This window comes from Scyliorhinus torazame, chromosome 17 (genome assembly GCF_047496885.1).
Source record: "Scyliorhinus torazame isolate Kashiwa2021f chromosome 17, sScyTor2.1, whole genome shotgun sequence".
NCBI lineage: Eukaryota > Metazoa > Chordata > Chondrichthyes > Carcharhiniformes > Scyliorhinidae > Scyliorhinus > Scyliorhinus torazame.
Window position 1 is genome coordinate 16,431,055 of NC_092723.1, and position 274,651 is coordinate 16,705,705.

The 274,651-nt window shown below is 48.4% G+C and overlaps 4 protein-coding genes across 11 annotated transcripts in view; 1 reads left to right on the forward strand and 3 right to left on the reverse strand.

Annotated features, from left to right (window-relative positions):
• Positions 1-8,073: 8,073 nt before the first annotated feature.
• tmem81 (transmembrane protein 81) lies at positions 8,074-11,563 on the reverse strand. Its single transcript, XM_072481919.1, has 2 exons — positions 11,102-11,563; positions 8,074-8,412 (listed from the first exon to the last, which is right to left on the reverse strand). The coding sequence occupies exons 1-2, from the start codon at positions 11,561-11,563 to the stop codon at positions 8,074-8,076; spliced, it is 801 nt and encodes a 266-aa protein (XP_072338020.1).
• A 2,038-nt stretch (positions 11,564-13,601) lies between these two features.
• On the reverse strand, positions 13,602-63,821 carry rbbp5 (retinoblastoma binding protein 5). 5 transcript variants are annotated; one of them, XM_072480113.1, is made up of 15 exons: positions 63,676-63,821; positions 51,489-51,514; positions 48,838-49,010; positions 45,146-45,286; positions 43,749-43,911; positions 41,794-41,903; positions 41,052-41,171; positions 40,379-40,532; positions 38,525-38,596; positions 35,616-35,733; positions 33,617-33,686; positions 31,157-31,262; positions 24,079-24,202; positions 22,018-22,095; positions 13,602-16,638 (listed from the first exon to the last, which is right to left on the reverse strand). In XM_072480113.1, the coding sequence occupies exons 1-15, from the start codon at positions 63,692-63,694 to the stop codon at positions 16,625-16,627; spliced, it is 1,488 nt and encodes a 495-aa protein (XP_072336214.1). In that variant the 5' UTR covers positions 63,695-63,821; the 3' UTR covers positions 13,602-16,624. The 5 variants fall into 5 exon arrangements, with proteins under 5 accessions (XP_072336214.1, XP_072336213.1, XP_072336211.1 ...); XM_072480112.1 differs by having other exon boundaries at positions 13,602-16,934; XM_072480110.1 differs by having other exon boundaries at positions 21,907-22,095.
• Positions 63,822-119,251: 55,430 nt separating this feature from the next.
• Positions 119,252-227,641, reverse strand: dstyk (dual serine/threonine and tyrosine protein kinase). Of its 2 annotated transcripts, none has more exons than XM_072480116.1 (13): positions 227,377-227,641; positions 196,929-197,317; positions 158,251-158,941; positions 151,680-151,918; positions 150,206-150,289; positions 148,895-149,071; positions 146,753-146,882; positions 145,978-146,134; positions 143,011-143,143; positions 135,127-135,240; positions 130,277-130,391; positions 128,470-128,604; positions 119,252-126,150 (listed from the first exon to the last, which is right to left on the reverse strand). In XM_072480116.1, the coding sequence occupies exons 1-13, from the start codon at positions 227,552-227,554 to the stop codon at positions 125,969-125,971; spliced, it is 2,724 nt and encodes a 907-aa protein (XP_072336217.1). In that variant the 5' UTR covers positions 227,555-227,641; the 3' UTR covers positions 119,252-125,968. The 2 variants fall into 2 exon arrangements, with proteins under 2 accessions (XP_072336217.1, XP_072336215.1); XM_072480114.1 differs by having other exon boundaries at positions 227,305-227,641.
• Positions 227,642-260,817: 33,176 nt separating this feature from the next.
• The window catches only part of tmcc2 (transmembrane and coiled-coil domain family 2), a 204,999-nt gene continuing 191,165 nt past the window's right edge, over positions 260,818-274,651 (forward strand). Inside the window, exons 1-2 of one of the 3 annotated variants that reach the window (XM_072480118.1) lie at positions 260,818-260,925; positions 261,262-261,429. In XM_072480118.1, coding sequence (XP_072336219.1) covers positions 261,262-261,429 — 168 coding nt within the window. In that variant the 5' untranslated portion in view covers positions 260,818-260,925. Of the gene's footprint in view, positions 261,007-261,261; positions 261,430-274,651 lie in introns of those variants that run through there. The other 2 variants (XM_072480117.1, XM_072480119.1) reach the window with 2 other exon arrangements.

A 274,651-nucleotide genomic window follows, 5' to 3' on the forward strand; every position in this document is an offset into this window, starting at 1 on the left:
TGCCCCCTCACCAACTCTGTAACCTCCCCCCCCCCCTCCCCCCCATCCCTACAATCCTCCGAGCTCCCGCCTCTTGAGCGTGCTCATTTTCATTTGCCCACCACCAGTTGCCATGTCCTCAGCTGCCTAGGCCCTATACTCTGAAATGTCATTCTTAAACCTCTCTACCTCTCCTTTAAGATGCTCTCTAGCTCACTTCCTCTAAGAGAATTCTTAAAACCTATCGCAGGCTACCTGCCCTACCATCTCTTAATTGGCTTGACGTCAGATTTTATTCCATAATGCTCCTGTGGAGCACCTTGGGATGTTTTACCACATTGAAGGTACTATATAAACAACCAAGTTGTTGTTGTAGTTTCCACTATTCGGTCTGCCATTCATGTTGCGGTGCTGCTGGGTCAGATGTGTGCCTCTTTTAAGAAGTTTAGCTTTCTCATGACCCACAGGAGCTCATGAATGACAACTCATGGAACACTGTGTTCAGTTCTGGTCACCCTATTATAGGAAGGATATTGTTAACCCTAGAAAGAGTGCAGAAGAGATTTACGAGGATGCTACCAGGACTTGATGGTCTGGATTATAAGGAGAGGCTGGATCGGCTGGGACTTTTTTCCCTGGAGCGTAGGAGGCTTAGGGGTGATCTTAGAGGTCCATAAAATAATGAGGAGCATCGATAAGGTAGACAGTCAACATCTTTTCCCATAGGTAGAGGAGACTAGAACTAGAGGGCACAGGTTTAAGTTGAGAGGAGAGAGATACAAAAGAGACCAGAAGGGAAATTTCTTCACACTGAGGGTGGTGAGCATCTGGAACGAGCTGCCAGAGGCAGTGGTTAGAGGTGGGTACAATTCTGTCCTTTAAAAAGCAGTTAGACAGTTACATGGGCAGGGTGGGTATAGAGGGATATGGGCCAAATACAGGCAAGTGGGACTAGCTTAGTGATAGAAACTGGGCGGCATGGACCAGCTGGGCCGAAGGGCCTGTTTCCATGCGGTAAACCTCTATGACTATAATTCCCTGATGTAACGTCTATCCCGGGGCTTATGAAATGAAATGAAATGAAAATGAAATGAAAATCGCTTATTGTCACAAGTAGGCTTCAATAAGTTACTGTGAAAAGACGCTAGTCGCCACATTCCGGCGCCTGTTCGGGGAGGCTGTTACGGGAATTGAACCGTGCAGCTGGCCTGCCTTGGTCTGCTTTCAAAGCCAGCGATTTAGCCCCGTGCTAAACAGCCCCGTGCTAAACAGCCCCGTGCTAAACAGCCCCGTGCTAAACAGCCCCGTGCTAAACAGCCCCGTGCTAAACAGCCCCGTGCTAAACAGCCCCGTGCTAAACAGCCCCGTGCTAAACAGCCCCGTGCTAAACAGCCCCGTGCTAAACAGCCCCGTGCTAAACAGCCCCGTGCTAAACAGCCCCGTGCTAAACAGCCCCGTGCTAAACAGCCCCGTGCTAAACAGCCCCGTGCTAAACAGCCCCGTGCTAAACAGCCACTATATGTTAACTGGTTCAAAGATGTCATAAGTCTCAGGTTCTTTTCGCTTAATAAATGTTCCCACTAGAGGGGGTGGGGTGGGGGAGGAATCCTCCAGAGTATCAGGTGAAGTACAAAAAGTAGACAGCATTGGTATTTCCTCTTTGCCGCTGTACTTGCAAAATATAGTCACATAATTAACAAACGTTTGTATTCCCGTTACACACTAAAATTCCTTATCCTGTAAAATGTTTTATTTTTCCAACACTGTCCAAATTGGTAATTAGCCGTGGGTGCAATTTCTGTATGAAAAAAAGTTAACAAAATAAAGTGGAAATAACAACCTTTGCTGCTTTCTTAAAAAAAGTTAAAGCCCCATGAAAAAGACACTGGTGGTTCCAAAGTGGATTATAATCCTAGCCCCTTTTTAGGACTGTTCCAGATCAGGTGTATTCCTCGGATGATCACTCTCATTTAAGGTTGAAAAAGCAGGCCCCCCAGACACTTAAATGGGTTCGAGGAACTGGTCTAACTCTCCCCCAATGAAAAGGGACCACCAGGGACTATTGCTGTCCTCCAGATAGCCTTTTTACAAAGTTTTAGCCAGATTATTACAAACCGGATATTATAAAGGTTTGGCCACCTCGCCTCAACAATATACCCCTCCCCTCAAACAGGCATGGAGAATGGTTCTCAAGTTTGATACAGAAGGCTGTATGAGACAATACACTTTCTAAATGATATGAAAGTTTATTAAAGAACTGATCAACTTTGGATAATAATCGTAACATTGATAGTTCTAAGAAAATAACGTATACTTTTGTTTCTAATAGAGAGATATTTAAGATATCCATCAATATTTAAAGTATCATTGGCCTTAATCCATAAGACCATAAGACATAAGAGCAGAATTAGGCCACTTGGCCCATCGAGTCTGCTTCGCCATTCAATCATGGCTGATATTTTTCTCATCCCCATTTTCCTGCCTTCTCCCCATAACCCCTGGCCCCCTTATTAATCAAGAACCTATCTATCTCTGTTTTCAAGACACTCAGTGAATTGACCTCCACAGCCTTCTGCGGCAGAGTTCCACAGATTCACCACCCTCTGGCTGAAGGAATTACTCATCTCTGTTTTAAAGGATCGTCCCTTTAGTCTGAGATTGTGTCCTCTGCTTCTAGTTTTTCCCACAAGTGGAAACATCCTCCCCATGTCCACTCTATCCAGGCCTCACAGTATCCTGTAAGTTTCAATGAGATCCCCCCTCATCCTTCTAAACTCCGAGTGGAGACCCAGAGTCCTCAACCGTTCCTCATACCACAAGCTTTTCATTCCAGAAGGAATCCGAGTAGGAAGCTACAGAACCTATTCTTCCCAATTAAGGAAAGAACTATCATCACTATGCTACAGGAACTTTACCTTGAGAGACACTGGCATGAATACCACAAATCTAAAAATCCGACTGTTATGGCTCAATATTTATACCATAAAAGAAATGAACCAGCGCAAAGCATGTTGAGCACTCATGCTGCACAAAATCCTTTGTTTTCCTCAACATCCTTATTTTAGTCAATATCCTTCAATCAAAGAGGGTACAAAGAGGTGCAAATGGTGGTCACCACATTCAGTTTCCAGGATTCATTTGACAAGTTATTTAGGCTCATCTTTGAGATTGTCCATTGTTGGGATGGTATGTTGGCCCAGTGGTTAGCACTGCTGCCTCACGGCCGAAGACCAGGGTTCGATCCCAGCCCCGGGTCACTGTCTGTTGAAGTTTGCACATTCTACCCGTCTGCATGGCTCTCACCCCCACAACCCAAAGGCGTGCAGGGAGGTGGATTGGCCACACTAAATTGCCTCTTAATTGGAGGGGAAAAAAATTGGGTACAAATTTATTTAAAAAAAAGATTTTCCATTGTTTTATTGTATCATCTTGCTTGCTAAGGTGAGGTCGAGGCCAGTACCTGTTTTTCAGGAACGGTCTTGTGTTCCAAGATGTACCATATCCTATACCACAGGATGTTGGTGTCCTTGAGCATACAATTATGCCCAATCATATTTATAAACTTTTAAATCTTTGTTCAGCAGATGAATTCTTTCTTTAATTTTTAATCCCTACTTCACAGAAGAATCATTATTTTAAATCTTACAACTCCACTTTTATAGCTGTCTTCCTTCACAGTTCAACCTTTGTTCTTTCCAAGTTATTTAATATAGCGAATGGTGGTTCTTTCTAAGTGAGGGCCACAAGGTCTAGAATACACACTGTCCCATTATAAGCAGCCACAATTGGTTGCTGCCAATCCCAAGTTAGGAAGACCACAGGTGTTTATCAGACTCTGCACTTTACCCCAACCCCAAATTCTAACCCTCTTCTGTGCTTGGTGGAATGCATAGCTTAATTTTTTTTAAATTCATTTTATGCCCATCGCTGGCTAGACCAGCAGTTTTATTGCCCATCCAGAGTTGCCCTTGAGAAGGTGAGGGTGAGCTGCCTTCTTGAAATGCTGCAATCTCTTGAGGTGTAGGTACACCCATAGAGCTGCTGGGGAGGGAGTTCCAGGGTTTTGACCCAACGACAGTGAAGGAATGGCCGATATATTTCCAAGTCAGGATGTTGAGTGACTTGGAGGGGAACCTCCAGGTGTTGGGTTCCCAGGTATCTGCTGTTCTTGTCCTTCTCGGTGGTAGCGGTCGTGGGTTTGGGAGGTGCCGCCTAAGGAGCCTTGGTGAGTTCCTGTAGATGGTACACACAGCTGCCGCTGTTCAGTGGTGGTGGAGGGAGTGAATGTTTGTCGAAAGGGGGAGCAATCAAGTGGGCTGCTTTACAATGGCTGGTATCAAGCTTCTCGAGTGTTGTTGAGATGCACTCATCCAGGCAAGTGGAGAGTATGCCACCACATTTCTGGCTTGTGCCTTGTAGATGATGGACAGACTTTGGGGAGACAGGAGGTGAGTTACTTACCACAGGATTCCTAGCCTTTGACCTACTCTAGTAGCCGTAGTATTTATATGGCTAGTCCAGTTCAGTTTCTGGTCAATGGTAACCCCGGGATGCTGGTGGATTCCAGCTCAGTACCAAGGGAGTGCTGCACTGTCCGATATGCCAACATTTGCATTAGACTTTAAAATAAGACCCAATTTTCCCTCTCAAGGAGATGTAAGAGATCCCATGACACTATTTTGAAGAAGAAGAGAGTGGTGTCATTGTCAATTTATCCCACAACCAAAAACACAAACGGATGACTTGGTCTTTATTATATTGCTGTTTGTGGGAGCTCGCTGTACACAAATTGGTTGCTGCAATTCCTTACATTACAATAGTGACTACACTTCACAATGTATTTTATTGACTATTAATTGCTTTGAGGCATCCCAAAGCCAGGAAATGGCCGATATAAATGCAAGTTATTTTTTTAACTATAAAATCAGATTTCACAGCAGAGAAATATTCAGCCTTCTGGCCATGTTAGTCGTTGTGCTCCACTGGAGCCTTCTCTCACTCTTCCTCATCTCAACTATTTGCATATCCTTATATCTCTTTCTTCTTCGGGCATTTATCTAGTTTTCCCTTAAATGCAACGACCCTACCCAGTACTGGACAGGAGACTCCCAGGAGGAGAGCAGAAATGGTTTATGAATATCCTCAAAGCATCTGTGAAGACATCAAATATTTCCATCAATTCATGGGACCGACCAAAATGGAGAAGGCTAATTTGAGAAGACGTCGACCACCATAAAGAGTCATTAGTCAGGGACACGCAGAGGCAAAGTCGAGGCATCAGAGAGAGTGCATCAACCTCCAAACCATCCATCTACCCAACCTTTCGAGCACCACCTTTCGAGCAGGTCGGGTACCGGACTTAGCAGAACCCCCTGAATTAGAGTGGAAGCAAATCATCCTCGATCCCGAGGGAATGTCGAAGAGGAAATACATCTGAGGTATTCATCTCAACCACTCCTTGAGGTAGTGAGTTTCACACTCAAACCACTTTCTGGGAATACAGGATTCTCCTTCAATACAGATCAAACTTACTTGCGCTTATCTTATATTTAAAGCCTCTGGTTTTGCTTCTGCTTTTCTACATTTATTCTATTAAACTTTTTGTAATCTTAATGACTTCTATTAATTGATTCAACACTATTTTATGAACTCTTGCTGCCTTTCAACAGCAGTGAATGCACTTCATAAATTGCTCACTATTTGTGAAGTGTTTTGCGATGTCAAGACAAGGAAGGTAATTCAAGCCCCTCATCGGCACCTGCAGCAATGTCAATTTTCCTATTTTTCTCATTATGAGGTCCTTGTGAGGCGGTGGTGTAGTGGTATTGTTGCGGGACTGGAAATCCAGAGATCCAAGGTAATGACCTGGGACCCAAGTTCGAATCCCACCATGGCAGATGGTGAAATTGAGTTCAATAAAAATCTGGAATTAAAAATCTAATGATGACCATGTAAACATTGTTGATTATCATAAACACCCCATCTGGTTCGCTCATGTCCTGTAGCGAAGAAATCTGCTGTCCTTACCCGGTCTGGCCTACATGTGACTCCAGACCTATTGCAATTCGATTCCCGGCTTGGGTCACTGTCTGTGCGGAGTCTGCACATTCTCCCCGTGTCGGCGTGGGTTTCCTCCGGGTGCCTCCCACAAGTCCAGAAAGACGTGCTGTTAGGTAATTTGGACATTTTGAATTCTCCCTCCGTGTACCCGAACAGGCACCGGAATGTGGCGCCTAGGGGCTTTTCACAGTAACTTCATTGCAGTGTTAATGTAAGCCTACTTGTGACAGTAAAGAATAATTAATATGGTTGACTCTTAAATGCCCTTTGAAATGGCCGAGCAAACCGCTCAGTTGAAGGGCAATTCGGGATGGGCAACAAATGCTGGCCCAGCCTGGGATGCCAACATTCCCTGGACAAAATTTTAAAAATCAACTGCTAATTGGCTGCCAACTTTAAGGACAGTATAGTGCTTAGGGACATGCAGCCACTCAGAAGCGTCACAAAAGCATTTGATCCACATCTGAAGCAATAACCCATTGATTGCATCATTCTCCATGTCAAACATTTATGAAATAAAATGTCACTGTAGACAGAGGAAGCCGAGATGGTGCCTCTCGAGATGGACAAATAATCTGGTTTTTAAAAAGCTTGCACCTATACAGCATGTTAACACATGGTTGAACTGTTTTTAAGGTCCCTGTGCAGTAAACCATCTTTTGCAATGCACTGACCATTGTTGTCTGGATAAACACAGCAGTCATTGTTCACGCGCAATAACTTACAAACAGAATGAGATGACTAACTGGTTAAACTTTTCGGCTGGCTTTGCCAGAGGATGCAATATTGGGCAAGTGTCTGAAAGATACCCACCCCCATTTCCCACTGAATGCAGCTCATTGGGAAATCCGGCATGCAATGTTGAAACATGCGATACAGCAAGAAGTCTTACAACACCAGGTTAAAGTCCAACAGGTTTGTTTCTAATCACTAGCTTTCGGAGCGCAGCTCCTTCCTCAGGTGAATGAAGAGGTGGGTTCCACAAACACATATGGACAAATTCAATGATGCAAGATGGTACTTTGAATGCGAGTCTGTGCAGCTTAAGTCTTTACTGGTCCAGCGAAGCGACTGGAGAGAGGGATAATCACAGGTTGAAGAGGTGTGAATTGTCTCAAGCCAGGACAATTGGTAGGATTTTGAAAGCCCAGGCCAGATGGTTGGGGGGGGGGGGGGGGGGGTGAATGTAATGCAACATGAATCCAAGGTCCCGGCTGAGGCCGTACTCATGTGTGCGGAACTTGCCTATCAGTTTCTGCTCGCCGATTCCGCGTTGGCGCGCGTCCTGAAGGCCGCCTTGGAGAACGCTTACCCGGAGATCAGAGGCTGAATGCCCTGGACTGCTGAAGTGTTCCCCGACTGGAAGGGAACATTCCTGCCTGGTGATTGTTGCGCGATGTCCGTTCATCCATTGTCGCAGCGTTTGCATGATCTCGCCAATGTACCACGGTTTGAGACATCCTTTCCTGCAGCGTATGAGGTAGGCAACATCTTGCATCGTTGAATTTGTCTCTATATGTGTTTGTGGAACCCACCTTTTCGTTCACCTGAGGAAGCAGCAACGCTCCGAAAGCTAGTGATTTGAAACAAACCTGTTGGACTCTAACCTGGTGTTGTAAGACTTTTTACTGTGCTCACCCCAGTCCAACGCCGGCATCTCCACATCATTGATGCTTTACAACATGGCACTAAAACATCCTGTTTGGAATTTCCATGTCATTTGAGGCGAGACTCAAAAGGATACGGTTTTGTTTTTAAGTGTTTACAGACCATGAATATCATATTTTCCCAGCTATTTCCATTTCCGAGGCTCGACAAGGCTGCCAGAGGGAATGATCTGCGATTTGGCTGCTGATCTTCCCCACATTTTAAAGGATATGCCTCCCTCATCCTCACCAATATCTCCATGTCAGAACTTCAGGGAGGTGGGCCGAGGGCAAAGTTGTACCTCATCACTCCATAGTGCACCAATGCTCATCAGACAAAAGTTTGTCAAGCGAACGTCAATAAAAATCTAATTTATTTATAGAACATTCACTCATTTGACATACATAGAAATATGGCCCCAAAAACTAAAGCCAAACCTCCACCGATTGCCAAACCGCTGGCAATCACTTTAGTGGCCAAGTTTGCACTGCTAAATAGAGCCTTTACTTTTTCCCAGAATGATTCCCTCTTCTTCTTTGTCACTGGATTTCCTTGAAGAATTTGCATCTCCTCCTTTTGCTCAGGTGACAAGACTTCATAATAATTCAGTTGCACCAAGTTTTCAGGAATGACTCGAACACCAATGAGTACTCGCTTGACAACTTGCATCGTTTTTGTGTTCTGCACTTGGCACATGTATGTCCCAGCATGCTTCTCTTCGATGGCCTTTAATGGCAGAAGGTGAAAGAGATTGGGGGGAGGCGCACGTTGTCAATATTAGGCACAACAAAAAGTACTCCAAATACACAGACATTTAAAACATGACTGTTTAGTATCTAAGAAAAAAAAAAATTTTTTTTTTTTAAATTTAGAGTACCCAATTTTTTTTTCCAATTAAGGGGCAATTTAGCGTGGCCAATCCACCTAACCTGCACAACTTTGGATTGTGGGGGGGTGAAACACACGCAGACACGGGAAGAATGTGCAAACTCCACACGGACAGTGACCCAGGGCCGGGATTCGAACCCGGGTCCTCAGCGCCGCAGTCCCAGTGCTAACCACTGTGCTGCATGCCATGCCAAATAGAACGAAAATGAGGGTAATCTGCTGAATAAGACAAATCATGTGTACTGGCCACCTTGTACCAAATGGAAAAAAATATGGAAAGCAAGACTGGCTTTCGCTCCGAGGTTTGCTTTGTTGGTTATAAATACTTATCCCAAGGACACATCACATTAGTTGCTCCAGCGCACAGGTTCCTGACATTGTGGGGGTATAGGGAAGGGTAGGCTTCATTGGGGTGAATTAAAAGGATAAGATATTTGGTCTCTGGCTTAGATTTCAGGCAATTTCTATTTGCCACTCAGAATAACACTTTGCCCGGTTCAATTTATTTTACAGCATACCTTCACGCACACAGTTTTCCCTTATTATCCCTGATCATCAGCCCGATGAGCATCATGAATGCTCCTTCAAGTCCTGGAATTGGACTCAAACCTGGAGCTTCTGATCCAGAGGTAGGGTCACTACCACTTTGCCACAAGACCTCCCAATGCAAAATCAGACAGTTAAATCACATACTGGCTTTACATAGTAGTTAAGCATTGGTGACTTGAATCCCTCCACTGAGAGACGACCCCTACTCATTGTAAACTCACTTGGCCATAAAAGCATTTCAGCTTACCTGTGGGCTCATTTTATGGTGGTTCCTGTTTCTCCAACACAGGTTCCTGCCAGGAGCCGAAGTCTAGTATTATAAGTCCATGTAACTACGCCATCTCACGGTTCTCCCTTCATTAGGTTTCCTGCTCTTATTCGTCACTTTCATGCTTCCCCTCCCCTAATCTCCCCCGCCCCTCCACTGACGGTCAATTTTCCTTGAAGTCGTCGATGAACGGCTGCCACCTCAGAGCGAACCCCTATAGTGAACCCCTTAAGGCAAACTTAATTTTCCCCAACCTGAGAAACTCTGCCATGTCGCTGACCCAAACGCCCGACTTTGGAGGCTCCGAGTCCCTCCATCCCAACAGAATCCGTATCCAGGCCACCAGGGAGGCAAACGCCAAAACGTCGGCCTCTCTCCCCTCCCGGGCTTCCGGATCTTCCGACACTCCAAATATTACCACCTCTGGACTCACAGTCACCCTCCCTTCCAGGACCTCTGACATGACAGCGAAAATCCCTGCCAAAATCCCCACTAACCAAGAGTATTAATGGCTATGGAGCCACGGAGTTCAGATACAAATCTGGGTAGGATAACAAAAGGATTTAGGGATACAGGTGAACTGGGCTGCACAGTAGCACAGTGGTTAGCACTGTTGCTTCACAGCGCCAGGGTCCCGGGTTCGAATCCCGGCCTGGGTGACCGTGTGGAGTCTGCACGTTCTACATGTCTGCATGGGTTTCGTCCGGGTGCTCCGGTTTCCTCCTGCAAGTCCCGAAAGACGTGCTGTTAGGTAATTTGGACATTCTGAATTCTCGCTGTGTACCCAAACAGGCGCCGGAGTGTGGCAACTAGGGGCTTTTCACAGTCACTTCATTGCAGTGTTAATGTAAGCCTACTTGTGACAATAAAGATTACTATCCACTCACAACAGCTTCCTAAATTAGCAAACCTATTAAATATGCAACAAAGCTTTGGGATCATTTCCATGACTATAGAATTAAAAAGGAGCAGAGGTTACGTTAAAATTGGGGCAGGCATGGTCAGACCACAGTGCCGTGCAGGATCCATCTCTGAAAAGAAGTGAAAAGTGTGAAAAAGATTTACAAGGTTGGCACCAGAACTGAGGGATTACAGCTATTGGGAAAAATTGAGCAGTTTGGGTTTTTTTTCTTTACGAAAGGGAAGAGATGGGATGCATTTAGAATTATGCATGAGTTAGACAGAGTAGATGGGAAGGGAATGTTTTAGCTGGGGGCAGAATCCCAAAGGATTCAAAAAGGAATCAAAAAGGAAAGTGCCACAGTCCCCAGAGGCTGCTTTCCCCTTTGAGAGAGAACTGACCAGTGGCGATTTAACCTGAGGGTCATCACACCTCAGACCAGGGCCAAGGTTAAGAAGGTAACCTTCATGGTAACCTCAGCTGGAATTGAACACTGGTTGCTGGGGTCACTCTGCATCACTAACCAGCCATCTGAGCTAACCGACCTCTCAACTATAGGAGAGTTACCAATAAACCCAGTTGGGAAACGAGGAGAAATGTCTTCGCTCAGAGTGGTTAGAATGTGGAACAAGCGACCACAGGCGTGGGTGAGGCTTTTTATTGTATTTGGCTCATTGGACGTGGGGCTGACAAGGCCATCATTTATTGTCCCCCCTAATTTCCCTTGAGGTGGTGGTAGTGCAAGTGTAGAGTATCCCACCATACTCCTGATACAAGTGGACAGGAGTTTCAATAAAGCAAATCGATACCTTTATGATAATCATCCACGGTGTTTCTGTATCCTTCAAGAGGAAGATTTTGAAGAGATATTTATCCGTCGTCACGATGCCTCTCGCGATCTTCCACACAAAGATGAAGTCGGAAGCTCCTAAACTTTTGATGGTCGCGTCCAGGCAACTAATGCTGAGGGTGGCACCCACAGTGGTGGTTTTAGCGATCAGGCCACACTCTTGGTTGACCAGGCACAAGGTATTTGTCAACTTGCAGTCACTCACGCGCGCCTCTTTGTCAATCTTGCAATAAAACTCAGACCTCCAGCCCAGTCCACAGGATTTGCTGCAGGGGCTGGCACTTAACAACAAGAGCCCACTAAATGTGGCATTCTCCAGTTCCGGTGGCAAGGTGTTAACAACATCCTGGCAGCTGGCCGGATGAATCAGGAAATGAAAAGAGGCGAGGATCAGGTAGATACCAGCACAAGGGACCAGCATTTCTTCAGGAAGGGGGGAGGGGCAAGGGGAGAAGAGCTGTGGATAATCCAATTTTAATAAGTCTTTGTTACATCAACCATCAACACAATGGGAACAATGGAGCTGAGGTTGCACCGTGACAACGTTAGTAAGTCTGTAGATGCACAAAGCACTGGGTGAGAATTCGATAACTAAATGATGGTGGAGCGACTGGTGCTGGCTATCATTTATACACCAGTGGCACAGCAACTTCAAGCTGTGGGTAGATGTACGGTTAAGCATCGGTATCCAAACCCTTGGGTCACTCTGTGCGGAGTCTGCACGTTCTCCCTATGCCTGCGTGGGTTTCCTCCCGGTGCTCCAGTGTCCTCCCACAAATCCCAAAAGATGTGCCTTGAAAGCTCCCAAAATCTCCCCAACCAGGGGAATAAGTCTGGTGAAGCTTCATTGCCCTCCTTCTATGGGAATAATATCCTTCCTGTGGTAAGGAGACCAAAGGTGCAAACAGTACTCCAGGTGTGGTCTAACCAAACTTCTATACAATCGAAGCAAGACTTCACTACTCCTGTACGTAAATCCTCTTGCAACAAAAGCTAACATTCCTTTAGCCTTCCCAAAAGCTTGCTGCATCTGCACGTTAGCCTTCAGTGACTTATGGACAGACACACAGGTCCATTTGTACATCTATACGTTCTAATTTATCATTTAAGAAATATACTTCCGCCTGTTCCTTCTACCAAAATGGATTACCTCACATTTTTCCCACATTATATTCCATCTGCCATGTTCTTGCCCACTAAGTTTGTCCAAATCCTCCTGTGGCTGCTTTACATCTTCCTCAACATACATTGCCACCTAGCTTTGCTTCATTCGTAAAATTGGAAATATATTTAGTCCCCACATCCAAACCATTGATGTATATCGTGAACAGCTGGGGTCCAAGTACTGATCCTTGCAGTCCCCACTAGCCACAGCCTGCCAACGTGAGGATGACCCCTTTATTCCTACACTGCTTTCTGCCTGCGAGCCAATCCATGTCATATATTGCCTCCTATCCCATGCGCTTTTACTTTGCTAATCAACTTCCTGTGGGGGACTTTATCAAAAAGCCTTCTGAAAATCTAAATAGGTGACACCCATTGACTCCCCTTTATCAATTTTGTTAGCAAAGAACTCGTTATCAAACATTATTTTCCATTTGCACATCCACACTGACTATGCCCAATCAGTTCATGATTAACCAAGTGTCCATTTATCACATCCTTTATAACAGATTCTAGCATTCCGCCTACTACTGATGTAAGGGGCAGCACGGTAGCACAAGTGGATAGCACTGTGGCTTCACAGCACCAGGGTCCCAGGTTCGATTCCCCGCTGGGTCACTGTCTGTGCGGAGTCTGCACGTTCTCCCCGTGTCTGCGTGGGTTTCCTCTGGGTGCTCCCGTTTCCTCCCACAATCCAAAGAAGTGCAGGTTAGGTGGATTGGCTGATAAATTGCCCTTCGTGACCAAAAAAAAGGTTAGATGGGGTTATTGGGATAGGGTGGAAGTGAGGGCTTAAGTGGGTCGGTGCAGACTCGATGGGCCGACTGGCCTCCTTCTGCACTGTATAATCTATGTTCTAAAGCTAACAGTTCCTGGTTTCCCGTCTCCCTCCCTTGTTACGTAGTGGGGTGACATTTGCTACCTTCCAATCTTCAGGAAGCATTCCAGAATCTGTCGAACTTTGGAAGATGATCACCAATGCATCCACTATCTCTATAGCAAACTCTCTCAACACTCTGGGATCCAGAGACAGGTCCCAGAGACCTATCATATTTATTAATTCCTCCAATATCTTCTTACTTATAGTAATTTCATTTAATTCCTAATTGCTCTCGCCAGCCTCTTGGATTTCTATATCGGACAGTCAAAGCATGAAAACTCTTGTGCAAGAACAAATGACTTATCAAGTCCAGGCATGGGCTCACTAAGCATTTCTAGTCATGAATGTTGATAACACACTGGCACAATTTTCTGATGATAGAAACTATTATTTTTTTAAAAAGTGCCAAACACACTTAAAACCAGGTTAATGTTTATTATTTACAGGAATTTTAAAAAACTATACACAATTGCTCAAACCATCCTCGCATTTGTGTTCTGTACAACAATATTGGTTACCAAATATCAGGTCCCCTCAACCCACTCGAGTCAACGATACATTCCTTGAAAAGAAATGACCTGCATTGGTGACCCATCCAATTTGAATGCAGCAGAGGATAGAGCAGGCATGGTTCGATCGCCATTTAAAAAAAAATCTTTACAAAACAGTCCAACCCCAAATGGAAGAGGCGATTTAACAACAACAGCTGTTTACAAGGTCAGTGGCCGCTGGGTCTAACACAAGGCATTTCTTACCAGCCCAGGGGCCACACGCCGGGTGCATCACACTACAGTGTCCCAGGAGAAGAGGCAGAAACTGTCCAGCCTTGAAATGACAATGTCACGGGAGTCACCAAAACGTTCATAATCGAGCGCAACTCACATCTGAAAGTATCCATTGCCCAGATATTGGTACCATCAATTTTTTAAAAAAAGAAACAGCAGGAATACTTTATTTTCTCCCCACACCATTGACTAATTGTTTATCTTCCTCTTGAGTCAAACAGAAACACAGGTTCCTTCGGACAATTCAGAAGAGGAACCATTTTAAATAAAAGAAATAAAAACTGTAGTACAAGCGACTGATGTCACATTGCAAACAAGATACCTTTGAACATGCCTACTGCCATGTAGAAGGGACTAAATGGGTTGCATTATTCTTGTCCCTGTCTCGAAATCTTTCCCGTTAATGCAAGTTTACATAAACAGGTATAACTTTTAATAACAGAAGACAGAGAAACAGAATATGGAGCTCGCAACCACAAGTAGAAGTTAATAGATGCACCTATTGGGGGCTAGATAAACATGGGAGGGAGAAAGGATGAGGTTGACTGAAGAGAGGAGACCAGAGTCCTGTGCAGAACATGGACACTGGCAATGGACCAGTTGGGTCAAGTGGGCTTGTTTCTGTGCTGTAAATACCATGTTACTTGTTCTATTTAGAATTAAAGGGCACGTATTTAATTGTGGCTTTTTAACTATTTTTTTTTTTTTTAAATACAAAGTACATCAATGCCAAGTTGAATCTCATTTTCTCCCGAGCGATGGTATTCAGTGGAGTCTGAACAGAAATTAATTTTTCACCACCACAATATCCACTCGAAATGAGGACTGAATCTTTGCATCTGTGTCGCGAGGGTATTGCATTACAGAAGTGGAACCACAACTAATTTCTTGGGTATCTTGATGTGGATAAGAGAACCACGTAGCTTTTAGAATCATTCAGCATGCTACTGCGCAAGTCATATTCTTGTTCTGTCTCTGGGTTTGGGAACCGGTTTATGCCGCTGTACGCGGTCTGCAGCTGTGAATGCTGCTTTTTACAGTGGGCAGATACTCCAGGGCCAAGTTGCTTTGAACAACCATTGGTATTACTGAAAGGAAACGGGGAGCTATGGATTTTTGTACATGGGATTAGGCTTTGCTTGGTGATGCACAGTTCCACGAGTGTGGGGAGGCTGACATTTTAGAAAGCTCGGGGTTTGAATGTGCACGTAGGGGGGGGGGCAAGGTTAGGATACTGTGAGGATCTTTGGACTGTTTGTGCATTGGAACGAGGCAGAGGGAGAACATCACACCAGGTGTGTAAAACACACCAACTCACTCATTAGCTGTGACCTGTGGGTCTGGCCAAGCGATCAAGAGTTCTTGTAGAGAGTCGTGGAGCTTTAAAGCAGATCTTCATTCTTCAAATCGTGAGGGTCAACAAATGAGAATTAGTCAAAAGATTTAATCATTGGAGAATTTTAGAAAGATTTTTTTAGATATTATACAAAAGATTAAATTGCAGTTTGCCATCAGATTTTCTCCCTTTTGTCTTTAGATTTGGGGTGATTTTTCTTGTTCTCTACAAGCTGAACAATGGAAGGAGATGGGACATTCCCATTTGGAGACTTCGACCCCAAGGTTATTCAAGCCGTCCCTGACGGTGCTGTCCAGGACTTCCCAAGATCAATGGGAGGGTACATTTTGGGAACTTGCCTTCCCCATGCCTTCGTAATCTCTGACTCTATTCCTCCCATGCAGGAGAGGCAGAAGAAAGAGACAGAAAGGTCCACTGCAACCCAATGCAGTGATGGTCCAAATGACCTCTATTGTGTTAAGGAGCGGATTTACAGCTAGTCAGGCCTTGAGCCCACTGGCCTGTTGGATGCTGGTCCAGCTCGCTCGCCGCTGGGTGCACTGGCCGTCCACTCCCACATCAGGTCCCCACCTAGAACAAAGGTGCTGACAGATTGCTGTCACCTGCTGGTCTCCTACCAGAATTAGACCAGTGGAAACCCCGGGGAAATTTCAGGTCCTCAGGGTTCAACACTGTTAGGGGGTGCGGCGTTACGACAGTGCTCTGATTAGGTGCAGCCTGCCGGCGTTGGTACAGATTGGTAGGATTGGGACGGTGGCAGCTGGTTCTGCTGCGAGCGGCAGAGGGCACTGCAGAGCAAGACGTAGAAAGTCTAGGGGCAAGAGAAAGATATAAAAAAAGAACTAGCAACCTCCACTTCACTTCAATTACAGCCCAAAACAATGTTAACAGCCCAGCTCATGGATGAAGAAATAATAAAAGCAAAAGCTACAATATTTAGCCTTTCACTGTCGGCTTGTCATACAACAACCCAATACAAAAGATATTCATCCAAATAGAATACAAACACTCAGGCATCCAAGAATGACCAAAAATCGTTTGTTTAAAAAAAAAAAAATGCAAGTGGAGAAGCAGAGACGGTCAGCCTCAGGAACTGGTCAGCATGGATCTTTTCGATGAACCTGACCAATCAGTCTTGTGATCTTGCAGCATACGAAAGTAATGACCATCGATAATTACTTCAAATGTAAAACTGGTGGATGAATGAAACCAAAAACAGTTTTGTGCACTTTGCCGTATATGTTCACTCTTCAGCCAGGAATGCCTTTCTGCTACGGTTCCAAATGAAAAGTAACGTCACCATATGACATCTGAAGACAGAAATTACACATCAGTTTGGGGTTTCCTGGTGATCTGCCCAAGACCTTCAATTGGCTGACTTTCTTTTTTTTTTCCAATGCCCATAATTTGAGGAGGGATGAAGGGGCCACCCACTCCCGCGGTTCATGAAGGTTCTTTTATGCCTTTGCCGACAAACTGCCCAAGAGCCATACTCTTTCTAGCTGCTGCATCATACTACTAAAAAGTACAAAAGCAGCGTGACAATCTCAGGGATGAAGATTCACCATCGTCCACGTTCATAGCAGGTCTGAAATAACACCTCCTCCTGGAAACCCAGAAAAGGAGAGAGGAATTAAAACTCGAAAAATGGAAGCAGGCCGCAAAAATGAAACTAAGCTCTCAGAATTAGTGCACTTTCCTAATTCCGGCCACAAATGGGACCACACTAAAATAACTTGCTCATCTACTGGTATTAATATGACAGTGGTTTTCAAATATGGGTTCATAAATGAATGGTTAGCAAGCTGTTATGGAAGGAGATCCGTCAAGAGAAAGAGATGAGAGAGCAAACGGTTCAAACACACCTCTCTCTCTCAAGCCAAATTGTATCAAACAAGGGTGGGGGGGTGGGGGGGAATGTCTGGGAGAAATGCAACATAAAGCTGGCGATTGGTTCTGAATATTATTCGAAGGACTCTCAATGGCGTGTGCGGTTTTGACATCTTGATGCTCTCCCAGGACTCTTCAGCCACGCAACAAACTCTCCGTGAAGCACAATCCAGCTCTTTGAAATTTGGATATCCCAAATATAATTTGCTACATGTTTTCCCACTGCCCCATCACCAAAGCGTTGTGCTGGCCACACCTTCTTGTCGAGTCAGCACAATCTCTAATCACCGAAAGCAATGAGATGGACGGTGCAGTGATTGGAAAGCACCATCATTTTAACATTCTCGTAGATTAACACTAGAAATTAAATCTCTCTTCATAGGTGGGCATCAGCTTGCAAATCACATTACATGGTTAAATAATTACAGTTGAGGTCATTCATTACATCTTAATTTATGATAAAAAGTCAAAGTCCCTCTACTGTAACATGCATTATGTTGCCTTCAATATTCTATCTTCAAGTCGATACTACATGCTGATATTTGCAGTGTGAAGAATTTTGGGTCTTTAGTTGTACAAGTACCATTTATTATTTTGAACTCCCGTCCCTTTTTATAATAATAATCTTTATTATTGTCACAAGTAGGCTTACATTAACACTGCAATGATGTTACTGTGAAAATCCCCTAGTCACCCATATCCAGCGCCTGTTTGGGTGCAGAGAGGGAGAATTCAGAATGTCCAATTCACCTAACAAGCACGTCTTTCAGGACTTGTGGGAGGAAACCGGAGCACCCGGAGGTAACCCACGCAGACACGGGGAGAACGTAGACTCCGCACAGACAGCGGCCCAAGCCGGGAATCGAACCTGGGACCCTGGTGCTGTGAAGCAACAGTGCTAACCACTATTTGCAGCCCATTATTTACTCCCATCATTTAATCTGACGTAGTTTCCCACCCCTTAGTTCCCCCCCCCCCCCCCCCCCCCCCCCCCCCCAACCACAGACCCTTAATTCTGAATCTTAAATCAGGTTGCCCCTTGGCTGGATATTGTCAATGTCCCACATGGACATTGTTCACGGGATCAAAGGGAATGTGGCAAGTTAGCCAAATGGCAGGAAGCAAAAAGTTATGGTGACAAATGTTTTTGTTCCCAGTGGAGTTCCACAAGGTTCAGTGCTGGGTTGCTTGCTATCTTGGTATATATCAAAGATAGAAACTTAAATGCAGGTGACAAGTTTAAGGAGTCACAGTTGATGCAAAAGTTGGGTATGTGGTTGATAGTGAGGAGGATAGCTGCAGACCTCAGGAAGATACCAATGGGACTGGTTGATCAGTTGGGAGAAAAGTGACAAATGGAATTCAATCCTGAGAATTGCGAGGTAATGGACTTGGTGGTAGCAATAAATGATAGGATATTGAGAAGTGTAGAGGAACAGAGGGTCTTCGGAGTTCTTGTCCGCAGACCCTTGATGGTAGCAGGACAGGGTGATGACACGACCAAGAAGGCATACAAAATATTTCCTTTACTGGTCAAGGACCTAGAATATAAGAGCCAATTGGTTCTATGCTAGATTTGCATAAAACGCTAGTTAACCACAGTTAGGGTCTGGTCATAGAACATTACAGCGCAGTACAGGCCCTTCTGCCCTCGATGTTGCGCCGACCTGTGAAACCACTCTAAAGCCCATCTACACTATTCCCTTATCGTCCATATGTCTATCCAATGACCATTTGAATGCCCTTAGTGTTGGCGAGTCCACTACTGTTGCAGGCAGGGCATTCCACACCCTTACTACTCTCGGAGTAAAGAACCTATCTCTGACATCTATCCTATAACTATCTCCCCTCAATTTAAAGCTATGTCCCCTCGTGCTGACATCACCACCCGAGGAAAAAGGCTCTCACCGTCCACCCTATCTAATCCTCTGATCATCTTGTATGCCTCAATTAAGTCCCCTCTTAACCTTCTTCTGTCTCACGAAAACAGCCTCAAGTCCCTCAGCCTTCCCTCATAAGATCTTCCCTCCATACCAGGCAACATTCTGGTAAATCTCCTCTGCACCCTTTCCATTGCTTCCACATCCTTCCTATAATGTGGCGACCAGAATTGCACGCAATACTCCAAATGCGGCCGCACCAGAGTTTTGTACAGCTGCAACATGACCTCATGGCTCCGAAATTCAATCCCCCTACCAGTAAAAGCTAACACACTGTACGCCTGCTTAACAACCCTCTCAACCTGGGTGGCAACTTTCAGGGATCTATGTACATGGACACCGAGATCTCTCTGCTCATCCACACTACCAAGAATCTTACCATTAGCCCAGTGCTCTGTCTTTCTGTTATTCCTTCCAAAATGAATCATCTCACACTTTTCTGCATTAAACTCCATTTGCCACCTCTCAACCCAGCGCTGCAGCTTATCTATGTCTCTCTGTAACTTGTAACATCCTTCCGCACTGTCCACAACTCCACCGACTTTAGTGTCATCTGCAAATTTACTCACCCATCCTTCTACGCCCTCCTCCAGGTCATTTATAAAAATGACAAACAGCAGTGGCCCCAAAACAGATCCTTGTGGTACACCACTAGTAACTGGACTCCAGTCTGAACATTTCCCATCAACCACCACCCTTTGTCTTCTTCCAGCTAGCCAATTTCTGATCCAAACTGCTAAATCACCCTGAATCCCAAGTCTCTGTATTTTCTGCAGTAGCCTACCGTGGGAACCTTATCAAACGCTTTACTGAAATCCATATACACCACATCAACTGCTTTACCCTCATCCATCTGTTTGGTCACCTTCTCAAAGAACTCAATAAGGTTTGTAAGGCATGACCTACCCTTCACAAAACCGTGTTGACTATCTCTAATCAAATTATTCCTTTCCAGATGATTATACATCCTATCTCTTATAAACCTTTCCAAGACTTTGCCCACAACAGAAGTACGACTCACTGGTCTATAGTTACCGGGGTTGTCTCTCCTCCCCTTCTTGAACAAGGGGACAGCATTTGCTATCCTCCAGTCTTCTGGCATGGTCAGGGGTGTGTTCACACGAGAGGATGATTTACGAAGATGGTGTCAGGAATGGAGAATTTAGTTTTGAGGGAAGATTGGATAGGCTGGGGTTGTTTCCCTTGGAACAGAAAAAGCCGAGGAAGTAATTGAAGTGTATAAAATTATAAGGAGCGTGGGTACTCTTTTAGCAAAGAGTTAATAGATTTAACGTTAATTATTGGAAGGTTTAGAAGAGAGCTAATGAGTAATTTTTCACGCAGAGGATGGTAGAATCTGGAACTCAGTCTTAACGGGCGGAGGCAGAAACCCTCAGCGCAATCGGATATGCACTTGAGATGCCCTAACCTACAGAACCTTGCTTCACAGCTCCAGGGTCCCAGGTTTGATTCCCGGCTTGCTCTGAACTTCTGTTCAAAGTTTGCACTCTCACTCCGTGTCTGCGTGGGTTTCCTCCGGGTGCTCCGGTTTCCTCCCACAGTCCAAAGATGTGCAGGTTAGGTGGCTATGCTAAATGGCCCTGAGTGTCAAAAAATGGTGAGGTGTGGTTACGGGGATAGGGTGGAGGTATGGGCTTAGGAAGGGTGCTCTTTGCAAGGGCCATTGCAGACTCGATGGGCCGAATGGTCTCCTTCTGAACTGTAAATTGTATGATAAAAATTCTATGAGAACCAAGGACCAAGAGGTGGAAGGTGGGATTTGACTGTATCGCTCTCTCAGCCAGCACAGATATAATGGGCTGAAGCATAAATTTTCCTTTTTCTATACCTTCACTCCAAGGTAAAATACCCAAGTTTCTTCCATCTTCCATAATTCTGACCCCTACAAATCAGTCTTGCGGTTCGATTGCACTGTCTCCACCACTTGAGTGTCTTCATTGTTTATTGGGGGCCAGAACTGGACACAGTATTTAAGGCGTGCTCTGACCAAAACACTATCACTCCAGAGCCTTGTGTTCTATTGTTTGGGCTATATGGTTGAACAGTCTACAAGCTACATTAATTGTGGTTTTCATTGTTTGGACATGATCAATTTTGAGTCAACTTGGACTCCCGTTTAGTAACTTATAGGCAAGTGGTATGCCTATATGTAGAAAAATCCCCCATAAATGGTTTAAAACGACTACTATACGCAGATAAATAACAAAAAAGCTGATTATTTATAAATTATTTATAAATAGAGACATAAAGAATAAAAGCAAGCAAGTTATTCTCAATCTTTATAAAAGTTGAGTTTGATCCCAGCTGGAGTATTGTAATGATTTCTGAGCACCACACTTTAGGAAGGACACGAGGCAAAAATTACACACCTAAGGTGAAAGAGCATGGTAGCAGAACTATTTGGCTGGATCGTTCCAAGGGCCAGCCGATGGAATAATTGGCCTCCTCTGTTGCATCACAAAAACACTGGAAACAAATTGCGTGGATGCATTTGATGGGAAGCAAAACAAGCAAATGAGGGTGGCAGGATGTGCTGGTCGGGTGAGATGACGTCGGAGCACAAGCACCAGCAATGACCAGGTGGCCCGTTTCTCGGCCGCAAATACTTCTATGCGCTTCAAACATGCAAAAGCAGGACCAGAAACTAGAGGGAGTGGAAGGGTGAGGAGGCAGGGAGAAAAGCACAGGTGCCAGGCAAGCTGCGGGTGCTCCCACCGTGGTCCTTACCTGCGGGTGGCTCAGCCACTTCCGCCAGTTCCTTGCCCTTCACTGCTCCTTCCAAAGGCTGACCTCTGTCCCCTTTGAAGGCTTTCGACTTAATGAAATCTTTCTCTTTACCTTTCGTTCCTTTTGGCCGGCCCGCTTGCTTTTTCTTCGACTTGCCGTCGCCCTTCACACCCAGCAATGGGTGAACTTCTGCAGGAGAAAAGTAAACCCGTCAATTTCACCTGAAAATTAAATCTTGACCAACCCGTCTACATCTTCCTGCAATCCAAGGTCTTCCTCCTCCCTATTAACCACCCAGTCAATCGAAGTGTCATCCACAAACTTATCATTCCACCCTGCCACTCTCATCTATATAGTTTATCAACAATAAGGAACCCAGCACAGATCCTTGTGGTACGCCACACAAACACGGGGAGAATGTGCAAACTCCACACGGACAGTGACGCAGAGCCGGGATCGAACCTGGGACCTCGGCGGCGTGAGGCAGCAGTGCTAACCACTGCGCCACCGTGCTGCCCTCATTAACACATGATGTGGAGATGGCAGTATTGGACTGGGGTGGGCACAGTAAGAAGTCTTACAACATCAGGTTAAAGTCTAACAGATTTATTTGGAATCACTTAGCTTTCAGAGTACAGCTCTGTCTTCAGGTGAGTCACCTGTGAAGGAGCTACGTGATTCCAAATAAACCTGTTGGACTTTAACCTGGTGTTATAAGACTTCTCGTTTACACACCCAATCACCACCCCGAAAAATTCAATCAAATTTGTTAGGCATGACCTCTATCTGACAAAACCATGCTAATTGTCCTTAATCAAATCTTGCCTCTCTGAGTGGAGATTAATTCTCTCCTTCAGAATTTTCTCCAGTATTTTCTCTTCCATTGATGTGAGACTCTCTGCTCTGTAATTCCCCGCTCTATTTCTATCACCCATCTTGAAAAGTGGAACTACATTAGCTGCCTTGCAATCCTCTGACACCTCCCCTACGCCCAGAAAGGAATTAAAAATTTGTGTCCGCGGCACAGTGGTTAGCACTGCTGCCTCACGGCGCCAAGGATCCAGGTTCGATCCCGGCCCTGGGTCACTGTCCGTGTGGAGTTTGCACATTCTCCCCGTGTCTGCGTGGGTCTCGCCTCCACAACCCAAAGATGTGCAGGGTAGGTGGATTGGCCACGCTAAATTGCCCCTTAATTGAAAAAAAAAAGAATTGGGCACTTCAAATTAAAAACAAAATTGGGGTCAGAGCCCCTGTAATTTCCTCCCTTGCCTCCCACAGCAGCCTGGGATACAGCTGATCCGGACCTAGGGGTTTGTCCACTTTTAAGCCCGCCAAAACCTCCAGTACCTCCTCACTCCCTATGCCAAACTGTTCAAGAACCTCAATACCTCTCTCCGAATTCTGAATCTACAGCCTCCTTCTCCCAAGTGAAGTTAGATGTGAAGTACTCATTTAACACCCTTCCAATGTCCTCCGGCTCCAACTGCTGATTGCCCCCTTGGGACCCTACTCTTTCCCTGGTCATCTTCTTCACCTTAATATACTTACAGATTATCTTGGATTCTCCTTAATCTTACCTACCAGTGCTTTGTCATGCCCCCTCTTTGCTCTCCTAACTTAGAGTGACTTAGAACATTAGCAGTAGAGTTTTGGATGAGCAAGGGTAGGTTGCAGGAGGCCAGTCATCAGTGCATTGCAATAGTCTAGACTCTAGAAGTAATAATGAACAATGAGCATCAAAACCTGAGAACCCATGGGTGAGAGGGAAGCAGTGAAACTCGGCCAGCTTTCCATTCGTGATTACTAGCCAACAACTCCGGCAGGAATTGCGCTAAACTGAGAAGGAAAAGTAAGACTATCAGCTTCAGTTGTGATCCCTTCCATTTCCCAACCAGCTGCTGTCACACGCCCATTAGGAATAGCTACTTGGATGAGGTATTGGCGTATGACTGTTACTCCTGGAATCACTCCAGCAGGGGGGGGTCAGTGCCTTCAGAAAAGGAATCAAAACAAAACAATCTTGTACTTCCATAGCATCTTTTCACACCCATCAGACATCTCAATGAATTTCACGGCCAATGAATTACTTTTGAAGTGTTGACACCAATTGGGAGGAGGTTGAGAAATTTGGTGCAGTTAACAGGTCTAATGAGTAGCAGGTAAACCAGTTACCATCACAGGGCACTCCTTGTAGCTCAATATTGGTCATCTTGGGCTTCTTTTTTGGGGGTTGCGATCCATCAGTGGATGCCTGCCGCTTCTTCTCTGGGTTGCTCAGGTCGTCAGTTCCGGAATTCTGCCAAGACACAGATGTCATACAAAAGTACAATTTAACTCGCTCTCTTAAGAACCATCCTGCGTACATTTGGTTGACCAGTCTCGGTCATGAAGCTAGTGCAGTAGGACTTCCGGTTGCGGCTATGCCTAGGTAGGTCGCACGGTCGGCAGCTCCCGGCAAGAACGGACTTTTGGGCCGTTTTGAGGAGCCCCAGCGGCACTTGTACGACGGTTCCCAGTGTGGGACGGTGATAGTAAGGTTCCCCCAGCACTGTATGGAGTGGACCAGGAGTGGAGCGATCAAAAAAGTGGTTTTGGAGCAGCGAAGTGAGCGGGGGAGGAAAAGCAAGATGGCGGCGGGTGGAGATCAAGCAACGTGGGCGCAGTGGTCGCGGGAGTAGCAAGAGTTCCTTAAAAACTGCTTTGCGGAGCTGAGAGCAGAAATGCTGGCGCCAATGAAGGCGTCGATCGAAAGGCTGGTGGAGACCCAGAAGGCCCAAGGGGTGGCGATTCGAGAGGTGCGGCAGAAGGCCTCAGAGAACGAGGACGAGATTTTGGGCCTGGCGGTGAAGGTGGAGGCGCAACACAAGAAGTGGCAGAAGTTTGAGGACCTGGAGAACAGGTCGAGGAGGGAAAAATCTTCGAATTCGAGGTCTCCCTGAAGGAGTGGAGGGGTCTAACGCTGGGGCATATGTAGCTACAATGCTCAACACGCTGATGGGTGCGGGAGCTTTCCCGAGGCCCCTGGAGCTGGATGGGGCTCATCGAGTCCTGGCAAGGAGGCCTAAAGCCAACGAACTGCCAAGGGCTGTAGTGGTAGGTTCCACCGCTTTATGGACAGAGAGTGCGTCCTGAGATGGGCGAAGAAAGAACGGAGCAGCAGGTGGGAGAATACGAAGATCTGTGTCTACCAGGACTGGAGCGCGGAGGTGGCCAAGAAGAGGGCTGGTTTTAATCGGGCCAAGGCGGTTCTCCATCGGAAGGGGGTGAAGTTTGGAATGCTGCAGCCAGCGCCATTGTGGGTCATGTTTCAGGACCGTCACCACTACTTTGAGACGCCAGATGATGCGTGGACCTTTATTCAGACTGAAAAGCTGGACTCGAACTGAGGGTTTGTTGTGGGGGGGTTTTACTGTATTTTGGGGGTGTTCTCCTTCTGGTTTCAGGTTGGGAAGAGGGGAAAGGGGAAGGGGTGAGTGGATATGATGTGGGGGCTGTGAGAGAGTGTGGGCTCCGGTACTGTAGGGGCAGGTCCCCGCTGATGAAGGGGGGTGGAGGCCTGGGGATGGGGAGCTGGGGTGAGGTCGCAGAAAAAGGAGCTGCGCCAGAGGGGGCGGGGTCAGCTCGGATGGAAAGCGCTGGCTTTTTCCCGTGCTAAGGGCGGGCGGGGCAGGGCCTTGGCGGAAGGGTGGTGCTGGAGGAGAGCGCACGGGGGAGGGCGGGGGATTCCCACACTGGGGGATCGTTGGAATGGCGGGAGTGGCCAGGGTCAGCAGGAGTCAGCTGACTTACGGGAGTGTAATGGGGGGGCTGGGGGGGACTGGGTTGCTGCTGTATTGGCCAAAGGGGAGCTGGAGGTAGAAGAGGGAGTCGGGGCAGGGGTCCGCCACCTGGGAGACTGGAGGGTGGGGGAGGCACGGGCACGTGGCTGGCCTAAAAAAGGGGATGGCTAGTCGGCAAGGGAGGGGGGGATGGGGGGGCGAGTAGCCCCCTGATCCGGCTGATAACATGGAATGTGAGGGGCCTGAATGAGCCGGTCAAGAGGGCCCGGGTGTTCGCGAACTTAAAGGGACTGAAGGCAGGCGTGGTCATGCTCCAGGTGACACATTTGAAGGTGGCAGACCAGGTCAGGCTGAGAAAGGGATGGGTAGGGCAGCTCTTTCACTCGGGGCTGGATGCGAAGAACAGAGGGGTTGCGATACTGGTGGGGAAACGGGTGTCGTTTGAGGCGATGAATATTGTGGCTGATAATGGAGGTCGATACGTGATGGAGAGTGGTAGGTTGCAGGGGACGCGGGTGGTCCTGGTGAACGTATATGCCCCGAATTGGGATGATGCCGGATTTATGAAACATATGTTGGGTCGGATCCCGGATTGGAGGCAGGGAGCTTGATAATGGGGGGGGGGGGGGGGTGCGGGCGGATCCGGGGGTGTATTCAAAGATACATGGAGGCCAACGACAATGGGGAGGTGCAGGTGGGGGGAGTCTGGGAGGCTCTGAAGGCAGTGGTTAGGGGAGATCTCATTTCCATTAGGGCCCATAGGGAGGAGAGAGGAGGGAGAGGGAGAGATTGGTGGGGGAGATATAAAGGGTGGACAGGAGCTATGCAGAGGCCCCCGGGGAGGGGCTGCCTAGGGAGCGACGAAGCCTCCAAATGGAATTTGGTCTATTGACCACAGGGAAAGCAGAGGCGCAGTGGAGGAAAATGCAGGGGGTGGTATATGAGTATGGGGAGAAGGCGAGCCGGATGCTGGCGCATCAGCTTCGTAAGAGGGAGACAGCGAGGAAGATTGGTGGAATTAGAGATAGAGGGGGGAATACAGTGCGGAGAGAATAAACAAGGTATTTAGGGACTTCTTTGGGGATCTGCATAGGTCTGAGCCCCCGGAGTGAGGGGAGGGGATGCGGCGATTCTTGGATCAACTGAGGTTCCCGAGGGTGGAGGAGGAGCAGGTGGCTGGTTTGGGGGCGACGATTGGGCTGGAGGAGCTGGTTGAAGGATTGGGGAGCATGCAGGCGGGGAAGGCCCTGGGACCGGACGGGTTCCCGGTTGAATTATACAGAAAGCACCTGGGCCTGCTGGGCCCGTTGCTGGTGAGAACTTTCAATGAGGCGAGGGAGGAGGGGACCCTGCCCCCGACAATGTCCCGGGCGCTGATCTCGTTGATTTTGAAGCGGGATAAGGATCCATTGCAATGTGGATCGTATCGGCCGATTTCACTCCTCAACGTAGACGCTAAATTGTTGGCGAAGGTGCTGGCTACGAGGATTGAGGACTGTGTCCCGGGGGTGATCCATGAGGACCAGACTGGGCTTGTGAAGGGCAGGCAGTTAAACACGAATGTGCGGAGGCTCTTAAATGTGATCATGATGCCCTCGGTGGAGGGGGAAGTGGAGGTAGTGGCGGCTACGGACGCGGATAAGGCCTTTGATCGGGTGGAGTGGGAGAATCTCTGGGAAGTGCTTGGGAGGTTTGGGTTCGGGGAAGGGTTCATAAGATGGGTCAGGCTGTTATATAGGGCCCCAGTGGCGAGTGTGGCTGCGAACCGGCGGAGGTCGGAGTACTTTAGGTTGTACCACGGGACGAGGCAGAGGTGCCCCTTATCCCCCTCGTTGTTTGCACTGGCAATTGAGCTGCTGGCCATGGCACTGACACTGAGGGAGTCTAGGAACTGGAGGGGATTGGTCCGGGCGGTGGCGGGGGGGGGGGGGGCGGGGGGGGAGACGACGACACCGGGTGTCGTTATATGCTGATGACCTGTTGTTATATGTTGCAGACCCAGTGGAGGGGATGGCGGAGGTTATGCGGATCCTCAGGGAGCTTGGGGACTTCTCGGGCTATAAGCTCAACGTGGGGAAGAGTGAGCTCTTTGTGGTGCATGCGAGGGACCAGGGAAGGGGGATAGACGAGCTACCGCTGAAGAGGGCGGCGAGGAGCCTCCGATACCTGATGATCCAGGTAGCTATGAGCTGGGGGGCCCTGCACAAGCTCAATTTGACATGGTTGGTGGAGCAGATGGAGGAGGTCTTCAAGAGATGGAATATGCTGCCACTCTCCCTGGCAGGTAGGGTGCAGTTGGTCAAGATGACTGTCCTCCCGAGGTTCCTGTTTGTGTTCCAGTGCCTGCCCATACTAATCCCCAGGGCTTTTTTTAAAACGGGTAAGCAGGAGTATTATGGGATTCTTATGGCCGAATAAGACCCCGAGAGTGAAGAGGGTGTTTTTGGAGCCTTGCAGGAACAGGGGGGGGGTGGGGGGGCTGGCGCTGCCGAATCTGTGTGGCTATTATTGGGCAGCTAATGTGGCGATGATCCGTAAGTGGGTAATGGAGGGAGAGGGGGCAGCGTGGAAGAGGCTAGAGGTGGCGTCTTGTGTGGGTACAAGTCTGGGGGCACTGGTGACAGCACCGTTGCTGCTTCCGCCGACAAGGTACACCACGAGTCCGGTGGTGGCGGCGACTCTGAAGATCTGGGGGCAGTGGAGGCGACATAGGGGCAAGGTGGGGGCCTCGGTCTGGTCCCCGATACAAGAGAACCACAGGTTCGTTCCGGGTAGGATGGATGGGGGGTTTCTGAGCTGGCATCAGGCTGGGATTAAAAGAATGGGGGACCTATTCATCGATGGGACTTTTGCGAGCCTAGGGGCACTAGAGGAGAAATTTGGGTTACCTCCCAGGAATGCTTTTAGGTACATGCAAGTGAGGGCATTTGTGAGACGGCATGTGAGGGAATTTCCGCTGCTCCCAGCACAAAGGATTCAGGATAGGGTGATTTCGGGTGTATGGGTTGGAGAAGGCAAGGTCTTGCCGATCTATCAGGAGCTGCAGGAGGCGGAGGTGGCCTCAGTGGAGGAGTTAAAGGGTAAGTGGGAGGAGGAGCTGGAGGGTTAATCTTCCTCCTCCTGCGCCAGGCTCAGCCTAATACAGTTCAAAGTTGCCCATAGGGCGCAAATGACAGGGGCGAGGATGAGTAGGTTTTTTGGGGTGGAGGACAGGTGCGCGAGGTGCTCGGGGAGCCCAGCAAATCACGCCCGCATGTCCTGGGCATGCCCGTGCTGGGGGGGTGATGGAGGGGCTTTGCGAGGACTATGTCCAAAGTGGTGAACACCCAGGTCAAGCCGAGCTGGGGGATAGCATTATTTGGGGTATTGGACGAGCCGGGAGTGCAGGAGCCGAAAGAGGCCGGAGTTCTGGCCTTTGCATCCCTGGTAGCCCGGCGAAGGATCCTGCTATTGTTCTAGGACAAACTCGAGATTAGAATCAGCATCCACCACCAATATCCCCCGCCCCACCATCCCTCAAGAGATAAAAGTATTCCATTGTTTCACTTACTAATAAAATGTATGCTGCTTTTCTAATTATGCCACGATGAGCTGTCTCAAGGTACTCGACTGCATTAAGGACACTACACAAATCAAGATTCCACGAGAGACCAGCATTTATATAGCGCCTTTCAGAACCTCAAGATGTCCCTGAACCAATTGAGTGCACTTTTGCAGTCTTGTCACTGCTCTAATATAGGAAATGTATTATCATAGGATTTACAGTACAGAAGGAGGCCATTTGGCCCATCGAGTCTGCACCGGCTCTTGGAAAGAGCACCCTACCCAAGCCCACACCTCCACCTTATCCCCATAACCCAGTAACCCCACCCAACACGAAGGGCAATTTTGGACACTAAGGGGCAATTTAGCTTGGCCAATCCACCTAACCTGCACATCTTTGGACTGTGGGAGGAAACCGGAGCACCCGGAGGAAACCCACGCACACAGGGATAGGATGTGCAGACTCCCCACAGACAGTGACCCAAGCTGGAATCGAACCTGGGACCCTGGAGCTGTGAAGCAATTGTGCTAACCACTATCTTACTGTGCTGCAGTCAATCTGTGCACTGCAAAGTCTCAAAAGTAGCGTGGTAACAACCAGATCATCGGTTTTAGATGTTGACAGAGATAAATATTGACCAGGACGTCAGGGAGAAATGCCCCTGCTCTTGTTCAACCGGTGACATGTGTTCTTTTACTGCTGAGATTGTGCTGCTGGATGCAATGGGGTGGGGAGGGAATGGTGAGGGCAGAGGCCAGGAAGATTACGGAGCATTAATCTAAGACACGGAGCAGAAATTAGAGCAAGAAATATAAACAAGGGAAGAAATAAAATAGTAGGAAATGCACTCTGACCAAAAAAAAGTCATATCAATCGTATCTTCAGTGCTGTCCTGATGCACAAGCAGCAGTTTTCATTTTTGAATGTTGAATATCAGAATTGTGAGACAAAAAAGGACAAGATCTATCTAGTTCACCTTCTACCATGCTCAGCAGTCACATGTTGCAATGATAATAGAATGGTTGCTAAATGATAGCAATCAACCTCTATCAATGAGTCTACAACAGATGCCAAACAAGAGGTAAGGGAAATTCCAGTGGTGTCAAGGCTTGGGATCCACAGATCCAAACTCACCCACTCCTCCCAAGTTTACTACACTTTCATGCCTGAAATTACTCAGACATAGAATCATAAAATATTATTAACCCAGAACATTATTAAAAATATTTAACACTGCGTAAATATTGAAATGCCTACCCACCTGATACCCCCCTACAATGGAATGCTCATCTCAGGATAATAAACCTTCTCCCTACCATAAACATAGTTACATCATGACATCGAATCCAAATATTAAATAACCAAAGTATTTCTGAAAAAAGAGACATGCTGTCGAAGCTTTTCATCTTGCACTCACCAAGACAGACCCATGAATGCCAAATTTCATAGGGAGCAATCATTTATATCGCATGAGAAAAGACCATGGTAGCACAGTGGTTAGCACTGTTGCTTTACAGCGCATGGGATCTGGGTTCGATTCCCGGCTTGGGTCACTGTGTGCGTGGAGTCTGCACGTTCTCCCAGTGTCTGCGTGGGTTTCCTCCGGGTCCTCCGGTTTCCACCCACAGTCCAAAGATGTGCAGGTTAGGTGGATTGGCCACACTAAATTGCCCTTAGTGTCCAAAAAGGTTTGGTGGGATTACAGGGTTACAGGGATAGGGTGGAGTTGTGGGCTTAAGTAGGTGCTCTTTCCAAGGGCCGGTGCAAACTCGATGGACCGAATGGCCTCCTTCTGCACTGTAAATTCTATGATTCTATCCTGATGAGTGCAAGTCAAAAAGCTTTGACAGCGTGTCTTTTTTCCGGCAATATTAAATAACCATTCATGCAGCCTCTTCCCAGTTATGGTCTTTTTCTCAAATCGCACCTGTACTGCTTCAGGGGGAGGTCCATAAGGATTCTCTTCAGGATCCTCCACTTCTGGAGATATTGGGAGGTAGAGCAGGGCTTTGCAGTCTTCAAACTCTTCATCACTGAGGCAAAACAAAGAAAACAGCACATGAAACCACCAACATTACCCCAAGTTATTAACTGTTCTATTCACAAATAACAACAGGAAGTGGGGCAGCACGGCGGCACAGTGGTTAGCACTGAGACTACGGCGCTGAGGACCCGGGTTCGAATTCCGGCCCTGGGTCACTGTCCGTGTGGAGTTTGCACATTCCACCCGTGTCGGGAGTGCGTTTCACCCCCACAGCCCAAAGATGTGCTGGTTAGGTGGATTGGCCACACTAAATTGCCCTTTAATTGGGGAAAAAATAAATGGGTACTCTAAATTTAGAAAAAAAACAAATATGAAGTGACCAAGGCTGTGCAGTTAATCATTGATATAGTACATTCCAGTGAATTCACGATTGGGCAACTGCAGATTCCTTGTCCCCGGAAAGTTATATAGTTTTGTTTAAAACCTTCTTGAAGGCTCCAATTCTTGCCGAGGAAATATTCAATGAGCAACAGAAACCATCAAGTTCTAGGGGCAGCACGGTGGCGCAGTGGGTTAGCACTGCTGCCTCACGGCGCTGAGACCCGGGTTCGACTCCCGGCTCTGGGTCACTGTCCGTGTGAAGTTTGCACATTCTCCCCGTGTTTGTGTGGGTCTCACCCCCACAATCCAAAGATGTGCATGCTAGGTGGATTGGCCACGCTAAATTGCCCCTTAATTGGAAAAAATGAATTGGTTACTCTATTTAAAAAAAGAAACCATCAAGTTCTTCATCCACGTCCAGTAGACTATTAGACCATAGCACACATGACACCAATCCAGTACAAACACACTCCAGTAATGAACTGCACACTTCCCTGCAGATGTTGTGGAATAACAATCAAGAGTGAGAACTCGGACCATCTCCAACAAGAGAGGATCTAACCATCGCCCCCTCGACATTAGCTGACATTAGGGGGGTGGCATGACAGCGCCAGGGACCCGGGTTCGATTCTGACCTCAGGTGACTATCTGTGTGAGATTGCACGTTCTCCCCGTGTCTGCGTGGGTTTCCTCCGACAGCCCAAAGATGTGCAGGTTAGGTAGATTGGCCACTCAAAATTGCCCCTTAGTGTCCAACGGTTGGGTGGGGATACAGGGCTAGAGCTGGGATTGGGCGCTCTTTCGAAGGGTCGATGCAGACTCGATGGGCCGAATGGCCTCCTTCCGCACTGTAGTGGTTCTATTCTATTACCATCGCTGAATCCCCCACTGTCAACATCCCAACGGTTACTATTGATCAGAAACATAACTGGATCAATCATATAAATACTGTGGCTACAAGAGAGGCAGAGGCAGGAAATCATGCAGTGAGTAACTCACCTCCTGACTCTGCAAAGCCCAGCCACCATCTACAAAGCACAAGCTAGGAATGTGATGGAATACACGCCACTTCCCTGGATGAGTGCTGCTCCAGCAACACCCAAGAAGCTCAACCAGCTCGCTTGATTGACACGCCATCTGCTTAGATTCACTCCCTCCACCACTGACGCACAGCAGCGGTGTGTCCAATTTACCAAAATGCACTGCAGGAGCTCATCAAAGCTCCTTAGACAGTGCCTTCCAAACCCAGGACCACTAACATCTAGAAGGACAAGGGCAGCAGATACATGGGAACAACAGATCCTCTCCCAAGCAGCCCGTAACAGCCTCCCCGAACAGGCGCCGGAATGTGGCTTTTCACAGTAACTTCATTTGAAGCCTACTTGTGACAATAAGCGATTTTCATTTCATTTTTCATTTCAAGCGACACATCATTCTGACTAGGAAATAGTCACTGGGTCAACATCCTGGAACTCCCCCTCTAACACTGTGGGTGTACCTACACAACATGGAGTGCAGCAGTTCGAGAAGGCGGCTCACCACCACCTTCTCAAGGACAATTAGGGTTGGGCAAGAAATGCTGGTCTAGCCAGTGACGCCCTTAAATTAATCAAAAACCTCTTTTACAAAGTGATGCATCCACATTTTCTCGCTTGGTGCATAATCGCAACATGTATCCAAGGATACAAGCACGTAGCATTACATTAATGATGGAACAGTACTTCTATATTGGAGACTCACTTTCCCTGCATGATAAAAATGACTGCCCACTGTACATAGCCTGCAACTCTCAGACATATTGAAGTGCCAGCCTTGCCAGCGTCATTACATCCCAAGGAGGAGTAAAAAAAAAATTTAAATTCTACTAAAACGCCAGGAGGAAGAGGACAATTTGAAGTTGAAACAAGGTTTCTGAAGCACTCCTGACAATGTACTGAGACGGCGGAGAAGAATTCCGCAGTTTGGAATCTAAGTTGATGCACTTCCCCATTATACAGCGTAGATTCATTTGCAGTTATCTACCTGCTACAGAAAGCAGCAATAGGGTCTACGGACGTGACATCAACCTCTTCATCCTCTGCCGCATCACCACCTAAAATCATTTTACACAGAAAAAGGTGAAAGCGTAATAACAAAGTAGAGATCTGCACTTCAGCATACAAGTATACATGGGGTGCGGTCGTGCAGGGATGCACTTCATTGATTCGACAGCACAATCTGCTCATCAAAGATGCCGAACCCTTCATGGCCCAAAGCAGCACTAATATTAAGAACTTAAAATGGCCTACAGTGAAATTTATTATAACCAATATTTTGTGATGGAGATTATCTAGCCCACAGTTTTTCCTGGACATTTTCATAGATTTCATAGAATTTACAGTGCAGAAGGAGGCCATTCGGCCCATCGAGTCTGCACCGGCTCTTGGAAAGAGCACCCTACCCAAGGTCAACACCTCCACCCTATCCCCATAACCCAGTAATCCCACCCAACACTAAGGGCAATTTATCATGGCCAATCCACCTAACCTGCACATCTTTGGACTGTGGGAGGAAACTGGAGCACCCGGAGGAAACCCACGCACACACGGGGAGAACGTGCAGACTCCGCACAGGCAGTGACCCAAGCCAGGAATCTAACCTGGGACCCTGGAGCTGTGAAACAACAGTGCTAACCACTATGCTACCGTGCTGCCCCTTTTTTTTTTCCGGCTTGTAGGTGGCCAACAGCAGTGGGAGTTGCTGAACTCTTTACGGCCGGGGCATACACATTAATAAGTCTGAGAGGGGCGTTTTTGTATTTGACGTCTGCTACGAGGAGGTGTCCGCCCACCACCTCCTTAACCACCTCCACTTACATACATTGATAATGGCATCGGCAATTCCCTCAATCTTTTTTGAGAAGTTAATGCATGCAAGCCTGAAGATTCACATGACACTCTTCGAGAAACCAATTTGACAAAAACAACAAAGTTACTTGCTTGGGAATTGAGGCAACATATAAATCACTAGAACGGCGGGACCTGGACAGTGTCAGGGTCCCGGGTTAGATTCCTGCTTGCGTCACTGTCTGTGCGGAGTCTGTACGTTCTCGCTGTGTCTGCGCGAGTTTCCTCCAGACGCTCTGGTTTCATCCCACAAGTCCCGAAGGAAGCGCTTGTTAGGTGAATTGGACATTCTGAATTCTCCCTCAGTGTACCCGAACAGGTGACTAGGGGATTTTCACAGTAACTTCATTGCAGTGTTAATGTAAGCCCACTTGTGACACTAATAAAAGATTATTCTCCTAAAACCTTTCTCAAAAATCTCTCGCTGAATCTCTGAGCTCCACCCAGCAATGACATCATCTCCCCAAGCTGAAAATCAAATTAACTTTCCAGGGATTGAAAGCACATCAACTCCCCAGGGACTGTCCCATGTCAAACTACAGTGCATTAGCCCAGACTGAAAAACACATTCCTCTTGGTCAATTTCACCTTCAGGCTCCTAAAAGCACCCAGGCCCGGCAAAACGGAATTATTTTTTTAAAAAACATGACCAGTGCCGTCAAACACACTCTAATCCCAGGCGTTTAACCTTTCAATTGCCCAATAGTTAGAATCCAATATTCCTAAAAGCCTCCACTTGTCACACGAGGGACCTGAATCAACAGAACTCTCCAGCAAGGCCTTGATTATTTACTGTTAGGACAGGCATTGAGTCAGAGCACATGGACTGCAGCCTCCGGGGAGATGGGCAAAGATAGATAGTCTCTTGTTCGGAGGTGATAACGAACCTTTCTCTGGTGAAAAGTTTAATATAATCCTATATGTGGACAAGATTGGAATTTAAGCAATGTTCTATGTACACGACAAATAGTGTATAAATATAGTGGAAATCTGTGTTTTGGCAGAGTGCTATATTAGAGGAGAGTACTGTTTCCACAACACAGACAAAGCATTAACACCACCATTTCCCAGCTGGGCTTGCAGTGCAGACAGTAATACATACCCGCCAAAACTAAAACAGGACAAACATGTCTTACCAGTCTGTTCGGGCTCGCTCTTATCTTCATCTTCAATATCAAACTCAGATTCTCTCTCTTCATATTCAACATTTTCATCTAATTCTTTGAAGTCTGGAGCAAATGCACTCCAGTTTTCCTGAGAGAGAAGCAACCGCTTTAGTCAAACAGGCTCCACCAGGAGAACCAAACGTCAAAAATCCGAGACGGAATTAAAAGCTTACCTTCTTAGGAGCGAAAAGGAAGACTGGCATATCTATTCAGAAACATAGGTGGGTGATGGGAGGGAAGATAGGGAAAAAGGGGAGAAGGAAGCATCTGCTCCAGAGGTGGCCTTGCCAGTCATTCATTCTGGGATAGAGTCACCTCATTTTCTCCTCGGTCACTTCCAAAAGTCACTTCGCCTCGGTCACTTCCCAATCAAACCATTTTCACTGGTCAAAGCGCAAAACTGAGATTAGTCCTACAGACAGCTCCCAAACACCTCAACCTACCCAGAATTAATAAGAAGTCTTACAACACCAGGCTTCAGAACAGTGACCACGACATCGCACAACCCTGCCATGGCAATCTCTGCAAGACGTGCCAGATCATCGACATGGATACCACCATTACACGCGAGAACACCACCCACCAGGCACGCGGTACATACTCGTGCGACTCGGCCAACGTTGTCTACCTCATACGCTGCAGGAAAGGATGTCCCGAAGCGTGGTACATTGGCGAGACCATGCAGACGCTGCGACAACAAATGAACGGACATCGCGCGACAATCACCAGGCAGGAATGTTCCCTTCCAGTCGGGGAACACTTCAGCAGTCAAGGGCATTCAGCCTCTGATCTCCGGGTAAGCGTTCTCCAAGGTGGCCTTCAGGACGCGCAACAACGCAGAATCGCCGAGCAGAAACTTATAGCCAAGTTCCGCACACGAGTGCGGCCTCAACCGGGACCTGGGATTCACGTTGCATTACATTCATCCCCCACCATCTGGCCTGCGAAATCCTACCAACTGTCCTGGCTTGATACAATTCACACCTCTTTAACCTGGGGTTACCCCATCTCTTGATCTGTAAAGATTTAATCACCTGCTAATGCTCGCATTCCAAGCATTGTCTGGCATCTTTGAATCAGTCTATATACATGTTTCTGGAACAAACCTCTTCATTCACCTGAGGAAGGAGCAGCGCTCCGAAAGCTAGTGACATCGAAACAAACCTGTTGGACTCTAACCTGGTGTTGTAAGACTTCTTACTGTGCTCACCCCAGTCCAACGCCGGCATCCCCACATCATGCCCAGAATTAGGCAGCCAGCAGAAAAGTGCCTTCAGCTGGAAGGAAATAATCTCTCTCCTCCTCACCACCCATTCTGCCCCCGCCCGCCATTCAGCTGGGACTAATGAACACAGGGGTTCCCTACAAGGGGGCCCGATGCTCGGTTTATAGCTGCTGCATTACCCACTTCCTCTCTTCAGTTCTGGAGCCATCTGGGATGGCCACTTTCAGAATACAAAATGGACACTCAGAGAATATAGGGAAATGTGGACAATACTAAGCAACAAGCAGGCACAGAGCCTGAATGTATATTTGGGAAGCAGTCAGCAGACGGAATCGAAACTCTGGGTCGATTTACATATTGATGGCCCATCACCGAGGAACAAAGGACTAATACTCAGGTAGTCGATACTGTCGCAGACATCCCGGCGCCAGTACCCCAACCGAAAGATACAAACAAAACAAGGCCAACGGCCACTTAGGACACGCCCAGCCATCAGGGCACCCGCCCCTTTATTGGTCAAGATCGATGACAATGATCAAGAAGCTGCCCAATTAATTGGGACCAAGTTTAAGGCCCTCCTAAAAGCGCGCGAAACCCCCCCAAGTATACGAAGGAACCCCCGACAAACATTCAGCCTCTTGGATTCGGCTCTCAGGCGGAGAGACCCATCCACCAGCATCACCAGAAGCATCTAAGTTCAAGGTCAACGCTCGCTACCAGACGGCGACCTTAACTGTACTCCTGTTACCTCTTCGAACCCAACAGCCTCAGATCCGAACAACAGCCATTGTTCCTCTGACTAAGTGGGCACCCGAAGTTAAGTATAGGTATTAGCGTTAGAGATAGTTTAGTTTGTAGTATTAGTGTGCATGAATAAATCTTACGGTGTGTAAATAAATAGTATTGACTTTGAACTAACTAACTGGTGTATTGGCTCTTTGATCGGTATTCGGGTTGAACCTTGTGGCGGTATCGAGAGATACCTGCCGACTCTGAAAGTATACTCGTAATTAGGATTAAGAACGGCGACCTTATTAACCGCCATATTTATAACCAAATAAATATAGCAACAGTTCACAGCCTCAGTCCGGATTGACTAGGGAGACACAGTGAAGGCCGTTGAGTTATAAATTACTCAAACTGTAAAACTGGCCTTTGATGTTGAGGACTGGAAAAGAATAAAACAAGAAACAGAGGCTATATCATGTCCAGCAAATGCCGCCGTCAGCTTTCAGACACTCCGTACTGACTGGACCTGGCCGCCACATGGCATTTGATTATTTTCCAAACCAATCAGCCAAGAGGTCTGATGGGACAACACTTCCATTAAATATACTTTCATATATTAACATACAGATAAATAATTTGCACAACTGCTTTTTTCACTGCTCACCTGTCAAAAACCCTGTTTCATGCTGGGGTTCTGGAGCTGTGAGACATCCTCTCCACAATGACTATACCACACATGAGTCTAGACACTAATTGTGGCCTACACAGCTGGGTACGAGTCATCCTTCACCTCGTGCACACACTTTCCAGCAAGGGTCACTATTAGAAATGGGAATCCTGGTGTGGGTATCTATCATCTGACAAAAGTCACTCAGGCAGATCACTCTACAGATCCTAAAGAGATAAAATCACCCCCGGCACTTACCACTTGATTCTGAGCCCAAATGGACACGACCCCACTGGATATCGAGGCTATGATTGGTCGGACCGGGTGCCACTAAAGAAACAATTTACAGGGAAAGGAAAAGACGTTAACCTTCATCTTAATTACAAACATGTCTGAGCTTGAGTGAATAAGGATTATTTCAAAAATGAATTAAGTGTCAAACATTCAATGGGAAGCTATAGTTTTACATGTGCTTTCAGTACACACTGCCTACCACTGTTGAAACACATATTGGGAGTCTGACTGGAGTGGTTAGCAATACTGCCTCACAGCACCCGGGTTCAATTCTGGCCTTGGGTGACTATCTGTCAGGAGTTTGCATGTTCACTCAGTGTCTGCGTGGATTTCCTCCCATAGTCAAAGATGTGCAGGTTAGGTGGGGTTATGGGGATAGGGCGGGGGAGTGGCCCTAGGTGGGGTGTTCTTTCGGAAGGTCGGTGCAGACTCGATAGGCCGAATGGCCTCCTTCTGCACCAGAGCGATTCTATGCAAAAGCATAGAGGGCTTGAAATTATAGGGAGTTTCATTTGGCCCAGAAGCAACACATCCCTTATTCTACTTTCCACAACCGAAGTTAGCACCTCTAAATGGTCACGACAAGCAGTTAACTAATACAGAACCATTTTGCTTCCTTCCCACTAAGCCAAGAGGGTTAGAGGAGGTTGAATGGAAGGAAATTCGTCAGGACCAGTTGGGCTGAATGGCTGTTTCTTATATTGCAATTTCAAGACATTTCCAAATTCAAAATTGAGCACAGGCACCAGACCCCCTATCCGGCATCCCAAAATCCAAAAGAGCCCATAAACCGGCCACACTCTAAGCTGGAGCCCTGGGTAGCAATTTGAATAAAACCCTTATACTCTTTTTTTCAGATGTTATTTTAGGTATTCTAAGACACGTTGGGCAAAATGCATAAAATCCAGCACACATTCAGTCCCGATCTTCCTGGATACAGGGTCCAGTCCTGTGCTTGATTTTTGTCAAACCCGATAACATCACCCATGACACTACCTAACTTGCTGGGGACTGGAGGTGGCCGTGGACAAGAAGGCAAGTGTGGGCAAACAACCACGCTCACCACCAAGTTCAGAGACGCAGAGGCTCACTCTGAGGTTTAGCAGGGAATGGGAGACTAACAAGGACCAAGGTTCAGTGAGGTGCAGAAGTCTGGGAAGTAGGACTTGGTGGGAGAATGGCATGTAGCAGCCAAAAGGTGTAGCACGTGAGAGGACCTTTAGGTGCTGGGAGGATTAAGAAACAGGCGGAGGTGCTGCCGTGTCAGGAACGTGCTGGCAATTGTTAGTTAAGTTACACTTTACCTCTTTCGAGATTCACTGGCATGTGATTGTGATGAGCAAAAAGCTAAAATTCCCCGTCCCCCCCCATAGTCTGATTGCTTATATTGTGGAACAATCAAGAAGCAGGTGCACAAGGCTGCAGAAGTACACGACAGAAGGATCAGAGATGGCACAAGTGTTCTCAGTTTGAGTGTGGGCAATGCAGGGGCTGACGACAACCCAAATACTCCCACAAGGAATGGCCAGAATCCCCAGCCGAAAGTGTGTGGAGTATGTGAACAGATTTGAGACATAATTTCGGGACACTACATGAATTCAGGGATTTGGCTGGACAGCAGAGTTGATGTAGAAGATCAGAAGTGAATGGCGGAGCAGACTGGATGGGGCATATGGCCCAACCCTGCTCCTATTTTACTTGATCTTAAACGTGGGAGAACCCACAGGGTCACAACCCGAATCAGAAGAAGTCAGTAATTTTGAGTCTACCAGTGATCAAGGGCGTAACAAATGTAATTAGTCACAAATAGTCACTTACCGCTACATCCAACAGCAGCTCTCCCCGGGTGCCATGCAGAATCTTCACCAGGTTCCCTATGCTCTTCTCCCAGATGTAAAGTGCATGCTGGCGTGCCGAGCCAGCGCAGATATACTCTCCATCACCAGAGAAACAACATTTCTTCCAGGGTGTCCTGAGGTTGAGATAAACCACCAGGTCATATATGAAAAATAACCAACACAAAAATGGAAGGAATCTCTTTATATCTCATTCTGGTGTGAAAGGTAAATTATAGATTATACATCGACGCTCACCGTACTAATGCCTTGCGATTTCTATAAACAAAAAGATTCAACTTATTGAATAAAAACTGGAGATCTCCACATTTTGTTAAATAATTAAACATACGCAAAAAGAAGCTATTTTGAAAGGTGCCACATCTCACAATTATTCTTCAATGGAAAGCCATTACTGAGAAAAACAAGCATTCCTCCACTAATTTGATGTTCAATTAAATCAACTAAATTAAACAAATGAAGATCTGACAGAGTCGAATCACTCTTCAACACCAACACTTTTCATATGAAAACGGTCGAGGCCTATAACGACACACTGCTGATGATCCTGTTAACCTGTGTCTATACCACACATATAATTACGATATTGCTGACCAGTTGACTGCACATCTCCCGTAGTTTAGTTAAGTACCTACCTGTTCACCAGGTCCTGCAGCTTCTGCATTGGTTCAGGCTCCCCGTCGCGCCCACATGTTAAAATCTCCCGGCCATCGTACACTCGGATGATTCTGTCCGCTGTGTTTATGAGGAAACCGCTACCGAGGTGAAGACAATTGATTAGAGGCGGCGAATACACCGCTACGTTCAGGGAGAGAGAAATTGAATCAACGGCTCTCACAGCACGGAAATTAAAAGCAGTGAGATCTATCAAATGATTGTTGGTTAGTATGAAGCATAACAAAAAATCTAATTGAACCGTTCACAACAAATTGATTGAGGATGAAAGTCTCACTTGTTTAATGTGGCTTTAAGTCAGGAAAGAAAAGAGAAATTATTAAAGCAGCTAACTGAATATTTTGTGGACAGCGCGGGGATCAATATTAGATCAGTTTTACAGTATTCAACAGTCCGGATTGAAATGTTTTCCAAACTTCATCACAAAATAAACCTGCACTCAAACAAGGAATCAACTCACTTCAGGGGAATGAGGAAAGGCAGCAGGCACTAGGAGGAAGCAAAATCACAAATCTGAGGATTCTGCAAAGCAATCTGAGTGGAGTTTACATGGCACCTTGCTGGAGCTCCCATTCTAATCACTGGTCAATCATCCAATACACTGAGGCATTTGTACCAGGTCCACACAGACGCGCGCCATTGATTGAAAATCAAACCCATTCTAAACTTCCTGCGAAGTCTGGGGAGCAGTAAATGCCTCACCTTCCTTTCCTCGCAAATTCAATAGATTTAATAGCGGTGGTGTTACTGGTGCCTGTTGTGACTCGGAATGAAGCTACCAGCTCCTGTGAATCAGTCTTTAGAACCAAGATCTGAAAATGCAAGGCATGTTTTAGCATCACCAACGGATACAGGACAATTGAGTAATGATGCAGGAGCCAGCGTATGGACAAAGTGCCCGAGGTGGCTGTATCACAGCTCTCTCTGCCCATTTTACATGAATCATATCAGTTTAGTATGCAGGGACGACAAATGAGGAAAGCCAATGGAATGTAGGTATTTATTGCAAGAGGAATGAATTATAAAAGCAGGGAAGTTTTACTATAGCTGTACAAGGCATTGGTGAGACCAGTTGTAAAGTACTGGGTGCAATTTTGTTGTCCTTATTTAAAAGGAGGCTTCCTTTAGAACGAGTTCAGAGAAGGTCACTGAGCTCATTCCTCGGATGAAGGGGATGTTTAATGAAGAAAAGTAGAACAGGTTCAGCCTTTATCCATTAGAGTTTAGAAGAACGAGAGGTAATCTCATTGGAACATCCAAGGTCCTGAGGAGAATTGACAGGGTGGTTAGACGAAGGATGTTTCCTCTTGTGTGAAAGATAAAGCTAGGGGACATAGTTTAAAAATAAGATGTCTCCCTTTTAAGATGGAGGAGGAGGAGAAACGTATTCTCCCAAAGGGTCATTGGTGTATGGAATTCGCTTCCCCAGAAAGCAGTAGAAGCTGGGTCTCTGAATTTATTCAACAAAGAGTTAGACAGATTTCTGTTCGGCAAAGGAGCCAAGGATTATTAGGAGACAGGCAGGAAAGTGGAGTTGAGATCACAACCAGGTGAGCTGTGATCATATTGACTGGTGGATCAGGCTTGAAGGGCCAAATGGCCTACCCCTGCTCCTATGTTGCCGTGGTAGGCAATATCACCCGTGATCAATAGAAAAACTGCAACACAAGACGTGGCAGTCCACTGTAAAAGGCAAAAAGACGTGAAAACTCTGTTCTGACAAAAGGTCTAAACTCACAACGTCTGAGCTTTGCCGTCAATAATGCCATCAGAGTCTAAGGGGTAGGGAAATAAATTTGACAAAAACTATCCAGGGTTTCAAATCCTGACGATCTCTGATGCATTCTAAGAAGTGGCGAAGGACAAGTGTAGGGTGAAGCCTTTTGTGTGCTTGTCTCTCTCCTCCAGTATTGGTCAATAGGTAGTCATTGTTCACCCTTCAACATCACTGAAGAAGGATGCCGCGGGGCACGTTATTGGAGGATTTCTTTTTTTCTTTTTATTTAGAGTACACAATTCTTTTTTTTTCCAATTAAGGGGCAATTTAGCGCGGCCAATTCACCTACCCTGCACATCTTTGGGTTGTAGGGGTGAGACCCACGCAGACACGGGGAGAATGTGCAAACTCCGCACTGACAGTGACCCGGGGCCATGATCAAACCTGGGTCCTCGGCACCCTGAGGCAGCAGTGCTAACCACTGCGCCACCGTGCCGCCGCTATTGGAGGATTTCTGGTGCTTCTGGAACTATACCATAGCCACGAGGCAGAAGGAAGAGGGCCAACAATGGGGGGGCAAAAGACTTGGATCTGACGACCTCAAAATGTCGTTCCTTAAATGGCAGGAAGACCACCGTACACCAATAGACACAATTATAGAACATACAGTGGCCATTCAGCCATCGAGTCTGCACCGACTCACAATTGTGACAGAACATTGGATCTTTGTAACTTTAGTTCTCACATTTTTTACTTGGAGAGACTGAAGAAAGAGAAAAACAGACCTTTAAAAAAGTGTTTATTTAATTTTTTTAAATAATCCTGGGGAAAATTTACTTTTGCCTGTACAGGTACGCTATGAATCGACACATCTGATCTGCCACTGATAAAATTGGAAAATTGAAGCAAAAGAGAAAACAAGCTCTCCTGTGCTGCTCACCTTTCCCTTGGCATTCCCTGTGTAAATATACTCTCCTCGTCGGTCAAAAGCTGCCACGACGTTAAGATCTGAATCATCATCTACCGGTAGAACCACATGCTTCGAGTCAGAGAGAGTTAACAACACTGGAGCACATTTCATTGGGCAGACGAGGACCCTGTTCCTGTTGATACAGTGCAAATACAAATCAGAAACAAATACATCACCTCAGGGGCCAGCCCTTCATTATTAAACAGAGCTAACCCACGATTAGCCCTCAGAAGCCAAGTAGGAGATTCCACACACAAAGTTATTAAAGACAATGCCATGTGTGTTTATATCATTGGGGATGACTATAACCTACTTGCAGGCCAGAAGACCAGTTAACAACTGCACTCCCACTTTATTGGACAATAGGTGCTGGCAATAGTTCTCCTGTTATTTATACCTCCTCTGGACCCATTTTTTGTTTCTTTACTTGTCCCATTAAATTGCCCTTTTGCCTTGCACCATCGTCTCCTAACCTGCAGACAGTCACAGATGTTTCTAGCTTTTCTTTTCCCTGCCCCTCGAGACCCGTCTCTGGAATTGGAAATAAACGGTTAAATCTTTAACCTCTTCTCGTCCTGGAGACAGGTCATAGGAGCCGAGTTAAGGTTTCAGATCTTCCTCCACAGATTCGGCCTGCCCTGCTGAGTATTTCCAGCACCTTCTCGCTTCTATTTCAGGTGTGCGGCATTGGCAGGATTCTCCTTTCGACCTGCAGCGATTAGATTTGGTTTCTGTCGCTCCTGGCACATGGTTGCTGATAATGTCGAGACGGCTAGACAGAGACCAAGCAGGTTTCCCCCCTCTGGGTGGGGCCAAGCTCAGGACAGTAACGGTGGAGGTTCCCACCTACTGTCATTCAGGAAGGAATAACATGCAACAGAATCAGGAAGGATTGTGCGAGGGGGCGAGAAAAAGGAAGCCACTGCCCTAGAGTTCTCCGCATAATTTGTGTCACGCCTGGGGAATGGTAGACTGCCTGGTGCTCACTCAGAAGCTAAGGGATGTTATAACTGCCTTACCACCTACACCAATAACTCGGGATATCGCAGGAACCCAATTCTTTATAGAGACAAGGGACATTTCCCACAACTGCCACCTTGTACTTCAATTTTAAATGCAAATTAATGACAAACTGGTCCCATTCCCACCCGAAACTGGGGTCGATTGTCCAACCTCAGGTCATGTAGGAAAGGGCGCCTTGAAAATTCCAACGGTTTCTCATTTTGAAGAGTAACATAAATAGGAAATTTAGAAAGCCATTTCACCCCTCCCACTTTCATAGCCCCAAGGAAGCGGCCAAAGGTTTGAAATGTTCTACTTTGCATGCAATTTCATTGCAAATCCACCCAAACTGTTGGGCTACTTACTGATCCCTGGGGTGGAACTGCACTTTGAGAACTGGTGAGGGGAAGCGGAACCTCTGGTCACAGTCTCCGGATAGAACGTCCCACAGCGACACGATGTTATCAGTTGAAGCACTGACGAGTTTATGCCCATCTCGGCTCCAACTGGAAAGCATAAAAACAATAAGTGATAATATGTTTAATTTATTCTGTCACGGGATGTGGGCGTCGCTGGCTAAACCAGCATTTGCTGCCCATCCTTCACAGCCCTCGAGAATGTGGTGAGAAGCCGCCATCTTGAACCGCTGTAGCCCGTGTTGTAGGTACACCCACTGTGCTGTTAGGAGGGGATTTCCAGGATTTGACCCAGTAACAGTGGGGAAATGGCGATATAGTTCCAAGAGAGGATGGTGTGGGGCTTGGAGGGGGACTTTCAAAATTGTGTCATATTATCGAAGAGATAACGCATCAATATTTTGTAAGATGTATACTTTTTCCTTTATAACTTTAATGCCGTTGCATCCTCATGAGTTGAGTCACAACGAAGAATACTGAAACGCACGCACAAATCTATTAAAATCAATTGTCTATCACTAAAGGGGGAAGATCAAAATGAGGGCTTTTGGTTTAATGAACAGAGCCACATGCAACTCTGCCCATAACTAAAGAAATGGACCCAAACAGAAACAACATTAAGGGTGAATCAGCCAAAGAGACATGTGGATCAAATCTGCTGCGGTAACATATTTTCATTACACTTTTTCAACTTTAACAGTTGCAAAATATATAAATTGGGAGAAGAAGTGATTTTCCTTTTAACAGCTGCCGTGTTTCAATGTTGTCGAGAATTCCTGTTATAGGGAAGAGGAAGAGTGGATGATTCTGCAGTATTGCTGCACTAATGGGAGGCTCTGCCCTGTGGCAGAGTAAGATTGTGTACAGACCTGCTGAGTTCTGATATTCAACTTTATTCATCACCGAAGTGCTGAATTAAGAGCAAGGATTTGAGATGACGGGGAGAAGACGAAAGAGCCCATCAGATGAAAATCCATTGAAGGGCGGCACGGTGGGGCACTGGGTAGCACTGCTGCCTCATGGAGTCGAAGACCCGGATTTGATCCCGGCCCCGGGTCACTGTCCCTCAGGGGCTGTTTAGCACAGGGCTAAATTGCTGGCTTTGAAAGCAGACCAAGGCAGGCCAGCAGCACGGTTCAATTCCCGTAACAGCCTCCCCGAACAGGTGCCGGAATGTGGCGACTAGGGGCTTTTCACAGTAACTTCATTTGAAGACTACTTGTGACAATAAGCGATTTTCATTTTCATCCCCACAACCCAAAGATGTGCAGGGTAGGCGGATTGGCCATGCTAAATTGCCCCTTAATTGGAAAAATTGGGTACTCTAAATTTATTTTAAGAAAAGGTGATATTCCTTTGTAGATCAGAACTCTTGAAATACTTTACTGATCTATAGGATAAAACTGGCACTGACAACTGAAAGATTGGAACTCTGGTGTTGCACTTCCACCTGCTGGTTGGAGGAGAAAATGCAGATACTCTCAAACAAGTAATAATAATATTTATTATTGTCACACGTAGGCTTACATTAACACTGCAAGGAAGTTACTGTGAAAAGCCCCTAGGCGGCACACTGTTCGCCTGTTCGAGTACACTGAGGGAGAATTGAGTAGCAATGGGTGCGACATAATGCCCCAGAGGTAGCACTGCTGCCTCATGGTGCCGAGGACCCGGGTTTGATCCTGGCCCCAGGACATTGGCCAGACGGAGTCTGCACATTCTCCCCGTGTCTGCGTGGGTCTCACCCCCACAACCCAAAGATGTGTAGGGTTGGTGAATTGGCCCCTTAATTGGAAAGAAATACACTCAAAATGTATTTTTTTTTAAAACAAGTAGCAATGTGGGGGAGCAAATAACAGCTCTTCCAATGGTGGAGGCAGAGATGGAATCAGATGAGGGGGGAAAAGAATGGGGAGGGGGGTTCCTTTGAGCATGTAGCAAATAAGATACAAAGATTAAAGTCCTTAATATTTACCTTAATCAAGTCCAAATTTGCCACAGTTTTGTGTAAAATCTACACACTACACTAGTAAGAAACTGAGGGAAGAGTGTGCACTCGCAAGGGAAGGCAGGTGGCTGTAAACAAGACCCTCATGGGTCAGTATTTGGATCCTGGTTGTTGCTCATCAACATAAAGTGACCTTGATGCAAAAAGCAATTGTCGAATCCTGCTGTGGAGTACATCAATTTGGGACTGTAATCAAGCCAAAGAAAACAGCTCAAGTTTCACGGATAATTTAGATTAGTCGTTGAATTAGACATAGACACAGAGGATACAGTGCAGAAGGAGACCATTCAGCCCATCGAGTCTGCACCGACCCACTTAAGCCCTCACTTCCACCCTATCCCCCTAACCCAATAACCCCTCCTAATCTTTTTGGACACGAAGGGCAATTTAGCATGGCCAATCCACCTAACCTGCACGTCTTTAGACTGAGGGGGGAAACCGGAGCACCCGGAGGAAACCCACACAGACATGGGGAGAACGTGCACTCTGCATAGACAGTGACCCAGCGGGGAATCAAACCTGGGACCCTGGCGTTGTGAAGCCACAGTGCTAACCACTATGCCACCGAGCTGCCCTGTAAGGCAGACAAATTATAAATTAAATTTAAACACTGATAAACGCAGAGCATTGCATTTAATGAAGAATGAAGCAAGCGTTAAAGATGTATACTCGAGACAACAGAATTACCACAAAGAGGCTTTGAAAGGGTAAAAACCATTGCTGACGAGATCAAGACAATACAAAAAGTGATTTACAAAGTAAGATGTTGGGTGAGCTGGAATCGCACAGCACAAGTGTACAGCGATCATGATAACGCTTAGTAACGCATTGGGCAAGCCTTACTTGAAATAGCACGAGCAAATTTGGTCATTTCACAGCAAAGGGGGCCAAAGGTGATTAGAAAACATGCAGAAAGCAGTAACATTTCTCAAATGTAAATGGCAATGAGCTACAAAACAGGCTGGACAAGATTATGCTCCACTTAGATACAGAAAATATTTAGCAACATAGGGAGGTGATCACAGAATATCGGATTAAGCTCAATCTAAACCAGTTGATAGAGGGAAAACAAATTTAATCAAAAGTCAATTGAGAACCAATCTTGAAAAACACATTCGTCACTCACTGGGGGATAACTGGAATGATGTGCCTCGTAAGTTAGCTGAAAGATCAAGGAGCCACTGGATTCTAGATTGGTTTTTGTGTGTACACTTCAATAATTACTGATAGGTGACAGCAATGGGAACTTAATGTGACAGGCTGGGAAACATACACTATAAAAATTGGAGATTAGATGCAGCGCAGGGATTCTGAAACATTGCCATCTTTTCTCTTTCAGGTGTTAATCGGCCTGCTTTGAATTTCCGGAATTTTCTGTTTCTATTTCAGATTGCCAACATTCCAGGTTTTATCTTTACCCGAGAACACACGAGCAGCGATTCTTCCAGGGGCACACGGACTTCACCCAACCTCTGCAAAACACTAACCCATGCCGTGCGTGGCTAGTTACCAGCTTACAAATCAATATGTCCATTCTCCCCCGCCAATCGCTGGCAGCAGTAACCGAGACCATTCGCTGAGGAAGACCCAACGGCCAAACACCGCGCGCACCCAAACACAGCTGATCAATTACCATAGCGAGCAAACAGGATGGATGTGCGCGCTGATGATTTTGGCAATACCCCTCGTCAGGAAGTCCCAAATGACGATACGCCCATCGTTGCACCCCACGGCGAGCAGTGTACCCCACCTGTTAAATGTACAGGTGAGGGCCATGCTAATACAGTCCAGGGTTCCATCTGCTTCCTACACAAAATAAATTACACCCAGTCACATTCCAGAGAACAACAAGACTCGTACACAACTAGCATTTATATAGTGCCTCCGTGGTGGTAAACCCACCCTGGGTGCTTCGCAAGAGCATTGATATTAGGGCAGGTGAACAAAAGCTTGGTCAAAGGGGTAGGTTTTAAGCAGCATCTTAAAAAGGAAAAGTGAGAGGTAGGGAAGTATAGGGAGAGAATTCCAGAGTTTGGAAGGCCGACGCAACTAAAGGTACAGCTGTTAGTGGAGGTGCAGAGGAGCTGGGGATGAACAATGTCCAAATTGGAGTAATGCAGATTCCCAATGGGGTGTAGGGTTGGCAGAGATTTGTGAATTAGTGAGGGGCAAGAGAATGGAGGGATTTAAAAAACACGGATGAGAATTATAATATTGAGGTCTTGCCAAACCGTGAACTAATGCACGTCAGTGAGCACGGGATGACGTGTTGAAAAGGATTTTGTGCGAGTCAGGATAGGGACAGAGTTCAAGGTTGCAGCGAGTGCAAGATGGAAAGTCAGCCAGGAAAGTATCAGAATGGTCAAGTCCAGAGGTGGCAAATGCATTGATGCGAGTTTCAGCAGCAGATGAACTGAGGCAGGGACAGAGGTGGTCTTGGTGACGGACAGGATCAGGATGTCAGGTGGTCAGTTCAGAGTCAAGTAGGCCGCCAAGATTCAGACAGTGGCAAGGGACAAGGATGGAGCTGATGGCTAGCAAGCAGAGCTTGTGGCAGGGGTTGGTTGAAGTCCGTGATAGATTTGAGAGTGTGGTGCTTGGGAGAAACAGGTGACTTTGGACTGACGATTCCCGAACCTCTGCAGCACTGGAGGTTTCACATGCCTTGTGCCTGGGCCTGTTGTAAACTCAATCATATAGATTATTCCCCATGAACAGTCAACACATCCATTGCCGTTGTATGAAGTGGCCATCTGGATGTTGGAGGACAGAGTATATGGAGCATGGTCTGTCTTCACCCAGGGGGGAATATTAGTCAGAAACCAGAACCACTTTTCTTCAAACTTTCCTTTGGCATGTGGCACGGCCAGCCTTTGCTGCCCATCCCTAAATGCCCTTGAACTGAGTGGTTTGTTTGACCATCTGAGAGAGGCCGGTAACCACATTTCTGTGATATGGAAATGCCGGCGTTGGATCTGTAGACTTAATTACCTGCAAAGACTCGCATTCAAAGTATCGTCTTGCATCATTGACTTTGTCTGTATATATGCTTCTGGAACCCACCTCTTCATTCACCTGAGGAAGGAGCAGCGCTCCGAAAGCTCGTGATTCAAAACAAACCTGTCGGACTTTAACCTGGTGTCGTAAGACTTCTTACATTTCTGTGGGTCTGGAGTCTCAGGCCAGACCAGGCAAGGATAGCAGATTCCTTTCCCGAAAGGATATCGATGAACCCCAGGTGGGTTTTTAATGTAATCTGACGAGTTTCATGGTCACCATAATTTAGACTGGGTCTCAATTCCAGATTTTATTAATTGCATTTAAATTCCACCGGCTCCTGCGGTGGGATTTGAACCCTTATCCCCGGGACATGACTCTCGGCCTCTGGATTACGTGTCCAGTGACATGACCACTTGCCTCCACATGAACAGGGTGCGGAGTCTCAGGTTTTGATTTCATCTGAAGTACGATTCCTGGAAGTCCAGCTCTCCTGACACCAGAGTGTCAAGCTAGGTTATGGTATATATTCAGAGACCGAACTATAGCATCGAGGCCAATGTTTTGGACTGTGCTTCCTCTGAATCACAGCAAGAAGTCTTACAACACCAGCACGGTAGCATTGTGGATGGCACAACTGCTTCACAGCTCCAGGGTCCCAGGTTCGATTCCGGCTTGGGTCACTGTCTGTGCGGAGTCTGCACATCCTCCCCGTGTGTGCGTGGGTTTCCTCCGGGTGCTCCGGTTTCCTCCCACAGTCCAAAGATGTGCAGATTAGGTGGATTGGCCATGATAAATTGCCCTTAAGTGTCCAAAATTGTCCTTAGTGGGGTTACTGGGTTATGGGGATAGAGTGGAGGTGTTGACCTTGGGTAGGGTGCTCTTTCCAAGAGCCGATGCAGACTCGATGGGCCGAATGGCCTCCTTCTGCACTGTAAATTCTATGATAAGTCCAACAGGTTTGTTTCGAATCACGAGCTTTCGGAGCGCAGCTCCTTCCTCAGGTGAATCCTCTGAACCACATCTTACGCTTTTCGTTACCTAGAACCAAGTACAGACCTATGCAACCGCCAGCAGAAAGAAAGGATTTTCACTGCACGACTGGAGTCAAACTCATACCCCATAGCTCGAGCTTCTGCAACACGTTTATTACAATATTAACACTCATAACCGTTACACTGTTGAAAGCATGCATGTTGCCGAGATGGTTACTAACAGAAAAAATAAAAGAGCTCAAAGAGAACTTTCACAGCAATCGCTAAAAACATGAAAGTGTCTCAAACCTACCTCTGGGTAGTTCTGTCCAAAGGACTCTGTTTGAAAAAAAAAAGAAAATGAAAACAGACCAATTTAGATGTCAGGTCTTGAAAACAATTGAAGATTCTCTTCCCCTGCCGCCGTCCATGACTGATGCAAACTGTCACGTTTCATCTTTTGTAGGATATTCTTCTAACTGCCCGACATCAGCCTAACAGTATCCATGGATTCAGGGTGCAGAAGGCAGCCATTTGGCCCAGCATTGCTGTGCGTGTTCCACAAAAACGCTCCATGTTTCAGCTGCATTTTCCCTTTTCCAAGATTTTATCCAATTTCCTTTTTAAAGGTACCTATTGAATCTGCATCCATCGCACTATTGGATAGTGCAAGTCTCCTCAGTCAGTGCCCACTGGGCTGCCAGCAAGAAGGCCCTCTTTAAGGACATACACAGCCTTTCTAGGAGCCACCCTGTGGTAGGAAGGCCGATACTGTGACCATTGTTTTGGGAGGTTTAAGGACAGATCCTCACCTTCATTATCCAAGGCAAAATACTTCTTGTCTGGTGGAGGTTTGTGACATCACACATTTTTATTTAATGCACAGGGACCTGGGAGGAATTGGATAGCTTTCAGAGAGCTGGCCCAAGCAGGATGGGGTGAATGACCTTCTTCGGTGCTGTGGTGATTTCATGCAGCAAGTTTTGCAGTTCGTTATTAAAGCAAACATTTAAGAGCAAGCCAATCAGCAGCTGGAGGGCAACCCCACACCAACTGAAAACATTCTCAGACCCACAGCCAACCTACTCCCTTGCAACCTCCCACTCTCCTCCTGTCCCCCCTCCCTCCAGTCCCCCTCCATCCGCTCTCCTCCCGTCCCGCTCATTCCCTCCTGTTCTCCTCCCCTCCCTCGTTCCCCTCATTTCCCCCCATTTCTCCTCCCTCGGCCTTCTCGTTTCCCACATTCCCCCTCCCTTATTCCACGGTTGCATTTCTCTCGGCCCAATTTCCCCCCCTCCCAGACTCCCTCCCTCCTGCATAACCCAATCCCTCCCACACTCAGTCCGCTCTCTTCCGCCCTCATTCTACCCCGCTCTCCACTCTCATTCCATCGTTCTTTCCACCTTCATTCCCTCCCACTACCACCCATTCCCTCTCTCTTCACACTAATTCCATCTCTCCATCCTCATTCCCTCGCTCTCTCTCTCAACCCCCATTACCTCTCACCCGACCCTCACACGCTCCACCCGCGTTCCCCCTCTCGCTCCACCCGCGTTCCCCCTCTCGCTCCACCCGCGTTCCCCCTCTCGCTCCACCCGCGTTCCCCCTCTCGCTCCATCCGCGTTCCCCCTCTCGCTCCACCCGCGTTCCCCCTCTCGCTCCACCCGCGTTCCCCCTCTCGCTCCACCCGCGTTCCCCCTCTCGCTCCACCCGCGTTCCCCCTCTCGCTCCACCTGCGTTCCCCCTCTCGCTCCACCCGCGTTCCACCCTCCCGCTCCACCCGCGTTCCCCCTCTCGCTCCACCCGCGTTCCCCCTCTCGCTCCACCCGCGTTCCCCCTCTCGCTCCACCCGCGTTCCCCCTCTCGCTCCACCCGCGTTCCCCCTCTCGCTCCACCCGCGTTCCCCCTCTCGCTCCACCCGCGTTCCCCCTCTCGCTCCACCCGCGTTCCCCCTCTCGCTCCACCCGCGTTCCCCCTCTCGCTCCACCCGCGTTCCCCCTCTCGCTCCACCCGCGTTCCCCCTCTCGCTCCACCCGCGTTCCCCCTCTCGCTCCACCCGCGTTCCCCCTCTCGCTCCACCCGCGTTCCCCCTCTCGCTCCACCCGCGTTCCCCCTCTCGCTCCACCCGCGTTCCCCCTCTCGCTCCACCCGCGTTCCCCCTCTCGCTCCACCCGCGTTCCCCCTCTCGCTCCACCCGCGTTCCACCCTCCCGCTCCACCCGCGTTCCCCCTCTCGCTCCACCCGCGTTCCCCCTCTCGCTCCACCCGCGTTTCCCCTCTCGCTCCACCCGCGTTCCCCCTCTCGCTCCACCCGCGTTCCCCCTCTCGCTCCACCCGCGTACCCCCTCTCGCTCCACCCGCGTTCCCCCTCTCGCTCCACCCGCGTTCCCCCTCTCGCTCCACCCGCGTTCCCCCTCTCGCTCCACCCTCGTTCCCCCTCTCGCTCCACCCTCGTTCCCCCTCTCGCTCCACCCTCGTTCCCCCTCTCGCTCCACCCTCGTTCCCCCTCTCGCTCCACCCTCGTTCCCCCTCTCGCTCCACCCGCGTTCCCCCTCTCGCTCCACCCGCGTTCCCCCTCTCGCTCCACCCGCGTTCCCCCTCTCGCTCCACCCGCGTTCCCCCTCCCGCTCCACCCGCGTTCCACCCTCCCGCTCCACCCGCGTTCCCCCTCTCGCTCCACCCGCGTTCCCCCTCTCGCTCCACCCGCGTTTCCCCTCTCGCTCCACCCGCGTTCCCCCTCTCGCTCCACCCGCGTTCCCCCTCTCGCTCCACCCGCGTACCCCCTCTCGCTCCACCCGCGTTCCCCCTCTCGCTCCACCCGCGTTCCCCCTCTCGCTCCACCCGCGTTCCCCCTCTCGCTCCACCCTCGTTCCCCCTCTCGCTCCACCCTCGTTCCCCCTCTCGCTCCACCCTCGTTCCCCCTCTCGCTCCACCCTCGCTCCCCCGCTCTCCACCCTCGCTCCCCCGCTCTCCACCCTCGCTCCCCCGCTCTCCACCCTCGCTCCCCCGCTCTCCACCCTCGCTCCCCCGCTCTCCACCCTCGCTCCCCCGCTCTCCACCCTCGCTCCCCCGCTCTCCACCCTCGCTCCCCCGCTCTCCACCCTCGCTCCCCCGCTCTCCACCCTCGTTCCCCCGCTCTCCACCCTCGTTCCCCCGCTCTCCACCCTCGTTCCCCCGCTCTCCACCCTCGTTCCCCCGCTCTCCACCCTCGTTCCCCCGCTCTCCACCCTCGTTCCCCCGCTCTCCACCCTCGTTCCCCCGCTCTCCACCCTCGTTCCCCCGCTCTCCACCTTCGTTCCCCCGCTCTCCACCCTCGTTCCCCCTCTCTCCAACCTCGTTCCCCCTCTCCACCCTCATTCCCTCCCTCCAGCCTCATTCCCCCTCCCTCCACCCTCATTACCCCTCTCCCTCCACCCTCATTCCCCCTCTCTCTCTACCTTCACTTCCTCCCTCTCTCTACCTTCATTCCCTCTCCCCCTCCAACCTCATTCCCCCTCTCCCTCCACCCTCATTCCCCCTCTCTCTCTACCTTCACTTCCTCCCTCTCTCTACCTTCATTCCCTCTCCCCCTCCACCCTCATTCCCCCTCTCCCTCCACCCTCATTCCCCTCCTCCCTCCACCCTCATTCCCCCTCTCCCTCCACCCTCATTCCCCCTCTCTCTCTACCTTCACTTCCTCCCTCTCTCTACCTTCATTCCCTCTCCCCCTCCACCCTCATTCCCCCTCTCCCTCCACCCTCATTCCCCTCCTCCCTCCACCCTCATTTCCCCTCCCTATCTCCACCGTCATTCCTCCTTCTCCACCCTCATTCCCTCCGTCTCTCCACCCTCATTCCCCCTCTCCCTCATTCCCTCTCGCTCCCCACCCTCATTCCCTCTCGCTCTCCACCCTCATTCCCTCTCGCTCTCCACCCTCATTCCCTCTCGCTCTCCACCCTCATTCCCTCTCTCCACCCTCATTCCCTCTCTCCACCCTCATTCCCTCTCCCCACCCTCATTCCCTCTCCCCACCCTCATTCCCTCTCTCCACCCTCATTCCCTCTCTCCACCCTCATTCCCTCTCTCCACCCTCATTCCCTCTCTCCACCCTCATTCCCTCTCTCCACCCTCATTCCCTCTCTCCACCCTCATTCCCTCTCTCCACCCTCATTCCCTCTCTCCACCCTCATTCCCTCTCTCCACCCTCATTCCCTCTCTCCACCCTCATTCCCCTCTCCACCCTCATTCCTCTCTCCACCCTCATTCCTCCCTCCACCCTCATTCCTCCCTCCACCCTCATTCCTCCCTCCACCCTCATTCCTCCCTCCACCCTCATTCCTCACTCCACCCTCATTCCTCCCTCCACCCTCATACCACCTCTCTCTCTCCACCCTCATTCCCTCTCTCTTGCTCTCCACCCTCATTCCCTCTCTCCACCCTCATTCCGCTCTCCACCCTCATTCCGCTCTCCACCCTCATTCCGCTCTCCACCCTCATTCCGCTCTCCACCCTCATTCCGCTCTCCACCCTCATTCCGCTCTCCCCACCCTCATTCCCTCTCCCCACCCTCATTCCCTCTCCCCACCCTCATTCCCTCTCCCCACCCTCATTCCCTCTCCCCACCCTCATTCCCTCTCCCCACCCTCATTCCCTCTCCCCACCCTCATTCCCTCTCCCCACCCTCATTCCCTCTCCCCACCCTCATTCCCTCTCCCCACCCTCATTCCCTCTCCCCACCCTCATTCCCTCTCCCCACCCTCATTCCCTCTCCCCACCCTCATTCCCTCTCCCCACCCTCATTCCCTCTCCCCACCCTCATTCCTCTCCCCACCCTCATTCCCTCTCCCCACCCCCATTCCCTCTCCCCACCCCCATTCCCTCTCCCCACCCCCATTCCCTCTCCCCACCCCCATTCCCTCTCCCCACCCCCATTCCCTCTCCCCACCCCCATTCCCTCTCTCCCCACCCCCATTCCCTCTCCTCCACCCCCATTCCCTCTCCTCCACCCTCATTCCCTCTCCTCCACCCTCATTCCCTCTCCTCCACCCTCATTCCCTCTCCTCCACCCTCATTCCCTCTCCTCCACCCTCATTCCCTCTCCTCCACCCTCATTCCCTCTCCTCCACCCTCATTCCCTCTCCTCCACCCTCATTCCCTCTCCTCCACCCTCATTCCCTCTCCTCCACCCTCATTCCCTCTCCTCCACCCTCATTCCCTCTCCTCCACCCTCATTCCCTCTCCTCCACCCTCATTCCCTCTCTCTCCACCCTCATTCCCTCTCTCTCCACCCTCATTCCCTCTCTCTCCACCCTCATTCCCTCTCTCTCCACCCTCATTCCCTCTCTCTCCACCCTCATTCCCTCTCTCTCCACCCTCATTCCCTCTCTCCCCACCGTCATTCCCTCTCTCCCCACCGTCATTCCCTCTCTCCCCACCCTCATTCCCTCTCTCCCCACCCTCATTCCCTCTCTCCCCACCCTCATTCCCTCTCTCCCCACCCTCATTCCCTCTCTCCCAACCCTCATTCCCCCTTTCTCTCTCCACCCTCATTCCCCCTTTCTCTCTCCACCCTCATTCCCCCTTTCTCTCTCCACCCTCATTCCCCCTTTCTCTCTCCACCCTCATTCCCCCTTTCTCTCTCCACCCTCATTCCCCCTTTCTCTCTCCACCCTCATTCCCCCTTTCTCTCTCCACCCTCATTCCCCCTTTCTCTCTCCACCCTCATTCCCCCTTTCTCTCTCCACCCTCATTCCCCCTTTCTCTCTCCACCCTCATTCCCCCTTTCTCTCTCCACCCTCATTCCCCCTTTCTCTCTCCACCCTCATTCCCCCTTTCTCTCTCCACCCTCATTCCCCCTTTCTCTCTCCACCCTCATTCCCCCTTTCTCTCTCCACCCTCATTCCCCCTTTCTCTCTCCACCCTCATTCCCCCTTTCTCTCTCCACCCTCATTCCCCCTTTCTCTCTCCACCCTCATTCCCCCTTTCTCTCTCCACCCTCATTCCCCCTTTCTCTCTCCACCCTCATTCCCCCTTTCTCTCTCCACCCTCATTCCCCCTTTCTCTCTCCACCCTCATTCCCCCTTTCTCTCTCCACCCTCATTCCCCCTTTCTCTCTCCACCCTCATTCCCCCTTTCTCTCTCTCCACCCTCATTCCCCCTTTCTCTCTCCACCCTCATTCCCCCTTTCTCTCTCCACCCTCATTCCCCCTTTCTCTCTCCACCCTCATTCCCCCTTTCTCTCTCCACCCTCATTCCCCCTTTCTCTCTCCACCCTCATTCCCCCTTTCTCTCTCCACCCTCATTCCCCCTTTCTCTCTCCACCCTCATTCCCCCTTTCTCTCTCCACCCTCATTCCCCCTTTCTCTCACCACCCTCATTCCCCCTTTCTCTCTCCACCCTCATTCCCCCTTTCTCTCTCCACCCTCATTCCCCCTTTCTCTCTCCACCCTCATTCCCCCTTTCTCTCTCCACCCTCATTCCCTCTCTCTCCACCCTCATTCCCTCTCTCGCCACCCTCATTCCCTCTCTCGCCACCCTCATTCCCTCTCTCGCCACCCTCATTCCCTCTCTCGCCACCCTCATTCCCTCTCTCGCCACCCTCATTCCCTCTCTCGCCACCCTCATTCCCTCTCTCGCCACCCTCATTCCCTCTCTCACCACCCTCATTCCCTCTCTCGCCACCCTCATTCCCTCTCTCGCCACCCTCATTCCCTCTCTCGCCACCCTCATTCCCTCTCTCGCCACCCTCATTCCCTCTCTCGCCACCCTCATTCCCTCTCTCGCCACCCTCATTCCCTCTCTCGCCACCCTCATTCCCTCTCTCGCCACCCTCATTCCCTCTCTCGCCACCCTCATTCCCTCTCTCGCCACCCTCATTCCCTCTCTCGCCACCCTCATTCCCTCTCTCGCCACCCTCATTCCCTCTCTCGCCACCCTCATTCCCTCTCTCGCCACCCTCATTCCCTCTCTCGCCACCCTCATTCCCTCTCTCGCCACCCTCATTCCCTCTCTCGCCACCCTCATTCCCTCTCTCGCCACCCTCATTCCCTCTCTCTCCACCCTCATTCCCTCTCTCTCCACCCTCATTCCCTCTCTCTCCACCCTCATTCCCCCTTTCTCTCTCCACCCTCATTCCCCCTTTCTCTCTCCACCCTCATTCCCCCTTTCTCTCTCCACCCTCATTCCCCCTTTCTCTCTCCACCCTCATTCCCCCTTTCTCTCTCCACCCTCATTCCCCCTTTCTCTCTCCACCCTCATTCCCCCTTTCTCTCTCCACCCTCATTCCCCCTTTCTCTCACCACCCTCATTCCCCCTTTCTCTCTCCACCCTCATTCCCCCTTTCTCTCTCCACCCTCATTCCCCCTTTCTCTCTCCACCCTCATTCCCTCTCTCGCCACCCTCATTCCCTCTCTCGCCACCCTCATTCCCTCTCTCGCCACCCTCATTCCCTCTCTCGCCACCCTCATTCCCTCTCTCGCCACCCTCATTCCCTCTCTCGCCACCCTCATTCCCTCTCTCGCCACCCTCATTCCCTCTCTCGCCACCCTCATTCCCTCTCTCGCCACCCTCATTCCCTCTCTCGCCACCCTCATTCCCTCTCTCGCCACCCTCATTCCCTCTCTCGCCACCCTCATTCCCTCTCTCGCCACCCTCATTCCCTCTCTCGCCACCCTCATTCCCTCTCTCGCCACCCTCATTCCCTCTCTCGCCACCCTCATTCCCTCTCTCGCCACCCTCATTCCCTCTCTCGCCACCCTCATTCCCTCTCTCGCCACCCTCATTCCCTCTCTCGCCACCCTCATTCCCTCTCTCGCCACCCTCATTCCCTCTCTCGCCACCCTCATTCCCTCTCTCGCCACCCTCATTCCCTCTCTCGCCACCCTCATTCCCTCTCTCGCCACCCTCATTCCCTCTCTCGCCACCCTCATTCCCTCTCTCGCCACCCTCATTCCCTCTCTCGCCACCCTCATTCCCTCTCTCGCCACCCTCATTCCCTCTCTCGCCACCCTCATTCCCTCTCTCGCCACCCTCATTCCCTCTCTCGCCACCCTCATTCCCTCTCTCTCCACCCTCATTCCCTCTCTCTCCACCCTCATTCCCTCTCTCTCCACCCTCATTCCCTCTCTCTCCACCCTCATTCCCTCTCTCTCCACCCTCATTCCCTCTCTCTCCACCCTCATTCCCTCTCTCTCCACCCTCATTCCCTCTCTCTCCACCCTCATTCCCTCTCTCTCCACCCTCATTCCCTCTCTCTCCACCCTCATTCCCTCTCTCTCCACCCTCATTCCCTCTCTCTCCACCCTCATTCCCTCTCTCTCCACCCTCATTCCCTCTCTCTCCACCCTCATTCCCTCTCTCTCCACCCTCATTCCCTCTCTCTCCACCCTCATTCCCTCTCTCCACCCTCATTCCCTCTCTCCACCCTCATTCCCTCTCTCTCCACCCTCATTCCCTCTCTCTCCACCCTCATTCCCTCTCTCTCCACCCTCATTCCCTCTCTCTCCACCCTCATTCCCTCTCTCTCCACCCTCATTCCCTCTCTCTCCACCCTCATTCCCTCTCTCTCCACCCTCATTCCCTCTCTCTCCACCCTCATTCCCTCTCTCTCCACCCTCATTCCCTCTCTCTCCACCCTCATTCCCTCTCTCTCCACCCTCATTCCCTCTCTCTCCACCCTCATTCCCTCTCTCTCCACCCTCATTCCCTCTCTCTCCACCCTCATTCCCTCTCTCTCCACCCTCATTCCCTCTCTCTCCACCCTCATTCCCTCTCTCTCCACCCTCATTCCCCCTCTCTCTCCACCCTCATTCCCCCTTTCTCGCTCCACCCTTTTTCCCACTCTCTCTCTACCCTCATTCCCTCTCTCCACCCTCATTCCCTCTCTCTCCACCCTCATTCCCCCTCGCTCTCTTCACTCTCATTCTCCCTCTCACCACCCTCATTCCCTCTCTTTCACACAACCCTCATTCCCCCTCTCTCTCTCTCTCCACCCTCATTCCCTCTCTCTCTCCACCCTCATTCCCCCCCCCTCTCTCTCTCTCCACCCTCATTAGGGGCTGTTTAGCACAGGGCTAAATTGCTGGCTTTGAAAGCAGACCAAGGCAGGCCAGCAGCACGGTTCAATTCCCGTTCCAGCCTCTCCGAACAGGCACCGGAACGTGGCGACTAGGGACTTTTCACAGTAACTTCATGAAGCCTACTTGTGACAATAAGCAATTTTCATTTCATTTCATTTCATTCCCTCTCTCTCCACCCTCATTCCCTCTCTGCAACATCATTCCCTCTCTCTCTCCACCCTCATTCTCCATCTCTCTCTGCACCCTCATTCTCTCTCCACCCTCATTCCCTCTCTCCACCTTCAATCCCTCTCTCCCTCCACCTTCAACCCCTCTCTGCCCTCAATCCCCCTCTCCACTCATTACCCCTCTCTCCACTCTCATTCTCCCTCTCTCTCAACCCTCATTCTCCCTCTCTCTCCACCCTCATTCCCCCTCTCTCTGCACCCTCATTCCCCCTCTCTCGCTCCACCCTCATTCCCCCTCTCTCGCTCCACCCTCATTCCCCCTCTCTCGCTCCACCCTCATTCCCCCTCTCTCGCTCCACCCTCATTCCCCCTTTCTCGCTCCACCCTCATTCCCCCTTTCTCGCTCCACCCTCATTCTCCCTCTCTCGCTCCACCCTCATTCCCCCTTTCTCGCTCCACCCTCATTCCCCCTTTCTCGCTCCACCCTCATTCCCCCTTTCTCGCTCCACCCTCATTCCCCCTCTCTCGCTCCACCCTCATTCCCCCTCGCTCCACCCTCATTCCCCCTCTCTCCACCCTCATTCCCCCTCTCTCCACCCTCATTCCCCCTCTCTCCACCCTCATTCCCCCTCTCTCCACCCTCATTCCCCCTCTCTCCACCCTCATTCCCCCTCTCTCCACCCTCATTCCCCCTCTCTCCACCCTCATTCCCCCTCTCTCCACCCTCATTCCCCCTCTCTCCACCCTCATTCCCCCTCTCTCCACCCTCATTCCCCCTCTCTCCACCCTCATTCCCCCTCTCTCCACCCTCATTCCCCCTCTCTCCACCCTCATTCCCCCTCTCTCCACCCTCATTCCCCCTCTCTCCACCCTCATTCCCCCTCTCTCCACCCTCATTCCCCCTCTCTCCACCCTCATTCCCCCTCTCTCCACCCTCATTCCCCCTCTCTCCACCCTCATTCCCCCTCTCTCCACCCTCATTCCCCCTCTCTCCACCCTCATTCCCCCTCTCTCCACCCTCATTCCCCCTCTCTCCACCCTCATTCCCCCTCTCTCCACCCTCATTCCCCCTCTCTCCACCCTCATTCCCCCTCTCTCCACCCTCATTCCCCCTCTCTCCACCCTCATTCCCCCTCTCTCCACCCTCATTCCCCCTCTCTCCACCCTCATTCCCCCTCTCTCCACCCTCATTCCCCCTCTCTCCACCCTCATTCCTCCTCTCTCCACCCTCATTCCCCCTCTCTCCACCCTCATTCCCCCTCTCTCCACCCTCATTCCCCCTCTCTCCACCCTCATTCCCCCTCTCTCTCCACCCTCATTCCCCCTCTCTCTCCACCCTCATTCCCCCTCTCTCTCCACCCTCATTCCGCCTCTCTCTCCACCCTCATTCCGCCTCTCTCTCCACCCTCATTCCCTCTCTCCACCCTCATTCCCTCTCTCCACCCTCATTCCCTCTCTCCACCCTCATTCCCTCTCTCCACCCTCATTCCCTCTCTCCACCCTCATTCCCTCTCTCCACCCTCATTCCCTCTCTCCACCCTCATTCCCTCTCTCCACCCTCATTCCCTCTCTCCACCCTCATTCCCTCTCTCCACCCTCATTCCCTCTCTCCACCCTCATTCCCTCTCTCCACCCTCATTCCCTCTCTCCACCCTCATTCCCTCTCTCCACCCTCATTCCCTCTCTCCACCCTCATTCCCTCTCTCCACCCTCATTCCCTCTCTCCACCCTCATTCCCTCTCTCCACCCTCATTCCCTCTCTCCACCCTCATTCCCTCTCTCCACCCTCATTCCCTCTCTCCACCCTCATTCCCTCTCTCCACCCTCATTCCCTCTCTCCACCCTCATTCCCTCTCTCCACCCTCATTTCCTCTCTCCACCCTCATTCCCTCTCTCCACCCTCATTCCCTCTCTCCACCCTCATTCCCTCTCTCTCCAACCTCATTCCCCCTCTCTCTCTCAACCTTCATTCACCCTCTCTCCACCTCATTCACTCTCTCTCCCCCACCCTCATTCCCTCTCCCTACACCCTCATTCTGCTTTCTCCACCCTCATTCCCTCTCTCCCTCCACCCTCATACCCCCTCTCTCTCTAAGTCGCTGACTTTGAAAGCAGACCCAGGCAGGCCAGCAGCACGGTTCAAATCCCGTTCCAGCCTCCCCGAACAGGCACCGGAATGTGCCGACTAAGGGCTTTTCACAGTAACTTCATGAAGCCTACTTGTGACAATAAGCGATTTTCATTTCATTTCATTCCCTCTCTCTCCACCCTCATTCCCTCTCTCTCCACCCTCATTCCCTCTCTCTCCACCCTCATTCCCCCTTTCTCGCTCCACCCTCATTCCCACTCTCTCTCCACCCTCATTCCCACTCTCTCTCCACCCTCATTCCCACTCTCTCTCCACCCTCATTCCCACTCTCTCTCCACCCTCATTCCCACTCTCTCTCCACCCACATTCCCACTCTCCCCACCCTCATTCCCACTCTCTCTCCACCCTCATTCCCCCCTCTCTCGCTCTTTCCACGCTCATTCCCCCTCTCTCTCCACCCTCATTCCTTCTCTCCACCCTCATTCCCTTTCTCGCTCCACCCTCATTCCCACTCTCTCTACCCTCATTCCCTCTCTCCACCCTCATTCCCCCTCTCTCTCTCTTCACCCTCATTCTCCCTCTCACCACCCTCATTCCCCCTCTCTCCACCCTCATTCCCCCTCTCTCTCTCTCTCCACCCTCATTAGGGGCTGTTCAGCACAGGGCTAAATTGCTGGCTTTGAAAGCAGACCAAGGCAGGCCAGCAGCACGGTTCAATTCCCGTTCCAGCCTCCCCGAACAGGCGTCGGAATGTGGCCACTAGGGGCTTTTCACAGTAACTTCATGAAGCCTACTTGTGACAATAAGCAATTTTCTTTTCATTTCATTTCATTCCCTCTCTCTCTCCAGCCTCATTCCCTCTCTGCAACAGCATTCCTTTCTTTCCACCCTCATTCCCTCTCTCTCCACCCTCAACCCCTCTCCACCCTCAATCCCTCTCTGCACCCTCAATCCCTCTCTCCACTCATTACCCCTCTCTCCACCCTCAATCTCCCTCCACCCTCATTCCCTCTCTCTGTCTATCTCTCTCCACCCTCATTCCTCCCCCTCTCTCCACACATTCTCTCTCTCTCTCTCTCGCCAGCCTCATTCCCTCTCTCCACCCTCATTCCCTCTCTCCACCCTCATTCCCTCTCACCTCCCTCCCTCTCTCTCTCACACACACACTCTCTCTCTCTCTCTCGCTTACCCAGCAGCTCCAGGTTCATCCTCTTTCTCTTGCTGGGTTTATTCCGGCTGTGTTTTTCTCTCCTGGATTCGGGTCCCTCAAACCCGCCGCCGCTGCCGCCTCCTCCCGGTCCGACACACAAACCCGCCGCCCGGCGCGGCCGGACCGGTCCGTCCTCCGGAAGCGGCCCCCTGGCGGAGAGCAGCGAGCGGCGCCGAGGGTTCCGGCTCCCAGCCCACAGCCAAACCCAGCAGCTGCTGCAACCCCGCGATAAAACCCAGCAGCTGCTGCAACCTCGCGATAAAACCCAGCAGCTGCTGCAACCCCGTTATAAAACCCAGCAGCTGCTGCAACCTCGCGATAAAGCCTAGCAGCTGCTGCAATCCCACGATAATGCCCAGCAGCTGCTGCAACCCCGTGATAAAGCCTAGCAGCTGCTGCAACCCTGCGATAAAGCCCAGCAGCTGCTGCAACCTCGCGATAAAGCCCAGCAGCTGCTGCAACCTCGCGATAAAGCCCAGCAGCTGCTGCAACCTCGCGATAAAGCCCAGCAGCTGCTGCAACCCTGCGATAAAGCCCAGCAGCTGCTGCAACCCTGCGATAAAACCCAGCAGCTGCTGCAACCTCGCGATAAAGCCTAGCAGCTGCTGCAACCCCGCGATAAAGCCCCGCAGCTGCTCCAACCTCGCGATAAAACCCAGCAGCTGCTGCAACCTCGCGATAAACCCCAGCAGCTGCTGCAATCCCGCGATAAAGCCTAGCAGCTGCTGCAATCCCGCGATAAAACCCAGCAGCTGCTGCAATCCCGCGATAAAGCCCCGCAGCTGCTCCAACCTCGCGATAAAGCCCAGCAGCTGCTGCAATCCCACGATAAAGCCCCGCGGTTGCTCCAACCCCGCGATAAAGCCTAGCAGCTGCTGCAATCCCACGATAAAGCTCAGCAGCTGCTCCAAACTCGCGATAAAGCCCAGCAGCTGCTGCAACCCCGCGATAAAGCCCAGCAGCTGCTGCAATCCCACGATAAAGCCCAGCAGCTGCTGCAACCCCGTGATAAAGCCTAGCAGCTGCTGCAACCCTGCGATAAAGCCCAGCAGCTGCTGCAACCTCGCGATAAAGCCCAGCAGCTGCTGCAACCCTGCGATAAAGCCCAGCAGCTGCTGGAACCCTGCGATAAAACCCAGCAGCTGCTGCAACCTCGCGATAAAGCCTAGCAGCTGCTGCAATCCCGCGATAAAGCCCCGCAGCTGCTCCAACCTCGCGATAAAACCCAGCAGCTGCTGCAACCTCGCGATAAAACCCAGCAGCTGCTGCAACCTCGCGATAAAGCCCCGCAGCTGCTGCAACCTCGCGATAAAACCCAACAGCTGTTGCAACCCCGCGATAAAGCCCAGCAGCTGCTGCAACCCCGCGATAAAGCCCAGCAGCTGCTGCAACCTCGCGATAAAACCCAGCAGCTGCTGCAACCCCGTGATAAAACCCAGCAGCTACTGCAACCTCGCGATAAAACCCAGCAGCTGCTGCAACCCCGTGATAAAACCCAGCAGCTGCTGCAACCCCGTGATAAAACCCAGCAGCTGCTGCAATCCCACGATAAAGCCCAGCAGCTGCTGCAACCCCGTGATAAAGCCTAGCAGCTGCTGCAACCCCGCGAAAAAACCCAGCAGCTGCTGCAACCTCGCGATAAAACCCAGCAGCTGCTGCAACCCCACGATAAAGCCCAGCAGCTGCTGCAACCCCGCGATAAAGCCCAGCAGCTGCTGCAACCCCGCGAAAAAACCCAGCAGCTGCTGCAACCCCACGATAAAGCCCAGCAGTTGCTGCAATCCCACGATAAAGCCGAGCAGCTGCTGCAACCCCGCGATAAAACCCAGCAACTGCTGCAACCCCGCGATAAAGTCCCGCAGCTGCTGCAACCCCGCGATAAAGCCCCGCAGCTGCTGCAACCCCGCGATAAAGCCCAGCAGCTACTGCAACCTCGCGATAAAGCCCCGCAGCTGCTGCAACCCTGCGATAAAGCCCCCCCGCTGCTGCAACCTCACGATAAAGCCCAGCAGCCGCTGCAACCTCGCGATAAAGCCCCGCAGCTGCTGCAACCTCGCGATAAAGCCCCGCAGCTGCTGCAACCCAGCGATAAAGCCCCGCCGCTGCTGCAACCTCGCGATAAAGCCCAGCAGCCGCTGCAACCTCGCGATAAAGCCCAGCAGCTGCTGCAACCTCGCGATAAAGCCCAGCAGCTGCTGCAATCCCGTGATAAAGCCCAGCATCTGCTGCAACCCCGCGATAAAGCCCCGCAGCTGCTGCAACCCTGCGATAAAGCCCAGTAGCTGCTGCAGCCTCGCGATAAAACCCAGCAGCTGCTGCAATCCCGCGACAAAGCCCAGCAGCTGCTGCAACCCCGCGATAAAGCCCAGCAGCTGCTGCAACCTCGCGATAAAGCCCAGCAGCTGCTGCAACCCCGCGATAAAACCCAGCAGCTGTTGCAACCCCGCGATAAAGCCCAGCAGCTGCTGCAACCCCGCGATAAAGCCCAGCAGCTGCTGCAACCTCGCGATAAAACCCAGCAGCTGCTGCAACCCCGTTATAAAACCCAGCAGCTGCTGCAACCTCGCGATAAAGCCTAGCAGCTGCTGCAATCCCACGATAATGCCCAGCAGCTGCTGCAACCCCGTGATAAAGCCTAGCAGCTGCTGCAACCCTGCGATAAAGCCCAGCAGCTGCTGCAACCTCGCGGTAAAGCCCAGCAGCTGCTGCAACCTCGCGATAAAGCCCAGCAGCTGCTGCAACCTCGCGATAAAGACCAGCAGCTGCTGCAACCCTGCGATAAAGCCCAGCAGCTGCTGCAACCCTGCGATAAAACCCAGCAGCTGCTGCAACCTCGCGATAAAGCCTAGCAGCTGCTGCAACCCCGCGATAAAGCCCCGCAGCTGCTCCAACCTCGCGATAAAACCCAGCAGCTGCTGCAACCTCGCGATAAAACCCAGCAGCTGCTGCAATCCCGCGATAAAGCCTAGCAGCTGCTGCAATCCCGCGATAAAACCCAGCAGCTGCTGCAATCCCGCGATAAAGCCCCGCAGCTGCTCCAACCTCGCGATAAAGCCCAGCAGCTGCTGCAATCCCACGATAAAGCCCCGCAGTTGCTCCAACCCCGCGATAAAGCCTAGCAGCTGCTGCAATCCCACGATAAAGCTCAGCAACTGCTGCAACCCCGCGATAAATCCCAGCAGCTGCTGCAATCCCACGATAAAGCCCAGCAGCTGCTGTAACCCCGTGATAAAGCCTAGCAGCTGCTGCAACCCTGCGATAAAGCCCAGCAGCTGCTGCAACTTCGCGATAAAGCCCAGCAGCTGCTGCAACCTCGCGATAAAGCCCAGCAGCTGCTGCAAAATTTCAATAAAACCCAGCAGCTGCTCCAACCTCGCGATAAAGCCCAGCAGCTGCTGCAACCCTGCGATAAAGCCCAGCAGCTGCTGCAACCCTGCGATAAAACACAGCAGCTGCTGCAACCTCGCGATAAAGCCTAGCAGCTGCTGCAATCCCGCGATAAAGCCCCGCAGCTGCTCCAACCTCGCGATAAAACCCAGCAGCTGCTGCAACCTCGCGATAAAACCCAGCAGCTGCTGCAACCTCGCGATAAAGCCCCGCAGCTGCTGCAACCTCGCGATAAAACCCAGCAGCTGTTGCAACCCCGCTATAAAGCCCAGCAGCTGCTGCAACCCCGCGATAAAGCCCAGCAGCTGCTGCAACCCCGCGAAAAAAACCAGCAGCTGCTGCAACCCCACGATAAAGCCCAGCAGTTGCTGCAATCCCACGATAAAGCCGAGCAGCTGCTGCAACCCCGCGATAAAACCCAGCAACTGCTGCAACCCCGCGATAAAGCCCCGCAGCTGCTGCAACCCCGCGATAAAGCCCCGCAGCTGCTGCAACCCCGCGATAAAGCCCAGCAGCTACTGCAACCTCGCGATAAAGCCCCGCAGCTGCTGCAACCCTGCGATAAAGCCCCCCCGCTGCTGCAACCTCGCGATAAAGCCCAGCAGCCGCTGCAACCTCGCGATAAAGCCCCGCAGCTGCTGCAACCTCGCGATAAAGCCCCGCAGCTGCTGCAACCCAGCGATAAAGCCCCGCCGCTGCTGCAACCTCGCGATAAAGCCCAGCAGCCGCTGCAACCTCGCGATAAAGCCCAGCAGCTGCTGCAACCTCGCGATAAAGCCCAGCAGCTGCTGCAATCCCGTGATAAAGCCCAGCATCTGCTGCAACCCCGCGATAAAGCCCCGCAGCTGCTGCAACCCTGCGATAAAGCCCAGTAGCTGCTGCAGCCTCGCGATAAAACCCAGCAGCTGCTGCAATCCCGCGACAAAGCCCAGCAGCTGCTGCAACCCCGCGATAAAGCCCAGCAGCTGCTGCAACCTCGCGATAAAGCCCAGCAGCTGCTGCAACCCCGCGATAAAACCCAGCAGCTGTTGCAACCCCGCGATAAAGCCCAGCAGCTGCTGCAACCCCGCGATAAAGCCCAGCAGCTGCTGCAACCTCGCGATAAAACCCAGGAGCTGCTGCAACCCCGTTATAAAACCCAGCAGCTGCTGCAACCTCGCGATAAAGCCTAGCAGCTGCTGCAATCCCACGATAATGCCCAGCAGCTGCTGCAACCCCGTGATAAAGCCTAGCAGCTGCTGCAACCCTGCGATAAAGCCCAGCAGCTGCTGCAACCTCGCGATAAAGCCCAGCAGCTGCTGCAACCTCGCGATAAAGCCCAGCAGCTGCTGCAACCTCGCGATAAAGACCAGCAGCTGCTGCAACCCTGCGATAAAGCCCAGCAGCTGCTGCAACCCTGCGATAAAACCCAGCAGCTGCTGCAACCTCGCGATAAAGCCTAGCAGCTGCTGCAACCCCGCGATAAAGCCCCGCAGCTGCTCCAACCTCGCGATAAAACCCAGCAGCTGCTGCAACCTCGCGATAAAACCCAGCAGCTGCTGCAATCCCGCGATAAAGCCTAGCAGCTGCTGCAATCCCGCGATAAAACCCAGCAGCTGCTGCAATCCCGCGATAAAGCCCCGCAGCTGCTCCAACCTCGCGATAAAGCCCAGCAGCTGCTGCAATCCCACGATAAAGCCCCGCAGTTGCTCCAACCCCGCGATAAAGCCTAGCAGCTGCTGCAATCCCACGATAAAGCTCAGCAACTGCTGCAACCCCGCGATAAAGCCCAGCAGCTGCTGCAATCCCACGATAAAGCCCAGCAGCTGCTGTAACCCCGTGATAAAGCCTAGCAGCTGCTGCAACCCTGCGATAAAGCCCAGCAGCTGCTGCAACTTCGCGATAAAGCCCAGCAGCTGCTGCAACCTCGCGATAAAGCCCAGCAGCTGCTGCAAAATTTCAATAAAACCCAGCAGCTGCTCCAACCTCGCGATAAAGCCCAGCAGCTGCTGCAACCCTGCGATAAAGCCCAGCAGCTGCTGCAACCCTGCGATAAAACACAGCAGCTGCTGCAACCTCGCGATAAAGCCTAGCAGCTGCTGCAATCCCGTGATAAAGCCCCGCAGCTGCTCCAACCTCGCGATAAAACCCAGCAGCTGCTGCAACCTCGCGATAAAACCCAGCAGCTGCTGCAACCTCGCGATAAAGCCCCGCAGCTGCTGCAACCTCGCGATAAAGCCCCGCAGCTGCTGCAACCCAGCGATAAAGCCCCGCCGCTGCTGCAACCTCGCGATAAAGCCCAGCAGCCGCTGCAACCTCGCGATAAAGCCCAGCAGCTGCTGCAACCTCGCGATAAAGCCCAGCAGCTGCTGCAATCCCGTGATAAAGCCCAGCATCTGCTGCAACCCCGCGATAAAGCCCCGCAGCTGCTGCAACCCTGCGATAAAGCCCAGTAGCTGCTGCAGCCTCGCGATAAAACCCAGCAGCTGCTGCAATCCCGCGACAAAGCCCAGCAGCTGCTGCAACCCCGCGATAAAGCCCAGCAGCTGCTGCAACCTCGCGATAAAGCCCAGCAGCTGCTGCAACCCCGCGATAAAACCCAGCAGCTGTTGCAACCCCGCGATAAAGCCCAGCAGCTGCTGCAACCCCGCGATAAAGCCCAGCAGCTGCTGCAACCTCGCGATAAAACCCAGCAGCTGCTGCAACCCCGTTATAAAACCCAGCAGCTGCTGCAACCTCGCGATAAAGCCTAGCAGCTGCTGCAATCCCACGATAATGCCCAGCAGCTGCTGCAACCCCGTGATAAAGCCTAGCAGCTGCTGCAACCCTGCGATAAAGCCCAGCAGCTGCTGCAACCTCGCGGTAAAGCCCAGCAGCTGCTGCAACCTCGCGATAAAGCCCAGCAGCTGCTGCAACCTCGCGATAAAGACCAGCAGCTGCTGCAACCCTGCGATAAAGCCCAGCAGCTGCTGCAACCCTGCGATAAAACCCAGCAGCTGCTGCAACCTCGCGATAAAGCCTAGCAGCTGCTGCAACCCCGCGATAAAGCCCCGCAGCTGCTCCAACCTCGCGATAAAACCCAGCAGCTGCTGCAACCTCGCGATAAAACCCAGCAGCTGCTGCAATCCCGCGATAAAGCCTAGCAGCTGCTGCAATCCCGCGATAAAACCCAGCAGCTGCTGCAATCCCGCGATAAAGCCCCGCAGCTGCTCCAACCTCGCGATAAAGCCCAGCAGCTGCTGCAATCCCACGATAAAGCCCCGCAGTTGCTCCAACCCCGCGATAAAGCCTAGCAGCTGCTGCAATCCCACGATAAAGCTCAGCAACTGCTGCAACCCCGCGATAAAGCCCAGCAGCTGCTGCAATCCCACGATAAAGCCCAGCAGCTGCTGTAACCCCGTGATAAAGCCTAGCAGCTGCTGCAACCCTGCGATAAAGCCCAGCAGCTGCTGCAACTTCGCGATAAAGCCCAGCAGCTGCTGCAACCTCGCGATAAAGCCCAGCAGCTGCTGCAAAATTTCAATAAAACCCAGCAGCTGCTCCAACCTCGCGATAAAGCCCAGCAGCTGCTGCAACCCTGCGATAAAGCCCAGCAGCTGCTGCAACCCTGCGATAAAACACAGCAGCTGCTGCAACCTCGCGATAAAGCCTAGCAGCTGCTGCAATCCCGTGATAAAGCCCCGCAGCTGCTCCAACCTCGCGATAAAACCCAGCAGCTGCTGCAACCTCGCGATAAAACCCTGCAGCTGCTGCAACCTCGCGATAAAGCCCCGCAGCTGCTGCAACCTCGCGATAAAACCCAGCAGATGTTGCAACCCCGCTATAAAGCCCAGCAGCTGCTGCAACCCCGCGATAAAGCCCAGCAGCTGCTGCAACCTCGCGATAAAGCCCAGCAGCTGCTGCAACCCTGCGATAAAACCCAGCAGCTGCTGCAACCTCGCGATAAAGCCTAGCAGCTGCTGCAACCCCGCGATAAAGCCCCGCAGCTGCTCCAACCTCGCGATAAAACCCAGCAGCTGCTGCAACCTCGCGATAAAGCCCCGCAGCTGCTCCAACCTCGCGATAAAGCCCAGCAGCTGCTGCAATCCCACGATAAAGCCCCGCAGTTGCTCCAACCCCGCGATAAAGCCTAGCAGCTGCTGCAATCCCACGATAAAGCTCAGCAGCTGCTCCAAACTCGCGATAAAGCCCAGCAGCTGCTGCAACCCCGCGATAAAGCCCAGCAGCTGCTGCAATCCCACGATAAAGCCCAGCAGCTGCTGCAACCCCGTGATAAAGCCTAGCAGCTGCTGCAACCCTGCGATAAAGCCCAGCAGCTGCTGCAACCTCGCGATAAAGCCCAGCAGCTGCTGCAACCTCGCGATAAAGCCCAGCAGCTGCTGCAAAATTTCAATAAAACCCAGCAGCTGCTCCAACCTCGCGATAAAGCCCAGCAGCTGCTGCAACCCTGCGATAAAGCCCAGCAGCTGCTGCAACCCTGCGATAAAACACAGCAGCTGCTGCAACCTCGCGATAAAGCCTAGCAGCTGCTGCAATCCCGCGATAAAGCCCCGCAGCTGCTCCAACCTCGCGATAAAACCCAGCAGCTGCTGCAACCTCGCGATAAAACCCAGCAGCTGCTGCAACCTCGCGATAAAGCCCCGCAGCTTCTGCAACCTCGCGATAAAACCCAGCAGCTGTTGCAACCCCGCTATAAAGCCCAGCAGCTGCTGCAACCCCGCGATAAAGCCCAGCAGCTGCTGCAACCTCGCGATAAAGCCCAGCATCTGCTGCAACCCCGCGATAAAGCCCAGCAGCTGCTGCAACATCGCGATAAAGTCCCGCAGCTGCTGCAACCTCGCGATAAAGCCCCGCAGCTGCTGCAACCTCGCGATAAAGCCCAGCAGCTGCTGCAACCCTGCGATAAAACCCAGCAGCTGCTGCAACCTCGCGATAAAGCCTAGCAGCTGCTGCAACCCCGCGATAAAGCCCCGCAGCTGCTCCAACCTCGCGATAAAACCCAGCAGCTGCTGCAACCTCGCGATAAAACCCAGCAGCTACTGCAATCCCGCGATAAAGCCTAGCAGCTGCTGCAATCCCGCGATAAAACCCAGCAGCTGCTGCAATCCCGCGATAAAGCCCCGCAGCTGCTCCAACCTCGCGATAAAGCCCAGCAGCTGCTGCAATCCCACGATAAAGCCCCGCAGTTGCTCCAACCCCGCGATAAAGCCTAGCAGCTGCTGCAATCCCACGATAAAGCTCAGCAGCTGCTCCAAACTCGCGATAAAGCCCCGCCGCTGCTGCAACCCCGCGATAAAGCCCAGCAGCTGCTGCAATCCCACGATAAAGCCCAGCAGCTGCTGCAACCCCGTGATAAAGCCTAGCAGCTGCTTCAACCCTGCGATAAAGCCCAGCAGCTGCTGCAACCTCGCGATAAAGCCCAGCAGCTGCTGCAACCTCGCGATAAAGCCCAGCAGCTGCTGCAAAATCGCAATAAAACCCAGCAGCTGCTCCAACCTCGCGATAAAGCCCAGCAGCTGCTGCAACCCTGCGATAAAGCCCAGCAGCTGCTGCAACCCTGCAATAAAACCCAGCAGCTGCTGCAACCTCGCGATAAAGCCTAGCAGCTGCTGCAATCCCGCGATAAAGCCCCGCAGCTGCTCCAACCTCGCGATAAAACCCAGCAGCTGCTGCAACCTCGCGATAAACCCCAGCAGCTGCTGCAACCTCGCGATAAAGCCCCGCAGCTGCTGCAACCTCGCGATAAAACCCAGCAGCTGTTGCAACCCCGCGATAAAGCCCAGCAGCTGCTGCAACCCCGCGATAAAGCCCAGCAGCTGCTGCAACCTCGCGATAAAACCCAGCAGCTGCTGCAACCCCGTGATAAAACCCAGCAGCTACTGCAACCTCGCGATAAAACCCAGCAGCTGCTGCAACCCCGTGATAAAACCCAGCAGCTGCTGCAACCCCGTGATAAAACCCAGCAGCTGCTGCAATCCCACGATAAAGCCCAGCAGCTGCTGCAACCCCGTGATAAAGCCTAGCAGCTGCTGCAACCCCGCGAAAAAACCCAGCAGCTGCTGCAACACCGCGATAAAACCCAGCAGCTGCTGCAACCTCGCGATAAACCCCAGCAGCTGCTGCAACCCCCCGATAAAGCCCAGCAGCTGCTGCAACCCCGCGAAAAAACCCAGCAGCTGCTGCAACCCCACGATAAAGCCCAGCAGTTGCTGCAATCCCACGATAAAGCCGAGCAGCTGCTGCAACCCCGCGATAAAACCCAGCAACTGCTGCAACCCCGCGATAAAGCCCCGCAGCTGCTGCAACCCCGCGATAAAGCCCCGCAGCTGCTGCAACCCCGCGATGAAGCCCAGCAGCTACTGCAACCTCGCGATAAAGCCCCGCAGCTGCTGCAACCCTGCGATAAAGCCCCCCCACTGCTGCAACCTCGCGATAAAGCCCAGCAGCCGCTGCAACCTCGCGATAAAGCCTCGCAGCTGCTGCAACCTCGCGATAAAGCCCTGCAGCTGCTGCAACCCTGCGATAAAGCCCCGCCGCTGCTGCAACCTCGCGATAAAGCCCAGCAGCCGCTGCAACCTCGCGATAAAGCCCAGCAGCTGCTGCAACCTCGCGATAAAACCCAGCAGCTGCTGCAATCCCGCGACAAAGCCCAGCAGCTGCTGCAACCCCGCGATAAAGCCCAGCAGCTGCTGCAACCTCGCGATAAAGCCCAGCAGCTGCTGCAACCCCGCGATAAAGCCCAGCAGCTGCTGCAACCCTGCGATAAAGCCCAGCAGCTGCTGCAACCCTGCGAAAAAACCCAGCAGCTGCTGCAACCCCGCGATAAAACCCAGCAGCTGCTGCAACCTCGCGATAAAACCCAGCAGCTGCTGCAACCCCGCGATAAAGCCCAGCAGCTGCTGCAACCCCGCGATAAAGCCCAGCAGCTGCTGCAACCCCGCGATAAAGCCCAGCAGCTGCTGCAACCTCGCGATAAAGCCCCACAGCTGCTGCAACCTCGCGATAAAGCCCCGCAGCTGCTGCAACCTCGCGATAAAGCCCAGCAGCTGCTGCAACCTCGCGATAAAGCCCAGCAGCTGCTGCAACCTCGCGATAAAGCCCCGCAGCTGCTGCAACCTCGCGATAAAGCCCCGCAGCTGCTGCAACCCCGCGATAAAGCCCAGCAGCTGCTGCAACCTCGCGATAAAGCCCAGCAGCTGCTGCAATCCCATGATAAAGCCCAGCAGCTGCTGCAATCCCGCGATAAAGCCCAGCAGCTGCTGCAACCCCGTGATAAAGCCCAGCAGCTGCTGCAACCTCGCGATAGAGCCCAGCAGCTGCTGCAACCCCGTGATAAAGCCCCGCAGCTGCTGCAACCTCGCGATAAAGCCCAGCAGCTGCTGCAACCTCGCGATAAAGCCCAGCAGCTGCTGCAACCTCACAATAAAACCCAGCAGCTGCTGCAACCCCACGAAAAAGCCCAGCAGCTGCTGCAACCTCGCGATAAAGCACAGCAGCTGCTGCAACCTCGCGATAAAGCCCAGCAGCTGCTGCAATCCCGCGATAAAGCCCAGCAGCTGCTGCAACCTCGCGATAAAACCCAGCAGCTGCTGCAACCTCGCGATAAAGCCCCGCAGCTGCTGCAACCCTGCGATAAACCCCAGCAGCTACTGCAACCTCGCGATAAAGCCCAGCAGCTGCTGCAACCTCGCGATAAAGCCCCGCAGCTGCTGCAACCTCGCGATAAAGCCCCGCAGCTGCTGCAACCCCGCGATAAAGCCCAGCAGCTGCTGCAACCTCGCGATAAAGCCCAGCAGCTGCTGCAATCCCATGATAAAGCCCAGCAGCTGCTGCAACCTCGCGATAGAGCCCAGCAGCTGCTGCAACCCCGTGATAAAGCCCAGCAGCTGCTGCAACCCCGTGATAAAGCCCCGCAGCTGCTGCAATCCCGCGATAAAGCCCAGCAGCTGCTGCAACCCCGTGATAAAGCCCAGCAGCTGCTGCAACCTCGCGATAGAGCCCAGCAGCTGCTGCAACCCCGTGATAAAGCCCAGCAGCTGCTGCAACCCTGCGATAGAGCCCAGCAGCTGCTGCAACCCCGTGATAAAGCCCAGCAGCTGCTGCAACCCCGCGATAGAGCCCAGCAGCTGCTGCAACCCTGCGATAAAGCCCAGCAGCTGCTGCAACCCCGCGATAGAGCCCAGCAGGTGCTGGGAGAGCTCATTGTGTTTGGCATCAGGTTCACAGCAGTGAGTCACTGCTCTCCACTCTGTGTAAAAATTGCCACCAGCTGCAGTGCATCCTTAACCTGCAAGGTCGATATCAAGAACCCACCCACAACTGGAAACAAATATTAATTGGGTGAATAGGGGGCTGTTATCAATGTTAACGTTTTCAGGTCATATTCCCCTTTCCATCCTTTAAAAAAAGGTGTTAATTAGTGCAATAATAACACCTCCAGTGAAAATTACTGGCCTGAGAAAAGACATGTGAATGTACCGAGGATTCAACTCCTGATATCGGCACGGTGGCGCAGTGGTTAGCACTGCTGCCTAGTGAGATAATGTAGTTAATGGGAGGAGCCAATGGTTGAAGCAGTCAGGTGAGGTTCAGTTGCAGTTTCTGGCTGGAAAAGAAGCTGAGAAGGTTTTCAGAAAAAATACAACCAGAGATTCTGCGTTGTTCTGACAGGGCGTACTGTCTATTTCTTTAAATCAGTCTCAAAAGATCTCTCTTTCTCAAAGTGGAGTATTTAAAACACATCTCTATTCAACCAGTATTCCTGACTGCTAATTTAAAAGTGGATTGGGATGTAAGATGGTTTTGTTGTTTGAGTGGGAATGAAGATAGCAGTTAAGGGTAATTGTGTCACTGTATTGTTTAAGGGGTAATTGTAAGCTATTTTCTTGTGTGATGTTAATGATATTTTAATACTGTGTTGGTAATAAAGTTTGTTTTAATAAACCATATCCTTATTTTAGGACAGCACGGTGGCGCAGTGGTTAGCATTGCTGCCTCATGGTGCCGAGGTCCCAGGTTCGATCCCGGCTCTGGGTCACTGTCCGTGTGGAGTTTGCGCATTCTCCCCGTGTCTGCGTGGGTTTCGCCCCCACAACCCAAAGATGTGCAGGCTAGGTGGATTGGCCACGCTAAATTGCCCCTTAATTGGAAAAAATTAATTGGGTACTCTAAATTTTTTAAAAAATCATATCCTTATTTTGTGTGAACTCACTCCTGGAGCGAGTGAGGGCTTTATCGCGGGATTGCAGCAGCTGCTGGGCTTTATCGCGAGGTTGCAGCAGCTGCTGGGCTTTATCGCGGGATTGCAGCAGCTGCGGGGCTTTATCGCGAGGTTGCAGCAGCTGCTGGGCTTTATCACGGGGTTGCAGCAGCTGCTGGGCTCTATCGCGAGGTTGCAGCAGCTGCTGGGCTTTATCATGGGATTGCAGCAGCTGCTGGGCTCTATCGCGAGGTTGCAGCAGCTGCTGGGCTTTATCACGGGGTTGCAGCAGCTGCTGGGCTCTATCGCGAGGTTGCAGCAGCTGCTGGGCTTTATCACGGGGTTGCAGCAGCTGCTGGGCTCTATCGCGAGGTTGCAGCAGCTGCTGGGCTTTATCGCGGGGTTGCAGCAGCTGCGGGGCTTTATCGCGAGGTTGCAGCAGCTGCGGGGCTTTATCGCGAGGTTGCAGCAGCTGCTGGGTTTTATTGTGAGGTTGCAGCAGCTGCTGGGCTTTATCGCGGGATTGCAGCTTTATCGCGAGGTTGCAGCAGCGGCGGGGCTTTATCGCGAGGTTGCAGCAGCTGCTGGGCTTTATCGCGAGGTTGCAGCAGCTGCTGGGCTTTATCGCGAGGTTGCAGCAGCTGCTGGGCTTTATCGCGGGGTTGCAGCAGCTGCGGGGCTTTATTGCGGGATTGCAGCAGCTGCTGGGCTTTATCGCGAGGTTGCAGCAGCTGCTGGGCTTTATCGCGAGGTTGCAGCAGCTGCTGGGCTCTATCGCGAGGTTGCAGCAGCTGCTGGGCTTTATCGCGGGGTTGCAGCAGCTGCGGGGCTTTATCGCGAGGTTGCAGCAGCTGCGGGGCTTTATCGCGAGGTTGCAGCAGCTGCTGGGTTTTATTGTGAGGTTGCAGCAGCTGCTGGGCTTTATCGCGGGATTGCAGCAGCTGCTGGGCTTTATCGCGAGGTTGCAGCAGCGGCGGGGCTTTATCGCGAGGTTGCAGCAGCTGCTGGGCTTTATCGCGAGGTTGCAGCAGCTGCTGGGCTTTATCGCGAGGTTGCAGCAGCTGCTGGGCTTTATCGCGGGGTTGCAGCAGCTGCGGGGCTTTATTGCGGGATTGCAGCAGCTGCTGGGCTTTATCGCGAGGTTGCAGCAGCTGCTGGGCTTTATCGCGAGGTTGCAGCAGCTGCTGGGCTTTATCGCGGGGTTGCAGCAGCTGCGGGGCTTTATTGCGGGGTTGCAGCAGCTGCTGGGCTTTATCGCGGGGTTGCAGCAGCTGCTGGGCTTTATCGCGGGGTTGCAGCAGATGCTGGGTTTTATCGCGGGGTTGCACCAGTTGCTGGGTTTTATCGCGGGGTTGCAGCAGCTGCTGGGCTTTATCGCGGGGTTGCAGCAGCTGCTGGGCTTTATCGCGGGGTTGCAGCAGCTGCTGGGTTTTATCGCGAGGTTGCAGCAGCTGCTGGGTTTTATCGCGGGGTTGCAGCAGCTGCTGGGTTTTTTCGCAGGGTTGCAGCAGCTGCTGGGCTTTATCGCGGGATTGCAGCAACTGCTGGGCTTTATCGTGGGGTTGCAGCAGCTGCTGGGCTTTATCGCGGGGTTGCAGCAGCTGCTGGGCTTTATCGCGGGGTTGCAGCAGCTGCTGGGCTTTATCGCGGGGTTGCAGCAGCTGCTGGGCTTTGTCGCGGGATTGCAGCAGCTGCTGGGCTTTGTCGCGGGGTTGCAGCAGCTGCTGGGCTTTGTCGCGGGATTGCAGCAGCTGCTGGGCTTTATCGCGAGGTTGCGGCAGCTGCTGGGCTTTATCGCGGGGTTGCAGCAGCTGCTGGGCTTTGTCGCGGGATTGCAGCAGCTGCTGGGTTTTATCGCGAGGCTGCAGCAGCTGCTGGGCTTCATCGCAGGGTTGCAGCAGCTGCTGGGCTTTATCGCAGGGTTGCAGCAGCTGCTGGGCTTTATCGCGAGGTTGCAGCAGCTGCTGGGCTTTATCGCGAGGTTGCAGCAGCTGCTGGGCTTTATCGCGAGGTTGCAGCAGCTGCTGGGCTTTATCGCAGGGTTGCAGCAGCTGCTGGGCTTTATCGCGGGATTGCAGCAGCTGCTGGGCTTTATCGCGAGGTTGCAGCAGCTGCTGGGCTTTATCGCAGGGTTGCAGCAGCTGCAGGGGCTTTATCGCGGGATTGCAGCAGCTGCTGGGCTTTATCGCGGGATTGCAGCAGCTGCTGTGCTTTATCGCGAGGTTGCAGCAGCTGCTGGGCTTTATCGCGAGGTTGCAGCAGCTGCTGGGCTTTATCGCGGGATTGCAGCAGCTGCTGGGCTTTATCGCGAGGTTGCAGCAGCTGCTGGGCTTTATCGCGAGGTTGCAGCAGCTGCTGGGCTTTATCGCAGGGTTGCAGCAGCTGCTGGGCTTTATCGCGGGATTGCAGCAGCTGCTGGGCTTTATCGCGGGATTGCAGCAGCTGCTGGGCTTTATCGCAGGGTTGCAGCAGCTGCTGGGCTTTATCGCAGGGTTGCAGCAGCTGCTGGGCTTTATCGCGAGGTTGCAGCAGCTGCTTGGCTTTATCGCAGGGTTGCAGCAGCTGCTGGGCTTTATCGCAGGGTTGCAGCAGCTGCTGGGCTTTATCGCGAGGTTGCAGCAGCTGCTGGGGTTTATCGCAGGGTTGCAGCAGCTGCGGGGCTTTATCGCGAGGTTGCAGTAGCTGCTGGGCTCTATCGCGAGGTTGCAGCAGCTGCTGGGCTTTATCGCGGGATTGCAGCAGCTGCTGGGCTTTATCGCGGGATTGCAGCAGCTGCTGTGCTTTATCGCGGGATTGCAGCAGCTGCTGGGCTTTATCGCGGGATTGCAGCAGCTGCTGTGCTTTATCGCGGGATTGCAGCAGCTGCTGGGCTTTATCGCGGGATTGCAGCAGCTGCTGGGCTTTATCGCGGGATTGCAGCAGCTGCTGGGCTTTATCGCAGGGTTGCAGCAGCTGCTGGGCTTTATCGCAGGGTTTCAGCAGCTGCTGGGCTTTATCGCGAGGTTGCAGCAGCTGCTGGGCTTTATCGCAGGGTTGCAGCAGCTGCTGGGCTTTATATTAAGATCCTTTCCTCACAGTCGTACAAAATAAAAATAAAATATCGGGGTTTCTGTCCAGTATTGGGCCACTGTTGGGGATCTGGTCCTTGATCGTAATACGATCCTGGACTAACGAATGCTTCACACGTGAGGCTGCCTCATGCAGGCCCGTCTCACAATCGGATCAGAAAACTTAACACAGGTGCTTTGGCTAAAAATAACTTTATTTTATTCGTGAAACAGTTAAATACAATGATACAAAACCAATCAGTGCTGAGCGCTGATGCAGGATGTTGACAGAACTTTGCTTGTTCAACCACAGCACCAAACAATCAGAAATACCTTTCCTCTCTCACGCTAACCCGCCAAGGCAACAACCTGTATTGATGCAGCATCTTAATGCATTCTCTAGTTACCAAATGTGATGAACGGTTACTGCCTTATCATCATGTAAGGAGATGTCCCCTTTAAGACCGGGCTTGGAACCCTGGAGACTCCGCCTCTGGCTCCGCCCATCTGTGAGCCATATATAAAGGGCTACCTCATGGGCTGTGCAGCAGTCAGCACATGTCTCAGCTCTAGCATAGTTCTTAGTGTACTAAAGCCTTCTTTACCGTTTATACTCTAAGCGTCGTTATTGAGGATACCTCAATTTATTAGACTAATCTAGATTCAGGATGAACGCAGGCCTAAAACCAGAGAAGCTCAATCTGGAAGCACGGACACCGGAGGCGAAGGACATTTTTTAATACTGGCTGCAGTGCTTCGAGGCCTACCTGGACTCCGCAGAGACTCCCATCCTGGGGCCACGCAAGCTGCGTCTACTCCACGCCCGGGTGAGTCACAGAATCTCCGCCACGCTCGAAAAGGCGACGACTTATGAAGAGGCGGTCGAGTTACTCCGCAAGCGGTTTGTCAAACCCATCAATGAGGTACACACCAGGCATCTGCTCGCTACCTGCCGGCAGCGCTCTGGGCACTCGCTAGACGAATTTGTTGAGAAACTCACCGCGCTTGCCAGGGACTGTGACCATCAGGATGTGACAGGGGAAGTCCATATGAACCTGCACATCAGAGACGCTTTCGTGTCCGACATCCACTTGACCTACATCCGGCAGCGGCTGCTCAAAAACGGGGCAAAAGACCTCCAGGACACGCTAACGCTCGCCTCCTCGCTGGAGGTGGCCCGACATAACTTGGGTACATACCCTGCGGACTCTGCGAGCCCCCCCCCCCCCAGACTTCCTCAGACTCAGCCATATTACAGGCCTGCGCCACGCGGCGACCCGCTCACCATGGGGGCACACCGTGCTACTTCTGCGGGCAGGGTCAGCACCCACGCCCACGCTGCCCAGCCCGCTCCGCGATCTGCAGCGACTGCGGGAAGAAAGGGCATTTTGCGAGGGTCTGCCTGGCATGACCCAGGGGCCAGAAAAACAAAGAACAGCCGGCCTGAAAATCAGGCTCTCAGGCCCGCAGGCCTCGCAATGCTGCTGCGCACCGACCCGACACGCCCCCTTCTGACGCGTCATCAGCCTCGTGCGAATCATGGGAGTGGCCATCTTGTCGGTGGCCATCTTCTCGACCCGACACATGCAACCGAACGCGGCGGCCATTTTCCGAGTCCGACTCGGCTGAGGACTCCGACTACCCGCGAGTGGGTGCGATCACCCTTGACCAAACTCGGCCAAAACACCTGCAGAACTCTGTGATGCAGGTCCAGGTCAACGGGCACGACACTGCATGCCTCTTCGACTCCGGGAGCACGGAGAGCTTTATCCACCCTGAAACGGTAAGGCGCTGCTCCCTACGCACCCATCCCGCATCCCAAACCATAGCCCTCGCATCCGGGTCCCACTCGGTACAAATCAAGGGGTACTGTATTGCGGATCTCTCGATCCAGGGCGCCAACTACACCCGTTTCAAATTTTATATCATCCCTCACCTCTGTGCCCCCCTGCTGCTCGGACTGGATTTCCAGTGCAGCCACCGAAGCCTGACACTGAAGTTCGGCGGACCCTTGCCCCCCCCTCACGGTATGCTGCCTTGCGACACTGAAAGTCGCACCCCCCTCGCTATTCGCGAACCTCACTCCCGACTGTAAGCCCGTCGCCACCAGGAGCCGGCGCTACAGTGTCCAAGATATGGCTTTTATCAAGTCAGAGGTCCAGCGTTTACTGGGAGAGGGGGTCATCGAGGCTAGCAACAGCCCTTGGAGAGCGCAAGTGGTGGTAGTCCGGTCCGGGGAGAAGAACCGGATGGTCGTGGATTATAGCCAGACCATAAACCGATTCACGCAGCTTGATGCGTACCCCCTTCCTCGCATCGTGGAAATGGTAAATTGGATCGCCCAATGCCGGGTCTTTTCCACGGTCGACCTCAAATCCGCCTACCACCAGCTCCCCATCCGACCAAAAGATCGCCCCTATACTGCCTTTGAAGCAGCTGGCCGGCTCTTCCACTTCCTCAGGGTCCCCTTCGGTGTCACAAATGGGGTCTCCGTCTTTCAAAGGGCGATGGACCAAATGGTGGACCAGTACGGTTTGCGGGCTACATACCCGTACTTGGACAATGTCACCATCTGCGGCCAGGACCAGCAGGACCATGACGCTAACCTCAAAGTTCCTCCAGACCGCCCGAGCCCTTAACCTGACCTATAACGAGGACAAATGCGTTTTCCACACCACCCGGCTAGCCATCCTCGGCTATGTCATGGAAGACAGGGTCCTAGGTCCCGACCCCGACTGAGTTCTTAAGGAACTCCCTCTCCCCCGCAGCCTCAAGGCCCTCAAACGGTGCTTGGGGCTTTTCTCTTATTACGTCCAGTGGGTCCCCAAGTATGCGGACAAAGCCCGCCCACTCATAAAGACCACCATTTTTCCCATCTCGGCTGAGGATCAATTGGCCTTCAACCGCATCAAGGCCGACATCATCAAGGCCGCTATGCACGTGGTGGCTGAAACCATCCCTTTCCAGGTAGAGAGCGATGCATCAGACATCGCCCTGGCTGCTACCCTCAATCAGGAAGGCAGACCAGTAGCGTTCTTCTCCCGAACCCTCACCGCCTCCGAGGTTCGACACTCTGCAGTCGAAAAGGAGGCACAAGCCATTGTGGAGGCTGTGCGGCGCTGAAGACACTACCTCGCCAGTAGGAGGTTTACCCTCGTCACCGACCAACGGTCCGTCGCCTATATGTTCGATAACACGCAACGGGGCAAAATAAAAAACGATAAAATTTTGAGGTGGAGGATCGAACTCTCCACCTACACGTACGATATATGAAGTATCGTCCAGGGGAGCTCAACGAGCCCCCAGATGCCCTGTCCCGCGGCACATGCGCCAACGCGCAGGAGAACCGCCTGCAAGCCATCCACAATGGCCTCTGCCACCCGGGGGTTACCCGGCTCGTCCATTTTATCAAGTCCCGCAACCTACCTTACTCAACCAAGGAGGTCAAGGCCATGGTCAGGGCCTGCCAAGTCTGTGCGGAGTGCAAACCTCACTTCTACCGGCCAGACAAGGTTCGGCCTCTGGTCCCTCTGAGTGACTGAGCGTGGACTTCAAGGGGCCCCTCCCGTCCACCAATCGTTATGCCTATTTCCTCAGCGTGATCGATGAGTTCTCCCCTTTCCCATTCGCCAGTCCCTGCCCTGACATGACCTCAGCCACTGTGATTAAGGCACTGCACAGCATCTTCACCCTGCTCGGTTTCCCCGCTTATATCCACAGCGACCGGGGTACATCGCTCATGAGCGATGAACTGCGTCAGTATCTGCTCAGCAAAGGCATCGCCTCAAGCAGAACGACCAGTTATAACCCGCGGGGAAACAGGCAGGTGGAGAGGGAGAACACGACAGTGTGGAAGGCTGTCCTTCTGGCCCTGCGGTCGAGAAGTCTCCCAACCACCCGCTGGCAGGAGGTCCTACCCGATGCCCTACACTACATTAGGTCACTCCTCTGCACGGCCACGAATGAGACCCCTCACAACCAATTGTTTGTCTTCCCCAGGAAGTCTACCTCCGGGGTCTCGCTTCCACCTTGGCTGATGGCTCCGGGACCTGTTCTTCTCCGGAGGCACGTGAGGAGCCATAAAACGGACCCCCTGGTTGAAACGGTCCGACTGCTCCACGCCAACCCCAGTTACGCCTACGTCGAGTACCCCGACGGCAGGCAAGATACGGTTTCCCTCCGGGATCTGGCACCCGCTGGATCCCCCACCACAGACGCCCCTTCCCGCGCCGCTCCCCTGCAGGACCCGTGCCCCCTACAACACACCCCCTTCCGGCCCTACCCCCCGATGGTGAGCACCTACCATGCCCCCCCTTGCGCCCCCCCCCCCTTTACACACCCCGCCGGCACCGCTATCCCCGGCCCTGCCTAGTCCCCCTGCCCCGACCCGGACCGAAGCTCCGACCACTGTGCTCCCGGATGTGCCCTCAACCGGGACGTCCGTGCCCGCCGCACCACCGCCCGAATTGAGGAGGTCGATGAGGACGATCCTGCCACTGAGACGGATGGATCTATGATGGCACTTCACCCCCGCCGGACTCCTTTTTAAACAGGGGGTGAATGTGATGAACGGTTACTGCCTTATCATCATGTAAGGTGATGTCCCCTTTAAGACCGGGCTTGGAACCCTGGGGACTCCGCCTCTGGCTCCGCCCATCTGTGAGCCATATATAAAGGGCTGCCTCATGGGCTGTGCAGCAGTCAGCACATGTCTCAGCTCGAGCATAGTTCTTAGTCTAATAAAGCCTTCTTTACCGTTTATACTCTAAGCGTCGTTATTGAGGGTACCTCACCAAACCTCCAGGGTTAAACTGGAGCAACGAGGTATCAAAGGTTAATCTCAAGGTGACTATTGGAGTATAGCAGCAGCAAAAAATGTGATTCTTAAAATTATTATTTGAACACTTTCCTTTGCTCGTTTAAAAAATTTTGGATAAAGTCAGCCAAGAATCAAGAACTGAATTGAGTAAAAACGAATATTTTTCCACCCCTTGTTGGGCCGGGGAATGGAGTCACTCTGAGGGTGAATATGTTGAACATGGGGCTGGGGCAGTCGGAGGTGAAGATCATGTCATGAAGCCTCCGTATAAGCACTCAAACAGGGTGTGGTGAATGTATTATATCAATAATCCACCATTGTATCTGTGCTATGCTGTTGCCCTTGTATTTGTATCTGTGCTATACTGTTGCCCTTGTGGGCTCCACCTATGGGCCATTGTATGGCATTATCCATAAGGGAACATGTTGGGGCAGGTATGGGCTCCGCCCATGGCTCCTCCTCTTGAAGGGCGGTATAAAGAGCAGTCGACCTGTAGGCGGCTCATTGTTAGATCAGTCGCAGGCAGGCACTGTTCTAGTTGATTAAAGCCACAGTTTATTTCTACTCTTGTCTCGAGTGAATTGAAGGTCGCATCAATTTAATCAACTACAATGCAACTATGGAATTGGCCCTCAAACCTGACCGACTGGAACTCGATCCGCAGGCCGCGGAGGAGAAATACATTTTTGCATCTGGCTCCGCTGTTTCAAGGCCTATCTCGCCGCCTCCTCCACGCCTTCCGTCACCGACGAACAGAAGCTGAGCCTCCTCCACACACGGGTGAGCCATCGAATCTCTGGTCAACTCGAAGAGGCCTCCTCCTGCGCAGACGCCCTCGCGATGCTCGAACGCCTCTATGTAAGGCCCGTGAACGAGGTATACGCGCGACACATCCTCACCACTCGCCACCAGCATCCCGGGGAATCGCTAGAAGACTACCTACGCAACCTCAAAGTCCTCGCACGCAGCTGCAACTACCAGGCCGTTACGGCCACTCAACATATGGACCTCCCCGTCCGAGACGGGAGTCCGGTCCAACGACGTGAGACAGCACCTACTCGAAAAGGAAAACCTGGATCAGACGGTAAAATTAGCCTCCTCTCTGGAAGTAGTGTTCCAAAGCCTTAACGCGTTCCCGTTTGACCACGCGACCCCCTCGTGGACCCCCGACCAAAGACTACCCCAGGCCTGTACTGCGCGGCTGCCCGCCCACCATGGGGGGCTACCCTGCTATTTCTGCGGCCAGTCCCAACACCCCCGGCAGCGCTGCCCGGCCCGTATCGCGAACTGCAGCAGCTGCGGGAGAAAAGGACATTTCGCCAAAGTTTGCCTGGCCAGGTCCAAGAACTCTAAACCGCAGGCCCGACCCTCAGACTCACAGGCCCGCAGATCCCGCAGTATGGCAGCCTGTCTGCCGACTCCGCCCCTGTAGGTGCGTCATCAGCCTCATGCTATCTGTGGGGGCAGCCATCTTCCGGCTCACACAGCACGTGCGATCCATGGGGGCCACCATCTTGGACGCCATCTTCCTCACCGCCCGACACGCTCGACCAACAGGGGCCGCCATCTTAAGAATTTAAGAACACATAATGTAGGAGCAGGTGTATGGGGGACGGTAACATTCATATCATAGAATTTACAGTGCAGAAGGAGGCCATTCGGCCCATCAAGTCTGCACCGGCTCTTGGAAAGAGCACCCTACCCAAGGTCAACACCCCCACTTATCCCCATAACCCAGTAACCCCACCCAACACTAAGGGCAATTTATCATGGCCAATCCACCTAACCTGCACATCTTTGGACTGTGGGAGGAAACCGGAGCACCCGGAGGAAACCCACGCACACACAGGGAGGATGTGCAGACTCCGCACAGACAGTGACCCAAGCCGGAATCAAACCTGAGACCCTGGAGCTGTGAAGCAACTGTGCTAACCACTATGCTACCGTGCTGCCCCTAGGAGGCAGAGTATAAATGTGTGTGCTCTCCAAACAGCAGCCATTTCGTCAGCTGCTGTAGGAGGCCACACATCTCTGTGTAATAAAGCCTCGATAACATTCTACTCTCGTCTCGTCGTAATTGATAGTGCATCAATTTATTACACAGAGATTTTTCAGAGATGGACCTCCGCATCAAGCCGGATCGCCTGCAGCTGCATCCTCAAGCAGACAACACTCAAATGGACTTCGAACATTGGCTAGCTTGCTTTGAAGCCTACATCGGGTCTGCGCCAGACCCAATCTCAGAAGCACAGAAGCTCCAGATTCTGTACACGCGGCTGAGCTCCAACAATTTTCCCCTCGTCCAGGACGCGCCTACCTACGCGGAGGCCATGGCGCTACTGAAGGAGAATTGCGCTCAGCAGAGCAACAAGATCTACGCCAGGCACCTCCTATCCACGCGGCACCAACTTCCCGGAGAGTCTGTGGAAGATTTCTGGCGTGCCCTGCTCGCCCTGGTGAGAGACTGTGACTGCCAGGCCGTTTCGGCCACTGAACATTCGAACCTGCTAATGAGAGACGCGTTTGTTACGGACATAGGGTCCGACTACATCCGCCAGCGCCTCTTAGAAGGGGCCACACTTGACCTCGCGGCGACCAAGAAACTAGCACTCTCGCTCACGGTTGCCTCACGCAACATATAGGCTTATGCCCCCGACCGCACAGCCCCTGTGCATCGTGGACCCCGCCAGCAGCCACCCCATCATGGACCCCATCAGCGACCGCCCTCATCCAACCCCACGCCTGCGCCGCGCAGCAGCCAACCAACCCCGGGGGACCCAAGTGCTACTTCTGCGGACGGCCAACACACCCCCGGCAGTGCTGCCCGGCGCGGAGTGTGCTCTGCAAGGCCTGTGGCAAGAAGGGACATTTAGCTGCAGCGTGCCAGGCCCGCTCAATCGCCACTATTGTCCCGGCAACTCCCACGTGCAGCCAGTCTGCACCGCCATCTTCCTCTCCTCAGACCACGTGCGGCCCGTGAGCGCCGCCATCTTGCTTGCCTCAGAACCAATGGCACCACCATCTTGCCTGCCCCAGGACACGTGCGGCCCGAGGGCACCGCCATCTTACCCGCCTCAGGACCCCTGCCCGTCGGGCACCTCATCGGGCTGTTAGATGTTTTAGTTGCTGTGATATGAAGAGTCTAAAGTTCTGTTCCTTTTTCACCAACCACACATTTATTTCATTCCAACAGACTTTGCACAAAACTCTAACCATACATCACCTCACAGAGGCCACCTGAAGCCCCTTTACATATCAGTGTCAATTAATGGATACTTAACATCAATGAGACAACTAATTGCAATGCCTCTTAACCCATTACTTAACAGCCTCCCCTTCCTTGGAGAAAAAAAATAATTAGGTGAAAACAAAATTTCAAGAAACTCAAAAACACACACATGATTTCCCCCTACCTTTTTTTTCCAGTTTTTTTTTTTTTGTTTGGACGAGAAAGAAGAAAAAAAACAGTCACAGAAACAAGCGCCCTTCATTAACAATATCCAAAAGTTTCTGTGAACTCGTCCCTCTTTTCGTAAAACAGTCTGACAGTTGATAGCTACTGTTGACCCATTTAATTTTTGTTATTTCCCCACTGGCCAACATCTGCTTCAAACATGCGATGTCTATCCGTAACCTCTTTTCATTGACACTTTTTGTAGAGTGGACATTTTCCCACAGGGATTTATTGTCAATGTGACAGTCAATAGGTATATTACCCAAATCCCCTAATCCCAACATTTCTGTCAATATCTGACTTATATAAAAGGCCATATCCACCGCCTCTACAAGGCTTAATGTCTCAGCAGCCAAAGTGCTTTTTACCACTCTCCTTATTTGCTTTGTTTCCCACACAAGCGGGCAACATTTACCATTGTTCCCCAAAAGGAAAATTATAAAACCTCCTGCGCTTGAAACCCTATCACATAAATTTGAGTAGGACCCATCACTATAAACTATCAGTTTCAAGTGCCTAAGGTCACCTAAAACCGGGAACTTCAAAACACACTCCTGCATTTTTAGTTTGGCCAATGCTTTATTTGCTCTTATTGTGTCTTCCACTTTGGGATCATTCATTTTTGTACTCAACTCTAAAACATCAAAACTCACGTCTGCTCTAGTCTGTATACCTAACCAGTTCAGTTGCCCAATTAAACTTCGCAGTTGCTCTTTTTCTATCTTTGTAACCATTGCGTCTTTTTGTGAAACTCGGCCACGACTAATTTCTATTGGGCTGATGCTTTCCAAATAAGATTGCTGACGTAAAGTTGCTCCTAACTTAGTCTGTCCAATTTCCAGTCCAATATATTTAAATGCTTTGGAAGCCTGACTTCCAACCCTGAATTCTTTCCTCAAACCAGAGATTACAATAGCTTCAAAATCACTAGTCCCACCCCACAAAAAATCATCGACATGCATCATAAAGATGCCAGAAAGATTTCCTTTATAGTGCCAGTAAAACATTGCAGGATCTGCTTTCAACTGGCAACAGCCTAACTTTAACAAAACTGACCTTACCGAAAAATACCAGACTCTAGATGCACCATTTAATCCCATATACACATTTGTTCAACTTCCAGAGTACCCCTTCTGTGTTAGCTGCTTCTTTAGGAGGACGGAGAAAAATGTCTCTCTGAAGCTGATGCCCCTGCAAAAATGCAGCTTTTATATCTATAGATTTGCAAACCATGAGTTTGTGGCTAATAGAGCCAAGAAGATCTTTAAAATAATCTTTCCTGCTGTAGGTGAATCTACCCTTAAATCCTGACCTTCTAAGTTTTTTTCAAATCCCCTTGCACAAGCCTGGCCTTGGCCTTATAAGTTCCATCCGGAAGAACCTTTTCCGTGCAAATCCATCTGTGGGATAGAGCTCTTTGTCCCCTATCCGGTACTTCCGTGTATACCCCAAATTCACTCCAACTATGCAATTCTTGCTGTTAAGCATCTTTGATAACTTTTTCATTTAAATTTATTTGAAGCCACCAAAATCTCACGTGAATGTGGGTTTCTACTCCTATTAGTGTTCGTAGTCTTACTCATGTTCCGAAATCTTGATAAACTACGTCCCCTCTCCCGCCTGGTATCTCGTTCTGCACTGCTACTGCTTGATCTTTCCCTTCTGCTGTGGGATGTCCTTCCAATGGTTCTCGACCTTTTCCTGCGAACCTGTTCACTATCCGATGTACTATCTGAACTGGCACTGCGTTTCTGTGCCCTCCATTTTTGAACTTCGTTTTCCCAATCCATTGTCTTGACTCCTTCCCCTGAATGCTGTACATTCAACCAATGTTTATACTTTCCAGTGGCCTTCCCAGCTCTACTATTAACAGTTGCAACCTTTCATTGACTAGACCCTTCAGGCAAGTATGTCTGTTTTGTACCAACTTTGGGCAGTTGCCCTTTCGGAAAAATGGCCTGTTCTAATTCATCAGAAGTGTTGTGTTCCTCTACAGAAACCCTGTCTCTATCAGTTAATTGGTCCTCATAGTTCTGTAACACATGCATACCAGATGACTCTGGTTCCTCGTCATGTCTGACTGCTCTGTCTAAATTTGAAAATTTGTCATCTCCACCCATTATCCTTGATGAATGTACCCTAACAGTTGATTACCATGTTGCAAAATAATTGTTTTGCCATCTATGCCTATGATCTTCCCTGGGCCTTTCCATTCATTAGAATTGTCTCTCTTATAGTATACCATGCCTCCTTGCTGAAAAACGGCATCTGATGGTCCTACGTTATGTCTTAAAGCTCTGCGAATTCTTTCAGAGACTTCTGCTTCCAAAAAAGCTTTTCTACTGCTATGTAATGCATTTAAATGTTCAGCAAAACCAGAGCTAATTGTAGTCCCCCACCCAAGCTGGAGGCTGGTCATCCTAAATGGAAGGAATTTTAGGATTCCTACCAAACACTAATTGATAAGGACTATAGCCCCCAACCACCTGCAATGAATTCTTTGCATGTACCGCCCATGCTAAAGCTGAATTTAGCCTGCAATTTGGTTGATCTGCCAAAATTTTCCAAAGCATGTCATCGAAGACAGCATGGTTTCTTTCACAGACGCCATTACTAAATGGGCTTTCTACAGCCGTATTTATAACTCTGATATTCACGTTTTCACACATATCCCTAAACTCATCATTAGCAAATTCTCCCCCATTGTCCGTAAGGAATTTTGCCGGTGGACCCATTCCTGTCCCTATCCATTTTTCCACAATTTTATCCAGAATTACTCTCTTTTCTTTACTTCGTACAATCGTTGATTGACTAAATCTGGTTTCTAAATCTACAAAATGCAAAATAAATATATTATTTGCTTTATCCCAGATCTTAAGGTCCATGGCCACAATGTCGTTAAAATCCCTGGCCAAAGGTAGGGTTACTATCGGTTGTGCTGGTGTCCTTCTGTACTTCCTACAAACTTCACAGCGGTCACTAACCTGTTCTATCAGTTTAGTATAGTCGTCATCCCTTACACCAGCATCCTTTAATAAATTTTTCAGCCTCCGAGAAAACGGATGTGCAAATTGCCTATGCAGTTTTAATACCACAAGCTTTTTATCAGCGAAAGTTCAATTTTCAACTGCCATTAACACATCCTTAACCACTCTACTTGAAATATTATTTGTCAGTAATGGAATACAATAGTGTCCCGACTGTGTAAATTGTAAGTCCACCGTCTTTCCAAAAACTGTTGCCTTATCCTGTTCCATATCCAGTTTCATGTGTGCTTTCTTCATCGACGGTCTGCTCAGAAGCAAAGGTATCTCACTTGATACAACATCCGTGCTAATGAAATGATTCACTGCGGCAATATTGCAAGGGATCACCTCTCTTTTCAGCGACTTCAGAGTATTATCAACCCCAAACCTGAAACATGTGGAACTTTCAAATTCCTTAACCTTGTTACGATTTTCAGCATTCAAGGAGTCCAGATAACATTTTAACCAGTCAATTCTACACACAGTAGATGTGCAGCCACTGTCCAATACAGCACAGTTGAAGGATTCTGCAACCAACACCCTCATTACCGGCGTAAAACTACTTCTTTCTGGTCACTATCTTTTTCCTCTTCTGACTCTTCCGTGTCATCTGTTGCTTCAAACACTCTATCATAACGAGTTGGACAGTGAAAGCATAATGGTATTGAGAGTCACATCGAAAACATCGATTTATCATGCCCCGTAGATTTCTGGGGTACATCTTCCTATTGTAGGTTCTAACTGGGTTTCTGTCTTCATAATTTCCTTGTCTCGGTCTCCTTCTATAGTCTTGAGCCCTGTTCGTAGCCATACGAGTTCGTCATGCTGTCAGTAGTGTATCTTCCATATTCTGCCTTATTACAGGCTGACCTATTTGGGTCATCAGGGCCATCGGAATCGAATCTTTCCCCAGAAACTTTTGTAAAGCTTTAGTCATCTGTTCGAATAAGGTATCCTTATCAGTAAACTGAACTCCTGTCAAAACCAGGAGCCTATCCATGTTGCTCACTCTAGCACAGTCAAGTAATTTAAAGGCCAACACAGACTGTGGAAATGCCAGGTTGTGTTTCTGCAGCCTTTTATATAGTCTGCCAAATTCCATTATATAGTCTTCCATAGAGATATCCTCCATTTTCCGGAAATTATCAAAATCCAACCATGCTTCATACACACTTAACAATTCATCTTTCTTATAAATCTTATCCATATAATGTAATAAAGTCTCCAGACCTCCTTCTGAGTCTAACTCTTCCAATTTCAGCTCAGAAAGCACTTTGTTTCGGATTTTCCTGCCATATGGTAGAGAAAGAGCCAATGCCATACCTTGTTTTCTCTTTCCCAAAGCAGTTACCTTAGTCCACATAACTACTGCACTTCTCCATTGGTCGTACGATTCCCTTTCAGAAAATAAGGGAGGATAGTCATATCCAGCCATCTTTATCCTCGGTTCAGCCATATATCCCTTTTTTCTTTTCTCACTCACTCCTTGGTTTGATCTGGAAAAGTTGTATCTTTCAACCCTTCACATTTACACAGCAGCCATCCTCTGCTACCAATTATTAGATGTTTTAGTTGCTGTGATATGAAGAGTCTAAAGTTCTGTTCCTTTTTCACCAACAGACTTTGCACAAAACTCTCACTGTCCATCACCTGACAGAGGCCACCTGAAGCCCCTTTACAGATCAGTGTCAATTAATGGATACTTAACATAAATGAGGCAACTAATTGCAATGTCTCTTAACCCATTACTTAACACGGGCCGCTCATCGGCTGCATCCGCCGACGACCAGCCGCGTCTCGCCTCGCTCAATCGACCAGTCTCGACCGCACAACCTCGCGACCGCTTAACAAAGGTGAAGGTCGACGAGCATGAGATATCCTGCCGTCTGGACTCCGGGAGACTGAGAGCTTCCTCCACCCCGATACGGTAAGGCGCTGCTCCCTCGCAGTACACCCCGCTAACCAAAGAATCTCCTTGGCCTCCGGATCCCACTCTGTTGCGATCCAGGGGTACTGCATTGCCACCCTCACCGTCCAGGGCGCAGAGTTCAGCAGCTTCCGGCTCTACGTCCTCCCCAACCTCTGCGCTGCCTTGCTACTCGGCCTGGACTTCCAGTGCAGCCTCCAGAGCCTAACCCTGAAATTTGGCGGGCCCCTACCACCCCTTACTGTTTGCGGCCTCGCGACCCTTAAGGTTGACCCGCCTTCCCTGTTTGCAAACCTCACCCCGGATTGCAAACCCGTCGCCACCAGGAGCAGACGGTACAGTTCCCAGGACAGGACCTTCATCAGGTCTGAGGTCCAGCGGCTGCTGTGGGAAGGTATCATCGAGGCCAGCAACAGCCCCTGGAGAGCCCAAGTGATGGTGGTGAAACCGGGGAGAAAAACAGGATGGTCGTTGACTACAGTCAGACCATCAATCGGTACACGCAGCTCGACACGTACCCCCTCCCACGCATATCTGATATGATCAATCAGATTGCACAGTACCGAGTCTTCTCGACAGTGGACCTGAAATCTGCCTACCACCAGCTCCCCATCCGCAAGGCGGACCGCCCATACACTGCGTTTGAAGCAGACGGCCGCCTTTACCATTTCCTTAGGGTTCCCTTCGGCGTCACCAACGGGGTCTCGGTCTTCCAACAGAAGAGGGACCGAATGGTTGACCGGTACGGGCTGTGGGCCACTTTCCCGTACCTGGACAACGTCACCATCTGCGGCCACGACCAGCAGGACCACGACGCTAACCTTTCCAAACTTCTCCACACCACCACACTCCTCAACCTAACTTACAACAAGGAGAAGTGTGTGTTCAGCACGAACCGATTAGCCATCCTCGGCTATGTGGTTCAGAACAGAGTTCTAGGGCCCGACCCCGATCGCATGCGTCCCCTCATGGAACTCCCCCTCCTCCACTGCCCCAAGGCCCTCAACCGATGCCTGGGGTTCATTTCGTATTACGCCCAGTGGGTTCCAAGCTATGTGGACAAGGCCCGCCCACTCATTCACTCCACCGCTTTCCCACTGATGGCCGAGGCTCACCAGGTTTTCAACCGTATCAAGGCCGACATCGCCAAGGCCGCGATGCACGCGGTCGACGAGACGCTCCCCTTGCAAGTCGAGAGCGATGCATCAGACGTCGCTCTGGCCGCCACCCTCAACCAGGCAGGCAGGCCCGTGGCATTCTTTTCCCGCACCCTCCATGCCTCCAGAATTCGGCACTCGTCCGTCGAAAAGGAGGCCCAAGCGATCGTTGAAGCTGTGCGGCATTGGAGGCATTACCTGGCCGGCACGAGATTCACTCTCCTCACTGACCAACGGTCGGTTGCCTTCATGTTTAACAACACACAGCGGGGCAAGATCAAAAGTGATAAGATCTTGCGGTGGGGGATCGAGCTCTCCACCTACAATTACGAGATTTTGTATCGCCCCGGTAAGCTCAATGAGCCCCCTGATGCCCTGTCCCGAGGTACACCTGCCAGCGCACAAGTGGACCGACTCTGGACACTGCACGATGATCTCTGTCTCCCTGGACTCACCCGCTTTTACCACTTCATTAAGGCCCACAATCTGCCCTACTCCATCGAGGAAGTCAGGGCTATCACCAGAGACTGCCAGGTCTGCGCGGAGTGTAAACTGCACTTCTACCGGCCAGACCGTGCGCGCCTGGTGAAAGCCTCCCGCCCCTTTGAACGCCTCAGCGTGGACTTCAAAGGGCCCCTCCCCTCCACCGACCGCAACACATACTTTCTTAATGTGGTCGACGAGTATTTCCGATTCCCCTTCGCCATCCCATGCCCCGATATGACGTCTGTCACCGTCATCAAAGCCCTCAACACCATCTTCGCTCTGTTCGATTTCCCCGCTTACATCCACAGCGACCGGGGATCCTCATTTATGAGCGTGGAGCTGCGCCAGTACCTGCTCAACAGGGGCATTGCCTCGAGCAGTACGGCCAGCTACAACCTCAGGGAAAACGGGCAGGTGGAGCGGGAGAATGGGACGGTCTGGAGGGCCGTCCAGCTGGCCCAACGGTCCAGATATCTTCCGGCCTCCCGCTGGCAGGACGTCCTCCCCGACGCACTTCGCTCCATTCAGTCGCTCCTGTGCACCGTGACCAACGGAACCCCCCATGAACGTCGCTTCGCCTTCCCCAGGAAGTCCAACTCCGGGGTTTCGCTCCCAACATGGCTGGCAGCTCCAGGACCCGTTATCCTCCGCAAGCACGTGCGGCTGCACAAGACGGACCCGTTGGTTCAGTGGGTCCAGCTACTCCACGCAAACCCACAGTACACCTACGTAGTGTACCCCGACGGCCGCCAAGACACAGTCTTCCTCAGGGATCTGGCACCAGCTGGGTCCCCACACACCTCCTCCCCCCGCCCAGGCGCCTCCCTCCCCTCACCCAGCGCACCCCACCATAGCCCCTGCTCCAGGACAATCCGTCCACCCCTTGTTCCCATCCGGGGATGAAGAGGATTTCGACATGCTCCTGGAGTCACCGAAGACCAAGCCGACGCCTGAGTCGCCACCAGCACTGTGGCGCTCTCAACGACAGATCAAGGCGCCTGATCGTCTAAACTTGTAACCTTCTCTGTAATTTTAAAACCAATCTGTATGTATATAGTTTTCCACCCCCCCCCCCCCCCCCGCCCCCCCCCCCCCCCACGCTGGACTCATTTTTAACAGGGGGTGAATGTGGTAGTCACCACTGTTGTATTATATTGTATACATGGGTATTACGGTAAGGCCCCTGTACTACAGGTACGGGGGTAGATCCCTGCCTGCTGGCTCCGCCCAGTAAGCGGAGTATAAATGTGTGTGCTCTCCAAACAGCAGCCATTTCGTAAGCTACTGTAGGAGGCCACACATCTCTGTGTAATAAAGCCTCGATTACATTCTACTCTCGTCTCATCGTATTTGATAGAGCATCAGGGGGGGACATCCTCTCCCGGTGGCTGTCAAGATAACGGTCACCCTGAAACTATATGCTTCAGGATCCTTCCAGGCACCGAGTGGGGATCTGTCTGGGATAACCCAGGCCTCCATGCACAGGTGTATCCACGCCGTTACGGACGCCCTATATGCCCAGGCGCCACATACATCAACCTGAATATGGACATAATCCAGCAGGTTGCCCGGGCAGCGGGATTCGCTGCAATTGCTGGGATGCCCCAACCCCAGGGGGTGATGGGATGCATTTCCCCCTGTGAGCACCGCCATAGAGACGGTGCCCTTCACAAACCAGAAGGGATTCCACTCCCTCAACGTACAGTTGGAGTGTAACCACAGGTGGCACATCGTGCACGTCTGCGCCCGATACCCTGGCAGCGGCCACGACTCCGTCATCCTGGCGCACCTGACTGTTCCCAGCACCATGCGGCGCTCCCTCGGGTGAGGGGTTGGCTCCTGGGTGGACGGTTTACCCACTGCGGCTGTGGCTGATGGTGACTACCAGAGGCCTCAGACCGACGTGGAGAACCGCTAGAATGACGTCCATGCAGCGGTGCACCGGAACCCTGAAGATACGGTACAAATAGGACACCCGCAAGTCAGTCCCGGCATCGGCACTTTGTCTCTGAAACGGGGAATCCCGCCCTTTATCTTGAAAATGAGAAAGTGCCTTTGTTTCTAAAGACTGTGTGCTCGGTAATAGATTGCACAAGAGAAATCAACTTCTTAAACCATTTACTGACTAATTGGAGACAAGAGTCCCAGTGTTGTAGAGAGTGAACATTTGGGCAAGTACCTTAATTGGCATCTTGCTCTCAGTTGCATCGCTCCCTAACATGCTCACCCCACCCCTGTGTTTTCCACCTCCCCTCTCAAGACTACAGAACATTTTTAAGGCTGGTTAAAGAGGTGCAGATTAATTATTACTGGGCTTGTCCCAAGCTCCGGGCAGCACGGTAACACAGTGGGTCGCATTATTGCTTCACAGCGGCAGGGTCCCCGGGTTCGATTCCCGGCTTGGGTCACTGTCTGTGCGGAGTCTGCACGTTCTCCCCGTGTCTGTGTGGGTTTCCTCCGGGTGCCCCAGTTTCCTCCCACAAGTCCCGAAAGGGACTGTTAGGTGAACTGGACATTCCGAATTCTCCCTCCGTGTACCCGAACAGGCGCCGGAGTGTGGCGACTAAGGGCTTTTCACAGTAACTTCATTCCAGTGTTAATGTAAGCCTACTCGTGACAATAAAGATAATTATTATTATTATAAGATCTGAGATTTCAGCACTTTCACAGCAGAACAGATAAGTCATTTCAAAGCCAATGGTTACATTTTGTTTCGCGTCTCACTTTTAATTTTATAATTAATATTTTATTCCCATGCGAGTTGAGTGTTGGAATGTTTTTAATATTTCTTCAAGTACTCAATGGAGACTTCATCTCCAGGTCCTAATCAGTGCGGTTCTGCAAACACTGCTCACATTCGGATTCAAACACTTAAGCTGAGACCTCTTAACCACATTCAAGACCAATGCATGTCTTGAGGTGTTCGCATTATTGAGTCATAGAAAGTACAGCACAGGAGAAGGCCATTCGGCCCATTGTGAGTGTGCTAGCATTAGCCCTCCAAATGCAGTAATCTACTCTAATTGAGTTCCTTTCAGCAGCCACCAGGTCGCAAGAAGTAACTGTAAAGTTTTAAGCACGGGTCAGCGAGAGGGTGTAAGGTGTGGCAGATAAGCTGGTGCTTCTGTGGTTGTAACACTGATGTAACACCACACTGTGGGCTCAGTGCTATTTTTGTTGTTTGTTAAAGGGTTTGAGAATCACTGCCGAGGCCGACATCTATTGTATATCCTATTTATCTATCACATGTCCGATGTATCTATCGTATGTCCTATAAATCTATCACATGTCCTATGTGTTTATACGTATGTGTTTATATGTGTCCTACGTATCTATCACATGCCCTATATATCTATCGCATGTCCTATATATCTATCACATGCTCTATGTATCTATCGTATGTCCTTTGTATCTATCACATGCCCTACGTATCTATCACATGTCCTATGTATCTATCACATGTCCTATGTATCCAGCATATGTCCTATGTACCTATCATATGTCCTATGTATCTATCACATGTCCTATGTATCTATCATATGTCCTAATGTATCTATCGTATGTCCTTTGTATCTATCACATGTCCTATGTATCTATCACATGTCCTATGTATCTATCACATGCTCTATGTATCTATCGTATGTCCTTTGTATCTATCACATGTCCTATGTATCTATCGTATGTCCTTTGTATCTATCACATGTCCTATGTATCTATCATATGTCCTATGTATCTATCATATGTCCTATGTATCTATCATATGTCCTATGTATCCAGCATATGTCCTATGTATCTATCGTATGTCCTATGTATCTATCACATGCCCTATGTATCTATCATATGTCCTATGTATCCAGTATATGTCCTATGTATCTATCATATGTCCTATGTATCTATCATATGTCCTATGTATCCAGCATATGTCCTATGTATCTATCATATGTCCTATGTATCCAGCATATGTCCTATGTATCTATCGTATGTCCTATGTATCTATCATATGTCCTATGTATCTATCATATGTCCTATGTATCCAGCATATGTCCTATGTATCTATCATATGTCCTATGTATCTATCACATGCTCTATGTATCTATCGTATGTCCTTTGTATCTATCACATGCCCTATGTATCTATCACATAGCCTATATATCTATCACATGCCCTATGTATCTATCACATGCCCTATGTATCTATCACATGTCCTATGTATCTATCATATGTCCTATGTATCTATCATATGTCCTATGTATCTATCACATGCTCTATGTATCTATCGTATGTCCTTTGTATCTATCACATGCCCTATGTATCTATCACATGTCCTATGTATCTATCATATGTCCTAATGTATCTATCGTATGTCCTTTGTATCTATCACATGTCCTATGTATCGATCACATATCCTATGTATCTATCACATGTCCTATGTATCTATCACATGCTCTATGTATCTATCGTATGTCCTTTGTATCTATCACATGTCCTATGTATCTATCGTATGTCCTTTGTATCTATCACATGTCCTATGTATCTATCATATGTCCTATATATCTATCATATGTCCTATGTATCTATCATATGTCCTATGTATCCAGCATATGTCCTATGTATCTATCGTATGTCCTATGTATCTATCACATGCCCTATGTATCTATCATATGTCCTATGTATCCAGCATATGTCCTATGTATCTATCATATGTCCTATGTATCCAGCATATGTCCTATGTATCTATCGTATGTCCTATGTATCTATCATATGTCCTATGTATCTATCATATGTCCTATGTATCTATCACATGCTCTATGTATCTATCGTATGTCCTTTGTATCTATCACATGCCCTATGTATCTATCACATGTCCTATGTATCTATCATATGTCCTAATGTATCTATCGTATGTCCTTTGTATCTATCACATGTCCTATGTATCGATCACATATCCTATGTATCTATCACATGTCCTATGTATCTATCACATGCTCTATGTATCTATCGTATGTCCTTTGTATCTATCACATGTCCTATGTATCTATCACATGCTCTATGTATCTATCGTATGTCCTTTGTATCTATCACATGTCCTATGTATCTATCGTATGTCCTTTGTATCTATCACATGTCCTATGTATCTATCATATGTCCTATGTATCTATCATATGTCCTATGTATCTATCATATGTCCTATGTATCCAGCATATGTCCTATGTATCTATCGTATGTCCTATGTATCTATCACATGCCCTATGTATCTATCATATGTCCTATGTATCCAGTATATGTCCTATGTATCTATCATATGTCCTATGTATCTATCATATGTCCTATGTATCCAGCATATGTCCTATGTATCTATCATATGTCCTATGTATCCAGCATATGTCCTATGTATCTATCGTATGTCCTATGTATCTATCATATGTCCTATGTATCTATCATATGTCCTATGTATCCAGCATATGTCCTATGTATCTATCATATGTCCTATGTATCTATCACATGCTCTATGTATCTATCGTATGTCCTTTGTATCTATCACATGCCCTATGTATCTATCACATAGCCTATATATCTATCACATGCCCTATGTATCTATCACATGCCCTATGTATCTATCACATGTCCTATGTATCTATCATATGTCCTATGTATCTATCATATGTCCTATGTATCTATCACATGCTCTATGTATCTATCGTATGTCCTTTGTATCTATCACATGCCCTATGTATCTATCACATGTCCTATGTATCTATCATATGTCCTAATGTATCTATCGTATGTCCTTTGTATCTATCACATGTCCTATGTATCTATCGTATGTCCTTTGTATCTATCACATGTCCTATGTATCTATCATATGTCCTATATATCTATCATATGTCCTATGTATCTATCATATGTCCTATGTATCCAGCATATGTCCTATGTATCTATCGTATGTCCTATGTATCTATCACATGCCCTATGTATCTATCATATGTCCTATGTATCCAGCATATGTCCTATGTATCTATCATATGTCCTATGTATCCAGCATATGTCCTATGTATCTATCGTATGTCCTATGTATCTATCATATGTCCTATGTATCTATCATATGTCCTATGTATCCAGCATATGTCCTATGTATCTATCATATGTCCTATGTATCTATCACATGCTCTATGTATCTATTGTATGTCCTTTGTATTTATCACATGCCCTATGTATCTATCACATAGCCTATATATCTATCATATGTCCTATGTATCTATCATATGTCCTATGTATCTATTACATGCTCTATGTATTTATCGTATGTCCTTTGTATCTATCACATGCCCTATGTATCTATCACATGTCCTATGTATCTATCACATGTCCTATGTATCTATCCTATGTCCTATGTATCTATCATATGTCCTATGTATCTATCACATGCTCTATGTATCTATCGTATGTCCTTTGTATCTATCACATGCCCTATGTATCTATCATATGTCCTAATGTATCTATCGTATGTCCTTTGTATCTATCACATGCCCTATGTATCTATCACATGCCCTATGTATCTATCACATGTCCTATGTATCTATCATATGTCCTAATGTATCTATCGTATGTCCTTTGTATCTATCACATGTCCTATGTATCGATCACATATCCTATGTATCTATCACATGTCCTATGTATCTATCACATGATCTACGTATCTATCGTATGTCCTTTGTATCTATCACATGTCCTATGTATCTATCATATGTCCTATGTAGCTATCACATGTCCTATGTTTTTCATGTATAGTACCATCTGACTGGGCTGTACACAGAACAATACTTTCCACTGTACCTTGGTACACATGACAAGAAATCTAAATTTATCGCCTATCTTTAATTGCATTTGTGAAGGTAGTGACAAGTTGCCTTCTTGAGCCGTTGCAGTCCAGGTGGTGCAGATACATCCACAGTGCTCTTCAGGAGGGAGTTCTAAGATTTTGACCCCGTGACAGTGAAGGAACGGTGATATGGTTCCACCTGGGGGCGTAACACTGCAGGAGCATCTCTCGGGCACCTCCTATTAAAAGGCTTTCATATTCGCCGCTGGATGGCAAACTCTCCTTTGCCTGCACATCTTTGGGTTGTGGGGGGGCGAAACCCACGCAAACACGGGGAGAATGTGCAAACTCCACACAGACTGACCCAGAGCCGGGATCGAACCTGGGACCTCGGCGCCGTGAGGCCGCAGTGCTAACCCACTGTGCCACCGTGCTGCCCGTCCATCAGCTTTCATGATGGGATCTGAATCATGACTCATCTCCCCTCCCATCATATATTATCGCTGGTTGTGGGAGCATCCAGTGCACAAATTGGCTGCTATTTTTCTGACATTGCAACAGTGACTATATTTCAACCGTACTTCATTGGCCGTAAAGGTCTTTGAGGCACATGGTTGTCAAGAAAAGCGTTATACAAATGCGAATCCTTTAAAAAAAATTACTTAAACATAAACATTGAAGGGTAAATCTGCTTGACTGTAGTAAATTTGGAAAGTTCAATATTCAAATGTCCACTTGCTTTAGGTGATGATTTATACATATTACAAAATTAAACTTTCCGAATGATGTGCTTGTTACACTTTAACTCCTTGTATCCTTCAAATATCTTTAATTTGTCCTTGTGTGGATCGCACATAATTTAAAGCATGTGGGACAGTTTAGTTAAAAAACGCTAGATAAATTCAAGTTGCTGTTTCCGAACACTGTAAATGTTTCTGATCTGAGCCTGGATTATGCAGTGTTTTCAGTGAGCAATGGTAAGATCTTTGGCTTCAGCCAGGAAAGTGAGTAAGTGATTAAATTGTTACCATAATCTCACGCATGGTTTAGAACAGAGACTGATTGAATAAACACTTCATTTTAAGGATTAATGGACAAACAGGTTTCACTAATTTTGTACTTCGGCTCCCACCACTCACTCTATCTGCCTCTGAGTAAATATAATCAGAACAAATTTGGGGGACGGGATTCATCATTGGCCGACGAAGAAATCGCAAAACGCGATTGGGCGGAAAATCAGTTCCGATTCCCGCTGCCCACCTGATGCACCAGGGAGAAGAGGGGGGGGGGGTGGGGCAGTCCAAGGTGCTGCGGGTGTTCCAGCACCTCCGCTGCGGGAGTCACCGGCACGGCCCCCATCACCTCCTCCTCCAGCGGGGTGCCCAAAGGCTCCCGGGCCACTCCATAGGACAGGGGTGCGAGCGGAGGCATCCCCTGAGGCTCCCCCGCCACCTGGCGCTGCCAGTCCTGGAGACCCGCTCTGGTCTCGACCAGGGTCTGCACGCTCGCGGCCACGGAGCCATGGAATGGACCATTTCCGTCTGAGACTGGGCCACCTCCCTCTGTGTCTGCGCCATGGCGGCCAGTGCCTGGGCAATGCTGCCGCTGTTCTCAGCCATGGCCCGCTGTGACTGGGCCTCGCTCCGAAGCGCCGCTGCGATGTCTAGGTGGCTCTGCCACACGGTTGCCTGTCCTAGCCCTCGGTCAGCACCTGCACAGAATGTCCCAGGCCTTGCACATGCTTGGACCTGCTGGAGGGGGCAGTGACACAGAAAACGACAGTGTTGGACAGTCTGGTGCATGCAGCCCAGGAGGTGGGCTGCTGGGGGCCTCAGTGGCCAGGGCACCCGGCCAAGGCGGCCGGTATGGGTGCCGGTATGTGATGCAGGTTGTGCCGCCCTCCAGATGGTTGGGGGGGGGTTACAGGTGTGTGGGAGGGGTGTTGGTGCCAGGGGCACAGTGCTGCCTACTCACCTGGCCGCCCTGAGGAGGTCGTGTAGTTTTTGTCGACACTGCTGGCCGGTGCGGACGATGTTGCCCACAGCGCTGACCGCCTGCGCCCGGGCTCGGCAAATGGTGTGCGGCTGGCTGCCTCCTTCCCCGGCCAGGGTGCAGCATCATCCTCCTCTCCTCCACCGCGTCCAGGAGGGTCTCCAGCTCAGCGTCTGTGAATCTCGGGGCTGCTTTCCTCGCTGTTGGCTGGGATGGTGTGTGAGGGGGGGTGAAGTGTGTATATGGGGCTGCAGCTTGTCCGCCTCCTGAGTGTCAATCGCGAAACCGGCGCCTCCGGCACCTATTGGAATCGATTGTGTTCCACGTAGTGCCGGTGTTTGCCCCTTAACAGTAGCAGAATCGGTCCAGATGCGGCACCAGTTTTGCTGTCGTGGAACTCCACAAATTCTGCGTTTGCGTCAACACTCAGTCTCAGAAACGGAGAACCCCGCCCACGATCTTTCACTTGACCAACTCTACGCAGTGCAGCTTTTTTTAAAAATTAGTCTGCAGAACGTGGGTTTTGCTGGCTGTGCCATCATTTATTGTCCACCCCTAAATGCACCTTGAGAAGCTGGAAATGAGCTGCTTCCTTGAACTGCTGGAGTGCATGTGGCGCAGGTACATCCAAAGTGCCTGGGTCTTAAGCTCTGCAATTGTCTCACCTGCCTCTCGTTCCTCCTGTAAGACGCTCCTTAAAACCTCCTTCTTCTGACCAAGCTTTTGGTTGCCTTTCCTGATATCTCTTTCTTTGGCTCGGGATCAATTAATTATCTTTGACTTAATGACTGTGGTGATATGCATGACTGTAAATACACAAGGGGTTAATGTAGATATACTAGGACTGAGTAAACACTAGAGGGAGCACCAGAGACGTCATGACATGCAGACATACAGCTAGTGAACACATAGAATAGGACACGACCAATGGGCAGTCAAGACACCCAGAGGTGACACTACCACAATGGGGCAACCCATATAAAAGGACAGGGCACACATGCTCTGTCTCTTTTCCACAGGTGACACTCAGAGAGACAGGGGCAGATCGGAAGCATCACATCCACCGCATGGATTAGAGCAGGCTGGTTAGTTAGATTGAGTTACTATAGCAAGATTAGCAGGAGAGTCGAACTCAAGTAGGAGAATTGTTAACTGTTCAATAAATGTGTTAAACCTATCTCCAAGTCGGAACCTTCCTTTGTCAGAGTATACATCAAGGAAGCAGCTTATGCTACATGAAGAAGCATAACACAACAATGACTTTCCTGTGAAGCCCTCAGTTGGGGGTCCAAGCCAAGGCCGCCCTGTTTCCCCAGGAGTTACTAGCAGGATGGTGCAGGTGACAACAACTTGCATTTATACAGCGCTATTGAGCAGCAAAATGTCCCAAGGCACTTCACAGCTGCGTTAGGAAACACAATTTGACACCTCGCTGTGTGAGGAGATTTTGGAAAAGAGTATTAAACATTTGGTCCAAAGGGTGGGTTTTAATGAGTGCCTTAAGAAAGGAAGAGAGGGCGGCATGTGGCACAGTGGATAGCACTGGGACTGCGGCGCTGAGGACCCGGGTTCGAATCCCGGCTCTGGGTCACTGTCCGTGTGGAGTTTGCACATTCTCCCTGTGTCTGCGTGGGTTTCACCCCCACAACTCAAAGATGTGCAGGTAGGTGGATTGGTCACGCTAAATTGCCCTTTAATTGGAAAATAAAAAAAGAATAATTGGGTACTCAGAATTTATTAAATAAAACAAAGGAAGAGAGCTGAATGTTAAGTTCAACAATTTCTGATATATTGGCAATAGAGGTTCATGGAGGGAATTCCAGAACTAAGGGCCCCAGGCAGCGGAAAACAAAGCTACCAACCATGGAAATTGGCTAGAGGGATGTGGGGATAGGGCAGGGAAGCGGAGCTGAGATAGAAGACCATTCATCATCTTAAGGAATGGCACAGCAGGCTCGAGAGATTGTATTTTTCATTCACCCTTGGAAGGTGAAGGACGTGATTTAACAGCCTCGGTGGGCCCGCTTGGTGTCGGGACGGAGCCGTTGAATCTCGTGAAAGACCTCTCGCAGGATTTGCGACGCGTGAAATGCCTCTCGAGACTTAACGGAGTCTCGCGAGACGTCGCAATCTGGATCTCATCCTCACTGGGCGTGATCCAGATCAGTATGGGCCATTAGTCCATAAGTCAAATATGTGTTCACGGGACTCTCCCGGTGCCTGGGATGCAACGGCCGCGTGGGAGCCCTCGCCAGGGCACTGTTTGGTACTGGTTTCCACAAACATTGTCCAGTCGTAATGGAACCTGGGGTGTGATTTGTTATGCTCTAGGTGTAACATAAGCGGCTTCCTTGTGGTGCACTTGACAAAGGAAGGTTCAGACGTGGAGATAACTTCAACAGGTTTATTCAACTATTTACACTTCTATTACTCTGGTTCGACGCTACTGCTAATCCTACTATAGCTACCCAGACTGACTAACCAGTTGCTGCAATCCACGTGGTGGGTGTAATATTGAATCAACCTGTGTCAGTCCTCACTGACTGTCTCCACTGGAAAGAGGCAGATCATGTGTATGGTGCCCTTTATATATCGGTTGGTGTAATCCCCCCGTGGTCGTGTCACCTCTGTGTGTATCGTGAATGTCCATTGGTCGTGTCCTATCTAACTGATCTATTGGTTGAGTGTGTGTGTGTGTGATGTCTTTGGTGCTCCCTCTAGTGTCTAGCTAGCCTACATGCATTTACATTGATGCACATTACCACAGGGTGTGGGGGGGGGGGGGGGGGTCTCCAAGGCTTTTGGAGACTGTGGGTGGTTGGGGACATGGCAGGGTGGCACCCTGACACTCCTTCTGACACCCAGGCACCTTCCACTGCCATCCTGGCACCCTGGCCATGCCACACCCCAATCTGCGAGGTGCCTTTCCTGCTGGGCTAGCCAGAAGGTAATGACTCTAAGAGAGAAACATCCCGAGGCAAAAAAAAAAAACAGCATCCGGGAAATACCCCAGTAAACACACCCAAAACTGGGTATCGATTTTTTTCTGGTTGAATCGCGCCCTGGGTTTCAAGCAAGGCCAGCATTTATTAACAATCCCTATTTGCCCATTCTGTGTGGCTGGGAGTCGGAGTTGCCACACTGCTGTGTGTCTGGAATCACATTGAAGTCAGACTGGGTAAGAATGACAGATTTCCTTCCCTGAAGAGCATTAGTGAACCAGATGGATGATCAGAATTACCAAGACCAGCTTTTTAATTCCAAATGTATTAATGAAATGAATTTAAATTTCTCCAGCTGCTCCGTGGAATTTGAACTCAGAGCACGGTGGCACTGTGGTTAGTGTTGTGTTATGTAATTTGGAATAACACAAGCTGCCACTTGATGCAGTTTTGAATAAAAGATGCTCCAGATTTTGAAGTGAGGTCAGTGTGGTTTATTGAACTATCAGCACAGTTCTCAATGAGTTCGACCCTCTGCTAATCTAAATGTAGTAACTCAGTCTAACTGAACCAGCCTTGCTCTAAGCCACGTGTGATGCTGAGGATACACCCTGTAGATGTTGGTCTGTGAAAAGAGGCGGGGTGTGAGTGCCTCATCCCTTTTATAGTGAGATACCACCCCTGAGTGTCCTGACTGCTCATTGGTCATGTCCTATTCTATGTGTTCATTAGCTGCATGTTTGCATATCATGACAGTTAGCACTGTTGCGTCACAGCGCCAGGGAACCGGGTTCAATACCGGCCTTGGGTGACGATGTGGAGTTTGCATTTTCTCCCCATGTTTGTGTGGGTTTCCTCCGGGTGCTCCGGTTTCCTCCCACAGTCCAAAGATGTGCAGGTTAGGTGGATTGGCCATGATAAATTGCCCTTAGTGTCCAAAATTGCCCTTAGTGTTGGGTTGGGTTACTGGGTTATGGGGATAGGGTGGAGGTGTTGACCTTGGATAGGGTGCTCTTTCCAAGAGCCGGTGCAGACTTGATGGGCCGAATGGCCTCCTTCTGCACTGTAAATTCTATGATATGAATGTTACCGTCCCCCATACACCTGCTCCTACATTATGTGTTCTTAAATTCTTAGAATTGGAGCAGATCTCCGAGAACTGGAGCATTGTCTGCAGAGGGTCCCGACTCTTCCAGGCCTGGTGCGAGTGACCTGTCCTCGCAGCAACCCTTCTAACTTCGCAAAGGTTATCTCCAGAGACCGCCCAAAGGGCACAGGTCGCACAGTAACCCCTCGGGTGGCAAGCTGCACATACCTGGGGCCTGACTTGAGAATAACTAACTGGATAAGGTGCCAGAGGGCAGCCAATGGGACAACAGTCACCCTCCTCAGGGGAGGGCGGGAAGGTTGAGGGACGAGATAGAAATCCAAATTTTTCCTGTGCGTTTCATTGTTAAGAGGCCAGGCTCCTCCCTGAAATCAGTTAAGATTTATCTCGTCCTGAGCTCCCTCCCTTCTTGGAACCTTTTCAGTCTCTTTCACAAGTTGGTTAAACTGGTTTGACCTGCAGCAGAACTGAAACCAGTTTGACTGGTGGATTTTCCCACATCAGGTGAAGCAGAAACTAATATTTTCAACAAAGTAACCCATATTTATTTAGCGTCTTTTATGATTTCAGGACATTTCAAAGTGCTTTACAGCTAAAGAAATACTTCCGTCACAATTTGCACGCAACAATAATCTTTATTAGTGTCACAAGTAGGCTTACATTAACACTGCAATGAAGTTACTGTGAAAATCCCCTCGTCGCCACATTCCGGTGCCTGTTCGGGTACACGGAGGGAGAATTCAGAATGTCCAATTCACCGAACAAGCACGTCTTTTGGGACTTGTGGGAGGAAACCGGAGCGTCTGGAGGAAACCCACGCAGACCCGGGGAGAACGTGCAGACTCCGCACAGACAGTGACCCAAGCCGGGAATCGAACCTGGGACCCTGGCGCTGTGAAGCAACAGTGCTAACCACTGTGCTAGCATGCTGCCCTGAGTCAGTAATGTGATCCATGGTGTTTTAGTGAAGCTGGCGGAAGGATAAGTATTCGTCAGGATGTGGCGCTGTGTGCCTGCGCACTGAGGAGTCAGGCGGAGACCCAGCCCCACACTGCCTGATGGGATATGTAGTTCTGCCCCGTGCACTGGCAGTTGGTACCCAGCGTCCGGGAGTTTGAATTTGAGGAAGACGAGCTCCAACGACTCTCAGGTGGGTGGGCCTGGAATTGTAGGTGCGCACCTGTAAATCTCAACCCCCAGGCGGCGGGAATCACGATCGCAGCCTTGTAACTGCCTCTAACCACCCCCCCCCCCCTCACCTTCCTCATTCCCCAGCCCTCACCCCAATTCCCCCCTCCCATCCCTAACTCCCTGCCTCAACCTCCATCTCTCACTCCATCCCCCATCCAACAACCCTCAACCTCCACGGCCCTTTGGGGTAAAGAATTCCAAAGATTCACCACCCTCTTGAGTGAAGAGATTCCTCCTCATCCGAGTCTTAAATGACCTGCTCACTATTCTGAGACTGTATCCCTTGTTTCTACACCTCGCAGGCAGGGGAAACATCCTTCCTGCATCCACCTGGTCGAGTCTGTAGCATTTTGTAATTTCAATGAAATCACCTCTCATTCTTAGGAATTTAGAGAACGCACACCCTGTCTCCTTAATTCCTCCTCATTAGACAATCCCACCATACCAGGAATCAGTCTAACGAACCTTCATTGCGCTCCCTCAATGGCAAGTATATCTTCCTCAAGTAGAGACACCAAATCTGTTCACAATACTCTAGATTTGGTCTCATCAAGAATCTATACAACTGCAGCAAGACCTCCTTACGCCTGTTCTCAAATCCTCTTCCGATAAAGGCCCACATCCCCTTTGTCTTCCTTATTGCTTATTGTACCTGCATGTTAACGTGTAGTGTGTCATGAATAACAACACCCAGGTTCCTTTGGATGTCAACACATCCCAATACCTCCCTTTAAGAAATATTCTGCATTTCTGCTTTTCCTACTCGTGGATAGATATCCTCACAATTTTTCCACATTATATTCCGCCATGGACTTGACCACTCACTAAGCCCGACCAAATCCTTTGAAGACTCTTTGCATCCTCCTCACAACTCACATTCCCACCTAGTTTTGTATCATCAGCAAACTGGGAAATATTACATTCGGTCCCCACATCCAAATCATTGATGTAGATTGTGAATAGCTGGGGCCCCAAGCACTAATCTTTGTGATAAGCCCCCAGCCACAGCCTGCCAACCTGAGAATGGCCCCTTTATTCCTCCTCTGTGTTTTTGGCCATTGACCAATGTTCAATCCATGCCAGTACTTTACCCCCAATCCCATTCGCTCTAATTTAGTTTATTAGCCTCCTGTGCGGGCCTTATTGGGAAACGTCTGAAAATCCACGTACACTGCATTCACTGGTTCCTCCTGGTCTATTCTGCTAGCCACATTCTCAAAACACAAATTTGTCAAACATGATTTCCCTTTCACAACTCCACATTGACTCTGCCCAATCCTATCATTATTTTCGAAGTGTCCGGTACTTTCTCATCTCATCCTGGGAAACTCCATTTTTTGGCTGTGGTCAGAGTCTGGGATACAAGGGGAGGCTGCAGAAGAGGCGGAGTTTGACTGCAAAATTCCTGAGTTGAGGGAAGAAGGATTCCCCGTCAGGGTGGACGACACTTTTAAGGTAGAACTTGGCTTCAGTGGGATGTTTAAAGTCTCACTTTAAACTCTGAGGGGGGGGGTAAATGAATTTTCTGCTCATCCCTCCCTACTTCTGACGGGGCATTTCTAGGGCTCCTGAGTTACCTTGGAAATTAACTTGAGGGCTTGAGCACAAACAAAATCAAGGCCGACACACCGGTGCAGTACTGAGAAGGTGCCGCACTGGCAGAGGTGCGGTCTCAATAGATGAAGCATTAAAACCAAGGCCTTATATGCCTGCTCACCTGGATGTATGGGCAGGATTCTCCGCAATCGGCGCGATGTCCGCCGACCGGCGCCAAAAACGTCGCAAATCAGTCGGGCATCGTGCCGCCCCAAAGGTGCGGAATCCTCCGCATCTTGAGGGGCCAAGCCCTAACCTTGAGGGGCTAGGCCCGCGCCGGACTGATTTCCGCCCCGCCAGCTGGCGGGAAAGGCCTTTGGTGCCCGCACGGCAAAGTCAGTTTTGCGCCAGCTGGCGGGAAAGGCCTTTGGTGCCCGCCAGCTGGCGCAAAAATGACTTTGCCGTGCGGCGCATGCGCGGGAGCGTCGGCGGCCGCTCACGGCATCCCCGCGCATACGCAGTGGAGGAGGTCTCTTCCGCCTCCGCCATAGTGGAGACCATGGCGAAGGCGGAAGGAAAAGAGTACCCCACAGCACAGGCCCGCCCGCGGATCGGTGGGCCCCGATCGCAGGCCAGGCCACCGTGGGGGCACCCCCTGGGGGCAGATCGCCCCACGCCCCCCCCCCACCAGGACCCCGAGGCTGCCCGCGCCGCCTTGTCCCGCCAGTAAGGGAGGTGGTTTGATTCTCGCCGACAGGACAGGCATTCCAGCAGCGGGACTTCGGCCCATCGCGGGCCTGAGAATCGCCGGGGGGGGGGGGCACCAACCGGCACGGCACGATTCCCACCCCTGCCGAATATCCGGTGCCGGAGAATTTGGCAACCGGCGGGGGCGGGATTCACGCCAGCCCCCGCCGATTCTCCAACACGGCGGGGGGTCGGAGAATCCCACCCATGGTACTATTTAGAAGAGCAGGTGAGTTATCCCCAGTGTCCTGGCTAATATTTGTCCCTCAATCAAAGTCACAAAAAGCAGATCCAACATTATTAATTGGCTGTTTGTAGGATCTTGCTGTGTGCAAATTGGCTGCTGTATTTCCCACATTGCAACAGTGACCACACTTCAAAGGAAGTACTTTATTTGCTGTAAACTGCTTTGAGATGTCCAGTGGATTTGGAAAGTGCTATATAAAGGCTTTCTTTATAAGGCCTTCTTCACATGGGGCGGGTCTCTTCGAGCTCCCAGCTGCATATCTCTCGGAGACAGGAGGCAGTGTGCCGTTTGCTGGTATTTCCCACTGAAGCCACCCCATGCCGCAGGGAAACCCGCAGGTGGGGGTGCGTTGCAGGCAGAACCAGGGAATACTGCCGCTAGTGAACAGCTGGAGAATTCCGGCCCAATCCTCAAACCTCCGCCCCCGCTTCTTCTCTCACAATCCCACACCAGTTCACCTCGCAATCCCCTCACTTCCTCAATATATTGTCTCGCTCTCTCTGAGTCAATCATATTTCCCCACTCACATTTCCACAAATTCCTTCATACCCTAACCAGGTCTAATATTCTCTCCTATCCCAGCAGAGAGAGATTGTGAGGGAATGTGAGGGTCAGCGTGAGAAAGAGTGCAAGGGAGCACGAGAGTGTATGCGTGAGCATGAGAGTGAAGGACTCCGAGAGAGTGCACAAGTGTGCGAGAGTGTGAGACTGAAGGGGTACAATAGAGTGTAAAAAGACAATAACAGCACGAGAGAGCATACGAGAGAACGGACGAGAGAGTGAGGGTGTTTAAGTGTGAAGGTGTACGAGAGGGTGTTCTAGCACTAATAATTTCATACAGAAACAATCTGTGCGTAAATGTATCTCCAAACCTTAAATAACAGGAAATATTCCAGTGAGGCATTTCCCCTCTTTTTCAGATTGCAACAATCCAATGATGGAAAGATACGCTGAAGACTACTGTCCAGGTGGGAGTGAGTAGGCATGGGGTAGCTGACATGTTCGTTGTATAGAATGTACACGCCCTTCTCAATGAAGAACTTGCCCAGTTTCCAAAACTCCCAAGTCCTACTCCCTGCCGCTGCCAGGCTTAATGTGCACTCCCGGTCTCCAGATTATAAAAATTATATTCGGAGTACTGGGGAAGGTACAAAAAATTTCCTAGGCTTGTTCCCTAGGTGTGGTATTTCAATTATGGACATGTGGGTTTTTAAACACAAAACAGGGTTTATTTCATGAACTCAACTTAACATCTTAAATAAATATTGGATCTCTTAACACCCCCCACTTCAGAGATAACTTAGAAAATATTGCAACAGTAAAGAACTCCTTAAAATGTTCCTTCAAACTTCCAAGAGACTTAACACCTTTAAACAGTATCACATCAGGTTATAGGATATACATATTTTCTGTAGAATGGCAGAGATATATTAGCTTGGGTGACTTCAGCTCCAGCACCTTGCTTTTTTCCTACAGCTCTCTGGAAACCCACAGACACAACCACGCTGCTTTCTCAAACCTGGCTTTCTCCCTTCAAGTAGATCACAGCAAACCAGAACTTCTCAAGCTGCTGTCTCAAACTGGCTTTCTACTTTTAAACTGTTCTCAGCAAAACCAGCCAGGCACTTTTCAAACTGCCAAACCAAACTGAAACTTCAAAATGTCTTAACTGAGCTGAGCTTCCAAGATGGTGCCGGAGCGAGGCGACTCTCTGCGAGCTCTCCCAAACAGATCCACTTTGTACTTAACCTATACCCGTTCTAATCTTTTATTCCCTTTTCTTCTCATGTACTTATGATCTGTTGAGCTGCTTGCAGAAAAATACTTTTCACTGTCCCTCGGTACACAGGACAATAAACAAATCCAATCCAATCCACCCACTCTCTGACATCACTGTTTTCTTAAAGGTACATTGCTTACACAACCAAAGAACAAAGAACAAAGAAATGTACAGCACAGGAACAGGCCCTTCGGCCCTCCAAGCCCGTGCCGACCATGCTGCCCGACTAAACTACAATCTTCTACACTTCCTGGGTCCGTATCCCTCTATTCCCATCCTATTCATGTATTTGTCAAGATGCCCCTTAAATGTCACTATCGTCCCTGCTTCCACCACCTCCTCCGGTAGCGAGTTCCAGGCACCCACTACCCTCTGCGTAAAAAACTTGCCTCGTACATTTACTCTAAACCTTGCCCCTCTTACATCTACTCTAAACCTTGCCCCTCTCACCTTAAACCTATGCCCCCTAGTAATTGACCCCTCTACCCTGGGGAAAAGCCTCTGACTATCCACTCTGTCTATGCCCCTCATAATTTTGTATACCTCTATCAGGTCACCCCTCAACCTCCTTCGTTCCAGTGAGAACAAACCGAGTTTATTCAACCGCTCCTCATAGCTTATGCCCTCCATACCAGGCAACATTCTGGTAAATCTCTTCTGCACCCTCTCTAAAGCCTCCACATCCTTCTGGTAGTGTGGCGACCAGAATTGAACACTATACTCCAAGTGTGGCCTAACTAAGGTTCTATACAGCTGCAACAGGACTTGCCAATTCTTATACTCAATGCCCCGGCCAATGAAGGCAAGCATGCCGTATGCCTTCTTGACTACCTTCTCCACCTGTGTTGCCCCTTTCAATGACCTGTGGACCTGTACTCCTAGATCTCTTTGACTTTCAATACTCTTGAGGGTTCTACCATTCACTGTATATTCCCTACCTGCATTAGACCTTCCAAAATGCATTACCTCACATTTGTCCGGATTAAACTCCATCTGCCATCTCTCCGCCCAAGTCTCCAGACAATCTAAATCCTGCTGTATCCTCCAACAGTCCTCATCGCTATCCGCAATTCCACCAACCTTTGTGTCGTCTGCAAACTTACTAATCAGACCAGTTACATTTTCCTCCAAATCATTTATATATACTACAAAGAGCAAAGGTCCCAGCACTGATCCCTGTGGAACACCACTGGTCACAGCCCTCCAATTAGAAATGCATTCCCTCCATTGCTACCCTCTGCCTTCTATGGCCTAGCCAGTTCTGTATCCACCTTGCCAGTTCACCCCTGATCCCGTGTGACTTCACCTTTTATACTAGTCTACCATGAGGGACCTTGTCAAAGGCCTTACTGAAGTCCATATAGACAACATCTACTGCCCTACCTGCATCAATCATCTTAGTGACCTCCTCGAAAAACTCTATCAAGTTAGTGAGACACGACCTCCCCTTCACAAAACTGTGCTGCCTCTCACTAATACGTCCATTTGCTTCCAAATGGGAGTAGATCCTGTCTCGAAGAATTCTCTCCAGTAATTTCCCTACCACTGAAGTAAGGCTCACCGGCCTGTAGTTCCCGGGATTATCCTTGCTACCCTTCTTAAACAGAGGAACAACATTGGCTATTCTCCAGTCCTCCGGGACATCCCCTGAAGACAGCGAGGATCCAAAGATTTCTGTCAAGGCCTCAGCAATTTCCTCTCCAACCTCCTTCAGTATTCTGGGGTAGATCCCATCAGGACCTGGGGACTTATCTACCTTAATATTTTTTAAGACACCCAACACCTCGTCTTTTTGGATCACAATGTGACCCAGGCTATCTACACCCCCTTCTCCAGACTCAACATCTGCCAATTCCTTCTCTTTGGTGAATACTGATGCAAAGTATTCATTTAGTACCTCGCCCATTTCCTCTGGTTCCACACATAGATTCTCTTGCCTATCCTTCAGTGGGCCAACCCTTTCCCTGGCTACCCTCTTGCTTTTTATGTACGTGTAAAAAGCCTTGGGATTTTCCTGAACCCTATTTGCCAATGACTTTTCGTGACCCCTTCTAGCCCTCCTGACTCCTTGCTTAAGTTCCTTCCTACTTTCCTTATATTCCACGCAGGCTTCGTCTGTTCCCAGCCTTTTAGCCCTGACAAATGCCTCCTTTTTGACGAGGCCTACAATATCACTCGTCATCCAAGGTTCCCGAAAATTGCCGTATTTATCTTTCTTCCTCACAGGAACATGCCGGTCCTGTATTCCTTTCAACTGCCACTTGAAAGCCTCCCACATGTCAGATGTTGATTTGCCCTCAAACATCCGCCCCCAATCTATGTTCTTCAGTTCCCGCCTAATATTGTTATAATTAGCCTTCACCCCAATTTAGCACATTCATCCTCGGACCACTCTTATCCTTGTCCACCAGTACTTTAAAACGTACTGAATTGTGGTCACTGTTACCAAAATGCTCCCCTACTGAAACATCTACCACCTGGCCGGGCTCATTCCCCAATACCAGGTCCAGTACCGCCCCTTCCCTAGTTGGACTGTCTACATATTGTTTTAAGAAGCCCTCCTGGATGCTCCTTACAAACTCCGCCCTGTCTAAGCCCCTGGCACTAAGTGAGTCCCAGTCAATATTGGGGAAGTTGAAGTCTCCCATCACCACAACCCTGTTGTTTTTACTCTTTTCCAAAATCTGTCTACCTATCTGCTCCTCTATCTCCGGCTGGCTGTTGGGAGGCCTGTAGTATACCCCCAACATTGTGACTGCACCCTTCTTATTCCTGATCTCTACCCATATAGCCTCACTGCCCTCTGAGGTGTCCTCTCGCAGTATAGCTGTGATATTCTCCCGAACAAGTAGCGCAACTCCGCCTCCCCTTTTACATCCCCCTCTATCCCGCCTGAAACATCTAAATCCTGGAACGTTTAGCTGCCAATCCTGCCCTTCCCTCAACCAGGTCTCTGTAATGGCAACAACATCATAGTTCCAAGTAGTAATCCAAGCTCTAAGTTCATCTGCCTTACCCGTAATGCTCCTTGCATTAAAACATATGCACTTCAGGCCACCAGACCCGCTGTGTTCAGCAACTTCTCCCCGTCTGCTCTGCCTCAGAGCCACACTGTCCCTATTCCCTAGTTCTCCCTCAATGCTCTCACCTTCTGACCTATTGCTCCCGTGCCCACCCCCCTGCCATACTAGTTTAAACCCTCCCGTGTGACACTAGCAAACCTCGCGGCCAGGATATTTATGCCTCTCCGGTTTAGATGCAACCCGTCCTTCTTATACAGGTCACACCTGCCCCGGAAGAGCTCCCAGTGGTCCAGATAATGGAAACCCTCCCTCCTACACCATTTCATAAAGGTACCCTCACATGACACTTCCTATAGTAATCCTTTAACTGAATTCAAATTCTGATAATGCTTTGATCTTAAAATTTTCACCCATTCTTTCCAATACCTCCATGTATTTGCCACTCTCAATCTTTATACCTCCCCCAGCCCTACAACCCTCCATGATCTCTGCGTTGATCCATTTCTGGCCTCTTAAAAGTCCTCCGTTTTCTTTGCTCTATGAATGGACGCTATGCCGTCAGGTGCCTGGGCTCTAAGCTCTGGAATTCTCACCTCTCTCTTTCAAGGCACTCCCTAAAACGTACCTCGTTGATTAAGCTTGGCGATCAACCATCCTCATCTCTCCTTATTAGGGCTTGATATCAAAATCCGTTTCATAATAGCCCCCGTTAAGCACCTTGGGGTGCTTTGATACATTAAAGATGCTATACAAATTGTGTTTGAATCCACGTTATCTGAACCACAGATCAGTCATGATCTCTTTGAAGGGCGGGACTGGCTCGAGGGGCTGAATGGCCTACTCCTGTTCCTCTGACTGCAATGGTTCAAGAAGGTGGCTCACCTTATTTGAGGGCAATTAGGGATGGGTAATTAATGCTGGCCTTACTAATGTCACTCAGTCGCATGAACAAAATGATGGTTGTTACTGAACTTCTCTAGTTCCAAGTTTGGAGTTGAGCATTGGCGCATATCTGGATCAAGATGGGTGGAGTGAAACGCTCTGGCCCCTGTTTCACAGTTGCACTTCACCTTTAAAGATTTTTAGCATATTGGAATCCCATGACAGCTTGGGGAATAGTTACATCAAATCAAATTATTTTGAAGGTTATGAAATGAGAATAAAATGGAGTTAAATTTTCTGTAGTTGCGCATTCGGTTACTATTACAGAGACTTCAGCTTCAGATTTCTCTGAAAATGGGTGCTTAGCGGGTAATGTGGTTCTTTAATATGTTTTAATCTCAACAATCCTTGAACAAGGAACTCCTGCAGTGATGTCCTGGGACTGAAGATGATTAACCCACAACAACCTTTGTGCTAGGTGTGATTTCAACCAGTGAAATGTTTCCCTCAATTGCAACCCAATACAGTAAGCCATTGTCATTTCGAAACAATTTCCTTGCCTTTTAGAGTTTCAGAACTGATGTTGAGGTGGAAGCCAGCAACTAGGAAAGTTCAGTCAGGGATGAGAAAAGAGACACTTGATTGGCTTGTAAAACAGGTATTGGGTCTTCATCATCCCCCTCCTCTTTAACAACACCCAGGTTAGAGCAGAAATGTCACAGTTAAAGTGGCCGTTTTACTATTCAGGTCACATTACAGTAATTCCTTACCCCACTTGCCCAAAAACAAGTGACACCATTATATAATATATTCACCTGAGGAAGGAGCAGCGCTCCGAAAGCTAGTGATATCGAAACAAACCTGTTGGACTTTAACCTGGTGTTGTAAGACTTCTTACTGTGCTCACCCCAGTCCAACGCCGGCATCTCCACATCACCATTATATAAATCAGTGGATTTAACAAATGATTTGACTCCGAGAAAATCAGAAATGATTTTGAAATAACCTTTTTCCCTCATTAGCTTTGTTTTTCTTTCTGTTGTTAGCTTTTTCGAGCAGATCATAGGACTATAGAGAAGGTTGGGGATTGGAAGTGTCTGTTTCTGATGCTCCAGTGACCATGCGTGTGGGGTAGGCTTGATAAGTTTTTGTCTGCCCTTCAAGATTGAAGGATGATGGGAGTTAGTGGGGCATCATCTTCACTTGCTTCTAACCTTGTACGTATTTCAAGTCACAGGTCATGTCCTGTGCCATCAGGCCTTAGTCCCACACTAATAAATCCCAAAAATTAAGCTTACTGTATAATATTGGAAACCATTTCACTATCCTACACAAAACTATTTTAACTTTGTCAGAATTACGTTAAAAGGGGCAGCCTGTTGAAAACTCAAGTAGTTTAACCAGTGGATACAACAAACCCATTAGCTGATGTTTCTGGCAGCAACAAGAATCAGCCTCATTTACTGTTGATGCCATTATTGGAGCTCCAGTCAATTCAAGAGGTGTGGTTCTGAAGATCTAGGCAGGCAAAAAGCAAGTACACACAGTCGAACCAATCTCGAGAGGATCAGAGCTCTCCCATCAGCACAGTAAAGGATGACTGTGAATTCCTGAGCTAAACACAAGCAAAGTCTTTGCCATGCTTCCACTCCTCAATTTCAGTAGTGCTACCAGTAGCTGTAAAAGTCCCCTAAAAGGAACCAGTTGTGGCTCCCACTCTCATCCAGTAACTGCTGATTCAAACATGGAGGTGAATCTAATTGAGGAAACTTGGGAAAGTCCATAGGAGTTGCTGTCCAACAATGCCCATGTGACGAATGAACAGGAGATCAGGAAACAGGGGAGTGACAAGTACCTATGAAACTGCATCCAAGAAAGAATTGTCCAACGTTTGAGAACCTTCTATAACAGAACAGTGATTTCTGTTAGAGAGCTGCACAACAACAGCAAGGACTTGTTACAAGCCCCCGAGGCTAGTAGGCAGTCAATTTCAGCCCCACTTGACCCGGAGTCCCAACACAATTGAAATTAATTAATAATTCTTAGAAAAGCACCCAAAGTCTTTGACCCTTAACTGCCCAATAGCTAATCATCAGGTTTGTAAATTTAAACAGTTAAGTTGATTAATAACAACAATGAAAATGCAGAAAATGAAACAGGTTAACTATTCCTAACATTCCCCCTGCCCCCCCCCCCCCCCCAACCCCCAACTTTAACTCGCCCCACTCTCTGCATACACACACAAGACAAACACAGAAGGGAGAACAGGGATGTTAATAATGAAAGCTAAAAAGTCCAGGTTTTTGTCTCAGTTGGTGGTTTCTCACACACTTGGCAAAAAAAGAATGGACTTGAATTCTTGTTGATATCAGCCAGAAACTCCAGTGTGCTGTCACGATATTGTTTCTTTATAAAAATGCAGATGGACAAATCGTATGGCCAGTAACGAGAGGGGAACAGAATAGACAGTAATAGGCAAAAGAATAGGGTATAAATAAAAATGTATATATATGTGGAAAACCAACAAAATTAAGAATGCTGTCTGAAACTATGGTGGAAGCAGATTCAATAAGAATTTTCAAGAAATTGGATAAACACTTTAAAATGAGACATTTGCAAAGCTAAGAATAGGGGCATGAACCAGCAGAATGTGCCAAATCTGACAGCACACCAAGGCGAAGTGGGAATCGGATGGCTGCAAGACTTCTGCAGAATTCAGCCTTGCCTCCCAATCTCTTCAATGCAGAATGGCAAGAGTAACTAGTAAAGAAAAATAGTATAAGTGAGATATTAAAAATACAAAGAATAGGTTAATGTTCATCTTTATTATATAGCACCTTGTATTTTGTGCAGTTTTTCAGTTTTTATATAAAACAGGATTTGACAGCAGAGGCATTTTAACAATGGAGTGACATTTTGTTTTAAAACAAGTACTTCATCTTGAAACTTTACTCAATGGCTTAACTGGTGAAAGATTACAAGGAATACACAACAATAAAATATTAATAATGCATCCAACTAGTTGTTGTCCATTGCACTAGAGTCCAAGCATATTTAGTGTTTTAAAAATCTCCATTATGATGCCAAGTCTAGTCACCATTTACATTAAAAAACAGAACCACGTCAGAATGTACCAAAACAAAAAAAAAAAAAACACAATTGTTCTATAAAGGATTGTGCTAATGATTCTCACCGGAATCTCCCTCACAACTGGATATGCTGAGTTGTTGCTTAGACCCCTGGCCCCTTGCCAATTAGAGGTGATGGGGAGGGAAGTCGCATATGGGTACACATACACACACACACAAAATGCCCATCTTGGGAGTAAAATCCTTCTCTCTTTTCCCAGGGTTTAATCAAGGCAGGAAAATGCACCAAGTACTCTGGGAAAATTAGGGCGTAATGACAGATTTGGAGATGGGAAGGGGGGGGTGGGGGAAGAGAGAGACGAGGAGCATGTTTAAAACAGAAAAAAGGCTTACTCAAGATTGTGCAAGTCTTTCCCCTCCCAAGAACACCGATACAGATGTTAGCAGAAAGGTTTCATATTAACTCAATTCAACTCCCCGTGTAGGCCCATCTTGAGCCCTTCCGTGCTATCGATATCAAATCCTGTAGCACAGCAGAGTGGACAGACTAACAGCAATGGTTAGAGGGAGGTCCTTTATGGATTGCTTTGGTAACAATGACAATGAATACACTGGCCTTGCCTCATGATTCTGCGGTGGTCTGTGCTGTCCACAACTGAACTGAAGGAGAACATACGACACACAGACTAAAATTCCAGTTAAGCCCTCAACAGGATAATCCAAAAGGTGCTATTTCCCTCCCCCCAAATGAATACATAATTGGTCTAAAATATATTTTCAAAAATTTTCAGAGAAATGATTAGTTGCAAGGCATAAAATAGAATCTTGTGTGGGAACTTGTAGATCACTTATAATTTTGTAATGTCAATCAAAGTGCAGAATTTTTTTTTTTTTTTTTAAATTTAGTACCCAATTCATTTTTTCCAATTAAGGGGCAATTTAGCATGGCCAATCCACCTAGCCTGCACATCTTTGGGTTGCGGGGGTCAAACCCACGCAAACACGGGGAGAATGTGCAAACTCCACACGGACAGTGACCCAGAGCCAGGATCGAACCTGGGACCTTGGCGTCGTGAGGCAAAAGTGCAGAAATTTAGCCAATTGTACAACACGCTTTTGGTTCTGAAAGATACTGAAGCTTGATGGACATCGACTTACCACATTCACACACATTTCACAAGAATATAGTTCAGTATATTATACAAATATGGTTTAATATGTCAAAACATCCAAAATATCAATAAACCATATTTAATTTTTAGCTTGGGTCTAGTTGAGACACATGAATTGAGAGAGAATGCTTACAAGTGTACCCAGGCCATGGCACATGGGCAAGGGATGAAAGTGAGGATGGTTGGTTATATTTCTGCAGCATGCCCAGCATTTAGCTTCTGTAGCATATAGGACATCTTGGCACTTTGTTGGGTAGGGAAATGAGGAAGGATTCATACCAACCAACGGGGGCAGTGTGAAAAATGTACACTGTTGTGTAAACACGTCAAGTCATGAGTTAGCATCTCAGGAGTTTTTAAATACTGGATTTGTGTTTTTAATATGGAGTGAAAAGCAGTGCCTTAAAAGGAAATAAAAGTCAGAATGGTTCAGGTAGCAGTGCAAATAAGTGGAGCTAGCTCATAAAGAGGTTTACATGTAGGCAGAATTTTCCCCAATCCAGCCTGCAATTTGAGCACAATAACTCCTTTGGCCTGGTTGAAATTTACAAACTGCAAGGCGTAATGGGTTTGTGCTGTTGCAAAAAGGAGTCAGACTGGTGCCTTTCTTAAGGGTGTCCTTCTTGAAAACCGCAGCAGTCGAGGCTAGCTGGTTTTTCCTCAAAGAGCGTCCAATTTAAAAGTGCATGGAGCCGAGCTCGCCACCTCTTCAGTTCAGTACAACAGGCTTCAGCTCAACACAACAATCCAAGTACCCTCAGAGGCCTGCGTACACAAAGTGCAGCTGACGGTCCAAGTGCTTTCTTGAGAAAAAAAAGACAAGCGTCTTTCAAGGGTTGAAGTGCTAGAAGGGAGACCAGCTTGTCACTACATTCAATAATACAATTTACACAAAGTTTGCAGCTTTGCTCTCATTAAAAAATACTGACCTTTAGTTCTAATAGCCTTTAATAGCCTTTCGGAGATTGAAGTATAAAGCATCATGACATCGTACTACTTGATCTTGGCTCTAGATCCTTGTATATGCCATTGTATGAAAAAAAGAGCGAGAACAACCTCTACCTAATTTTTGATACAAAACCTCTTCAGTTTCTCCACTTTCTGTATGAGCTGGGCAGCTACTCCGAGTTTGGGTAATCAGATGGCCCCCTCCGAGATCTCACAATGCAGCCTGTACAACCATATTCATTGCAATAACTTGGCAAGCTATAATCATCCCTCTATTTTTTCCCCAACTCTCATACAGAATTCAATTGAGGAGTGTGGCAGAAAATAAAACACCAGGACCCTCTTGCTCTGCACTTCAATGCTCCAAGACTCTTGCGTTACTGCACATTCACTCAAAACTAAATTTTTGCAACGAGGCACCCTATTGAGCAATCCAACTTAAATCCAGCAATGTTTTATGGCCAGGAATTACTTTTTTTTTTTAAATAAAAAGGGACTGATGACACATACTTCACTGCAACTAAGTCTCTAATCTAGAACTTGGAAAAAAGTTGACAGTGAATGATTTCCCCCCCAAACGTTACATGCAATACCTAGGTTTCTTCACAGAAGGAGGATTTGAAAACAGGTTAAGAGTAATGTTCCTCTTTAAAATAATATGTACAAGCTATCTGGCTAAAGGTTCACTGCTTCCTGGCGGTAACTATTTAATGTCACTGGGCCTGTTAATCTAGTCCCCTTTGGAAATAAATCCTGAAGACAAGGGGTCTGGGCATTTAAACTCAAAAATGCTTCAATAGATTCAGATCTCCTACTTATTTCTTTGAACTCTGGCTCTTTCAGTGTTTCTCACATCCCCTCCCTCATCTTGATAATTGTGTGCTGCGAATCATGCCCAAATCAGTGGTGATTTTGCAAATTTCTTTAGCTTTTGTAAAAGGATTATTTTCTATGGCTTAACGGGACGATGAGTATTTTCCAAATACTATTGTTGCCCACCCAAATTTCCAATGTTGGCGAACATTTTTTCTGTGCTCACTGAGGAACAATGAGAGAAATGGGACAACGTTTTGGATCCCAAATGGCAGCAATACACAACTTCCAGGACAGGTGTAGCAGGAGCCAAATGGAAAAAAAACGTTCCTTCCTCTGCTGCAACAATGTTTAATCAACATACGTTTCTGCAGTTAACTACAGGAGGGGAAGATTGAAGGTTTGATCTTTGCATATGGGTCACCTGTACAGCTGCTATCTCCCTCTATTCTTCTCAATTAGTTTGAACTTTCCTATTTCCCCCAACTGAGCAAATCTGGGGGTAGCTTTGTGCTGTGGATTTGCACGAACGAGGAATGCGACGGAGCCTATTCTCATTTCAGTGTGGAGGATCTTTTAGTCAGGTTAAGAAAAGTGACTGCATTTCACTGGTCCAAAAGGCAAACCAATATTGCACTGACGTCACCCCTTGGTAATAAAGTGTCTCGATGCAAATTTTCAAAAGTTTCAGTACCTTCAACCAGTGGGATGTAGTTTTGAACTCGCTCCATTGGTTCACGCTCTACATATTCACTCATACACATACATGGAGAACAAACACTGGGGTTAAGAACCCATCTGTGCTCTGATCTCTCCTCCCCAATTTAATTATTTATTTTTCTATCACATAGTTTAGAAGACTTTTTGATCAATGGCAAAGTAATACTTCTGCTTCAAAAGCAATACTGGTCAAAACAAATTAAACAAAGTGCAAGAGGCACATTTGGTAACAGGAGACACTGTACACATGTAGCCACGGTGATGCAGTCCTTGCAAATGCTCAGGCTCTCAAACACATGCCCAGCCACTCAAACAGGACAGTCAAACGAGCAGCAGAATTAGTAATAGTATAGTTCATCCTATAATCACATGATGCTACAGGCTTGAAGAGTGCTCTCTCTCCATTACAGTCTCAAGAGTGCTTCTATATGAAAACATTTTGCCAAACTGATTCTGCATCTATCACCTGTCTAATTCATCGACCGCTCCTAATGCCCAAGAGCTGCATCCTTCTCAACAGCATTGAAATAACATCCCAGCTGCCATGAACTCAGTAGCAGATGTCACAACAGCTTAACCTTTTCATGTTACACCAAGTGATCAAACTGAACTGCTCAGATTACCGAATAAGCTGATAACAAAAGTCCATTCTGAAGCACCTAAACGTTTGCTTGTAATAAAGTTAGTGTTTACATCATCTTCAAGTGGATTGTAGAGGATGGAGTGTTAAATCTAAGTCCTCAGTTCAGAAACAAAACTAACCTGGCTAGTGCTGGTGTCAAGTGCTAAATTAAGGGGTTGTGTGTACCACTAATTAATTTGATCCCATTGACTACAATTTTCAGACACACTGATAAACCTTACTCATTGGCTCTTCGGGCTCCAGAAACACCGCCTTGAAAAAAAAAGTGATTACCAAAATAGGTATCCATATATCTTTCCTGTGTTATAATAACACTCACATCTTTGAAAAAAAGTGTTCCAATATCTTAGTTCAATATGGACAATAAAGAGTGAAGCACCAAATTTCAGAAAGACGATGGACCCCCATGGGACAAAATGCAACCATTTGAAAAAGCCTTTTAACCTTGGGAAAGGGTGGCTGAAAAGAAAATTAAACAATAAAGTAACACAGAACACTTTAAAAATAAGACATGTATAAAACTGTACATTAGAACACAAAATAATCTGGGTTTGGCTGGAAATGCAAGATGGAAGGTAGAGAACAGTCAGCCTGATTTGCACTTTAAAAAAACCCAAATAGGATGAAGTATAAAACAAGGCTGGTGATTCAATACCTCCTGTTCAAAAATGCTCACCAAGTTTTCAGCCACAATACATTTATCAAATAAAGAGTTGACCCGCAGTTTGCTTATAACTGATCGATGTATCCATATATTACGGCACAGTCTGCCATTCCTGAACGGCTGGATACTGACAAATGGGCAGGCATACCACCAAGTAAAGTGAAATTGTGAGATCTTCAACTTTAATGACTAAGACTGGAGCTAAGGGCAATGGAAGGAAATGTAGTGTTTAATGTTGGGTAGCTTCAAGTAGCCGCAATTCAAAGATATTCCGTTTAGTCTCTTGGCTAGAGGGGAAGGTCAGGACTTTAGCAGCCCTTCCACTCCTTCACCGTCAGGCATTTCAATTGCTTGAAAATCAGCAGAAGCTGAAGAATCCATTGGATGGCAAACATGTGACTAGTTGTTGAAAAAGGTCATTGGCATGTGACTAAAAGCATAACGGCTGAACGTAAAAATTGGGATTGCTTCCAAACTCATTTTAAAACCTTTCAAGCACCACACTTTCCTCGCAGCCTCTGTTCCCAGTTTTTATTCAACTGAACTATGATTATGTGCAATAGTGATATCGTTGTTCAATATTTTGAAGAGGATCTTGATGCGTCAAAAGACCCAAGTGAGCTGTTTTAGAGTAATGAACAAAAGCAGCAATTCTTGTGTAAAACACCAGCAGACACAAGCAAGGACCAGGAGCTATTGACTGGCAGCTTCAAAAGGAGAGACCGGAGCCTTGGCCGCCATTTTCCGTCTTCAATCAAGTACACAGCAGCACAGACAAGGCAAATAGTGAAACTCGACAATCTCCCAGATGGAAATTACAAACTAAAAATATCAAATGCAAAATTAGTGCAAAGTGACACTATTTGTGGAGGGAAAGAGCAAGACGAATGCCAGTGATGCAAAAATCAAACGCGACCGTGTTCGGTATTAGAGGCTATTGACAGAAAGCGAGTGAAGAACTTCAGCCAAAATATTATTTCCCTCCCCATCGTCTCCCCTCAGCACTCAGCGAAGAACACTTGCAACCCACGCCCATTGCAAAAGCTTACATGGGTCAGAATGGGTGTAGGGAGGTTGGAAAGTAAAAGGAAATTGATGGATGGGATGGAAGGGGCGAGAAACAAGCAGCTACATTCCTATCTATGTCTTTTTTTAAATGATATTCTGTGATAACTTGGAGAACTACAAGGAAGGTTTGCTCAAAAACAGTCCAGAAAAGACCAATAAGTTCCTTGCACCAGTCCCAACAAGCTGTCCTATTGCATCCCCCACAAGTGCAAGAAAATTGATAAAAAATATCAAATTTTGCTTTCTTGCTGCATAGAAGGTAAACAGTAATGCTGAACTAGTGTTAATACTTAAATTGAGTCAATGGAAACAACGCAGCCTCAACAAGCTGAGTTCCTCCTTTGCTTTTTGTGTTCCCCATTCTGTGGAGAGATCCTGCAAATCCACACGGTTTTCCGCTTGTTCATCACGTCGAGTTGTCTTTGCTCAGCGGCCCGGAGTTACTTTTGCAGAGTCTGTCCATGATGCTTTGCAGGATTGGCTGAACTATCCCAAGCAAGGGCCTCTGGGAAGGGTCGCCGTTCCAACATGCTTCCATCAGCTGCCAGCACTCCTCGTCAAAGGTAGGTAGCCGTTCCGGCCGTGCACCTAAAACCACAGAAATCACAATCACACTACATGAAGGAGGCCATGCAGCTCTTTAAAGTTGGCCAATTAGACCCACTGACCCATGACCTTTGGCCATAACCCCATACATGCCTCCATTAAGTATTTATCTAGTTCCATTTTGGAAGTTACTGAACCAGCTTTCATTATCACGAAAGGCAAGATGCGATCCGGATCACATCTTGCTCAGCCCAATTTTCTTTACGATTATCAGAAATCTATATCCTGTGTTCACTGACACTCATCTAAAAAAAGGAATACATTGGCAGGACTTGCACACAATCAAGTGAATAAAGGAGGCCATTTGGCCCCTTGAGTCTGCTCTGCCATTCAATATCGTGGCTGATCAAATTTAGACTTAAATGCATTTCTGCCTACCCCCGATAGCCTTTCAATCTCCCCTTCTTTGTCAAGAATCTATCTACTTCTAGTTTAAAAATATTCAATGATCCTGCCTTCACAGCTCTCAGGGGAAGAGAGTTCCAAAGACTCAACACGCAGAAAAATATTATTCTAATTTCCAGCTTTAAATGGAAGACCCATTATATTTAAACCATGTCCCCTAGTTGTCGTCCAAAAGAGGTGCAGATAGGTGGATTGGCCATGCTAAATTGCCCCTTAATTGGAAAAAATGAATTAGGTACTCGAAATGTTTTTTTAAAATGTAAATATCGCCACAGTCTCAGAGGACCAGAGACTGCTCTCCACTTTTGAGAGCAGACAGGTGGTGATTTAACCCAAGGGTCACCACACCTCAGGCGAGGGACAAGGCTGAGAAGGGGCATCCTACATGGATAACCTCAATTGGCATGGGAATTGGGCCTGCGTTTTTGGCATCGCTCTGTATCACAAACCAGCCGCCCAGCCAACTGATGTCTATGTGGTGATATAGAAATTAAAGAGATCAGAAAGTCATCCTAACAAAATGCTACATGGTGTTGCTTCACATCATGAGGGTAATTTGGGATCACTGTAGGAGAGACAGCCAGAAAACTTAGCGCAAGGCTTGCTAATGAGCACAAACAACAGGCCCAAAACTTTTTTATCTTATGATTAGAGACGGGGATACAGTTAAGTGACTCGTGTCAGTGACATCACTGCTATCAGCAAGTCGCAATTACTGGCAGAATGAGACAGATGATGTTTAGGAGTTTAGAAATATTGCACAAAATACAAACCAACACGCTCTTCAAACTCTGTGGGCGAAGTATAGATAAAATGCATTTTTAGGTTTTTAGAGGGTCACTCTAATCTAGACGCTACCATTGCAGGTTCATGGTGTACAATTATCAGAGGAAATGGGATTTTATGATATGGGACCTGGGAGGGTAGACCCATCTGGCTTTGTGGCAATTCTGACCCGCAATCTGGCTCGAGTACATCCTTAAAACCAGCAGCAAAATTTGCATCAAGCACTCAGGCCAGGCTGCAGGTCACAATTTCCAGAAAGTCAGGCTAGTCAACTGTCCCAGGGCCCGCAGGATAAATCTTATTCCTTCTAGCATTCTATAAGTGAACTCATCTACCAGGATAAAGATCGAGTAATCCACTTATGTACTGACTAATTTCCTTCACTCCACCATAACGTCAAAACTCTCCGTTCTGGAACTCGCTCCTAAACCGGTCTGTGTGTCGCTCCTCCCTCAAGAGGATTCTTCAAATCTACCTGCAACCAAGCTTTGGTTAAATGTAAAAATTTGGATTATTTTTTTCCAGATTTCACTTTAAACCCTTCAAGCATCAACACACTTGCCTTGCAGCTTCAGTTCCAAGTTTGTATTCAATTAAACTATGATGTGCAGTTGTAATATTCTTCTTCAATATTTTGAAGGGGATCTGAATGCACCAAAAGGCTCAAGCGAGTTGTTTTAGCAAAACAAAACTTAAAATTAAAAAAATTAAGTGGCAGCAATTCTAGTGTAAAACACCACCAGGCACAAGCAGCGACTGGGAACCATTGATTGACAACATCCAAAGGAAGGAGAGAGGGAGGCAAGCAGAGGAGTAATCATCTCCATTTCCTGTCTCAATGCAGTACCAGCACCATGGACAAGGCAAATAGCATTTCCCAACAGTTGTGAGCTCCAAGCTAAAGATGTCAAATATAAAATTAATGCAAAACTTTTGGTTACCTGTCCAAATGGCACCTTTTTGGTTGTCAACTTTGTTGGACAATGAAGCTGTGAAACGCATTAGGATGTTTAGCTTTATTAAAAGAGCGTTATTTGCACGCAGATACTTTTGAGAAAACTTCCAACTTATTTCACTTGAGACAGGCATAGAGGAGCAGTTACCAAGTACCTTTCTTCACACTGTTCCACAGCTGATCTTTGCTCGAACATTTTTCAAATGCCTCCGGGAGTTTAATTGTTCCTGTGCACAGATACCAGAAAAGGATTCCGAATGCATACACATCTACGGAATTATCATACTTTCCTAAAGGGTTTTTTTGGGGGGCGGGGAGGAAGAAGAGCATGAAAAGAAAACAAAGACAGAATTATAATCTTATGTTTGAGGATATGCTGCGGCCAGTTGACAAACGATCCTCTTCCTCATCCTCCCTCCTCAAAACCCAATCACAGTGAAGGTACTCAGACTTATTTGATGCACCACTGGAGACAAAACATCTGGTTTCTCCTGACAGCTTCCTAGTGAGTAGTATTTGTTGAGCGCTGACAAAGATCAGTCATGATCGATCTTGCACCTCTTATCACATCAAGAAATAGATAGTTTTGCAAGCTTTACAATGGCTAGGGGGAAAAAAGGCAAGTTATTGGAGTTGGGGCACAGAATAGATCTGAACGAAAGGTGGGACGGGCTGGACGCTGAATGGTCTACTACTGCTATTGCTTTGACAAGGCCAATTTCAACAAATGATGCCGGGTCTCTTGGTGCCAAATTCACTGCAGTTACATTGAAATGGCGCTGAGCAAGGCAACCCCTTGCTTTTGGGCAGATCCTCCCATGTGGGATTTTTGGGGGGGGGGGGGGGGGGGGGGGGGGGGAGAGAAGAAAGATAACTTCAACCCTGCACCGACCACCCCCCCCCCACCCGCCTAAACACACACCACACCCATCCCCGAGTTAGGTGCCACCATACATCTTTCCTGACCGATCGCCTTTAAGAGGATCTTAAGACTCCAATGTCTTTAAGTGCCAGATCCAAGAAGCAGCAAGAAAAAGCTAAAAACCAACAGGTTTAACATGAACATACAAAATTTCAGAAATACCCCGGGACATTTATGTTAAAGCACGTTATAATAAATGCAACTTCTTGCTGCTATCTATGCACATCTCAAATGATATGTACTGGCTGCTCTTTGGTGTCTCACCTAAGAGGAACGTTTCCATTTGCAGGGCAAGCTATTCAATCAAAAGGGCAATCAGAATTGTGCCGAACCCTCTTACACACCACTGGTACACCGGATAACTAAAGGGTGGAAACTCTGCTCAACTGCACCTTCATCAGGACGGCATGGTGGCGCAGTGGTTAGCACTGCTGCCTCACGGCATCGAGGGCCTGGGTTTGATCTCGGCCCCAGGTTACTGTCCGTGTGGAGTTTGCACATTCTCCCCATGTCTGCATGGGTCTCACCCCCACAACCCAATTTTGTGCAGGCTAGGTGGATTGGCCATTCTAAAGGCCCCTCAATTGGAAAAAAAATTGGGTACTTTAATTTTTATTATTTTTTATTTTTTTTTAAAAAGGAAAGGAAAAAAATAACTTTACCTTCATCAGCTGAAGGGCAGAGACCTTAAACAGCCATTTTTGTCAAGCTAACTCGACAGCATGGAAGCAAGGAGCTTCTCAGTTACTGGGTAGAGTTAGCACATCAGCCAACAGCCCTTTCTTAATGCAACATGAAAATGAAATGAATGAAATGAAATGAAATGAAAATCGCTTATTGTCACAAGTAGGCTTCAAATGAAGTTATTGTGAAAAGCCCCTAGTCGCTACATTCCGGTGCCTGTTCGGGGAGGCTGGTACGGGAATTGAACTGTGCTGCTGGCCTGCTTTAAAAGCCAGCTCTTTAGCCCTGTGCTAAACCAGCCCCTTTACATTAGTGTAGCAATAGTCAAACAATTTGACACTGAGAAAACAACATACCTGAAAACAGCTCAGGAGCCATATGGATAGGAGTCCCCACAATGCTCCCAGACATCATAGCTTCGGGTTTGCAGAACCCCAGGTCAGTGATTTTGGCTCGATTTTGTTTATCCAACTGTGGGGTCACAAAAAGAGACATCAAAAGTATTGAAACAAAACACCCTGCATTACTGGAGACAAAATGTGTATTTAATAAATTCTGCTCCTGACAATATTATGCTACCACTTTTCCCAACTGTATTCAAACGGCAGCAGGGAGCTCGCCAGATGTTCCCTCAATAACACTGCCAAAGACATGGCATTGGACTAAGACAACCCAGGGAAGTGCATTCGCTAACAGATCAAGCAGCTTTTGATTAATTTTATTTATGGTTGATTCCTATGCTCTAGCTATTCCACTCTCATTATTGGAGAGTTAATACTCGGTTTTGGTTACTAACTTGTCCCATATAACAGTAGCTGCGCTTCAAAGTAATTAATTGGTTGCAGAGTGTTTTTAAGTATCCAAATGACAACGACATAACTTCATAGAATAGAATCATAGAATTCTCAGTGCAGAAGGAGGCCATTCAGCCCATCGAGTTTGCACTGACACCACCTAGACCCACTCCCCCCACCTAGGCCCACTCCCATGTCCTGTCCCCATTACCCCACCTCACCTGCACATCTTTTGAGCACTAATGGCCAATTTAGCATGTCCAATCCACTTAACCTGCACATCTGTGGACTGTGAGAGGAAACCAGAGCAACCGGAGGAAACCCACGCAGACACAGGGAGAAAGTACAAAGTCCACAGAGTGTTACCCAAGACTGGAATTGAACCCGGGTCCCCTGGTGTTGTGAGGCAGCAGTGCTACCTACTGTGCCACCCAGGTCACTGATTTTGCAGTGATGTAGTGCCTTTCACAATCTTAGACCCGGCATTGTCAAACTCGGGGGCGCGACCCGCAGGTGGGTCACGGGCGGGTGTCCGGAGGGTCGCTGAGCCGTCCGTCACGGCGCTCCCGATCACGCAAATCTGCGCGCGACAGCCAGCTGTTAATAACGCTGCTGCAAGCAGCCTTCAAACTGGTCGCGAACATATAAAATAAAAAACGCGGCCTCGAACATGTAAAAAAAAAAACTGCGCATGAGTGCCGGATCATCGGCGTGATCGGGCACGCATGTGGAGTGCAGCCGTTTTTTTTTTAACGATCACAGTTTTTTGTTTTACAAGTTCGGGGGGTGGGTATGGGGGAGGGGGGGTTTATTCATTTAATTTTTATTTCTTCCTTTATTTTATTTTTATTTACAAATTCGGCGGGGTTTTATTTGATAAAATTTTACAGGAAAAAAAGTACAGAACTTTGGACAGATGGAGACTCCATACTTTCCGACACCGGAAGGCTTCACCTTCATCCAACAGGTTCCATTGGAGGAGCGTGTACGAGGGCCAAAGGGGCCCAAAACCATTTCCTCCATTTATGTCAGCAGCAAACAAGGTAAGAGAAAATGGTGGGTCGCGCAGGTCAGCCTCCGTGGGTCGTGAAGGTCGGCCGGCATGGGTCGGGTCCCGAAGGTTGGCCGGTTGGTAAAAATGAGTCCTCGGAAACAAAGTTTGAAGAACACCGCCTTAGACCATCCCAAAGTGCATTACAGCCAATTATGTACTGCTGAAACATTGGACTGCTTGGCCCATTGAGTCAGTGCCAGCTCTTTCCAAGAGAAAATCAGCTAGTCCCAACCCTCTTTCCCCATTTCCTTTCTGTCAAGTATCGGATTCTCTTTCAAAGGTTGTTATCGATAGGGTTTCTAACTCTCCAGAAATTAATGATCAATCATCAGCAAGCGGGCAGCGTAATCAAAGATCCCTCCCACCCGGTTTATTCAATCTTCCATCAGGCAGGAGATACAAAAGTCTGAGAACACGCAGGTTCAAAATCAACTTCTTCCCCACTGTTACCAGACTCCTAAATGAACATCTTATGGACGGAATTGATCTCTTTGCACATCTTTTCTACTGAGCAGTACTACACTCCTGTATACTTCACCTGATGCCTGTGACTTTTATTTACTTTGTGTATTTTATGTTTGCCCTATGTTTTTTTTATGTACGGAATGATCTGTGTATTTTTAAAAATGTATGTTTAATGATCTGTGTGAACTGTGTGAACAATACTTTTCACTGTACTTCGGTACACCTGACAATAAACAAATCTAATCTAAAACTCAAGCTGGAGCCAAACGACTATTACTATAGAATACATTTAGCAGAACTCAGTCTTTTGTACTCTATTGTTTATTTAATGAAGCCCAGGCCACGATATGTTAAAATCACTGACTGTAATTTTGTCATCATAAAGGTTACATCAATGTAGGATGACTCATTCTTACATTTCATTGTCTTTCTCCCAGAACTATTTCCGTGTGTGCATACTTCATTGTCTTTAATGAAAGAATATTTTAAGCGTTTGACACGTACAAAAAAAAGGAGTTAGAAATGAAGGGTTTCCATTGTGAACTAGATGGGCGTTATTTCTTCCAATCTTATTGTTTAAACATTGAAGGAACAAGGCTTACTTTATAATACAAAGCAAGAAAGGTTGAGAAAATTAATTTAACCTCAGAAATTAAATACAACAGAAAGACCTTATGATAATAAATGTCAAAAGTTACAATATCCAAAGATGTCAATTTCCTTCCTTCTACGTAATAGTTGAGAAAACCAGTTAACTTTCGTGTTCAATGGGGAAGATGCAGATAAGTCAAATTAATGCCCAGACCAAGTTATAACGAACGCAACTTGTGAACCCAGTGTCAGCATCAAGAAAGAATGTTGTAACTTCCCTGACCTTATCAGCCAGTACAGAGGCTGTGGTCAATTTTTCTAATTCCCATTGGCCACTCCTGCAGGAAGTGTGGGGATACCAAGTGCTATGTAGTTATATGAGCTAACACTCAAGATTAAATTACTGAAATCATTTCAAATTGGAGATGGCACAAAACCACCTAATTACACTGGGTTCCAAACTAAGCGGGGGGGGGGGGGGGGGGGCACAGGCCTATTTACAGCACAACACGGTTCCACAAATAATGTCTCGAGAGGGCGAGAAACTACACCCCTCGACTCAGCTGAAACATCAAAAGAATGAAGATAGGCAGAAGCCCGATTCACAAGTTTGTCTTGGTGTTACATAGAACATAACAGCGCAGTACAGGCCCTTCGGCCCTCGATGTTGCGCCGACCTGGGAAATAAAGAAAATTACAGAACAGGAACAGGCCCTTCGGCCCTCCAGGCCTGTACCGATCAGAATGTCATGACTACAGAAAAAATCCTTCTGCCCTCACTGTCCATATCCCTCTATTCGTGTACCCATCCAGATGCCTTTTAAATGTCGCTAATGTGCCTGCTTCCACCACATCCAGTGGCAGCGCATTCCAGGCACCCACCATTCTCTGCGTGAAAAACTTACCCCGCACATCTCCTTTAAACTTTTCCCCCTCTCACCTTGAATCTGTGCCCCTTGTAACTGACACTTCCACCTATGGAAAAAGCCTTTGACTATCCACCTGTCTATGCCTCTAATAATTTCATAGACCTCCATCGGGTCTCCTCTCAACCTCGTCTTTCCAGTGAAAACAACCCTAGTTTATTCAAACTCTCCTCATAACCAACACCCTCGAGACCAGGCAAGATCCTGGTGAGCCTTCTTTGCACTCGAGCTTCCATGCCCTTCTGATAATGTGGTAACCAGAACTGCACGCAATACTCCAAATGCTGCCTAACCAAGATTTTATATAGCTGCAACATGATTTCCCAACTGCTGTACTAAATGGAAGGAAGGCAAAATTGATACAAGTTGATCTACAAGTTTGGACAAATAACGTTTTGTTTCCACTTCTGTATCTTGCTATTCACAATAAAATGGAAAGTTGTTTTGTACCAATATTTCCTCACTTTCATTGCTAGATTACTGAACCAAATCTTACTTCGACCGTAATGGATCTGAGTATTTCACTACTGGAGCACAGATAGGAAAGCTATGAAATTCTCCCCATCGTCGCCAAAGGTGGAAAAATACTAAGCTGCAAACAAATTGAGTATACAGGGTAAACATACCTGGTCAGATATATGTTACAGAGGAAACAAAACAGCATTTCATATTCTTAAAAAGAACACAAGTGAAGATATTAAATAAATTGGGATTATTCTTCTTGGAGCAGAGAAAGTTTAAGGGGAGATTTGATCATGTTCAAAATTGAGGGAATGGAATCGGGTAAATAAGAACTGTTTCCACTGGCAGGAGTGTTGATGATCAAAGGATACAGATTTAAGACAAATGGTTATTTTTAAAATCCAGGGGTTCGGGAAGAATGAATTATTTTATGCAATACATGATGATCTAAAATGTACTGACTAAATGGGGAAAACTGATTGAATGCAATTTTCAATAGGGAATTGGATATTTACTTGAAAATGACATTTTCAGGGTTATGGGGAAAGTGGAGAGTGGGAATAATAGTCATCTCTTTCAAAGAGCCAATACAGACACTGTAGGGTGAAGGTCCTCCTTCTGTGTATTGTGATTCAATGGAAATTTGAACTTGATAAGAAGTGGAATCAATCCACAAGAGAGAAACAATTTTTCCAAAAAGCTGTCCTTAGTCCAGTGAGAAGCAAATGCATTGGCCCGTTAGGGCTGTTCTCTAACCCTGCTTCAGGTGAAGACTGAAAGAGATGAATGAATTTGAAGGAATACAGTGAGATAGTAAGACTCCAGTGAACTAAATAAGCGACCATTCAGTGTACAAAAGGTAAGTAAAAGACAACACAAACCTATTAGGTAAAGCCAGAACTTTTAAATCTTACCAAGACATTTTTCAATTTGATGTCTCGATGCACGAGTCCTTGGCGGTGGAGAAACCGGATACCTTCCACTACATCGAGAGCAATCAGCAAACGCACTTCAAGCTTCAGGCCAACCTAGAAAATAGAAACAATTTCTAAATTTAGAGTAAGACTTGTGTCTACAACAGCTTCAGGCAGTCAGTCAGAAGTCAGAAACAATTGCGATGGCGTCAAAGTGTACCACTGAACTTAACTACAGCAAAATGCACACCAAACCAAGACAGATGCAATTCTTCTATAAGGTTTCTAGCGTTTGAGGCGCTTTCGTTAGATGAATGAGTAAAACAAAAAGCAACATTCAAATCTATGCTCCGGCGTCTACTCAAACAATGGCTGAAAGCTTGGACATCCGAAGTGTTGGACAACTGGAATACTACCTAGGTGCCCGTGCGCAACTCCATTTAAAAATAATGGGAAAAGGGCACTGGGTGAGTTTTCCAATGATGACTGTCCCTCAACATGCTGACTGCATTCGAGAGATAGGAAACTAGCTGACTGATTAGAGTTAATTGTAACAACCAAAAACCTACCGGAGAGCAAACAACTTGCATCGATTGTGCACCTCAAGTCTCAATATGCTTCATATATAATGAATCACTTATTGACTTGAGTCAACAAAGTAACTATTGTGCCAACATAATGGCCGGTTAAATTAGTTTTAAAAACAGGAGGAATGCTGACCAAGTTACCCAAAGCACCTCTGCTATTTACAGAGACTCCTGTGTAGGTCTTACAACAATTGCATTACAATGGTGCCAATGCCCTGGCAATTCCACAGGGAGGAGTTTGATCTGGATGAAAACAATAGCTCCATCCCTTTCCTACAGCATACCATGATGGAACTCCTTAAAATCACGAGACATACAAACAGAAATCTTTAAAATAATCCTCTGTATGGATTTGTTGTCATTGCTTTATGCATCCCCATATCATTAAATTATTCCCCCTCTATTCACCCACTTAACTAAATCAGGCTAAAAAAAGGCAACAGGCTTACTCACTATTTTATTTTGAATTACACTAAATTTATATAATTTCCTGAAGTTATATTAAACTTGCATAAAATTTTACTTGGAGTGCTGTGAGTAGTTTTTTTTTTTTTTTTTTTTTTTTATAAATGTTTTATTGAAAATTTTTTCCCAAACAACAATTTTTCCCCTCTTACAAAGCAAACGCAACAATAACAATACAGAAATTTTAAACAATACACAAGTAACAAAACCCCTTTATCTTTGACCTAAACTAAACCCCCCCTCCCCCCCCCCCCCCCCCCCCTCCCCCTGGGTTGCTGCTGCTGGTCATCTGTCTTCCCTCTAACGTTCCCCTAGGTAGTCGAGAAATGGCTGCCACCGCCTGGTGAACCCTTGAGCCGATCCTCTCAGGGCAAACTTTATCTGCTCCAGTTTAATGAACCCCGCCATATCATTTACCCAGGCCTCCAGTCCGGGGGGTTTCGCCTCCTTCCACATGAGTAGGATCCTGCGCCGGGCTACTAGGGACGCAAAGGCCACAACGTCGGCCTCTTTCGCCTCCTGCACTCCCGACTCTTCCGCAACTCCAAATAGAGCTAACCCCCAGCCTGGTTTGACCCGGGCCTTCACCACCCGCGAAATCACTCCCGTCACTCCCTTCCAATACCCTTCCAGTGCCGGGCATGCCCAAAACATATGTGCGTGGTTTGCCGGGCTCCCGCCACACCTCCCACATTTGTCCTCCACTCCAAAGAACCTGCTCAATCTTGCTCCCGTTATGTGTGCTCTATGTAGCACCTTAAATTGAATCAGGCTAAGCCTGGCGCATGAGGAAGAGGAATTTACCCTGCTTAGGGCATCAGCCCACATACCCTCCTCTATCTCCTCCCCTAGTTCTTCTTCCCACTTTCCTTTTAGTTCGCCCACCGACTCCTCCCCCTCTTCCCTCATCTCTCGGTAAATCTCTGACACCTTGCCCTCTCCGACCCACACCCCTGAAAGCACCCTGTCCTGTATCCCCTGTGTCGGGAGCAATGGAAATTCCCTCACCTGTTGTCTAGTAAATGCCCTCACCTGCATATATCTCAAGAAATTTCCCCGGGGCAACTTATACTTTTCCTCCAATGCTCCCAAGCTCGCAAAAGTCCCATCTATAAATAAATCTCCCACCCTCCTAATTCCCAACTGGAACCAGCTCTGAAATCCTCCATCCATTCTTCCTGGGGCGAACCTATGGTTGTTCCTGATTGGGGACCCCACCAGGGCTCCCCGCACCCCTCTCTGTCGCCTCCACTGTCCCCAGATATTCAATGTTGCCGCCACCACCGGGTTCGTGGTAAACTTTTTAGGTGAGATCGGTAGCGGCGCCGTCACCAGCGCCTCTAAACTCGTCCCTTTACAGGACTTTCTCTCCAGTCTTTCCCACGCCGCTCCCTCACCCTCCATCATCCATTTACGTATCATTGCCACATTGGCAGCCCAATAGTAATCGCCCAAGTTCGGTAGTGCCAATCCTCCTCTGTCCCTACTACGCTGAAGGAACCCCCTCCTTACTCTCGGAACTTTCCCTGCCCACACGAAGCTCGTGATGCTCCTGTCTATTTTATTAAAAAAGGTCTTAGTGATTAGTATAGGGAGACATTGAAATACAAATAAGAACCTCGGGAGGACCATCATCTTAATTGCTTGCACCCTGCCCGCCAGCGATAGAGGCTGCATGTCCCACCTCTTGAAGTCCTCCTCCATTTGTTCTACCAACCGTGTCAGATTAAGTCTGTGCAAGGTTCCCCAGCTCCTAGCGATCTGAATCCCCAGGTATCGGAAGTTTCTTTCCACTTTCCTTAGAGGCAAGCCTTCTATCTCTCTACTCTGGTCCCCTGGATGTATCACAAATAATTCACTCTTCCCCATGTTTAGCCTATACCCCGAGAAATCCCCGAACCCCCTCAAAATTCGCATAACCTCTATCATTCCCCCCGCTGGGTCCGACACGTATAACAATAGGTCATCCGCATATAACGAGACTCGGTGTTCTTCTCCCCCTCTAATCACCCCTCTCCATTTCCTGGAGTCTCTCAACGCCATGGCCAGAGGTTCAATTGCCAACGCGAACAACAATGGAGACAGCGGGCATCCCTGTCTTGTTCCCCTATATAGTCGGAAATACTCCGATCTATGTCGACCTGTAACTACGCTTGCCGTTGGAGCCCCATAAAGAAGTCTAACCCAGCTAATAAACCCGTTCCCAAACCCAAACCTCCTTAACACTTCCCATAAATACTCCCACTCCACCCTATCAAATGCCTTCTCTGCGTCCATTGCCGCCACTATCTCTGCCTCCCCCTCCACTGGGGGCATCATTATCACCCCTAATAGTCGTCGCACGTTAACATTCAGTTGTCTCCCTTTTACGAACCCTGTCTGGTCTTCGTGCACCACCCCCGGGACACAGTCCTCTATCCTCGATGCCAGTACCTTTGCCAACAATTTGGCGTCCACGTTCAACAATGAAATGGGTCTATAGGACCCGCACTGCAACGGATCTTTATCCCTCTTCAAAATTAACGATATCGTCGCCTCCGACATCGTCGGGGGTAGAGTCCCCCCTTTCCTGGCCTCATTGAACGTCCTCACCATCAACGGGGCCAACAAGTCCACATATTTTCTGTAATACTCCACCGGGAACCCGTCTGGTCCTGGGGCCTTCCCTGCTTGCATGCTTCCCAGTCCCTTAATAACCTCGTCCACCCCAATCGGTGCCCCCAGGCCTACCACCCCCCGCTCCTCCACTTTCGGGAACCTCAATTGGTCCAGGAACTGCCGCATCCCCTCCTCTCCCTCTGGGGGTTGAGACCTATACAGTTCCTCATAGAAGGTCTTGAACACCTCATTTATCTTTCCTGCCCTTCGCACCGTGTCTCCCCTTTCGTCTCTAATTCCTCCTATTTCCCTCGCTGCTGCCCTCTTTCGCAATTGATGAGCCAACAGGCGACTCGCCTTTTCCCCATATTCATACCTCCTCCCCTGTGCCTTCCTCCACAGTACCTCCGCCTTTCTGGTGGTCAGAAGGTCAAATTCCGTCTGGAGTCGTCTCCTCTCCCTGTACAATTCCTCCTCCGGGGTCTCTGCAAATTCCCTATCCACCCTTAAAATCTCCCCCAGTAATCTTTCCCTTTCCTTGGCCTCTGTTTTCCTTTTGTGGGCCCCAATGGAGATCAGCTCTCCTCTGACCACCGCTTTTAGTGCTTCCCATACCACTCCCACAGGGACCTCGCCGTCGTCATTGACCTCCAGGTATCTCTCAATACACCCCCGCACTCTTGCACACACTCCCTCATCCGCCATCAGTCCCACATCTAATCGCCAGAGTGTTCTCTGCTCCCTTTCCTCTCCTAATTCCAGGTCCACCCAATGTGGGGCATGATCCGAAACCGCTATGGCTGAGTACTCAGCTTCTTCCACCCTAGAGATCAACGACCTTCCCAAAACAAAAAAATCTATCCGGGAGTACACTTTATGGACATGGGAGAAGAAGGAATACTCCCTAGCCCTAGGTCTAAGAAATCGCCATGGATCCACTCCCCCCATTTGGTCCATAAACCCCTTAAGTACCTTGGCCGCTGCCGGCCTTCTTCCGGTCCTTGAGCTGGATCTATCTAGCCCCGGGTCCAGCACCGTATTAAAGTCCCCTCCTAAAATCAAGTTTCCTACCTCCAGGTCCGGTATACGCCCCAGCATCCGTCTCATAAATCCCGCATCGTCCCAGTTTGGGGCATACACGTTAACCAACACGACCTCCATTCCCTCCAGCCTGCCACTCACCATTACATATCTACCTCCGCTATCTGCTACGATGTTCTTTGCTTCAAATGCGACCTGTTTCCCCACCAAAATGGCCACCCCTCTATTCTTTGCGTCCAGTCCTGAGTGGAACACCTGTCCCACCCATCCTTTCCTTAGCCTAACTTGGTCCGCCACCTTTAGGTGCGTCTCTTGGAGCATAACCACGTCTGCCCTTAGTCCTTTCAAATGCGCGAGCACTCGGGCCCTTTTTATCGGTCCGTTCAGGCCTCTCACGTTCCACGTGATCAGCCTCACTAGGGGGCTACCTGCCCCCCTCCCGTGTCGACTAGCCATTACCTTCTCTAGGCCAGTCCCATATCCCGCCTCCGCGCTCCCGCTCGCTCCCCCAGCGTCGCACACCATCCCCGCCCACCCACTCTTTAGCCATTTCCTTTTGGATTTCCGCAGCAGCAACCCAGTTGTCCCCCCCCCCCTTCTCCCTCCCTCCTCCCCTCCCCGCTAGATCTCTTTCTAGCTTGATTGCTCCCCCCATATTACTTCCGTAAGTCAGCTGACTTCAACTGACCCCGGCTACTCCTGCTCACTCCTCGACCCCCCCCATGTGGGGAACTCCCATCCGCCTTGCGCCTGTCTTCCCGCCTTATTCTTTCTGGTGCGGGAACATCCCTTTACCTGACCCGCCTCTTATGGCGCAGCTCCCTTTCCCCTCCCCCTCCCCTTCCCCTCCCCTTCCCCATTCTCCAACTATGTCCCGTCTTTCCCCCCTCACCGGCGCCCACATTTCCCCAATGTCTCCCCCCTTCCCTGTTTACTTCTCAATTAACTTCCACCGTAACATTAACAATAACATTTCCTGCAGCATCAGTCCCTCAGTTCCGATCCAATTTCTCTTCTTTGATGAAGGTCCATGCTTCCTCCGCCGTCTCGAAATAATGGTGTCTCTCCTGATACGTGACCCATAGTCTTGCCGGCTGCAGCATCCCGAACTTCACCTTCCTTTTATGCAACACCTCTTTGGCTCGGTTGAAGCTCGCCCTCCTTCTCGCCACCTCCGCACTCCAATCCTGGTATACCCGTACCACTGCATTCTCCCATCTGCTACTCCGCACCTTTTTAGCCCATCTCAGGACCTCTTCTCTATCCTTAAGGCAGTAAAATCGCACGATTATCGCCCTGGGTGGTTCTCCCGCTTTTGGTCTTCTCGCCGGAATCCGATTTGCCCACTCCACCTCCAAGGGGCCCGTAGGGGCCTCAGCACCCATCAGTGAGCTCAGCATCGTACTTGCGTACGCTCCACAGTCCACTCCTTCCACACCCTCAGGGAGACCCAGTATCCGAAGGTTCTTCCTTCGCGCTCCATTTTCTAGGGCTTCGATCCTTTCAGTACACTTTTTATTAAGTGCCTCGTGCGTCTGTGTCTTAACCGCCAGGCCCAGGATCTCGTCCTCAATATCTGTCACCTTCTGCTCCACCACACGGAGCTCTGTCTCCTGGGTCTTTAATGTCTCCTTGAGCCCCTCAATTGCCTGTAGCAACGGGGTCAGCACCTCCCTCTTCAGCAGCTCCACGCACCGTCTCACAATTTCATGCTCAGGCCCCCATGTCGCCTGCGCTTTCTCCGCCGCCATCTTGTACTTCTCTCTTTCTGACCCTTTGGTCGACGATTCCTCGCGCTGCAGCCGCCGCCGCCGGTTTTTTCCTCCTTCGTTTGGGGGGGACTCCCTTCTCACACGCCCCACACCGGGTTGCGTCGTCGAAAAATTCCCCGTTGAGGCTCTTAAAAGAGCCCGAAGGTCCGTCGGAGCTGGAGCCGCCGAAGCGTGCGGCTAGCTAGGCATCACCGCAACCGGAAGTCCCTTCAGTGGCCTTGATGAGGTCTTTTCACAGTTGTTCCCTCTGCTGCTAGAATTCACCTTTGATACAGGCCCTCAGGTCAGCTTGCAGCTTTAAGCTTGCCCTTCCCCCGCCTGCATGCTGGAAGAGGCCCTGTTTATCCTGTAGTTGCAGCCAAATCTTTCACTGTTTCTGCGTGTGTCTGGCAACCAAGAGACATACCCTTCCTGGGGGACACTGTCGGGGGAATATTGCCGCCTTCTTCCCACACCGGGAAATGTCAAACAAATGCCGTGGGGGCCCTGTAAAAGAGCCCAAAAGTCCGTTCCAAGCAGGAGCTGCCGAATATGCGACCTAGCTCTGCATAGCCGCACCCGGAAGCCTCTGCTGTGAGTAGTTTTGATCACCAGACCATAAGAAGCACGAAAAATGATTTACAGGGATAATACCAAAAGTGGAAAGATTGAACAGACTGAAGCTCTTTTCTCTACAAGAGACACTCTGGGGTGAACTGATAAGAGGCCTTTGTTATGAGGCGTTTAATGCAGGAAGGTTCTATTTGGATAGTAAATATCACAGTCACTTTAAAGACTCAATTTAGGAGAAACCTTTTTACCCAGAGTGTAACTGGAATGGTGACCTCACAACCACATGAGCTAGTTATGGAGAACAGTAGAATGTATTTAAGGGGAAGATGGATAAATGAGGCGCAGAGTCAGAGCATCTGCATTAGGTGGTGCAGATAATTTACAAATTACACCTCCATATCATCCAAAGCAAGGAGGGTTTCCTCATCTGCCAGACCGGAGAATAACAAAATCTTGGTATAGGGTGGTAGATCTGATCGAGGCATTTAAAAAAAATTAAAAATGATTTGATAGTGCAGACACTGAGAAATTATTTCCCTTGGTGGTGAAATCAAAACCAAACGCCACAATCTTAAAATTAAACCCAAGGTCCTTCAGGATTGCTATCAGGAAGCTCTCTATACACCGCACAGCAGACACTCGAGACTCATTCCCCAAAAGGTTGTGAATGCAGGGGTCAACTGGACAGGATCACTAGATTTTCATGGGCAAGGTTACGAATGGAAATGGAGCAAAATCTGATACATGAAGTTTAGGTGCAGATCAGTCACTGCTTAATTGACTGGAGGAGGCTGGAGGAGCTGAATAACTCACTCCTAGACCGAGCCAGAGTCTAGTGTAGAAGAGCAGTCAGCTTCCTTTGTGTTTACCTTCAGTCCAGCATAGAGATCTCGGTGTAGTCTCTCCATGATCAACAGGACAGCAATGCTGGATCCACCTCCATAACTGTAGTCTATTACTGATCCATGAAGGTCAACCAGTCGTTCATGTCTGGGTAAAGATCTATTGGAGGAAGAAATAAAACACTGGTTTTCAATTTTAGAAACACAGTTAAAACTTAGTTGAATATTCTGAATTGCAAGGTTAAACAATGACAACCAATATAGATTTCTTCATTTCCATCCCTCTGGACTTGAATTTGGAAACAGTAACATATATACCTCTTATTTTAATTTCACAAATTAGCGGTGTTTCTAATTTTAAACTTGAGGACGCGGGTTCGATTCCAGCCCCAGATCACTGTCCGTGGGGAGTTTGCACATTCTCTCTCAATGTCTGTGTGGGTCTCACCCCCACAACCCAAATATGTGCAGTGTAGGTAGATTGGTCACGCTAAATTGCCCCTTAATTGGAAAACAATAATTGGGTATTCAAAATTTATAACTTGCCTGTTCAGAGCAGATTATTCTGTCAGATTTTTTAAATGTTTGTTGCAAAATGTCATGTCAGGGAATTTCTTACCACCATTGACCATGTGCCCTCCACACCATCCAAATACCAACTCTACGCCTTGAATGTCCCTCGCCTCTCTATTATTTAATCTTACTAGAAAAACTGACATGCAACATCCAGGCTTCAATCTCACCCAAGAGCATGTGAATAATCCTCAATAAAATAAGGAATGGACATGTTGGATGTGACCATTTATGCACAAGTGGCATCTCAAAAGCTCATCTAGCTGCAACTGCAGTAACCCTGATCAAACCAATCAGCACTCAACTTTTGGGGTGACATCTTGGGAGTTAACATTTGCTCCCCTGCAGGGTATTGGACTGGTTAGGGAATTTGACATGAAAACTGTGGCAAAAGATCATAATAATTTGTCACAAGTAGGCTTCAATGAAGTTACGCTCACATTCCGACACCTGTTCAGGGAGGCCAATATGGGAATTGAACCCACGCTGCTGCCTTGTTCTGCAGTACAAGCCAGCTATTTAGCCCACTGTGCTCAATCAGCCCCAAGCTGGGGTTTAGCTTGGGAGCTAAATCTGCACCACCAAGCTCTCCGAAATCAAGTAAAAACCAGATGTAGCTCCAATGAAAGCAAAATATGGTGGATGCTGGAGATCTGAATTAAAAACACAAAAGTGCAGGAAATACTCAGCAGGTCTGGCTGCATCTGTGGAGGGGAGACAGGGTTAATGTTGAGTCCAATATGACTCTTCTTTGGAACAGGCGCCAGTAATATATTGCCAAGTTGCAATATTAGAAGCCTCCTGTGAATTCTTCCCAATTTTACAAAGTGGCTGTCCAGTGGGAATTTGTGCAAGACCAGTCCTCACAGGACTAGGTAGAAGGTAGAAATAGAACAAACTCATTTCAAGCAATACCAATGAGACGCTACCTAGTTTGTGCTAGTCAAGATTGTATGTTTTATTAGTATTTTAAGGGCAGGAGGGTAACCAGAGAATAAGTACAGCCCATTAGGGACCAAGTGGTAATCTAAGTGTGGAGCTGCAAGACGTAGGTGAGATTTTATTAAATGAGTACTTTGCATCTGTGTTCACTATGGAGAAGGACAATGTAGGTATAGAAAGCAGAGAGGGGGAGGACTGTGATATAATTCAACAGATCAGCATTGAGAGGGAGGAGGTGTCAGCGGTTTTAGTGGGTTTAAACGTGGATAACCCTCCCAGGACCAGATGAGATGTATCCTGGGCTGCTTGGTGAGGCAAGAGGGGGGATTGCAGAGGTCTGACCTTAATTTTCATGTCTAACAATTACATTTTTCAAGGTGACTCGGGGCATAGATGAGGGCAGTGCAGTTGATGTAGTCCACATGGACTTCAGAAAGGCTTCTGACAAAGTGCCCCACTGGAGATTGATCAAGAAATAAGAGTCCATGAGATCCAGAGCAATTTGGCAAATTGGATCCAAAATTGGTTTAGTGGCAGGAGGGTGTTGGCCAAGGGTTGTTTTTGTGATTGAGGTGTATAAAATTATGAGACATAGAATCATAGAATTTAGAATCATAGAATTTACAGTGCAGGAGGCGGCCATTCGGCCCATCGAGTCTGCACCAGCTCTTGGAAAGAGCACCCTACCCAAGCCCACACCCCATCCCCATAACCCAGTAACCCCACCCAACACGAAGGGCAATTTTGGACACAATGGGCAATTTAGCATGGCCAATTCACCTAACCTGCACATCTTTGGACTGTGGGAGGAAACCGGAGCACCCGGAGGAAACCCACGCACACACAGGGAGAACGTGCAGACTCCGCACAGACAGTGACCCAAGCCGGGAATCGAACCTGGGACCCTGGAGCTGTGAAGCAATTGTGCTAACCACTATGCTACCGTGCTGCCCAATGGATATGGGATATGGATAGGAAGAAACTTTTCCCCTTAGTAGTGGGGTCGATAACCAGGGGCATTGATTTACAGTAATGGGCAGGAGATTTAGATGGGTTCGGGAGGGGGGTGGGGGGGGGGAAAAGAGATCTGGAACTCACTGCCTGAAAGGGTGGTAGATGCACGAATTCTCCTCACATCATTGAAGCAGCATTTAGATGAGCACCTGAAATGCCATAACATACAAGGCTACGCACCAAATGCTGGCAAATGGCCTTAGAATAGATCGGTGCTTCATGGCCTTTCTGTGCTGTAAAACTCTGACTTTATGAAAACTAGAGTTCAGCGGTAAAATTCTGATAAGACCAACTGTAGCAGAACCAGTGCACCCTATGAAAGCAGTTTACACCAGTCACTGAACCCTTCTGGTTGCGATTATCATGCTGAATACAAATGTACGTACGATTAGACAAGGTCCGCCAAGAAAGACTGAAGATTCTTTGTGAAACAACACTAGATATCAAGCTCGGCACAGATCCTACCTGGTGTAGTGGAATTCTAGTGCAAGGTCATTCCAATGTTTGTCATCTGGAGGCACGACAGACTTCAGTGCACAGGGTGAGTGGCCAGCCCAACTATCGCACAGGTACACAACTCCATACTGGCCACGGCCCAACTCACGCCCTAATTTAGGTTTACCTGTGTTAGAGAGTCGAACACAATTAGAGTACTGTGTTTAGTTGTGGGCACTGCACCCGGGGAAGAATACATTGGCCCTCCAGTACAGGCTCCCTTGGAAGGTTAAAAGGCTTAAATGATGACTGGCTGCATAGGTTTTAATCCCTCGCGTATAGATGATCACAGGTGATCTAATTAAGGTGCTTACGAGCTTTCAATCACCCTATTTCCTCTAGTGGGGAAGTCCAGAGCAAGAGGGTCTAACCACACAGATTTGGCATAGGCCATTTAGGAGTAAAGTTAGGAAATATGTTTTCACACAATGGGGGACTGGACATTTTGAAATCCCTCATTAAAAAAACCTGTTGAAGCTGGGGTCAATTTAAATTTTATAATCGGAGATAGACAAGATAGGGTTAAAAACCAAAGCAGGTAGATGGAATGAAGATAACGGTGAGCCCTGATTTAATTGAATCAGCTCAAGAAGCTGAATCGCCCATTTCTGTTCCCAATACAGGGAGACATATTTAATATGACATAGTAGGAATGTTATGCCACGCACATGTTACCGAGCCATTAGAGCTTTAAAGGCCCCCAAACGCCAAGCAACAAAAAGACCCTCAAAAAAAGCAACCTTACCATGCAGCAGCAAATCCCGGAGAGAACGGCTTTCCAGTGAAAGGCGAGCTAGGCGTGGGGCGTGATCTTTCCTTACTTTCAACCACATATCTTCAGTTTTTTCTAGCCTTCCCGAAAGCCCTGTTTCAAGCTGTGGAGGAACAGCAGAGAAATCGAACCCTCTGAAGAATTTAAGGGGGGAGTCAATGCGTTGAAAGTGAAGTTAGATAAACGTGTGGGAAAATGGATAGGATATGTTGGAGTTCTAATGAAAAGATAGTGGGGGAGGGGTGAACAGGGAGGTTTATCTGGAGCATAAACACTGGCAACAAAAAAAAAACTGGGCAGAATTGCCAGCTGCAATTAATTCTATGCATCACACTTTGGTGATACCCTTCATTTGTCCACTTTAATTTTTTTTATCACGGGATAAGTGGTGCAGTCTTGATTTTACGTTTTAACCAAATAGGAGAGCCAATTTGTGCATCATTTCTCAGAAAAATGTCTCAGAAAAGGCCCAAAGTGTTTCACACAGTTAATTACTTTGCAGCACAATGACATAAAATAGCCATTTTATACACAGCAAGATTCTACAAGCAGCAATGAGATGAAATATCAATTAATCTGGGGATGCTTTGAAAGAACGCTGACCGGTGTATTCGCTGGGCGAGAAGAAATTTCCCCTAATTAATTGTTTGCAGTCGTCTCTTCAAACTTCATTTTCTAAATACCAACTTCTTCGCTCTCCCAAGTCCAGCCCTTAAGACTGCCTATTACCAGCCCCATAGCCTGACTCAGTCTTCCCCTTCTCAGCTCATCTGCACCTTTGCCTGCTCTAGACTCGACTAATCCAATCTCATCCCGCTGGCCTCCCACAATGTACCCTCTGTAAACTGGAGGTCATCCAAAACTTGGATGACCATGTGTTAACTTGCGTCATCTAGTGTTTGGTGACTTATATTGGCTCCTGGTTCAGAAACATCTTGATTTTTTTTTTTTTTTTTTTTAAACTCATCCTTGCTTTCAAATCCCTTCATGGCGCTGTCCTTCCATCTCTGGAACCTCCTCCAGCCCCACAATCCTCAAAATATTTGCACTCCGCTAACTCTGGGCCCTTAAGCATTACTGATTTCAAATTGCTCCACCATTGACAGCCACGCACGCCTTCAATTGCTTGGCCCCAAACTCAAAGAATTTCTTCCCTACACAAATTGGCCTCATGACACTTTTTCCCTTTAAGACATTCCTCTAAATCTAACAGAGCAAATTTGCAGTCATTTAATGCAATATCTCAAAGAACAAAGAACAAAGAAATGTACAGCACAGGAACAGGCCCTTCGGCCCTCCAAGCCCGTGCCGACCATACTGCCCGACTAAACTACAATCTTCTACACTTCCTGGGTCCGTATCCTTCTATTCCCATCCTATTCATATATTTGTCAAGATGCCCCTTAAATGTCCCTATCGTCCCTGCTTCCACTACCTCCTCCGGTAGCGAGTTCCAGGCACCCACTACCCTCTCCTCACATAGCTGTCATGTTTTGCTTTGAGATACTCCAGTAAAGCACTCTGGGATGTTTTCTGTTAAAAGCACGGTACAAATATTAGCAGCTGCTGTCAAGAAAGGCAGCTTTGCATTTCTAAAGCACTTTTATAACCACTGGACATCACCATGTGCTTTACAGCCAAATTAAGTACTTTAAATGTAATCAATTGTACCAAAGGAATATGCAGTGTGGGAAACACAGCAGCCAATTCACACACCGCAAGATCCCACAAATAGCAATGTAATCATGACCAAATATGCTGTTCTTTTTAAATAAATTATGTTGGCAGAGGTATAAATATTGACCAGGACACCATGAGAACTTCCAATTCTTATTTGAAGTCATACTTCAGGATCTTTTATATCTAGCGAAGGCACGTTTCAGCGTTTCATCCACAACTGAATGAGTGTCAGTGAGATTTTGTGGTAAAGTCTCTAGATGGAACTAAAACCCACAATTTTCTGACTCAGGCCAGATTCAGACACGGCTGACAAGAAGCTACAGAAGACACGCCTTTCAACCGCAGAGACTGGTTAAGGAAGTGAACAGGATCTATAATCATGCTTGAAGTACAAGTGAGCACGTGCTTTAATATATTTGGTCAACATGAACAAACCTGTCGTAGAGAGGCAGCAAATGCTTCATGAGAACTGTTGAGCCGAGTGCGGAACTGACTACATATACTCTTGGCAAGTTTTGATGCACAGAGGCTCTCTATGGCATCTTGAGCAATTTTCCTTTTCCACTCAATTGTCACAGAAGGGGGATGTACCCAAGGCATCCTATGAACAATCTACAGGAAAGAGAGAGACAAAAACACTAAACTTGCAAGATTTTCTAACAAGGAACGTCACCAATCTCTGGATAACCATTTAAAAAGAAATTATATAGCTTCAGTTTCTTCAATTGTTTTTGCAAGGTGCGGATTCTTGCAGAGATGCGGTTCCATGGGTTCCAGCAGCTCTCCGGTGCATCATCCAAGTGGTCAGTCTTCATGAATATCTTTACAAAGAATAAACTAGCAGACTACTTGATTATAGAAGACACATCTGGTCATTCACAGGCACACTTTCCAGCAGGGAACACTGGACTGCATTCAGGAATGCAGGCCCTGGTTGCACTTTCGTCCAGTTCCCTATTATTAAAATAGAAAAAGTGAGGGCAAGTACATTGGCTCAACTTGTAAATCCCCTGCTTACATCCAGCAACTCAATATACATCAGCAAGGGATGGAATTCTTCTGTTCTACCTGAGTGAGAATATACAAGTTAGTTATTAAGGCAAGCCATTGCTGATCCACCCCAATGTAACTGAAATTGCACTGATGCAATAAGTATTCACCAATCATGAGAAAACTAACCATTCATTGACAATCGTACTCCTGACATTTATTTTACCATAGCCAAAATATATTTCATTACCGTTCGCTTGTGAGATCAATTACCTGCAATTAAGCCCAGTGCTTTCCAATCAAAATGTTCAGCACAACAGCACATTTAGCAATTGATGGGCAATTTTCAACATTAGGGGGCATTAAAAAAAGGATAGGCCTTTCAACACGAATGACAAGGAGAGATGTCCAATCATTTGGAGATACTGCACTGGAATGAGGAAACATGGAACACCTTTAAACGGTAGTTTTGGGGGACAGTTAGCTCAGTTGGCTGGACGGCTGGTTTGTGATGCGGAGCGACGCCAACAGCGTGGATTCAATTCCTGTACTAGTAGAGGTTATGCATGAAGGCCCACCTTCTCAACCTTGCCCCTCGCCTGAGGTGTAGTGACCATCAAGTAAAATTATCACCAGTCAGCTCCCTCTCTTTAAAAGGGGAGAGCAGCCTATGGTTCTCTGGGACTGTGGTGACTTTCATCCAGTGAGACTTTGATCCAGTGGTGTAATCAAATTAACAGAAGCAAGCAACTTTACCTGTTTAATCTGCTCCCAAAGCAGCCGGGACACAGTTGATCCTGAATGGAATGTCACCTCAACGTGATAAGCAGCATTTAAAATCTAGAAAAAGACAACAATATTTTGCAAAAAACTGAAAAGATACAATTCACAGCACAAGTAGCATATTGAGACATGGCTTGTGGTAAAGGATGCTGACTGGGGACGAAGATGGTGGCTTTGGATGTCTGGCTCTCAAAGCTGTCTGGGGTTTTATTAATTTGTTTGTTTGGGTCTGTTCTAAACTCATCGATAGAGATTGATTAACAGCAAAACTAAAGAGCTGGTCATTGACTTCAGGAAGCGAAGCATCGTACACACCCCTGTCTGCATCAATGGGCAGAGGTGGAGATGGTTGACAGCTTCAAATTCCGAGGTGTGCACATCAACAACCTGTCCAGGTCCACCCCCATCGACGCTACAACCAAGAAAGCACAACAGTGCCTATACTTTCTCAGGAAACTATGGAAATTCGGCATGCCCACATTGGCTCTTACCGACTTTTACAGGTGCACCAGGGAAAGCATCCTATCTGTCTGCATCACAGCCTGGTATGGCAGCAGTTCGGCTGAAGACCGTAAGAAACTACAGAGAGTTGTGAACACAGCCCAGTCCAGTCCATCACACAAACCGGACTCGTATCCATTCACTCGGTCTACACCACCCACTGCCTTGGGAAAGCAGGCAGCATAATCAAAGACCCTACCACCCGACTTATTCTCTCTTCTAAACTCTTCAATCGGGCAGAAGATACAAAAGTCTAAGAACACGCACTAACAGATTCAAAAACAGTTTCTTCCCCACTATTATCAGACTCCTGAATGACCCTCTTATGGGCTGAACTGATCTCTTCACACATCTTCTCTACTGAGTAGTACTACACTCCTGCATGCTTCACCCGATGTTGGTGTCTATGTATTTACATTGTGTATTTATGTTTGCCGTATGTATCTTTTTCATGTGTAGAATGATCTGACTGTACTGTACGCAGAACAATACTTTTCACTGTACCTTGGTACATGTGACACTGAACAAATCTAATCCAATGATTAGTCCATTCTATTATGGCATAGCATCTGACTAACCAAGGTGGGAGAAGGCAAACTTGATGGGACTGGGTCTATTTTTGCCGATCAAAACCTACAATTCCAGAGGTTGCTCTCTATTCCAAGATTCATACACTCTTGAGCCCAAGCTCAATCTGCCAATGGGGTTTCCCAACCACTGAGGCTCTCAACTCCCACTTGCTGGAAATAAGGTTAAAATAAACTCTCATCACCCTTCGAGTTACCATTCACCACAATTCTGGCAAAAGAACGAGACGCTATTTGAAAAACTTTAGAGCTTTAGGGCAGAGTTTTCATGGCGTGCAACCATAAACCAACCAAGATTGTGCAGCTCTGAGAATTCTCTTTGCATTCAGCTTGTGATGGTGAACCCACTGTCGACACACCTGTTTCAGGTGATTGCTGGTGGCATTGTTCATGGCCGAATCTTGATTGGATTTCTCCAGGCTCTTGAGGCAGCGTTCGAGGGTCCCGACAAAACTCTCTCGAAGGTAGTCTACGGAGCTGATGAGCTTATTGGCGACCGCTTGATTTAACCGAGAAATAATCAACTCTTGAATCTGTTTGATGCAGCACTTAATGTCCTTATTGCCAACAGTCTCACCATTCTCCGAGATGATTATGTCTGGGGAGGGGTGGAGAGGATACAAAATGTAAGAAGTACAAATTATCGGACTGATATCAGACTAGTACTGGAAAAAACATATAATTTTGTTTTAATGATGCAATGGCGCGACTTCCTCTAAAATATAGCGATGATGGAATTAAAGGTACAAAAGTCTCATTTAACCAATGCACGCTCGCCACATCATACATTTCATTTCAGAAAAATTTGGAGACGGTGAAAGCATCCAGTAAATGGTCCATGGCTGAATACCAATTCATTAGTAGATCATTTTATATAGAGATGGTGACGGCATAGTGGTAATGTCACTGGACTGGCAATCCAGAGGCCCAGGAGAGTGGTCTGGGGACACCATCTCACAATAATGAGTTGGCCATTTCAGACCAAAATGGAAGGAAAAAAAAAAAAAAAAAAGAGGGTTGTGAATTCTCTACCCCCGAGGATTTTGGATGCTCAGTTGCTGAGTATATTCAAGGCAGAGATTGATTTCTGGACACACTGCACGAAGCGTGGTTGCTAACATTTGGACAGACTCATCTTCTCAAATCTGTTGAGGAACAATTACAACTGCTCACACTCCTGGGTGAAGGTAGAACTCTGATGGCAAGTGTTGGACAACCAGGGGCTGGTTTAGCACACTGGGCTAAATCGCTGGCTTTTAAAGCAGACCAAGGCAGGCCAGCAGCACGGTTAAATTCCCGTACCAGCCACCCCGAACAGGTGCCGGAATGTGGCGACTAGGGGCTTTTCACAGTAACTTAATTTGAAGCCTACTTGTGACAATAAGCGATTTTCATTTTCATTCATTTCAACTCTCACGCTGCTATTGCCACGTGAGCCTTGCAAGCAGATTCACCAGATAGCAGTTTATGATCTTAATATTCATATACCAAGCTAAAATTTATCTTAAAATTCTTCTATGTTATTGCAATGCAATTCGTTTAGATGTTTGGTTATGAAGCAGGGCAGTGTCTTCTGCAGTGATCTCAACAACCCCTGACTTTGTAATAAAGGTCACGCTGGATCTCCAATTATCTTTTTTTAGAACTCTCATTTATATGTACAATATGCAAGATGATCACACAAAGCATTAAATACATCAAGCACAATTTTGTGTATGCCATGGCCACCTTCATCCGAACCCTTGCAATAAGTCGTACCTTGTGAAAAATCAAAGATCTGTAATTTTAAATGATGAAAGATTATTTTTTATACCAATACCATTTGAGTGACAGGCTTGATTATCACTCACTAGACTCAGCCCGTCTGTATCATTCTTGTGCTGGAACTATTATTTTTTTTGATAAATTTTTCCAATTATGAGTCAATTTAGCGTGGCCAATCCACCTCCCCTGCACATCTTTGGGTTGTGGGGGTGAGACCCACGCAGACACTGGAGAGCGTGCAAACTCCACATGGACAGTGACCCGGGGCCGGGATCGAACCCGGGTCCTCGGTGCCGCATGGCAGCAGGGCTAACCAATGTGCCACCGTGCTGCCCCTTTGTGCTGGAACTATATCAGAGATCGCAGAGTCACCTCTGGGTGGATTTCTCAAAAGCTCATCAGAAGAAACAGTTATACTGCAGAACAGGCAAAGTGGACATAACTGCCTCTTACTCAGAATCTACATATTCTGTTTTGCTGAACTGCTTTAACATAGGGGTTGAATAAGGGTTGGCGGATTTGGAAAACTTTGCACTACTTTTGGGCTCCAATGTAACTCTTGAGTTGATGGCCAGAGTTCCGAGTCTGATGTTGTTGAATCCAATGTTAAGTCCAGTAGGCGGTAACGTGTCTAATTGGAAGATGAGGTGCTGTTCCTGCAGTTTGCACTGGACTTCATTGGAGCATTGCAGCAGGCCAAGGACAGACATGTGGACAGGAGGGCAGAATCGTAGTTGAAATGGCAGCAACAGGACGGTCTGGGTTCTGCTTGCAGAAGGACCGAATGTGTTCTGCAAAGTGGTCACCTAGTCTGTACTTTGTCTGTCCAATGTAGAGTAGACTGCATTGGAAGCAGCAAATGCAACAGACCAGATTGATAGTGATATTGATATCACGTGATATTGAGAGCTATTTCATTCAATTGTCATAACTTGCGGATTGGGGTACCCGACAACAAGGGTAAAGATAAAAAGCAGAAAATGCTGGATAAACTCAGGAGGTCTAGCAGTATCCGTGGAGAGAAACAGAGTTGCGGTTTCGAGTCCATACGACCCTTCTATATTGCTGTAGAAAAGTAATATGGACTCAAAACGTTAACTCTATTTCTCTCTCCATACATGTTGCCAAACCTGCTGAGTTTATCCAGCATTTTGTCTTTTTATTTCAGATTTGCAGAACCCGCAATATTTTGCTTTTCATTAGCACGATAACGATCTTGTGTTCTTTGCCTGCTTAAGGAGAGAAAGTATGGCCAAAGTCATGGACTTGCTCAGCTCTCATCGGGCCAACTGTTAAGTAGGGACAATGAAAGAATTTGCATTTCATTAGCACCCTTCACAACCCAAAGGAATGAAGCACTTGTGAAATGCAGTCACTGTTGTAATGCACTAATAATCCTTATTAGAGTCACATGTACGCTTACATTAATACCACAATGAAGTTACTGCGAAAATCCCGTGAAAATGTCAGCCCCGACTTTGTGCGCAGAAAGCTCCCACAAACTTGAGAACATGACGAGATAAGTTTCCTACATTACAACAGTGAAGAAATTCCGAAGTATTACTTATGAAGTGCTTTGGGGATGTCCTGAGATTTTGAAATGTATTTTTGAAATGCAATGCTCTTTTGCTAATGTCCCTTTTGGAAAGAAAAATTGAAATACAAATTGGTCAGCAGAGAGAACGCCCCTGTTAGCAGATAAAACCAGGTGTAGATAGCCTGGCCAGCGTCCGCGCCCGATACTCTCATCATCAGTGATGAAAGCGGCCAGTGCAAGGCCAAGGCCACTTAAAATAGAGAGAACTTCAAACAATGCAAGAGTGGTCGAGATGCATGTGGCCAGCCTGGTAATGCCTATGGCCCTTGCTGCATAATACACACATGTGGTAAACACAAAGTTCAATGCTGACATCCCCGAGATGCTGGAACAAGGCAACTTTGCAAGCCACTTGCCCAAGCAACACAGTTTACAGTTGCTGATTCAAGGAATGCAGGTGAAATTTATCCGGGGAGTAAAGGGAAGAATCTTAATTACTCTCCAAATAAAAGCAAATTACTGCGGATGCTGGAATCTGAAACAAAAACAGAAAATACTGGACAACCTCAGCAGATCTGACAGCATCGGTGGAGAGAAAAGGGAGCTAACCGTCTGAGTCTGGATGATTCTTTTGACAAAGACTCCAGACTCGAAACTTCAGCATCCTTTTCTCTCCATAGATGCTGTCAGACCTGTTGAGATTTTCCATCATTTTTTGTTAATTACTCTCCACATCGTTGGGCATCATTCTTGCGCCCTGTATTTCACCAAATGAAGTATGTTGCATTTGCAAACATAGTGACCACATTCTTAACGCTGTCAATTGCAACCCGGCAACATCTACCACCTCAAAAAGGACAAAGGAAGCAGGTAGTTGGGAATATGACCTGCAAGTCCCCCTCCAAGCCACACACCATCCGGACGTAGAACTATAATTAATAATAATCTTTATTGTCACAAATAGGCTTACATTAACACTGCAATGAAGTGACTGTGAAAAGCCCCTAGTCGCCACATTCCAACGCCTGTTCGGGTACACAGAAGGAGAATTCAGAATGTCCAATTCACCTAACAGCACGTCTTTCAGGACTTGCGGGAAGAAACCAGAGCACCCACAGGAAACTCACGCAGACACGGGGAGAACGTACTGACTCCGCACAGACAGTGACCCAAGCCGGGAAACAAACCTGGGACCCTGGAGCTGTGAAGCAGCAGTGCTACCCATTGTTCCTTCACTGTCACTGGGTCAAAATCCTGGTACTCCCTCCCCAACAGCACTGCGGGTGTACCTACACAACATGGAATCCAGCAGTTCAGCATGATGGCTCACCACCACCTCTGCAAGGGCAATTCGGGATGGACAATAAATGCTGGCCTAGCCAGCGAAGCCGACACCACATACAAGAGTGAAAATAACTGTGAAGCCCTTATAAATGCTGACAATTTAATGAGCTACTGTCCAAATGCAGAGTCAGCACGCTGTGGAGCAAACACTACAATGTAGGAAATGCTAACCTTCAACATGTTAAACCATCTGTCTATTCTAGTGCTTCGGCAGGGCATTAACGATCCGAACAGCATTATTTGCCGAGCAGACATCCACTCGGCCAATGTTGCTTCTCACCAAAAGGATCAGTTGGCCGCGTTTCATCGTCTGGCACAGACAGGCTGTCTGCTGCTTTTCTCTCTGCAATAAACATTCGCTGCATTTCAGAATGATTCAGCGAATGGAATCTTGTCAAATATTTCAACAACACTTTGTATGAAGCATTATACTCCCGTAGTCTATTACTTTATCCTTTACGACCCATCTTTAAACCAAACTCTGATTAAGCTTGGGATAAGCTTTTCACTTTAACTTCATTGCAGTGTTCATCTAAGCCTTCTTGTGGCACTAATAAAGATTATGATCATTATATCATCTTGTGTGGTTTGGTGTCAAATTGAAGTGTCTGGGTATGTTTTATGACATTTAAGATACTACATAAATACAAGTTGCTGTTGTTAATGTTTGTGTTGAGGTTAATTTTAGAGCTCCTGCAGGGAAATGTCTAACCACAAGGTGTCACTCTCACCATATACCAGTCAGTAAAAGCTCCAGACAAAAGCATAAGATTTGCACTTCCAACCTCATAGCAAACAACAAAGGAGCACAAAATAGCACAAGTCTGGTGCGAGGTCTTCAGCATCCTTTTGCCTACCAATAAATCAATCCTAATTAATTTGGAAGCCTTGGCACTGCCATATTGGGAAAAGTGACAGCAAGGAGATGAAATGGCCAGTTAATCCATTCTAATGATGTGATGTTCAAGAGAAGTTTGCTAGGACATCTGATTCAAAATCTCCCGAGCCTCCTCTGTTCTTTTTTAAAATAAATTTAGAGTGCCCAATTAATTTTCTCTCCAATTAAGGGGCAATTTAGCGTGGCCAATCCACCTAACCTGCACATTTCTTTGGGTTGTGGGGGTGAAACCCACGCAGACACGGGGAGAATGTGCCAACTCCACACTGACAGTGACCCAGGGCCGGGATTCGAACCCGGGTCGGGTCCTCAGTGCTGCAGTCCCAGTGCTAACCACTGTGCCACCGTGCTGCCCAGACTCCTCTGTTCTAATAGAAACAGCCACAGACTCTTCTTATAACTACACATTCTTCAAAGCTATGTGGATTCACCTACACATTCTTCAGAGCTATGTGGATTCACTAACGTCACGATAACTATGCAACCTTCAGTTTCATAAGCAGCGGCGTCATTACCATTTCCTATATCTGGCACTTTCATCAGTCGGTCAATATAAACCGATTCCGTAACACACTGCAGCTCCACTGACTTTAAAGGTAGAGCTGCAGAACGAAAGAACGTGTGGAAAAATCGGTGCTAGATTGGCAAACCTTTGAGCACAAGTGGTGCACGTTCCAGAATTGCAAATGAAGTCTGGTACCTTGTGCAGAATGCAGTAGTCTGAAGATTCAGATCCACTCCAGAAGCCAGAACCGGAGTTTGGTACTGAGGGAGTTCTGCACTGTCAAGGAGGTGCCGTCTTTCAGAAGAGACATGAAACGGAGGGCCCCCATGCCCCCTCGGAAATTGTAAAAGGTTAACGAACAACTATTCTCTTCCTTCTCAAAGCACAGTTTCATGGAAGTTCATATCGAGGAAAAACAAACTATGGATTTTAAAAATGGATAATGTTTGTGAAAAAATAGAATGCAAGATAATTAGCCCCCATCTTACATATGGGAAATAACACTGGAAAATTGTTTCCGTTACTTGAAAAAAATTAACCATTGTGTTGGCTTCTACAAATATGGGACAGGCAAAGTCTTAAGACAACAGTGCTCTTTTAGCTCATTTTCTTCATCATCACCACAGTGTTTGCTTTTGCCTCAGAGCATCACAGGCTCTCATGTCATTCCTCCCAGTCCCCATTGAAATCCATTCCCAGCTCCTTCACCTACCCCTGGAATAATCGATAGCAGCAGGAACAGAATTTCAAAATTAGAACGCTTGACATATCATCAATTGAATCGGACCTTAAAGCAGAATCGCTTGAAGTGCAATGATCAATATGAACAGTTAACTGCCAGCTGCCGTAAAGTTGCAAAACTTTTTGTCACTTGAATCTCACCTTTGAACTGCAAGTTTGCCGCCTCTTCCAAGAGCTCCTCCTTCATGCCGCTGAGTGTGTCGATGATCATGTCTCTCATCTCCTCCTGCTTCCTGTTGGCTATGTGCATCAGTGACTGGAACAGCTCATTCTCCTTGTCCCTGGTATACTCCAGCCTCTTGGGAGTGATCTGCAAGTCTCTCTGCATGTCGAAGGCCTGGTTGATGAAGATATCCAAACAGCGGCAGTGGACACCATTCAGCACAGTCGCTGCATCCACAAGGTGCATCTGCACCACTTGCTTTGCAAATGCGCCAAGCTGCCGGAACTTCTCAAAGTGTTCTACCAACATGCTTTGGGCTTTGCTAGTGTTGGACAGCCCACCTACAGTGGGGTTCAAGTAGTCCAACTTTGCAAGCTGACGGTAGAGGCAACTCTTTTCCTTTTCAGACTTGGAATTTTTCACCGAGAGCTCCTTGTCCGCTCCGGAGTGAGAGTCTGCGTGGAGACTGCTCAAGTGTTTCGGTACCTTGATGAAGAAAACAGGCAGGGCATGTTCTTTCATTTCCTGCAGCTCACTTTCCTCAGAGTCTGTCAAACGTTCCTCGCTGATGGCATAGACAATAATTGGCAGGGAATGTCTCCAACAGTCATCAAGCTTGCCTGCTTCTGCCCCAGTTTCATGGCATGGAAGAACTAGAATATCCATTTCCTGAAAAAAAGAGACAAATGGTTAGAAATGGGATAAATGCCCATGCTGTTGACTGTGACTCAATCAGTGGCAGTCTCACTTCACAGTCAGAGGTCATGGTCTTAAGCCCCACTCCAGTGACTGGAGCACATCAATCAAACCAGATTGCATTGAGAGAATCAACGTTAGAGATTCTGACTTCTGGATGTTAAATACAGTCACCCATCGCTCAAATGAACATAAAATACCCCCGGCACTGTTCAAAGACAACCTGGGCTGCACTCCACGTGTCCTGGCCAAAATTAACCCCACACTAAAACAAATGATCTGGGTTATTTTCAGATCGTTAGTGGTAGCTGCTGTTGGAATGCAGTTGCTACATTTGTACACTACCTACATTTCAGAACAACTTCACTGCCCCGTAAGTCACAAACAGCTTGGTCATGGAAAATGCTGTATAAAATGACAGTTTGTTCTTCCCTTTCAGTCAGTTTTAGCATTCTTCACCTACAAGAACATAGGTATGCGTCAAAACAGACTCAAAACGCCAACGGTTTCTCTCTCCACAGATGCTGCCAGGACCTGCTGAGTTTTCCCAGCGTTTTCTGTTTTTATTTCAGATTTCCAGCATCAGCAGCATTTGGCTTTTATTCACTCATGTGCATGGATGGTTGGATTCAGGGACCAGCAGTGGTCAGGAAAGTGCCAGGTGCCAGCACGATATTGTTGTGCCAGCTTTGGACTTGAGGCACTGAAGGTACGCTCCAGGGATTCTTTGTAATTTGTCTTGGGGCGTGGGCACTGTGTGAGCCAGCATTTGTTGCCCATCCCAAATTGCTCTTTAACCAAGTGGTTTGCTAGACCATTTCAGTGGGGGACAGTTTTGAGTCAACCACATCTCTGTGGATCTGGAGTCACATGTAGGCCAGACCGGGTAAGGATGACAGATTTCCTTCCCTGAAGGCCATTAGGGAACCAGATGGGTTTTTACAACAACCAGCAATGGTTACATGGTCACAGTTAGGTTTTTTTAATTCCAGATGTTTATTGAATTCAAATTTTGCATCTGTCGAGGTGGGATTCGAACCTGTGACCCCACAGCATTACCCTGGGTGTCTGGATTATTAGTCCAACCATAATACCACTAATAATAATATTTATTGTCACAAGTAAGCCTGCATTAACACTGCAATGAGTTATTGTGAAAAGCCGCTAGTCGCCACATTCCGCGTCCTGTTCGGGTACAGAGGGAGAATTCAGAATGTCCAGTTCACCGAACGGCACACCTTTCAGGACTTGTGGGAGGAAATCGGAGCACCCGGAGGAAAACCGCGCAGACACAGGGAGAACGTGCAGACTCCGCACTGACAGTGACTCAAGCCGGGAATCGAACCTGGGACCCTGGAGCTGTGAAGCAACAGTGCTAACCACTCTGCTATTGTGCTGCCCACTATGTCACCGCCTCCCCAACAGCGTTACAAGGAGAGAGATTAGGACTGAGGTAGGCACAACTGAGGATATGGAAGGAAGTGCTTACAGTAACACAGCAGATAATGGAGACAGAAGCAGGGTAACAAGGTTCTGCACCTCCTGAGAGCCTGAAATGATACCTGGAGGGAGATGGAATGAAGGTCAGAGGTAAAGAACGACAGCTATGAAGGCTGGCAGCTTCAGTTTTGTCAACATGCAGCTGGCAGAGTTATATAGCACCTCCAACATACCAAAATCTCCAAACACATTTTACAGGAATAAAGCTACAGCTGAAATAATCTAACAAAAGAGCTCTCGTTATCCTGAACAGAGCTTGATATTCTACCTCGTACTGAAAAACATTCATGAAACCACAGGAAGCAAACTCAACAAGAATGTAGGACTAACTTGTAGGCCTCCCATTCATCCTGCTATTCCACTGATTCTGGACAAAACTTGTATTCTTAGAACGGTTCATCAACCTCATTTGAAAAAAACCCTCCTTTTTTTGCTAAGTCAATCCTGTAGCTGGGGCTTGGTCTCCAGCCCGTCCAAGATCCATATTGCACCTCCTCCCACCGCACACCCAATTGTGCCTCCACCCATTCCTTATAACAAAGGCCTGAACCAAAGAGATGGGCAAAAAATGAGTGGGAAGGAATATGGGCGAAGGAACCTGCATTCTTGGCAGGGTAGGGCACAGTCTTTCAATGTAAGTGCAAATATTTAATTTTGTGTGCATGGTGAAATGAGGAAATAACTTCTCCACATTAGTTATTTTGAGCATTGTGTTTGCAATCCACTGCCACATCGAAAGGGAAAAACCCACAAAGAGGAACACGGATCACAGAGGCTCACTAGTTTCTAGGTGTTGCTTTGTAAATTATACTTGCCACTGGCCCAACTTTCTCCTCCCCTCACGCGAGCTTTGATTCTTGCTGAGCACGGGACTGGAGCTGGAAGGCATTCCAAGTGGTTATTCTTCACAAGAATGGACAGTGTACTCACTTCCCAACCCATGGTGACTGTTACTTGCTAACTGAAAAGGATGGAAAGTTATTCATTCACTGAGGCTGGCAAGACCAGCATTTGTTGCCCATCCCCAGTTGCCAACAAAGCAGTGGCAAGCCACCTTCTTGAATCACTTCAGTCCATGTGGTGAAGATACTCCCCGCATTGCTCTTAGGTAAGCGACTCGTGGATTTTGGCCTAGCGACAATGAAGGAATTGCAATATGTCCAAGTCAGGACAGTGAGGGTCTTGGAAAGGAACTAGCAGGAGGTGGCGTTCCCATGCGCCAGCAGCTCCCGTCTCTCTAGGTGGTAGAGGTTACAGGTTTGGGATGCTTTGGCAAGTTACTGCACTGCATTTTGTAGGCTGAACAAATTACAGCCACTGTGCATCAAGGGTGAAGGAAATGAATATTTAAGCTGGTGGTGAGCATGCCAAACAGGCAGGCTGCTTCTTCAGCACAGCTGGCTGAATGCAGCTTCAGCTCAGCAGACAACATCCCATTATGATCCTGACATGTGCTTTGTGGACAGTCAGGAAGGGAACGCCACTTCAGCAGGGGGGGGGGAAAGAGAGAGAAAGAGAGAGCGAGAGAAGCAAGAAGGGGTGGAAAAATCACGAAGCAGCAAACGTGAAGATCAAGCATGGTCATGGACAAAGAGGGAGTCCATCCTTGATGGGCCCGATATAGGGCGCTATCAGGAGAAGCTGAGCCGAATGAGGACGATGGTGGATGATGGAGAAGAATGGAGGCGTAGACCCCCAATCCGATGTTTGTGGAATGTTCGGGAGGCTAAATGAGTCGATTAAGAGATCCCGGGCCTTTGCACACCCAAAGAGATTGAAGGCGGAGGTGATCTTCCAACAGGAGATGCACCTCAGAGTCAAAGGTCAGATTGAGCAGAGGAAGGGGCAGGTGGGACGAGTATGCCATAATGCGGTTTGACTCAAAGGCACGGGGGGGGGGGGCGGGTTTTGGAAAGAAAGAGAGACAGAGTGAGAGGGCGAGAGAGACAGAGTGAGAGGGCGAGAGAGACAGAGTGAGAGGGCGAGAGAGACAGAGTGAGAGGGCGAGAGAGACAGAGTGAGAGGGCGAGAGAGACAGAGTGAGAGGGCGAGAGAGACAGAGTGAGAGGGCGAGAGAGACAGAGTGAGAGGGCGAGAGAGACAGAGTGAGAGGGCGAGAGAGACAGAGTGAGAGGGCGAGAGAGACAGAGTGAGAGGGCGAGAGAGACAGAGTGAGAGGGCGAGAGAGACAGAGTGAGAGGGCGAGAGAGACAGAGTGAGAGGGCGAGAGAGACAGAGTGAGAGGGCGAGAGAGACAGAGTGAAGGAAGAGGGCGAGAGAGACAGAGTGAGAGGGCGAGAGAGACAGAGTGAGATGGGCGAGAGAGACAGAGTGAGAGGGGCGAGAAGAGACAGAGTGAGAGGGCGAGAGAGACAGAGGGAGGGGCGAGAGAGACAGAGAGGGCGAGAGACAGAGAGGGCGAGAGAGACAGAGAGGGCGAGAGAGACAGAGAGGGCGAGAGAGACAGAGAGGGCGAGAGAGACAGAGAGGGCGAGAGAGACAGAGAGGGGCGAGAGAGACAGAGAGGGCGCGAGAGACAGAGAGGGCGCGAGAGACAGAGAGGGGCGCGAGAGACAGAGAGCGCGGAGAGACCGAGAGACAGAGCGAGCGAGCGCCGGAGAGAGCGAGCGAGCGAGCGACGGAGAGCGAGCGAGCGAGAGACGGAGAGCGAGCGAGCGAGAGGCGGAGAGCGAGCGAGCGAGAGGCGGAGAGCGAGCGAGCGAGAGGCGGAGAGCGAGCGAGCGAGAGGCGGAGAGCGAGCGAGCGAGAGGCGGAGAGCGAGCGAGCGAGAGGCGGAGAGCGAGCGAGCGAGAGGCGGAGAGCGAGCGAGCGAGAGGCGGAGAGCGGAGCGAGCGAGAGGCGGAGAGCGAGCGAGCGAGAGGCGGAGAGCGAGCGAGCGAGAGGCGGAGAGCGAGCGAGCGAGAGGCGGAGAGCGAGCGAGCGAGAGGCGAGAGAGCGAGCGAGCGAGAGGCGGAGAGCGAGCGAGCGAGAGGCGGAGAGCGAGCGAGCGAGAGGCGGAGAGCGAGCGAGCGAGAGGCGGAGAGCGAGCGAGCGAGAGGCGGGAGAGCGAGCGAGCGAGAGGCGGAGAGGCGAGGCGAGCGAGAGGCGGCGAGCGAGCGAGAGGCGGAGTGCGAGCGAGCGAGAGGCGGACAGAGAGCGAGCGAGAGGCGGACAGAGAGCGAGCGAGCGGCGGACAGAGAGCGAGCGGAGCGGCGGACAGAGAGCGAGCGAGCGGCGGACAGAGAGCGAGCGAGCGGCGGACAGAGAGCGAGCGAGCGAGCGGCGGACAGAGAGCGAGCGAGCGAGCGGCGGACAGAGAGCGAGCGAGCGAGCGGCGGACAGAGAGCGAGCGAGCGAGAGGCGGACAGAGAGCGAGCGAGCGAGAGCGGACAGAGAGCGAGCGAGCGAGAGGCGGACAGAGAGCGAGCGAGCGAGAGGCGGACAGAGAGCGAGCGAGCGAGAGGCGGACAGAGAGCGAGCGAGCGAGAGGCGGACAGAGAGCGAGCGAGCGAGAGGCGGACAGAGAGCGAGCGAGCGAGAGGCGGACAGAGAGCGAGCGAGCGAGAGGCGGACAGAGAGCGAGCGAGCGAGAGGCGGACAGAGATGCGAGCGAGCGAGAGGCGGACAGAGAGCGAGCGAGCGAGAGGCGGACAGAGAGCGAGCGAGCGAGAGGCGGACAGAGAGCGAGCGAGCGAGAGGCGGACAGAGAGCGAGCGAGCGAGAGGCGGACAGAGAGCGAGCGAGCGAGAGGCGGACAGAGAGCGAGCGAGCGAGAGGCGGACAGAGAGCGAGCGAGCGAGAGGCGGACAGAGAGCGAGCGAGCGAGAGGCGGACAGAGAGCGAGCGAGCGAGAGGCGGACAGAGAGCGAGCGAGCGAGAGGCGGACAGAGAGCGAGCGAGCGAGAGGCGGACAGAGAGCGAGCGAGCGAGAGGCGGACAGAGAGCGAGCGAGCGAGAGGCGGACAGAGAGCGAGCGAGCGAGAGGCGGACAGAGAGAGAGCGAGAGTGTGGTGTGGAGAGAGAGAGAGAGAGAGAGAGAGCGAGTGGCGGACAGAGAGCGAGTGGCGGACAGAGAGCGAGTGGCGGACAGAGAGCGAGTGGCGGACAGAGAGCGAGTGGCGGACAGAGAGCGAGTGGCGGACAGAGAGCGAGTGGCGGACAGAGAGCGAGTGGCGGACAGAGAGAGAGAGAGAGAGAGAGAGATGGACAGAGAGAGAGAGAGAGAGAGAGAGAGACGGACAGAGAGAGAGAGAGAGAGAGAGAGAGAGATGGACAGAGAGAGAGTGAGAGAGAGAGAGAGAGAGAGAGTGTGGCGGACAGAGAGAGAGAGAGAGATGGACAGAGAGAGAGAGAGAGAGAGTGGCTGACAGAGAGAGAGAGAGAGAGAGAGAGAGAGAGTGGCAGAGAGAGAGAGAGAGAGACAGAGCGAGAGAGAGACAGAGCGAGGAGAGAGAGAGAGAGTATGTGGCGGACAGCGAGAGAGAGAGAGAGTATGTGGCGGGACAGCGAGAGGAGAGAGAGAGAGAGAGGGACAGAGAGAGAGAGAGAGAGAGAGAGAGAGAGTGGGACAGAGAGAGAGAGAGAGAGAGAGAGAGAGAGAGAGAGAGAGAGTGTGGCGGACAGAGAGAGAGAGAGAGAGAGAGAGAGTGGGCTGACAGAGAGAGAGTGGCTGACAGAGAGAGAGAGAGAGAGAGAGAGAGAGAAAGAGAGAGAGAGAGAGAGAAAGAGAGAGAGAGAGAGAGGGGGACAGAGAGAGAGAGGGAGAGAGAGAGAGAGACAGAGACACAGAGAGACAGAGAGAGAGACACAGAGAGACAGAGCGAGAGAGGGAGAGAGAGAGTGGCGGGACAGAGAGAGAGAGAGAGAGAGAGAGAGAGAGAGAGAGAGTGTGGCGGACAGAGAGAGAGAGAGAGAGAGAGAGAGAGAGTGGCTGACAGAGAGAGAGAGAGAGAGAGAGAGAGAGAGAGACAGAGACAGAGACGGACAGAGAGAGAGAGAGAGACGGACAGAGAGAGAGACGGACAGAGAGAGAGAGACGGACAGAGAGAGAGACGGACAGAGAGAGAGAGAGAGAGGCGGACAGAGAGAGAGAGAGAGAGAGAGAGAGAGAGAGAGTGGCGGACAGAGAGAGAGAGAGAGTATGTGGTGGACAGAGAGAGAGAGAGAGAGAGAGAGAGAGAGAGAGAGAGAGAGAGAGAGAGAGAGAGAGAGAGAGAGAGAGAGTGGCGGACAGAGAGAGAGAGAGAGAGAGAGTATGTGGTGGACAGAGAGAGTGGGACAGAGAGAGAGAGAGAGAGAGAGAGTGTGGCGGGACAGAGAGAGAGAGAGAGTACGTGGCGGACAGAGAGAGAGAGATGCGGGACAGAGAGAGAGAGAGAGAGAGAGAGAGAGTGGCGGACACAGAGAGAGAGAGAGTGGCGGACACAGAGAGAGAGAGAGTGGCGGAGAGAGAGAGAGAGAGAGTGGCGGAGAGAGAGAGAGTGGCGGAGAGAGCGAGAGAGAGAGAGAGAGAGTGGCGGAGAGAGAGAGAGAGAGAGAGAGAGAGAGAGAGAGACACGCGCACACGCACAGAGCCACAGGCACAGAGCACCGCGCACACAGGCACAGAGCCACCGCGTACACAGGCACAGAGCCACCGCGCACACAGGCACAGAGCCACCGCGCACACAGGCACAGAGCCAACCGCGCACACAGGCACAGAGCCACCGCGCACACAGGCACAGAGCCACCGCGCACACAGGCACAGAGCCACCGCGCACACAGAGACAGAGCCACACAGACACCGAGCCACACACCCACAGACACCGAGCCACCACACACACACAGAGACACAAGAGCCACCACACACACACACACACAGACACAGAGCCACCACACACACACACAGACACACAGCCACCCCACACACACACAGACACAGAGCCACACACACGGAATATTTGAAACACAGGTAGCTAGACCTGATCGAAACCCCCACTCATTTGCATTCTAATGGGCCATTTCCCCACAACAATAGGACTGCACTCAAGAAACCGATATAGCCACAGACTGGTCGGCACCATTCCCTTTACTCAGAGCCCAACTGCCAAGGTCAATGACCGCTAAGGACCTGCCCAGCCACCAAGGCACCTGCCCCTTTATTGGCCGAAATCAAAGGCAGTGATCAAAGCCCAATCGAACTATTGGGTCCAAGATTAAGGACCGCCCCAAATAGCGCGAAATCCCAGAGGGATAAAAGGGGACACAGCCATGTGTTCTATCTCGTTTGGACCCGGCCTGTGCCAGCCTCCTTGGAATCCGGCCTGTGCCATCCCAACTGCAGCATAACGACCAGACAGCCAAGTTCAAGACCAACGATCGCTACCTGACAGATGAGCCCAGCAGAGACAGAGCCACTTCTTCAAACCAGCCACCTGATATCAAGATAAAGGCCCTTATCCACTTGCACAGTGCCGGTCGCCTGAAGTTAAGTATAGGGTTATTGTAGCTGATAGGTGTAGTGTAACTTGTAGTATATTGTGCTTGCATGTCGAAGTAACCCTCGTGTGTAAATAAACCATCTTTGAACTTGAACTGACTGGTTGTGTAGTCATTTGAACTGATATACGGGAAAGCCTTGTGGTTCAGTAAGAGAAATAGAAACACCCACATTATTGGTGACACTGGTGGGATAGTATTCCATTCCGCTTGACAACACTATGGAGAGGCTGTTACAAAGAGTCCCCAAAGTGACGGCATATTTGGACAATGTCTTAGTAACAAGTGCATCTCCCAAAGAGCAAGGGGCAAACCTGGAGGGAGATCCTCGGGAGGTTTAAAGGGATTGGCACATGTTTAAAACTCGAGAAATGTATATTTCAAGCTGATGAGGTTACATCCCTCTAGTTCAAAGTGGATGCAAAGGGATTATATCCCCCCAAAGACCATGCAAAAGCAGTTAAGGGAGTGCCTGCACCCAAGAATGTGACAGAACTAAAGTCCTTCCCAGGAATGGGCAATTACTACGGAAGATTCCTGCCAAATGTATCAACAATTCTGGCCCCTTACTACCAGCTTTTTTTTTTTTTTTAAAAAGCATCAGCGATGAAAGTGGGGAGCATTGCTGAAAGGAGTGTTTTCCCAAGTCAAACAGACTTTTAGTCTTCAACAGTGCTCACGAATTTTGATCTGTGCAAGTCATGAGTAGTCACTTGTGATGCCTCGCCCTCTGGAGTTGGAACAGTTCTATCCCATAGAATGACAGATGGGGTGGAGGGGCTGATTGAGTTCGCTTCAAGGGCCTTGTCAGACACCGAGAAAACGTGTTCTCCAATCGACAAAAAAAACCTAGCAGTCATTTATGTGGTGAAGAAATTTCACCAGTATATCTACGGACAGCACTTTACCATTGTGTCTGACCACAATCCATTGTTGGGCTTTTCCAGAATAAGCCAGTGCTGCCTATTGCCTCAGTGTTCAGAGATGGGCCTTGCTGTTGGCAGCATAAAGTTGGACTTCCCAGCATTGGCCAATCTCAATCTCACTTGCAGATGCAGAGAGCCGCCTCCAACGGGCAGAGACCATACCGTCACCAGCTTTTCTGCAGGAGATAGTATTAGCTTTGCATTTTTTGGACGTCCTGTCCCTCACAACAGCCTACATTAAGCCATGCACAGGTAGGGACCCATTGTTCTCTGAAATCAAGATGATGATGCTCACAGGATGGTACTTCAATAAGGCCAAGCAAATGATGCTGCATTTGCAATGCAGGGACAAAATAACCTGGCAGGAGGAAGGGGCGGAGGTGTGTTGTGGCAGGACCATTTGATGGGCGACACTTCGCAGGCCAGAGCCATTTGGAACGCAAGCTCACAAACCTGGGGCTGGAGGGTGGAAGTTGAAACCCGGTCAAAGCCATTGGGAGCACGCCTTTAAAGGGCAGCAGTTGGGAGCCAAGATGTTGTTAGGATTGGACCTATATAGTTGCGCAGTTGAAACTCTTAATGCAAATACTTCTTCTTAATCAATAAATTTGTTCGTTCATTACTTGCCACATCAAGTCATCTCGGAATTATTACACACTTCATTGAAGTCCTTGCGACAGTAACGTAGTCTCATTCGAGGAAATGAAAACACTGTGGTACTTGAGGCCATAATAACGACTAAAGGATTCAGCTCATAAAATCCTGGAACTGTACGCATTTATTCTGAGCAATCCAAGAAAAAACACCTCCCAGTTATAACATTCCCCACATGCAAGTACATCTTTTCATGAAAGTAAATGTTCCGAAACTTAAATCACCTGATGGAAATACAGATTTGATAACCAAAACAAACCCTGAATATTGCTTAAGAAGGGGGTCAAGCGAGCAGAAACCCGAAAAATTAGCATTTCAAACTGAGTCACGGAATCATTTTATTTAGAGTACTGTCATTAATATTTGGACTACACTGGCAAGCAACACCAGGTTAAAGTCCAACAGGATTGTTTTGAATAACTAGCTTTTGGAGGAAGGAGCAGTGCTCCGAAAGCTAGTGATTCAAAACAAACCTGTTGGACTTTAACCTGGTGTTGTAAGACTTATTACTGTGCTCACCCCAGTCCAACGCCGGCATCTCCACATCTGGCAAGCAAGATAGGTATAAATAAAATGCAGTCAAATTCTAGACAGGGTGGGGCTTGCATTCTGGAGGAACTATTGTCAATGGGCAGAATGGCCTTTTGCCTTGAACTGCTCCCAAAAAAGTGCTAATTTAATTTCTGCCATCTGGATTTCAGGATAGTCTGAATAGATAAAACTGGCAAAGACCTTGAAAAAATATTACTGAGTCAGCTCTCAGAAGTATCAAGCCTTATGACACGGGCTGCTTGAGTGTCTGGTGCTTGAACTCTCTGAACGGATTAGTAGAAAGAAAGAAAATCGCTTATTGTCACAAGTATGCTTCAAATGAAGTTACTGTGAAAAGCCCCTAGTCGCCACATTCCGGCGCCTGTTCGGGAAGGCTGGTACGGGAATTGAACCGTGCTGCTGGCCTGCCTTGGTCTGCTTTCAAAGCCAGTGATTTAGCCCAGTGTGCTAAACCATCCCCATCATTAGCCTTGCTAGTCTATTAATGAAATTCTAAGAAGCTCAAATGGTCAGAACCGAAATATACAGAGCCACTCCACTTGGTTACTATTTGAATTGAAGTGTCGCTCTGCAAGTTAACTCTTCTGAGAAATTATTCAGGCTGACCCCAAACTGAATACCTGCCCCTGTCAGCAATTTCTGTCTTCCTAGATTTTAGAGGAGACATTAATGCAAGCCATTGTCTGCTTTCTCAGGTGGACATAAAAGCACTGCTTTGAAGAACAGCTGACTTGTTATCCCCACTGCACTGGCCAATATTTATCCAGCAAGTCAACGGCAATGAAACAGATTACCTGGTCATTACCACCCTGATATCACTGGGAGCTCGCCATGAGAAAACTGGCTTCCTGCAATAGTGACTACAATGCATGTTGCTGTCTGGTCAATGTTTAGGGCCTCCTGATGTTGTGAAAGGTTCGATATAAACACAAGTCTCCAAGGGAAGCCACCAGGATGGGGCAGCAATGTGCACGTGCGCAGGATTTTCAAGGCCTCAGTTAGCCCACTGGAAAATTTACTTGATCCACATAACGGTCGTTCAGCCCAGATCGAAAACCTTCCAAAACTACAGAATGTCTCAATGTTTGTTACAATTAAATATTTTTGAAGCAGTCACAGTAAAAGGAAATGCAGCAGCCAAATTGCACACAGCAAGTACTTCAACTGAATCACACCACCCCCCCTCCCACCCCCAGAGTTACAGCTGACATCAGATTCACTTCATACACTACTGCAGAGTGCGCCCTAGTGCAAGCAAAATTGGTTCAGATAATCTTTACCAGTGTCACAAGTAGGCTTACATTGACACTGCAATGAAGTTACTGTGAAAATCCACTTTTATATAGGATTCATTTCCCAAACACCACAACTAATTAGAAACATAATTTTTGACCAAAACATGCATCTCGACTGTCAGCTGAGATGATAGTCCCAGTCTGAAAAATCGAGCCTACGATTTTTCAGACTGGGACTTTGTAGCACACACCTGCAAGAATGCTAATGCCAATACAGGCCAGTTATGAAACCAAAGACTTTATTGGTTTGTAAACCTCAAGTGCCACAGCACGTGCAAGATTTATATTTTGAGTTATGGTCTTCTCCGCCCCAACAGTGTGCATTGTAGCCAACATAAGGAGCACATCTTCACTGCAACACTGATCACCCTTTCTCCTAAAACAATTTAAAAATGAACAAATAGTATGCATCTGGCAGATCACATGAACTTGACCTCCGACGTACATGGCTCAACAACCTAAAGGCCTCATTTGCAATCCCTCTCCCATAAATTTTCAGGGTTATGAAAGTGAATGCTGGGTGGCTTAGTGGCACAATGGTCAGTACTGGGACTGCAGCGCTGAGGACCCGGGTTTGAATCCCGGCCCAGAGTCACTGTCCATGTGGAGTTTGCACATTCACCCCATGTCTGCGTGGGTTTCACCCCCACAACCCAAAGATGTGCAGGTTAGGTGGATTGGCCACACTAAATTGCCCCTTAATTGGCAAAAAAAATAATAATAATTGAGTCCTCTAAATTTTTTTTTTTTTTAAAAAAGGAAGTGAATGATTTGGGAATCTTCAGGTGATCATTTAGTAAGTAATTTTCAGGTCGAATTCCAGACACACTCATTGTTCAATATAGTTCAGAATTCCCAAGTTGAATATTCATGAAGCCATAACAGCCAGAGTAGAGACACACTGCCAGTTCATATTGGATTGAAATGCAGATGCCAGGAATGAAAGGATAATGTGCAACTTTTTACAAGAAACAATCTCAAGTGACAGCACAGACTTGAATTTTTCAAAATTCAGACCTGCAGATTATACAAGATTAGTGAGGGCAGCATGGTGGAGCAGGGGTTAGCACTGCTGCCTTACGGCACCAAGGTCCCAGGTTCGATCCCAGCTCTGGGTTACTGTCCGTGTGGAGTTTGCACATTCTCCCCGTGTTTGCGTGGGTATCGCCCCCCACAACCCAAAAGATGTGCAGGGTAGGTGGATTTGCCACACTAAATTGCCCCTTAATTGGAAAAAATTAATTGGGTGCTCTAAATTTCAAAAACAATCCAAGATTAGTGAAGAATTTCATAATTGATAAGGTAAAACATCTTGCATGAAAAGGGGCAAAAGTTTTTTTTAAAAGACCACTTTTAAGCATCTTGAGGCCTCACCAGCATTCATCACAAATTACAATCCAAGTCTTACAGAAAATGTACAATGACATATTTTAGTGTTCAGCACTTGATGAAAAAATATTTGAAATATTTAAAATCGCTTGGACCTTATCTCTATTCGAATGTTCAAAGTGCTTGTTACTCATTCAATAATTGCTTTGTAAATTGAAATCATGCTGCAAAAAGGATGCAGATAAAACAAGCTTTAATCAAATAGAAATTCTTTTCAAATAAATTATTAAAAGCCTGGCTAAATTAAACATGGCTCTGGCTGCTCGAGAGGAATGAATGACTCCAGTCTAAGCTGCTCCCACAAAGGAGGCAGTCACTGGTTATCTCCAAGTTACTACGTAGCAAGCCTGCTGGAACTCAAACTGCCACAAATAAATAAATGTAATTCTTCAAAGCTGAAGGAGTAGCCCATGCAGATGATGAACTGGATCACGGTACTTGGTTTAGTCCCTAAAGTTACTTGCATTACTTGTGGTGGGGAAATTGCTGGCATCTATAATCAGGGATGGGGTAATTGAACAATTTGAAACTGTTGGTCAGTCTGGGAGAGCCAGCATGGATTCACGAAAGGAATCCTGACAAATCTCATTGAATTTTTTGAAGAGCGTAGCCATCTAAGATGGCCACCTGCAAAGGAGCATGGGAATTATGGCCAACCCAGGACTCAGACAGATACAGAGATTGTGGGTATCTAAAACACAAGATAATCAGACCTGATCGAAACACCCGCTCGTTTGCATTTTAATGGCCCATTTTCCCAGGACAATAGAACTCCAATCAAACAACCAGGACAGCCACAGACTGATCGGAACCACTCCCCTTACTCAGAAATTTGATAAAGTCCCTATAATGGGGGAGGGTGGGTAAAGAAATGGCTGAGCAACTAAATACATACTTTGGTTCTGACTTAGGCAATAAGGGCAGGAAATAATCCAGAAATGTTGGGGAAGACCGGTTTAGAGAGAGGGAGGAACTGAAGTTGATCCATATTAGAAGATAAATGATTTTCGGGAAATTGATGGGATTGAAGGCTGATAAATCCCCAGGGCCTGATAATCTACATCCCAGAGTACATAAACTGTTTAGTCTACTGGGCTAAATCAGCCCCTAAAAGCCCCTAGTCGCCACATTCCGGCACCTGTTCGGGTAAGCCGGTACGGGAATTGAACCCGCGCTGCTGGCCTTGTTCTGCATTACAAACTAGCTGTCTAGCCCACTGAGCTAAACCGGCGAAACAAATGCTCTTTAGGGAAGGAAATCTGTCATCCTTTAACATGCGACTTCAGATCCAATGAACTACTCAGTTCAAGGGCAATTAGGGGTGGGCAATAAAGGTTGGCCCAGCCAGCAATGCCCACAGCCCATGAATAGAAAGACAAATCAGAACCTGACACCAAGCTAAAGAAATTCAATTTCAGACACATGACCAGAGGCCCTTCTTTAAAATAGGTCAAGTTTAATAAGGGAATTACAGAGCTTATGGGCTAGACAACTAGCAGCTGAACAGGACTTGGTGCTAACTCCCTGTATCCTGGCTTTCAATGAACTCAAATTTATGTGAAAGAGGGAGGCTGATCAGAGCACTGGAATAGTTGAATGTTGAGAAAAAAACGTGAGATGAGAGTTTTGGCAGCAGATGGGTGATATTTGAGAAGTGGAAGGAGGTAGTGTTTGTGATGATAAGAAAATGTGTTCAGAAGCCCAGCGAGTATCCAACAGGATCCGAGGTTATGAATGCCTCATTTATCCTGAGGCAGTGGCCAAGAATCAACAATGGAATGTGGAAATCAAAAGGAGTTTAAAGGTCTGAATAAAACACCATCAGTCTTTGCTACATTTAACTGGGAGAAAATTTCAACTTATCAAAGGCTGGAAATTGAACCAGCAGCTGAAACTTGAGGCAGTGAAGAGGTTGTGAGGTAGCCATGAGATAAAAGGGATCTAACTATGTTTATTAGCTTGGAGAGGCAAGGAGAAAAAGCAAGTTGAAGACATTTGATCCATAGAGATTTCAGTAACCAATTTGACGGATTTGTTGGTAATTTCTACTGCTGCTCATTGGATGAACTAGCCCAGAGACAACTCGACTTCAGAATTCTCCAGATCATCTGGTACAAAATCCAAATCATGCATTTCCTGAAAAAAAAACTTGTTCCCAGCTGCTGCCAATATTTATCCTTCAACTAACACGCCAAACAGATGATGTGATCATCTAACTCAATGCAGCTGCTAGGATCAACCAGTGTACAGATTGGCTGCCACATTTGCAACATTACAAGTATATTTCAGAAATATTAAATTCAGTGTAAAATGCTTAGGAATTATCTAAGGAGATATGGGCGCCACTCTCTTTCTTGAAGAAACTTGCATCGGTCTTCCATAGACAGTGAAATCTTGGCAAATGGAAAATTGCAAGCAGAATCCAACGATGAAATAACTCACCTCAGCATCACCCAAACACGTCAGATTTATGGTACCTCAAGACCGATAAGGGATGAAAAAGTAGAGGCTTTAAAACAACTGGAGTTGACAGTGAACCAGAAGTGACATCAAACGACAAAACTGAACTGCACACCTCCCAGTGGAATGCTCAAACTAGGGAGAAGCGAGTGGAGGAATTTTACAGGTTTCCAAAATAGCTGCTGTTCAATCCAAGGTCTTTCATCATAGGGGTGACAACTGGCAGCTCACTGTTAATACACCATTTGGAGCAAGGCTTTTAGTAAACACCTTTCGTGGACATGGTATAACACACAAGTACATGCAGTATTAAAACAAAGGAAGAATCCTGTCTCAGTTACATACAAAAACTTCAACAGAAAATAGCTCAATTTCAGAATCCAAGCACCCATTTTCAGGGAAAATGCAGAACTCAACTCATGTTGGGCTGTCTAAACAGCAAATCTCATCTGTATACAGCTGAAAAACTGATCCAAAAACCACAAGACCGAGAAGCAGAATTAGGCCACTCAGCCCAGAGTCTGCTCTGCCATTCAATCATAGCTGACGTTTTGTCATCCCCATTCTCCTGCCTTCTCCCCATAACCCCTGATCCCCTCATTAATCAAAAACCTATCTATCTCGGTCTTAAAGACACTCAGTGAATTGGCCTCCACAGCTTTCTGCGGCAAAGAGATCCACAGATTCACCACTCTCTGGCTGAAGAAATTCCTCCTCATCTCTGTTTTAAAGGATTGTCTCTTCAGTCTGAGATGGTGTCCTCTGGTTCTAGTTTTTCCGACAAGTGAAAACATCCTCTCCATGGCCACTCCAGGCCTCGCAGTATCCTGTAAGTTTCAATAAGATCCCCCCCTCATCCTTCTAAACTCCAACGAGTACAGACCCAGAGTCCTCAACCGTTCCTCATATGACAGGCTGTTCTTTCCAGGGATCATTCTGGTGAACCTCCTCTGGACCCTTTCCAGGGCCAGAACATCCTTCCTTAGATACAGGGCCCAAAACTGCTCACTGTCCTCCAAATGAGGTCTGACCAGAGCCTTATACAAAGATAAAGGTTCTTTGCTGGGGCGGGGATGAAGTTCTTTCCGAAGTTATCCAATTCCCTTCCAAAGTAGTCACATTGTACTCAATGTTAATTATTTTTCCCTCTCCACAGAAGAGGTAAGATCTGCTGAGTTTGAGCACATTCTCTTTTTATTTCAGACCTCCAACATCTGCCATACTTGGCTTCCCCAGTTTACTATCCTCCTTCTCCTGAAGATGGGGTGCCGTCCAACAGGCAGTCTTGGGGACTTTTAAAAAAAAAAAAGAATGACATACCTGTTCCCACACTTAACCAAAATGGGGATTGTCACATTCACAGTGGCACATGTGCACCAAGCAGCAGGAGGCATCGAACTACGGGAGACAGAAACTCTCGATACCTCTCTCAACATCCGAACACTTATCCCTCCAATGCTGCAGAAAAGCACCACAAGCGCCAAATAATCTATTGCTGACTTTGATGGACTTGACACTCGGGATGGCCAAAAACCATCTCCCTGCCAAATCTTTTCCCCAACTCTCAAACGGCCAATATTCCAGGGGAGAGAAAGAAAACACTTCAAAGACACTGAAAGGCAGCTCGAAAGACAAGGGCATTGACTTTCATGACTGGTGGAGCTTGCTACCAAACCGTTTAAGATGGCGACAACTTGGCCATCGAGCTGCATCAGTCACAAGGTCTTCGATGAGTTAGAGCAGGGAAAGAAAGGAACCAAAACTTGCAATCCGGATTCCACTATCTCATGGGACATCATGCCCCAAGTGCCCAAAGATATGCGGGTTTAGCACACAAGGACCCATGGCAGTAGCTCATGACCTCAAGTAGACATCAATCCCAAACACAGAACAGCTAATGACGATGATGACTGCTTCCATTCATTCAATTGTGTCTTCATACTCAACATAATGGTCCGTTTTAGCTCACTTGGCTAGCTGGACAGCTGGTTTGTGATGCAGAGCAAGGCCAGCAACGCGGGTTCAATCCCTATACCGGCTGAGATATTCATGAATACCCTGCCTTCTCAACTTTGCCCCTTGCCTGAGGTGTGGTGATCCTCAGGTTAAATCACCACCAGTCAGCTCGAAAGCAGTCGATGGTCATCTGGGACTATGGCGATTTTCCTTGTTTAAATGAAAGAAACTTTGCAAGGAGGCAGAAGCATTTCATTAATTTATCTACGTAAAAGAATGCAGTTCCTAGAACATTAAAGGCATTATACAAATAGCTTCTGCAATCATGGAATGGCTACAACATGTGGTGGTCATTCGCCCTTCTCGGTCTGCTCTCCAGCTCACCTCATTCCCTGCACTTCTCCTACAATCCTGCAAAGTTTGACTTTTCAGGGGCTAATCCAATTCCTTTATGAAAGCCAAGACTGCATCTGTTTCCACCACACTTGCAACAATGCATTCCAGGTCCGAACTACCCATTGTGTAAAAGTTTCTCATGTCAGCATTGGTTCCTTCAGCATCTACCTGAAATCTCTGTCCCTCAGTTCGCAACCCGTCCACCAATGGGAACAACTTCACCCTATCCACATGGGATAAACACCTCATGACTTTGAACACTTAGCAAATCTCCATCAACTTTCTCTTTAAGGACAACAAGCTTCTCTTTTACTCAAATCTCATTTCCTTTTGCACTTCCCTTCGCAACCTTTTACATTCAGCTTGGATCTCACTTGCATTGCCAATCTGACATCAGTCATATACACATTGTGTTTCTATTGAAGTTAGAGTACACATCCAAATTCAGCCTATTAATACAGTATTCGTTCCCGAGTCAGTATTCTCTCTTATAAACTGAACAAAAGTTTAGCCATTCTTAACCCAGTTTCTGCACATTCACAATGGAAGACCAGCCAAAGGCACAAGGGCATTTGGCCTGGAAAAAGGCACATCTCGCCTGAAGAAATTCAAATAGCTAAAAGTTTTTTATATAACACATCACAATGCTACTGCAGATGTAGAGGTGCTGAGTGTTTCAATGGGTGCCAAAACTAGAAACAAAATGTTCCAGCCTTTATTGCAAAAAGGCCAGAAGTAAAATTTTAAAATCTGATGCTAAAGTCAGCAACTACACCACTGAACTCAACATATTGATGAGCAAACAGATCTCTCATCCAGCAAAAAGGCCGTGAATTGGAGCTGCAGGTGTATTAAGTTCAATAAAGGGTGGGGTGGTGCAGTCACTATGTAGAATAGTCAATATGCACATCACTTACAGGTATAAAGTCTTTGGTCAGTTATTTCACTCAGACAATGGTTACCGTTTTTTTTTTAATGGGGGCGGGGGGGGGGGGGGGGGGGAAAGAGTGTCAGATAGCAGATATCTGTATGGCTCGTTTGTGATGCGCAGCTATGCCAACAGTGCAGATTCAATCCCCGTACCGGCCGACGTTATTCATGAACCTTCTCAACCTTGCCCCTTGCCTCAGATGTGGTGACCCTCAGGTTAAATCACCACCAGTCAGTTCTCGTTCAAAAGGGGAGAGCAGACCTTGGTCCCTCTGGGGCAGTGGTGACATTTACATTTTTTAAGCAAGCAAATATATGCCAACTCTAAATATACCGGTTTGGCTTTTCTTTAACAGATATTTGGGCAGCACGGTGGCTAGCACTGCTGTCTCACAGCGGCAAGGACCCCCGTTCAAATTACAGTTTTGAGTGACTGTGTGCAGTTTGGCACGTTCTCCCAGTATCTGCGTGGGTTTCTGCCCATAGTGCAATGTGGATTGGCCATGCTAAATTATTCCTTAATATCCAAGGATGTGCAGTTTAGGTAGATTAACCATGATCAATGTGCAGGGTTACAGGTATAGGGTGCACGAGTGGGCATAGGTAGGGTGCTGTTTCAGTGTTTGTGTAGACTGAATGGGCTGAATAACCTTTTTCTGCACTGTATTCTATGATTCATATTTGAAGTTTTCAACAGAACTACTTCAATATTATTAAATTTGAGTAGCCCATTGGTAAAATGGCCAATGACCTGAGTCTTGCGCCAGATTTACAATTGGATACTTTAAGTTAAGAACTGGACACTTAATTAAAACCAGAGTCAGACAGGACTGATGGGAATTCAAACAGCCAACTTTGAATATACTGTGATGTGGAGATGCCGGCGTTGGACTGGGGTGAGCACAGTACGAAGTCTTACAACACCAGGTTAAAGTCCAACAGGTTTGTTTCAATGTCACTAGCTTTCGGAGCGCTGCTCCTTCCTCAGGTGAATGAAGAGGTTTGTTCCAGAAACATATATATAGACAAATTCAAAGATGCCAAACAATGCTTGGAATGCGAGCATTAGCAGGTGATTAAATCTTTACAGATTCAGAGATGGGGTAACCCCAGGTTAAAGAGGTGTGAATTGTACCAAGCCAGGACAGTTGGTAGGATTTCGCAGGCCAGATGGTGGGGGATGAATGTAATGCGACACGAATCCCAGGTCCCGCTTGAGGCCGCACTCATGTGTGCGGAACTTGGCTATAAGTTTCTGCTCGGCGATTCTGCGTTGTCGCGGGTCCTGAAGGCCGCCTTGGAGAACGCTTACCCGGAGATCAGAGGCTGAATGCCCTTGACTGCTGAAGTGTTCCCCGACTGGAAGGGAACATTCCTGCCTGGTGATTGTTGCGCGACGTCCGTTCATTCGTTGTCGCAGCGTCTGCATGGTCTCGCCAATGTACCACGCTTCAGGACATCCTTTCCTGCAGCGTATGAGTTAGACAACGTTGGCCGAGTCGCTCGAGTATGTACCGCGTACCTGGTGGGTGGTGTTCTCACGTGTAATAGTGGTATCCATGTCGATGATCTGGCATGTCTTGCAGAGATTGCCATGACAGGGTTGTGTGGTGTCGTGGTCACTGTTCTGAAGACCGGGTAGTTTGCTGCAAACAATGGTTCGTTTGAGATTGCGCGGTTGTTTGAAGGCAACTAGTGGGGGTGTGGGGATGACCTTGGCAAGATGTTCATCGTCATCAATGACATATTGAAGGCTGTGAAGTAGATGACGTAGTTTCTCCGCTCCGGGGAAGTACTGGACGACGAAGGGTATTCTGTCGGTTGTGTCCCATGTTTGTCTTCTGAGGAGGTCGGTCCGGTTTTTCGCTGTGGCGCGTTGGAACTGTCGATCGATGAGTCGAGTGCCATATCCCGTTCGTACGAGGGCATCTTTCAACGTCTGTAGATGTCTGTTACGCTCCTCCTCGTCTGAGCAGATGCTGTGCATACGGAGCGCTTGTCCATAGGGGATGGCTTCTTTAATGTGTTTAGGGTGGAAGCTGGAGAAGTGGAGCATCATGAGGTTATCCGTAGGTTTGCGGTAAAGCGAAGTGCTGAGGTGACCGTCCTTGATGGAGACGAGTGTGTCCAAGGATGCAACTGATTTTGGAGAGTAGTCCATGGTGAGTCTGATGGTTGGATGGAACTTATTAATGTCATCGTGTAGTCGTTTCAGTGATTCTTCGCCGTGGGTCCAAAGGAAAAAAATGTCATCGATGTATCTGGTGTATAACATCGGTTGAAGGTCCTGTGCGGTGAGTAGGTCCTGTTCAAACTTGTGCATGAAGATGTTGGCGTATTGGGGTGCGAATTTGGTCCCCATGGCTGTTCCGTGCGTCTGGATGAAGAACTTGTTGTCGAAGGTGAAGACGTTGTGATCCAGAATGAAGCGGATGAGTTGCAGAATTGCGTCTGGAGATTGGCAGTTGTCGGTGTTGAGTACTGAGCCTGTTGCAGCAATGCCGTCGTCATGGGGGATGCTGGTGTAGAGTGCCGAGACGTCCATTGTGACGAGGAATGTTCCTGGTTCAACTGGTCCATGGGTGCTGAGTTTCTGTAGGACTTCCGACAGAAGTCGTGTCGTCCAGTACTTCCCCGGAGCGGAGAAACTACGTCATCTTCTTCACAGCCTTCAACACGTCATTGATGACGATGAACACCTTGCCAAGGTCATCCCCACACCCCCACTACTTGCCTTCAAACAACCGCGCAACCTCAAACGAACCATTGTTTGCAGCAAACCACCCAGTCTTCAGAACAGTGACCACGACACCACACAACCCTGTCATGGCAATCTCTGCAAGACGTGCCAGATCATCGACATGGATACCACTATTACACGTGAGAACATCACCCACCAGGTACACGGTACATACTCGTGCGACTCGGCCAACGTTGTCTACCTCATACGCTGCAGGAAAGGATGTCCCGAAGCGTGGTACATTGGCGAGACCATGCAGACGCTGCGACAACGAATGAACGGACGTCGCGCAACAATCACCAGGCAGGAATGTTCCCTTCCAGTCGGGGAACACTTCAGCAGTCAAGGGCATTCAGCCTCTGATCTCCGGGTAAGCGTTCTCCAAGGCGGCCTTCAGGACCCGCGACAACGCAGAATCGCCGAGCAGAAACCTATAGCCAAGTTCCGCACACATGAGTGCGGCCTCAAGCGGGACCTGGGATTCGTGTCGCATTACATTCATCCCCCACCACCTGGCCTGCGAAATCCTACCAACTGTCCTGGCTTGGTACAATTCACACCTCTTTAACCTGGGGTTACCCCATCTCTGAATCTGTAAAGATTTAATCACCTGCTAATGCTCGCATTCCAAGCATTGTTTGGCATCTTTGAATTTGTCTATATATATGTTTCTGGAACAAACCTCTTCATTCACCTGAGGAAGGAGCAGCGCTCCGAAAGCTAGTGACATCGAAACAAACCTGTTGGACTTTAACCTGGTGTTGTAAGACTTCGTACTTGAATATACTGGACAAAGACAAACAACCGGGACAAGTCTGGGCCTATCCTGCATTCAGGAGATCGGATGATAATTGGCCCTTTTCAAATGGTTCCATTGTTGTGTATTGCCTAGATGAAACCAGACTTTCTGGCACCTAGATTTCCAGTTATTACCTTATATGGGATAAGGTTCCGTGCAGACAATGCACCCGGTAATGGATTCTTTTGGTGTGTGGGGGGGGGGGGCAACTTTCGCATTGGCTTAGGGCCAGAGAAACTTCTGGAAGGGCACGAAGAGAGGGATAGGAACACAGATCCAGGGACCTCCCCAGTGAAGACTCGATGCAGAGGCAACAGAGAAGATTCAATGGTAGACCAGAGAACGGATGGAAGAGGCGTGCGAGCCCCACCATCGTACACGAGAGCCTGAGCCTGATATTACTGAGGTTCAGAGGATTGGACCCGCAGCTCGCTCCAGATCGGCACAGGTAGTATTAGAATCTTGGGCATGTTATAGTTGGGATAATTTTGGACAATAACTGTTGTGCATGAAAATAAATTTGGGTTGAATTGTGAACTTGTGTCGTCCTTCATTGACCTTGCAAATAAGGGGATCTGGGCAAAATATTTTACAAATAAACTAGTCAAAGTGCCTGATAATTTACAGACAACACACCAGAAGTGTTGCAATGCATCCAAACGTCAGGAACGGAAACAGCTGGGGCAAACAACACAATTTTCAAGTGACTTAGCCTTTTTTCAGGAAATTTCACACGAGGACATCAGCACCACCACATGTACAATTAAGGACGACAAACATTCAGCTGGTTCTGCAATTGTCAGAAGCCTCTCGTGTAGTGCACGGCCACACTCTTCCTCCTTCAGTACGTGCACACAAGAAGGTATGCAAGGCTAGTCATTATCACAACTACAGTTCCTTTCAAGTATTCAGGATGCGAAAAGTTTCACTAGTTCCTCCCACCACCAGATTTGTACAGATCATGAATTTCAGATCACAATACAACTGGCAAGTTTTATTTTGTAAACATGGATTTAAACACAATATTCTGAACATCTTTAAGAGATAATTTCTGTGAACTTCCAGTGGCTATGTGGTGAGCAGATGCGCACACGGTGGCTCCCGCCAGGGTACTTTCCTTTTGGCCCTCTCGCCCAGTTTATGGGTGATTTTTTGGGTGGAATTGGAGTAGTTCGGTGGGACATGGTCCCCACGTAAAAGTAATGGCCAACAAGTATAATATAAGGCAGCAGACGGGTAAAGAATCGTCATCAGACTTGGAAGCCCCTCAAGCCTTGTTGGTGGAGGAAATGGCAGAGGCTCCTGCTGCAACTTTGGCCACTCTGTGGACAGCCCACTCCGTGGATAACCAAGTTGCTGGCAAGTTTCTGGATGGATCAATTCAAAAAGCAGCGGCGGGCGGTCTCAGGGGAACTTGATAATGTGATAAAAGACTGCCCTCATCAGTGCAGCCTTGGAGAAGACGAATCAGAAGATCAAGGAGCAAGGCGTAGTGATACAAGGGGTGGAGACAGCTGTGACCAGAGTGACTGGATTGTTTCCCTGGAGGCGAACTGTTGCTGGCTGAAGACCATAAAGCGTTGAAGGCCAAGGTGGACGAGCTGGAGAACAAGTCCAGACGGAAAAATGGGAGGGGCGGGATTGCCATTCCCTCCCAAATTGGATCAGGTCCATCAATCGCTAAGGCAGAAGCCTCGATCTGGGGAACCACCACAGGCGATCATTGTCAGGTTACAGGAAATGGGTCCCAAGATGGGCAAAGAATCATCGAGATGGGAGGGCCAAGCCATCAAGAAATATCAGGACATAGAAGCACTACTGGCAAGAAGGTGTGTGGTGTCCAACAAGGACAAGGCTGCATTGTACAAAAGTAATGTGCGATTCGGTGTGGTGCACCCGGCTCATCTTAGTGACTTTTAAAAGGGAGAGACTATTACTTCAATGCACGGAGGATGCAGATGAGTTTGCAAAGAAGCATGGAGTGGGAGCAAAATATTTGCTAATTGCTAGATGCATTTATATTGGTATTTCTTGTGGGATTTATGTATTGCGGGTGAAGGCATTGTTGTTGTGGGGGGGTTTTCTGGGCAAGTTTGGAGTTTGTATTTTTGGGGTAGTTTGTGGGACATGTGTTGCTTTTTTGTTTCCCCCCCTCTATTTTTTTGTATTAAACTTGGATGCGGGCGGAGGGGGCTGGCAGTCAGTATGATTATTTTTCTGGTTTTACTCTGTACGGGCGTCACCCTGCTAGCTGCAAAGTTAGTTAGCGGGAGAGGAGGAATGGGGTATCTGCAGCTCATTACTTTAGGGTTTTTCTATCAGGTAATGAATGAGCTTCAGATTCTTTTTTTGTTTGGGGTTGGGGGGAGGATAGGGATGTTTGCTCTCCTTTTGGCTATTTGTTTGTTTATTGGGGTATGGTATGGCTGAGAGGGAGGCTTAGACTGCTGATGGTGACAAATTCTGTGTCTGTGTCTTTGTTCTGGTTTTATGAGGGATTTGGCCGTCATCTTGCGCGGGCCTGGTACTGGCTCTCGTTGTGGTGCTGGTGGGGTACCCAACATGGTGAGAATGGCTGACTCTGGGTTGCGGTGGGGACAGGAGAGGGGGGGGGGGGGTAGAATGCCAGCTGTCTGGTTGATAACTTGCAATTTAAGGGGGTTAAACAGCTCAGTAAAAAGGTCATGGGTATTTGTGTACCTGAGAAGTTTGAAGGTTAATATGGTGTTTTAACAGGTTACCCACTTGCAGATCAAGGACCAAACAAGGTTATGGAAGGGCTGGGTGGTGCAGGTGTAACATTCAGTTTTCGATGGTAGAGTCGGGGGGCAGGGGCTGCACTGCTCATCAACAAGAGGATGCTCTTTTCAGCTGCTAAAATATTGGTAGACCCAGGCACGAGGCATGAAATAGTCAGTGGGTTGTTGGCAGGCACATAGGTGGCCCTGTTTAACGTGTATGCACCGAATTGGGATGATATGACATTTATACAAGGTGCTGGCTTCTGTCCCATGTCTGGATTCACATCTGGGAGGGACACTCCAATTGCGTTTTGGATCCTAGGTTACATGGATCAAGTCCTAACTCTGACTATCAGGTGTAGTGAGTTGCAGCATGGTGGTGTGCACTGCTGCATCATAGCGCTGAGGACCCGTGTTTGATCCCGGCTGTGGGTCACTGTCCGTATGGAGTTTGCACATTCTCTCCAGTGTGCGCACGTAGGTCTCACCCCAACAACCCAAAGATGTGCAGGGTGGGTGGATTGGCCACGCTAAATTGCCCCTTAATTTGCAAAGAATTGGGTACTCTAAATTTATTAAAAAGAAACAAAATAGCGAGGCGACATTGGTCTTGATGGAGCAAATGCAAGGGGGGAGGGGGGAAAGAGAGAGAGAGAGCGAGCCTGTGGAGATTTTCCAAGGGGTAAGCAGCAGCACCCCCCCACCCCACGCCCAGGTCCATTGGGTCTACTCCCGGACTGACTTCTTTATGGTCGTTAGGTCTCTTCTTCCTGGGGTGAAGGAGGCAGGGTACTCTGCGAATGTTACCTCTGATCACATTCCACATTTTGTGATCTGATGTCAGAGCCGGGTCCCTCACAACGACCCCCATGGAGATTGGACACGGCGTTGCTGGCAGACAAGGGATTCTGTGAGCGTATATCGTCCACCATTGGAGAGTACATGTAGTTCAATAGGAGTGAGACAGCCAATACTGGATTATCTCGTGTTATTGGTGAGTTAAAAGAAACTGCAGACAGATTTTAAGCTGCTCTCAACAAGGAATGCTGTGAACCAGTTGCAGCATTCAAGGGGGACCTTCACCGAATATGGGGAGAAGGCCAGTCATCTTTTGGCACACCAGCTGGTGCAGCAGGCTGCCTCACGGGAAATAGTGCAGGTAAACGATTCGGGTGACGGGTTGGTTTCCAACACCAGAGAAGGTTGATGCTTTTTCTGGAGAACAATACAAATCAGAGTTTCCAGAGGAGAGAGCATCAACGATGCAGTTTTTGTGCAGGTTGGCCTTCCCAGTGGTGGAGCAGAGAAGGCAGGAGGATCGGAGGCGATGATGAGGCCAGAGGAGGCCATTAAACGCATCAGATTAATGCAGTCGGGTAAAGCTCCCAGTCCAGATGGATTCCCCATCGAATTTTATAAAATGTTTGCAGGTGAGTTGATCCCAGTGTTGCTGGATATGTTCAATGATTCCTTGTCCAAGGGGGTGAAGTAATTGGCCTGCCTTCCAGGGGTGATTTCCAAGGAGCGGACTGGTTTTCTTAAGGGCCGGCAGTCATCGGCCAACATGCAGAGATTGTTAAAAGTCATTCTGTCCAGACCAGAGGTGATTAGTTCAATGGAGGCTGTAAAAGCATTTGATAGGGTTGAGCATGGGTGCCTATTTGAAATTCTTGGACGGTTTGGCTTTGGGTCAACATTTAGATCATCGATTCGGCTTTTGTACAGGATACCATCGCTAGTGTGCGTACCAATGCCACGTTTGGGTTACTTCCAATTGAACAGGAGTATGAGTTGTCCATTGTCTCCACATTTGTTTGCCTTGGCAAACGAGCTTCTGGTCATGGCGTTGAGGTCATCCACTAGGTGGAGGGGGAGGGGGGGAAATGCATAGGTGAGTGGGTCCAAGATATACAGAAGCAATTTATTTGCATATTGAGATGATAACAAAACTACCAGCAGTTTTTGCTCCTTCTCGGGATACAAGTGGAATCTGGGCAAGGGCAAAAACTTTCCGATGAATCCCACAGAGAGGGGAGCTGATCTGGGGAAGTTGCCGTTTCACCTGGCCAGGACTAGCTTTCGTTATCTGGGAATCCAGATGGCCCATTGTTGGGCCTTGCTCCACAAACTTACCTTGGCTGGTCTGGTGACTGGGGTTACGGCCAACTTAAAAAGCTGGGATGCGCTCCCTCCGTCCTTAGCGGGCAGGGTGCAGAATGTGAAACTGAATGTCCTCCCAAGGTTTATGTTTTTGTTTCAGTATCAGTGAACAAAGAAAAGTACAGCACAGGAACAGGCCCTTCGGCCCTCCAAGCCTGCGCCGACCATGCTGCCCGTCTAAACTAAAATCTTGAACACTTCCGGTGTTCGTATCCCTCAATTATGCCCCTTAAACGTCACTATCATCCCTGCTTCCACCACCTCCTCCGACAGCGAGTTCCAGGCACCACTACCCTCAGTGTAAAAAAACTTGCCTCGTACATCGCCTCTAAACCTTGCCCCTCGCACCTTAAACCTATTCCCCCTAGTAATTGACCCCTCTATCCTGGGGAAAAGTCTCTTCCACTCTGTCTGTGGCCCTCATATTTTGTAGACCTAGTCTCCCAGTCTTTCTCCCCAAATCTTTCTTTTGTAGGACCAAAAAAGTGGCATCCTCCTTTATTTGGGCGGACAAGATCCTCTGGATTTGTAGGACATTTCTGCAGAGAGATGCAGCTGGGGGACTTGGCATTACCTAATTTGTTATTTTATTATTGAGCTGCAAATATTGAAATAGTGCAGGGTGGCTTACAGATGCAGATTCTATATGGGGGGCAGGCTAGTATAACGTTTCCGAGTCAGAGTGCCTTGTTTCCGTTTTCCACCACAAAATTCACCTCTTGTCCGGTAGTTGTAACCACTGAGGATTTGGAGGCTGTTTAGGTAGCATTTTAAGCTGGGCTCCATGTCAATGTTGGCCATTATTTGCAGAAACCATGTGTTTGTGCCTTCTAGCTTGGACTCATTATTCAAAGCACGAGGGAGAGAGGGGTTGGGAGGTTTGGCGACATCTTTATTGACAGGAGGTTCACCAGTATGGAGGAGTTGAACATAGTGCAGAAAGAGGCCATTTGGCCCATAGAGTCTGCACCGACCCACTTAAGCCCTCACTTCCACCCTATCCCTGCAATCAAGTAACCCCTCCTAACCTTTTTGGACACCAAGGGCAATTTATGATTGCCAATCCATCTAACTTGCACATCTTTGGACTGTGGGAGGAAACCGGAGGAAACCCACGCAGACACAGCCAGAACGTGCAGACTCCGCACAGACAGTGACCCAGCAGGGAATCGATCTTGGGACCCTGGCGCTGTGAAGCCATGGTGCTAACCACTGTGCTACCCTATTGGAGTTATTGGAGAACCTGCAGCTCCCGCAAACTATTAGGTACTTGCAGGTTTGTGACTTTTGCGCAAGTGATTTCTTCATTTCCCCTGGCACCGTCACCCTAACTCTTGGATAGGGTCCTTTTTCTGGCCAAGTTGGACAATGGAAGGATTTCAGATATATTTGGCCGGGTCATGTCGGAGTAAGTAAAGAGAAAGTGGGAGGGCGAACTGGGTCAACTCCCCTCCTCTTGTGCTCGGCTCAGCTTGATCCAGTTCAAGGCAGGACACAGGGCATACTTGACCAGGGTGTGGATGAGTGCTTTTTTTCCCTCGGGGGTGGAGGATAGGTTTTTTGGGGGGGCTGTCCCTGTAATACATCGAGGGATGACAAGCTCTCCAATAACTTGGGTACATGATCCAGGAAGGTCCAGGTAACATTTCTGTGCCAAGTTAGCTGACATCAACTAGGGAGACAATAATAAGCAGCAACTCTTCCATTTCTGTTCACTGTACAGTAAACCTGCAGGGAAGTATGCACGTGCTCATGGGCACAGAGGACAGGACTGCATGTGTCTCCCATAAAATAAACAGTATGTTAACACTGAGCGTCCATGCCGAGTGGTATGCGGAGTTACCATAGGCTTGCAAATACCCATCAGCTGTACTCCAGCCAGACAGCCTGCATACAGTTAAAAGGGAGAAAGAACTGTGTGGTGAGAGTTGGGGGTGGCTGAAAGAATTTGAAGAACCTGGCCCACATACAAAAATGTTATTTTGCGCTCTAGTTTTAAAAGTACAGCACTTGTGTTGAAGACGTGAGCAAAATACACAAAAAAACTGACACAACTGTGTCAAGAATGCCATATGGCCGTTCATAGGTACCAAATGCAGCTTTAATGGAAGGACAAAAGGCAAGAACAAGCAGGGAGGCTGGAGGTGGCAGGGAAGAAACTAAAAGCTTCAATGTTAATAGTTATTTGCAAGAATACCAATCCAAAGGAAACAAGTTTATGGCTCAGTGTGAGTGCGCTGATCGGTTGGCAAATATGCTTTGATTGGTAGATGCATTGCCATGGAGAATGCGCTAGTTAATGGTGAACTGACAGCTGCCAAGCATAGTTTGAAATTTAAACCAGGCACCTTGACTGCGATTAGCCATGACATTGCCCTGGATAATGAGCCAACAAATGGCCATCACTTATTTTGTTTAGCTGAAACAGTTGCAATGTGTGTACATGTTCTTTCTGCAAAGAACCTGTGCATTAATGCATGTTGCTGCCAGTACATACTGTGAGCTTGACTGAGTCGTAAATTGATTATCAGATTAATTGCAAGTACAGTAAGGATTATTTAGCAAATATTGTCCAATCGTGGAGGTTGGACAACCATGACTAAATAATTCCCAGTGTGCCAAGAATAACCCTGACAACCAATTTAAGATCGTCAGTCAGGTTTGCAGTGTGACACGCGAGTACTGGAAGCTACATATATTAATACACAAGGGCCTGTTCTTCACAACCTTCATGTACACACATTGCACCTGTTTCAGCTTCAATGGTGCATTTACCATGTCAATGTCTCGACAAGAGCTCGCTTGCCAACCAATCAGCAGTCTCCTCAGTATAAATTTGCTGTCTCCCTTGGATTTGAATTTTTACGAAATGTCTCTACTCACACACTGGCACAGAGTAAAACCTGTCATTTATGGCTTTTAAAACAGATGCTGTCCTTTGTATATACTGGTCATTTTTGGCATTTTCTTCCAGAACAGGCCAGTTTGGCTGATTCCCCCCTCTCCTCAAATGCATTTATGCAACTCTGTGGGGAAACTCTCCTGCAGTTGCATGGTCACATGATGCAGTCTCTCCCACCAACTTCACATTATGAAGACCAAAACACTAAGTGATCAAACCATCCTGTTCTGGCCTAGAATCATCATCACGAGAGCTACCTTTTGTTCCCACTTTATGCACTAGTACAATTCGGCACCTTATTTTTAATAATTGGGCTTGAACTGGGATTTTCTTTATGCTGGCGCTCTACCCACATATTAAGTAACTCCTCCAGTTCTTCCAAGGGTTTATCGCTCCCATTTACAATTGTTAACTTACCAATAGGACTACAATGAATACTAACACAATCCATTAGTTTACCTTCAGACTGCCTCATGGACCTAATTGTAGATTAATTTGCCCTGTATTCCTTGGCCAACATAATAGCACTAGCACTATTTATCAGCTGGTCTAATATTGGCAAGTGTCTTCTTTCCCAGACGTTTACTGTTTGGTTCAGCTTCACTATATTTTTTAAACTATGGTGACTTATAAACTACGCAAATACTGTACTGTCGGCGCAAATGAAATCCTAACAACAACAGACATTAGAGTGCAAACACTCCAGTAAGCAACATTGCAGATAGTATTCACTTTCTCGTCTTGGATACTTTCCATATCTGTTTTTGATAAATTTATTTAGGGTTTTACCTATTATATTACATTTTTCTGGAACTTCTCTTCTAGTTTTTTTCTCAAAGCACAGATAAGTGAACATCTGACCTACAATTGGCAAAATGCTATATGTACTGTTTTGCATGGGTGAGTACATTAATGGTGGGATTTTACTGTAGATTAGCCACCGTCATATTCTGGAACTTGCCCTCATCCCCATTTGCTGAAAATCTTAACTTTATTCACACACTGTCGCATGGTGATTAATTGCTAGAATTTAAAAGAGGACAGGTGTGGAAGCAAAAGAAACAGAGAAAATTAGGAGATGCTTTTTCTTTTTACTGAATTTGGCAAGCTGTGATGATCTGAAATGCGCAGCTGTAATGGTTGTGGAAGCAGATTCACCACTTTAGAATGAGGAATTGGTTAAATTCTTGAAGAGTAAAATGCAGAGTCAGGTCTACAGGGAGATTATAAAAATGAAATTGCAAACTTGCATTTCATGCCAGTTGACTTCAAGGTTATATAGCAACGATCTGATTAATGCTGCAAAATCCTCACGCCAATGCCAAAGTGATGTACGATCGATTGACCATCTTTTTAATAAGCAATGGAAGTCAGCTTAGATGCAGAGATAAAATAAAAGCTTTCCTTCATTATTTTGAAAAGAATCCCTAAAACATGAAATTACTGCATGAGGATAATTGAGCACAAAGCAGAAAGAACGGAATAAAGTCAAATTGCATGACCTCAAAACGGCACCCGAAACAACTAATGTAGTTGCTCCATTTAATGCGAATGCAGGTCATCTATATTTTGGATTAAACTGAAAAACAAGGACACATCACAAATATACACATGATGTAATCATGCACAATAACAGACTTTTTGTAGCTAGTTTTATGAAAGGATTTCCCAACACTGGATCCCCAGCATGCGTGTGTTTGCTCAGGTCAAACTTGCAATGCAGATAAATAGTACTATGGAGAGGCAGTACTAGAGATATGAGCAGCATATTGCCTCAGACCTGCAAATCTGGTCTCTTGTAGAACCAGTCGTAACTCGGTCGCTAACACGCACCCATCACAAGGTTGTGGGTTCAAGTCCCACTCCAAAGACCTGAGCAAATAAATCTAGCTTGATACTCCAATGCAGTAGTGAGAAGTGTGTTATATTATTGGAGATACCGTCTTTTGGATAAGTCAAACTGTCTGCCTTCTCAGCTGACAGTAAAAGACCACATAACAATATTCCCCATAACAATAACAAGGTGAGCTCCCCCAAGCACCCTGGCCAATACTTATCCCTCCATTGGTATTGCAATACCCAGGTGACCTGTGTTTTTATCTTTTGCGTCATTTACTATGCCGAAAACCCTACAAGAAACACAGGTTGTTGAATTGCTCTGGCCATGCGGCACCTTGTCACAGAATGAAGTGAAGGTTGAAGCCAAAATGTGGTGTTGGTTCAGAAAGGAGCTAGGAAATCACTAGCATCAGACAATTATCATGACATCTTGGCATCCTGCAGTGTTAACTGGTTTGTTTTCTCTACATGAGCGGTTGGTTAGCACTGGTGCTTCACAGCACCGGGGACCCAGGTTCGATTCCCGGCCTGGGTGGAGTCTGAACGTTCTCCCTGTGTCTGTGTGGGTTTCCTCTGGTGCTCTGGTTTCCTCCACAAGTCCCGAAAGACGTGCTTGGTAGGTGAATTGGACATTCTGAATTCCCCCCGTGTATCCGAACAGGCGCCGGAATGTGGCAACTAGAGGATTTTCACAGTAACTTCATTGCAGTGTTAATGTAAGCCTACTTCTGACACGAATAAAGATTATTAGACATGTGTTGCACGGCCTGCATTTTCTGCTTTTGTTTAATACAGTACTTATTGCTCCATGTTGCATAGCGCAAACTAATCAAAACGAGATGCTGCAACAAACTGCAGCCAAACTGCATCAACAAAGGGTACAATTAAAGCAGGTTCATCTCAAAGGATAATAACTACAAAAAGTAATAAACAGAAATTAAGAAGGGATTAAAGTCACTGCACCACTCCCAGTATTCAATCAACATAGCAACTGTCATCCCCACCCACATTCTTCAGTGTTCGAAAAATAAAAGGTCAAATATTAAACTATTTCCTGAACTTACACCAGAGTTCACATCGGGACATATTTTTTGGAAAGTTCTGTATTTAACACCACTTATTGCTTAGCACAGAGGAGATTGAACATTTGGTATTGTGCGTTTGAATCCAAAGATTTGACAGGATCAGTTTCTGACCTTGGGCTCCAGTAAAATAAGGACTAAACAACACTACCCAAGGGTACCCACCAATTAGCTTCTCATCATGCCAATCCCTTGCGAAATTTCTCAAATATTCAGTCGTATTTTCAAATAGCAAAATACCCCCAAGGTCATTCAGCATAACATTGACACCTCAAAAAAGGTAAGATTAAAAACTAGGAGGCCATTTGGCCCATCGAGCCTGTTCCATCATTCCCCCAAATCATGGCCCATCGGATTGTGGCCTTGAATCCACTTTCCAGCCTACCCGTCCTGCACACCCTCAACTCAGTGTGCAAAAACCCATCAAACGCAGCCTTGAATATAGTCAATGACGCAGCCTCGACTGCTCCGTGAACACAATTCCAAAGACGAATGACTTTCTTAACAAATACATTTCTCCTCATCTCGGTCTTAAAAGGGAGACTCCTTATTTTGAAACTGTGCCCCCAATTCTAGCTGAGAGAATTGCTGCAGGCAAGAAGAACTTCAGTTATGCAGAAGAATTGGAGAAGTTGTGGGTTGCTCTCCAGAGAGAAGGTTGAGAAATTTGACAAGAGGTACGTAAAATCACAAGGGGTCTGGGCAGAGCAGATAGGGAGAAACTCCAATGGTAGCAGGATCAAGAACACAGATTTAACACAATTGCCAAAAGAAGCAACAGCAAGAAAATCTTCTGAGTGGTTTGGATCTGGAATGCACTGCCCGAGGGTGTGGAGGAGTCACCGTCAATTGAAGCGTTCAAAAGGGAATCAGATCATCATCATCTGAAAGGGGAGATTTGCAGGCCTACAGGAAAAAGATATAGGAATGCCACCTGCCAAAAAGCTCCTTCAGAGAACCAGAACAGACATGACAGGCCGAATGGCCTTCTTTCTTCTGTAACCATTCTATGATTCTAGCTTTAAGAACTCGGTGTAGATACAAAATGAATTAAAAGCTGCAGCCTGCTCGTGATTCAGTCACCCAAGTCCCTTCATTACCGTAGACTTTTTACGCAACCAGCCTGAATGAGTACACCACTACAGTAACTGACTTCATTAGTAAGTGTGTAGAAGACTTTGTGCCAGAGAAACAAATCTGAGTGTTTTCCAACCGGAAACCCTGGATGAACAGGGATATCCACTGCTTGCTGAGGTCTACGTCTGAGATGTTCAAGTCAGGCGACCGTGACCTATACAAGAAAGTCAGATATGATCCAAGGAGATCCATCAAAGATGCCAAAAGACAGTACCGGACCAAGCTAGAGTTCCAGGCTAGCCACACGGACCCCCGCCGTCTATGGCAAGGTCTGCGAGACTACAAGATGAAGGCATGTAAGATCACCGGCTCCAACGCACCCCTCCCTTATGAGCTCAACGCATTCTATGCCCGCTTTGAGCAAGAGGTCAGCAAGAACACACCCTCCACCCCAGAAGCCTCGGATGAACTTGTATCTGAGGTCACCATTGCAGATGTCAGCGCAGCCTTCTCGAAGGTCAACCCATAGAAGGCCACTGGCCTGGATGGGGTACGCGGACGAGAACTCGTGTCTTATGCGGATCAGCTGGCGGGGGTATCCGCAGACATCTTCGACCTCTCTTTACAACAATCTGAGGTCCCTCGCTGCTTCAAGAAGATGACCATCATCCCTGTACCAAAGAAAAGCCAAGCAGCGTGCCTGAATGACTATCATCCAGTGGCTCTGACATCCGTCATTATGGAGTGCTTCAGGGCAGCACGGTGGCGCAGTGGTTAGCGCTGCTGCCTCACGGCACCAAGGTCCCAGGTTCAATCCCGGCTCTGGGTCACTGTCTGTGTGGAGTTTCTCCTCGTGTTTGCGTGGGTTTTGCTCCCACAACCCAAAGATGTGCAGGGTAGGTGGATTGGCCACACTAAATTGCCCCTCAATTGGAAAAAACTAATTGGACACTCTAAATTTAAAAAAAAAAAGGAGAGAAAAATGATGGAGTGCTTCGAAAGATTAGTCATGGCATGAATCAACTCCAGCCTCCTGGATTGCCTTGATCCACTACTGTTCGCCTACCGCTGCAACAGGTCCACAGCAGACATCTTCCTGGCCTTACACTCAACCCTGGAACACCTGGATAACAACGACACCTATGTCAGACTCCTATTTATTCACTAGAGCTCAGTCTTCAACACCATGATTCCAACAAAACTCGTATCCAAACTCCATGGCCTGGGCCTCGGCTCCTCCCTCTGCGACTGGATCCTGAACTTTCTAACCCACAGGCCACAATCAGTAAGGATAGGCAACAACACCTCCTCCAAAATGGTCCTCAACACTGGTGCCCCACAAGGCTGTGTCCTCAGCCCTCTACTATACTCCTTGTACACCTATGACTGTGTGGCCAAATTTCCCTCCAACTCCATTTTCAAATTTGCTGATGACACCACCGTAGTGGGTCGGATCTCAAACAATGACGAGACAGAGTACAGGAATGAGATATGGTGAACTGTTGCGAAGACAATAATCTCTCCCTCAATGTCAATAAAACGAAGGAGATCGTCATTGACTTCAGGAAGCGTAGAGGAGAACATGCCCCTGTCTAATCAATGGGAGCGAAGTAGAAAGGGTCGATAGCTTCAAGTTTTTAGGTGTCCAGATTACCAACGACCTGTCCTGGTCCTCCCCATGCCGACACGATAGTTAAGAGAGCCTACCAACGACTCTACTTTCTCAGAAGACTAAAGAAATTTGGCATGTCAGCTACGACTCTCACCAACCTTTACAGATGCACCACAGAAAGCATTCTTTCTGGTTGTATTACAGCTTGGTATGGATCGTTCTCTGCCCAAGACCGCAAGAAACTACAAAAGGTCGTGAATGTAGCCCAATCCATCACGCAAACCAGTCTACCATCCATTGACTGTCGACAATTCCCGCTGCCTCGGAATGGCAGCCAGCATAATTAAGGACTCCATGCACCCCATACATACTCTCTTCCACCTTCTTCCGTCAGGAAAAAAGATACAAAAGTTTGAGGTCACGTACCAACCGACTCAAGACAGCTTCTTCCTTACTGCCATCAGACTTTTGAATGGACCTACCTCGTATTAAGTTGATCTTTTCTCTACACCCTAGCTATGAATGTAACATTACATTCTGCAGTCTCTCCTTCCTTCCGTATGTCCAGTATGCGTTGTCTGTATAGCATGCAAGAAACAATACTTTTCACTGTATACTAATACATGTGATAATAATAAATTCAATCAAATCAACTCAAACCACTCACTACAGTTCGGCTGAGTAAGCCAACTATTTCAAAGTCACAACAAAAATGATTCTCCAAACAGACTGCAGCAGTTCAAGGCAGCAGCCCACTATTAACTTCTTACAGTCAATTAGGAATGAGAAATAAATGGTAACCTTGCCAGCAACACGTATATTATAAGGTCGGGAAAGGAGTCCACAATGAGGCGAACAGGTTGAGTCAAGGGAAAACGGTTTAATGCAAGAGTACAGAGCAGTTACTGTCCTACAAGGAGATGGTGCACAGTTCGTGGCCCTCCAGTTTTATACAGGATGTAGAAGGGGGCACCGCACCCCTCAGTGGAGGAGTGTATTTCCAGGGGCAGCATGGTGGCACAGTGGTTAGCACTGCTGCCTCATGGCACCAATGCCCCAGGTTCGATCACAGCCCCGGGTCAATGTCCGCATTGAGTTTGCACATTCTCATGTCTGCGTGGGTGCCACGCCAACAACCTAAAAAGATGTGCAGGGTAGATGAATTGGCCACATTAAACTGTCCCTTAATTGGAAAAAAAAATTTTTTTACTCTAAATTTCTTTTCTTTTTTTAAATTAAAAAATAAACATTGTAAAACATTTTAAAAGGTGTGTAATCCCTATAGCTTTGGGAATATCAATCCTCCAGTCTCATAAGTGTCCCATGACCTGCTTAACCACAGGTTATGACAATCGACATCCAATGTACGAGATATATATTACAGTACGGATTTGAGACCATCTCAGAATAAAACCAAAAGCAGTTGGAGTAAAGGGCACTGGCAAAGAATAATCTTTCATTTGATTAGAGATACGAAGAAACAGGTTGGCAGAACCATCTGCTGCTAATTCCAACATGCATTTTGCAAAGAAACTGGAAACACTCTCACCATTTCAATTCAGAGCAACATAAATAAGTGGAAATACATTGAATGTGCAATAATTCAATTCTAGAACAAATTTAGTATTACATCATTTGAAATAGGTTGATTGCCCTTTTCGTAGCCTATTGTTTTTCCATTTCAGAAGTGAACAGGACTGTGGAATTTTTGGCTACCTTGAAACCTCATTTCTCATTCTGACAAAGAGTCACTAACCTTGGGGTGTACAAAAGTGAATGTTGGAGCTGCACTCATCCAGGCAAGTGTTCTGTCACACTCCTGCTTTATGCTTTGTAGATGGTGGGCAGGCTTTGGGAAGTCAGATGAAGAGTTATTCGACACAGGATTTCCAGTCTCTGACCTGTTCTTACATAGAACATACAGTGCAGAAGGAGGCCATTCGGCCCATCGAGTCTGCACCGACCCACACAAGCCCTCACTTCCACCCCATCCCCGTATAACCCAATAACCCCTCCTAACCTTTTTTGGTCACTAAGGGCAATTTATCATGGCCAATCCACCTTACCTGCACGTCTTTGGACTGTGGGAGGAAACCGGAGCACCCGGAGGAAACCCACGCAGACACGGGGAGAACATGCAGACTCCTCACAGACAGTGACCCAAGCCGGGAATCGAACCTGGGACCCTGGCGCTGTGAAGCCACAGTGCTTATCACTTGTGCTACCGTGCCGCCCTTGTAGCCACAGTGTTTATATGGCAAGTCCAGTTCAGTTTCTGGTCAATGGTAACTGCACCCCACCCCAAGGATATTAACAAGGGATGGGTAATAAATACTGGCACAGCCAGTGACACCCACATTCCATAAAAGATTATATCTTCAAGACTGTACGTTGGTGACCTTCCAGCAGAACTGGAGGCAAAAGTAAAAGACAAACAAAACTCCCACTGCCAGATTAACAGCAATCCCATTACCTGCAACAGTGGATGATGTAGCGTTACTTCCAGATGCGCTGCACAATGTGCAGGATCTTGACTGCTATCTTGGATTTCCAGGTCCTCCTCAGGAATGGTGTCCCATTTGCCCTGATGTGCTGCAAGGTGGTGAACTAACACATATTGTCCAGGCAAGGCCAAGCTAATACTGGTCCTCTTTCCATGGGTAAACTTCAGCCGTCTCCTTTTACACTTCTTCTCGTTGCCACTCTTGATTACCGGCAAGAGCTTTTCACCCAACAGACTGTTCAGTACATGACATTTGGCCCCGCAGTTCTGACCCAGGATCATAACACATGGAAAGCAGCCCACCGTTGCCTGCAGGTACTCCTCTTCGTGTTGTGGGAACGATATACAGCTCAAGGCACCTGGAAGAGCAATGAGAGATGTTACTGTCAAAATTCCCAGAGTAAAGTTTTTAAAAATGTTTCAACGTGAATGTTGATGAGAAGACTGGTATTTAAGGTGGCTGTGAATGTACTCCAAGACAACTGAGCAACTTGTTGGACTACGTCAGAGGGCAGGTAAGAGTCAAACACAGAGCTCTGGGCCTGGAGTCACACAGACCCAGTGAGCAGAAATGACATTACAGTGCTGGCAGGAGTGCTAGTGGGTTGTTAATGACGTCAGACAATGTGCTCTTCTGACGACACAGCTATTGTACCAAACAAAATACAAATAATTGATTTGTCCCTTTAAACCTCATTTAGATCAATTTTTTTTAACAAGAGTAAATGTATCAAATAAGATAGTGATTTTTCTGTTACGTTGCCGGTGAGTTGGTATGTTGCAAGGATCATCTCTGTCCTTGAAACTTCCAAGGGACTCCCTTCCAGTGATTCAAGCACCTTAGAGGGCAATTTGGGATTGGAAACAAATGCTGCTTACCCAGGAATGCCCACATCCTTTGAGAAAAAGTGACAATTTTCCCCCCAAAGCATGATACAGAAGTTTATATCAGATAACAAGAGTGTAGTCTCTGCAATCGAATGACTGGAAACAGGAATGTGAATTTTTATAATATGGGTATTTGTGGGTTCATAGCAAGCAGACTGGACAAGAGACCTCCTCATCAGAAGATGAGTTAGTAAAAGGTTAGTACTTGGTCCACTTAATACCTGAACCCTAATTTACAATCTCAGAAAAATAGGATTAATCATAAACTGGCTCTCAACAATATGAAATTAACGCAGACTATCATGAAGACGCTGCCCTGGAGAAACGGTTTCAGGAACCTGCAGGCTCGGGATTTTGCAAAAAGAGGGGTGTCGTTTCCTGGGTTACCGCCTTGGGGTTGCAAGACAAGGTGCTGTCGAAGGAGAAGATAGGATAGGGAAAGGTGTCAGTGGTCGAAAAGGAGCTGATGGATTGGGAGGGGGTCCCAGTGGGAGGAGGAGCTTGGAGGGGAGGTTGAGGCCAGGGTGTGGGCTGAGGCCCTGCGGAGGGTGAACGCATTCTCGTTGTGTGCAAGGCTGAGCCTCATTCAGTTTAAAGTAATTCATAGGGCGCATATGATGGTAGTGTGGATGAGTGGGTATTTTGAAGAGGTAGAGGATCCGTGTGGACGGTGTGCAGGGAGGCCCGCGATTCACATCCACATGTTCTGGACATATCCAAAGCTAAGGGGGCTCTGCGGACGCAAGTTCAAGGTGCTGGGGTGAAGGTGGCCCCGAGTCCAGAGGCAGCGATATTCGGGGTGTCGGAAGACCCAAGAGTCAAGGGGGTGAAAGAGGGCTGATGTCTTGATCTTTGCCTCCCTGATAGTCCGGAGATAAATCTTACTTGGATGGAGGGACTCGGAACCACCGAAAGCAGGGATGTGGGTGAGCAACCTGGCAGAATTCCAGAGGCTGGAGAAGGTCCAGTTCGTCCTGAGGGGGTCGGTTGACGGGTTCGCTCGGAGGTGAAAGCCATTCATCGACTTCTTTAAGGAGGATTGAGGAGTCAGCAAAGGGAGGGGGGGAACTGGGTGTTGGGTATTTATAATGTTGTGTAATTCTCCTTCAGTTTGTGTTTATAAAAATGCCTGAACAAAATATTTGTTTGAAACAACGAAGAGTGAGCAAAGGCCCAAAGCATAATAACACATATAATCCAGCAGAAAATTTGAAATTTAATTTTGTGACAATCAGAACAATTGCATCTCAGCACAGAAGGAGCCCCAGTCACTTAATGGTTTTCCCGCCAGCTCTTTCAAAGAGCAATTCAGTTCGCATCATAGCCCAGCTCTTTCCTCATGTCAATGCAATTTTTTTTCATCTATTTATCCACATGCCTCTTGAATGATCCAATTGACTATGTAGCCATCACCCTATCAGGCAGTGCAATGATAAATATAAAAATAATCACTTGTACAGCAAGTGTTTATCATTTTAGTGAGGCACAGCAATGGGAGATTGACATGCACCAGGGCCCATTAGTTTTACACGGTCTCCTGCCAATGCAAGATGGCTACCCAAACCCACCTTAATGCTCACTTATCTGCACATGCACTGAACATGATGGACTGAATCCTGTCATGTTAGGAAAATAAAGGTAGTTTTAAGGCATTTATATTTGTATTGGTAGACAGTAGAAATAAGGTATATGTTCAAATGGGTTTAATTTAATGTTTCTGCATCTGGAAGGGTAACATGTATAGTTAGATTCATGCTGGACAAAGATGTTTGTATATGTGGGTTAGATAAGTTCCAATTGTGTTTCTGTTGTGCTTAGAGGGCTATGGCATGAAGAATAAACAAAAAGCATAGAATTGTGACTGTTGCTTAGCAATTGGGACCCTGTGTGGCAGAGGAGCTTTTTAAGTTTTAGTTCAATTTGTGGGGAGTTGGAGAAAGGACACGGAGTAATGAACATCTCAACTCTGCCAGGAGAAGTTGGACAAGATAAGGGAGTTGCAAAATTGCAAGCTTCCATGGGAACAAGATACAACCAGGGAATTACGACAGGAATTTCAGACCCCTGAATGTCAAGAAGAGAGACCAAGGTACAATCAGAAAAATTGAAGAAAAAATAAAAGTGTTCTGAGTTATAGACAATTGAAGTAACCAGATTTAAAGTGGGATAACAGCAGTCAAAGGCAAAACAAACATCTAATACCATTTTAATACAATCTGGGAATTGATAATTAAAGCAATTGCGAACCATTTGCACAGCAGTCAAGACAAATGAACCCGAATGAGGTGGGTGTAAAATACTGGACTGGATTTGTTGTTAAAAAAAGTAGTCGGGCAGCACGGTGGCGCAAGTGATTAGCACGGTTGCCTCACGGCGCCGAGGTCCCAGGTTCGATCTCAGCTCTGGGTCACTGTCCGTGTAGAGTTTGCACATTCTCCCCATGTTTGCGTGAGTTTCGCCCCCACAACCCAAAATATGTGCAGGATAGGTGGATTGGCCATGTTAAATTGCCCCTTAATTGGAAAGGAATTGGATACTCTAAATTTTTTTAAAAAGTGGGAGTGGAAGCTTTGTTTAAAAATGTGATTTGGAAAACCTGATCTGGATTTCAGGATGCAAACTACAAAGGGAAAGCATATTTATGAGATGGACTGCAAGCTGCAGTGAGTGAGACTCTGGTGTTGTTTTAAGTGTGGGAGTTAAGGGATGTGGGGGAGGGAGGTATTCCTGTGTCTTGTTTCCCTTACAATATCCTGAGGTCAGTGACGACAAGAGCAGACCAAGGCCAGAGCGCTGGGGAAGAGGTTGCAGGAGGCCTACAACAGGCCTACAACATCGAATCACTGGGGACTGGAGGAAGAGCAGACCGTGAGGGTCGGAGCTGCGAGGATAAATAACTTAAACCTCAGGGATTTCGCTGAAGCAAAAAACATCTGAATAAAGTGATGACAGTGATTGGCTGGGAGGGAATCTGTACCAAAGTTGTAAAACGAATTAACTTCGTAAAGTAGCGATGGTTGGGCAGGTGATGTGCCATAGCTGCATGATATGGGAGCTGGGAGATCCCATTGCAAGCTGCCGTGACCAAATCTACAACAAGTATTTACAGCACAAGGAATTTCAGCTCAGAGTTGATGAGCTGCTGTCTGTTTCAGGAGGTAGTCATACCCCGCATATTAAGTATCTCAAATTCAGCCAGTGGTCAATGACAGCAAGGTATGACTGCAAGTGAAGCAGGTAGAGGGATCCTGAATTCAGAAATGGAGGAGCCTCAGCCCTTGACCTTGTCCAACAGGTACGAAGTACTTGCACCTGGGTTAATGAGGAAAAGGACTGCAGGAAGAATGAACAAACTGACCACTGCAACATGCTACAGAGGGCCATTCAGCAGGGGAGAGCAAAAGGAAAAGTGGAAGGGGATTCCATAATTAGGAGGTACTGCTTGCATCCTTTTTAAGTAGGACAGAGTCACACATGGTATGTTGCCTACCCAATGCCAGGGTGAGACACATGATTATATTATCATCATCTCTAACCAGCACAAAACAATAATGAAGAGGGAGGGGCACGATCCACTTGTTGCGGTCCATGTTGGGACAAACAACCGAGGCAAGAGGACCTGTTTGTGAAATATCAGGAACTAGGAACAAAATTAAAGAACGGGTTCTCAAGGGTTATAATCTCCGGATTACACCCCCCCCCCCCCCCCCCCCCCCCCGAGCCATGTGCAAATTGCCATAGGGATGAGAGAATTAGGGAAGTAAAAATATGGTTGAAGGAGTGGAGTGGCAAAGAGGGGTGCCATTGTAGGGGACACTGGCATCAGTCTAAGGACAGGAGGGAACTGTACCGTTCACCGGTCTGGCTGCAGGATGGTTGGGATTGGAAACTAAATAGGCCGGATTACAAACTTCACCGGAGGGACAGGGAAGACGGCCGAGGGGATGAAGTAGCCCTACTGATAAGAAATACCAACATCTCAATGGAGAGGGAAGATAGAAATGAGGGGAAGGCATACGGGTGGAACTGAGGACCAAAAAAGGATCCAAAACTGTAATGGGTGTTGTCTTTGGACCCGCGGTAGCAGTTCAGAGGTGTTAAGATTGTATAAATGCAGAAATTAGGCAAGGATGTAACCAAGGCATTAATGGGGATTTTAATTTACACAGATTGGGAGATGCAGACAAGCACCCGTCAGAAAGGTAGTGAATTTCTGGATTGTGCCCATGATAAAGTTTCCTACAGCAATACGTTCTAGATGTAACATGGGGGCAGGCAATATTAGATTTAATTATGAGTAATGAGCCAAATTTAATTAGTAGCCCAACTGTGCACGAACATTTTTGTGATCACAATATGATCAAATTCAATGTAACATTTGAAAGTGGAAAGCACAAATCAGTTACGAGAATATTAGACTTGGTTACGGCTGACTTTAACAGGATGAAACGGAGACTGTCCGTAGTAAACTTGGAAGATCTGTTAATGGATCCAACAATTGAAGAACAGTGGAGAATATTTAAATAAACATTTAATGAAATACAGAGTGAGTATAGACCAGATGAAAAAGCTCTACTTCACATTAAAAAAAGCCATGAACAACTCAAGAGATGAGGGACAGCATAAAACTAAAAGAAAGAGCTTACAAAAAAGCAAAATAAAACACAGATCTAGACGAATGGGAACACGGAATTAGGAGAAGTAGGCAATTCAGCCCTTCTTGTCAATCAGATCATGACTGATCTCTTCCTGGGCTCAAATCCACCTCTCTGCCTGTTCCTCATACCTCTTTAACCAGTTTTCTTTTCAAACAGAATTTTTTTTCCCCCCAATCTTGAAACCATTTAATGACTCAGATTCCATCGCACGATGGGGCAGCGAGTTCCACAAACTCACCAACCTCTGCGAGAAGTAGTTCCTCCTTATCCCTGTTCTAAATCTACCCTCTCTCAATCATATCAGTGATCTCTCATTCTAGATTACCCCACAAGGGGGAACATTTTGCTACATTTACTTCATCAATCTTTGTTAGTATTTTATATACCTCAAATCAGATCTCCTCGGATCCTAAACTCCAGTGAGTACAAGCCCAAACTGTTTAACCTCTCCTCAGACATTAACCCTTCATCCCTGGAATCAATCTGGTGAACCTTCTCTCAACTGGCTCCAATGCCACCACATCCTTCCTCAAATAAGGAGGATAAAACTGGATATAATACTCCAGATGTGGTATCACCAACATCCTACACAATTGCAACAACACTTCACTACTTTTATACTCCAATCTTTTTGCAATGAACACCAACATTCCATTTGCCTTTTTAATTACATGCTGTGCCTGCACACTGACTTTCTGCGATTCACAAACAAAAGATACCCAGGTCCCTCTGCCCAGATATCTTGAATCTGCTTCCCATTTAGATAATAATTTCCCTTATATTTTTCTGGCCAAAATGGATAACCTTACACTTGTCTACATTGAACTCCATCTGCCAAATTGTAGCACAATCTCCAGCCTATCTATATCCACCTGTAAAAACTTTATCTCCACTTCACTGCCTGCTTTCCCACCTATTTTAGTATCGCCTGCAAATTTTGCGATGTTTTGTCCCTGCTTGCAGATTATTTTTCTACACATTGTAAACAGTTGAGGTCAGAGAACAGCACCCCACTAGTTACAGTTTGCCAGCCAGAGAAGGACCCATTTAGCCCAACTGTTTGCTTTCTGTCAGTCAGCCATTCCTCAATCCAGTCCAGCACTGTACCCCCAAACCCCTGCGATCTCATCTTCTGGATCAGTCTTTTATGCTGCACCTTGTCAAAAGCCTTCTGGAAGCCTGGCTATGCCACGTCCACAGGTTCCCCATCATTCACCTTGCTGGGATAGATCCAAAGACCAGCAACGGATCACAAAACAGCTTACAAGAGTTACTGAAAACGATTATTAAAGGGAACTTGCAAGGGATATCAAAATCTATAAGAAATGTTACCGTAATATAAAGGAAAAGTGGGTGGTCAAGAGGCCCATTAAAAGGTGAAAATTTAGATATTGTGATAGATAATGGGGAAGTGGCTGACATGTTGAACAATTACTTTGCCTCCGTATTCACTGCTGAAAAGGAGGATAACTTGCCGCAAGTTAAGAGTCGATAGAGGACAAGGACTTAATTTAAGTACAGCATCTGTAACGAGGAAATTAATGGAAAAGAGTGACAATCCCCAGGTCCAGAGATTTCCATCCAAGTGTGTTAAAGCAAGTGGGGGTGCACATTGTAGATGCCCCAACTATAATCTTTCAAAATTCCCTAGATTCAGGAGTAGACCCTCTGGATTAGAAAATTGCACATGTCACTCCACTTTTTAACAAGGGTGAAATTGGTTAGTCCAACGTCAGCCATGGGAAAATTGCTGGCGTCTATAAATCAGAGATAGGGTAACTGAACACTGAAGTTTTGGTAATTAAGGGAGAGCCAGCATGGATTCCTGAAGGGAAGGTCATGCCTGACAAATCTCATTGAATTTTTTGAAGAGGTGACTCAGGTAGTAGGCAGGGGAATGTTCATGGATGTTATTTATTTGGACTTCCAGAAGGCATCAAGTCCCACATAAGAGACGGTTAACTAAGGTGGAAGCTCACGGAGTTGAGGGCAAATTATTTACTGGTTGAGAGTGGGGATAATGGGTTAGTACTCCAATTGACAGGGTGTGACTAGTGGTGAAGTACAGGTTTGTGTTGGGTCCTCAATTATTCATACAATGAATTGATAACTTGGATGATGGCATTGAAAATCATATATCCAAATTTGCTGATGATACAAACTTAGGTAGCATTGTAGACAGTCTGGATGATAGCTTAAATTGCAAGGTTTTGATAGATTAGGTGAATGGGCAAAATTGTGACAGATGGAATTCAACGCAAGCAAGTGGAGGTTCTCAATTTTGGACCGAAAAAGGATAGAGCAGAGTACTAAGTTCAAAGAGGTATGGAGACAGGAAGAAACTTTTCCCCTTGTTAGAGAGATGAATGACAAGGGGGCACAGAATTAAGGTAGTTTAGAGGGGATGAGGAGGAACTTTCCCGAGGTAGTTGAGAGCCTGAAACTCACGGCCTGAAAAAGTGGTGGAGGTAGAGGCGTTCATAAAATTTAACGAGTATTTGGTCGTGCACTTGCAATGCCAAGGGATACAAGGCTATGGGTCATGTGCTGGATGATGGGATTAGAATCATTAGGTGGTTGTTTTTGACCAGCGCAGATGTGATACACCAGACAGCCTTTTCTGTGCTGTCGACCAGGCAGTGTCAAACGCGGGGGCGCGAACCGCAGGTGGGTGTCGGGAAGGTCACGGAGCCATCCGTCGCGGTGCTCCAGATTGCAACCCGCGGGTGGGTGTCAGGAGGGTCGCGGAGCCGTCCGTCGCGGCGCTCCCGATCTCGCAAATCTGTGCACAACAGCGGCAGCAGCCGGCTGTTCATAACGCCGGCTGCAAACGGCCTTCAAAATGGCCACAAACATGGAAAAAATAATGCGGCCACACTGCACATGCATGTCAGATCATCGGCCCGCATGCGCAAAACTATGCGCATGTGCCCCGATGATCGGGCACGCATGCGCAGTGCGGCCGCTTTTTAAAAAATATATAAACAGTCGCAGCTTTTTGTTTTGCAAGTTCGGCGGGGTTTTATTTATTTCATTCATTTAATTTTTATTTTTTTCATTTATTTTCTTTTTTTTTTAAACCAGTTCGGGGGCGGGGGGGGGGGGGGTGTTTATTTGATAAAGTTTTACAGGAAAAAAAATGCAGAACTTTGGACAGATGGAGACTCCATACTTTCCGACACTGGAAGGCTTCACCTTCATCCAACAGATTCCATTGGAGGAGCGTGTACGAGGGCCCAAAACCATTTCTTCCATTTTTGTCAGCAGCAAACCAGGTAAACGAAAATGGTGGGTCGCGAAGGTCAGCCGGCGTGGGTCGCGAAGGTCAGCCGGCGTGGGTCGCGAAGGTCGGCAAAAATGGGTCCCCGGAAAAAAAGTTTGAAGAACACTGCTGTAGACCTTTATCATTAGAGGGAAGATAAAATTCGATCTATGTAGCATTCTAACTGAAGTTCAAAAATTGGTGAAAATTTCTTGTGTACAGAGCATCCATCGGGTGAGGAGAATCACATACCCATAGGGAGCCAGCCAATTTCCCAACCCATTTTAATCTGTGCGGCTAGTGCATGTGTTTCAGTAGCTTTAGAAGCATAAAATCTGCTCTGCTCTACTGCATTTTAGAGGGAGTTTGAAATCTCAAGCCTTTGTACGCACATGCTCGCTTGTTTGAAATGGGTACATGCAATAGAAAAAGCGAAAGCTGAAGGAAATTATCTCTTGAAAATGGGTGTTGCATTTTGTTCAGAATCAAATAGCCCTTTCTGCTTCCAAAATCTTGAAACTAAACTAAGAGGATAAGTGAATGAAATGAAAATCGCTCGTCACAAGTAGGCTTAAATGAAGTTACTGTGAAAAGTCCCTGGTCGCCACATTCCGGTGCCTGTTCGGGAAGGCTGGTATGGGATTTGAACCGTGTTGCTGGCCTGTCTTGGTCATCTTTAAAAGCCAGCGATTTAGCCCAGTGTGCTAAACCAGCCCCAGATCACAGAATATCACAGAGACTTGGAGAATGGGTCGAGTTCTGAACTCAGGTCACTCACAATGACAACACAGAATAAAATGGTGCAAATGTGCATGCACCACGTCAGCAACAAACACGGCATTAGTTTTAACCCCAGGATGTTCAATGCTATATGGAGTTTACACACTCAGCAACATAAAATGCCCCAGCATGGAGTTAGATGATTTAAGAAAATAAAGTCGGGTTGGCTCTTGCTGCACAACACATTGCTCTTGAACCAATGCTTAGCCTAACTGACATTAAAAGTCACGAGGTTAGCATCTCGCAGCAGGACAGCCCATCTCAACAGGCCTCATTTACTTTTGTCTTCACTTGGTATCAGTTTGTTTCAATTGGTAGCATTCTCACTGGTCTCAAGATTGTGGCCTCAAGCCCCACTTGTTGACTTGCCATTAGTATAATATGATGGGACTGCTGCATTGCTGGAGGTGCCATCCTCAAAGATTAAACATTAGGGACAACGTGATGTGAATGTGACAGAGGCTGCATTTTCGCAGCTCCAGCTTGGCCCATCTTTTAATTATCTTTGTGCATGCCTCGTGTCTTGTATTGGTTTACATGGCTTTTGCTGTGTGCCAAGATCTGTTGATCAATGTTCCAGCACTTTTGGGTCGACACAAGTAGCTTTAAATGTCATTGATTCATGGCGGCTGCAGAGAGTTGGGATGGGGTGTTGTCTATGGTGACGCAGCTGCTTTTGAGGTTTCCCACCCTGATGATACGGTATGCACCAACGGATGATGGCAACTCGCAAAGAAGATAATTCGTCCAATAGCCTTGGCTCTGCGGTGCAGGACATTAAAGCCCAATTTCAATAGCTGCAAGGCGTCTTTATGGAGGTGGGGGCGATGCACAAGGTTCTTATAGCAGAGAGAGCGCCGTCTCTGGTGGAAGCCAGCCTTTGCATGGTAGTTCCTGTTGCAGGACCTGGCGCCCTTGATGGGGAATTCGGGTGAGGATGAAGGGGACCCAGTGAGGAACCCGGTGACATCACCTGGTGTCTTCAGTGATGTGGTGAGAAATTCCCAACTGAGTTTGAGAATTGGCTGCATGTTTCTACCATCTCTATATGGAGGCCGGCAGCTCAGATTCGGTGGAGCACATTTAGTCCCATCTCAGAGGCTTGGGATTGGGTTGGCCTTTCAATCTTTGAGTTGTGTGTGGTCCTGTTTCTGATGCCGGAGCCTACTGGACAGTCCCCCGTGCTAGAGCCTTGGTAGTTGACCACCTGTTCTTGGCCGAATCGGCATGTTGGATCTAATGAGGCTCAAGATCCTCGTGCTCTTCGTTTCAGCGACTACTTTATTCAAGATGTCTACTTGCTCCATTCGCCAGTGGAGTGGTCTTTATCCTGATGACTGCATTGTTGCTTAGTTGTTATCCTGGACTTTTACTCCCTGATAATCATCATGTTGTTGTCTGTTAATATTGTTAATGCATCTGTTTGTTATTCTGATTTAATAAGGTTTCATCATGTTAAGCTGAATGTAGATTCCAGAATTTGCGCAGTTTCTTTGTCCCCCATAGTCAGACCTTTTGTTTTTACTTAGTCTGCGCCTTTTTCTTCAGGCTCAAGCGGACTGCGTATTATCCCATTGAGGACTTGGTTTGCTGGTCTCCCGTTTGGAAGGGGGGGGGTCTATTTTAATTTGTCTCCTTTTTCACATTTTCATGATATTTATAACAGATAATTAACAACAAATACAATGGCAATCCCCTAGCCAACAAACCCCTCATCACACCCATCCTCAAACAGCTCGCAAAATTTTGAATACAAAACATGAACAATAATCATCATTAATTTATACATTCCAACCCCCCTCCCCCCGAATGTTCAATGTCATCCAATTTGTGAAAATGCATGATGAACAAGGCCTACGAGTTGTATAACTCTTCCATCCTCCCCCTCAACTCAAACTTTACTTTCTGGAGTGTCAGAAACTCCAGCCGATCTCTTCGCCACACTGAGGCACAGGGCTGACCTCCACCCCAACAGAATCAGCCTTCGGCCAATCAGCGAGGCAAAGGCCAAGACATCTGCCTTCGCACCCGCTTCCAACCCCGGCCGATCGGACACCCCGAATGTGGCTTCTGGGGGACCTGATTAGAGTCTCACACGCACCACTCATGACATTACCCGAAAGACCTCCCTCCAATACCCCTCCAGTTTTCGGCAGAACCAAAACATATAAACGTGATTTGGTCGTGCCCGGTCCTCAGTCTTCGTTCTCGTCATTTTGTCATCTCGAATGTATAGGATCGCTACCTGGATCTGGAGAAGAGAGTTTAAGTTGCACTGTTCGAACACTGGGATTCTCAGGGCATTGTTGTCTTCTTCTGTCATGTTTTGTAACCATGGATCTATTATGTTGCCTGTATCTTGATTGGGTGCAGAAAGGTCATTTATCCATGGGAGGAACAAGTTGGGGATTTTGTCCCTGATTCATCTAATCTTATTTGTTCGCAATTATGTAATGATGATTGCTTTGTGCTTTATCTGCCAAACACTGATACTTGTAACTATCTTTCTGCTTTTGTTTGTTTGATGTAAATATGTGAACAATTGAAAATCCCAATGAATAGCCATGTAATACAAATGATGAAATATTCAACTAAAGCCATCCACCTGCCCAGTGGTGGCCAAAAGATCCTGAAATCGAAATGTAAACTTGTTCCAGTATCCTGACCAACTTTGATCCCCAAAACCCACTAGCAAAAAAAAAATCAACTAGTTTTTCAAATGACCATGTGGTGAGCAAACTGGTTGCTGTAGGCCTCTGGTAATAATAAACATCCGTTGGTGATTAATTGCATGTGACACACCATGGGATGTTCAAGAGATGCGATGTGTTAAATAGATGCAGATTTTTCCTGAATTACCATTCTGATCAGAATTACGAGCTTTGCTGAAAAACAAACATCGAATTCTTGCCATGCGTGCTATTCTGCGTGAAAAGGAAATTTAATCTTTACTAAATGCAGAAGTGACTTCAAAACATGCCAACTAAGCAAGAACTGCAAACCTCAAAAATATTATGCCCAGTTTGCATCAACTTCAGAAATGATCGAGCGACATGCTAACACAGTGGTTAACACTGGGACTACAGCGCTGAGAACCCGGGTTCGATCCCGCCCCCGGGTCACTGTCTGTGTGGAGCTTGCACATTCTCCCCATGTCTGCGTGGGTTTCATCCCCACAACCCAACGATGTGCAGGGTAGGTGGATTGGCCACGCCAAATGGCCCCTTAATTGGGAAAAAAATCAATTGGGTACTCTAAATTTATTTTAAAACACTTCAGAAATGATCAGCTGAAGAATCTGATAAGATCTAAAAAACAGTTTTGCAGCACACATTGGGACTGTAACCAAGCTGCCTTGCACAACTCCATGGTCCAGTTTTGGCTGTTGAACAGTTAGTTGACTGTCCAAAAGGATGGCAAGATGGCTTCAGCTGAGTCACATACGAAAACATGGATACGACACTACTTGACATACAACACTACTGCACACACCACACAAAAGTACAATCGCCACCTAGACTGGGCGTTGGGGATGTGAGGTGGGGAAAACAGTCAAGGGAATTTCCCAGAGAACTGAAAAATCTCCACACAGGTTGTTTCCACAGCCACCACCATGCACTCCCATTCTATCGATGAGAAGAAAGTAAGCACCCAGTTACTTGTGACATGTCTAGCACACTTTTGAACATCTGTCCAGAAACAAGCATTGCTTTCATCATCTACGAAACCAATCTTAGTTGTTTTCATTGAACTACAGTTTTGGGTGTTACATGAAGTACATAAATAGTGACAAATTAAGAGACTGAATGAATTCCAACATTGCAGCAAGACCATCTTCATATGCTTCCATGGATCTTAATTCAGATGCATGCAAGAGTTTTTTTTTTTTTAATTTCATATTCTGCTTTCCAAAGTATCAGAATTAAACTATCCACTATTTCATTTAACAGATACATAGCGTTGAGTGAAAGTAATTGCAAAATCTCAATCAACGCAAATCGTTGAAATCTTAGGTGCAACTGATTTTCTCCCTGTTCTTAAAACAGGATGCCAAAAAACAAAAGAGACCTTCCATAATCCAAAGGACTACAATATTCCAAACAAATCTGATCCCACAAATCCCTGCATTTTTCAAGTAACTCTCTCTCGTGGCCATTTTCTTCCTCTACAGCAGTTCAAATGGAGCCAAACCAAGTAATGTCCTTTTCCAGAAAGAGTCAAAGCCAACCATGGCTAATTTGCTTTGTCATGATCAAGGGATTGCACAACTCAATATATTCACGAATAAATAAATAACAAGACTGGTGATTACAAAAGAAGCATGATTTTTGTAATGTTCTTGCAAGAATAGCAAGTGCCAACAGGTTCACAAAGGTGGTGTTGGAAAAGGTACACAAATGCACCACAATGCGAGTGAGTTAAATTTGCATAATTGTGCAGACAGCTGGAACAATATCATTTAACGCCTCAAGTCAAGGACCGTCACACTCCCCATATCCACTTCAATGAACACAGACTAGACAGAACCATCAGTCTCATTATACTTGTATTCAGTTTACTGCATATCCACATGACTTTTAACCTCATTTCATCAAGATCCTTCCCTCCCATACACTGAAGGCTTAGGTTTTGGTTAGTGAACTCTTCCGACATCAGACACCTCCCAGTATCCGGTTCAAGCACTATTTTTCATGTTCGCAGACATCATCTTGGCTTGTACAATTGACTATGGAATGGATATAAATACTATCCTCACCTCTCCAATGGTTACACACATGTACTTACTTACAAGGCAGCAATCAGGAACAAGAACCCTGGCCAGATAGTCCCTTCCGAATCCGGAAGCACGGAGAGCAATTTTAAACCTTTCCAACTACTGAAGATCGGCTAATAACCAAAGGGGCCAAGGATTCAAACTGGGATATGTTCATAGTTTGGGGCTTAGTGACTCCCTATCTGCCATCTTTCAAATGAGGCATTTAAGTGATGCCCCATGTGTCAGCTCAGGTGGATGCAAAACATTACATGGCACTATTTCAAAGACATGGGGAACGATTCCTAATGCCCTGGCCAATCGTTACCCCTCAATTAATAGAACAAAATAGATTATTGGTCATTTATCAGAGCGCCTATTGGAGTTCATGGTGTACAAATTGGCTATCGCATTTCCTACACTATAACAGCAGCCGCATTTCAAAAGTGCTTCATTGTCAGCAAAGTGTTTTGGGATCTCTGGTGGTCATGAAACGCAGGGTGTAAAGACAAGTCTTTTTTCACAGAAATCACAAAATGGTCACATCTCATTACGCTCAGCTCAACTAAAGGATAGAAACAAAGGCGCTGTTAGATTGGTTCTTTACACAAGCTTTTAATTCAGTTGGAACAAAGAACATGGAACCAGGTACTGTGAGATCATAAGAGATATAAAAATCAACTCTGAACTCTCCAAAATAAGCAACATCCATCATGAAGTATATTCTCAAGTCCAAAACTATAGTTTAATTACAATTCAGTTGCTGTAAAATTAATGTTATGACTGGAGACTCATGATGGTCATATGACTATGAACTGGAACTTGGGCACAGATTTAAAAATGTAATGAAGACCCTCACTCCGAAATGTCTCAATGGCATCAATTGTGACTAATGAGGATAAAGATAATTACAGGATCAAAGATTCACACCACCCCATTATAACTTGAGTATCTTCAGAGATTAGTTCTTGTATCCAATGGAGAAAGAAAACTGCTTCCTATGAAACAAAACTTTGCAAGCAAAATAATGGAGGGCCAAGCATGCTCTGATCAAACAATAAATCCATTTATTAAGCTTCTGGATTACGCATAGGATTCCTACAACATGCCCAGGGCACTTCAGCAGACAGTCGGTCAACAAAAACCTTTACAACAGACTAAACAAGCAAATATTTACTAATTTAAAGAAGCAAATAGTCCCGAGTTGCAAGCCGATGAAATAATACCAATTTGTAACGAGATGGTAATGCTTCAGTACAAACAATTGAAATATGGTGAAACACCTTGAAACCTTCATCTCTTTGAGGCTGTATTGATAGCTCGAAACTTGGAAATCCAAAAATAAAAATGTGGAATCAAGGGGGCAGGGGGATGAAGGAAAGGGGACTGATGAGTCAAGAAGGTGGTGCGGTCGCAGTTTTATTTTTCTTGGGACCTTGTTGTTCAGGCAAACAATTTCACTTGACGTGTTCATTCACAGACTGATTTCTCTTTAGTTTAACTGGAACAAAGCAAGCAATATTCATTCAACATTATCAGGGACGGGCAACAAATGATTACCTAACACATCTCAAGAACAAATAAAAGCTATTTATAATCACTTATGCTGCAAACTCAACTCTACTTTTTACTCCCCCACCCCCTCCCCACAACCAAGAATTGCCTTATACGTTACAACAATCTTGAAGGCACTTATTTGAGGACCAACCCAAAGTGTGCCACAGCCCTCCAGAAGTCACTTCAATTATCCTCGCTTTCCAGCTGTTCGACAAGGTAATATTTTGTTTGTGCCACAAGGTTCTGAGGACCACTGTAGCTTTCTACTTCTAGCTGCAAACTAAACAAATATTCCAGCTGTTTTCTTCTCTCAAAATCCAAGCTCAAAGTACACCCACATTCTGCAATGAATGGTAAAGTTATTATTTTCTCTGTCCAAACTGCAGGCCTAACTAACAATCATCTCCTGTTGGCTCCCTCAATCCAGTGAGATGTGGTTTATATCAAAGCAAAGCAACAACTGCCTGCTTTCAGAGCAAACACCCAGATAATTTGAACAAAAGGAGCTTCCAACTGCACAGCCCATTTCCATGACAACATGGTATGTTTTGATTTAGTCTCAAACAGAAATGCATTTAAACTAGTTTACCTTCAGCACAATTGAACAGCACATATGAAATAAATATATGGTTCTATTAAATATAATTGCCCTTTCTCCAGACTCAATTGTCCCACTTGGAAGTCTCGGAGATGGATTACCCATTGTTTAAATTTACTCACACCAACTGTGAATTTGCAAGATAAACATAGGTCAGTTTTCCCCCATTTAACCTGCAAATTCCTAAAAATTACATTCGAAAACATATGAATCATCAAGATATTCACAGCATAAAGGACCCACAGCACTATTCACAGATTAAGCACTTGACTTGCCCGAGGCTCCTGACCAATATGTCGTCTGCAGTCGACATGAACAATACATAAACTGATCTTTTATGGTCTCTGGGATCTTATTGCCACATATTGGCTGCTACCTTGGGTTCCATATCAGTAATAATAATATTAATAATATAATAATCACTTAATTGTCACAAGTATGCTTCAATTAAGTTACTGTGAAAAGCTCCTAGTCACCACATTCCGGCGCCCGTTTGGGGAGGCCGGTACGGGAATTGAACCCGCGCTGCTGGCATTGTTCTGCATTACAAGCCAGCTGTTTTAGCCCACAGTCGTGACTGTACTTGAAGTTATGGATTGCAAAGTGTTTTGGGACTTTGGTGAAATAAAAGACAGTATATAAAATGCATATCCATTCTTTCATAGCAGTGTAACTGTATTCTAAAGCAAAAACTAAAATTCCTTATTTCAACTAAACCGTCTCCAGACAAAGCTCAGGATAGAAGTGACTTTTTGGGAGAGTCATTTCTCAAAGACACTGATTATTCGTCCATACCCTTTTGATGATGTTGAAATTGCTGAACCAATTCTCAGCTGGTATTCAAAGCCCAGCTTGTGTCTCAAAGTTCCTCAAGACTCCGAGAAATGAAACAAGGCCATTTTGAAACACAGCTCTGAAAAGATTCAAGTGAATAAAACTACAAAGCTCCTCTCTCCCCCCAAATTAAAATATAAGTGCAAGAGCCAAGCCAGAATTAGGGCAACGCCCTTTCAACAATTGCCATCTGCCTTGGTCACAAACTTTAGGTTCTTGCACCAATTCCTAGGCTGAACCAGCCCATTCACTATTCTCTTCAATCCTTAACCTCATACTTCAATCAACAGAGTACTTGCATCTCCTCCCCCTCAAGCATCTCCTCCCCCTCAAGCCCATCATCCCACCCCAGCGAAGCTTTTCTTGAATTTTTATTGCTTCTCTCCTGAGCACTGATCCCTTGCTTGAAAACATTAGCTGAAGTGCTGTTCTGTGTATGTTATTTCACCCAAGTGACCACTCAATACTCAAGGCCAAACAATAAGGCAACAGTAGTTTACAATATTCATGGAAACCATAGAAGGACACAAAAGGAAGCCATTCAGCCCATCTTGTCTTCATCGACTCTCTGAAAGAGCACCCTACCTAGGCCCACTCCTGAACTATGGGAGGAAACGGGAGCACCCGGAGGAAACCCATGCAGACACAGCAAGAACATGTAAACTCCACACAGTCACCCAGGGCCGGAACTGAAGCCAGGTCCATGGCGTTCAGGCCGCAGGGCTAACCACTGTGCCACCATGCCATAGAGGGTACCATAGCAGAGCTCAGTCGTGTCCTTATCCACACCAGTGAATGAGCAGCAGTGGGCACGGCTGTTTTCTCACTTTCCCCAGAGGGAGACTGATGCAAAATGTGTATTCCTCAAATCGACACCATGGCCGAGACCCACGCTGGCCGACCTGCACGATCCACCATTTTCCCTTACCTTGTTTGCTGCTGACAAAATTGGAGGAAATGGTTTTGGGTCCCTTTGGCCCTCGTACATGCTCCTCCAATGAAACCTGTTGGATGAAGGTGAAGCCCTCTGGTGTTGTAAAGTATGGAGTCTCCACCTGTCCAAAGTTCTGCATTTTGTTCCTGTAAAATTGTATCAAGTAAAAAAAAACCCGAACTTGTAAAAAAAAAAAGGAATAAAATAAGTGAAAAAAATTAAAATTAAATGAATAAAACTCCCCCGAACTTGTAAAACAAAAAGCTGCGACCGTTTTTTAAAAAGCGGCCGCACTGCGCATGCATGCCCGGTCATCGGTGTGCAAGCGCAGAGTTTTGTGCACGCGTGCCGATGATCTGGCCCGCATGCGCAGTGCGGTCGCATTTCTTTTTACATGTTCACGTACATTTTGAAGGCCGCTTGCAGCCGGCGGTATTAACAGCCGGCTACTGCGGCTGTTGCACGCAGATTTGTGCAATCGGGAGTGCCGCGACGGGCGGCTCCGCGACCCACCCGAAACCCGCCTGCGACCCACCCGCAGGTCGCGACCCAGAGTTTGATAAAGCCTGCACTACACCATGCAAACACAAACTGAAAAACCAATGACCTGCAATTTCCAATATTTTGTACAGTTCCTTAAATACATAGTTAACAAATGCTGATTTACAGATCAACTCCTGGATAGGAGCACAACTCTGATATGTAAAGCAATTTTTTCCTACATGAAAATGTAGACTCCATTTATTTCGGCACAATGATTCAGATCACTAATATTTTCCATTTACCCCAGGAAAACATTAAACCAACATCGTCAAGTGGAAAAATGCACATCTAGACTGGAATTCCCCAGACTGGGCCCCAAAGTCAGCCAGATGACAGATAGGAGTGCAGTAAAGAGAGAAAAGATCAGTGCAGGCGTTCAACTCGATAATTCTGGGCTGTACTGACGGAGTGCTGCACTGTCGAAAGGTGCTGTCTTTTGGTAGAGATGACGGAGGTCCTGTTAATTAGGCATAACAAATGTCCTGACACATTCTACAACTCAACACCCTGATCTGGTCAACATTTATCCCAGAATCAGTGACAGGACAGAAAATCCATCTTTTGATTTTTGTCTATTCTGAATTATGGAGAGTCAAAAAGCAGGCTGCTCTTCAAAAGTGGAACAAACAAGACAGTGCAGGACACGAGTAAATTCTAGCCAACTTGTCAGACAAATTAAATTTAATCTGGTGTCAAAGCATCGACTTATTGATCCAAAGTTCATTACTATGTTGCATCTGGGCTATAACTAACACAAATTAACAAAAATAAGACATGTTTCTCAGCTTGAGAGGAGATTTGGTCTTCTCATGTCCACAGGGATTCAACAGTTTACTCAAGTGATGGCATTGGGACAAAGTTGACATCTTAACACCTCACTGATTGAAAATGCTACAGGTCAGAGTGTTTATAAAGCAATCTCCGGTGTCACTAATTAGGCCATAAAAACTATGTAATAAAATATACAACTGGGATTAATGGCTTATACCAAAATAACCACTTGCATCATTGCCATCAAAACACATCCATGCTAAAACACTTGGCTGAGACTGTAACCAGACAGATGTGTGGGGAGTTGCGATGCTAAACAAGGCTCCATTTGCAAGGATTTCCTTTTGCTGAAACAAACAAACGAGTACAAAATACTTTGTTTTAAATACTCCACAATCTCTTTTACAGAAATCACAAATGGGGATAAGAACAAATCCCCAAAGGGCTCACTTAAGGAACCAGTGGGAGACCATTCAATACAAAAGATACTGAAGCACCAGTAATTCAGTTTTCGACAAAATTGGAAGTTGTGCAGTCACCATCTCTTTAACTGTAGGTTCCACTGACTGGAGAAAACTAACCATGATGGAGTTTGTACAATTACCCAGTGTATGACACCATTGGTTAGCTAGAATGTAATAATAGACAACAGCAACACTGTTCCCTTACTACAGCGTAACAACTTACATTTATTTGTACATTTAACAGACACAAGATGCGTCATAAGGGTATTGCTAAACAAAATTCGACACCAGGCCTAACAAAGTGATAACAAGGAAAATCTAAGTTGTTTTACAAGTACATTAAAGGTAAAAGGATAACTAGGGAAAGTGGTGTAATTTGTATGTGCAGCCAGAAGATGTAGATAAGGTTCTAAATGAATACGGTGTGTCAGAGTTCACTCGGGAGAGGGACAGTGTGAGTGTAGACATCAGGGAGAAGGACTGTAATAAAATTAGAGAGATTAACACAGGCAGACAGGAGGTTCTGAGAGGTGTGGCAGGCTTAAAGGCAGATAAATTTCCAGGGCCAGATGAAATGTATCCCAGGCTGATCAGTCAGGCCAGGGAGGAAATAACAGGGACGCTGGCAATAATTTTGTCAGAGGACTGGAAGATAGCCAATGTGGTATCTTTATTCAAGAAGGGAGGAAGGGATGTGAGAAACACCGCTCACTTGATAATAATTTACACTTAGCCAAATTCTGAAGAAGTATTTTATTCAGTCGATCTTGCAAGAACGGGTGCCGCCGGTCAACATTAGCAGACACACCGAAAAAAACACAGCATTATTTCTTATATTCAATCTCTGAGAAACACACCCCGCCCTCTGCCTTGCTGGCAGTTTCCTTATCAGTTATTCCTTATTTGGACTTGTGTTCATTTTGGCTTCCGCCTTGCTTTGCCTTGCAGTGGTTTCTGTTAGCTCCTGTTACATCCTTGAACCATCAGCTAAAATGATTTAGAATGAGGCCCCCATCTCCACCTGCATCTTGTTATTGCAAGTTCTGTTCATTCCCGAAGGTCAGTCACGTACACAGTTACAAATACTTTGGCACTGCAGCTTACACAAAACTCCACTTGACATCTTATTTTCCCATCAAGCACTATTGTTGACATCTTATCTGTGAGCCAGAGGTATTCATGTAAAAACAACATAAAATGCTCATTTTTCATAGGGATGAACCAGGAAACTACAGCGCAGCCTAACCTCAGTGGTGGGGAAACTATTGGAAGCAATTCCGAGAGTCAGAATTAATCTGCATTTGGAGAGGCAGGGCGGCACAGTGGTTAGCACTGCTGCCTTAGCGCCAGGGACCTGGGTTCTATTCAGGCCTCAGGTGACGGTCTGTGTGGAGTTTGCACTCTCTCCCTATGTCTGCGTGGATTTCCTCCGGGTGCTCCGGTTTCCTCCCACAGTCCAAAGACGTGCAGGTTAGGTGAATTGGCCATGCTAAATTGCCCCTTCGTGTCCAAAGTGTTGGGTGGGGTTATGGGAATGGGGTCAGGGCGTGGGCCCAGGTAGTGGACTCTTTCCAGGGGTCGATGCAGACTCGATAGGCCAAATGGCCTCCTTCTGCACTGTAACGATTCTCAGATTCTAATCAAAACAGTGCAGGGAGGAACTGTATAAAACATTGGTTCGTCCACAGCTAGAGTATTATGTGCATTTCTGGAATCCACATTACAGGAAGAATGTGATAGCACTGGAAAATGTGCTGAGGAGATTTACCAGTTGCCTGGGCTGGAGAGCGTTAGTTATGAAGAGAAATTGGATAGACTGGGGTTGTTTTCCTTGGAGCAGAGGAGATTGAGGGGGGACATGATTGAAATATATAAAATTATGAGGGGCATAGAAAGAGTCGACAGGAGCAGACCTTTCCCCTTGGTGGAGGTGTCAATGACCAGCGGCAGAGATTTAAGGTAAGGGGCAGGAGGTTTAGTGGGGATGTGAGGAAAAATCTGTTCACCCAGAGGGTGGTGGGAATTTGGAATTCGCTGCCTGAAAGGGTGATTCAGGCAGAGACCCTCATAACATTTCACTTGCGATCCCAGGGCATACCAGGCTATGGACCATTTGCTGGAAAATGGGATTAGAATGGTTAGGTGGTTGTTTTTGACCGACGCAGCCGTGATGGGCCAGAGGGCCTTTTCTGTGCTGTATGATTCTATGACCCTATAATCCAACAGGAAGAATTTCGGTCAGAGATCGGTGCAGTTTACAAGGACAGAGACAGGCAGCAAGAATTCCAGAGATTTGGCTGTAAACATGTCAAAAATGGAGAAGTGATGACGATGCCCAAGAAGCCAGAAATGGAGAAGCACAAAAGATCTTGGAGGGCTGTAGCGCTGGAAGTTAAAGATAGAGAGGGGCAAGGCAATGCAGTAAGTTAAGCAATAATGAAATGTAAAAATTGAAGTGGTGCCAGACTTTAGAATCAATGTAGGTCAGAAAACCTAGGGTGATGGGTAAACAGGACTAATTCCAAGTCACGATCCCGGCAGTGTTTTGGGTGGGTTTAGGTTCATGCACTGTAGAAAATCGGAGGCCAGCCAGCATGGCATTGTTGCAAAGTTTGATTAACCAAAAAGGCATGGATGGGGGTTGCAGACGCAGATGAACTGAGGCAGACACAAAATCTGGCGATCTTACGGAGCTGTAAATAGGCAGTCTTGGAATAGTGTGCAATTGCAAGCTCATCTTGGGATTAAATAACAACACCAAGACTGAAAACTGGCAAAGATAGATGGGGGATGGAGTCAGTGGTTAGGGAACAGAGTTTGCTGCAGGGACCAAAGACAATAGTTTCAGTCTCACTGAACTCAATCTGCTGGGAGAATATTCCATGTGGTGCTGGATGTCAGACAAAAAACAGTGTGATAGATCAGTGTCTATAGGGAAGTTGCGGGGGGGGGCGGGGAAATCTGAGAAGTGGCAGTGAGGCAGAACTGACAGTCATCAGTGTGCACATACCACCTGGCATGATTTTTTCTGATGTCCAAAGAGCTGTTATTAAGCCAGTAAACTCATTCACAATAATGAAGGGATGGACCATCAATACTCCTTTGAGCCACATGCATCTCTCGTCATGTGCCTCTTCAGATGGTTCATTTAGCTACACTTGACAGTAAACTCATTCACAATAATGAAGGGTTGGGCCATCAACATTCCTTGGAGCCATGTGCATCTCCCGTCATGTGCCTCTTCAGATGCTTCATTTAGCTACTCTGATGCATTAGGATCTGTGCAAAATAAAGCATGCCAGCAACCACAATAAATTCAGAACCTCATTTTCTTCTCTGATCCAGCCAGCAAATTGAAATAATTTCAATATGGATCTGTAGCAAGACCGAACTCTATTCTTGTGCACGTTTCTCACCTGCTTCTCACATCTTACTGATGAAGGCAAACAGTTCAATTGCAAAATAATTCTGCTTTCGACCTTTAGCTCCTTCGGGTCCCTCTTTCATCTCTTCAGTTGTTCCATGACCACCCCTCCTTTGCCCTGCACTATCACCCCTTTGCCATTTAATCACTTGTCTTCCAACCTAGCACAGACTTGGTCTTCATTTTCTTTCCCCTGTCCTTGCTTAAAACCTATCACATCTCTAACCTTTGCCAATTCTAATCCAGTCACTGACCTGAACCGTTTACTGTTGCTCACTCCATGGATTCGGCTTGCCCTGCTGACTATTTCCACCATTTTCAGTTTTATATTTAAGATTTCCAGCATCGATACTATTATGCTCACATTTTTTTAAAATCAGTGTGCAAGGTCTTCCAAACAGGGCGCTGTGATAAAGCTTTCAAAAACCACTTGAAATAAATTATCTTCTACGAAGTAGGAAATTAATTCATCGTTAATTATTAAACCTAACTGTTATCTTCTGCCACGAGTTTGGCATCATGATCCACTTACAAGGTTATGATCCAACAATAAGGATTGTTCACAGGGCAGCATGGTGGCACAGTGGGTTAGCCCTGCTGCCTCACGGCGCTGAGGTCCCAGGTTCGGTCCCGGCTCTGGGTCACTGTCCGTGTGGAGTTTGCGCATTCGCCCCATGTTTGCGTGGGTTTCACCCCCACGGCCCAGAGATGTGCAGTCTGGGTGGATTGGCCACTCTAAACTGCCCCTTAATTGGAAAAAATGAATTGGGTACTCTAAATTTATATTTAAAACATTTTTTAAAGAATTGTTCACTCTTGTTGACACAAAAATCAGCAGATGTGCATTTCTTCCAAATTGCATTTCCACAGCATTTGCTCCTCTCCCAAAATAGCCTAAAAGTCTAACTGTGCGTGACATGGCGGCGGCAATTTATATTAACCTGAAAATCAAAACCAACGTGGAGCAAGGCTGGAGACCAATGCGCTCATATCAGAATGAATGGTGAAGAGAATTGTAGGTAATGGGGGTGGGAGGAAAGCACGATCAAAGGAAAGTGGTAAAGGACTCAGAAGGGAGAATGAAAGCACAAGTGAACAACAAAATGAAAAAGCACATCATGGGGATACTCCGTTACAGTGAACATTACATTTCATTGAATCCATATTACAGGAAGCGTGAGATTGCATTTGACAGGGTGCCAGAGAGGAGATTTAAGAGGATGCTGCCAGGAATGTGGAATTTTAGCTAACAGAAAAGATTGGAGAGACTGGAGTTGGTTTCTTTGAAGCAGAGGATGTTTAACTGAAGTAGATTAAGTGTCTGCACGTTCTCCCATGACTGCGTGGGTTTCCTTGGGGTGCTCTGGTTTCCTCCCACAAATCCCAAATGACGTGCTTGTTCAGTGAATTGGACATTCTCCCTCAGTGTACCCGAACAGGCGCCAGAGTGTGGCAACTAGGGGATTTTCAGTCATTGCAGTGTTAATGTAAGCCTACTTGTGACAATAATAAAGATTAGCTATTATGGGAAATGTTTGGGGAAGATAGCTTTTAGATTTCAGATACCACATATGATCTTACATTAAAAAATAACTAGACTTCCCACGCTGAAGATCAAGTATGGTCAGCGAGGCTCATGTTGGCTTGGGCCAGGGACTTCTGCACTAAATGGTCAATAAGATTTTTTTTAAACTCCAATTTCTGGATGTTTGCGCAGATTTATGGATAAAGACTACGCAAACTGTATTGGGGGGGGGATTTCTTCTCGTCAATAATATCAATAACCAGGAGCAAATAATTTGTGGGAGAAATTTCCTCAGCCAGAAGTGGGTGGTGGGGATCTGGAACTCAGGTGCATCAAAAGATTGATGGAGGAAGACAACCCTCAGTGCACTTAAAAAGTACACCTACATGGTTACAAAGAACTGTAAAGTGGGGTTAGGCTGAATAGCACTTCAGCAGACACAATGAGCCAAAGGGTTTGCTATGTTGTAAATATTTAGGATTCTTGAATGCTTGAAAGATTGCGCATTTAGGGGGCATATTGTATATTAGAAGCACCCACTCGCTCTACACAATGCTCCACGTTTGCTTCTTGCAATGCATGGTTACAATGTGGCATAACACTGTTATAGCCTTCCAATTTAACGGTGTTGCAAATATAGATCAAGTATGTACAAGATGAAATATTACACCAACAAAAGAAAAGTGGACATTCAGTAACTCAACTGCTCAGAAACGAAACTGCTAATACTGTCGTGGTAGCACTGTCACCCGAGTCACTCCAGAACTGACTGTCAGTACTGACATCCAACATGATGCCCCATCTCATCTCTCTGCTGGATGTAAAACATCCCATTGTCACTATTTCTTTTTTAAAATAAATTTAGAGTGCCCAATTGATTTTTTCCAATGAAGGGGCAATTTAGCGTGGCCAATCCATCTAACCTGCACATCTTTGGGTTGTGGGGGTGAAACCCACGCAATCACAGGGAGAATGTGCAAACGCCACACAGACAGTGACCCAGAGCCAGGATCAAACCTGGGACCTCGGCGCCGTGAGGCAGCGGTGCTAACCACTGCACCACCATGCTGCCCCTTCCTTCGTCACTATTACGCAGGGAGCCTATTTCCATAGAATCCCTAATGCAGGAGGCCATTCTACCCATTGAGTCTGTACCAACCCTCCAGAAGAGCACTCTATCTAGGCCCACTTCCCCGCCATGTCCCTGTAGCCCCACCTAACCTGCACATCTTAGGACTGTGGGAGGAAACTGCAACACCCAGAGGAAACCCAGACTCGGAGAGCAAGCAAACTCCAGACAGTCACCCAAAGCCAGAGTCGAACCCAGGTCCCTGGTGCTGAGGCAGCAGTGCTAACCACTGTAACACCGTCGCTCAGTGTCTTGTCCAAAATTCATCCCTCACAGATCATTTGGTCATGGTTGTTTGCTGGAGACTGCTCTGCACAAATTTGCTGCTGTTATTCCTGCATCGCAACCGTGACGAACTAAACTTCAAAGGCATCTCAGTGGCTGTAAAGCAGCTTGAAACCCCCAATGTGTGCGAAAGACTCGTTATCAATTCAAGTCTTTTTTTCAGCAACAATTTAAGCCTGAAAATTATTTGTTACATTATTGAAAGACTAAAATTATTCAAACATTCCACAATATCCTAACGAGACCGTATGAATATTTGCAATGACTGGTTAGATTTCTTCAATTATTAACACTAGAAATGGAGCACCGTGCACAATACAGCCCCTCGAGCCTGCTTGGTCAGTATGTTTATGGCCAATCTTCTGCCTCGATTCCGTATTCCCGCCCACACCCCATGTCCCTTGATTCCGAAACATCAATAAAATCTCTGCGAGAAAAACCCTGCAGAAAACCAAAATGCAGAGTCTTGTTCTTTCAAAGTTAGAGCAGTTATAGGTCAACGAATGTTATTTTATCAAAAGCCCTCAGCCAATTAATTTCTTCTCCCCCCCCCACGACCTCCAAAATGTAGCTGCTGTTAACAGAAAAATGGGAGTCAATTTGCACACAGCAAGATGCCGCAAGGGTGTTGGTTGATGCATAAATATTGTTGTGAACTTACCAGCTTCCCTTAGTCTTTTATTGTCACAAGTAGGCTTACATTAACACTACAATGAAGTTACTGTGAAAAGCCCCTAGTCGCCACATTCCGGCTCCTGTTCGGGGAAGGGGGGGGGGGTGCATTTAATGCTAAAGTCTCTGGAGTGGGACTTTAACCCACCACCTTCTGACTCAGGAGCGGGCACTATCCATTAAACCACAGCTGTCTGTCAGGATACAAAGCTATTATGGTTCTTCCAACTTCCATCCTAATATGAAACGGCCAAGCCTCAGTCCACTTTCTAACACAGTCAAAAATCAAAATGACAGAACTCATTTGTTTCAAACATTAGGATACGATTGCACCAAAGCACATGGTCGAGCTTACTGCAATCTCGTGTCCATCCTAAAATAATGTTGCAAACAAATGTGATATTTCGCAGCTCTCTGCTATAGAGTACAATGTTTGCAGACTTGACAGAGACAAAAAATAATTAGAAAGGGCTTTATTAAAACCTGATTGCCTCACTTGAAAAATCACTAAATGGAAAGTAAATTTTTCACAACTGAACGTCATTAGTTGCTGATGCAAATGTTTTAACAGTCATCGTGGTGGATCAGATTCCTTAGCATTACCCGGTCTCTCCTTTCCTGCCTCATTTCTACAATTCACTGATGTGGTATCTCTCTCAGTTCTGTTCTGACTGTCCCAATGCAGCCTGGAAAAAAGAATCATTCGGAAAGTCGGGCAGACACAATGGGCCGAATGGCCGACTTCTGCACTGTAACAATCGTAAGGAAAAGGCACCAAGTCATCCGGGTATGACATTCCAGTGACTCAAGCAAAAATGACAGTCCCATAGTCTGGAATTTCCATTGTGCGTTTCCCATTTATCTGACACTTTTTGTGTTTAGCTGCAAGAGAGGAGAGCCACCAAATGCATTCAACAATATGCCAAATAAGCAAGGCTGCGTTTTTCCATCATCAATCACTTGGAACAAAAACAAAGATGGGCTTTGACCACATCTTGGAAATTCTGAATTATTCCAATATACTGGCGCCTGCTGTAGATACCTTCTCGGCTTCAGTTGTATGACGCACTGCCCGCCCAGCTGTGCAGCAGTTATGAGGGTTGACTCATTCGGCCGTACATTGACCTGTACAACAGCAGAATCTGAAAAAGACAAGATCTTTTCCATTTGTGCATCTTTTTGTTCTATCTCAAGGGACGATGCAAGGCTTGGTTCAAGTTGTTGAGTTTTTCTAATCCAGGGTAAAGATGCATGTACAGCAAAAGCTTTGGCCTTATTCATTTGCTGTGATGGATAGAATTGATCTCCATACAATAAAAATGAAAATTGCACGTGACACCACCCCACTTCACTGCCAGCCTGCTCGATTTAAATGGACTAATCCCTCTATTTTTCAACCTTCCAATTCAGTACCCTTTTTTTACCTCAACAACAGCTTCTATTGCAACAGTTGAACTCTTTTGTTCAGGTATCTGACCTTGTGCTTATTTCTCAACTGTTCAGTCAGAGATCCAATATCTTCCAACACAATGGGAAAGATAGTTATCAATTATTAAGACAAACAATCAAATTGTTAAAAAGTATGACTAAATACCAAGACTGGTGTGTTAAAATTCAACTACCAACTATCTTAATCCTTTTTGTCTTAGGCCAAAATACTTCCTTAAAAAAACTTTTAACTTTTATTCTAAATCCAAAATATTGTTTGGTAATACAGAACTGGACTATTGCTAAAAAAAATACTTGTTGACTTTGTGTCAAAGATTTTCCATCTTTCATTTACCGGGACAATCACAAGATTCCCCTGACGATCCTGCAATTGTCCTGATGAGTGCAAGATGAAAAGCTTTGACAAAACGTCTCGTTTCAGCAATATTCATTCAAAATCCTTTGGTGTTGAAAATTCTGAAATGTGACTGATCTTATAATGCTGGCAACTGGCAACCTGGACCCAAAAGCTATATCCAAAAAGCATTACAGCCAATCCTGAAAACGAAAAAGGTACATACGTAAAAGGTTAGCAGTTCATGGAGTTAAGTCAATCACCCGGCCAAGGTCAGTGACATAAATCACTGAAAATTACCTCCAACTATCATTGGCTGCTCCAGACAGAGACATACTAACTTTTTCTACCTGTCCTCAAGGTACGCTAAGCACATTTCATTTCTGCAACAAAGCTTAAAGGATGCAGTGGACAGAAATAGCAGTAGGCCATTCGGTCCTTCAAGCCTGCTCTACCACTTAACTGATCATCTAACTCAACAGCCACTCCACCCCCCTCCCCACCACATAATCTTTAATCATTATCACCCCCCCCCCCCCCCGAAGATAAACTGAATTCCTTCCCAAAGTTTTGACCTCAACTGCTTTCTGTGGTAGCAAATCCACTAAGGCCAACATACCATTTACTTTCTTCACCGCCTGCTGCACCTGCCAAGTCTCTTTGCACATTCCCTTTTTAAATTTATAAGCATTCAGATAATAACCCGTCTTGCTTTTTTACTACCGAAGTGGTAACCTCACATTTATCTACATTATACTGCAACCACCATGCATTTTCCCACTTGCTCAGCCTGTCCCAATCATACCTGAAGCATCTCTGCATCCTCCAGCTCACCCTCCCGCCCAGCTCTGTGCCATCTCCAAATCTGAGATATTACATTTAGTTCCCTCATCTAAATCATTAATACACACCATGAATAGCAGGGGCCTTAGCCCCAATTCCTGCAGTATCCCACTAGTCACTGCCTGCCATTTGAAAAGCACACTTTTATTCCTGCTCCTGGTTTCCTGTCTGCCAACTACTTCTCTATCCATCTCAATACACTACCCCCAATCCCATGGGGGTAGCATAATGATTAGCACAGTTGCTTCACAGCTCCAGGGACCCAGGTTTGATTCCCCACTGGGTCATTGTCTGTGCGGAGTCTGCACGTTCTCCCAGTGTCTGGGTGAGTTTCCTCCGAGTGCTCCTCTTTCCTCCCAGTCCAAAGATATGCAGGTTAGATGGATTGGCCAGGATAAATTGCCCCTTAAGTTTTCAAAAAAGGTCAGGTTACTGGGATAGGGTGGATGCGTGCACTTACGTAGGGTGCTATTTCCAAGAGCCGGTGCAGATTTGATGGGCAGAATGGCCTCCTTCTGCACTGTAAATTCTATGATTCCCCAATCCCAACACGGCCCCCACAAATCCCAATCCCCTACCCCCCGGCCCAGGACCTCTCAACCCAGCCCAGCCCCTCTGTCTCCCTCCCCCAGGCCCGGCTCACCTTGCAGTAGCCCCCAAGTGTCAGCTGCGTCTCCGGGCCTGGTGTCTCCCTCTCCCCGGAGGCCCTGCTCACCTTCCTGGGGCCCGGGGCTGCCGCCGTGCGGGTTCCGCAGCTCCCTGAAGTACTTCTTGGTCTCCCGCAGGTTCTGCCGCAGGTACGAGGCGTGTTTGCTGCAGCTGCCCAGGGTCCGCAGCAGCTCCCTGGCCGCCGGCGACAGAGAGCGGCCCCCACCACCGCCTGCAGCCTCCATGTCCCGGCGTAGGCCGGTAACAGGGCCCGGCAGCGGGACTCCGGCACCAGCTCGGCTCCGGGACGCGGACCGCCGCTGCTGCTTTCCCTCAACAGACAACAACCGCCCGAGGAATCCTGGGTAATGTAGTTCCAGAGCCTCCTGGGTAATGTCGTTCTGGGAACTCTGGGTAATGTAGTCATAGAGATCCTGGGTAATGTAGTCATGGGGATCCTGGGTAATGTAGTTCCAGAGCCCCCTGGGTAGTGTAGTCCTGGGAACCCTGGGTAATGTATTCCCAACCACCCTGGGTAATGTAGTCCCAGAGCCCCCTGGGTAATGTAGACCTGCAAACTCTGGGTAATGTAATCGTAGGGATCCTGGGTAATGTAGTCCTGGGGACCCTGGGTAATGCAGTCCTGGGGACCCTGGGAAATTTAGTTCCAGAGCACCCTGGGTAATGTTGCCATGGGGATCCTGGGTAATGTAGTCCCAGAGCCCCCTGTGTAATGTAATCCTGGGGACCCTCACAGAATCATAGAAATTACAGTGCAAAAGGAGGCCATTCAGCCCATCGAGTCTGCAACGGCCCTTACAAAGAGCACCCTACTCAAGCCCATGTCTCCATACCATCCCATAACCCAGCAATCCCCACTTAACCTTTTTATTTTGGACACTAAGGTCAATTTAGAATGGCCAATCCACCCAACCCGCACATCTTTGGACTATGGGAGGAAACCGGAGCACCCGGAGGAAACCCACCCAGGCATGGGGAGAACGTGCAGACTCCAGACAGACAGTGACCCAAGCCAGGAATCAAACCTGGGACCCTGGAGCTGGGAAGCAACTGTGCTAACCACTATGCTACCGTGCTACCCTGGGCAATGTATCCCTAACCCTCCTGGGTAATGTAGTCCCAGAATCCTGGGAAATGTAGTTCAAAGCGCTTTGGGTAACGTAGTCCTGGGGACCCTGGGTAATGTGGTCCTGGGGACACAAAGTAATGTATTCCCAACCCCCCCCCCCCCACCCCTCCTGATGTAGTCCCAGGATCATGGGTAATGTAGTTCCAAAGCTCTTTGGGTAATGTAGTCCTGGGTAATGTAGTCCTGCAGATCCTGGGTAATGTAGTTCCAAAGCCCTTTGGATAATGAAATCCTGGGGACCCTGAGTCGTGTAGTTCCAAAGCCTTTGGGTAAGGTGGTCCCCGGGATCCTGGGTAACGTAGTTCTAAAGCTTCCTGCGTACTGTCGCCCCACTGCCTCTCCCCTGGGTGCTGTAGATCAGTGTTTTTCAACTTTTTTGCCCGCAACCCATTTTTAGCAACCGGCCATCCTTCGCACCCCACGCCGGCCGACTTTCGGAACCCACCATTTTCATTTACCGTTAATGTGACAGGTGAGCCTGCTTGGTCCTCACGATCTCACTTGCTTTGCCATTCAATGTTATATTTCTGCTGAGGACTCAGCTGATGATTTAAGATCTCACTGTATCCGTTGAAACAAAATCAAGAGGTTTGTCCTTGAACTCGCCATGCTAATCTTCAAATGCCTCTGAATTGGTGCCTTACGAGGACCCGGGTTCGATCCCAGTCCCAGGTCACTGTCCATGCAGAGTTTCCACATTCTCTCCATGACTGCGTGGATCTCACCCCCACAACCCAAAGATGTGCAGGGTAGGTAGACTGGCCAAGCTAAATTGCCCCTTAATTGGCAAAAAAAAGAATTCAAAAGAAGTTTTAAGAGTTTTAATCTTTCATTTGCCAGTACTTCCCTGCATATAACACAGAAGAACTTTGCATCCTGGTTTGCATTGCCGCAATTAATAAACCCATACCTCAAGAAATCAGCTGTATCCTGCTTTGTTCCTGATTTCAGCTTCTTCATGGGTCATCAGAGGTGCTGGAGCTCACATCAGCACTGCTGGAAGTACAAAATGGAAGAATCTCTCCCAACACCCACCCTTTATCCACCCATGGATCGTGACCCTGACTTTGAAAATGACTGCTGTCGACCCCTTTGTGAGATGTGAACATATCTGACAAGACCAGCATTTGTTGCCCGTCCCTAATTGCCCTTTGAGAAGGTGGGGGTGAGCTGCCTTCTTGAACCACCGTGCAGTCCATCCAGTGCAGATATGGTAAGGGCAGCACGGTAGCATGGCGGTTAGCACAATTGCTTCACAGCTCCAGGGTCCCAGGTTCAATTCCCGGCTTGGGTCACTGTCTGTGCGGAGTCCGCATATTCTCCCCGTGTGTGCGTGGGTTTCCTCCGGGTGCTCCCGTTTCCTCTCACAGTCCAAAGATGTGCGGGTTAGGTGGATTGGCCGTGCTAAATTGCCTTTAGTGTCCAAAATTGCCTTAGTGTTGGGTGGGGTTACTTGGCTATGGGGATAGGGTGGAGGTGTGGACCTTGGATAGGGTGCTCTTTCCAAGAGCCGGTGCAGACTCAATGGGCCGAATGGCCTCATTCTGCACTGTAAATTCTATGAAATACACCCACTGTGCTGTTAGCTGGGGAGTTCCAGGATTTTGACCCTACCGCAGCGAAGGAACAGTGATATTATTCCAAGTCAGGATTTGGTTGGAGGGAAACGTGCAGGGGATGATGTTCCTTTGCTTCTCCTGCCCTCGGTCTTCTGCGTGATAGAGGTCTCGGGTTTAAAATGTGCTGTTGATGAAATTGGCAAGTTGCAAATCGACTGATTTAGTCTCACACTGTTTCCACTGGGACGGAGCCGGTTATTCAGTGATGAAGTTAGAAACAAAAGCAAAAAAATTTCTTCAGTCTTCCCAATATTTAATTGGAGGGAATTCCTGGTCATCCAGTACTGATTATACATACATGCAGACAAACATACAAATTAGGAGCAGGACTCGGCCATTTGGCCCCTCCAGCTTCCTCTGACATTCAGTAAGATCATGGCTGATCTGATTGTAGCCTGAACCCCACTTTCCTTCCTACCCTCTGTATCTGACTCCCTTGTCAATCAAGAGTCTACTTAACTCAGCCTTTAAAATATTCAGTGACCTTGTCTCCACCACTCTCTGGAGAGGAGAGTTCCACTGATTGAGGACCCTCTGAGAGAAAAATAAAATCTTCTAATCTCTGTGTTAAATGGGAGACCCCTTACTTCGACCCCTAGTGTCCCCTAGCTCAGTCATTTTCAAACTCAGGGTCACGGGTTGTGGGCTGGTGTCGGATGGGTCACGGGCCATTGGTCGCAGCATTCCTGATCGTGGGAAGAAGTGCCCAATGGCTGCGACTGGCTTTTTAAAATGCCGGCTGCGACCTGCTTTCAGGACGCTGGCAATCCCGGGATGCATCAGCTCACTGACCCAGGAGCAGATTCTTTTTGAAAGTTGATGGAGTCTTCTCTCCTGAAGTGGCAGCAGCGAGCAGGTCACGCACCCCGTACACTGACGTCACGTGCTCTGGCCGCGAGAGAGATTCCAAAATTTTGCAGCTGCCAGCAGATCTCCAGGGTCTCTGGTGAGCAACCTGGTAAGAAGAAGCTGGAATCAGGAACAAAGCAGTAGCAAGATGATTTCTTGAGGTATGGGTTTATTGATTGTGCTAATGCAAATCAGGATGCAAAGCCCATGTGTGTTGTATGCAGGGAAGTGCTGGCAAATGAAAGATTAAAACCCTCAAAACCTCAAAGGCATTTGAACCATGGCGAGTTCAAGGACAAACTCTTGATTTTTTTCAACAGATGCAGCGAGAACTTAAGTCATCAGCTGAAGTCCTTTGCAGAAATGTAACATTGGATGACAAAGCAAGTGAGATCGTGACGGCCAAGCTATCCCACTACAGATAAGCAAAAATGGTGGGTCGTGAAGATCGGGCACCATGGGTCACGAAGGACTTGGGTTGTGAAGGTCGTCCAGTGTGGCCGTAAGACCATAAGATAAAGGAGCAGAATTAGGACATTTGGTCCATCGAGATTGCTCCGCCATTCGGTCATGGCTGATATTTTCCTCATCCCCATTCTCCTGCCTTCTCCCCATAACCCCTGATCTCCATATTAATCAAGAAATCCCCTTAGTAATCAAGAACACTAGAGTTGTGCTTGAGGTGCTGTTACCTACAGGGCGACAGACCAAGCGCTGGATGGTGAAATCAGGCAGAATAGCTCTTTGGCCAGTTTAGTCCCGGTGTTTATGCTCCTCTCCAACTGACCCTATCAACATGCCTTCCAACTTCTTTCAATCTCATCTGTTCACCTAACATCCCTTTCAATGCATCTGTGCTGTTCTTCTCAACTGTCTTACATTACTTTGTTATTGAATTATGAATTTTCTCCAAATATTTTTGCCACAAAGGAAATGCTCCTTTAAAGCAGTAGCAGTTCCTTATTTTCAAAATACCTAATCGCATATAGCAGTCAATTCCTTTAAAATGCTAAATATTCTCACATGGTTCTGGAAACCACAAATTTGTTTTTTGAGCTGATGTTCTCTTGTGCAGTGTTTTTCAAACTTTTTTTTCCGGTGACCCACTTTGACCAACCTGCTGACCTCCAGGGACCACACTGGCCAACATTCGCGACCCACATCGGTCGACCTTCGGGACACACCATTATTGCTTACCTTTAATGCGACTGGTGAGCCTGCTAGGTCCTCACGATCTCACTCGCTTGGTCATTCGATGTTACATTTCTGCTGAGGACTTCAGCTGACGATTTAAGTTCTCGCTGCATCCTTTGAAAAGAATCAAGAGGTTTGTCCTCGAACTTGCCATGCCGGGTCTTCAAATGCCTTTGAATTTTTGAAGGTTTTAAACTTTCATTTGCCAGTACTTCCCTGCAAATAACACACAATCCTGATCTGCATTGGCACATTGAACAAAGCCTTCCTCAATAAATCATCTTTATCCTGCTTTGTTCCTGATTTCAGTTTCTGCTTAATGGGTTGTTCATCAGAGGCTCTGGAGCTCTATATACAGCTCCCACCAACACTGCTTTGTCCTGCTGGGGACTCTCCTGTGCAGCTCTCTCCAACAGATTCAGTTGTAAGATCTTGGCCTGTTTGTGTCTCTGGCCCTCTCTTCCTTATTACAAAATAATCAATCTTCAGTTCTTCACACAATACTGTTGCTTGCTTGCTGGCAACTACAAAATGGAAGAACCTCTTCTCTGTGATTTTGCGCCGAAGGCACTGAGGTACAGAGCCTGTGATATCAATGTATGTGCCGGGCGCATGACCTGCTCTCTGCCGACGCTTCTGGTGGGAAGACTCCATGGTTTGTATTTAAAGGCCCGTAGTGGCTGGCATTCGCAATGTAAAAGCTGGACGCGGCCGCCATTCTTCAAAACCAGTCGCGGCCGTTGTCTCTTCTCTCTCAATCAGGAATGCCACAACCGTAGGGCAGCACGGTGGCGCAGTGGTTAACACTGCTGCCTCACGGCGCCGAGGTCCCAGGTTCGATCCCGGCTCTGGGTCACTGTCCGTGTGGAGTTTGCACATTCTCCCCGTGTCTGTGTGGGTTTCGCCCCCCACCACCCAAAGATGTGCAGGGTAGGTGGGTTGGCCACGCTAAATTGCCCCTTAATTTAAAAAAAATTAATTGGGTACTCTAAATTTAAAAAAAAGGAATGTCACAACCAATCGCTCCATGACACCCCCCTCCCCCCCCCCCCTCCCCCATGGGGATAGGGTGGAGGTGTGGACTTGCGTAGGGTGCTCTTTCCAAGGACCGGTGCAGACTCGATGGGCTGAATGGCCTCCTTCTGCCCTGTACATTCTGTGATTCTATGGCTAAACACATGGTTCCAAAGGTAGGTTTTAAAGGGCGTTTTAAGAGGAGCGAAAGTGAGGTGGAGAAACAGAGGGGTTTAGAGAGTGAATTCCAGAGCTCAGGACTCAGGCAGCTGCAAGCATGGCCACCAATACTGAAGTGATTAAAACAGGAGATGCGAAGTCAAAATTGGAGGGGCCCGGAGATCTTGAAGGCTTGCATGATGAGAGAACATTACAGAGATAGAGTGGGGGTGAGGACATTGAGAAATTTGAAGACAAGGATGAGAACTTTAAAATTGGGAAGTTGCTGGACTGAGAACCAATGAAATTCAGAGAGCACAAGAATGGTGGGTGAATGGGACTTGGTGCGAGTTAGGATTCGGGCAGGACAAGTGGCTGGGGGAGTGGGGAGGCGAGCGGTTGGTGAAGATCAAGGAGAAATGGGAAGCGGAGTTGGGAGGGCAGATCAATTGGGGCGTATGGAGTAAGGAACTGTGTAGGGTAAACGGGACCTCCTCTTGTGCAAGGATGAGCCTGATACAGTTTAAGGTGGTGTACAGGGTGCATATGACTCGGGCGAGAATGAGTGGGTTGTTTCAGGGGGTAGCAGATGAGTGTGAGAGGTGTGGGTGGGGGCCAGCGAATCACTCACACATGTTTTCGGGTTGTGAAAAATTGGGAAGATTCTGGGCGGGAGTGTTCGCTGTCTTGGCCAGGATAGTGGAGGAGGGAGTGGACCCGGACCCTTTGGTGGCGATATTTGGGGTCTCAGAGAAGCCGGAGCTCATGGAGAGGAGGAAGGCTGATGTTGTGGCCTTCGCCTTTATGATTGCACGGCGACAAATTTTGCTGGAGTGGCGATCGGCATCGTCACCAGGGGTAGCGGCATGGTTGGGTGACCTGTATGACTTCCTGCGATTAGAGAAGATAAAGTATGAGTTAAAGGGCTCCTTGGGGGGGGGGGGGGTTTGAAGAAAGGTGGGGGATGTTTGTGACCGTGTTTGAGGCGCTGTTCGTCATGGGGGAAGGGGTGAAAAAGGGGAAAAGTCTGTACACACTGTATAGTTAATTGTGGGGAAGTATGTTTCCTGGGGTGTTTGTTCGCTGTAACCTGTTTTGATACATGTTCGTAATAAAATGCATTTTAAAAAAAAAGGATTCGGGCAGGAGAGTTTTCTTATTCCTGTGTAATTATATTCTTATTCTCAAAGACCCTCTCCACGCACTTTGTCCAGGACTCAGAGATACCTTCCAGATGAGACTGCAGTTACCATGTTGTGATAATCTAATGCAGTGTATTCACTGCTCACAATGTGTGCTTTGCCCTTTATTGGAAAAAGGAAACACAGATCAGATGGCCGCCTTGCTGATCAACTCCACTCTATCTGCCAGGACAACTGCGGTCTCCCTCAGGGCCCCCACATTGGCTCTCTCTCCCTGTTCCCATTCTGTCCCCGCAGCCAGTGCCGTTGCACTCCATTCCAATGGAGCTCAGCAGAAGCTTCTAAATGGATATCTCCTCTCTTTCCCATGTACCCTCAGATCTGAGCAATGGCTTTAAAAACTTTAGGCCGGGATTTTCTGCCCCCCCGCAGTGTGCTTTCCGGTATCTCAGGTAGCCCGCCATTGGCCATCGTGTGCCAGTGGGGATTTTCTGGTCCCACCAATTTCTATGGTGTTTTGCGTGGCTTGTCCATCCGGCCACTGGGGGTTGACCTTCGGCAGGCCTGGAAAATACCGTCGCTGGGAAAGACTGGAAAATCCCGCCCTTAGTCTTTAGCTGTGTTCTCTTTTGCAAAGCCTGTTATAATTTTTTCTAACTGACCAAGAGTTTCCAGCACTGGGTGGACAGGTTTCAGGAGATTTCATCACCATCCCTCCCAGTCAAACCACTTTTCTGCTCCCACTCAAATAGTTTCACAACCAACAAACAAAAGTATTCAAGCAAAATTTAAAAAAACACAAAAAAATGTTACTTTCTCAATCCTGTATTTTATTGCAACATTTTCCGGAGATTCACCTTTAATTCCTGGAGAATCCAGGAAATCCTTGGACAGTTGGCAACCCTGGTCAGATCTCCAGCCTTCCATATTTTCTGTCTGGTTCTACTTTCTCACATTTCCAAAAGCTCTCACTTCCCTGGTTATCTGGTTCATTGATGACTTTAATGCTTCTATTTATTACTTGTCTGAGATGACCATTTTTTAGCCTTCCGCTCTGCATCTGTCTGATGTATTTCCTATATTTGCTGTTACATGACTCGCTCTGTGTGATTCTTATTCCTCAGTTCTGAAGAAGGATTTGAATGAAAAAGTTGACTGTTCTCTAAAGTAAAGTCAAGTCAACATAGCCCCAGATCCTTTGATGCGGGGAGCTGACTGGTGGTGACCTAACGTGAGGATCACCACACCTCCGGCGAGGGACAAGGATGAGAAGGTGGAGCTTTCATGAATAATCTCAGCAGGTATATGGGAATTGAACCCACGCTGCTGGCTTTGCGCCGCATTGTGAATCGGACGTCTAGCCAACTGAGCTAAACCAGCACCAAAACAGATTGATGGAAGAAATGGTTTCATGAGGTGGGATTCCCCGACCACGTCCACCCGACGACCGGAGAATCCCGCCCGAGGTTAATGGATTTCTCCATTGCCGGCGTCTCACCTGTGATGTTCTTACGGCGGGTGGGGCGGAAGAATCCAGCCCATGGTCATCATTTGACTTCTAATGTTCTAACTTTTCTCTACAAATATGCTGACTGACCTCCTGTGAGATTCCAACATTTTCTCTTTGTGTAACATTCCCAGCCTTTGCAGTACTTTTGTTTATTTTTACACTTGGTGACAATGTTGGCAAAACTATTGGCATTTGCCATTATTACTCCACTGAAGCTTACAGGGAGTATGGGGGCCTGCAAATGCACAGAAAAATGCAGAAATCCAGAAGTTGCTGATTCAACATTGCTCCAGAGTGTGCACTATTTTTATTTTATTTTTAAAATATGTTTATTCAAAGTTTTTCCAACAAAAAATTTCAACCAATTAAACACCCCCCCCCGTAACAGAAAAGAGAAAAGAACAGAACAGAACATAGACATATCAATCAAACATAATACAGAACTTATACAATGGGTTTCTCCCGCACATATTAACACTCCCATATGCTTTTTCTTTTACAAGTACTCCTAGGAAAAACCCCTCCCCTGCCCGCCCAAATACCCCCCCCACCCCCCCCCCCCCCGGAAAGACAGAGTGTGCACTATTGAGGTTTCCCCAGAGTGCAATGCCTAAGAAATCAGTGAATTAACAAGAACTTCCACTTTTTACGCTGTTGGCCTTTGTGTAAAACACCAGAAAATGTTACATCTTGAATGAAGTATAACTGAGGGTTTAATGGCAGACCAAGTTCATAATTACCACTAAACAGCATCATCGACTATTCTATCATTCTAGGAATGATTTGCAGGGTTATGGGGAAAATCTGGGGCGGGATTCTGTGACCCTGAGGCTAAGTGTTGACTCGACGCATTTCTCGACCGCGTCAACACGGCCTCAGGATCAGCAATTCTGGCCCCTACAGGGGGCCAGCACAGCACTGGAGCGGTTCACGTCGCTCCAGCTGCTGATCCCGGCGTGAACTGGGCGCCGTGGGATCCGCGCATGCGCAGTGGCACTGCCGCCAATGCGCATATGGGCAATGGCACCGGCGCCAATGCGCGCATGCGCAGTGGCTTCCTTCAACGCGCCGGCCCCGATGCAACATGCCCGATGCAACATGGCGCAGGACTACGGGGGCCGGCGCGGAAGAAAGGAGGCCGCCAGCCAGAGAGGATTACTGTCTGTGAGAATACTTCAACATGATTGGTTGTTACCTTGCTTGCTGATATCACGGCTCATACATGCCTGAAGATGCCCTTAACTTTGTGCCAGATTTCAACTGTTATTAGGAAAGGGAAAATGTGAGCCAAAGAGATTTCTAGATCTTTATGGGCAATTTTATACAAGGTCAGAAGTCAATGTTGTCACTTCTCCACTGACTGTAAAATTCAGGCCAAACATTCTTTTCATGGAGGCAGGACAAATATTTCAGGGAGACAGACAGCCAAGGGGCATGTATAAAGATTGGTATGGAAACAATGTTGCGCAGGCTTGTCTGACACTGTTATGAGCAGGGTCAGGAGAGAACTGAAACCCCTGTGCCCTTTCCCTCACTGTCCATAATCAGGGTAATTTTGGAGAGGAGGATGTATATGTTTCTTAGCCCTGGAGTGCATGGTCAATTTAAATAGCAGCAAGCATTCATGGGTTTAAATAAAGCGGGATTATTTATTCAAACTTCAGAATTCCCTGTCAATCTGTCAAGACTCGCACACCCATACACACACACACCACACTTGAAAAAAATACAGTTAACGAGAAGAGGGCAATTGTACAAGGTGCAAACAACAGAATAGTTCATAGTGCATGTGCCTGGCTAGTTGTAGAACAGTCATTGTGTGCTCAGTAAAGCGAGTAATCTTTTCCACTCTTGAATTGTAGTCCAAATAACATGACTATTGCAAGACTTCTTTGAAGATGTGAAGGTGTAGCAGGTTACAAAGTTGGGCATTTGTGGTTTTTGTACCGGGGGCGGGGGGGGGTCACATTTCTTTACAGGTAGCCTTGGATTTCGGATTCAGGCTGGGAGGTTTTAATTGATAATTGAATTTGGAAATGTGAATTGGAAACTACTAAATGTGTTTTTCTCTTCTCATTTGCATAGTCAAAGCTTCTACTGCTCGAAACAGTTCAACTGAATAAAAAAAATTCCCTCTTCATATTTAAAGAGGTCCAAATTTAAGAAGAATTTGGTGCTACCACCTCAGCCTGCAGTTATTATTCTGCGGTGATGTTTTTCCCAGGTCTCCCTGGCTTGTCAGTTAATACAACTTGCTATCGCAAGCTGGGTTCAGTTACTTGACCAAAACTGGTGTTGTCCAACCAGCCTGCTTTGGAAACATGAAGCAATTACTACACAATAGGAAATAGATGATGGTCCCTGACACTTGTGCATAACTGATCTCTTCAGCTCACATTTGTTAAACATCGACCTTGGAGATGTGAAGTATCATAGATTATCATAGAATTTACAGTGCAGAAGGAGGCCATTCGGCCCATCGAGTCTGCACCAACTCTTGGAAAGAGCACCCTACCCAAGGTCAACACCTCCACTCTATCCCCATAACCCAGTAACCCCACCCAACACTAAGGACAATTTTGGACACTAAAGGCAATTTATCATGGCCAATCCACCTAACCTGCACATCTTTGTACTGTGCGAGGAAACCGGAGCACCCGGAGGAAACCCACGCACACACGGGGAGGATGTGCAGACTCCGCACAGACAGTGACCCAAGGTGGAATCGAACCTGGGACCCTGGAGCTGTGAAACAATTGTGCTATCCACAATGCTACCGTGCTGCCCTTTTTTAATTTTAGAGGACCCAATTATTGTTTTTTCAATAAAGGGGTAATTTAGCGTGGCCAAACCACCTAGCCTGCACATCTTTGGGTTGTGGGGGTGAAACCCATGCAGACACAGGGAGAATGTGCAAACTCCACACGGACAGTGACCCAGGGCCAGGATTCGAACCCGGGTCCTCAGCGTCGCAGTCCCAATGCTATCCGCTGCGCCACATGCCGCCCTTAAAGTATGGAGGCCTATTGACTTTAAGTTTTGAATAAATCACAGACAGTAGCAGATATAAATCCCATAGATCGATTCTGTCTGAGTATGTCCGTTCAGGGATTAGGGTAGAGGCTCCCACGCACAGTTATTCAATCAGGAACTTTCTGGAGGTTTGAAGCAAGAAGTGCAAAAGTCACCTGATCGCAACAGCTACCTTACACAGTCTTGTCTTTAAATGAAAAGCAGCTCTGAGAAATTTTAGATGAACATGCTGAAGATGACGATTCGGACGTGCCTTTATTGAGCATGTCAGACACCAATACAGCCAAATTCCAGCATAGCTCATCGAACTGGAATTTCAATATCCTGTATCAGACATAAATATCTTTCTGTTTTCATTTTGGGAGTTTGATTTAAAATGGCTAAAATTATTAGAGATTTTGAGACAGTAAATAAGGAGAAACTGTTTCCGGGGCAGCACGGTGGCGCAGTGGGTTAGCATTGCTGCCTCACGGCGCCGAGGCCCCAGGTTCGATCCCGGCTCTGGGTCACTGTCCGTGTGGAGTTTGCACACTCTCCCCGTGTTTGCGTGGGTTCCGCCCCCACAACCCAAAGACGTGCAGCCTCGGTGGATTGGCCACGCTAAATTGCCCCTTAATTGGAAAAAAAATGTAAAAAGGGGAATCTGATTCAGGTCTTTCCTGGATTTTGGAATTTTCTCGATTATGGAATGACTTCAAAATGCCTAACTAGTGTGGGAGCTGGGAAACACAGTAAACATAAGGATTTACCTGATGCATAAAACAGTGACAAAACATTGTTAACCAGCAATCAAAATTATTTTATTGATCCAAATATTGTGTCTTCCATGTTTCTGCTTCCAAAGTGCTGTACTAAAACGAGGCAGGGTTTGCTTGGGTAGGCTTAACATTTTTTCCTATTGACTGGTGTTTCCGAATAATAGATTTCCAGGCAGGAGCAGGTTACAGCATAACAGAATGGGAAAACAAAATGCAGGGCTACAGGAAAAAGGAGGGGAGTGGGATTGATTGGATAGTTCTTTCAAAGAGCTGGAACAGGCATGATGGGCCGAATGCCATCCTTCTATGCTGCATGTTTCGATGATTACGTGACCCAAGTCACTCATTTGTACTTCTGAGGCTGTATAAGGCTCTGGTCAGACCCCATTTGGAGTATTGCGAGCAGTTTTGGGCACCGTATCTAAGGAAGGATGGGCTGGCCTTGGAAAGGGTCCAGAGGAGGTTCACAAGAATGATCCCTGGAAAGAAGACCATGTCGTATGAGGAACGTTTGAGGACTCTCGCTCTGTACTCTTTGGAGTTTAGAAGGATGAGGGGGGATCTTATTGAAACTTACAGGATACTGCATGGCCTGGATAGAGTGGACGTGGAGAGGATCTTTCCACGAGTAGGAAAAACTAGAAGCAGAGGACACAACCTCAGATGAACCTTCAAAACAGAGATGAGGAGGAATTTCTTCAGCCAGAGGGTGGTGAATCTGTGGAACTCTTTGCCGCAGAAGGCTGTGGAGGCCAAATCACTGAGTGTCTTTAAGACAGCGATAGATAGGTTCTTGATTAATGAGGGGATCAGGGGTTATGGGGAGAGGGCAGGAGAATGGGAATGAGAAAAATATTAGCCATGATTGAACGGCGGAGCAGACTCGATGAGCCGAGTGGCCTAATTCTGCTCCTCTGTCTTATGGTCTTATTTATAGTCTTACCAGAAGAATTGATGGAATGAGGAAGACCAAAACACTGGTAAAACCCTATGAACCCAGGCCATTATAATGGCATTGAACTCATTCTGTCACTGTGAGACGGAAGCCCGGGAAATGACACTTCAGCTCCATTTCAGAAAGAGGAGGAGGAAATAAAATAATCTTGACACCAAACCCAGCAGCAGCTCTGTGGATTTGATTTCAATGTGTAATTACTCAAGGAAAAGAAACTGGAATAAATTATTAAACACCCCGCCCTTTTTTTTTTGCTGAGTTTTAAAAACTCAACAAATCCAATTAAAATTTGATCCACAAAACCAGGGAGAAACGGACATCCCATGTGAGACATTTGTAAGTGTGGGTGGAATTGTTCCCAAGTGTCAGTTCCGGCGGGGTAACAGGTGGGAATTCCGTCGACCCTGGCGGGACGCGAGGCCGACTGCAATTTTTAGGGGGAAAAGTCCCCACATGGAAAACGACGTGCCTGTGGCACCGAGTGTCTGATTCGGCTGTCCTGGGGGGGGTCATCTGCGCAGTTCTATCAAGTGGGCGTTGCATTTAAGCGGCTCCACAGCACTTGATCCCTGTCAGTGTGGAGAAACAATGTACACAAAGGCTGATGGGAGGCTCTCGAGCAAGATCACGAACCCCCCCGAGGGAAGGTCAGTGCCTCCACTGGGGACGGGGTGCAGTGCCGCAAGAAGATGAAGAATGTACTCAGGTCTGCCAGGGTAGGTTCCCCCTGTATCGTCTCTGCAATCCACCTTGCCGTCACCCCTCGGAATGTGACCTCGGCCCCACATGCTGCCGCCTCGCAGGGCCCCAGCACCTGATCTCCCACAAGCTTCCCCAGCACTCCCCTCCTTGCAACCCCTCCCGGCTCAGGTGCCATGCCCACACATGCCAAGTTTAATTGACATTTGACCCGCCAGGCAGCCAGCTAACATCATCCCCATTTGTGTTCCTGCAGGATAAGCTTGCCCACAACCTTTGCGAGCAAGCGAAGACAGACGATGGGATGCCCGAGCAGAGAATCCTGATTCCTGTCAAGGAGAGAACCCTGGAGCCCGCAGTGGAGGAGCAGGAGAGGGCTTGCACTCGGAGCGAGGTGTGCCTTGGAGAGAAAAGTGAAGAGCCACTGCACCTACATCCAGATGACCAAAATCAAGTGAGTTCTGTATATCCCGGACTACTGCCCTGGCCACTACTAATACCTTGTTCCTTTCCTTGCAGAAACGCCACTTGATCAGCCAGGCCAGCACACCAGCAGTGTCCCACCGTCCACTCTCAACACGGCCTCGGAGGAGATGTCAGAGGAGGACTCCAAAGATGCGTCACGGCAATCAACTGCACATCCGCCAACGAGGTGACACACACCTCGGTGGGTGACCTTAGCAGGCAGGCTTCTGGGTCACTCTCTGGTGAGCATCACACAGCTTCTGACTCACATCAGATGGAGACAGGGATGACCCAGGGATTGGACAATCGGAGGTCTGCTAGTTCCCTGGACGCAGTTGTGCCCCAGCCAGATGCCGTGCCTCTGGACACGTTCATCCCTCAGCTGCTTGAGATGCAACAGCAGAGCCGGGAATACCAAGAGGGGATGTCAGTAACACTCTTGCGACTGTAAGGCCAAATGGAGGAGTCCCAAAGCCTTGTGCCACAGGAGATGGTGCTGGCAATGTGTGGCACTCAGGCCAACAATGCCAAGGTGGCATCCGCAGTGGAAAGCCTGGGGTTCGAGGTCAGCTCCATGGTGGGAGAACTCCGAAGCACGCCTCAGCCCCTGAGGACCATGGCCGGGGGCTTCAAATGAATGGTTCAGGCAGTGGTGGGCCTTCAGGATTGGCAGCGCCAGACGACATTGCTGCTTCTTAGGCTCACTCCAGCTACCCCTACAGCCCATGGAGTAACCCAGGGGCCCATGAGCACCCAAAAAGAGGAGGGTCCACTGGAGCATAGCACAGTGCCTTCCATCCAAGAGATCCCAGGAGTCCTGAGACCGGGGAACTCAGACATACCAGTGCCACCCAAAAGTAGATTGTGGCCCTCTCAGACTCAGCCCTCCAGAGGACGCCCCTCCAAGGGCATCTCAGGCAACAGGGCATGGAAGGCAGCAGGCCGCCTCCACCTTTGAAGTGAAGATCGCTTATTGTCACAAGTGGGCTTCAAGTGAAGTTACTGTGAAAAGCCCCTAGTCACCACATTCCGGCACCTGTTCGGGGAGGCTGGTAAGGGAAGTGCATCCTGCGGACGCACCTAGACATAATGGGAGGGGACGCAAGGCTGAGGAATTGTAGGGGCACAGCGTGGGCACGGATGAAGTTAGGCATTAGTCGTTGGAGGACATTGTCACTTGACACATGTTGATATGTTACTAAATTATTGCTGCTCACCACCTTAACACCTCAGAATCTTTAACCCACCTCCCAGTGACAAGGCACGTTTTCCCATCGTGACACAACTGTTCTCATTGGGCCTTCATGCCGACCAGTTAGAACCTCTCAGTGCTAATGTTTCTTTTGCAGTGATTTGACTCAGGCATGATTCAGTGAACCCTGGAATCTCCCCTCAATCCCCTTCTCGAGCAAAGAGATAAAGGAATGTAACGCAGAACCTCACTCAGACATGAGCTGGGGAGTCAGCGTGCTGGCAGCAGACAGACAGAAGTCAGACATAAAGAGTAGCCGAGGAGCATCACAGACCATTCCTCACTGCGAATCGTCATCACCCTCTTGCAGTGAATGGGCAGCAGGCACTCAAGGATTTCCCAGCCCCGCCACCTGATGATTGATATCTCGGCCACCGTGTTTAGAAAGTTGAGGGCTGCTGTGACCTTGACGGCCACAGGAAGCGGACATTCTGCGCCATCACATGGCACCAGGTCTGCAAGGACATGGCACAGGTGCCACACAGTATCCTTCGTAAGGCGGAGTCTTCAAAGGCGCATGGTGTCGGACAGCTCCATAAAGGACAAATGAAGCACAGGGGGGGCGGCGGCGCGGGTGGCGCGGGGGGAGGGGTGGGGGGGTGGGGTACGTGGGCTGATGGATCCTAACTGGAAGGCGTTGCAGTCCCAGCAAAGAAGTGCCCACATTTCCTCTTGATCCCCTGCCACCAAGTTTTGAATCCTGAAATCTGAGATTTCAGCTCATTCATTGACTTTGAGGATGTGGAGAGCTGACATTGCGAAGGGTTAACTCTTGGTGGTCAATTAGTGTCACGAGCATGAGTCTTGCTTTCTCCTTCAGGGAGAGGAAGATATAACAGGCACCCTTCTTAGTCAGGCGGCGTAATTCAGAGAGCTCGGGCGAAATTCTCCGTTATCGGCGGAAAGTCCGCCGATCGGCGCAAAAAACGGCGCAAATCCGACTTGCGTCACGTCGGAAAAATGGGTCGATAGTCTCCGGCCCGAAATGGGCTAGCAGCGACGTAACGGGATCTGCGCTTGCGCAGTGGTTCACGCCGTGCAGCGTCATACGTGCTGCACGGCGTGACGGCTCATAAGGCCGCGCTGCTCCCCCCCACCCGACCGGAACACCCGACCGCAACACCCGACTGGATGGCTGGCCGTCGCTCAGCCCCGAGGTTCGAGTCACGCGATGTGGAGGCGCTCCTAGACGCGGTGGAGCAGAGGAGGGACGCCCTGTATCCGGGCACGGCCGCAGAGTTGCCCCACGCCACAGCCGGCGTCTGTGGAGGGAAGTGGCAGAGGCCGTCACCGCTGTGGCCCTGACACCACGGACAGGCACCCAGTGCCACAAGAAGGTGAACGACCTCGTCAGAGCAGGCAGGGTGAGCCTCCCCCATATCCCCCCTCCCCATATCCCCCCTCCCCCATATCCCCCATATCCCCCCTCCCCCATATCCCCCCTCCCCCATATCCCCCCTCCCCCATATCCCCCCTTCCCCATATCCCCCCCCCCATATCCCCCCTCCCCCATATCCCCCCTCCCCCATATCCCCCCTCCCCCATATCCCCCTCCCCATATCCCCCCTCCCCCATATCCCCCCTCCCCCATATCCCCCATATCCCCCCTCCCCCATATCCCCCCTCCCCCATATCCCCCCTCCCCCATATCCCCATCCCCCATATCCCCCCTCCCCCATATCCCCCATATCCCCCCTCCCCCATATCCCCCCTCCCCATATCCCCCATATCCCCCCTCCCCCATATCCCCCCCCCCATATCCCCCTCCCCCATATCACCCATATCCCCCCTCCCCCATATCTCCCATATCCCCAAGTGAATCCAGCCCTAACCTTAACCTCTGCAATGCACGCGCAACCGATGGCGTGCATTCATATACCTGCCTAACACTGTTGCCTTTTACCCCTGCCCCCCCCCCCCCCCCCCCACAGGAGAAGCGCGCACACAACAATAGGGAGCATGTGAGGACTGGAGGAGGGCCCGCTGATGAGAGGCCACTGACCGTACACGAGGAAAGGGCCCTGGAACTGGCTGGCGGACCTGAGGACCGGGAGGTTGCTGATGCAGAGGTCGGGGGCGTACTAGCGAGTGAGCCACCGACAGCCCGTCCCCATCTCCCCCCTCCCCTATATCCCCCTCCCCCGTATCACCTGATCACTGCCTGATGTCTAACGATGCATGCTTCATTGTGTATCGCAGGACCAAACGTCCAGGCACCCATCCCCGCAGATGCAGACCGCCCGCAGGATGCCCCTCGGAGACCACAGGAGACGGAGAGACCCGCACCCTCCAGCATGTGACGCCCGCAGGATGCCCCTCGGAGACCACAGGAGACGGAGAGACCCGGACCCTCCAGCATGCGACGCCTGCAGGATGCCCCTCGGAGACCACAGGAGACGGAGAGTCCCGGACCCTCCAGCATGCGACGCCCGCAGGATGCCCCTCGGAGACCACGGGAGACGGAGAGACCCGCACCCTCCAGCATGCGACGCCCGCAGGATGCCCCTCGGAGACCACGGGAGACGGAGAGACCCGCACCCTCCAGCATGCGACGCCCGCAGGATGCCCCTCGCACACCACGGGAGACGGAGAGACCTGGAGCAACAGGGAGACGACACCCCCGTCACGTGCGGGAGCGACCACCCAGCGATGAGGGGGGCAGCCACAGGCCCCCGTCACATCCGAGCCAGGACACCACTACCCAGGACACCACTACCCAGGACACCACTACCCAGGACACCACTACCCAGGACACCACTACCCGGGACAGCACTACCCAGGAAGACGAAATACCGGACAGTGAGTCAGAGTGGATGGGTGGAGACGAACCCCCACCCCAAAGTGCCATGGACTCAGAGTGGGACGAAGAGCACGACACAACGCCACTGCTGTCACCAACACCCTCCACCATCGCAGAAACACTCACCACGGTTGGGCACTTTAGTGATGAGGCGTCTGGTACACTGGTGCGCACAACACAGCCATCCCGGTACAGCAGGTGGAGGTAGGAGCAGCAGAGGGACCGGGCGGTCGGAGGGCAGCCCAGCCCAAGCGAACATCTGCCGCCCAGATGGATCCCGGGTTCCTGCAGTTACCACACCCACACATAGATCCGATGCAACCACCGACCCGGAGACGAGCAAAGAGGGTGACGGGCGGCTTGCGGCGGCTGCGGTCGCAGGTGGAGGAGTCCACCCGCGTCGAGGAGCTGGGAGTGGTGCCGGTCATGCGTGCCACCCAGGCTGACACCGCACGAGTGGCGTCCGCGGTGGAGGCAATGGGTGCGACGGTGTCAGACATGGGGAACGGTTTGCGAGGCCTGGGGCCTTCCGTGCAGGCGGCGTCTGTGGCCCAGGAAATGGCTGCCCTCTCACAGGAGGCCATGAGCCAGTGCCAGCGCCAGATGGCAGAGGCGCTCAACGCCATAGCCCAGTCTCTGCAGGCCATGGCCCAGTCTCAGCAGGCCATGGCCCAGTCTCAGCAGGCCATGGCCCAGTCTCTGCAGGCCATCGCTGAGGGCATCGGCGCCAGTGGCCATGTGCGAGCCGGCGTCGCACTGTCACAGACAGGGTTTGCCAACACCCTGGGCTCCATGGCTGCAAACCTGCAGACCCCTGTCGATACCAGCACGGGCCTCCAGGACTGGCAGCGCCAGATGTCGGGGGGGCGTCGGATGGCCAGTCCGTTCGCATCCCCCACCCATGTAGAGGCCTGGGGGCCATCGGGCACCCCGAGGGAGGAGGAGGTGGTGTGGTCCGTCCCGGCTCCCTCTGTAGGGGAGGTCCCGGTACACCGCGACACCTCGGACTCCCCCCCTTCCGTCCCAGGTGCATCGGGTGGGCAACGGGCAGGACAGGCTGGCAGCTCGCCATCCCAGTCGCCCGGGCCGCAGCCTGGCCCATCTAGGCCAGGACGCCCCAGGAAACGGCCGCCAAAGGGATCCAGTGTCAGAGGGCAGGAATCACAGGAGTCCACCTCCAGTTCTGCTGTACCGTCTGGGGAACCACGTAGACGTAGTCAAAGGGCCCGTAAGGCCAAACAATTAGACACTGAGTAAGTTGGCACGGGTGCAGGGCACAGATGAGTTTTAGGGGCTAGGGCACGTGCATGAACTCCTTTGGTTATTAAAGTCAATGTTACACCTACAGAAGCTGCCTTTGTGCTCTGTCCAAAGTGTGCGGGGGTGTCATGTACGTTGAGCGCAAGTGTGTGTGTGAGGGGTGGTCTTACCTCAGCCCCAGGTGAGTCTGCCCCCTTCCCCCGGGCAGAGGACGGGACCGTGCGCTGCAGTGTCACAGCCGTAAGCAGGGATGGTCCGGGTGGATGGTGGTACTGTGGCCATGGGTCAGATATAGTCCAACGATGTAGAGCCAGGAGCTCATCGCAGGGCGGGTTGTCATCATCCTCCATGGCCTGCGATAGACACGCGTCCACCCGCAACTGTGTGAGCCCGGCCCGTTGTGCCGCAGGTGGATCGGCAATGGGGGGGGGTGGTGTGCATGCGGGTGGGGTTGGGGAGGGGGGTAAGGGTGCTGGGTGGGTGGATGGGTGGGGGGTGTGGGTGGTCGGCTGTTGCCATGGTGTGCGGTCTGTGGCCATACTACCCGATTCCCACGCCCATCTAGTCAGTGAAGCGGGCGTCTATCAGTCTGTCCCGTGCCCGCTGGGCCAGCCGGTAACGGTGGACAGCCACCCGCCTGTGTCTACCCCGTCTGCCCTGACCATTGCCCCCATCCCCCTCATCTGGGGAGGACTGGGCCTCTTCCTGCTGCTCCTCCACTCCGCCCTCCTCTGCCTGCGGCACATCGCCCCTCTGCTGGGCTATGTTGTGCAGGACGCAGCACACCACAATGATGCGGCCGACCCTATCTGACCGATACTGGAGGGCGCCCCCAGAGAGGTCCAGGCACCTGAAACGCATCTTCAGCACGCCAAAGCACCTCTCGATCACTCCCCTTGTCGCTACATGGGCATCATTGTAGCGGTTCTCCGCCTCATTGCGTGGCCTCCGTATAGGCGTCATCAGCCACGATCGCAATGGGTAGCCCCTGTCGCCCAGCAACCAGCCCCTCAGCCGGGGATGGCGTCCCTCGTACATGCCGGGGATGGATGACCGCGACAACACGAATGAGTCGTGTACACTGCCTGGGTGACGGGCGCAGACGTGCAGGATCATCATGCGGTGGTCGCAGACCACCTGTACGTTCATCGAATAGGTCCCCTTCCTATTAGTGAACACGGCCCTGTTATCTGCAGGTGGCCGCACGGCGACGTGCACCCCATCGATCGCGCCCTGGACCATGGGGAACCCGGCAACGGCAGAGAAGCCCACGGCCCGGGCATCTTGGCTGGCCCGGTCCACGGGGAAGCGGATGTAGCGGTGCGCCATGGCATATAGGGCATCTGTCACTGCCCGGATGCACCGATGTCTGCGATATGCCGGACAGGTCCCCACTCGGTGCCTGGAATGACCCCGTTGCATAAAAGTTCAGGGCCACCGTAACCTTGACGGACACGGGGAGAGGGTGTCCCCCGCCAGTGCCACGCGGTGACAGGTGTGCCAGCAGGTGGCAGATGTGTGCCACGGTTTCCCGGCTCATCCGGAGTCTCCTCCTGCATTCCCGGTCCGTGAGGTCCTGGTATGACTGCCGGGGCCGGTACACACGGGGCGCCCTCGGGTGCCTCCGTTGCCGTGGGGCCGCGATGTCCTCCTCCCCCTCCTCATCCTGTCGGTCAGGTGTCCCTCCAGCCTGGGCGGCTGCCGCCTGCCCCTCTGCGGCAGCCTGCGCCGCCTCTCTGGCACGCTCCTCCTCCTCCTCATCCAGGGCAACATAGACATGAGCGGCTGCCACCACGGCGGCCAACATCGCTGGATGATCTGAAAACATGACGGCCTGGTGGGGGGGAGGGGAACGACGACATGTCATCATTGCCCATATCCCCTCCTCCCCCCAGCCAGGTGGCATGGACCGCATGGGTCCAACTGTTGGAGGCTGGCACCTGGCCAGGTGGACCAACTCACTTGCCCTCCCATCCCCCTCCTCGGCACGGACCCCCCCCCAACCTCCACCTCAGCACGGACCCCCCCCCAACCCCCAACCTCCACCCCGGCACGGCACGGACCCCCCCCCCCCAACCTCCACCCCAGCACGGACCCCCCCCCAACCTCCACCCCAGCACGGACCCCCCCCCCCCAACCTCCACCCCGGCACGGCACGGACCACCCCCCAACCTCCACCCCGGCACGGCACGGACCCCCCCCCAACCTCCACCCCAGCACGGACACCCCCCCCAACCTCCACCCCAGCACGGACCCCCCCCCCAACCTCCACCCCAGCACGGACCCCCCCCAACCTCCACCCCGGCATGGACACCCTCCCCCCAACCTCCATCCCATCACGGTCCCCCCCCCCAACCTCCACCCCGGCACGACACGGACCCCCCCCAACCTCCACCCCGGCACGGCACGGACCCCCCCCCAACCTCCACCCCAGCACGGACCCCCCCCCCCCAACCTCCACCCCAGCACGGACCCCCCCTCCAACCTCCACCCCGGCACGGCACGGACCCCCCCGCCCAACCTCCACCCCAGCACGGACCCCCCCCCCCCAACCTCCACCCCGGCACGGACCCCCTCCCGGCACTCCCCCGGAGCCCCGCCTACTCTAACCACCCCCCCCGCCGCACACACACACACACAACCCGAGACACACCTCTCCTCACGCAATCAGACTGCGGCCACGCCATCGCCTGCCCAGAGCCAACCCCCCAGGCCGTCACTCACCTCCACGCTGGTCGGCGTGAGCCTGGAGCACCGGGTCACGCCGATGAAAAGGATGTTTGATTCACGTCGACGTGAACGGTCATCACGTCGATGGGACTTCGGCCCATCCGGAAGGGAGAATATCGGCAGGCCGAAAATCGGCTGCCTTGCGCAGACCCATGACATTCTCCGCGGCAGCGGCGCCATTAACGCCCCGCCGACTTTTCTCCCTTCGGAGACTTCGGCGGGGGCGGGATTCACGGCGGCCAACGGCCATTCTCTGACCCTCTGGGGGGTCGGAGAATGACGCCCCTCATTACTGTCATGCCGCAGCACTTAAGTCTCCTGGACAGCTAACCCAAAGGTTGAGGCCCCCCCCCCAACCCCTCCGCGCACTCCCCCAATCGCAACCCATTCCCCCCCCCCCCTCTCTACTGTGGTAAAACACTCAAACAAAATTGACACCAAGTCCCAGACAGAGACATGAGGAAAGGTGAGCGAAGGTTTTATCAGAGGTAGCTTTTAAATAGAGAAGGAAAGAGCGGGAGAGAGGGGTTTAGGGCACAAATTACTCCCCTTGGCAATTGAAACTTGAATCCTCTTTCACAAATATGTGCATTAACAAGTACAAACTGGATGGGCCAAATGGTCTCCTCTGTTCTGTACTGTCCATTTCTATGATGTGGAGATGCCGGCGTTGGACTGGGGTGAGCACAGTACGAAGTCTTACAACACCAGGTTAAAGTCCGACAGGTTTGTTTCGATGTCACTAGCTTTCGGAGCGCTGCTCTTCATTCACCTGAGGAAGGAGCAGCGCTCCGAAAGCTAGTGACATCGAAACAAACCTGTTGGACTTTAACCTGGTGTTGTAAGACTTCGTACTGTCCTTTTCTATGACACTGAATAATAAGTGTTCACCATAACCTAATAAGAGTGCCCTCTGCTGGAGCAGTGATTTTTTTTGGGTTGCATTTCCTCCATCATTGGCTGGATTCTCCGTTCCTGAGAATAAGTGTTGATGCCGGGGCAGGATTCGTGAACATTCGCGACAGCAAAACTGGCGACGCACCTGGACCAATTCAGTGATCATTGAAGAGCTAGGCGCTACGTGGAACACAATCGATTCTCATGAAAAACGGTGTGGTATTCGCCGCAATCGCGATTGACAATCAGGAGGCTGACAAGCTGCAGCCGCTTGTAGGTATGCCCTCACAGGCAGCCGTGGACGAGAGGCACCTAGACACAGTCGTATACAGAGATGGCCCACTCCCTGTGCTCCAAGGTGCGAGTCCTGGTCGAGACCAGAGCGGGCTTCCAGGACTGGCAGCACCAGGTGGTGGGGGAGCCTTGTTAGTGCGGCAGGTATGTATCACAAAGGGGATTGCAGGTGGGAGGTGGCTGGGGGTGGAGGAGTGGGATGTGGTGCCATACCCCTGGCCAGTCCCCCCCCCCGCCCCGGTTGGTGAGCCTGGAAGTGATCAGAGAGTCCCGATCATTGGTCCTGACGCATAGGTCATGTGGCCTCCCCTGCCTGTCTGGGCCCTATGTCCTGTCCATCATCACCCTCCCCCGTATCCTCCTCGTTAGAGGAGGCCTGGAGATCATTCTCCTCTTCCACACGTCGCTCCTCTACTGCGCGATGTTGTGGAGGACGCAGCAGGCCACCATGGTGCGGACAACCCCCTCAGCATCAAACTGGAGGGCCCCTCCAGAGCGGTCAGGGCACCTGAACCGCATTTTGAGGATGCTGAAGCACCGCTCGATCACACCCCTGGTCACTGCATGGGCGTCGTTGTTTCGGGTCTCTGTGTTGGTCTGTGGCCTTCAGATAGGCGGAATTAGCCATGACCGCAGTGGCTAATCCTTGTCACCCACGAGCCAACCCCCAAGCCGGCGGGGGCATCTCGAAGAAGCCAGGAATCGTCGAGTATGCCAGGATGAAGGCGTCGTGCACACTGCCCGGGTATCAGCCGCAGATTTGCATGATGCGCAGCTGATGATCACATATCAATTGCACGTTCATCGTGTGGTACCGCTTTTGGTTGGTGTAGAGCAACATGTCATCTGCAGGTGCTCGTAGGGCGACGTGCATCCCGTCAATCACCCCCTGGACCTGGGGCATCCCAGCGATGGCAGAGAACCCTGCTGCCCTGGCATCTTGGTGGGCTTGGTCCAGATTGAAATGAATGTATTGTGTTGACCGGGCATATAGGGCCTCTATGACGGGGCGGATGCACCTCTGCACCGAGCTGTGTGAGATCCTGGACAGGTCCCCACTCAGTGCGTGGAAGGACCCTGTGGTCTAAAAGTTAAGGGCGACCATTACCTTGACAGCCTCCGGGGGTGGGGGGAGCTGTCCTCCCCCTTACCCCTGCGGTGCCAGGACGCCATGATCTGGCAGATATGTCGCACTGTCTCTCTGCTTAGCCGGAGCCTTCGACGGCATGCCCGGTCTGGCAGGTCCTCGAATGACAGGCGCTGCCAGTACACACGAGGCCTCATGTGGCGCCTCCTTGGCAGCTCCTCCTCATGGGCCTGTTGGGCAGCTGGCTCTCCACCCTCATCAGCCGATGTCCTACCTCCTCTCTCTCCCTCGCCAACTGGTGTCCTACCTCCTCTCTCTCCCTCGCCAGCTGGTGTCCTACCTCCTCTCTCTCCCTCGCCAGCTGGTGTCCTACCTCCTCTCTCTCCCTCGCCAGCTGGTGTCCTACCTCCTCTCTCTCCCTCGCCAGCTGGTGTCCTACCTCCTCTCTCTCCCTCGCCAGCTGGTGTCCTACCTCCTCTCTCTCCCTCGCCAGCTGGTGTCCTACCTCCTCTCTCTCCCTCGCCAGCTGGTGTCCTACCTCCTCTCTCTCCCTCGCCAGCTGGTGTCCTACCTCCTTTCTCTCCCTCGCCAGCTGGTGTCCTACCTCCTCTCTCTCCCTCGCCAGCTGGTGTCCTACCTCCTCTCTCTCCCTCGCCAGCTGGTGTCCTACCTCCTCTCTCTCCCCCGCCAGCCGCTTTCACGATTTGTAAAAGCACCAGTGAACCTCGCTGTGAGGAATTTGCCCCAGTGGAGGCGGAGGATCACGGAGGCTTCAGGGAATACCGCATTGGGCCTGCTAATGATATGCCAAAGGTGTTTACTGCACACGCGTTCTGGAACGCATCGATGCCGCTGCCGCCGTCGAGCCGATGAGAATCTGGCATCAGAATCGATTTTCCGCCCAATCATGTTTCCAGATTCTGGCATCGACCGACAGAGAAACCCACCCCATGTCTTTCTGATTGCTAATTTCGAGTTTAGTGCAAAACCAGCTTCAAAATCAACTTCAGGTAGGAGAAGGTGTTCAGCCCAGCTAGCTCACTTATCTGAAATGTTCTCTGGCTGCATTTCTAATGACCCTGAATCCCGATTGTTCCTGATGATGTCGACTGCATTCTTGAAACCCATTGTGGTTTCCTGTAGCCTCAGTGAACATGAGCTCATCCACGACTCTGGCTGCATGTATCCTGACTTACATCACGTCACCTTCATCCATCATCCCCGTGCTCTACAATTGCAGCAAGGGCTCCGCGTGGCGGAGGGCATCCTCCTGAGAGGAGCTCATCGTGTGATCCCAAGCCAGGGCAGGCAGACCCGCTGCAAGATCTACACAATGGACACCCAGCAGTGTCAAAGATGAAAATACTCGCCAGGAGCTATGCATGGTGGCCAGGCCTGGATGGCGAGATCGAGCAACTGGCCCAGCAATGCACCACGTGCCAGGAGCATCAGAAGCTCCTGCCAGCCGCATCACTCCATCCATGGGAATGGCCAGGCCGGCCTTGGATGCACCTACACGCAGGTTTTGCCGGTCCTTTCAAGGCTCTATGTACCTGCTGAAAGTGGACGCCAATTCCAAATGGCTAGACTTCCATCGAATGTCATCCACCACTTCAAAGGCCACTGTCGAGAAAGTACGACTCTCATTTATAATCCATGGCACCCCAGAGGTATTCGTCACGGACAATGGTATTCCGTTCACCAGTGAGGAGTTTGCACACTTTACAAACGGGGTGAGGCATACCCGGACGGTCCCACACCACCCTTCCTCAAATGGTCTGGTTGAACGAGCAGTACAGACTTTCAAGAAGGGTATGAGGAAACAAGCCACGGGATCCATGGAGATGAGGCTGGCGCGCTTTTTGTTCAGCTACCAGACCACACCACATGTTAGGAGTGGTGTGAACTGTTGATGGGTCAAAGCCTGCCGAGCATTGCCCAATATTGGTAGGAAAGGAGTCAGGAACTTCAGCGGTGGTACCGAAGCAAACGGACACAGGCAGGAGTTTCCGACCCGGGCTACGCTGTATACATCCGAAACTTCGGAGACGGTACCCGGAGGATTCCAGAGATCGTGGTGAAACAGATTAGACCGGTACGTTACTCGATAAAGTGCGGAAGCACGTGGACCACCTCTGGGGCAGGGAGTCAGCAGCAGGACAATCTGGAGGAACTGTCTTCCAGCCCCACCGGCCCATCAACAAGAGGGCCTGAGGACATTATCCCCTCGGGGCTGGAACATTGAGAAGTGTGAAGTGGAAGGTTCAGGATTCGACATGGAAACTCAGACATCCAAATTTTCAGATATCAGCCTCTCGCCAGAGAACAGTCGCAGTGGTGCCCCTAAAACAATTGATGCAAAATCGACATTCTCCAACACACCTCAGACACCCCAACCCAGCTCCACAACAGCCCGGAGGCGCAACTCCAGGCAAAAGGGAAAAGACAACTTCCTCCACTCCTTACAACAGAGGGACTTACGGACTTTGGGGGGGAGGGATGTTACAATACCCATGAGACGCACGGGCCGACCCAATTTACCTCCCCGTGGAGCTTGTGGAGTACGAGCTCCCCCGCTGACGGGCGTGTTGTGTTTGGTCCCTTGGACTTTAAGATGAACTCCCAAACACTTCGATCTGTCAAAACCAAGATTCTTTTATTCTGTCTCATGCGGTAGCATGACAATCTGATACACAGCACGTCATCATGGAGTCTTACTCCTCTTCTGGAACTTACACTTTCTGCTGACCTGTTACATGTATGTCTTATTACCCTCTATCTCTCGTGTTCCTCTGGAGATGGCCGGGTGAGCCTCTCTTTATTTCCAGGTCCCAGGTCACATGACCTTAGTCTTGAGGCCACATGGTGTATCTGTACCGCCACCCGCTGGTTGGAGGTCTCACACCATCCAACTATGATATGGCCCATAGGCATATCACCACAGGGCGGAGGCCAAAGAGTGGACTCATTAATTCCCCGAGATAAAAACCGGCCCAGGAAGGAGCCTGCATCTCTGGATGTTCAAGGCGGGATCGGACTATTGCTGTATTTCCGAGCTGTGAGTATGAAATAAACTACTTTTGACTCAGCTTTTTGGGACTTCTCATTGACTACAACAGTAAGCAAATACCTGATCTGATGTGGTCGACCTGTGATTCCAATTTCACACGACACAACTGATTGAAAATCCCCAGAGCAACACGTCCTAGGAAATCAAAAATTCCTTGTCCATCGTCCGAAAACGTACAATTATATACCTTTGGAAAATCTCCCAATCTAGGGTAGAAAGTGAAAGCCTATAAATCTGAAAGTTTTAGGCTGTTATTCATGACATGATTAGGCACTGCTTTAAATTCACCTGTAAACTCCATCTCACCCCACCAGTTAAATACCCTGTGAAAAACACACTATTAAGACTAACATATGTGGAGTTGGCTTTTTTGGCAAGGTAGCCTGTTTAGCCTAGATTGGGTTAGTGCCTTCAGGGGGGAGAGAAGCAGAAAAAAAGGATACACTTACATGCTTTTGAAAAATACAATTACCGCTGTAATAAATGTAAGAACACACACAATCATTAAACAAGACAAAATGCTGAAGAAAAGGAAAAAGACAGGAACACAAATCCCGAGAATATGCTGCACGGCTGCTTCACAACATTAACTCACTCTCGTTTGAGCATTCCATGCTGAAACTTATTTCAATCCTCTCCATGGCTATATTCATGAATAGCTCCAAATTATTAATTTATTTCATCCTCAGGGACTATTCAAATGAATCTACTCTAAGTTCTCTCACCCTACATGACACCATTTTTGTGACGACAAATGCATCAACTTTCAATGCACTGAGCTACAGATTCTGCATTCTGCCCTTTCTGCTTGCTTATACTGTACGGAACACATTGCAGCGTGTGTATCTATTTCACAGAATAAATGTGTTTCATTAATTTTTTCCAACAATTCATTATTTCTTATTTGAATGGCTTTCTTCAAATGGTATTTGTGATTATTGGAATTGCTTAATCTATATTTAAGAAAAGTATTTGGACAACTTCATAAAATATAGGCTTTAGAACTAGGCCTCAGAGGGGGTGTAGACGAATAATCCAAAGGCAGCATTCTCCGGCCCCCCAGTTTCTTGGGGGTCCGCTGTGTCTCAGCGGCGTGTTGTTTGTTGGCAATGGGATTCAATCTTCCCTCTGTTTGTCAATGGGATTTCCCATTGAAGCCACCCAAGGCTGCCGGGAAACCCATGGACGTGGATGCGCTACCAGCCGGCAGTGAAAGAGAATCCCAACAATCAGAGAATTCCAGCCCAAATGTCTCCTACAGACACGTGAACAGTAAAAGGATGTTAAAATGAGGAGTGTGACACATAGAAGCAGGGGCATGGCTGAAGTATTAAGTGAGTATCTTTCATCAGTCTTTACCAATTATGTTGCCTAAATCGTGGTGCGGGAAGGGTGGCATGTGGTACAGTGCTCAGCTCTGCTGCCTCACGGCGCCGAGGACCCGGGTGCAATCCCGGACCCGGGTCACTGTTTGTGTGAAGTTTGCACACTCTCCCCGTGTCTCCGTGGGTCTCAGTCCCCAGAACCCAAAGATATGTAGGGTAGGTGGATGGCCATGCCAAATGGCCCTTTAATTGGGCACATTAAATTTATTTTTAAAATCCTCCAATTTACGGGCCAAAGATGCCATCAGACTCTGGTCAGATCAGAGTATCCCGAAGGACAATGGATCTTGAGTGAATCACCCCAGCTGAACAGGGGTATCCTGTTCATTCCCATGAGCGAGTTTAAGTCTGAATGGAACAATGTAACTCAGGCTAGGTGTGGGCGTATACTTTTGACACAGTGCTAGCAGTTTTACCCTCAGTCTGTTAACCCCGAAATTGCCCACTACATCTAATTTCCGGATCCAATTTCCTAACATCTCCCTATCGTAACAGATGGTATTTGATCCTTCGGTTTTTAAGTCTAGAATAGAGTTCAAAATCAAAGATGGTATGGTAAACCTGGCCGAAATATCAGTTCAGCCTTAACTTCAATATTTTGACCAGTTCTGGGCATCGCACATTTAGAAAGCTGCAAAGGCATTAGGGGGTGTACAGAATAGATCCCTGAGAATAATTCCATCGACGAGGAACCTGAGTTTGGTCGATAGTTGGAGAAGCTGAGGCTGTGCTCCTTGGAGAAGAGGGGATTTGACTGAAGCTTTCAAAAGAATGAGGGATCTGGACAGAGTAGATAGAGAGAAACTGTTCCCATTGGTGGCAGGGTCAACAACCAGAAACATTGACTTAATAATTGGCAAAAGAACCGGAACTGACATGAGGAACAACTTTTTCATACAAGTGGTTTGGACCTTGAATGCACACCATCTAAATGGTGAGAGATTGCAGAGCTCCGGGATACAGATGGATCTGGGTGTCCTTGTGCATGAATCGCAAAAGGTTAGTATGCAGCAACAGCATTTATTGCAAGTGGAGCTGAATACAAAAGTAGGGAGATTATGGGCACAATCCAATGGGCACGCTGCTCCCGAAAAGCAGCGCGCCGTGACACAGCGTGGTCAACAGAAGCCAGGAGACCCCGCCTCCCGGGATCTACTCGGCTCGCAATGCCTTGCGAAATCCAATGCGATCTTGCAAGACGTTGCGATGTTAATCCCACCCATTGAGGACGGGATCACCTTTTAGCAAATCTGCATATTAAAGCGAAACAGCTAGTCTCACTTTAATGTGCAGTTTAGCGAGGTACCCGAGGCCTTGGAGGCATTGGGTGAATGTTGTTCAGTACTGGTCTCCACAAATGGGGATCAGGCAGAATGGTACTCACAGGGATCTCCCAGGGGAGTGGAGGCCCCCAGGTGCATGCCCTTTGGGCAGGGTGGTACCCTGGCACTGCCAGCCATGCAGTTCCACCTTGGTGCCAATTGGCACAGCAAAGATGGCCAGGTGACACTGCCAGCTTGCAGGAGCACTGCCATGGTGCCAGTTTAGCATTGCCAAGGTAGCATTTTCTGTGTACTCATAATTGGGCTGGAGGTGCTGCGCTTGGGGAGGGGGAGTTATGCTGATGGCTTGGGAGGTTGGGGTCCTGATCTCCTGCTGCAGTTCCAGTGAGCGCACTCCTCAGTGCACAAAACAGGGCTACATGGACAATGTTAGAAGACAGAACACCTCGGCTGTGTGTTCCCCGCTTAGGCCCCTTATCTCATGGGGGTTGCGTTTAATAGCCATCTGTTTCTCGGTACTGCAAGTGTCGGGAAACACGCGGCAAACCACGCTCACTATGGGACTTCATTCCGTTCAGTTGAATCGCAACCTGTGCTTCAGTTGTAAATGTAGTGAGACCACATCTGGAGTACTATGTATAGTATTAGTCTCCTTATTTAAGGAAGAATGTATTTGGATTGTGTAGTACCCTCAATAACGACACAAGAGTATAGAATAGTAAATGAAGGCTTTAATAAGCAGAGAACTAGTCAGTGACCGAGACCTGTGCTTACTGACTGCTACCTACAGGGCGTCACCTTATACACGGCTCCCTGGTAGGCGGAGCCGGAGGCAGAGTCCCTCAGGGTTCCAAACCTGGTCTCAAAGAGGCATCACCTACATGGTGCTAAGGGTACAGTAACCATTCATCACAGATTGGAAGCAGTTCAGAGGTGGTTCACTAGACTAATACCTGGAATGAGGTCTTATGAGGAAAGGTTGGACAGGTTGCTGCAAATTAATGTTTTGCGATTCATGCATAAGGACGCCCAGATCCCTCTGTATCTCAGAGCTCTGCAATCTCTCATCATTTACTTGATGTGCTTTTTTATTCTTTCTGCCAAAATGGACAATTTCACCATTGCCCACATTATACTCTGTTTGCCAGATCCTTGCTCACTCACTTAACCTCAATACATCTTTTTGGCTAGGCTCGTAAACACTGGAGTTCAGAAGATTAAGAGGCGACTTGATTGAAACATACATGATCGAGTGGACAGGGTAGATTTGGAAAGAATGCTTCCCCTTGTGGGAACTAGAATTAGGGGTAAATGTTTAAAAATAAGGGGTCACCCATTGAAGAAAGAGATGAGGATTTTTTTCTCTCAGAAGGTAGTGAGTATTTGCAACTCTCGTCCTCAAAAAGTGGTGGAAGCAGAGCTTTTGAATGCTTTTAAGGCAGAGGGACTGCATGACCTGTTTCCGTTGGCACATTCTTTCCAATTCATATTCTGTCACTCCTCCTCTTAAGTATCTGCTAATAGACATTTACCGACAGAGAGGTGGAACACACCCCTAAATTTCCAATTGATTTAAATCCATGCTCTGTTCGGCACTACCAATTTTAATTACTCTACCTTTTGGAGACAATGACTTTGCTGACAGGCTCCAAGCTCTGGAATTCCCCTGCAATCCTCCCTTGCTTTTAAATAGTCGTTAAAGACTTCCTTGTGGAGGCCTTTGACGCAGTGGCCCGCATCCCCTCTCTGAGATGGAAGGTCTGGTTTTGAAGTGCTACTCCAGGACTTGACGGCAAAGAAAGGTTTATTTATGACACGGCCATTCAGGTTGAACAGCAATCTGCAAATCTTCCAACAAATGCCAATGGCAGATGTGAAGAGTGGAAGAGATTCCTGGCTCACCATGTGATGGAAAGAAAATAAATAATAATAATCTTTATTGTCACAAGTAGGCTTAACTTTAACACTGCATGAAGTTACTGTGAAAAGCCCCGAGTCGCCACATTCTGGCGCCTGTTTGGGTACAGAGGGAGAATTCAAAATCTCCAAATTACCTAATAGCATGTCTTTTGGGACTTGTGGGAGGAAACCGGAGCACCCGGAGGAAACCCACGCAGACACAGGGAGAATGTGCAGACTCCGCAGACAGTGACCCAAGCCGGGAATCAAACCTGGGACCCTGGCGCTGTGAAGCCATAGTGCTAACCACTATGCTATCGTGCTGCCCATGGTAGACTCTACCGTGGAGACTCTACGATCAGTACTCCTATCTCCGGACTACAAGTGATGTATGTAAAAGTTTATGTTGTTGCAGGAATTTGGATTCCTTGGGGTGGTGGTGGGGGGGCGGGGGGGTTGCATTGGTGGTGGGGCAGGTTATCTCAGTTGGCTAGATGGCCGGTGGGGAATCAAATTGATGCCAACAGCATAGGGTTCAATGGCGTTCTGGCTGAGATAGGTTCTGGAACCAGCCTCCTGGTACCCATGGTGGCGATCGTGGGTTGGATTTGCATTTGGGCAGAGAACTGAATAAGGGAAATCTTCCTCATTGACCAATTGGGTCACCTGGTCAGGTCAAATGTCTTGATCCTCGCCCCTGTGGGATATTCTGTGTCAAAGCTGTCCCGTGAATGTTATAAATTAAAGAAAGCAATAGCATTGGAATGCCTGTGCAGTGCAGAGGAGCTCTGATAATGATGGAAGTTTCCTGCCAGTCTTCCTCTCTCTCCCCTGCCTCCACCAATGGGAGCCACCAGCTGCAACCTACCTTGAATGTGGCCCCATAAACCCTGCCCACACCTTCTCAGGCGCTTTACGCATTCGATTGGTCAGCGGGGACGTCAATCACCGCCGACTGTCACTTCCGGCCGGTGGGCAGGTTTGTTTGGAGGCGCAAAGGGGGCGGGGATTTCTGTGGTCCCGCCCCCCAGCCCGCCGACATGGCTGTCCCTCTCAGTCAGACGGCAGGGCGTCGAAGGGGCTTCGGTGATGGCGGTTAAAAAAAAGATAATGTAAATATCCATCGGCGCTCGGTTAAATCGGCAGGATTTGTAAATTGATGAAGTAAAGTGTTGTGCATTATAGCCGCGGAGGTAATTTCCCTGCTGAAAATCCAAAGGTGGTGTCGCCATGTAAATTAACCTCAGAACTCTTTAATTTATTTTGTAATTTGGGTTGGAGGATTTACTGTGGATGGGAGAGTCATTGCCCCCCCACCCTGTCACTGGTAATATCTAATTCAGGGGTTTGTCTCTTTGATTTGTGTGGGGGAAGGGGGGCGGAGGGAGCTTTATGGAATATGTACAGCAAGATCCCACTCCTCCTCTTCCCTCCCTCTTATTTTGCAGATGAAGCGGTGCAAGTCTGACGAGCTGCCCCTGGATGAGGAGCCGGGGCTGAAGCCGGCTGCCGATGCTGCACTCAGGCAGCAAGGTGATGCTGCTCCGACAGATGCTGCCTGCCCATCGCTCTCACTGCCTCCATCATCCCGCAATAACAAAACTCCAGACCTGAAGGTACAGTAATCACAAAACGTTCCTCTTCCCTCCCAGTCATGACTTTGGTGGGTTTTCTTCTTTTATAAACCCTACCTCTTCGATGGAGTTTACTTTGCCTGTCGTTGTGGGGGTACCCAATTTTGTCTGGCAGCGCTCCTGGGAAACACCTTGGGGGTGGTTTACCATGCCATAAAGGTGCTACATAAAGGCAAACCTTTAATTGCTTCTCCTTTCCACCAGACATTACTGCTTCCTGCTTTTGCCACGCTTTGTTTGCTCTTGTAGGAGAGAGGCTTGGGAATGGGGGTGATTCATTTGGCAACCCGATTTTAAGGCGCCAAGTCGAAAGCGTGATTCTTGTGATTTCAAAATGTAACCTGAGAATCGAAGAATCACTACAGTGCAGAAGAAGGCCATTCAGCTCATCGAGTCTGCACTGATTGGGGATCAGAGGTTATGGGGAGAATGGGGATGAGAAAATATCAGCCATGATTGAATGGTGGAGCAGACTCGATGGGCCTCGTGGCCTAATACTGCTCCTATGTCTTATGGACCCTCTGAAAGATCATCCTACCCAGCCCACTCCCCTGACCTATGCCCGTAACCCCAACTAGCCTGCAGATATTTCAGAGAATTTACAGTGCAGAAGGAGGCCATTTGGCCCATCGGGTCTGCACCGGCCCGTGGAAAGAGCGCCCTACTTATTTGGACACTTGAGGTGCAATTTTGGACTGTGGGAGGAAACCGAAGCACCCGGAGGAAACCCACACAGACACTGGGAGAAAGTGCAAGCTCCACAGACAAGTGACCCAAGGCTGGAATTGAACCTGGCTCCCTGATGCTATGAGGCAACAGCGCTAACCACTGTGCTGCCCTTGCTTTGAATACGATATTGCTAACTGATCTGTCTGTCGTATTACACCCAAGGGTGGTTTCCAGAGAAGGGCTGTTATCTATTTGTGGTCTGCAGTTTGTTGGAAACTGTAATTTAAATGATTATTGACTGCACTTTTTCTTAATGTGGATTTTTGGAATGGAAATATATGGTCGGGTAAATGGGCAGGGAGGAATTGTTACTCCCTCCATCTTGTGTATTCGGGTCACAGGTGAAAACTGGTAAAAGATATTGAAATTAAATTTTGGTTGGGCATGCTGCAAAAAAGTTTTATTCTTTGATTGAGCCAAAGTGAAACTGCAGATTTGAGCTCTTCATTTCAGCTGGGCAATGATCTATCTGGGTGGGGCAAATTGGCCACTACCTCTGGCAGCAGAGTGGAAAATCAGCCCAGTCTTAATCACTATCCAATAAATCCTGTTGGAAAGTGGGTGTGGATACATTGGTTGAAGTGTCGCCCTAATCTGTGATGTGCTGCACAGTATAATAGCCTGCATAGTCTTGCTGCTTCAACTTTCACATGAGGAATGATCACTGATGCTAGGTCTTGAAATGGCATCATAGCCAGGAAAAGAGCTTTCAGCAGAGGAAGGTAGAAAATCAAATAAATTAATCCACCTTCGGTAATTTGTGCTCATTAAAAATATTACAGATTCACTGTCTTTGTGAGTGCTATAAATGGTTGACAGAGGGCTTAAAACCCTAATCCGGTCTTCCACTTGTGAAAGAAAATTGGTCACGTTTCAATTTTATGATTCATGACATTGTCTGAACCTCTCAATTTTATTACTGTTTTGTAATTCACCAATGGCCATTCACCGCACTCTAGTTATTGCCCCCTTGTGCTCCCATTGCTGATTAATAGAAGCACATACTGCAGTGTATTTTTATAAATAGAGGCTAGTACAGCACATGACATTGAACAGAATGCTCTTATTTCCACGAGGAAGATTAATAACTGTGATATAGTGGAAACGAATAGTGGAAACGAATAGCCTATCATTTTGAACCATGTTTTTAATTTACTATGAATAATAGATACGGTATTGCATTGCTGTGTTCCAAAAATAAGACTCGCAAAACTGACCTACCTACAAGTTAAACTAATTTCTTCTGTTTGTAAATGCACATTCTTGGTGCATGACAGCTGAGGTGGACAACTGTGAATACTTTACTTTTAGCCCACAATAACCCAATCAGTGATAATGTATATAGTAACGGGTGTCGCTATTTTTCCTGCACGTCACCTGCTAAAGTTCCGACTTGCATGGTGGTCAAGATAGATTATTGATCTGATTCATGCTCTTCAGTCTCTGTGTAAAAGTGCCTGCCCTTGGTTTGTCTCTCGCTCCACCCCCAACAGCTCCAAGGTTAAATTGAAAATTTGTGGTGCGAGTGAATTGCCACCTCCAACACCTCAACACCATGTCTACAAATAATCTATACCTTTTCTTTTTTCTTTTTATAAATTTAGAGTACCCAATTCATTTTTTCCAATTAAGGGACAATTTAATGTGGCCAATCCACTTACCCTGCACATCTTTGCGTCGTGGGGGTGAAACCCAGGCAAACACGGGGAGAATGTGTAAACTCCACACGGACAGTGACCCAGAGCCGGGATTGAACCTGGGACCTCGGCGCCGTGAAGCAGCTATGCTTACCACTGCGCCACGGTACTGCCCATCAATACCTTTTGTAATGTTTTCTAACAGTGGGATTGATTCACGTAATAGTGTTTTATTTGTGAGGACAAATACTGAATTTGAAGGAGGTACAATATGGTCGAATAGAAAAAGCTTCTTTAACCCAGTAATATTTTACAATACGTGGCAACTTGGTGCCAAAATAGATTGTCCTGGGGGTGATTGGGTCACAGTTAGCTTCATTCTCTTTTCTGCCCAAATTTGGGAGTTCTTCCTCTTCCCAACCATTGCCATCTGATATTCCCAGTTACATATGAACATGGGATAAGAGCAGGAGTAAACCATGTGAGTCATCAAGACCGCTCTGCCAAACAGCATAATCGCGACTGAACTTGGACTTTCCCACCTGCTTTCATGTTCTTGATGCCCTCAGACACCAAAATTATAGTTTTTTTTTTTAATAAACATTTTATTGAGGTATTTTTGGTATATAAACATTATACATGAAACCATAAACATAGTGCAAAAGCCATTTACCTCTCGTACAGGTCCCACCCTTTTGACCCCCTATTCTAATCTAAGCTACTCCTCCTGCTGACGATTAATTTTCCGCAAAGAAGTCGATGTACGGTTGCCACCCCCGGGTGAACCCTAACAGTGACCCTCTTAAGGCGAACTTGATTTTCTCCAAACAGAGAAAGCTCGCCATGTCCGATAGCCAGGTCTCCGACTTCGGGGGCTTTGAGTCCTTCCGTGCTAATAGTATCCGTCTCCGGGCGACCAGGGAAGCAAAGGCCAGAAAGTCTGCCTCTTTCTCCTCCTGGATTCCCGGGTCTTCTGACACCCTGAAAATCGCCACCTCTGGACTCAGCGCCACCCTTGTTTTTAACGCCGTGGAGATGATGTCCGCAAACCATCCCGAAATCCCCTAAGCTTCTCAATCCCCGCTCTCCGCCATAACCGGAACCCCGGTCCATACACCCCGGGGCAAACCGGTGATTATCAGACTGGGGCCCAGACCGATGCTCCCACATGCCGCCTCCACTGGCCCCAAACTCTTAGGGCCGCCACCACCACTGGGCTGGTGGAGTACCGTGCTGGCGGGAACGGCAGAGGCGCAGTTACCAATGCCCCCTGACACGAAGCTGCCTCCATACGCACCCATGCCGACCCCTCCCCCACTACCCACTTCCTGATCATGGTTATATTAGCCGCCAGTAATAGTTGCTAAAATTTGGCAGTGCCAGCCCGCCCTCTCCCCGACTCCACTCAAGCATTACCTTCCTTACTCGCGGGGTCTTGCCCGCCCAGACAAAGCCCGTGATCACTCTGTTGACCCACTTAAAAAAGGACCGTGGAATAAAGATGGGGAAACACTGAAATACAAATAGGAATCTCGGGAGGACTGTCATCTTCACCGTTTGCACCTTCCCAGCCAGAGACAACGGAAGCGTGTTCCATCTCCGAAAATCGTCCTTCATTTGATCCACCAGCCGGGTCAGATTCAATTTATGCAGCCGGTCCCATTTCCGTGCCACTTGGATGCCTAGGTACCTAAAGCTTCCCTTTATTAACCTAAACGGCAGCTCTCCCAGTCGCCTCTCCTGTCCCCTCGCCTGGACCACAAACATCTCACTCTTTCCCATATTAAGCTTGTACCCTGAAAACCGACCAAATTCCCCCAGAATCCTCATGATTTCTTCCATCCCCTCTATTGGGTCCGAAACGTACAGAAGCAGCCCCCCCCCCGGGCCAGTCCTCTCCAGCCCCTCGAGGCTCTCAAAGCCAATGCCAACGGCTCTATAGCCATCGCAAACAACAGTAGGGAGAGGGGGCATCCCTGTCTCGTTCCCTGGCGCAGTCTAAAATAGTCCGATGTTGTCCTATTCGTCCGTACACTTGCCACAGGAGCCTGATACAGTCAGCTGACCCAGTCAATAAAGCCCCGCCCAAATCCGAATCATCCCAGTATCTCCCACAGATAGTCCCATTCTACCCGATCAAAAGCCTTTTCTGCATCTATTGCAATCACTACCTCCACCTCCCTACCTTCCGGGGGCATCATGATCACATTTAATAGCCTTCTTACATTGGCCACCAACTGCCTGTCCTTAACAAACCCCGTCTGGTCCTCCCAATAACACAATCCTCGATCCGGGAGGACAAGATTTTGGCCAGCAACTTGGCATCTACATTCAACAGGGAGATCGGCCTGTAGGACCCACACAGCTCCGGGTTCTTGTCCCACTTAAGAATCAGCAAAATCATTGCTTGTAACATCGTCGGGGGCAACTTGCCTCATTGAACATCCTCAACAACACCGGCCCCAATATCCCAGAGAACCTTTTATAAAACTCCACTGGGTACCCGTCCGGACCCGGGGCCTTACCCGCCTGCATGGCCTTGAAGCCCTCCACTATCTCCTCCAGCCTGATTGGGGCCCCCAGCCCTTCTACCCGCTCTCCGTCCACCTTTGGGAAATTCAGCCCCTCCAATAAGTGCCTCATCCCCTCCGGCCCCGTAGGGGGTTCCGACTGTACAGCCTGCTGTAGAAATCCCGAAACGTCTTATTCACCCCTACTGAATCACCAACCAGGTTCCGATCTCTGTCCTTTACTTTCCCTAACTCCCTAGCTGCCTCCCTCTTCCTAAGTTGCTGTACAAACATTCTGCTAGCCTTCTCTCCATGTTCATAGATCGTCCCCTCGCCTATCTCAGCTGCTCCACCGCCCTCCCTGTGGTCAGCAAGCTAAACTCCGCCTGTAACCTCCGCCGTTCCCTTAAAAGCCCTGCCTCTGGGGTCTCCGCATACCTCCAATCAATCTGTAGTAACTCCTTTACCAGTCGGCCCATCTCTGCCCTGTCCACCACCTCCCTATGGGCCCGGATAGAGATCTCTTTTCCCCCACCCACACACGCACGCACACGCACACACACCGTCTTCAGTGCTTCCCATACCACCGCTACTGAAATTTCCCCCATGTCATTGACCTGCAGGTAGCTCTGAATACATTTCCTCATTCATTCGCACACCCCTTCATCCGCCAAAGGTTCCACATTCAACCTCCAGTGCGGGTGCTGGTTACTGTCTTTATTAACCTGCAGGTCAACCCAGTGCGGAGCATGGTCTGAGATTGTAATCGTCGAGTACCCATGTCCACCACCCCAGCCAGCAAGGCCCTGCTCAAAATACAGAAATCAATCCGGAAACACACTTAATGCACGTGTGAATAGAAGAACTCCTTCACCCTCTGCTGCACAAATCTCCATGGATCCAACCCCCCATCAGCTCCATGAACCCTCTTAGTTCCTTTGCCATTGCTGGCACCCTGCCAGTTTTCGAGCTTGACTGGTCCAAGCCAGGGTCCATATCTGTTGAAGTCCCCTCCCATGACCAATCTATGCAAGTCCAGGTCCGGTATCTTCCCCAGCATCCTCTTTATAAACTCCACATCATCCCAATTTGGCGCATACACATTTACTAATACCAACTGCACCCCCTCTAGCATCCCACTGATCATAATGTACCGACCTCCCATGTCTGAGACTATTCTACCCGCCTTAAACACCACCCGCTTATTGATCAGGATCGCGACCCCTCTAGTCTTTGAACCTAGTCCCTAGTGAAAGACCTGACTGACCCAGCCTTTCTTTCGTCTAACCTGGTCCATAACTCTAAGGTGCGTCTCCTGCAACATTACCACGTCCACTTTCAATCCCCTAAGATGCGTGAACACGCGTGCCCTTTTGACCGGCCCATTTAACCTCGAACATTCCAGGTGATCAGCCTAGTTGGACTCATTGCAAATGAAAACCTTCACTCACTCAGCTATACTGCTGGTTCCAAATCAATGCAAAAGGCATCATAAACATCTTCCATGAAACGCAAAACGAGAAACTTTTTACAAAAACAGAGAAACAAAAACATGAACGTTGCAGCCAAATTCAAAAGTTCTCAACCCATCACCAGCCCTTTCTTTTTCGCAAATTCCAACGCGTCCTCAGGTGACCTTAAGTAGAAGTGCTGATTCTCATGCGTGACCCAGAGTCGGGCTGGGTATAACAGTCCATACTTCACCTTTTTCTAAAAAAGGATCGACCTCATCTGGCTGAAGCCTGCTCTCCTCTTGGCCACCTCCACACTCGGGTCTTGGTAAACCCGCAGGATGCTATTGTCCTATTTACAGCTCCGTGCCTGCGTGGCCCACTGTAGAATGCGCTCCTTATCCGAGAACCTGTGGAATCTCACCACCATTGCCCTCGGGGGTGGGGTGTCTCCCATTCGTGGCTTCCTCGCGAGTGCTCTGTGAGCCCTATCCACCTCCAAGGGCCGGGAGAATGTCCCATCCCCCAGCACCTTCACAATCATGTCTGCGTATATATGCCCCAGTGTCCGTTCCTTCGGATCCCTCTGGGAGCCCGACGATTCTTAGGTTCTGCTGGCAGGACCTATTTTCTCGGTCCTCCACCTTCTCCATGAGCTTCTTCTGCTGGTCCCTCAGCATCCCCACCTCCAGCTCTACCGCAGTCTGATGTTCCTCCTGTTCAGCCAGCGCCTTCTCCACCTTCTGCATCACCCGATCCTGGGCGTCCAATCTATGCTCCAACCACTCAATCGACTCTTTTATCGGGTCCAAGCAGTCCCGTTTCTGCGTAGCAAAGCCTTCCTTAATGACTTGCATCTGCAGCTCCATAGACTGCTGGGTCGGCAAGCCATAGGTCCGAATCTCTGCAATGCTCTCATCAATTGCAGCTACAGCCCAAGCCTTCTCTATCTTTGTTTCTGCCCTTAAGAACACTTCTCGTCCTTCTCTCCATGCACCGAAGTGGGAATTCAGTAAACAATTGCCACTAACATCCGTTTTACATTTCAAGTCCGGTAGAAAAACGGGGGAAAGGTCCAAAAGTCCGACCAGAGCGGGGGCCACCAAATGTGCGACTTACTCCTTCATAGCCACCACCGGAAGTCCACCAAAATTATAGTTGACCCATCTTTAAACACTGGTCCAGAATTTCAACCATTTGCTCGTCTTTGAGTGAAGATATTTCTCCTTATCTCAGTCTTCAATGATCAATGTCTTAACCTGAGACTGTGCCCCGTGTTCTCGATTTCCCCAGCCAGTGAAAGCAACCTTTCAGTATCTCATCTGCCAAGCTCCTTGTGACTCTTGTATGATTGAATGAGATCACTACTCATTCGTCTAAATTCAACTTACTCGGCCTCTGATCCGAGGACAAACCTCACTCCAGGGAACAGTCCAGTGAAACTTTGCTGTACAGCCTCCAGTGCAGGTTTGGCCTTTGTTGTGTATGGAGCCAAAAACTGCACACCGTATTCTGGGTGTGGTCTCACCAAAGCCCTGTTGCAGCAAGACTTCTTTATTCTTGTACTCTAATTCCCTTGCAATAAAGGCCAACACGCCATTCTCCTTCCTATTGTCGGCTGCATATGTTTGCTAACTTTGAGTTCATCTGCAAGCACACCCAAGCTAAGAGGGGAAGACAATATATTACCAGCTTTGCAATCATCTGCAAAATGTGTAAAATTGTTTTGAGGTGAGTTGCGTGTCATCATTCTCTTTCCAAGCTTGCTTCGCACCTTCCCTTTGGAGAAACAACCTTTTTAATTTTTTCTGCAGATAGATTGAGTTGTGAATTGCAGGCATGAATTTCAGAACTTCCCTGAATATATTATATTTTCTATTTTTTTTCTGTTATCCTTTTTATCTTTTTTTCTTGAAAAATATTTTATTGAGGCATTTATATTATAAAGTTTGACACAATGAACAACCACACACCAAGACCAAAAAACCCAGCCAACAAGGCTTACACAAACATAAGTAACACCCCAACAACAGTTCCCCACCAACCTGCCCCCTACCTTGCCCAACTTCCCCTGTACTATCCTTTTTTGCAGTGAAGCTAAATGCACATGCACGCACCCTTGTAAACCAGAACAAGTGCCTGCACTTCCATTTGGCAGGTCTGGATTATGTATATTCTGATTAGTTATGTGGTGAATTTGTACTGTGGATGGATTTGCTTTATGATGCATTGTGGCAACTTGCCCTCCTTCCTCCTTTGCTGAACTGATTCATTCTGACCCAGTCGTACTTCAACCTAGAACATAGAACATACAGTGCAGACAGAGGCCATTCAGCCCATCGAGTCTGCATCGACTCATTTAGCCCTCACTTCCACCCTATCCCCATAACCCAATAACCCTTCCTCACCTTTATGGACACTAAGGGCAGTTTATCATGGCCAAACCACCTAACCTGCACATCTTTGGACTGTGGGAGGAAACCGGAGCACCAGGAGGAAACCCACGCAGACACTGGGAGAAGATGCAAACTTCGCACAGACAGTGACCCAGCGGGGAATCAAACTTGCGACCCTAGCGCTGTGAAGCCACAGTGCTATCTACTTGTGCTACCGTGCTGCCTAGCCCAGTCTCAGTATTTTGAGAGGAGGTTTAATTTCCCTTGGTCTCTGCATAATTGTTTTGTTACCTTGATGCTTAGCTACTTCAAGTTTAAGTGGAAAAGCAATACCCAAAGCTCCCTCTTCTCCCATGAGAAATTAAAATTACTATTAGATCTCTCAGTGGCCTGGTGACTGAAGACACAATGCCGGGTTGACAGAAACATAGCTGCACTAAGCTGTGGGGATACTGGAGTCCGTTGTGGGTTTCAGATAAGGTGGAAAGAGGGTGAAAAAATGTTAAAGGCATGACATGACCCTTTATCTTCCCTCACTGGTTCTGCCAATGTGGTACTGATATATAGCTCAGAGGGTCTCGGGTAAATTTACTGTGTGTTGGTTTACCACATCTGAATCAGAAAATAAGTTGGTATGCACATTTGACCTCTGTGTCCCAGATAGGAGGGATGAAAATGAACCAGGGATCTTGCTTTGCAACATCTAGGTGGAGTTTGAATACACTGCTGAAACTCATTGTCAGTGCATATTTGTGAAGAATTGTTTATTGGGTTAAGCACTGATGAGTACGAAACTGCATACCAATGAAGCAATAATGACTGGAGAAGCATATAAAATAAGAAATGTGGAACACTTTGGCTTGCCTCTGAATCACTATGTAGCAACTGTCTCAATTCACCATGTACAGTTTATTTGTGGGCTCTTAAAAGGCTCAGATTAGGAACCCCACACAAATGTTTGCTTCAAGGAGCTCTCAAACCATTGTTTCGGAAGTGGGTGGTGCAGGTCTGTTAATCGATTGATGAGATAATTACAAACCCACTCATCAACAACACTCCTCACGTAGCAACTTAGTGGGCAAAGTGTAGTTATCCATTTTTGATCTGATTTTAAAATATCTGTAAAGGACAGGACTTGGGATTGTATATATTTAAGAATTGCCTTTCCATATATGTGCTTGGAATGTAAGATGAAGAGGATGTGAATTGAGCAACATCTTCCTGCTTAGTCATTGACTTGTGAAATAGACTCGTCACTTAGCGCAGTGGACTCTGCCTCAGCAGGAGCTTTCAAAGATTGAATTTCCTAAGTTTCTGATTCAGCAAGGGAAGATATGGATTTTGGGTAGATGGAAATGATTGAATGAAGCTGGCTAGATAACTGAACAATCTGTCTGTTCCTTAGCTGTTATACTCATGGGAATCAAAAGTTTAGAATATTTTCTTTCAGGTGAGATTACATAATTACCACAGTGATCATTCAATGAGTCAGACTGGTACGGATTATTGGTCAGGCATGAATTGGGTCATGACAGGCTGTTGAGCACATAACTCTGAGCTGTTTCATTTCAGTTGCCAACATGTTTGCCGGGGCCATTATAAAAACATTAGCGACGTGTAAGGTGACCAGATTGGCTGAAGTACAGGTTTTAATGGGAAAAAAAAAACACATGTTCATTTCAAGAAATGATCTTGATTCCACCTTCTATAGTGAGAAGTGCAGTTGGAGTCTGGGTTACGGTGCATACTAGTTCTGGAGCAGTGTTGCACATGTTCTCAATCCTGGTATGCTGGTAACACTGTTTGGTATACAGTGCATGCACGCCTGCTGACTGTCAAAAACTACTGTAGGAAAACTGGAGACCCCCAAAGCTCCGAGGAAAACATCACCCAAGAGTCACAGCTATCAAAAGATCAAGAAGAGTGAGGATCGCGGGGGGGAGGGTCACTTGTCTGTATGTCAACATTTACAATTAACACATGTTAAAGCTGATACACGTGAAGCCTCTATCACATTAATCTTCACCGCAGGCCTGCCTGCACCCTGCCCTTATTGGGGGAGGGGCGGAGTGATGGGGCATGGGGGTGAGGAAGGGGTCGAGGGGGGGGTGAGGAGAAGGGGGGAGTGAGGATGAGGGGGGTGAAGGGAGGGTGAGGAGGAGGAGGGGGGTGAAGGGCGGGGCTTGAAGGGGGGGTGAGGAAGGGGCGGTTGAGGAAGGCGGGGAATGGGGGGATGAGGAACAAAGGGAGAATGGGGGGGTGAAGAAGGGGGGGTGGGGGGTAAGGAAGGGGGGACTGGGGTGGTGACAGAAGGGGGAATGGGGTGGTGACAGAAGGGGGAATGGGGGGGTGAGGATGGGGGGCAATTGGGGGAAGTGAGGAAGAGGGGGGAAGTGAGGAAGAGGGGGCAAGTGAGGAAGAGGGGGCAAGTGAGGAAGAGGGGGCAAGTGAGGAAGAGGGGGCAAGTGAGGAAGAGGGGGCAAGTGAGGAAGAGGGGGCAAGTGAGGAAGAGGGGGCAAGTGAGGAAGAGGGGGCAAGTGAGGAAGAGGGGGCAAGTGAGGAAGAGGGGGCAAGTGAGGAAGAGGGGGCAAGTGAGGAAGAGGGGGCAAGTGAGGAAGAGGGGGCAAGTGAGGAAGAGGGGGCAAGTGAGGAAGAGGGGGCAAGTGAGGAAGAGGGGGCAAGTGAGGAAGAGGGGGCAAGTGAGGAAGAGGGGGCAAGTGAGGAAGAGGGGGCAAGTGAGGAAGAGGGGGCAAGTGAGGAAGAGGGGGCAAGTGAGGAAGAGGGGGCAAGTGAGGAAGAGGGGGCAAGTGAGGAAGAGGGGGCAAGTGAGGAAGAGGGGGCAAGTGAGGAAGAGGGGGCAAGTGAGGAAGAGGGGGCAAGTGAGGAAGAGGGGGCAAGTGAGGAAGAGGGGGCAAGTGAGGAAGAGGGGGCAAGTGAGGAAGAGGGGGCAAGTGAGGAAGAGGGGGCAAGTGAGGAAGAGGGGGCAAGTGAGGAAGAGGGGGCAAGTGAGGAAGAGGGGGCAAGTGAGGAAGAGGGGGCAAGTGAGGAAGAGGGGGCAAGTGAGGAAGAGGGGGCAAGTGAGGAAGAGGGGGCAAGTGAGGAAGAGGGGGCAAGTGAGGAAGAGGGGGCAAGTGAGGAAGAGGGGGCAAGTGAGGAAGAGGGGGCAAGTGAGGAAGAGGGGGCAAGTGAGGAAGAGGGGGCAAGTGAGGAAGAGGGGGCAAGTGAGGAAGAGGGGGCAAGTGAGGAAGAGGGGGCAAGTGAGGAAGAGGGGGCAAGTGAGGAAGAGGGGGCAAGTGAGGAAGAGGGGGCAAGTGAGGAAGAGGGGGCAAGTGAGGAAGAGGGGGCAAGTGAGGAAGAGGGGGCAAGTGAGGAAGAGGGGGCAAGTGAGGAAGAGGGGGCAAGTGAGGAAGAGGGGGCAAGTGAGGAAGAGGGGGCAAGTGAGGAAGAGGGGGCAAGTGAGGAAGAGGGGGCAAGTGAGGAAGAGGGGGCAAGTGAGGAAGAGGGGGCAAGTGAGGAAGAGGGGGCAAGTGAGGAAGAGGGGGCAAGTGAGGAAGAGGGGGCAAGTGAGGAAGAGGGGGCAAGTGAGGAAGAGGGGGCAAGTGAGGAAGAGGGGGCAAGTGAGGAAGAGGGGGCAAGTGAGGAAGAGGGGGCAAGTGAGGAAGAGGGGGCAAGTGAGGAAGAGGGGGCAAGTGAGGAAGAGGGGGCAAGTGAGGAAGAGGGGGCAAGTGAGGAAGAGGGGGCAAGTGAGGAAGAGGGGGCAAGTGAGGAAGAGGGGGCAAGTGAGGAAGAGGGGGCAAGTGAGGAAGAGGGGGCAAGTGAGGAAGAGGGGGCAAGTGAGGAAGAGGGGGCAAGTGAGGAAGAGGGGGCAAGTGAGGAAGAGGGGGCAAGTGAGGAAGAGGGGGCAAGTGAGGAAGAGGGGGCAAGTGAGGAAGAGGGGGCAAGTGAGGAAGAGGGGGCAAGTGAGGAAGAGGGGGCAAGTGAGGAAGAGGGGGCAAGTGAGGAAGAGGGGGCAAGTGAGGAAGAGGGGGCAAGTGAGGAAGAGGGGGCAAGTGAGGAAGAGGGGGCAAGTGAGGAAGAGGGGGCAAGTGAGGAAGAGGGGGCAAGTGAGGAAGAGGGGGCAAGTGAGGAAGAGGGGGCAAGTGAGGAAGAGGGGGCAAGTGAGGAAGAGGGGGCAAGTGAGGAAGAGGGGGCAAGTGAGGAAGAGGGGGCAAGTGAGGAAGAGGGGGCAAGTGAGGAAGAGGGGGCAAGTGAGGAAGAGGGGGCAAGTGAGGAAGAGGGGGCAAGTGAGGAAGAGGGGGCAAGTGAGGAAGAGGGGGCAAGTGAGGAAGAGGGGGCAAGTGAGGAAGAGGGGGCAAGTGAGGAAGAGGGGGCAAGTGAGGAAGAGGGGGCAAGTGAGGAAGAGGGGGCAAGTGAGGAAGAGGGGGCAAGTGAGGAAGAGGGGGCAAGTGAGGAAGAGGGGGCAAGTGAGGAAGAGGGGGCAA

What these genes read in the sequence shown, in the direction of transcription:
- dstyk (XM_072480114.1), bottom strand. Translation starts at nt 227,554, where the DNA reads ATGGAGGCTGCAGGCGGTGGTGGGGGCCGCTCTCTGTCGCCGGCGGCC. An exon ending in TCAAATTGAAAAATGTCTTG is followed by an intron (nt 130,392 to 135,126) that starts GTAAGATTTAAA and finishes GTGACCCCACAG; the next exon opens with TTGGATAAACAAAATCGAGC. An exon ending in GGCTCCTGAGCTGTTTTCAG is followed by an intron (nt 128,605 to 130,276) that starts GTATGTTGTTTT and finishes AAAACCCTTTAG; the next exon opens with GAAAGTATGATAATTCCGTA.
- rbbp5 (XM_072480108.1), bottom strand. An exon ending in CTGCAGGACCTGGTGAACAG is followed by an intron (nt 40,533 to 41,051) that starts GTAGGTACTTAA and finishes TCTCAACCTCAG; the next exon opens with GACACCCTGGAAGAAATGTT. An exon ending in GAGCGAGCCCGAACAGACTG is followed by an intron (nt 33,687 to 35,615) that starts GTAAGACATGTT and finishes AAATGATTTTAG; the next exon opens with GTGGTGATGCGGCAGAGGAT.
- tmem81 (XM_072481919.1), bottom strand. Translation starts at nt 11,563, where the DNA reads ATGCTGGTCCCTTGTGCTGGTATCTACCTGATCCTCGCCTCTTTTCAT. An exon ending in CGTGGATGATTATCATAAAG is followed by an intron (nt 8,413 to 11,101) that starts GTATCGATTTGC and finishes CTGCCATTAAAG; the next exon opens with GCCATCGAAGAGAAGCATGC.